This window comes from Salmo salar, chromosome ssa01, assembly GCF_905237065.1.
Source record: "Salmo salar chromosome ssa01, Ssal_v3.1, whole genome shotgun sequence".
Taxonomy (NCBI): domain Eukaryota; kingdom Metazoa; phylum Chordata; class Actinopteri; order Salmoniformes; family Salmonidae; genus Salmo; species Salmo salar.
The window spans coordinates 44,012,635-44,300,992 of NC_059442.1; the positions used below are offsets into that span (position 1 = coordinate 44,012,635).

Below are 288,358 nucleotides of genomic sequence, written 5' to 3' on the forward strand. Positions count from 1 at the left end.
TCAACATTATTAGAAGAAGCAGTTGACCTTTTCCCCTATGGAGATGGACCTGTTGGTGACTTGTGATGACATCTTTTTGCATTCAAGAACTGTTTGAAGCATTTGTCTATTTGATTATTCTTTTCTATATTTAATAACTTTAATACACAGATATTTTGCTGTCAACCTCTAACATTATACCCTGAATGAATAGAATTTATGTGTTAAAAACCATCCCAAAGATGCCAGAACGGACCACAGACAGGATATTTTAAAAGGAAGGGCATAACTTAAGTTTGCAGTCTCCCTCAATTTGATTTGCCATATTTCATAAAACATGTTGACAGAGCCATTTTTAACATACCATGAAACTAATCACCCATAAATTGTGAGGCCACACAGTATGTGCAGGGGTAGTCTTTACAGTTCAGTAACCCCTGATTCATTTGAATGTATGATCCTAGCATGAACATAACCTCCCCATGACCTTTATCCAGAGGAAGCTATGCAATTGACTCCTGACCCCACACTTGATTGGCCAAATCTTATTATGGTGTGGTCTTGTCTGAGTTGGCTATTTCAGTGGAATGTCCGAGTCCTAAAGGAACAAGTCATCGCCTGCAACCAACTATTGCTCATTGAGAACACCACATAATTTCACTGTGGATTATTTGGTCATATTTGGTTGAGACATTGATCAATGAGATTACCACCTACAGTGAGGGAAAAAAGTATTTGATCCCCTGCTGATTTTTTATGTTTGCCCACTGACAAAGAAATTATCAGTCTATAATTTTAATGGTGGGTTTATTTGAACAGTGAGAGAAAAACGCATGTCAAAAATGTTATAAATTGATTTGCATTTTAATGAGGGAAATAAGTATTTGACCCCCTCTCAATCAGAAAGATTTCTGGCTCCCAGGTGTCTTTTATACAGGTAACGAGCTGAGATTAGGAGCACACTCTTAAAGGGAGTGCTCCTAATCTCAGCTTGTTACCTGTATAAAAGACACCTGTCCACAGAAGCAATCAATCAATCAGATTCCAAACTCTCCACCATGGCCAAGACCAAAGAGCTCTCCAAGGATGTCAGGGACAAGATTGTAGACCTACACAAGGCTGGAATGGGCTACAAGACCATCGCCAAGCAGCTTGGTGAGAAGGTGAGAACAGTTGGTGTGATTATTCGCAAATGGAAGAAACACAAAAGAACTGTCAATCTCCCTCGGCCTGGGGCTCCATGCAAGATCTCACCTCGTGGAGTTGCAATGATCATGAGAACGGTGAGGAATCAGCCCAGAACTACACAGGAGGATCTTGTCAATGATCTCAAGGCAGCTGGGACCATAGTCACCAAGAAAACAATTGGTAACACACTACGCCGTGAAGGACTGAAATCCTGCAGCGCCCGCAAGGTCCCCCTGCTCAAGAAAGCACATATACATGCCCGTCTGAAGTTTGCCAATGAACATCTGAATGATTCAGAGGACAACTGGGTGAAAGTGTTGTGGTCAGATGAGACCAAAATGGAGCTCTTTGGCATCAACTCAACTCGCCATGTTTAGAGGAGGAGGAGGAGGAATGCTGCCTATGACCCCAAGAACACCATCCCCACCGTCAAACATGGAGGTGGAAACATTATACTTTGGGGGTGTTTTTCTGCTAAGGGGACAGGACAACTTCACCGCATCAAAGGGACGATGGACGGGGCCATGTACCATCAAATCTTGGGTGAGAACCTCCTTCCCTCAGCCAGGGCATTGAAAATGGGTCATGGATGGGTATTCCAGCATGACAATGACCCAAAACACACGGCCAAGGCAACAAAGGAGTGGCTCAAGAAGAAGCACATTAAGGTCCTGGAGTGGCCTAGCCAGTCTCCAGACCTTAATCCCATAGAAAATCTGTGGAGAGAGCTGAAGGTTCGAGTTGCCAAACATCAGCCTCGAAACTGACTTGGAGAAGATCTGCAGAGGAGTGGGACAAAATCCCTCCTGAGATGTGTGCAAACCTGGTGGCCAACTACAACAAACGTCTGACCTCTGTGATTGCCAACAAGGGTTTTGCCACCAAGTACTAAGTCATGTTTTGCAGAGGGGTCAAATACTTATTTCCCTCATTAAAATGCAAATCATTTTATAACATTTTTGACATGCGTTTTTCTGGATTTTTGTTGTTGTTATTCTGTCTCTCACTGTTCAAATAAACCTACCATTAAAATTATAAACTGATCATTTCTTTGTCAGTGGGCAAACGTACAAAATCAGCAGGGGATCAAATACTTTTTTCCCTCACTGTTGGCCTTGAAATACATCCACAGGTACACCTCCAATTGACTCAAATTATGTCAATTAGCCTATCAGAATCTTCTAAAGCCATGACATCATTTTCTGGAATTTTCCAAGCTGTTTAAAGGCACAGTCAACTTAGTGTATGTAAACTTCTGACTCACTGGAATTTGTGATAGGGTGAATTTTAAGTGAAATAATATGTCTGTAAACAATTTTTGGAAAAATTACTTGTGTAATGCACAAAGTAGATGTCCTAACCGACTTGCCAAAACTATAGTTTGTTAACAAGAAATTTATGGAGTGGTTGAAAATCAAGTTTTAATGACTCCAACATAAGTGTATGTAAACTTCCCGACTTCAACTGTATATAATTATGAAACACAATACTCTCTCTGTGTTGCATAATGTTCCTTCAATTTGCAAGAGGTTCAATGCATCTCACCGGAGAAAGCATCCTAGCTAGGGAAAACAGCACCACTCTGTCTCTGTATGTGTAGGTCAGCTATCTGATGCTGTCTGGTCAAAAAGAGTATGACATTGTGGCCGCCCATAGCATTGAATGCAAAGAAAGCCAGCTAGCATTTGGCCTCCCTTGATAAAAAAAGTATAAAATAATAGCCGATCAGTGTTGAGCTAAACTGAGTGAGTTCAACTGTGAATGGTCCTGGTGCCCCCCAAAAATAATTGCTTTCCGTGGACATGTAATAGCCTATTAAACAACGCAGACTATTGAGGGTTTTACACACATCCAATCTTTTTACAGTAGCTGGACAAAGATCCCATGTAAAGAGAAAGGGAGGATGTCCACTCACCCGTATACTGCTCCCAAATATAATGTTTTATATACTGAACATATTGGAACCATATCACAGATCGCATTCACACTTCTCCAAAAGTTGTATTGCATGCACGCCACGGGTGTTCTCACCATTTAATATCCCTACCAGCGCTGCCTGAAATTAGCACTTTGGATCATGTTTTTAAGGACAAACCTCATATTTCCACCCCTCCCATCAGAAAGCAAGCGAGCTGGACAGCCTCAGCGGCTGGAAAATGGCAGTGCGCCAGTTTTTACATGACAAAATTGAAAATACCAGCCGAAAATAGAGCCCCAACTTTGTTTTGAAATTACAGTTAAAAATGTATTGTGGTAAAAAGTGATTTAGATTTAAATGTGTTGTTTTGAAACTGAACTATATTTCAGATTCAGTTTCCGCAAATGTGGGAACATTGCCTTTAAAGGGTGCATTGTCAACAAAGTGCAATCTGATTGAATCCCGGCCTGAGTTTACAGACCCATTTGGGGTTTTGAACAGCTTACAGTATCCACAATAACTACCTCTGTATTTTGGATAAATGTACATTTAAATTTGAGTCATTTAAGCAGACGCTCCTATCCAGAGCGACTTACAGTTAGTGCATTCATCTTAAGATAGTTGGTGGGACAATCACATATCACAGTCATAAACCACGTTTCCATCAGAGGAGGCTGGTAGGAGGAGCTATAGGAGAACAGGCTCATTGTAATGGCTGGAGTGGAATCTATGGAACGATATAAAACACATTCCATTTGTTCCATTCCAGCCATTACAATGAGCCCGTCCTGCTATAACTCCTCCCATCAGCCTCCACTGGACTTTCCATCCTCAGTTTTTATGCAAGTAAAGTCAAACCATATAAAAACAATTATGACAGCTGTGATAGAAACAGGAAGTTTCGGTACAATTTTATAAATGCTGACAGATAATTTGTTTGTTCAACGTTTGTGTCTGTAAAATGTATTATGCGAGAAATGGAGATGGGAACACCTTTATGCGCACAAATATTTATATAAAAACCATTATATCAAAGTAAACTTGGAGTCACACGATGACATGGTGTGTGGTCTTCCCTGTATGACTCCGGAAACCATGCAGTTTAAATTAGGCTACAGATTAAATAAATTATGATGAACTTCACAGGGTGGTGAAAGTCCACGGTGATGAGCTTGATGCTCCTTTCCAATAAATGTCGACGGTCTTATTCTGGTGACATGATAATCAATGCTTGACGGCTCTTTTGACAAATAAATACATTTTCGCTCTTATCCATAATCTCATCATGTAGACTAGCCTACCCGCACTGTATCTGCGAGCTGTTAGCTTGAGCGCATGTGCCAAGATAAGGGTAGACACATTTACTATGTAATGCAACAGTTTTTGTGACACATTAAACATTCTATTTTTATCCGGTACATGAAAACTTAAGGAAAAAAGTACATTTTGCGTGCACTATGTCATCACGCACTCATTTTTATCTGCAACAAGTCAGTTTGGTGGAAACACAACACAGTTGGAGAAAATGTGCATATTTTATTATACTGATTTTAGAATATTCGCATGAAAATCTGTCGCCAATTGGATGGAAACCTGTAAGTACATCAGCAAAGTCAGAGATAATAAGGAGAAGAAAAGAGTCAAGTGCGAATGTTAGATCATGATGGGGGGGGGGGAGGGGTTGATGAGGGGCTGCAAGGCGGGGTGCTGTGGGACTATTTAATAAGAGGTAGAGTTTCAGATGCTTTTGGAAGGTGGACAGGGACTCTGCTGTCCTAGCTTCAGGGGGAAGCTGGTTCCACCATTGGGGTGCCAGGACAGAGAAGAGCTTGGACAAGGCTGAGCGGTAGCTGCCCTCCCATACGGGTGGGAGGGCCAAGAGACCAGAGGTGGCAGAGCGGAGTACTCGGTTGGGGTGTAGGGTTTGAACAGAACCTGAAGGTAGGGAGGGGCAGTTCTTCTTGCTGCTCCGTAGGCAAGTAACATCTTCTTATAGTGGATGCGAGCTTCGACTGGTAGCCAGTGCATTGTGCGGCGGGGCGGGGTGACATGGGAGAACTTGGGACAGTTGAACACCAGGCGGGTTGCAGCATTCTGGATAAGTTGCAGGGGTTTGATGGCACAAGCGGGTAGCCCAGCCAACAGCGAGTTACAGTAGTCCAGACGGGAGATGACAAGTGCCTGGATTAGGACCTGCGCCGCTTCCTGTGTGAGTTCGACTCGTACTCTACGGATGTTGTAGATCATGAACCTGCAGGAGCGAGTCACTGCTTTGATGTTTGCAGAGAACGACAGGGTGTTGTCCAAAGTCACGCCAAGGTTGTTTTTTCACTATGGGTGGAGTTGTCAACCATGATGGAGCGGTCTTGGAGCGGGCATCCAAGCTGATATATCTGCCAGGCACTCAAAGATGTGCGTTGCCACCTGGGTGTCAGAATGGGGGAAGGAAAAAAGTAGTTGTGTCATCCGCATAGCAATGATGGGAGATACCATGTGAGGATATGACGGAGGCGAGTGACTTGGTGTATAGAGAGAAGAGGGTCTAGGACAGATCGCTGCGGGACACCAGTATCCTCTCCACATCACCTGGTAGGAGCGGCCTGGCAGGTAGGATGCAATCCAAGAGTCTGAGATGCCCAGCCCTGAGAGGGTGGAGAGGAGGATCTGATGGTTCACGGTGTTGAAGGCAGCGGATAGATCTAGGAGGATGAGAACAGAGGAGAGAGATTCAGTCTTGGTTGAGTGACCCATCTTGAAGCCTGACTGGTTAGGGTCAAGAAGGTAATTCTGAGAGAGATAGTGATAGAGCTGATCAGAGACAGCACCCTCAAGTGTTTTGGAAAGAAAAGAATGAAGGGATAACGGCCTGTAGTTTTTGATGTCAGAGGGGTTGAGTGTTGGTTTCTTGAGGAGGGGAGCAACTTTGTCCATTTTGTAGTCAGAGGGGACACAGCCAGTGGTCAGGGATGAGTTGATGAGGAATGGGAGAAGGTCTCCAAAGATGGTCTGGAGGAGGGGATTGGATAGAGCAGGCAGGTTGTCGGTCGTCCGGACCTCACTAGTCGCAGGATTTCAACTGGAGAGAGAAGGGAGAAAGAGGTTAAGGTCTAGGGTAGTTCTGTGTGAATGGGACCAGTGGACTAAATAGGTGTGAATGAGGAGCGGATGTCGTCGACCTTCTTTTTAAAGTGGATGACAAAGTCGTTCGCAGAGAGGGAGGATGAAGTGGGAGGGGGTGGAAGATTAAGGAGGGCGGAGAAGGTGCAAAAGAGTTTCCTAGGGGTAGAGGAAAAAGCTTGAAATGTATTGTGATAGAATGTGGCTTTAGCTGCGGATAAAAAGGAAGAGAGGTGGAGAGTAGGGAGTGAAATTATGATAGGTCCTCCGGAAGTTTAGTTTTCCTCCATTTTCGCAGCCCTGTTCTGGAAGCTTGCAATGAGTCACTTAACCATGGAGCAGAAGGGGAGGGCCGAGTTGGCCGGGAGGAAAGGGGACAGTGCGAATCATAGGATGCAGAAATGGAAGAAAGTAGGATTGAAGAGGCAGAACCAGGAGACATGCGGGAGAAGGTTTTAGCAGAAGGGAGAGATGATAGGATAGAAGAGGAGAGAGCGAAGATTGTGACAGCGCATGACCATCTGGGTAGGGGCTGAGTGGTTAGGGTTGGAGGAAAGGGAGACAGAAAAGGAAACTAAGTAGTGATCAGAGACCTGGAAGGGGGTTGCCGTGAGATTAGTAGGCGAACAGCCTCTATTAAAGATGAAGTCAAGTGTATGCCTTGTGAGTGGGAGGGGACTGGGAAAGGGTAAGGTCAAAAGAGGCAAGGAGGGGAAAGAAAGAGTTGGAAAGAAATGAATCAAAGGCAAACATCGGGAGGTTGAAGTTGCCCAATACGAAGAGCATCGTCAGGAAATGAGCTTATCAAGGTGTCAATCTCATTGACTAACTCTCTAAGGGCATCAGGTACATGACAACAATGTTAAGTTCCAAGCTTAACATTGATCGACAGTTCCAAACTCTGCCGTAGACCAGGAATTGCACATAAAGTTCAAATAAAATGTTATTGGTCACATAAACGTGATTAGCAGATGTTATTGCGGGTGTAGCAAAATGCTTGTGCTTCTATCTCCGACAGTGCAGTAATATCTAACAAATTACACAGCATATACCCAATACACACAAATCTAAGTAGGAATGGATTAAGACTATATACATATGGACGAGCGATGTCAGAGCGGAACAGACTAAGATACAGTAGAATAGTATAGAAAAACAGTATATACATATGAGATGAGTAATGAAAGATATGTAAACATTATTAAATTAATGAGATACCATAGAATTGTATAGAAAACAGTATATACATATGAGATGAGTAATGCCAGATATGTAAACATTATTAAGTGAATGAGATACCATAGAATTGTATAGAAAACAGTATATACACATGAGATGAGTAATGCCAGACATGTAAGCATTATTAAGTGAATGAGATACCATAGAATTGTATAGAAAACAGTATATAGAGATGAGATGTAAACATTAAGATGTAAACATTAAGTGACTAAGATACCGTAGAATAGTATAGAAAACAGTATATAGTGTTGGATTCGACATTTTGAACATTGAGATATTAAATAAATGATAGGAAAGAAGTATAGAATCAAAGGAGAAAGACACTGGGCCTCTGTAGCAAGACAGATAGCTGTGGAATGTGTTGAAATGTGTTGGGGGACGGGAGCAAAGCACCGTGTTGATACAGGAAAGACAGATGGACGTCTGTGGATTAGGTGAAGGAGAGGTTGAGGTCAGGAGGTGAGGACAGGTCACCTGAAGGGAGTAATAACGGTTTGGGATCTTGTTACTCTTTTCCTGTTAAACCATAAGAAGGATTGGAGAGAAGGAGAAGTGAACCTTAATTTGCTACCTGACAACTTTACAGTTTTTAATTACCGTTTATATTTTTTGTTTTTCCCTCACTCAACTTTTTTTTCATTCAACTTTTTCACTCCAGACGCTTTATCTGGACATGGTTCGTCAAGACCTCCAACAGCCGAAGCTAAGTAGTAACATTAACATGATGCCTTCTAATTGCAGTCGCTGTACTCATAATATACAGGAGAACGATCGCCTTACGGCGAGGATAGCTGTGCTGCAAGCCCAGCTTCAGACGCAATCGTTAGGCAAGGGTAATTTTAGTGTAGGAAAGGATGAAACAGCGTCTGTGCCACCAGTAAGTACAGATAGTAGTATAAATCCCCTCGCACGGTCCCCGTAGCCGGACAACTTTCTCATGGCTTCTGGAGGGAAATGCTGTAGGAATGCTCAACCGGTGTCGCTCATTCAGCTGACAGAATCTTTCAACCGGTTCTCCCCATTAAGCAACGAGTCGGAGTCTGAGGCCGAGCCTTCTCTGGTCTCTACTCCGGGGTCTGAGACGCCGAAGGCTCCCACCATTAGCTCTGACAAATTGAAATCCCTAGTCATTGGCGACTCCATTACCAGTAGTAGACTAAAACGAATCATCCAGCGATCATACACTGTTTACCAGGGGGCAGGGCTACCGACGTTAAGGCTAATCTGAAGATGGTGCTGGCTAAAGCTAAAACTGGCGAGTGTAGAGAGTATAGGGATATTGTTATCCACGTTGGCACTAACGATGTTAGGATGAAACAGTCAGAGGTCACCAAGCGCAACATAGCTTTAGCGTGTAAATCAGCTAGAAAGATGTGTCGGCATCGAGTAATTGTCTCTGGCCCCCTCCCAGTTAGGGGGAGTGATGAGCTCTACAGCAGTCTCACAACTCAATCGCTGGTTGAAAACTGTTTTCTGCCCCTCCCAAAAGATAGAATTTGTAGATAATTGACTCTCTTTCTGGGACTCACCCACAAACAGGACCAAGCCTGGCCTGTTGATGAGTGACGGACTCCATCCTAGCTGGAGGGGTGCTCTCATCTTATCTACGAACATAGACAGGGCTCTAACTCCCTTAGCTCCACAATGAGAGAGGGAGCAGGCCAGGCAGCAGGCTGTTAGCCAGCCTGCCAGTTTAGTGGAGTCTGCAACTAGCACAGTCAGTGTAGTCAGCTCAGCTATCCCCATTGAGAACGTGTCTGTGCCTCGACCTAGGTTGGGCAAAACTAAACATGGCGGTGTTTGCCTTAGCAATCTCACTAGAATAAAGACCTCCTCCATTCCTGCCATTATTGAAAGAGATTGTGATACCTCACATCTCAAAATTGGGTTACTTAATTAATGTTAGATCCCTCACTTCCAAGGCAGTTATAGTCAATGAACTAATCACTGATCATAATCTTGATGTGATTGGCCTGACTGAAACATGGCTTAAGCCTGATGAATTTACTGTGTTAAATGAGGCCTCACCTCCTGGTTACACTAGTGACCATATCCCCCGCGCATCCCGCAAAGGCGGAGGTGTTGCTAACATTTACGATAGCAAATTTCAATTTACAAAAAACCCGACGTTTTCGTCTTTTGAGCTTCTAGTCATGAAATCTATGCAGCCCACTCAATAACTTTTTATAGCTACTGTTTACAGGCCTCCTGGGCCATATACTGCGTTCCTCACTGAGTTTCCTGAATTCCTATCGGACCTTGTAGTCATTGCAGATAATATTCACATTTGTGGTGACTTTAATATTCACATGGAAAAGTCCACAGACCCACTCCAAAAGGCTTTTGGAGCCATCATCGACTCAGTGGGTTTTGTCTGACATGTCTCCGGACCTACTCACTGTCACAGTCATACTCTGGACCTAGTTTTGTCCCATGGAATAAATGTTGTGGATCTTAATATTTTTCCTCATAATCCTGGACTATCGGACCACCATTTTATTACGTTTGCAATCGCAACAAATAATCTGCTCAGACCCCAACCAAGGAGCATCAAAAGTCGTGCTATAAATTCTCAGACAACCTAAAGATTCCTTGATGCCCTTCCAGACTCCCTCTGCCTACCCAAGGACGTCAGAGGACAAAAATCCGTTAACCACCTAACTGAGGAACTCAATTTAACCTTGTGCAATACCCTAGATGCAGTTGCCCCCCTAAAAACTAAAAACATTTGTCATAAGAAACTAGCTCTCTGGTATACAGAAAATACCAGAGCTTTGAAGCAAGCTTCCAGAAAATTGGAACGGAAATGGCGCCACACCAAACTGGAAGTCTTCCGACTAGATTGGAAAGACAGTACCGTGCAGTATCGAAGAGCCCTCACTTGTAACGGCCGTCTGAAAGAGTAGACCAAGGCGCAGCTTGGTTAGTGCTCATCATGACATTTATTTGAATCAACACTGAATCAAAAAACCAAAGTGCAACAGCTAAGCAGTTCTGTCAGGTAACAAATGACTAAACAGAAAATAACCACCCACAAAACCCAAAGGAAAACAGGCTGGCTCCCAATCAGCAACAACGATATACAGCTGTCCCTGATTGAGAGCCATACCCGGCCGAAACAAAGAAATACCAAACATAGAAAAAAGGACATAGAATGCCCACTCCAACTCACGCCCTGACCAACCAAAATATAGACATAAAAGGTCCTCTAAGGTCAGGGCGTGACAGTACCCCCCCAAAGGTGCGGACTCCGGCCGCAAAACCTAAACCTGTAGGGTCTGGGTGGGCATCTACCCGTGGTGGCGGCTCAGGAGCAGGACGCAGACCCCGCTCCACCGCTGGCTCACCCCACTTTAATGGCTCCCCTAGAGCGTGGTCTCTTGCCGCCGACCACGGACTGGGGACCCTCGCAGCGGGCCCCAGACTGGCGGGCGACTCTGGCTGCGCCCGGCTGGCGGGCGACTCTGGCTGCGCCCGGCTGGCGGGCGACTCTGGCTGCGCCCGGCTGGCGGGCGACTCTGGCTGCGCCCGGCTGGCGGGCGACTCTCGTTCAGGGCTGAGGAACATCTCTGAAGACTCAGGGCTTGAGGAGCGTCTCTGCTGGCTCCGGACTGTGGGCCGTCTCTGCTGGCTCCGGACTGTGGGCCGTCTCTGCTGGCTCCGGACTGTGGGCCGTCTCTGCAGGCTCCGGACTGTGGGCCGTCTCTGCAGGCTCCGGACTGTGGGCCGTCTCTGCAGGCTCCGGACTGTGGGCCGTCTCTGCAGGCTCCGGACTGTGGGCCGTCTCTAGACGGGGCACTGTTTCCGGAAGCTCTGGATGGGGCACTGTCGTCGGAAGCTCTGGACGGGGACTGCGCACTCAAGGCCTGATGCGTGGGGTTGGCTTTGGAGGCGCCAGACTATTTACACGCACCACAGGGCTAGCCCGAGGAGCAGGAGCAGGACGTACTGGACTGTGCTGACGCACTGGAGGCCTGGTGCGTGGTGATGGCACTGGAGATACCAGACTGGAGACCCGCACCTCAAGGCTAGTGCGAGGAGCAGGAACAGGGCGTACTGGACTGTGGGGTCGCACTGGAGATCTGGTGCGTAGGCTTGTTACTCATCTTCCAGGCTGAATACCCAACCTAGCCTGGCGCGGGCGGAGCGCAGGCACAGGACGGACTGATTCATCCCAGCGCTCCGGAGACACAGTAAGCAGCGCCGGCGCAGGATAACCTGGACCGAGACAGCGCACCGGAGACCAGACGTGCTGAGCTGGAACACTCACCCCGGCTCACTGCCCACTCTCGCCCGGCAGATGTTAGGAGCTGGGATGTAGCGCACCGGGCTCTCAACGCGTACTGGGGACACCGTGCGCTCTACCGCATAACACGGTGCCTGACCAGTACTACGATGCCTCCTATAAGCACGGGAAGTTGGCTCAGTATTCCATCCTGACTCAGGCCAACTTCTCGTGTGCCCCCCTCTCGAAAAAATGCTCCGGGCTGCCTCTCGGGCTCCAGTATCTGCTGCCAAGTCCATCCGTCAACCCGATGCTCCAATCCACGCTGCTTGGTGTTCTTATGGTGGGTGGTTCTGTAACGGCCGTCTGAAAGAGTAGACCAAGGCGCAGCGTGGTTAGTGCTCATCATGAAATTTATTTGAATGAACACTGAATCAAAAAAACCAAAGTGCAACAGCTAAACAGTTATGTCAGGTAACAAATGACTAAACAGAAAATAACCACCCACAAAACCCAAAGGAAAAGAGGCTGCCTAAGTATGGCTCCCAATCAGCAACAACGATATACAGCTGTCCCTGATTGAGAGCCATACCCGGCCGAAACAAAGAAATACCAAACACAGAAAAAGGACATAGAATGCCCACCCCAACTCACGCCCTCACCAACCAAAATAGAGACAGGATCTCTAAGGTCAGGGCATGACATCACTGCTTCGATCATCCTATTTTTCCAACCTAATTGAGGAAAATAAGAACAATCCGAAATGTCTTTTTGATACTGTCACAAAAAAGCGCAGCATTCCCCAAGAAAGGATGGCTTTCACTTCAGCAGTAATAAATTCATGAACTTCTTTGAGGAAAAGATCATGATCATTAGAAAGCAAATTATGGACTCCTCTTTAAATCTGCGTATTCCTCCAAAGCTCAGTTGTCCTGAGTCTGCACAACTCTGCCAGGACCTAGGATCAAGGGAGACACTCAAGTGTTTTAGTACTATATCTCTTGACACAATGATGAAAATAATCATGGCCTCTAAACCTTCAAGCTGCATACTGGACCCTATTCCAACTAAACTACTGAAAGAGCTTCTGTGCTTGGCCCTCCTATGTTGAACATAATAAATGGCTCTCTATCCACCGGATGTGTACCAAACTCGCTAAAAGGGGCAGTAATAAAGCCTCTATTGAAAAAGCCAAACCTTGACCCAGAAAAGATAAAAAACTATCGGCATATATCAAATCTCCCATTCCTCTCAAAACTTTTAGAAAAAGCTGTTGCACAGCAACTCACTGCCTTCCTGAAGACAAACAATGTATACGAAATGCTTCAGTCTGGTTTTAGACCCCATCAGAGCACTGAGACTGCACTTGTGAAACTGGTAAATTACCTTTTAATGGTGTCAGACCGAGGCTCTGCATCTGTCCTCGTGCTCCAAGACCTTAGTGCTGCTTTTGATACCATCGATCACCACATTCTTTTGGAGAGATTGGAAATCCAAATTGGTCTACACGGACAAGTTCTGGTCTGGTTTAGATCTTATCTGTCAGAAAGATATCAGTTTGTCTCTGTGAATGGTTTGTCCTCTGACGAATCAACTGTAAATTTCGGTGTTCCTCAATGTTCCGTTTTAGGACCACTATTGTTTTCACTATATATTTTACCTCTTGGGGATGTCATTCAAAAACATAATGTTAACTTTCACTGCTATGCGGATGACACACAGCTGTACATTTCAATGAAACATGGTGAAGCCCCAAAATTGCCCTCGCTAGAAGCCTGTGTTTCAGACATAAGGAAGTGGATGGCTGCAAACTTTCTACTTTAAACTCGGACAAAATAGAGATGCTTGTTCTAGATCCCAAGAAACAAAGAGATCTTCTGTTGAATCTGACAATTAATCTTGATGGTTGTACAGTCATTTCAAATAAAACTGTGAAGGACCTCGGCGTTACTCTGGACCCTGATCTCTTTTTTGACGAACATATCAAGATTGTTTCAAGGACAGCTTTTTTCCATCTACGTAACATTGCAAAGATCAGAAATGTTCTGTCCAAAATTGATGCAGAAAAATGAATCGATGCTTTTCTTACTTCTAGGTTAGACTACTGCAATGCTCTACTTTCCAGCTACCCGGATAAAGCACTAAATAAACTTCAGTTAGTGTTAAATAGGGCTGCTAGAATCCTGACTAGAACCAAAGCCTCTCTACACTGGCTTCCTGTTAAGGCAAGGGCTGATTTCAAGGTTTTACTGCTAACCTACAAAGCATTACATGGGCTTGCTCCTACCCATCTTTCCGATTTGGTCCTGCCGTACATACCTACACGTACGCTACAGTCACAAGACGCAGGCCTCCTTATTGTCCCTAGAATTTCTAAGCAAACAGCTGGAGGCAGGGCTTTCTCCTATAGAGCTCCATTTTTATGGAATGCTCTGCCTACCCATGTGAGAGACGCAGACTCGGTCTCAACCATCTCTTCAGTAGGTCTTATGATTGAGTGTAGTCTGGCCCAGGAGTGTGAAGGTGAACGGAAAGGCACTGGAGCAACGAACCACCCTTGCTGTCTCTGTCTAGCCGGTTCCCCTCTCTCCACTGGGATTCTCTGCCTCTAACCCTATTACAGGGGCCAAGTCACTGGCTTACTGGTGCTCTTCCAGTATTACAGGTAAGTTGGTGGTTGAAGATATCCCTCTAGTGGTGTGGGGCTGTGCTTTGGCAAAGTGGGTGGGGTTATATCCTGCCTGTTTGGCCCTGTCGGGGGTATTATCGGATGGGGCCACAGTGTCTCCTGACCCCTCCTGTCTCAGCCTCCAGTATTTATGCTGCAGTAGATTATGTGTCGAGGGGCTAGGGTCAGTCTGTTATATCTGGAGTATTACTCCAGTGTCCTGTGTGAATTTAAGCATGCTCTCTCTAATTCTCTCTTTCTCTCTTTCTTTCTTTCTTTCTTTCTTTCTTTCTTTCTTTCTTTCTTTCTTTCTTTCTTTCTTTCTTTCTTTCTTTCTTTCTCTCTCGGGGGACCTGAGCCCTAGGACCATGCCTCAGGACTACCTGGCATGATGACTCCTTGCTGTCCCCAGTCCACCTGGCCGTGCTGCTGCTCCAGTTCCGACTGTTCTGCCTGCGGCTATGGAACTCTGACCTGTTCACCGGACGTGCTACCTGTCCCAGACCTGCTGTTTTTAACTCTCTAGAGACAGCAGGAGTGGTAGAGATACTCTCAATGATCGGCTATGAAAAGCCAACTGACATTTACTCCTGAGGTGCTGACCTGTTGCACCCTCGACAACTACTGTGATTATTATTATTTCACCATGCTGCTCATTTATGAACATTTGAACATCTTGGCCATGTTCTGTTATAATCTCCACCCGGCACAACCAGAAGAGGACTGGCCACCCCTCATAGCCTGGTTCCTCTCTAGGCTTCTTCCTAGGTTTTTGCCTTTCTAGGGAGTTTTACCTAGCCACTGTGCTTCTACACCTGCATTGCTTGCTGTTTGGGGTTTTAGGCTGGGTTTCTGTACAGCACTTTGTGGCATCAGCTGATGTGAGAAGGGCTATATAAATAAATTGGATTTGATTTGATTCTTAAGTGGGATATATATATCTGAGTGGGGCAAATGTTGGGTTGTCTGATTACAGCTGTACAGAACCTTTAGGAAGAATTAAACTTGGTTAAAGCTTATCTAGTATCCATGAGTTATTTACTCTGAAAAATAAGAACCTAACAATACATATGAGATGAGTAATGCCAGATATGTAAACATTATTAAAGTGACTAGTGTTCCATTCCTTAAAATGGTCAATTGATTCCTAGTCTATGCTTATAGGCAGCAGCCTCTAATGTTTACATTTACATTTATAGTCATTTAGCAGACGCTCTTATCCAGAGCGACTTACAGTAGTGAATGCATACATTTCATACAATTTCATACATTTTCTTTTTCTGTGCTGGCCCCCGGTGGGATGTTCTAGTGATTGCTGTTTGACAATCTGATGGCTTTGAGATAGAAGCTGTTTTTCAGTCTCTCAGTCCCAGCTTTGATGCACCTGTACTGACCTCGCCTTCTGGATGATAGCGGGGTGAACAGGCAATGGCTCGGGTGGTTGATGTCCTTGATGATCTTTTTGGCCTTCCTGTGACATCGGGTGCTGTAGGTGTCCTGGAGGGCAGGTAGTTTGCCTCCGGTAATGCGTTGGGCACACCACACCACCCTCTGGAGAGCCTTGCGGTTGCGGGCAGTGCAGTTGCTGTTCCAAGAGGTGATACAGCCCGACAGGATGCTTTCAACTGTGCATCTGTAAAAATTTGTGAGGATTTTAGGTGACAAGCCAAATTTCTTTAGCCTCCTGAGGTTGAAGAGGCTCTGTTGCGCCTTCTTCACCACAATGGCCTATTCAATGTCCAGACCTAATCCCAACTGAGATGAGGCGGGACTTGAAACGAGCAGTTCATGCTTGAAAACCCACAAATGTTGCTGAGTTACAGCAGTTCTGCATGGACGAGTGGGCCAAAATTCCTCCACAGCGATGTGAGAAACTGATCAACAACTACAGGAAGCATTTGGTTGGAGTCATTGCAGCTAAAGGTGGCACAACCAGTTATTGAGTGTAAGGGGGCAATTACTTTTTCACACAGGGGCATTGGGTGTTGCATAACTTTGTTTATGAAATAAATGAAATAAGTATGTAATTATTTTATTTGTAGGTATGAGAAATAATCCAGCAGTTCAGCATGTATACAGTATGACCATAGCTTAAGTAAAGAGGAGGATGGGATGTAGCCCTGACAGTAACACTTTGGTGATCTTGTCTCACATTCACATTTCACTTCCTCTGATGACTACACCCACTTGGTAGATTAAATATCTAGAATACTTCCTTCTTATTTCTCACATTATTTTGGTGTGCATTGTCAGTGTACAGTGACGTGAACTTTGTAGGTGTTATCTTGTGCATATTTGGCCTAGCGTAGGCTACATGATTTGCCTTAGTTGTTTGGGTAATCACCCCTATGCAGTCTACCTGCCACAACCCCATAACAAAGCATTTGTATGCCTAGTGTTTTAATGAAAATAGTATTAAAAAAAACTGCCATGTACAATCGTAGTATTACAGGAAGACTTATTTGTTTTCAAGGTCAGGTAAAGTGCTATTGACTTGAGGCCTTCTGGAATAGGTCTATAAAGCACTGTTTTGGAAACAAGTCATATGTTTATTGAGATCCAGTTGAAATCAGGGTGATACGGGCAGACTGGATTCAAAAAGGCACAACACGTCCTGTAATAGACATGTTGTCTTTAAAAACAATAGCTTTCAGACATTCCATAGGCCCATGTGACATGAGACTGTGACGTGACTGGAATGTTGTAAGAACTTAACCTGGCCAATAAGCGACAGTGGCTTACAGTTCAGAATAACTCACCTGTTCCATCCACTTTCATCATTGGACATATTTAGTCACTACCTGCGTTTTCTGTGTTTTTGAGGTCACTTTAGAGTAAAAGAGGAGAAGAAATTTAACATATTTGGACGACCAACATTCATCATATTGGAAGGGTAACCAAACCAAACTCATTCTGATTGAAATATGTAGATGTTGAATATCATTACTATTTTGTCCTAGAGTTAAATGGGCTCAATCATTGCTTTTATTCAATGGTTACATGTGATCTCTTTCCTTTCACTCTCTACATATTAGACTACTGTGTGAAAAGGCATGTGATAATAATCTTTGACAAATAGCTTATCTTGCGTCTTGTTTAAGCTACTTTTCATGCTCATATTGGGTAAGACCAACATTTTTTGTCAAAGATTTTGGTAAATTACTGGGTTAATTTGCCAAGTCACTCTCATTCAATCAAAAACAAACACAGTTTTCCATGTACAAAAAGACAAGCTCAAGTATGCTTTTAAAAAGATCTTTATTACCAGATCTTTGCATTAAGAACAAACTTGTTTGGTGAGTTTAGTTGCATGACATTTTGATTTTAAGAAATAAAACATGAATGGGATGAACTGGTTGAAGATCTCAGATATCAGTGGGTAAATAAGCAGGTAAAGGACAGGAAAGGGCAAGGGCAAAACAGGATAAAACACTAGCCAATCATGGGATTCAAGACAAAAGGCAGAGCATGTAGGAAAATAGGCAGTATGGGGGAATTCAGACCCGAGTTATGTGTGCATAAATTGAACTTTATTAACTTTTTCTTCCACTTTTCTCTCTGAACGTATTGGGTATTCTGACAATTAACTTCAAGGTAGACTCAGCAGAATGACTTTGCCATGAGCAGCAGCACCACAGATATTCACACAGTCACACACAGTATCTGCGCATGTGCACAGGTTAGCTTCATGCTGTTACAGCATGCTACCCATGGGACTAAAACGACAGAGAAGTTGAGCCTTGCAGTTCAATGCTCTTAGTTATTGCGCAATTTGACCCACTATGCTTACTTTGTGCATCTACCTTTAAGCATAAGAAAACACATGTGACAGCCAGCTATTCGTTTGGGGTGGAGATCATAGAGATGGAGGTGTGGCAGAGGTTGTCTACAGATACGCCATATTCTTACCTTGACCAGAGATACTCTATATAAAGACGAGATGGTCTTGTCTCCGCCCTAACAACGGGAGTCAAATCCGACACTCTCATAGGCCTCCATACAAAAAATCTCCACTTGGTCTGCTTACGCTGTATTCTCGCATTGACATATTTTCACGAGTGTCGCCTCTCGCTTCGCCTCATAATTCCACCACATTTACATGTGAGGAAACCATGAATATGTTCGATCAACCTATCGGTTCCAAGTGGAAAAACATTGACTTCGTTTTTTTCCTTTCGAAATAACACCGATCTCAATGCACTGTAATTTATACATCGATACTATCTATTGATAAGACCTAGGTAAATAAGCAATCCATTAAGTTCATGGAATTGTAAATATAAATGACAATTGTTTTAGATCTATTTTACTTTATGATCGCTGGAGACAAATGTGAAAACAGTCATATTTCAGCAACTGAAAAGCATGTCAACATGACAGGTATTTCGGCCTCTTTTCCACTGTAACGTTTAAAAAGCTGTGGGGGGGGGTTGACCCCAGCCATTATCACATTGGTTGCTGTAGCTTCATTTACTAAAATAGCTGGGATTAAAAACTAGAATGTAATATGTACAGAGGGATCTGTTAGCAGAAAAAAACATTTTATTAACAAAAAGTAAACAAATGAGTTTGCTTTCCAGCTAATTTCCTGCAATTCTACACATTTTTCCATGGGGTTGAGAAACATTTTTTCTGCAAGATTACTACAAGTTTAGAAACTGGATAGACTAACTAGACTCATTTAACAATCTAAAATGTTTTAACTGACATGGGATAATTGAGTGACTGTCAGTGAGTGACATATAACAATAGGAAGACTGCTGATGCACAACTAATTACGTTTTGAAATTGCCCCTTGTGTATCCTACTATTCTAACTCTCAAAAGTAAATTGAGACCCTGACTAAGTTCCTAAAATATGTCCTCATATGCTGGAGGTGAAATTACAACCTCATGCTAATCGCATTAGCCTACCGTCCCGTGGAAGGGACACTGATCCCGAAGAAGTTTTAAATGTATTCAGTGTGCGCAAGGGAGCCACACCTGAAAGCCCCTTATGCACCTGCATACAGTAAGTCAAAATACCAACTACTGAGAAGTGCTTCAATCTAAATGTGTGAAAAATAAATAGATTTCCTAAGCCTGAATAGGCCATTGGAATCCAGCAAGGCAGGAGGGACAACACAGGTAGCAGATGGGTAGCCTGGTGGTATGGTATGGTGGCTGGGTCAATGGTTAGCACTGACTCTCTCTCTCTCTCCAGATGAAAGACAGATTTGGCCAACTTCAGGATGCGTTGGACGAGCCTGGAGGAGGAGGAGGTTATACCAATGAGGCCTTCCCCAATGTGGACCTGGACCTAAATGACCTGTCTGCCCATTCGGGCAGGAACTGTGCAACAGTGGCACCTGACAACGACCCTGAGCTGAACCGCATTCTCCAGGAGGCCCAAAATGTTCGGCAGGAGATCCAACAGATCCAGGAAGACCATGCCCAGCTCCGGGACCAGAACTACCACGCCTTGAACAATACATTTATGGACGACACCAGTGATGTGATCAGGGACGCCAACAACATTGCAACAGACATCAAGGCCAGAGGAGGGGCTGTGTTGCAGAGGCTGCACAGGATGAACAGGGAGACCAGGAAGCTGGAGGTTCAACGAGGTAGCACTGACCACGTGGTACGTATCGCCCGGACGCAGTACACCAACCTGAGCACCACCTTCAGGGAAGTGATGTTCAACTACAACGAGACAGAGCTGGGACACAGGGAGAACTGTAAGAAACTGATCCAGAGACAGATGGCGATTGTGGGCAGAGACGTCACGTCTGAGGAGGTTGAGGAGATGATGGAGAGCGGGCAGCAGTTGAATATCTTCAACGCCCTGGCTGATGGGACGGCCCAGTCGGCACTGACGCAGATTGCTAGTAGACACAAAGAGCTGCTGGACCTGGAGAAGAGGATCCAGGGGGTTCAAGAGCTGTTTCTGGATGTGGCTGTGTTGACAGAGGAACAGGGAGCGGTGCTCAACAACATCGAGACCAACGTACAAAAGACGGAGGCACCTATCGCGATTGCCAGGGATCAACTGAACGAAGCCAAAAGATATGACAAGAACAATCCCATCAAGAAACTGTTCTGTTGCTGCTTTCCATGTTGCAAATGATTGTATATCTCATCTGATACATTATGTATGTGATACATTAATTACCTTGATATTATTGTAAATAATATGATTTTTTTAAGAAAGCAGTGGGACTGCGAGGTTGGCCTACAATAAGGACAGGTAACGATGGATAACCATTTCCAGGAGGGAAATACTGTATGAGGGATGCATAGAAGGGCCTAAAAACTCTCTCTGGACTACCAACCAATGACACTTTCAATCAAAAGAACATTGCATTGAGTTTGCAGAGAGTCTGAACTCTTTCTATTCTAGGTTTGATAATTTGGACTTTAGTATTGAGAAGGATGAGCTGATGTGTAAATTCTTATCATTAGCACAATGGGAAGCTGATTTGGTAATAGAGGAAGCAGATGTTGATAGGGGTTGTTGATAGGAGTCAATAAGGAGTAAATAAGTTTGCAATCCTTTTGTTATGGCAAGCCTAAATAAGTTCAGGAGTAAGAATGTGCTTATCAAGTCACATAATAAGTTGTATGGACTTACTCTCTATGCAATAATAGTGCTTAACATGCTTTTTGAATGACTACCGCATCTCTACCCCACACATACAATTACAGTATCTGGAAGGTCCCTCAGTCGAGTAGTGAATTTCAATCACAGATTCAATCACAAAGACCAAGGTTTTCCAATACCTCGCAAAGAAGGGCACCTATTGGTAGACGGGTAAAAAAAAAACATACATTGAATATCCCTTTGAGCATGGTGAAGTTATTAATTACACTTTGGATGGTGAAACAATACACCCAGTCACTACACAGATACAGGCGTCCTTCCTAACTCAGTTGCCGGAGAGGAAAGAAACCTCTCAGGGATTTCACCATGAGGCCAACAGTGACTTTAAAACAGTAACAGAGTTTAATGGCTGTTAAAAAAAATACAAAACTGAGGATGGATCAACAACATTGTAGTTACTCCACAATACTAACCTAATTGACAGAGTGAAAAGAAGGAAGCTTGTACAGAATGAAATATCCCAAAACTAAAGTAAAACTGCAAAAAATGTGGCAAAGAAGTTAACTTCATGTCCTGAATACAGTGTTATGTTTAGATCAAATCCAACACAACACATCACTGAGTACAAAGCTTCATATTTTCAAGCATGATGGTGGCTGCATCATGTTATGGATGTGTTTGTCATTGGCAAGGACTAGGCAGTTTAGTTTTTTTATAAAAAGAAAAGGAATATAGCTAAGCACAGGAAAAATCCTAGAGGAAAACCTGGTTCATCTTGCTTTCCATCAGACAATTTACCTTTCAGCAGGACAATAACCTAAAACACAAGGCCAAATATACACTGGCGTTGCTTACCAAGACGACATTGAATGTTCCTGAGTGGCCTAGTTACAGTTTTGACATAAATCGGCTTGAAAATCTATGACGAGACATGAAAATGGCTGTCTAACAATTATCAACAACCAACTTGACAGAGCTTGAATAATCTTTTTAAGAATAATGTGCAAATATTGTACAGTCCAGGTGTGCAAAGCTTAGAGACTTACACAGAAAGACTCACAGCTGTAATCGCTGTCAAATATGTGAATACTTATGTAAATAGGATATTTGTCTATTTAATTTTCAATACATTTGCTAACGTTTAAAAAAATCTGTTTTCATATTGTCATTATGGGGTATTGTGTGTAGATGGGTGAGAAAAACACCCATTTTTTTATTTGTTTTAATTCAGGCTGTAACACAACAAAATGTGAAATAAGTCAAGGGGTATGAATACTTTCTGAAGACAATATCTACCCATAGCAGAAGCATTTATTGGAAACAAACAGCACTTATTCAGAGACTGGAAGTGGCTCTGGAAATCACACTGATTTGTATGAAAAGTAGGCCTACCTTCATTGAAAATGGGCAATTGCCATGCACTAGTATAATAGGGTCCGTTTCCGATTTAGGAAATGCACAACGTCCGTACGCACTTCTCAGTACATTGTAGTCAGACTTACCTTATGCAGGTGCATAAAGGGCTTTGGACGCATGGTTCCCTCGTGTGTGCTCAATACATTTAATTCAACCTCTGAAAACCCTCCCACTTGCTGGCCAACAGATTTTCTCCTCTAGTTTTCATTCAATAGGGTTTTCAGTACATTTATCTTAAGCCATCCCTTTAAATATTGTGTACCTTTAATTAAAGTTTTGTTGGCTGACTCACTAGAATACATCGAAAGAACGGGTTCAGAATATAGGGATCAATGAAAGAAATCCATCTAATGCATATTCGTCGCCGTTTCAGCACCAACTGGTAGATTAAAAAATACTCTGATTTTAGGCTAATTTTAGGGTTAGGAAAGTATGCATGAATCAAAACAGGTTTGGAGAGCCTTTACGCACAAAATATACAGTGAGGGAAAAAAGTATTTGATCCCCTGCTGATTTTGTACGTTTGCCCACTGACAAAGAAATGATCAGTCTATAATTTTAATGGTAGGTTTATTTCAACAGTGAGAGACAGAATAACGACAACAAAAATCCAGAAAAACGCATGTCAAAAATGTTATAAATTGATTTGCATTTTAATGAGGGAAATAAGTTTGCCAATGTTTGCCAATGAACATCTGAATGATTCAGAGGACAACTGAAGTTTGCCAATGAACATCTGAATGATTCAGAGGACAACTGGGTGAAAGTGTTGTGGTCAGATGAGACCAAAATGGAGCTCTTTGGCATCAACTCAACAGTGAGAGACAGAATAACAACAAAAAAATCCAGAAAAACGCATGTCAAAAATGTTATAAATTGATTTGCATTTTAATGAGGGAAATAAGTTTGCCAATGTTTGCCAATAAACATCTGAATGATTCAGAGGACAACTGGGTGAAAGTGTTGTGGTCAGATGAGACCAAAATGGAGCTCTTTGGCATCAACTCAACTGTGTTTGGAGGAGGAGGAATGCTGCCTATGACCCCAAGAACACCATCCCCACCGTCAAACATGGAGGTGGAAACATAATGCTTTGGGGGTGTTTTTCTGCTAAGGGGACAGGACAACTTCACCGCATCAAAGGGACGATGGACGGGGCCATGTGCCGTCAAATTTTGGGTGAGAACCTCCTTCCCTCAGCCAGGGCATTGAAAATGGGTCATGGATGGGTATTCCAGCATGACAATGACCCAAAACACACGGCCAAGGCAACAAAGGAGTGGCTCAAGAAGAAGCACATTAAGGTCCTGGAGTGGCCTAGCCAGTCTCCAGACCTTAATCCCATAGAAAATCTGTGGAGGGAGCTGAAGGTTCGAGTTGCCAAACGTCAGCCTCGAAACCTTAATGACTTGGAGAAGATCTGCAAAGAAGAGTGGGACAAAATCCCTCCTGAGATGTGTGCAAACCTGGTGGCCAACTACAAGAAACATCTGACCTCTGTGATTGCCAAAAAGGGTTTTGCCACGATGTACTAAGTCATGTTTTGTAGAGGGGGTCAAATACTTATTTCCCTCATTAAAATGCAAATCCTTTTATAACTTTTTTGACATACGTTTTTCTGGATTTTTTGGTTGTTATTCTGTCTCTCACTGTTCAAATAAACCCACCATTAAAATTATAGACTGATCATTTCTTTGTCAGTGGGCAAACGTACAAAATCAGCAGGGGATCAAATACTTTTTTCCCTCACTGTATTGATTTATCCTCTAAGTTGTCATATTCAAGGTCAATCCATGAAATATTGGAAGGGGGGAAAAAGTGTACAATAAGGGTTGAACAATAGTCTATAATCTACCTAATCTACCTTCACTAATCATGGAACTGTATGACAACGGTCCAGTCGTCGTGAACCGTGCGCCAGGCTCCAGGTTTAATCTGCTGTGTGTGGTCTGAGTTCCATAATGGTTCAAATAGGCTGCATGTCCCAAATGATTTGCTTCGATATGACTGGTTTCACATTCTTCTCCGAGGATCATAAGGAAAAATAATCTAAAACAATTGCTATGTGTTTTTATAATCCCCTCCTCCAAACTGATGACTTATTTACCTAGCTCTTATCAATAGATCTTATCAATTTATAAATTACAGTGCATGGCGAATGCTGTTATTTCTATCGGAAAAAAGGAAGTAGATGCTTTTTCCACTTGGAACAGGCAGGTTCGCTCAACCTTATTCATGGTTTCCTTGCACGTAAAGGTGATGTAATTATGAGGGCATTAAGCAGTGTGAATTACACTATGACATTCATTTAAACAGTAAAAAAAGTATGACCTTTTAATGTGGCATGAACACAACCAGTCATGATGTTGTCATCTGATTGTCAAACAAATCACTTTAAAAAGTAGGCATGTTCTTCCACAACATGATTCCAACATCCAAACTGCATGAATACTCGCACCATTTGATTAATGGAAATAAACATCTGTTACAAAACAACAAGAAGTGTGCCTAATGACAGTCTGCCATTCCCATTGATTAGGCCAAATGTCCCTTTTTTTTGTAGCCTGAAAAGTCAGGACACCTGAAATGGGGCTGAAACTGTCTAGGGAAAAACGGGATGGTCAACCTAACACACATGCTCAATTTACTAGACTAGGATACAATGTGTATTAGCCTGAACTTCAAATAGGCCTACCGGTAGCCAGTGGTATAGTGTTAAAAAAAATAGGTGGGTAAACTCTGATTGCCGGTCGCTGTGAAAAAAAGTACCGCTCCCTATGCTTTCAATGCATTTTCTTTTTAAATGTGGGTGAACAGCGTTTACTTGCATTTACCCTCCACCAGGCCTACACTACTGCGGAAGCCTACCCTCTCAGCCAAGGCAATTTTAAACACATGAACACAGGCAGAATAGTTAGCCTACATTCAATATATAAAAAAAAATACATTTACATTTTTTTAATTTCACCTTTATTAAAACAGGTAAGCTAGTTGAGAACAAGTTCTCATTTACAACAGGCCAAGTTGAGAACAAGTTCTCATTTACAACTGCGACCTGGCCTAAGATAAAGCAAAGCAAAATTTAATAATACATTAGTTGAATCAAAACATGTTCTACACCCTAGTTCATGAGGTGTCCATAATTCATGAGTTAATGTTTGGAGTCTTCACAGATCGTGTGACATAAAACACTATTTTTCTTTCCTTACATGAATGACATGTACGACAGCGTTATTCGTCATTACTAATAGATCTTGGAGATCTCGGGAAAATGCACTGTAAGTGTAACTATGCATACGTTTCATTGTATTATGTTTTGCCGTGAAACAGTTCTCATGGGCACACAAATCCAAAATAATATAGGCCTATGCCATTGCAAAATCGAATGCTTCTGACCGAAAGAGTCAACCATAGGCCTACTGTCATTAACGTATACTTGTTGGGTGGATTCGATGCGCATTGTTATCTAGCTGTAGGCTGTAGGCTAGTCTAGTGAAATTATCGACCATCATCACATGGTCAAAACATATAGACTCAATGGTTGCTAAAATGGGAAGAGGCCTGTCCATGATAGGACGTTGCTCTTCCTTCTTGACATTCCCTCGTTTTTTCGCACCTGGATTACTGCCCAGTTGTGTGGTCATGTGCGGGAAAGAGGGACATGGGTAAATTGCAGTTGGTCAAGAACAAAGCAGCACGTATTGCACTTAGATGTGCACGGAGGGAAAGTTCCAGTAACACGCATGTCAGTCTCTCCTGGCTCAAAGTTGTGAAGAGATTAACTGCATCACTATTGGTCTTTGTGTGATGTATCGATGTGTTGAAGGTACCGAAGTGTCTGTTCAAGCAGTTGGCCAACAGTTTGGACACTCATCCACACAACACAAGACATGCAAGTAGAGGTCTCTTCACAGTCCCCAGGTCCAGAACAGAGGCTGGGCAACGCACAGTATTAAATAGAGCCATGACTACATGGGACGCTCTGCCACCCCAGATAACTCAAGGTAGGAATAAAAATAGTTTAAAAAAACGGTTAAAAAAACACCTTACTGCACAAAGGGGACTGTGAAGAGACAGTCATTTTATATATATTTTATTGTAATTTTCCATGTATTATGTATTAGACCTAGATATTGTGTGTATGTATTGATAAATAGGCTATGTGTGACGTTTTAAATGTATGTATTTCAGTCCTTCTCTAATAATGTTCTGTACAATGTATTATGTCATGTTTCATAAGGACCCCAGGTAGAGTAGCTGATGCTTTTGCAGCGGCTAATGTGGATCCTAATAAATACCAAATGCCAAAGGTGATCCAGTAAAGAAAACAGATAGAAAATAATGAAGATAAATAAATGGTCTACTACTTCTGGCCACAGATGGCACGGTTAACACCAGTACCCGCGCACCTGAACGACAAAGCAATGAGCGCTCTAAACAGCTGAATGACTAAAGCAAACGATGATAAATTAACGGATAAATATAATTCATTGGAATAATGGCTATTTTTTTATCAAGGTCGCCTGGCAAAGAAATATGCATAAAGGAGCTCAGCTGAGGCTGAAATTCAGCACTAGGCCTACCAGCTGGGCGGCTTTCCCACATAGAAAAGAAATGTTAAAACCATGACAGAGAGGTTCGTTTCATTGGAATATTTTATTTTCATATTGACCACTGTAAAATATATTTACCACTGCATTTTAAAGAAATATGAGAATGGCTAAATTAGCATTATGTGGAGACACGCCAAATGTTGACTTTTGTTGCATTTAGGGGAGCTAAACGCCGCCGACTCCCCATTAATTCGTACCATGGAATTAAATCAAGGTTAGAATGCCATGCTGTTCTCTTGCTTATGTTCAAATTCAGAATATGCTTAGAGAGAAAAGGGCATAAAACGGGAATTGCGTTCAATTTACGCACGCTTAACTCAGGTTGGAATCCGCCCCATATGCACAATATGTTCCATCATGCTCATTCAAATATACCAGAAGTATAATGTACAACAACATTGACTAAATCTCAGTTTCCAGTAACATAAAACAACCACAATATAAATGATTACTGTCAACAATGTTTTAAGAGTTTAAAATATGAAAACGGGAACATGGTTGTTGTCCTTGCTTCCGCTTTTTTCACCTTCACTGTTGCTGTGGATGAGAAAAGTTAGAGCAGCCAAGGGGAAACTCCCTGCCAGGGGTATATTCAGTAGGAACCAAACGGAACCAAACGTGCAGACACGGGACGGCTCAATCTGAATTCACCCAATACGAAACGTTTTGTTACGATTTGCTACAGTTTGCACTAATGAATATACGCAATAAAGTAGGTGGTGGGTTGGTTCCTGGCAGACACAGCGAGATGACTAAACGGAGCAGAAAGGGGAAATGATTCTTCGAGCATTTGTCTGTTCTGTTTGAATGATTGTGGTGTTATAGGATAGTCTACGGAGCACGATATCAGGTAAATGTTTCTGATTAAGTTTGGAGTTGTTTCTTTCCTGTTATTTAATTGAGCCTACTGTACGCTAGGTTGTGATGAGATGCGTTTTCTCATCAAGTTGAGTCTGGGTTGTTGGGCGAGTGAAATTTTGAGCTGCTTTATTTCATTTGAATGTAATATTTTGCGCCTGTTTTCTGTTACAATAAATAATGTCGCCAATATACAGTATCAGTCAAAAGTTTGGGCACACCTACTTATTCAAGGGTTTTTCTTTATTTTTACTATTTTCTACAGTGTAGAATAATAGTGAAGACATCAAAACTTTGAAATAACACATATGGAATCATGTAGTAATCAAAAAAGTGTTAAACAAATCAAAATATATTTTAGATTTTAGATTCTTCAAAGTAGCCACCCTTTGCCTTGATAACAGCTTTGCACATTCTTGGTGTTCTCTCAACCACCTTCATGAGGAATGCTTTTCCAACAGTTTTGAAGGAGTTCCCACATATGCTGAGCACTTGTTAGCTGCTTTTCCTTCACTCTGTGGTCCATCTCATCAAAAAAACATCTCAATTGGGTTGAGGTCGGGTGATTTGTGGAGGCCAGGTCATCTGCAGCACTCAATCACTCTCCTTGGTCAAATACAGTCTGGAGGTTTGTTTTGGGTCATTGTCCCGTTGAAAAACAAATGATAGTCCCACTATGCTCAAACCAGATGGGATGGTGTATCGCTGCAGAATACTGTGGTAGCCATGCTGATTAAGTGTGCCTTGAATTCAAAATAAAATACAGACAGTGTCACCAGCAAAGCACCCCCACACCATCACACCTCCTCCTCCATGCTTCACGGTGGGAATTACACATGCTGAGATCATCCGTTCACATACTCTGCGTCTCACAAACACATGGCGTTTGGACTCATCAGACACTTGAACTCTGTGAAGCATTTTATTTGGGTTGCAATCTGAGGTGCAGTTAACTCTAATAAACTTATCCTCTGCAGCAGAGGTAACTCTGGGTCTTCCATTCCTGTGGTGGTCCTCATGAGAGCCAGTTTCATCATAGCGCTTGATGGTTTTTGGACTGCACTTGAAGAAACGTTAAAAGTTCTTGACATTTTCTGTTTTTGACTGACCTTCATGCCTTAAAGTAATGATGGACTGTCGTTTCTCTTTGCTTATTTAAGCTGTTATTGCCATAATATGGACTTGGTATTTTACCAAATAGGGCTATCTTCTGTATACCATCCCTACCTTGTCACAACACAACTGTTTGGCTCAAACACATTAAGAAGGAAAGAAATTCCACAAAATAACTTTTAACAAGGCACACCTGTTAATTGAAATGCATTCCAGGTGACTACCTCATGAAGCTGGTTGAGAGAATGCCAAGAGTGTGCAAAGCTGGCATCATGGCAAAGGGTGGTTCCTTTGAAGAATCTCAAATATAAAATATATTTAGATTTCTTTAACACTTTTATGGTTTCTACATGATTCCTTATGTGTTATTTCATAGTTTGATGTCTTCACTACTATTCTACAATGTAGAAAATAGTACAAATAAAGAAAAACCCTTAAATGAGCACGTGTGTCCAAACTTTTGACTGGTACTGTACAGTAGGTGTGTACGTGCGCTTGTGTTTTGGCCTGATACTTTTGTCAAGGTGTTCAGTTGGTGCACAGAAAGAAACTTGTCATATTGCATTCTCTTGTGTAGCCTACTGTAACAGTAAAATACATGTAGCCTCATGAAAGAGATTATAGAGAGACGATAAGTCATAACCTAAGCCTATAATTAAATGTTTGGAAAAGGTTTGAGGTGTGTTAAAGGGTGGTAAAGAAACACACCACAGATTTGATCATCTATGTCTTTCAGTGATCAAATTGTTGTTAAAATCGTAACTTTTGTTACAGATGTCCAATGAGAGTGGAATCTAATAACTGATGTCTATAAAAAATAAAGTCACCACAGCCCATAGCCGCAACATGTAGGGGGTGCTGAAAAAACCCAACATATTAATTAAAACATTGAAACATTTTTTTTCTTCACAAAAGTAGTGCACTGAGCCTTTAATAGTCCTGTATCGTCTGCAGCGCTAATAGGTGTCATTTAATTTCCTCTTATAGAATGGCGTTAAATTGCCTTAATAGAAAGAGGGCTTGTGGCTGTTATCTGTTTAAATCAGATATGCTGCACTTAATACAGTTTATGCAGCTCGCTAACTTCTTTAAGGCATGAAAAACTCAACATCAAATTTCTTGCATGATCATAAAGACTGAAAACTGCACTGCTCTAGCAGGGTTCTGCTCTACAATATACAGTAAGTAGGATGAAAGAGAGGATATGATAAGGAGATCATACAGTGACCCTCAACATTTTCCTCCCATTCCAGGTAGGATGAGAGACAGACTGGTTGACCTGAAGGGGGTGGCCCCCGCTTCTTCAGACATGGACGAGGGAGGTCAGGGTCAGGGCACTGATGACAAGGAACAGCTGGAGCACCAGTCAGTGGTGTTCGAAGGCGAAGACATGATGGACAGCATCTTCAGACAGGTCCAGTCAATGAGGAAGGAGATCGCTCTGCTCCGGATGGATGTGAAGCGCCTGGGCAAGCAGAACACCCGATTCCTCACCTCTGTCCGGCGGATCAGCTCCATCAAACGAGACTCCAATGCCCTGGCCAAGGGCATCAAGACCCGGGGGGAGGGCATCTACACACGGCTGGAGAAGATTGGCATGCAGCACAAACAGCTGGAAGAAGAGCATGGTGCCCATTCTGCTCTGGTCCGCATGGTGCGTTCTCAGTATGTTTCTCTCACCGGGGCCTTCCACGAGGCCATGTCTGAGTACAACCAAGCGGAGATGGGCCAGAGGGAGAACTGCAAGACCCGGATCCAGCGCCAGGCAAAGATAATGGGCAAGGAGGTGACCGGAGATCAGATTGAGGAGATGGTCGAGACGGGTAAGTGGAACGTGTTCTCCGACAACCTCCTGGCGGACGGGCGGACGGCGCGATCAGCGCTTACGGAGATCGAGAACCGGCACAAGGAGCTGGTTGAGCTGGAGAGTCGGATCAAGGACATCCATGAGCTGTTCTTCCAGATGGCTCTGCTGGTGGAGGAACAGGGGGCCATGGTGGACAACATAGAGGCCAACGTAGTCGCCACAACAGACTTTGTAGGCAAGGCCCAGGCTCAGATCAAGCTGGCGGTGAAGTACAAGAAGAACAACCCCTGTAGGAAGTTGTTCTGTTGCTGTTGCCCATGCTGCAACAAGTGAGACAGACCGATATCAGTGTTATTGTTTTATCTCAAGTCAAGATCCTCTCCAATGTGTTTTCATGGCCATGACAATGTATTTAAAGAAGTAGAAGTAATCAATTTGCAGTTGTTTACACAAGTATGCGCTTGATCCTGAATATTTTCAGATGTACAGTATGTGTGTTCCAATGTACACTGAGTGTACAAAACATTAAGAACACCTTCTTAATATTGAGTTGAACCTACTACCATTCCCAACTGAAAGGCACTTCAATATGTTGTCTTGCCCATTCACCCTCTGAATGGCATACATTTACAATCCATGTCTCCAGGCTTAAAAATCCTTCTTTAACCTGTCTCCTCCCCTTCATCGACACTGATTGAAGTGGATTTAATAGGTGACATCAATAAGGCATCATAGCTTTCAACTGATTCACCTGGTCAGTCTATGTAATGGAAAGAGCAGGTGTTCCTAATGTTTTGTGCACTCAGTGTATGTTTAAAATGATTTATGCAATTTGAATGAGGGTGCCATTTTGTATGTCATGCAGCTATTTCTATCTCTTACTGTACATTAACTCCCTTGCCTAGCTGGTGTTAGGAGAGAAGACCCAGTATCTTGATGTCAAAGCGCTGAAGCTAACATGCAATAGTGTGATATGGGGTGTTCCATTTCTTTAATGTTGTAAAAAGAAAACACTTGTTCGGTGCTCCAGACTGGCAGTTAAAAGAATACGTGATTAGTCAATCAAGAATGTTTACTTGAGTGCAGTTCAAATGTTTGCTTCTCCCACTATTCCTTTAACTTTCAGCTGTATTGAATGTTTGATTATTTTACAATTTCTTGATATTATTTATGTTTTATGACAGGATATTGGGAATTTTATAAATGCTGTAGAATGGCCCTTTATGTTTCATTTGAGCATTCATTTTTGATGTACACAATTACTTGATCATGATGCATCATTCTAAACTGTTATCATTGTGATACATTTGACTTCCTTTCTTGGAGACACACAACCGTTATTGCTACACTGACTGATATTGCAACTGAAGGCAACCTCAAAATGACTCAACTGGATTTTACATTGTTAAGAGAACAAGAATGTGCCTCAATATTTCCATTGTATAGTACACATCACATGCAGATATCCAAGAGACCATTGCTATTTTTAGTGTCCGTCGTGAGTCAAAAACAGACTCGTAGACATCCTCATCAGATTGCTGTGACGTGTAGGCTAACTTTCAGCGTCTGTGTTCCATAACCCCACCAGCAAGTGAGGTACCTATCTCTCTGTTCGACAGTCGCCCAATCCTAAATCAACCACTCACTGCTCCTTCCCCACAGATATCTAATGATCCTGCTGTGTAGATCTGAAAGGATTGGATACATAAACTATATAGTAATACTTCCACTATATGGACATCCATGAGCTGTTCTTCCAGATGGCTCTGCTGGTGGAGGAACAGGGGGCCATGGTGGACAACAGAGGCCAACGTAGTCGCCACAACAGACTTTGTGGGCAAGGCCCAGGCTCAGATCAAGCTGGCGGTGAAGTACAAGAAGAACAACCCCTGTAGGAAGTTGTTCTGTTGCTGTTTCCCATGCTGCAACAAGTGAGACAGACAGAGACCGATAGTGTTATTGTTTTATCTCAAGTCAAGATCCTCTCAAATGTGTTTTCATGGCCATGACAATGTATTTAAAGAAGTAGAATTAATCAATTTGCAGTTGTTTACACAAGTATGCACTTGATTCTGAATATTTTCAGATGTACAGTATGGGTGTTCCAATGTACACTGAGTGTACAAAACATTAAGAACACCTTCTTAATATTGAGTTGAATCTACTACCATTCCCCATTGAAAGGCACTTAAATATTTTGTCTTGCCCATTCACCCTCTGAATGGCACACATACACAATCCATGTTTCCAGGTTTAAAAATCCTTCTTTAACCTGTCTCCTCCTCTTCATCTACACTGATTGAAGTAAATTTAACAGGTAACATCAATAAGATTCATAGCTTTCAACTGATTCACCTGGTCAGTCAATGTCATGGAAAGAGCAGGTGGTCCTAATGTTTTGTACACTCAGTGGTATGTTTGCTTAAAATTATTTATGCAGTTTGAATGAGAATGTGCCATTTTGTATGTCATGCAGCTATTTCTGCGTCTTACCGTAGAAGACACATTTTATATTAACACCTTTGCCTAGCTGGTGTTAGGAGAGAAGACCAAGCATCTTGATGTCAAACCACAGAAGCTAACATGCAATAGTGTGATATGGGGTGTTCCATTTCTTTAATATAAAAAGAAAACACTTGTTCGGTGCTCCAGGCTGGCAGTTAAAGGAATACGTGATTAGTCAATCAAGAATGTTTACTTGAGTGCAGTTCAAATGCTTACTTCTCCCACTTGTCCTATAACGTTCTGCTGAATTGAATGTTTGATTTTACAATTTTTTTTACATTACTTATGTTTAATGACAGGATATTGTGATTTTTATGAATACAAATGCTGTAGAATGGCCCTTTGTGTTTCATCTGAGCATCCATTTCTGATGTACACAATTACTTGATCATGATGCATCATTCTAAACTTATAATTGTGATACATTTGAGTTATTTTCTTGGAGACACAACCGTTATTGCTACACTGACTGATATTGCAACAGAAGGCAACCTCTAAATGACTCAACAGGATTTGACATTGTTAAGAAAACAAGAATATACCTTGATTTTTCCATTGTATAGTACACATCACATGCAGATATCCAAGAGACCATTGCTATTTTTAGTGTCCGTCGTGAGTCAAAAACAGACTCATAGAATCCTCATCAGATTGCTGTGACGTGTAGGCTAACTTTCAGCGTCTGTGTTCCATAACCCCACCAGCAAGTGAGGTACCTATCTCTCTGTTCGACAGTCGCCCAATCCTAAATCAACCACTCACTGCTCCTTCCCCACAGATATCTAATGATCCTGCTGTGTAGATCTGAAAGGATTGGATGTGCAAACTATATAGTCATACTTCCACAAGTCAGTTTGTATTACAGAATTGAGCCTCAACCTACAGTATAGAAGGTAGAACACTAAATGATATTAAATATAATGCAATGTGCCCGATGTTTTAGAATGTGAGTCAATCACCTAGGCTACAGGAAGTTTGCGGTATATGGTCGGTCATTGGGCAATCAAGCTTTGCCTATACCAATGCTGCTGCAGCAGGCACTTGTCAAGATAGCACGTGGTCATCCCTACTGCCTCTGATCTGACGGATTTACTAAACACAAGTGCATAATTCGTAAATGATGTCTGAGTGTTGGTGTGCCTCTAGCAATCTCTACATTTAAAAACAAGAAAATGGGGACGTCTGCTTTGCTTAATATGATTTGAAATTATTTCTACTTTTGATACTTAAGTATATTTTAGCAATTACATTTACTTTTGAAACTTAAATACATTTAGGACCAAATACTTTTAGACTTTTACTCAAGTAGCATTTTACTGGGTGACTAACTTTTACATGAGTAACTTTGTGTTAAGGTATCTATACTTTTACTCAAGTATCACAATTGGGTGCTTTTTCTACCACTGGTCACAAAGTTCTCCCCAATGAAACGATTGCCTATAGACGTCAAGGGAAAATAATACAAAGCACATCATTCAAATAACTACAATTGACTGCCCAATTTATGCCGTATCGTCATCAAGGGAATGTATTCATTTGATAGAACACATTGTCAAGCTTTCGATTTGTATCTGTTGATCTGGCTGAAGTCAGGCTGGTCAACAGTTGTCTTGCAACATCGTTACAATAGAATGTCAGAGTAGCCATCTGCTTTGATAATCACAGTAGCACCCGCTGCAACGACATATAATGCCGTTTGATTAAGATTCTTTTTTACATTGGAATGTTACATTTTTGCGAGTGGCATGCAAGAAAATGATTAATCTTTGCAGTATATATCGATATCCATGATCTGGTATTGGACCTCTATTTTACGCCAACCAGGATGGCCGAGTGGTTAAGGCGTTGGACTTAAGATCCAATGGACATATGTCCGCGTGGGTTCGAACCCCACTCCTGGTAATCAGCGCATATCTTTTATTAATAGTTCCGAGTTCCTGATGTCATTGGTAATGTTAATACTACTACTAAAGATGTGCGGAAAACGTATTCACAACCTGAAAGAGTTACAGCGCTGTCTATTATAATGTCAAGATAGTCAAGTGACCGCAATAACAATTGAAATACATGTCCTCAAAGATGGAAGGCAGGCGGAGATCAGGTGGGACCATTCTAGCCAATGAGAGGGCGAACAACAGGCCATAGAGATTAGATAGACAACTCATATTTGTATCGGTGCCATTGTCGTATCTGTGACAGCATGGGCAGCGCCATTGAGGCTGAATGAGTCTCCCAAAACAAAAATGGTGAAAGCCCTCCATGGCAATGTCCCTAAAAAAGGTTATATCAATCGAGTCCTCTATCTATCTCTATGACAACAGGCACAACTCAGATATAAAGTTGTTTTTTCACAAAGTTGCCGAAATGCCACGTGCGTCCACATTATGAAACTGCTATTAGATCAAATTACCAGTTACATGTTTTTGTTGACCAAATACGAGACTCTCACTTAACCTCCATACAGATTTCGGTCAGAGGAAAACATAGTCAAACCAAAGATGATGGATATACTGACCCTAACAACGGGAGTCGTTGTCCACAAAGCCTCATGGGAGGTTGTCTAGCTCCCGCCTACCCTTTCTTTATATTTGTAGATAAATTAGTATTGTAATCATTATTGTAATCATTTTTTAAATATTCGATGAAGGTTGTTGACGTCAACTGCCTGTATTCAATGGAAAGAGCCTGGCGCCGACAGACATGGCAGTCCTGTTGCTAGCTCCTATGCAACTTTGCAGTATATATATTTTTGGTGTATTATTTGTTACATTATTAGCCCAGAACGTTTTTTTTGTATTATTACATACAGCTGGAAAGAACTTTTGGATATCAGAGCGGCGATAACTCCCCAGCATTACGACCAGGAACACGACTTTCCCGAATTGTATCCTTTGTTCGTACCGACCAGGGCAATTGAACTTATCCCAGAGGCTGCTCCAAGACGCCGCCAGCGGAGAAGAATTATTCGGAGTGGACTTCTAGTCTGATTCAGGAGGTGTGCACTCCATCCACCGCTTCCGAGTATACTTCACTCGCGAATGTTCAGTCTCTGGACAATAAAGTAGACGAGCTCAGGGCGAGGATCTCCTTCCAGAGAGACATCAGGGACTGTAACATACTCTGTTTCACGGAATCATAGCTCTCTCTGGATATACTGTCCCCGTCCATACAGCCAGCTGGGTTCTCAGTACATCGCGCAGACAGGAATAAAGAATTCTCCGGGAAGAATAAAGGCGTTAGTGTATGTTTTATGATTAACTACTCATGGTGTGATTGTGATAACGTACAGAAACTAAAGTAATTTTGTTCACCCGATCTAGAATACCTCACAATCGACCATATTACCTCCCAAGAGAATTCTCTCCGGTTATAGTCACAGCCGTGTATATTCCCCCTCAAGCTGATAACCAGGACAGCCCTCAAGGAACTACACTGGACTTTGTGCAAACTGGAAACCACATATCCTGAGGCCCCATTTATTGTAGCTGGTGATTTTAGCAAAGCAAATTTGAGGAGGTGGCTCGGGTGGTTGATGTCCTTGATGATCTTTTTGGCCTTCCTGTGATATCAGTGACTGTAGGTGTCCCGGAGGGCAGGCAGTGTGCCCCCGGTGATGCGTTGGGCAGACCGCACCACCCTCCGGAGAGCCCTACGGTTGCGGGCAGTGTAGTTTCCGTACCAGGCGGGCATACAGCCCGATAGGATGCTCTCAATTGTATATCTGTAAAAGTTTGTGAGGGTCTTAGGGGCCAAAACCAATTTCTTTAGCCTCCTGAGGTTGAAGAGGCTCTGTTGCGCCTTCTTCGCCACACTGTCTGTGTGGGTGGACAATTTCAGATTGTCAGTGATGTGTACGCTGAGAAGCTTGAAGCTTTTCACCTTCTCCACTGTGGTCCCGTCGATGTGAATAGGGGCGTGCTCGCTCTGTTGTCTCCTGAAGTCCACGATCAGCTCCTTTGTTTTGTTGACATTGAGGGAGAGGTTATTTTCCTGGCACCACTCTACCAGGGCTCTCACCTCCACCCTGTAGGCTGTCTCATCATTGTCAGTAATCAGGCCTACTACTGTTGTGTCGTCTGCAAACTTGATGATTGAGTTGGAGGCGTGCGTGACCACGCAGTCATGGGTGAACAGGGAGTACAGGAGGGGGCTGAGCACGCACCCATGAGGAGCCCCTGTGTTGAGGATCAGCGTAGTGCAGGTGTTGTTTCCTACCTTCACCACCTGGGGGCGGCCCCTCAGGAAGTCCAGGACCCAGTTGCACAGTGCTGGGTTCAGACCCAGGGCCTCGAGCTTAATGATGAGCTTGGATGGTACTATGGGGTTGAAGGCTGAGCTATAGTCAATGAACAGCATTATTACATAGGTATTCCTCTTGTCCAGATGGGATAGGGCAGTGTGCAGTGAAATGGCAGATAGATCTGTGGATCTATTGGAGCAGGAAGCAAACTGAAGTGGTTCTAGGGTGTCAGGTAAGATGGAGGTGATATGATCCTTAACTAGCCTCTCAAAGTACTTCATGATGACAGAAGTGAGTGCTATGGTGTGATAGTCATTCAGTTCAGTTACCTTTGCTTTCTTGGGTACAGGAACTATGGTGGACATCTTGAAGCAAGTGGGGACAGCAGAGTAGGATAGGGAGAGATTGAATATGTCTGTAAACACTCCAGCCAGCTGGTCTGTGGATGCTCTAAGGACGCGGCTAGGGATACCGTCTGGAGCGGCAGCCTTGCGAGGGTTAACACGCGTAAATGTCTTACTCAGGTCGGCCACAGAAAACGAGAGCCCACAGTCCTTGGGAGCGGACTGCGTCGGTGGCACCGTGTTATCCTCAAAGGGGGCAAAGGTGTTTAGCTTGTCCAGAAGCACGACGTCGGTGTCCACGACGTGGCTGGTTTTCCCTTTGTAACCCGTGATTGTCTGTAGACCCTGCCACATTTGTCTCGTGTCTGAGCCATTGAATTGCGACGCCACTTTGTCTCTGTACTGATGTTTAGCCTGTTTGATTGCAGGATTTACCTCAGTCTTTTACCAAAAAGGCTCAGACTTTTCTGTTTCCATCTACTCGGTCCGGCACCCGTGTCTCACTGGGCCATGGCTCCGGCGGACCTGCTCTCACTTGGGGCTAAAGCCAGGCCACTGGTACTTTTCAGCTGGCATTTACATAACATTGTTTAACTGTGAATATTTTCTTCTCTTCTCACGAAGCAACTGTTTTGATTATGCAGAGGCTGTTGATTCTGCTCTTCACAAGTCCTCACAGCCCTAGCTATGGAAACAATTTCACTAGTATTACAAAAGGGTGTATACACTAGTGTAACACTGATGTTAGTTGAAAAAGCAGCATTAGATGCTTTGTGAATATGGGCCCTGGTGAAATGTGTGATCTTAGGCATGCTCCCACTAACAGCCCCTCTCTTTTCTTTGTCTCATCTCCCAGAGGACCTGAGTCCCTGGTCATGCTGCCGTTCCGACTGCAGGATGACAAACATCCATCATTATCCATGACTACCATCCACATGCAATCCACCACCACTTTTCTAATAAACACACCTCAATCTATTGTACATGGAACAATAAAGTTCTCTATGCCTTTTGTCAATAACAGATTATACACACAGCAACATGCTTGACTGAAAAAAAATCTTTAAACATGTCTTTAGACTTTATGGAGGTTCTGCTGTTGCCCATCAGATTTCATATTATGCCAATATGTCAAGGTTGTCAATTAGGAAGATGGTGCTGTTCAGAATGACAAGTTCATGACAGTTGACGCTCACAGGACTCTCCAAATGCAACGTTGAACGAGCACCATGGATGAAGGAGGGGAAACCCGCTTTGCTCTGCCACAACTTCACCAAGTCATCCAATGATTGCGTCGTGAACAATTGCTGCATCTAAAATAAATACATAAACACTTTTTTCATTCTGTTTCTTTATGATGGATGTGATTAATTTAGCAGGTCTATAGTATAATGTATTGTTTTAAAATGTTTTTAAATATATAGTCAGTCACTTTGAGTATTTTAGGTTGTCTTTTTAAATTTTTCTAAGATGATGTATTGTTACTTTGTACATGTGAAACAGTGAATAGTTTTGGGCTAGACTATTACCTGTAAAATGTCAACTACATATAAAACTTAATTTACCAGGAGAGATAGTGGACAAGCAAACATAAGAATCATCCCAGTCACCCTTGTAAAGTATTGTGTGATATGTTTCTTGTTGAATATTTAATATAGTGAAACAAAATGTTTTATATGCTTCAAACTACAGATTTAAGGACACTGAAGTGGTAAACAATAGCATAAAAAGGCTTAAAGCAGTAAAGAGGAGAGAATGCATGTACAATGGTTATTACCCACATCGGCCCATTAAAACACTTAGGTGGAGCAGAGAGGACTTACAGCATGTGGGTTTGCAGTTTTAACAGTGCAACACCACACAGGCCTCATTCCTCTCAGGTAGGAGGGTACCAGAAATAAATGAACGAAAACAAAACTAATGAAAGAGCACACAGGGCCACGGCACTTCAGTAGCACGCAGACACCAACAATATCCCTGGCATCAATACTTTTCCACTCTCGCCTTGCTATTGCAGCACCACAAATGGTAGTATTTTACCTTCATAATAAAAACAATGCATTTGTTTCACCTCACAATATAAATATGCATATATAAAAAAAAAAAACATTTTTACATTGTGACTTGACATGCAAATAATACCTTTTATCTGCTTCTAAATAGCCCTTTTATTGTAGCCTGAAATAATAGCTATTGGCTCAGAGCTTTTACATCACATCAGCCAGAAGATGTCGGTGTCACACAGAATAACCTAGTTGGAATCACATTTTCTCTACCTCCGTGTCATTTCAATATCCTGGCATTACTGGATAACTAAATTCAATTTACAACCATTGTGACAAATGCATTTTACATCCATTGTCCAACCTGAGTGTGAACTAAGGCAAAGTCAACTGTGTTGGGCCAGACTGGTTCTTCAGTCAGTTCTGCTGTGCCCATACAGTCTATGGCTGGGCTGGTCCTGATACATGGCTGTTGACGCCGTATCAGGGCTATGGCTGGGCTAGACTGGTGGTGTAGAGCTAGGAGACAGTTCCCGCCCATTCAGTCAGTTCTGTTAGGGCAGATTGGTTCTCCAGTCCTTCAGTCAGTTGTGCCGGGCCTATACAGTCTATGGCGGAGCTAGGCTGGTAGTGTAGAGGTAGGAGACAGTACCAGCCTGTATCTGGAAGGTCTGGCCCTGGATATGGTGGCTTGGGATCTGTTCACTGGTCTGACTGATTGAGATGGGCTGGCTGCTCTGGCTGTTGATGTGGATAGCCTGGGCCTGACCCTGCTGCTCTCTGCTCATCTGCCCCAGTATGGTGCTCTGGTCCTGGGTGACAGCCAGCTGAGAGAGGGTCTGGTGCTGGTGCTGCTGGTGCATGACGTGGAGCTGCTGTACAGAGCCAGGGAGGGAGCCAGGCCTGGGTGCTATGTGCAGGGGCTGGGGTGGCCCGTGGTGGGCCTGAAGGTGCTCCATGTCTTCCTTGGATAGAGTGATGACATGCATCTGTTCCGGCTGCCCTGCGACCCCAACCCCGTTGGTCATGTGTCCGTCCTGCAGCACGCTGATAGTCTGGATCTGCTGGTTGTGATGCTCCACGCTGCCCTGAATTGAATAATAATAATAATAAATTGGATTTTAACGTGCCATTCAAAAAACCAAAAGGACAAGGCCCTAGCCCTTTATTGAGCCCTAGGGGGGAAACCCAGCATTGGACAAGCATAGGACAATACAGATACATAGACATACTGTACATCAGCACACATAGACCTGAGTACTGATGGCTGGTGTGTCCAAATACGATACATATAAACAAAAGAATAAACACTGCATAAAAGCAAGGGACTGTACAATATATTGTCTGCGTCCCAAATGGCACCCTAGTCCCTACAAAGAGTACTACTTTTGACCAGAGCCCAATGGGCCCTAGTCAATAGTAGTGCAGTATAGAGAATAGGGTGCCATTTGGGACAAGACCATTATTGTCTCACTTTACCTGCGTGACCAAGGCCACGTTTTGCATGTGTCCTGACGGCTGGGTGAGGAGGGTCAGTCTGGAGTGGGCCTGGTCTGCCGCCTCAGAGACCCCACCCTCTGTTGTAATAATGCTGATGCCCTGGTCATGTCCACAGTGACTGGGCACGAAGTTGAGGTTGTTGAGATTATCCACATCTCCAGTCACAACCAGCTGTATCTCCTGCTCTGGGTGACCAGGTAGCTGGTACTGCTGGAGCTGTAGGATGCTGCGTACCTGTGTATAGATGATGTCATGTATTATAGCTGATATCAATGACATACTTCACGATGGTTGCCTACTATGATTGCCTACAGTGTCACAAAGCCCTGAGTGGACCATAGAGTAGTTTTGAAATCTGTCATTTGTATTGTCAATTAGACTGTATTATTGTGGCGTGGCACTTAAACAAAATTTCCTAAGTCTACCTCCTCCGTTTCCCCTGTGGTGACCCCAGCCTCCTCTTCCACCACCCCAGCCCCGCTCTGAGCCTCCTCGGTGGTGATGGTGACTACGCTCTCCTTGTTGTGGGTTTTGGTGTGGGTCTTCAAGTTGTCCAGGCGAGCGAAGGAGAGGTTGCAGAAGGAGCAGGTGAAGGGCTTCTTTCCGGTATGGGAGGCTACGTGACGTCGCCTGGCACTGGCGTCGGAGAATGACTTGTTGCAGACGCTACAGACATATGGCTTCTCTCCTCTGGAATACAAACATGTTCACACCGGTAAATGGATGTGGGCCGGATCACATTTTCATTCATATCTGTTGCGGAGTCTTCGTGCGTAGAACACATTCGTTATAAGCCCCTTTTGAGTTTGTGATCCTCACATGCACATAGATTGCATCATATTTGATGTGTGAAAATAAATAAAATAAACATAAGGTAAGGGAGTTTTTTTTCACCATCTCTCAGGATTGAAACATGGTGGAATAGCTCAGCCTTGTATAAGTCATATCTCACCTGTGAATCCTGATGTGCGTCTGTAGTGTGCTCTTGGCTGTAAAACACTTCCCACAGATCTCACAAGTGAAAGGCTTCTCACCTGTAACACGATCAGCAACAACTTATTACATAGTAACACACCAGAATTTGTAGAAGTTAAACCTCGTCTCACTCTACCTGTGTGAGTTCTCATGTGCTTCTTCAGTTGAGCTGCATCCATGAACCTACGTTGACAGTGTGCACATTCTGGTAAAGATTTACCCGTATGGACCCTGTAATGGCTCTTTAGTTGTCTCTTCTGGCTGAACGTCTTTTCACATTTGTCACAGCTGAATGTTTTCTCCTCTAGGATTTAAAGGAGAGAATAAGAGTCCAAGTACAATGAATTCAATTCAAAACTTATACTTGAGTTATTCCGAATATGAAAGCCGAATTGAAAAGGGATACACTTTATATACGTTTTGATTGAAAGTTGTATACCCCGAGAAACACACTAAACCATTAAAACACTCGCTATAAGTCAGACAAGTAGGCAACCTGTGTGTAAGTTCATGTGATCCACTAGTGAGTGTTTGGTGGACAGGGCTTTAGAGCAGACGGTACAGACGAAGGGTTTCTCGCCAGTGTGCATCCGCTGGTGAACCAGGAGGGTGTGCTTCTGTGTGAAACTCTTCCCGCACGCAAAACACTTGAAAGGCTTTTCACCTGGTGGGAACATTTTAAAACATTATTATCACTCAGGCCTATGAAATAATATGCTTTAATCTAATTGGAGGGATATAGTCACAGGCCTCACCTGTGAGGAACTTGCCATAAATAAATGTGTTCTAGTAATTCTGTCTATAATGAAATTAAATTAGCCAATAAAAACAATCCTGGAAGTAGTAGAGTAGTAGAGGTCCCAGGCCTCACCTGTATGAGTCCTTTGGTGTATCTTTAAGAACAGGTGGTTTTTGAACACTTTCCCACAGTCTTCACACCGTGCCTCTGTGTTGGGGTATTTTCTCTTCCTGCCCCTCTTCCCTGGTTCTCTGCATTCAGACGTAGTGTCGTCCCGGTCCCCCACCCTGTAGCCCTTAAATTTCACCGGCGGTCTGATCTTCCTCTTACTCTGCCGCCTAGTACGGGCTGATCTGGGATCATAGTCTGCATCATCAGAGTCTCTTATTGGAGAATCCAGTTTATCATGTGACTCAACCAGACATTCTTCAGGGTCTACACAGTCTACTGTGACATCAACTGTAACCTGCTGCTTTTCATTGGCTGCATCCGGGATATTGATGATATCACTTCTTACTTCCTGTTTATTGGACTCTTCCAACGTCTTCACAGACATGTCCACTTCATTCTTCCTGGGACGACCCCTTTTCCGTTTCGGCTGAATCGCTGACGATGTCCCTTCTCCCAGTCCTTTACCTTCTCCGCTGTCTGTGTTCACTTCCGGTCTCACCTCGAAACCAGGACAGGTGATGTTACTAAGGCCCCTCCCCTCTACACCTGGATAGGTAATGTGGGCTTTCACAAGGTCACTAACCTCTAGGAGTCTGGCCAGGTCTAGTAGCTGCTCGGTAACACTCTCCTCCACAGATACCTGCATGGATAGAAATGGAAGAAAAATCACTCTTGGATGCAAGATCCTTAAATTTTCAGAGCACGTCAAAATGATCACACTCCTTGAATTCTATGTAAAATTAACATTTACAGTGACAAGAAAAAGTATGGGATCCCTTTGGAATTACCTGGAATTCTGCATAAATGTGAAATAAAATTTGATCTGATCTTCATCTGAGTCACAACAATAGACAAACTCAGTGTGCTTAAACTAATAACACACAAATTATTGTATTTTTCTTGTCTATGTTGAATACATAATTTAAAAACATTCACAGTGTAGGTTGGAAAAAGTATGTGAACCCCTAGGCTAATTACTTCTCCAAAAGCTAATTGGAGTCAGGAGTCAGCTAACCTAGAGTCCATTCAATGAGATGAGAATGGAGATGTTGGTTAGAGCTGCCCTGCCCCATAAAAAACACGGACAAAATTTGAGTTTGCTATTCACAAGAAGCATTGCCTGACGTGAACCATGCCTCAAACAAAAGAGATCTCAGAAGACCTAAGATTAAGAATTGTTGCCTTGCATAAAGCTGGAAAGGGTTATAAAAGTATCTCTAAAAGTCAGTCCACGGTTAGACAAATTGCCTATAAATTGAGACATTTCAGCACGGTTTCTACTCCCTAGGAGTGGCTGTCCTGCAAAGATGACTGCAAGATCACAGCGCAGAATGCTCAATGAGGTTAAGAAGAATCCTAGAGTGTCAGCTAAAGACTTACAGAAATCTCTGGAAGATGTTAACATCTCTGTTGACAAGTCTACAATACATAACACTCTAAACAAGAATAGTGTTTATGGGACGAGAACATGGAAGAAGCCACTCCTGTCCAAAACAAACATTGCTGCACGTCTGAAGTTTCCAAAAGAGCACCTGGATGTTCCGCAGTGCTACTGGCAAAATATTCTGTGGACAGATTAAACTAAAGTTGAGTTGTTTGGAAGGAACAGACAACACTGTGTGGAGAAAAAAGGCACAACACACCAACATCAAAACCTCATCCCAACTGTAAGCTATGGTGGAGGGAGAATCATGGTTTGGGCTGCATTGCTGCCTCAGGGCCAAAAAATGAATTCCGAAGATTATCAAGGCATTTTGCAGGAGAATGTTAGGCTATCTGTTCGCCAATTGAAGCTCAACAGAAGTTGGGTGATGCAACAGGACAACAACCCAAAACACAGAAGTAACAGAATGGCTTGAACAGAAGAAAATGTGCCTTCTGGAGTGGCCCAGTCAGTCCTGACCTCAACCCAATTGAGATGCTGTGGCATGACCTCAATAGAGCGGTTCACACCAGACATCCCAAGAATATTGTGGAACTGAAACAGTTTTGTAAAGAGGAACGGTCCAAAATTCCTCATGACCGTTGTGCAGGTCTGATCCGCAACTACAGAAAACGTTGGTTTGAGGTTATTGCTGCCAAAGGAGGGTCAACCTGTTATTAAATCCAAGGGTTCACATACTTTTCCCAACCTGCACTGTGAATGTTTACACAGTGTGTTCAATAAAGACATGAAAATGTATAATTGTTTGTGTGTTATTAGTTTAAGCAGACTGTGTTTGTCTATTGTCGTGACTTAGATTTTTTTATTTTTTTTTAAGATGAAGATCAGATCAGATTGTATGACCAATTTATGCAGAAATCCAGGTAATTCTAAAGGGTTCACATACTTTTCTTCCCACTGGATGTAAATATAAATATAATTTTGGTTTTGCCCTGGAATTTCACTCCACGAAACCCAGTTTCCATTACCCCCATTTCCACCCCTAGATACCTGGGCACTGTAGATGAACTCTAGTACAGCTCCAAAGGTCTCCGCCGCCATGCCGTCCAGCCTGTAGGTAGACTGGCTGATCTGCTCCTCAGCAGTGAACATGAGGGAGAAGTAGTCACTGCTGGCGGCTAACAGGGCCTTATGTGCTTTGAAGTGCACATCTTCTACGATAAGGGTAATGTCACACAGAAGCTCTCGTTTCCTAAGCTTGTCAAATTTGCAGAGGATGGTGTCCTTGTGTGTTGTTGAATGAATGGCTGTGAGGGAGGTGGGTGTGATTAGGGTCTTCTCAGACATTTTCTTGAGGATGGATTGTGAAGTATGATTCCAACCAAACCTCACCACCTGCAACAAAGTGAAACATAAATTGGAAAGAAATAGGCCTAATAAAGTGCAATAAATTGTATGGAATATGTTGAGATTGGCGCAAAGCAGTGGCGTGTTCATTATAATTCACAGTTCATACTTGTGAGACTGCTTGAAATGTACCTATAGCCCATCCATCTCATCTGAACTTTTCAGGGCTCTTGCCTTCACACAGAATTTGCTACTGCAGCCTACATAACAATGATTGCTCCAGGCTCTCACTACAGAAAACATTTCTCTCGATTTTTTTTTTGCGATATTTCACATATATACATTTTATCGATCAACAGCTGTTTGAGACCTTTGTAAGATATGTTGAAGGACAGGACAGATCAATTTAGCGATCACTGGTCACAAAGTCACAGAGAAGTGTGCGCATACATTTTTGCATCGTTTCAAACAGCGACACAACACCGGCGGGCGCCATGTAAGCTTTCTACATGATACACAATGAATGCACTTCAAGTGGAACCCAAAATCTAAACAGAACAACCATGTTCAATAAAGAGACTAAGAAACTTTCTCAGCGTTTCTATGATTGCTGCAAACACCGCAATGCCTTAAAAAAAAGATATCAAGCTTTCAGGACCTTACCGTCTCTTCTTCGCAGTTGTTCAGATTATCGCGAGATGTGGAGGTTGTTCACGGGTGTTTCATGTTCGCGCAGTTTGAATCCACGATCTTTATAAGCTTTGATTGGTATAATTTTTCACTGCATTAATCTGTCCACGGTGTTGTTATATCTATGCCCAGGAGCAAGGAAATGTTTATGGGCGTGAAATAGTTATTATTTTTCCTCCGTGGTCGAATCTTTCACATGTTTATTATAAATGTTGTTGGGGCGAATCTTTATCGATCTCCAGACTCTAGTCATGCCTGTTGTCTGACAAAGGTCAACTGGAACAATTTGTGGGACTTTCTTTCAGTATCAATGATGTACATATAAATCATTGGTCAGTATCCTAGCCTTTTCTGTCATAAATAACTATGGTAGTTATTCTACGGGGCGCTTTGGAGCACATATGGTTATTTAACAGATTTTTGGGATCAACAAAATAAATGTTTCAAAACTAAACTAAAATTGTTTAAAAATAGGATCTCTGGTTTCTTTTCAGGACTTTCCCCCTGCACTGTCAGAGCGTCCCACCAGAGGCGTCGTATATCAGGAATTCGATGCAATGATTCGGGTGTTCATTATACAGAGTAATAAATGAGTTGATAACCTCGCACAGCCTGCAGATAGGTCAACAATTTGCTGGAGAAGTTATATAATGGATCATAAGACTATGGGCAAATAAGTGTTTTATCTGTACATTATTTATTTTTTTTAATTAATATTTGAATGTTGTGCACTTAATTGAGTCAAGTGGACGGGCTGTGGTTATACAAATAGCATATTGTAATTGCTGTGTAGTCAACCTTAACCAACCAACCCACTTATCCTTAACCTTTAGCCAACATAGCAATGTCTGGAACACTGTCCTGCTGTATTGATATGGATTTACATTTGATCATACTCACATTAATGTATAACCTAAAGGTGTTTGCACATATCAGGTATACACAGTATAACACAAAAATAGGTACCTAGCTAGTACAAGTTTAACTTATTTTGTAGTTTTTTTCCCAGCAGAATCATCCTGAGACGAAGTGTCTGAAGGTATGGTGGTGGGTGGGGGTGTGGTGGGTTTCGCCATAGCTGTGTGCATCGCTGAGGCCCTCCCCTACTGCTCTGTGACCCTCATAGCAGACAGGTTTACCCCTGACACCAGGTGAGGCACAGTCTTATTTTTCATCCAATTTATTGATTGTTTATTAACAATTAATTACTTCTCTGATCACTTCATGTGAATGGGTAGACAATAAGATATACAACTTTGCTATGCTATAAGAGGTGTACTAGGCTAACTAAAGTTGAAGTCAGAAGTTTACATACACCTTTAAACTCAGTTTTGCACAATTCCTGACATTTAATCCTAGTAGAAATTCCCTGTCTTAGGTCAGTTAGGATTACCACTTTATTTTAAGAATGTGAAATGTCAGAATAATAGTAGAGAATTATTTCTTAACATTCCCAGTGGGTCAGATGGTTACATACACTCAATTAGTATTTGGTTGCATTGCCTTTAAATTGTTTAACTTGGGTCAAATGTTTTGGGTAGCCTTCCACAAGCTTCCCACAATAAGTTGGGTGAATTTTGGCCCATTCCTCCTGACAGAGCTGGTGTAACTGAATCAGGTTTGTAGGCCTCCTTGCTCACACACACTGTTTCAGTTCTGCCCACAAATGTTCTATAGGATTGAGGTCAGGGCTTTGTGATGGCCACTCCAATACCTTGACTTTGTTGTCCTTAAGCCATTTTGCCACAACTTTGGAAGTATGCTTGGGGTCATTGTCCATTTGGAAGACCCATTTGCGACCAAGCTTTAACTTCCTGACATGTTGCTTCAATATTTCAACATAATTTTCCATCCTCATGACACCATCTATTTTGTGAAGTGCACCAGTCCCTCCTGCAGCAAAGGACCCCCACAACATGATGCTGCCACCCCTGTGCTTCATGGTTGGGATGGTGTTCTTCGGCTTGCAAGCGTCCCCCTTTTTCCTCCAAACGTAACGATGGTCATTATGACCAAACAGTTCTATTTTTGTTTCATCAGACCATAGGACATTTCTCAAAAAGTACGATCATTGTCCCCATGTGCAGTTGCAAAGCGTAGTCTGGGTTTTTTATGTCGTTTTTGGAGCAGTGGCTTCTTCCTTGCTGAGCAGCTTTCAGGTTATGTCGATATAGGACTCATTTTACTGTAGATATAGATACTTTTGTACCTGTTTCCTCCAGCATCTTCACAAGGTCCTTTGATTTGCACTTTTCGCACCAAAGTACGTTCATCTCTAGGAGACAGAACGAGTCTCCTTCCTGAGCGGTATGACGGCTACGTGGTCCCATGGTGTTTATACTTGCATACTATTGTTTGTACAGATGAATGTGGTACCTTCAGGCGTTTGGAAATTGCTCCAAAGGATGAACCAGACTTGTGGAGGTCTACAATTTTTTCTGAGGTCTTGGCTGATTTATTTTTGATTTTCCCATGATGTCAAGGAAAGAGGCACTGAGTTTGAAGGTAGGCCTTGAAATACATCCACAGGTACACCTCCAATTGACTGAAATTATGTCAATTAGCCTATCAGAGCTTCTAAAGCCATGACATAATTTTCTGGAATTTTCCAAGCTGTTTAAAGGCACAGTCAATTTGTGTATGTAAACTTCTGACCCACTGGAATTGTGATACAGTGAATTATAAGTAAAATAATCTGTCTGTAAACAATTGTTGGAAAAATTACTTGTGTCATGTACAAAGTAGATGTCCTAACCGACTTGCCAAAACTATAGTTTGTTAACAAGAAATTTGTGGAGTGGTTGAAAAAATGAGTTTTAATGACTAACCTAAGTGTATGTAAACTTCCGACTTCAACTGTATGTGTCACTGCTCTAGGTTGATTAAAGTGAATTATAATAATTAATTCACAATGCATTAAAGTAAATTAATCAGAAAAGATCATCCTCAGTTGATGGGACCATTACTCCTCCCTCCCTGACAGAAATTCTATCAACACATCTCCTGTGCTACACGCGTCACATGGACCTGGATCATTGCTACTCTCCCTTCCGGGACGGCTACAAGGACCTCCCCCGCCCTCCCTTTGCAAATCAGATCACGCCTCTATTCAGCTCCTCTCCACCTATAGGCAGAAACTGAATCAGGATGCTCCCGTGGTAAGGACTGTTCAACGTTGGTCTGAACAATCGAAATCTATGCTTCAAGATTGTTTTGATCACGCAGACTAGAAAATATTCCTGGGTTGCCTCAGACTTACATACGGACACAGTGACTGGGTTCATCAGGAATTGCATAGAGGATGTTGTTCCCACTGTGATGATTAGAATTGATCCAAACCCAAAAATGAGGATAGATGGCAGCTTTCACACACCACTGCATTAAACCATAGCAAGGTGACTGGGAACATGGAAGTGTACAAACAGACCAGCTACAGTGCATTCAGAAAGTATGCAGACTCCCTTGTCCTTTTCCACATTTTGTTACATTACAGCCTTATTCTAAAATGGATTAAATCATTTTCCCCTCATCAATCTACACACAATACCCCATACTGACAAAGTAAAAATGTTTTTTTTATAAATCTTTGCACGTTTATATGAACAAAAAATGATACCACATTTACATAAGTATCCAGACCCTTTACTTAGTACTTAAAAAAAATTTTATTTAGGGGTAGATCAGCTTTAATATTGCAGATAGATTCAAGCTTCCATCAGTGTAATTTTCTGCATAATTTCCAATCCCCCATTTAGTGTCAGAAATGCAGAAACTAGAAGAGCAAAATAAGATGCTATATATATATATATATATATATTTATTAAGAAAACCCCTTGAATGAGTAGGTGTGTCCAAATTTCTGACTGGTATATATAGTACCATATATAGTTCTTTCCTTTCCACCCTTTGCCTTGATGACAGCTTTGCACACTCTTGGCATTCTCTCAACCAGCTTCATGAGGTAGTCACCTGGAATGCATTTCAATTAACAGGTGTGTCTTGTTAAGTTAATTTGTGGAATTTCTTTCCTTCTTAATGCATTTGAGCCAATCAGTTGTGTCAAGGAAGGGTTGATATATAGAAGATAGCCCTATTTGGTAAAATACCAAGTCCGTATTATGGCAAAAACAGCTCAAATAAGCAAAGAGAAACAACAGTCCATCATTACTTTAAAACATGCAGGTCAATCAATCCGGAAAATGTGAAGTACTTTTAAAAAGTTTCTTCAAGTCCGGTCGCAAAAACCATCAAACGCTATGATGAAACTGGTTCTCATGAGGATGGCCACAGGAATGGAAGACCCCGAGTTACCTCTGCTGCATAGGATATGTTCATTAGAGTTATCTGCACCTCAGATTGCAGCTATCCCATCTGGTTTGCGCTTAGTGGGACTATAAATTATTTTTCAACAGGACAATGACACATCCAGGCTGTGTAAGGGCTATTTGACCAAGAAGGAGAGTGATGGAGTGCTGCATCAGATGACTTGGCCTCCACAATCCCCCGACCTCAACCCAATTGAGATGGTTTGGGATGAGTTGGACCGCAGAGTGAAGGAAAAGCAGCCAACAAGTGCTCAGCATATGTGGGAACTCCTTCAAGACAGTTGGAAAAACATTCTAGGTGAAGCTGGTTGAGAGAATGCCAAGAGTGTGCAAAGCTGTCATCAAGTCAAACGGTGGCTACATAGAAGAATCTCAAATATAAAATATATTTTCATTTGTTTAACACTTTTTTGATTACTACATGATTCCATATGTGTTATTTTATAACACAAAATTGTAAAAATAAAGAAAAACCCTTGAATGAGTATGTGTGTCCAAACTTTTGACTGGTATATATATATATATATATATATATATATATATATATATATATATATATATATATATATATATATAAATATATACATATACATATATATATATAATTACATATATATATATATATATATATATATACATATATATATACACATATATATATACACACATATATATATACACATATATACATATATATACACACACATATATATATATATATATACACACACACACACACACATATACATACACACACACATATATATATACACACACACACACACACACACACACACACACATATATATATATACACACACACACACACACACACACATATATATATATATATATACATATATACATACATACATCACACACACACACGCACATATATATATATATATATATACACACACTTTTTAAAGATATATTTTCCTTTATTATTTTCCACTAACCCTACACCCTTCTACTTCCAGCTTATACATACTGTATACATTTTAAGGACACTATTTTACAATAGTTATATTTTGTTTGTTTTTAGTCCTGTCCTTCCTCTAGCCTCAACCTCTCCCATATATTTCTGATGTCCATCCAGTTTGATTTCTATTTTCCATATTTATTTTTCCACATTTTGTTACGTTACAGCCTTATTCTAAAATAAATTAAATAGTTTTTTCCCCCTCATCAATCTACACACAATTCCCCATGATGACAAAGCAAAAACAGGTTTAGACATTTTTGCAAATCTACTAAAAATGTAAAACTGAAAAATCACATTTACATAAGTATTCAGTGTGGATGACGGATCACCACCTCAAGCTGAACCTCGGCAAGACGGAGCTGCTCTTCCTCCCAGGGAAGGACTGCCCGTTCCATGATCTCGCCATCACGGTTGACAACTCCCCTGTGTCCTCCTCCCAGAGTGCTAAGAACCTTGGCGTGATCCTGGACAACACCCTGTCGTTCTCCACTAACATCAAGGCGGTGACCCGATCCTGTAGGTTCATGCTCTACAACATTTGCAGAGTACGACCCTGCCTCACACAGGAAGCGGCGCAGGTCCTAATCCAGGCACTTGTCATCTCCCGTCTGGATTACTGCAACTCGCTGTTGGCTGGGCTCCCTGCCTGTGCCATTAAACCCCTACAACTCATCCAGAACGCCGCAGCCCGTCTGGTGTTCAACCTTCCCAAGTTCTCTCACGTCACCCCGCTCCTGCGCTCTCTCCACTGGCTTCCAGTTGAAGCTCGCATCCGCTACAAGACCATGGTGATTGCCTACGGAGCTGTGAAGGGAACGGCACCTCCATACCTTCAGGCTCTGATCAGGCCCTACACCCAAACAAGGGCACTGCGTTCATCCACCTCTGGCCTGCTGGCCCCCCTACTTCTGAGGAAGCACAGTTCCCGCTCAGCCCAGTCAAAACTGTTCGCTGCTCTGGCACCCCAATGGTGGAACAAGCTCCCTCACGATGCCAGGACAGCGGAGTCAATCACCACCTTCCGGAGACACCTGAAACCCCACCTCTTTAAGGAATACCTAGGATAGGATAAAGTAATCCTTCTAACCCCCCCCCTTAAAAGATTTAGATGCACTATTGTAAAGTGGTTGTTCCACTGGATATCATAAGGTGAATGCACCAATTTGTAAGTCGCTCTGGATAAGAGCGTCTGCTAAATGACTTAAATGTAAATGTAAATGTATTCAGACACTTTACTCAGTACATTGTTGAAGCATCTTTGGCAGCGATTACTGCCTTGAGTTTTCTTGGGTGTGACGCTACAACCTTGGCACACCTTTATTTGTGGAGTTTTTCCCCATTCTTCTCTGCAGATCCTCTCAAGCTCTGTCAGGTTGGATGGGGAGCGTCACTGCACAACTATTTTCAGAGATGTTCGATCGGGTTCAAATCCGGGCTCTGACTGGGCCACTCAAGGGCATTCAGAGACTTGTTCCGAAGCCACTCCTGCGTTGTCTTGCCTGTGTGATTAGGGTTGTTGTCCTGTTGGAAGGTGAACCTTCATCCCTCCAGGACATCTACAGCACCCAGTGTCGCTGGAAGGACAAGAAGATCCTCAAGGACCTTAGCCACCCGAGCCACGGCCTCTTCGTCCCACTACCATCTATAAGGCGAAGACAGTACAGGTGCACCAATACTGGGACCGAAACTGATAAACAGATTCTATCTCCAGGTCATCAAACTGTTAAACAGTCACCACTAGCTGTCCTCTGCCCAGTGCACTGCCCTGAACCTTAGTCACTGTTACTAGCCGACTACCACCCGGTACTCAACCCAGCACCTTAGAGACTGCCACGCTATGTGCATAGTCATTGAACACTGGTCACTTTAATGTTTGCATACTGTTTTACTCACTTCATATGTACATGACTTACATCCGATATGAGAGACTCATGGTCCACCTTCCCTCCCAGAAGCCTGGAAGGGATGAGAGCGCCAAGCCTATGGGTTAGTAGCTTCAAGCCCACAGCACACACACACACCAATTGATTAATGGACTGCTGAATGTATTTTTTTTAAATCTTGCTTTGTTTGCTCTTTTCCATATTAATAAGTCTCTCTCTAATAAACTACCTAGGAAAGGGCTGAAAATAGCCCATATTAATGTATGTAGCCTTATAAATAAGGTTAATAACATCAATAACTAGCTAACATTAGATAACGTTCATATATTAGCCATTTCTGAGACTCACTTAGATAATTCATTTGATGATACAGCAGTAGCAATTCAAGTATATAACATCTATAGAAGATACATAAATGCTTATGGTGGAGGTGTTGCTTTATATACTGCTCAAAAAAATAAAGGGAACACTTAAACAACACATCCTAGATCTGAATGAAAGAAATAATCTTATTAAATACTTTTTTCTTTACATAGTTGAATGTGCTGACAACAAAAATCACACAAAAATAATCAATGGAAATCCAATTTATCAACCCATGTAGGTCTGGATTTGGAGTCACACTCAAAATTAAAGTGGAAAACCACACTACAGGCTGATCCAACTTTGATGTAATGTCCTTAAAACAAGTCAAAATGAGGCTCAGTAGTGTGTGTGGCCTCCACGTGCCTGTATGACCTCCCATCAGGGCATGCTCCCGATGAGGTGGCGGATGGTCTCCTGAGGGATCTCCTCCCAGACCTGGACTAAAGCATCCGCCAACTCCTGGACAGTCTGTGGTGCAACGTGGCGTTGGTGGATGGAGCGAGACATGATGTCCCAGATGTGCTCAATTGGATTCAGGTCTGGGGAACGGGCGGGCCAGTCCATAGCATCAATGCCTTCCTCTTGCAGGAACTGCTGACACACTCCAGCCACCTGAGGTCTAGCATTGTCTTGCATTAGGAGGAACGCAGGGCCACCCGCACCAGCATATGGTCTCACAAGGGGTCTGAGGATCTCATCTCGGTACCTAATGGCAGTCAGGCTACCTCTGGCGAGCACATGGAGGGCTGTGCGGCCCCCCAAAGAAATGCCACCCCACACCATGACTGACCCATCGCCAAACCGGTCATGCTGGAGGATGTTGCAGGCAGCAGAACGTTCTCCACGGCGTCTCCAGACTCTGTCACGTCTGTCACGTACTCAGTGTGAACCTGCTTTCATCTGTGAAGAGCACAGGGCGCCAGTGGCGAATTTGCCAATCTTGGTGTTCTCTGGCAAATGCCAAACGTCCTGCACGGTGTTGGGCTGTAAGCACAACCCCCACCTGTGGACGTCGGGCCCTCATACCACCCTCATGGAGTCTGTTTCTGAACGTTTGAGCAGACATGCACATTTGTGGCCTGCTGGAAGTCATTTTGCAAGGCTCTGGCAGTGCTTCTCCTGCTCCTCCTTGCACAAAGGCGGAGGTAGCGGTCCTGCTGCTGGGTTGTTGCCCTCCTACGGCCCCCTCCACGTCTCCTGATGTACTGCCCTGTCTCCTGGTAGCGCCTCCATGCTCTGGACACTACGCTGACAGACACAGCAAACCTTCTTGCCACAGCTCGCATTGATGTGCCATCCTTGATGAGCTGCACTACCTGAGCCACTTGTGTGGGTTGTAGACTCCGTCTTATGCTACCACTAGAGTGAAAGCACCACCAGCATTCAAAAGTGACCAAAACATCAGCCAGGAAGCATCGGAACTGAGAAGTGGTCTGTGGTCCCCACCTGCAGAACCACTCCTTTATTGGGGGTGTCTTGCTAATTGCCTATAATTTCCACCTGTTGTCTATTCCATTTCCACAACAGCATGTGAAATGTATTGTCAATCAGTGTGGCTTCCTAAGTGGACAGTTTGATTTCACAGAAGTGTGATTGACTTGGAGTTACATTGTGTTGTTTAAGTGTTCACTTTATTTTTTTGAGCAGTGTAGTATATAAGAGATCATACAACTTATTTTTCTGTGAGTCTTGTGTGGATGATGTTAAAAATATTTGTTGGTTTGATGTGATTAATAAGGAGCATCCAAACACTGCACTTGATGAATTTATTTAATTTCTTCTTCCAATTATTGATAAATATGCACCTGTTAAGAAACTGACTGTTAGAACTGTTAAGGCTCCATGGATTGATGAGGAATTGAAAAACTGTATGGCTGAAAGAGATGGGGCAAAAGGAGTGGCTAATAAATCTGGCTGCACATCTTAGTGGTTGACTTACTGAACATTTTGAAATTGTGACTAAACTCAACAAAACCAATAATAAACTGTATTATGAAGTGAAGATCAATGAAATAAAGAATGATGGAAAAAAAACTTAGGAGTACTTCAAATGAAATTATGGGCAGAAAGACAAATTCAACTTTCATCGCATCAGATGGCTTTTTCATTTCAAAACCATTTGATGTTGCCAGTTATTTTAATGATTGCTTCAATGAAGCAAAGTGGGCAAACGTAGTCAGGAAATGCCAACAACGAACAGTGAACCATCATATTCATGCATAAAAAAAGCAAATAATGAAAGAAAAGCATTGCACATTTGAATTGTGTAAAGTCAGTGTGGGAAAGGTGGAAAATTATTATCATCACTCAATAATGACAAACCTCCTGCCAGTGACAACGTCGATGGAAAGCTACTGAGGATGGTAGCTGACTATAGCCACTCCTGTCATGTCTTTAATCTGAGTTTAGAGGAAAGTCTTTGTCCTCAGGCCTGGAGGAACGGCCTTTACTGGTTTTAACAGCATACCTATAAGCTTGCTGCCAGCTCTTAGAAAGCTGTTGGAAAAAATGGTGTTTGAACAAATACAATGCTATTTCTCTGAAAACAAATCAACAACAGACTTACAGCATGCTTATAGAGAAGGGCACTCAACATGACTGATGATTGATTTAAAGAAATTGATAATAAGATTGTGGGAGCTGTACTGTTAGATGTCATTGCAGCCTTTGATATTGACCATAACCTGTTGTTGAAAAAATCTTGTGTTATGGCTTTTCAACCTCTGCCATATCATGGATTCAGAGCTATCTAATAGAACTCAAAGGGTTTTCTTTAATGGAAGCTTCTCTAATGTCAAACATGTAAAGTGTGGTGTACCGCAGGGCAGCTCTCTACTCTTTTCTATTTTTACCAATTAATGCCACTAGCATTAAACAAAGCATGTGTGTCCATGTATGCTGATGATTCAAATATATATACGCATCAGAAACCACAGCTAATGAAGTCACTGAAACCTATAACAAATAGTTGCAGTCTGTTTTGGAATGGGTGGCCAGTAATAAACTGGTTCTGAACATCTCTAAAACTAAGAGCATTGTATTTGGTACAAATCATTCCTTAAGTTCTAGGCCTCAGCTGAATCTGGTAATGAATGGTGTGGCTGTTGAACAAGTTGAGGAGAGTAAATTACTTGGTGTTACCTTAGATTATAAACTGTTATGGTCAAAACATATAGATTCAATGGTTGTAAAGATGGGGAGAGGTCTGTCCGCAATAAAAATATGCTATGGTTTTTTGACAGCACACTCCAAAAAGCAAGTTCTGCAGGCTCTAGTTTTGTCTTATCTTAATTATTGTCCAGTCATGTGATCAAGTGCTGCAAGGAAAGATCTAGTTAAGCTGCAGCTGGCCCAGCATAGAGGGGTACATCTTGCTCTATATTGTAATAAGAGTGCTGATATAAATACTATGCATGCCAGTCTCTCTTGGCTAAGAGTTGAGAGACTGACTGCATCACGTTTTATAAGAAACATTGTGTTGAAAATCCCAAATTGTTTGCATAGTCAATTTACACACAGCTGACACACACACTTACCCCACCAGATATGCCACCAGGGGTCTTTTCACAGTCCCCGAATCCAGAACATAATCAAGTAAGTGTACAGTATTATATAGAGCCATTATTGCATGGAACTTCCATCTCATATTGCTCAAATAAACAGCAAACCTGGTTTAAAAAAAACAGATAAAGCAACACATCACGGCACAACGCCTCTCCCCTATTTGACCTACTTAGTTTGTATGTATTGATATGTAGGCTGTGTGCCCCTTTAAAAACAAAAATGTATATGTTGTTCTGTCCCTGAGCTGTTCTTCTCTATTAATGTTCTGTATTATGTGTCATGTTTCATGTTTTGTGTGGACCCCAGGAAGAGTAGCTGCAGCTTTTGCAATAGCTAATGGGGATCCTAATAAAATGCAAAAAAATACCAACAGTGCATTCGGAAAGTATTCAGACCCTTTGACTTTTTCCACATTTTGTTACGTTACAACCTTATTCTAAAATTGATTTAAAAAAAACCAAAAAAAACTCAGCAATCTACCCACAATACACCATAATAACAAGGCAAAAACAGGTTTTTAGAAAAATGTGCACATTTATTAAAAATATAAAAACCTGAAATACCTTATTTACATAAGTATTCAGACCCTTTGCTATGAGACTTGAAATTTTGCTCAGGAACACCCTGTTTCCATTGATCATCCTTGAGATGTTTCTACAGAGTCCACCTGTGGTAAATCCAATCGATTTAACATGATTTGGAAAGGCACATACCTGTCTAGATAAGGGGAAGGGTACCAAAATATTTCTGCAGCATTGAATGTCCCCAAGAACAATGTGGCCTCCATCATTCTTAAATGGAAGAAGTTTGGAACCACCAAGACTCTTCCTAGAGCTAGCCGCCTGGCCAAATGGAGCAATCGGGGGAGAAGGGCCTTGGTCAGGAAGGTACCGAGAACCCAATGGACACTGACAGAGATCCAGAGTTCCTCTGTGGAGATGGGAGAACCTTCCAGAAGAACAACAATCTCTGCAGCACTCCACCAATCAGGCCTGTATGGTAGAGTGGTCAGACGGAAGCCACTCCTCAGTAAAAAAAGCATGACAGCCCGCTTGGAATTTGCCCAAAGGCACCCAAAGGACACTCAGACCATGAGAAACTAGATTCTCTGTTCTGATGAAAACAAGATTGAATTCTTTGTCCTGAATGCAAAGTGTCATGTCTTGAGGAAACCTGGCACCATCCCTACGATTAAGCATGGTGGTGGCAGCATCATGCTGTGGGGATGTTTTTCCATCGGCAGGAACTGGGAGACTAGTCAGGTTTGAGGGAAAGATGAACGGAGCAAAGTACAGAGAGATCATTGATGAAAACCTGCTCCAGAGCGTTCAGGACCTCAGACTGTGGCAAAGGTTGACCTTCCAACAGGACAACAACCCTAAGCACGCAGGCAAGACAACGCAGGAGTGGCTTCGGGACAGCCAGAGCCCGGATTTTAACATCTCTGGAGAGACCTGAAAATAGCTGTGCAGCGACGCTCCCCATCCAACCTGACAGATCTTGAGAGGATCCGCAGAGAAGAATGGGAGAAACTCCCCAAATACAGGTGTGCCAAGCTTGTAGGGTCATTCCCAAAGGGTCATACCCAAGAAGACTTGAGGCTGTAATCTCTGCCAAAAGGTGCTTCAACAAAAGGACTGAGTAAAGGGCCTGAATACATGTAAATATAATATCAGTTTTTTTAATACATTTGCAAACATTTCCAAAAACCTGTTTTGGCTTTGTAGGTTGATGAGGGAAAAGACATTTCAATCCATTTTAGAATTAGTCTGTAACGTAACAAAATGTGGAAAAAGTCAAGGGGTCTGAATACTTTCCGAATGTACTGTATATACTGTATTTTAGTAATGGCTCATCCTAAAAAAACTACTGCTGTACACACCTTTTCTATTCATATACTGTCCATACACACCATTATTTGTCTATGTATGTACACTACTTTTCAAAAGTTTGTGGTCACTTAGAAATGTCCTTGTTTTTGAAAGAAAAGCACATTTTTGTCCATTAAAATAACATTCAATTGATCAGAAATACAATGTAGACATTGTTAATGTTGTAAATGACTATTGTAGCTGGAAACGACAGATTTTGTTATGGAATATCTACATAGGCGTACAGAGGCCCATTATCAGCAACCATCACTCCTGTGTTCCAATGGCACGTTGTGTTAGCTAATCCAAGTTTAACATTTAAAAAAAGAAATTGATCATTGGAAAACACTTTTGCAATTATGTTAGCTGAAAATGGTTGTTCTGATAAAAGAAGCAATAAAGCTGGCCTTCTTTAGACTAGTTGAGCATCAGCATTTGTGGGTTCGATTACAGACTCAAAATGGCCAGAAACAAAGAACTTTCTTCTAAAACTCGTCAGTCTATTCTTGTTCTGAGAAATCAAGGCTATTCCATGCGAGAAATTGCCTCTTCACTGTTGACATTGAGACTGGTGTTTTGCAGGTACTATTTAATGAACCTGCCAGTTGAGGACTTGTGAGGCGTCTGTTTCTCAAAGTAGACACTAATGTAGTTGTCCTCTTGCTCAGTTGTGAGCACTCCTCTTTCTATTCTGGTTAGAGCCAGTTTGCACTGTTCTGTGAAGGGAGTAGTACACAGTGTTGTATGAGATCTTCAGTTTCTTGGCAATTTCTCACATGGAATAGCCTTCATTTCTCAGAACAAGAGTAGACTGACGAGTTTCAGTGTTTCTGGCCATTTTGAGCCTGTAATCAAACCCACAAATGCTGATGCTCCAGATACTCAACTAGTCTAAAAGAGGCCAGTTTTATTGCTTCATTTAATCAGAACAACAGTTTTCAGCAGTGCTAACAATTGCAAAATGGTTTTCTAATGATCAATTAGGCTTTTAAAATGATATACCTGGATTAGCTAACAATGTGCCATTGGAACACAGGAGTGATGGTTGCTGAAAATGGGCCTCTGTAGATATTCCATTAAAAATCAGTAGTTTCCTGCTACAATATTCATTTACAACATTAACAATGTATTTCTGATCAATTTGATGTTGTTTTAAATGGACAAAAAAATGTGCTTTTCCTTAAAAAACAAGGACATTTCTAAGTGACCCCAAACTTTTGAATGGTACTGTATGTTTGGGGATTGTTTTTTATTTTTTATCGCTAGGTATTACTGCACTGTTGGAGTTAGAAACAAGCATTTTGTTGCACTTGCGATAACATCTCCAAATCTGTGTATGCAACCAATAACCTTTGATTTGATTGGATTCAAGAAGATGATAGATCACCTGCTTGCCATCGCCCAATCAGAAGAAGCATCAGAGGCTTGGGCGTTGCTTAGCTCAGGGTAATGACACTCAACCATGAGGGAATGGATGCATCCAAAATGACACCCTATTACTTCTATAGTGCACTACTTTTGACCAGAGCCAGAAGAGTACACTATATATAGTGAATAAGTTACCATTTCGAAGCACATAATGTGTCAAACCCAGTTCAATTAGTTCTCGACATGCATTCATTCATTTGGAAGTCCTTCTGGTTAAAAAGTGGATTGGTTATATAGTTTTACTTCTATGCTGTACTTTCGTTATGTGTTCGATTAACAGCTATCATAAACATTGTAAAGGCTACTGTACAGAGCCACATTTTGCTATGTTAATCGGAATTCAACATTGATGAAAACATTTTTTTTTTCTCTCACCCATGTACACACAATACCTCATAATGACAAAGTGAAAACGGGTTTTTAGAAATGTAAATGTATTGAAAATTAAATACAGAAATCTAATTTACATAAGTATTCACACCCCCGGCAATTAAAGCTGAGTCTTTTTTGGGTACATCTAAAAGCTTTGCACATCTGAATTGTAAAATATTTGCCCATTCTTAAATTCTTTAATCTCTGTCAAGTTGATTATTGCTAGACAGCCATTTTCCCTTCAGGATTATACCTGTATTTAGTTTATTTTTATCCCTAGTCCTTGCCGATGACAAGCATAGCCATAACATTATGCAGCCATCACCATACTTGAAAATATGATGAGCTGTGTTGGATTTGCCTCAAACATAATGCTTTGTATTCAGGACAAAACAGTATTATTTAAGTGCTTTGTTGCAAACAGGATGCATGTTTTGGATTTAGTTGAATTCTGTACAGGCTTCCTTTTTTCCCCCTGAGGCATTGAACAACCTTCCTGTTCTTTGTAGTGGAATCTGTTCTTGAAATTCACTACTCGATTGTGGGACCTTAGAGATAATTGTGTGTGTGTGTGGTAGAGAGATGGGGTATTATTGAACACGGAATGAGTCTTATTACATGCAACTTATTATGCAATTTGTTAAGCACATTTTCACTCATAGACTTCTTTTGGCTTGCCATAACAAAGGGATTGAATAGTTATTGACTCAAGACATTTGCGCTTTTCATTTTCTATACATTTCTCAAATGTTGTACCAACAAAATTCAATTTTGACATTATTGTGTGTAGATCAGTGACAACATCTCAATTGAGTTACATTTTAATTCAGGCTGTAAGACAAAAATTGTGGCAAAAGTAAAGGTGTGTGAATACTTTCTGAAGGCACTGTACACTTTGTTTCCAAATCTTTTTTGACTTTGAATTTAAAATCACAAATCTGTGTCTTTTGTGACTTTTAGGTTTAGAAAAGCAGGAGGCTTGGTTGTGAAGCATAAAGTAAACACATCTCCAGGAACTAAGCAGCCAGGGATATGTCAGTCAACTGCCCCAGTCTGGGGGCCAAGTCTTTAGTAGGGGACTCTCAGGTCTACCCTGTTAGGGGGACAGGTCCTGAAGGTGTTTATACACACACATACCTGAGAGGAGAGCTTGTAAATAAGCATGTCATTGTGCTGTGTACACTATGCTGTATATGACAAACTTTGATTTGAAGGCCCAGGCCCCCTGGCTCCAACACTTCATCCGGAATGGTGAAGGGCAGTTCTACATCTACCCAAGGATGCACAGCGTGACGATGGGCGGCACACCAGGCGAGTCCAGTACAACTCTATTAGAAAACATCATTGCATCATAAAATGAGATGCTGTTTACATGATGATGAGGAATACTCTGAAATAAACAAAATGACATGATGATAAAATAGAAAGGGGGATGCCCAGGTTCTACCACTAAGAACTAAAACAACTTTCCACATGTTCACTACAAGTTAAATCTATATGCTCTTCGGAGGAAAAACAGTTGATGTCTTTGTGTGACTGTTTGGCTGATTGATACCGTAGGCAGGCGGACGACTGGCACTTGAAGGTGGATCCAAGTGACAGCCAGGGCATCCTGGAGTGCTGTAAGCAGGCTAGAGCCGTCCCTGAGCAGGGCCAGGGTCCTGGGGGTGTCTGTGGGGCTGAGACAGGGTAGGAAGAATGTCCAGGTGGAGAGGGCACTTGTCCTCCTGGGAGCCGACAGGTACCTGTGGTGCATAACTATGGCCATGGGGGCTGGTCGGAAAGTGTCTCCATGAGAGGCCCCCCAGGGCCATAGTTATGCACCACAGGTACCAAGATATAATAATATGAATCACTCACTCTGCACCATTTTATGTTAAAACAATTGATACCTGCTACTATAAATGAAAAGAAAGCAATGAATTCATGAATAGAAAGCAGAGATTTAGCGTTCTTGAAATAAAATGTGAATGATTTCTGAACAGAGGCCCTTCAGGACCAGGCTGTAAACAGATGCTCTGCTAGAGATAAATCATGAAACAATATGATCTATTCACTCGGATTGCACCTTTTTTTGGTCACAATTAGTGATACCTGCCATTGCACATGAATTAAATTAATGCATTAATTGAGATTTTGCTGGCTTGATATAAAATGCAATTGATTTTATGAATTGAATCTCTACTGTGAAACAGTGTTAGAAGTCATTTGAATGTTTTGGAAGCTACCAAGACTAATGACATTGAATGAATGTATTTTTTGATTCTACTGTATGCCATTTAAACATAGCCAAAACCCCTCAGGGAGAAGGATATTTCAGACAAACAATCAATAAATCGCTGCAGTAGAATAGCACGGCACAGGGGCTTGACATTTCAGTTAGTATTGTTTTAACCCTTGTGTTTTCTTAAGGGTCAAAAATGACCCACCACTATGTTTAACAGCAAAGAAAAGTCCCTGAATGATATTTTTTCAACTTGAAATTTGAGGACTTTTCCTAGAGTGACCCCAACATTAGAAAAAGTGAAACGTCGCCTTTGTTCATATTTCTATGAAAGCTGTACACCACCAGGGTACAAAGATTGTCTTAAGGTCATTTTTGACCCGGCAGTTATAAAATAATTTACACACCACAAAAACCACAAAGACACACACACAATGAGAAATTGAGATGTGTGCTACTGATTGAACTCAGACAAAACTAAAACTTTCTTGTGCATGTGCAGCATCTCCCCTCCACGACCCCACACATGACTCAAGTTCACAGACAAAATAAAAAGAATTTCAGACAAAATCAACAAACTTTCAAACAAAATAAACATTTATTGAAAGCATTGTTTACAAATGGGGAACGCAGTCAGAGGCTATAAAGGTGCTGCAGATGACAGTTCCCCCCCAGTTCTCTCTTTGCTGAAGCCATGAGTGCACTTTTCAGTGCCCAACAGGTCATATATCTGATTTTTTCAGATGTCCAGGAGGAACAAGAGAACAATGATTTAGAAGAGGAGGAGGTATATGAAGAAGAAGATGGTGAAGAATACAACCCAGAGCACGATGCATCATCTTCAGATTAAAAAATAAATCCCCAAACTGAAAGAGACATTTTTGTCAAATAACAGCAAAATAACATGGTCCTTGTCAACATATGACAACCAGAGCAGGATGGCAGCACAAAATGTCATAAGGACACAAGGCATGCAGTTGCCCATGCCCAGGACATTGCCTCAACATTCTACTTGTTCATCACATCAGCCATCGAAAAAATCATCCTGGAGATGACAAATTTGGAGCGTTACCTGGAAAAGGATGGATGAGATTGACCTGTGTGCCTACATAGGGCTGCTAATCTTAGCGAGTGTGTATAGGTCCTGAGGAGAGGCTACATGTAGCCTCTAGTGGTCATCATTTTCCGTGCCACGATGCCGCTGAAAGTCTTTCACACTTTCTCAAGAATGATACGATTTGATAACCGTGAGTCAAGACCTGCAAGACGTGTGAGAGACAAACTGGCGGCCATAAGAGAGGTCTGGGAGAAGTGGGTGGAGCGTCTGCCATACCGCTACATCCCTGGGCCTGAGGTAACAGTGGATGAGCAACTGGTTCCATTCAGAGGTAAATTTGTATTTTCATATCTGTAATGTAAGGGATTTTCACTGTTATTTTTATTATGTATTGCTGTAATATCATTGATTTATGTGATTGTTTTCTGTGACACCGATACTAATTACTGATAGTAATCTCTTGCGTCTAAAGATCACTGTCCTTTCCTACAGTATATGCCTGTGACGCACAATCCAGCTACGCTTGGAAGATGCAAGTCTACACAGGGAAGCCGACCAGTGGAGGCCCGGAGAAGAACCAGGGGATGCGGGTTATGCTTGATGTGACAGATGGACTGAGGGGGCACAATGTCACGTGTGACAATTTCTTCACCTCTTATGAACTCAGCCAGCAGCTCCTGAGGAAGAAGATCACCATGGTTGGCACAGTTAGAAAGAACAAGCCTGAGCTCCCCCCTGCACTCCTCGCAACAAGGGGGAGAGAGGCTTTCTCATCAAAGTTTGCCTTCACCCCCACTCTAGTTTCTTACCTCCCAAAGAGGAACAAGAATGTGGTCCTCCTGAGCACACTGCGCAAAACGGCTGAGATCAGTGATTGTGAGGACAGGAAGCCAGCCATCATCCTGGACTACAACCACAACAAAGGAGATGTGGACAACCTGGACAAGTTGATTGGAACTTACAGCTGCAGGATTATGACTGCCAGCAGGCTCGTGGTCATCTTCCATAACATCATTGATGTTTCCTCATACAATGCCTTTGACATAGAACAAGATCAACCCTACCTGGATGCCTGATAAGCGGGAGGAGGGTGTTCCTGAAGCAGCTGGGAAAGGCACTTGTAACTCCACATATTCAAAGAAGGGAGCGCCGCCCCCGGACAGCAGCCTCTGCAGCGCTTGTGAAAGCTGTTCAGGGGGCTGAAACTTGCCCTGATCCATCTGAGGCTGCAGCTAGGGCAGGCAAGAGGAGGAGATGCCAATTCTGCCCCCCAAAGAAGGACTGTAAAACAAATACTATGTGCTGCACATGAGAAATACATCTGCAAAGTCCATGCACACACACTTGCATACGGTCCTACATGTGGAATCATTAAAAAAATGGGAGAGGACTAGTATTTTGTAGTTGAATTCCTCATTGTACAGTATATAAGAATATCTCACTATGTTGCCAAAAAAGTTCAATACTGCTATTGTTTCCCTTCAATAAAATGCATTCAAAACTACTTTCTGCACATTTCTGCTACTTTCTTAGGCTATACAAGTGCCATCTCTTGCTAAATTGTTTATGTTTACACCTATGCAGTACCTTTAGCAATAATAATAATAATAATAAACCTCTACTTTAGTAAAGAAAACAATTATGACAGGTGTGTTGTAATAAAAACGAGTGGTGTCCACTTATTAAAAGCAGTCTTCCTACATTGTGAAGAGGGAAAACCCAGATATTCACAAAGTTTGTGATGAATGACAGGTTGTTTCTTCATGCAAAATACATTTGGGGTTTAAAATTCAATTAAGCTGCTTTATTTTAGGGGTTTAGTGAAGGCAGGTCATTTTTGACCCTTAGGACAAGGGGAGTATACAGAATGTTAAGGCTACATGTGTTCAGATGTCTGTTTTTTTTATACATTTTAACTTTCCAGAAAAGGTACATTGAAAGAAAATGTTTTGTATTGCTTTAATGGCACTCAACCTTATACAATATTTAAATGAAGAAAAAAATAATAATCAGTAGTCAGTCGCAGTATTTCATGTACACTATTAACATGATCGCTTAAAAATGTTCATAATAGTTTAGAATCAAAGGTAAATTACTTGATATGAACCCTTGATAGGAAACCCAGTAAGCTGCAGTAAATGATGTGTGTGTCAGTCGTCAGTCACTGCTGTTAGTCCAAGCGCTAGGGTCTGTGGCTTTTGACACACCTGGGGGTATGGAGGATAGGAAAAGCCATTTAGAGCATTGTCATGAAGATAATGCTACCCTGAACTTATTTAAATGTTCTAAAGAAGGAATAAATTAAGACTGTAGTAGTATAGAAGGTCACTCACTGCCATGCGCTGCTGCTTGCGGAGCTGTGTGAGTCTGAGCAGGTCCATGGCATACATGATCTCTGTTAGAGGCTGGTTCAGGTCAGTGGCGTACCTCTGGACCAGAGACTGGGGGATTCCATAGCGACCATACTGCAGGTGGAGATGGGTCAGAGTGAAACACTGGGCTTAAAGGGGCAACATTGTGGGTCCGTCCCAAATGAGACCCTATTGCCTATATAGTGCACTACTTTTGATCAGAGCCCTATGGGCACTGGCCAAAAGTAGTGCACTATATAGGGAATAGGGTGCCATTTGTGAGGAGACCAGTGAATGTGTTGTGTACCCTTTTGCATGTAGACAGCACTGTGGATACCTTATGTAACTGAACACAGTACTTACATTAACACATTGAAATGTTATGAGCATAGTACTGCTGCTTAATCCTGAGTGAACATAGTGCTACTTAGCCCCCCCCCCCCCCGAGTACTTCTTAGTACTGCATGAGCATAGTACTACTACCAGTACTGTATAATTGTGGTGAGAGCGTACCTTGTCAGAGAAGGGCTCCGCTGTCAGATCTATCCCCTCGGACTCCAGTCTTTCCTCCAGGAGGGGTCCCAGGTTGACCGACCTGACAGGCATAGTTTCCATTCCCCCAGCAGGCTGCGTCCTGTGGGCTTCAGACTGGAGAGGATAGTCTGCAAGGTCACAGTCTGAGATACAGGTTTGGGTTGCCAGGTCTGAGCTGCACGGTTGGGTTGTTGTCTCTGTAATAACTTCATCCTTTAAAGAGGTGCCATCTAAAGAGAAGAGTTTATAGGCACTACCACCGTCACTGGTCATTGCTGGGGGTGATGATGGTATACATGGGTTTGACAGGAAAGGCTTGGCTGAACGATGCTTGGGCCTACGTCCTGGTGCTGGAGTGGATATTTTGAGGTGTGTGTATGGAAGGAGGTCTGTTAACCTGGGAACTCCCATGTCCAACTCTAACGTATCAGACAGAACACTACAAGGTGAGGGGAGCAGTGGTTGTGAGGGCAGGAAAGATCCTTCAGAGTGTGTCAACAACTGCTGTAGGGCCTCCTCTTGTGTCGGGTATCCCTGTCCCTTAGCATTGGACATGGTGGTATGAGCTGGCTTCATGTCTTCCAGGGTGTGGAGCTCAGTGGTGTGGAGGCCCTGGTCTGAGTGAAGCTCCCCCAGGGGGAGCAGCCCCAGGGCTGTGGGAGTAGGCTTACCTGCCGGGCCCAGGTTATCACAGCTCCAGCTCCTCAGTGGCATGGCTCTGTGGGTGTGACTGTGATGGCTCTGGCTCCTGCCTGGGCTCAGAAGGTAGCAGCTGGTCATGGAGGCTCCTAGAGATGGTAAGGTAGTGGACTGGTGCTCTGGTCTGGTCTGTAAGGTGGTCTTGCTGGGGTGGATCAGGGGGAGGCTGAGGTGGGTCGGGGTGAGGGGGAGGCTGGGGGACTCTGGGGATGGGAGGTGACTGGATTGAAAACCAGACGAGGACCTGCTCATGGAAGAAGACGTCTTTTTGCCCCTCCCTCCTGAAACAAACAGGTACAGGTGTGTGCATAATGCACATCATTTGTTACTTACTTTATTATATGAAGCGCTTTCCAGAGGAAAATAGAAATACATGAGGAACAGAAAATCAAAAAAGAAGAGTATTTATTGAATTGTGAAAATTGACTGGTATACAATGGTTGTCCGGTAGGAATTGATGGTGAGTGAAATGAAAGGAGGCAGAAATAAGCAGGTAGACAGGCCGGTCTAGTACACCACTGAGTAGTTTATTCCATCCCCGGGCTCTCACTCGGACAGTGGCACACTTCAGAACTGCTCAAAGACTGTCGTTATGTCCCAATGGGCACCCTATTACCTATGTAGTGCACTATGGGCCTTGGTCAAAAGGAAAAGGGTGCCATTTGGGACTTGACCTAAAATATCTCAGCCAGTATTACTCCTAGCATCAGAAGTGCTATGGAAGATTGCAATGAACTGTATTTAACACAGATTTGAAGGTTTCCTCAACTCTAATACACAGCTTATATCTTAGACATTTTAATAATTTGTTTCAGTTACAACTATGCATTTTGATGCGCCCACAATTATTGTTGAACAAAAAATGTTGCGCCCCCAAGTATAATTGAACCATTTTAGTAAATCTTAAATTATTTGCATAATGCAGGTCTGTATTTAAGCACATCATAAAATATTGTGCAACATATGGTTCTGAACTAGAAAAATATACACACAAAAACAGCAAAAATCTAGAGAGAAATATACAAGTGTGGAAAATACTCTGACGTCAAACTCTCCACCGAGGCTGTTGACATTCACAACAGCCTACAAAAATCAGCACCATTCTTTGTTATACATTATTTTAAAGACTAAACCCAAAGCAAACAACCACAATAACAATGGTATAGTTATCAAATAAAGCAAGCTTTCACAGTAAATATGTAAGTAGTACTGACAAGTATTTATTTTTAAACTACAGCTTATCGTCACACCTTTGGTTCAACAGTCACCATTTTCAGCAAATGCAAAACCACCATCACGCAGTATACTAAGACAGAACTCCTCCTGTATAGGTCTAGAAACAGCCCTACAGAACACATACAGTAGTACAGGTCTCTGAAAATAATTGAGTTACTGAGTGTAAAAGAGTTAGCTGTCCTCTCCCTGTCTTTTCTACACTGGCAGAGATAGATACCATCTGATCAGTTCAGTTCTCCCCCATTTTCAATGAAGGGAAAATACATTTTTGGAACCAAAAAATAAAGAGTCAGAAGATCAGAAGATCAGTGCCTGTATTCAAAAAGCTCTGCGTAAGAGTGCTGATCAGGTCCCCCTGCTGTCTATATAATCGTATTCATAAGATCTAAAAGGCAAAACTGATCCAAAATCAGTCCAGAATTAGGAGCCCATAGCCTTTAGATAGAGAATGAGGTGGTTGGAGAAGACCCATGGCAGCAAGAAGAGGATGAAGAAGAGGAGAGTCAGAGTCGAGTCAGGCTGTCGTTACCGTTCTCCAGATTCTCGTTGCTCTCGTAGCAGCCAGAGTCTCGTGGGGAGTCCCCCAGTAGGCCCCGGCGGTCCAGTAACAGCTTCTCCTGAGAACCCCCTGTCTGGCTGCTACGGTCCGGGTCGCTGCTACCTGTAGGGCACAACAACACCAGCAGAGGGACGTCAACGGGACAGAGTCAAACGTGGTTTCCATGTTTGAAAACGTTCCATTTATTCCATTACAACGAGCCCGTCCTCTTATTGCTCCTCCCACCAGCATCCTCTGGTGTCTATGTGCGTGTGTGTTTCTGTGTGCGTGTGTCTATCAATGTGTGTACTAACCGTCGTACTCCTGCAGAAGCTCCACAGCAGTGAGCAGCACAGCCCTGTGTTGAGGGTCTCCGATGTCAAGCTCGTCTAGATCCTCCTCTTCCAGAAGCTTAAAGGTATCCAGGTCCTCATAGCCATTGAAGAGGAAAGTGGGTAGGTGCTCCTGGGGTAAAGGATAGGGGAAGGCTTTGGTCACGTAGTCCACACACACACACACACACACACACACACACACACACACACACCACACCTTAGCCAAATACATTTAAACTCAGTTTTTCACAATTCCTGACATTTAATCCTAGTAACAATTCCCTGTCTTAGGTCAGTTAGGATCACCGCTTCATTTTAAGAATGTGAAATGTCAGAATAATAGTAGAGAGAATGATTTATTTCAGCTTTTATTTCTTTCATCACATTCCCAGTGGGTCAGAAGTTTACATATACTCAATTAGTATTTGGTAGCAATGCCTTTAAATTGTTTAGCTTGGGTCAAACGTTTTGGGTAGCCTTCCACAAGCTTCCCACAATAAGTTGGGTGAATTTTGTCCCATTCCTCCTGACAGAGCTGATGTAACTGAGTCAGGTTTGTAGGCCTCCTTGGATGTGTATTTAAATGGAAACATTTGACACATTTCTGGATCATGTTGTACGCTTTTTCAGTTCTGCCCACAAATTTTCTATGGGATTGAGCTCAGGGCTTTGTGATGGCCACTCCAATACCTTGATTTTATTGTCCTTAAGCCATTTTGCCACAACTTTGGAAGTATGCTTGGGGTCATTGTCCTTTTGGAAGACCCATTTGCGACCAAGCTTTAACTTCCTGTCTGATGTCTGGAGATGTTGCTTCAATATACCCTCATGATGCCATCTATTTTGTGAAGCGCACCAGTCCCTCCTGCAGCAAAGCACCCTCACAACATGATGCTGCCACCGCCGTGTTTCGCGGTTAGGATGGTGTTCTTCGGCTTGCAAGCCTCCCCCCTTTTCATCCAAACATAACGATGGTCATTATGGCCAAACAGTTCTATTTTTGTTTCATGTATTTGTGGCAAAATGGCTTAAGGACAACAAAGTCAAGGTATTGGAGTGGCCATCACAAAGCCCTGACCTCAATCCTATAGAAAATTTGTGGGCAGAACTGAAAAAGCGTGTGCGAGCAAGGAGGCCTACAAACCTGACTCAGTTACACCAGCTCTGTCAGGAGGAATGGGACAAAATTCACCCAATTTATTGTGGGAAGCTTGTGGAAGGCATACCCAAAATGTTTGACCCAAGTTAAACAATTTAAAGGCAATGCTACCAAATACTGATTGAGTGTATGTAACCCTCTGACCCACTGGGAATGTGATGAAAGAAATAAAAGCTTAAATAAATAATTCTCTACTATTATTTCACATTCTTAAAATAAAGCAGTGATCATAACTGACCTAAGACAGGGAATTTTTACTAGGATCAAATATTAGGAATTGTGAAAAAACGAGTTTAAATGTATTTGGCTAAGGTGTATGTAAACTTCTGACTTCAACTGTTGGTCTTGAAATACATCCACAGGTACACCTCCAATTGACTCAAATTATGTCATTTAGCCTATCAGAAGCTTCTAAAGCCATGACATCATTTTCTGGAATTTTCCAAGCTGTTTAAAGGCACAGTCAACTTAGTGTTTGTAATCTTCTGACCCGCTGGAACTGTGATACAGTGAATTATAAGTGAAATAATCCGTCAGTAAACAATTGTTGGAAAAATTACTTTTGTCATGCACGAAGTAGATGTCCTAACCGACTTTCCAAAACTATAGTTTGTTAACAAGATATTTGTGGAGTGGTTGAAAAACGAGTTTTAATGACTCCAACCTAAGTGTATGTACATTTCCGACTTGAACTCTATATATCACAAAAGGAGGAGGATATTAACAGCATTCAAGTGTGTGAGTTTCTACAATTACTGTAGGGTTGTTACTACGAGGTTGAGTGTGTGAGTTTGTCTGTGTTTATATTGTTCAAGTCGAGTCATTACTTTGAGGTTGATGCGCTCCAGGAGTTCCTCTACAGAGGTGGGTTTGGGCTGCCGTCCCTTCCTCCTCCGTCGGGTGTGTTTAGGTTTGTCTTCCTCCTCAGCCAGAACGTCCACGTAGATGAACTTAAATGTTCCCACCTTACTGTTCAGCAGGCCCATCCACGTCCCCATTGGAGGCTTGCTGATGATGTCAATCACATCACCTCTCTGCAAAACAAGAACAAATACTGTGATTGGTCCATTTGGATAATGAGATACACATGCATACACACACACACACACACATATATATATATATATATATACACATATACAGTGAGGGAAAAAAGTATTTGATCCCCTGCTGATTTTGTACGTTTGCCCACTGACAAAGAAATGATCAGTCTGTTATTTTAATGGTAGGTTTATTTCAACAGTGAGAGACAGAATAACAAAAAAAATCCAGAAAAACACATGTCAAAAATGTTATAAATTGATTTGCATTTTAATGAGGGAAATAAGTATTTGACCCCCTCTCAATCAGAAAGATTTCTGGCTCCCAGTTGTCTTTTATACAGGTAACGAGCTGAGATTAGGAGCACACTCTTAAAGGGAGTGCTCCTAATCTCAGTTTGTTACCTGTATAAAAGACACCTGTCCACAGAAGCAATCAATCAATCAGATTCCAAACTCTCCACCATGGCCAAGACCAAAGAGTTCTCCAAGGATGTCAGGGACAAGATTGTAGACCTACACAAGGCTGGACTGGGCTACAAGACCATCGCCAAGCAGCTTGGTGAGAAGGTGACAACAGTTGGTGCGATTATTCGCAAATGGAAGAAACACAAAAGAACGGTCAATCTCCCTCGGCCTGGGGCTCCATGCAAGATCTCACCTCGTGGAGTTGCAATGATCATGAGAACGGTGAGGAATCAGCCCAGAACTACACGGGAGGATCTTGTCAATGATCAAGGCAGCTGGGACCATAGTCACCAAGAAAGCAATTGGTAACACACTACGCCGTGAAGGACTGAAATCCTGCAGCGCCCGCAAGGTCCCCCTGCTCAAGAAAGCACATATACATGCCCGTCTGAAGTTTGCCAGTGAACATCTGAATGATTCAGAGGACAATTGGGGGAAAGTGTTGTGGTCAGATGAGACCAAATGGAGCTCTTTGGCATCAACTCAACTCGCCGTGTTTGGAGGAAAAGGAATGCTGCCTATTACCCCAAGAACACCATCCCCACCGTCAAACATGGAGGTGGAAACATTATGCTTTGGGGGTGTTTTTCTGCTAAGGTGACAGGACAGCTTCACCGCATCAAAGGGACAATGGACGGGGCCATGTACCGTCAAATCTTGGGTGAGAACCTCCTTCCCTCAGCCAGGGCATTGAAAATTGGTTGTGGATGGGTATTCCAGCATGACAATGACCCAAAACACACGGCCAAGGCAACAAAGGAGTGGCTCAAGACGAAGCACATTAAGGTCCTGGAGTGGCCTAGCCAGACTCCAGACCTTAATCCCATAGAAAATCTGTGGAGGGAGCTGAAGGTTCGAGTTGCCAAACGTCAGCCTCGAAACCTTAATGACTTGGAGAAGATCTGCAAAGAGGAGTGGGACAAAATCCCTCCTGAGATGTGTGCAAACCTGGTGGCCAACTACAAGAAACATCTGACCTCTGTGATTGCCAACAAGGGCTAGGTCATGTTTTGCAGAGGGTTCAAATACTTATTTTCCTCATTAAAATGCAAATCATTTTATAACATTTTTGACATGCGTTTTTCTGGATATTTTGTTGTTATTCTGTCTCTCACTGTTGAAATAAACCTACCATTAAAATTATAGACTGATCATTTCTTTGTCAGTGGGCAAACGTACAAAATCAGCAGGGGATCAACTACTTTTTTCCCCTCACTATACACACGTATATATACACACATACACATGTATACACATGTATATACACACACACACACACACACACACACACACACACACACACACACGTGTATGTGTGTGGGTGCATTACCTTCAGTTTGAGAGAGTCAGTGTCGTAGGGGCTGGGGGTGAAGTCAGTGTGCACCATAGCTCGACCACAGAAGGGTCCTCTGTAGGGAAGTTCATCCTCCTCTCCATCCTCAGACTTCACACTCTCTCTGTTGCTGTTGGAGGAGTCTGTGGTGCCCACTGTCTGACCACCTGCAAACAACAAGAGATGAGAGGGTCATTCAAAGGATCTAAACCACATCAAATTCTATGGAAAATGAACATGCAAGAGTTGTCTGTTCTGCGTGCCAGTCACTGTAAATAACAGGTTCACTTTGGAATTAAGCTGAATATAGGCCACATACAAGACAAATAAATGTGGACCCAGACAGACCCCCACACCTACCCCCAAACACAGGTGGTACTTACTCATGGAGCTCTGTCCGCTGAGGGAGCTCCTCAGGCTCTCCACTGAGCCTCCAGCCTTCAGCTTGGGTTTCTCCAGTGAGTCTGTGTCTGTGTGGCTGTGGGGGGACTGGGGCCCGCTGGACATACGGTCTGGGCTTAACTGGAAGGCAAGAAGACGAAACTACAGGTTTATTACATGGTTACTACACGTTCCCTCCAGCTTAATCTATCAATCATCATGAACCAAGTCCAACGAATTGCCACCAGGGACACGAGCTAGATTGTCAGTACGGTTTGACCACTGGGTCATTTTGCATACGATTTGCGTCAAGTCTGACGTACCTGTTCAGAGAGAGCGCAGTGGTATCTCTTTGAGATGCGTTTTCTCATGGTTTCTTTCACTGACTTCACTTTCTTGCCCAAAGAGATTCGATGGTTCGTCTGTGGAGACTTGACTACGCCTTTCACACTGGCATCCCCATCTTTGCTCTAAAATTAGTATGAAGTATGGGAGGTCTGGAAACAAAAGCATTGGAAAACAAAAAAACCCAACTCAATGATTCAAATGATTGTTAAACTACTTACAGTGAGGTCCTGATCTCCGGTGACCATGTGCAGAGTCCGGTTGGTCAGATCAAACCCACCAAAGCTACAGGTTCTCTGTGAAACAAAGGAGGAAATCAATAAACCACCTTAAAACTATCACTTCCAAATGGAGATATTGACAGGTTCATCAATCAAGCACATACGACAGTGTGGTTCATTGTGACGATAGTTTTGGACTGAGTGAACATCCAACCGGTCCTAGCCTGGTCCCAGATCTGTTTGTGCTCATGCCAACTCAATTGCCGTCATTGTCAAGCCAAACATTACAATTCCATAAGGAGTTGGCAAGGGAGCAGAAACAGACTGGCACCCAGGCTAAACTGTCCCTGACTAAATATATAGAAACTACACAGTGCATACACTAATTCCTAAACGGCACCCTATATAGTGTTCTGCTTTTGACCAGAGCCATGTGGGTAGTGCACTATATAGGGAATAGGTTGCCATTTGGGATCCGGCCAAACATTACTCACCCCATGGTAGCTGAGTGGGCCGATTACTCTCCTGATCTCTCCATCCGTGACTGACCGGGCCATCCTGGGTCCATCCTCTCCACCACCAACCTCTATCTCTGACAGGGAGGAACCACTACCCCCGGCCCTCACGTCGCCACTGGGGCCTGTGTCCTGGTATCTCCCTGGGCTACAGGCTGGGCTGGATCCTCCTGCATCATCAGGTAAAAGGAGAGAACGTGCTCAACTCTTATCATCTTGCTTAAACAAATGAAGGTTGCTAGGAACCAAAAATAGATCACATAAAAAAATAACTGGGATATAAGTAGCAATTGAAGCTTAGTTTCAATTTTGTCATAGCAACACATCTTCATAGAAGAAGAAAATTGTGACTTTCTTCACCTGTCTTACTGAAGGCTGTGGACAGTCGCTGGCTGGTGCTGGAGACTGTATCCAGGCTGTGGGTGTGTGTGTTGCTGCTGCAGGTGTCCAAGGAGGAGGAGGAGGGGGAGGTGGTCAGGCTGTCCGAGTCTCGAAGGTCATAAGTCAGCTGGTCGCGCAAGGCGGAGGACAGGGAGTCATCGTGGTGACACCCGCCAGACAGCTTCTTCTGAACCCCAGAGTACAGGGACAGAGAGGACATGGCATCACCCAGGACAGGCCCGACCATACTCAGAGACTCTGGGAGGGACAGGGGAGGTGACAGGAGTAAGGACGGGTTTGTGGCAGAGTCAGGGAATCGCAAGACAATGTGATGTGTAATGGATGACAACTCAACTTGGATTAGTAGTAGTAGTCTTTTTTTTAAACAAGCCAAGTGAAGACCTCTAGAGAACAACAACATAGTTTGTTGGGTATTGACTACAGACTATTTAAAGGTTCACATCTGGATCCTAATGGGACTTGTCCAAATCATATCTGGTGCACTATGGTCTTGCCCTAATCTTCACCCTACACTTGTTGAAAAAAAGGTGCCATCAAGAACCAAAAAAGGTTATTTGGCTTTCCCTATAGGAGAACCCTTTGAAGAACCCCTTTTGGTTCCAGGTAGAACCCTTTCCACATAGGGTTCTCAATAGGGTTCTCCTATGGGGACTAAGAGTGTTTGGGCTTGTCATAACACTCCTGCAGTGACCCGTCTCACCGTCAGACCCAGGCTTCTTGGACTCGTCGATTCTGAGGAGTTTCTTGCGGACCCTACGACTGGAGCTGACCAGCTTATGGAGCCGTCTGAACGTCCCGGACTCCTCCTGTTCACCATCCGACTGCTCACATGACTGAAGATAACAGACGAACCGGGTTGGAAGGAGAGGAGACCCAGTTAAAAGGTGGTAAGGATGATAAAGAGTCAGTCAGTAGCTCTGAAGCCTTAAAACTAGGAAAATGGAACCTGTGAAAATAATGTACATTTGAATGTTTATAAGTAAAGTTAGTATTAGTAGGATTCTTCACCCTTTCCGAGAAATGCATAATGGGAACATTGCTCTATTATTGTTAAGGTAGAGACTGCATGCAGCATATGACCTCAATATAAATAACAAAGTATCAAACCAGAGTGTAGACCTGCAGTTTATGTATAGGCACTGTGGTCGGCCTGTTTGACTCAGAGGTTTGTGCTAGAAAACAAAAAGGTTTGCAAGCTGGAATACCCCATCTACATGAAAAAAGGTCAGAGCAGTTAGAAGTGTCAGACCAAAATATCATCTCATATGTAGTGCCTGGGACAGTGGTCAGAACAAAACCATCAGTTTATTCACAGTGGATCAATAGTTCAGCGCGCCACAGCTATAAAATCTGCCGCTTTCCCACGTCATTTTTATATGCTTATGATGACTCACTGAATGTGCTACAGCTCACCAGAGTTAGTGAGAAAGAAACCATATGTGAAAGCTACAGCTGTGGGCCAGAGGAGAAAAAGAAACCATGGTTATCATTTCTTAAATATAGCCTAGCAGACATCTGACCACATGGGCTCATCTTGTCACAGATCATCTCATCTTGGTGAGATAAAATATACACCTGATTCAGGGGCGTTCATACAGGCTACATCACAGTACGCATAGCATCTTGAACCATTAAATATAATGCCCATTCTGCCTGTCTAGAGCAGGTTTCATCTTGGCAAAAGAAAAAGAGATGAGATTAAAAATGTTTGAGAGAGTACTCTATTATTTACAGAACTATAGTTGTAAATTCTTCATGAGCAAACTCAAAGAATGATAAAGAACAGTTCAAAGTATTTTCTAATAATTGGAAGATAAAGTTGAAGTCAGAAGCTGTAGCTGCAACATGGAGCCAAGAACTAGCAGGAAAACAAGTGAAGTCTCCAGGAAAATGCGCATCAATTTAAAGCTCAAAAGTGCAAACACTTTGGTTTTGATGGGGATACACTACAAACAGAGAATTAGGTTTATACATATATATATTTTTTTAAAGTGACAGTGGGAGGATAGAGAAAACGGCCGTGTGAAGAGATGACAGAGCGAGAAACAGAGTGAGGCCATCCAGATGAATCTGAAATATGTGGGCTGGACCTGAGCCCCCTAATCACCCCAACCATGCAGAAAAGAGCTGTGGCCTGCATAACACAGCACAGTGCTGAATCTACCCACTCACAGCAACACAATAGGGGGTTAAGCAGGTGCTTTGACTGGGATGAATAGAGGACTGCCTGTTGGGAAAGGGCCTGGAGTGGGCAGGTTGCAGGTTACACACACACAGAGAGACAGAGGGGGGCATAAACACCTCACTAGCCTTGTTAGATGGCAGAACGATGTGCTCATACGGTATACACCAAATCCATACAGAGTGACAACACTTATATCCATGAGTTATCAGCGACACTTACATTGCAGTTGGAGGACTCGTTCAGGGTTGGACTGGGAGCATCATGCCATTCTGTAAGAACAGTGCTGCAGTTCTGCCTGCTCTGGGTCTCAAACTCTTTCAGCTGTGAGGAAGAGAGGGGAGAGAAGAGAGGAGAAGGAGACTCCATAAGTATCCAATATGGCACTATAAGAGCTAAAGAAGCACAATAAATACGTGATCAAATCAGACTTGTATTCCCTCGTTATAAATCCTACTGAGATGCTCAATATCCAGTAATTGCAGAGGACGCCTACAGTACATCCTGAGAAAAGAGATCCAGTACAGTATCTGGAGGAAACTACATCATACAGTAGGAAGACAGGAAGTGACATCATCATACCCTTGCCAAGGCCTCCTCCACGCTTATCATCTTCTCCTTGACCATCATCATCAGCTGGATGCGCTCCTCATCACTCATAGTGATGTCACTGGCTACAAAACCTATGTCCTCACCTGGTAAATAGAACACAGGGAATTTAAGAAAAGTATTTTTCAAATGTTAGGAACAAACTGTGTTTTTAACTAATAGAAACGTGTAGATATTTACAAATATGTATGTACTGTATATATTATAGGTACTTAGTTGTATTAGTAGTTGTACAACTTTTTGTTAATGTAAGTTTAAAATGCGTATTATTATTTCATTGTTATTAGACAGTAGTTGCCATATTATTATTGTTACTAAGTATAGTGTGCATTTCTTTACATATTTTTTTTTACACTATTGAAAATGAGATGGTGCATCTAAACACTTCTTTTTTTAAATCACATTTAAATGTATTATTTTTCCCCCCCACACCAAATACAAACAACAACTTCAACGCAAACAACGGCGACATCTCTTCTGCCCAGACCCACATGCTCATACACCATCCCTAGTGCCTGCATTGTTTGCCACATGGCCTGAAACCGCACCATTTTGTTTCTCTCCATAGCCCACGCACTTTCAGTAGTGAAATAATAAATCGGTTGATTTTTCCATTGTGTTAATGATGGCGGATTCATTGAACTCTAAGTTTTTAGTAAACGTTTTCTCAAGATGAGTGATTAGAAGAGAATCATCCAACCCATCGGGTATCTCACTACAGCCCCATATGCCATGTCTTGAAGTATGCAGACAGATTAAGAGTACATTTAGATTGTAATAGTTATGTAATACTCCGCCCGCAACTTCGACTTTATAGCGTTCCCAGAAAGCATGGATTATTGAGTCTTATTAGTTTTACACTTAAAACATGACTCTGCCAATGTACTGTAGAATTTGTGAATTTTGTGTAAGAAATTCTATACATTAGTTTGTACTGTATTAAGGGTACATTTATGTTAACTGTAATTTTGTTAGTTAAGCTCCAACTTTCCCTCCATTTTATGCCAACAATAGTTCTTGGTTCCAATAGTTTATATTTTCTAAGAGATTGTCAGTTGGATAGGCTCTCTGCAAGGTTTTGTATATCTTGCATATTGTATATTGTATTCTGAAAAGATTTTTAGCAAAGGGGGCATTGAGTTTTCAATATTGGTCAGGTATATCAGGAGATCTGCAAATACGTTTTGTTTATATTCATACCGCTGCCCCCAGCACATGCCGTGTGGGATCGAATACCAGTCCCAACTCACTCCTATACACGATCCCCCTTACCAGTTTTTCCTTCATTTCAGAGCAGTCCCTTTCAATAAACACATGAAAAATACAAAATGAGATCCAAAAAAAACAGATGCAGTGAGAATGGGACACAGTTCCCTGATTTGTGTGATCAGAAATATGTTGGGTAAAGACGGAGGATGTTTCCAAAACAAAAACATACCTCTTGTGGTCTGCCGCACGACACCTTTCTGCGACTTCCGAAAATTCTGCCAGAATGACTTATTTTTCTGTCTCTTTCCGTCCCATTTTCCTAAACAAGGAGGTACAGTAGGGTTTAAAACAGATAAAAACCACACTGCCCCATACAATGGCTACCCTTAGCAAACTTTCAAAATATGTAGATGGTTTTTTAAGTTATGCATATGTAGTTATTCCAAAATATAACACATTAAATTGTGTCTCAATTGTGATCAAAACAAAAACTGTCCCAAGTTCAATCTTCAAATGAGGTACTATTGTAGTAAATTTGTAGTCAGACACAATGACAACAGTTGTGTTTGTAGTTACACAGAATTTAAAATGTCAAGTAATTACATGATATTTGACCTAGACCCATCAAACTACAGAACTGATGATAAAAAATAAACAAACATACCCCCTGATGCATCCTCAGAACTTGATTTATGCATGGACAACCTAAAAATAAACCAAGATTGAATCAAAAACAAGACAGATGGCACAAAAAAACCCAACACAATCCAAGAAATAAAAAGATGCAGAGTCCGGTCACAGACATCATCATCATCATCATCTCACCTGTTTTCCAATGCAATTTTCTTCATTGTACTGCTGCTATCCTACTGTACCGTCTTCGAACAAAACACCCCTCTGTCCCTGTTCAAGAATTACAGACGCGTGCACTGTCCCTAACAAATATGCACTACCGTATCCCTCACAAATGTGCACTGTCCCTCGTGCCACTGGACCCGGCCAGTACAGTGCAGTGTTAGTGGGGCCGTTCCCAGTGGTCAGTCCAGATGGGAAAACATCACGCTGTCAGTCTGCTGGACAGAGGTCAGATCACTGAGGCTCTCTCAACAACAATAGAGGCTTTTCACACCCCGACTGCCTGGGTTTTACTGACTGCACTCACTTCAACACTACAGCTCTTCACGTGGCCTCCACATCACCATCTCAAATTTTTCTCTCTCTCTCCATCGCTGTTCTGTCTCCCTCTCCAACTCTCTCACACTTGCTCTTTCACTGTCTTACCTTGTCGGTCTGTCTCCTCACTCTCTCTCACACCCCTCTCTCTCCCAATCTCTCTCCTCTGACATCAGCTGATAGTCTCTAGCATCAGCAACAACCATCATTCCCCATCGACACAGTTCTACAGGTGGCCACAAGAGGGTGCCTTGCCTAAAGTCACAGCAAGCCCAGTACTGTACAACCTTTCCCTCAGCAAGATTAGTAGAAATCAAGGCTCTTATGTTCTGGTCGTTTATGAAGTGAACCAATTCTCAGAGGTGGCTACTCAAAACCAGCATACTGTATAAAGTTACGTTACTTTGAGGTGATTTGGGATACTTCTTAGAGCATGCTAACAGGAGTTACTACTTCAATCATTGTTTTGCACTTGACAATGCTAAAGCTAAGGTGGAACTAGGCAAGTAAACAAACTTAAATCTGGTGTTGCAGACAACCCGCTGACTCAGTGTATAGTACTATGCTATTACTCATTACCCAGATTCCTCCCTTAATTCTCCTGCGTTCACAATATGACCATCTCCAAACACACAATAGGGGGAAGGACAGGACGTTTCCTGTTGGTATACTAGCAGAGGAACACTTCATAAAAGGTGGCTGGAGGTCATCAGGACAGGAAGTATGAAACATTTCCTCGCGCTGACTAGGGGCTGCGTGCCAAATGGCACCCTATTGACCAGAGAGAACCCTATGGGGCCTTGGTCAAAAGAAGTGCACCAAATAGGGAATAGGGTGCCATTTGAGACAGAACCTATGGGGATAATGTATGAAAGGGAATGACTGTCTTACTGACTGTCCTGTCCTATGAGGCTCATTTTACAGAAGTGGTGGAAACATACAGTATGTGTTAAATACTACAACTTTGCATATGTTAAATCTTGTCCTGAATTCCTCACCATCCTACTAAATGTGTCACTACTGAAACAGTGAAAAGTTGCAATAAAAGGGAGGACCATGCACAGTAGTGAATTTTGATACATTTTTGATTACAGATTAATTTTATTAGCATACAACATTTACTAAATAGTAAAAACAGGACTTTTAAACTGACTTTAAAACCTTAAAATGTAATTTAGGGAAATATTGAATATTTTACAGAGAAAAATTAAACAATGTTGATTTTATGAATGAATCTGCAACCTATTGATTGAATTACTTACGCATCTAATTATGTTGATTGATTTAAAAAAAATGGTCACTTTTCCCATCTTATTTGTGGCAAAATATCAGCCGCGTTGGTAGTGACATTTCTTTCGGTTGTGACCTGGCGTATACATATTGAACTTAATTGCTTCCATATCGAATGGGGCACATGTGATTCACATCATTATCACAATCAATAAAAGACAATCAATGTCTTTCTGTCTGCGTCTCTGACTTCTCACTCCTGCCCTCTTGGATAAATATTTCACGAAATTTGACTTACTTTCCCGCTTCCTTCCTTCTAGCATTTATTTCTATATCAGATATTCTTGATATTGCACAGGGTCCATTTTAAACTCTCTGTCCGCTGTACTTTGACATGTTGGCACCTTATGGATGTCCCTGTCCTTCAATAATTCAAAAATAATCAAACATATAAATAATTATCTGTGTGTTTAAATGTAGAACATTTAAGATAAAAAAAATTATGTAAAATAATACAGTGGACTAACAATCAAGAGTCAATCATAAGCTACGTTTACATCCAATTGGCGACAGATTTAATGAAAATATTCTAAAATCTGCATAAAAACAATATGCGCATTTTTCCACCAAATTCACTTGTTGCGGATAAAAGGATGTGCGTGATGATGTAACCGATGTGAAATGGCTAGTTAGTTAGCAGTGGTGCGCGCTAATAGCGTTTCAATCAGTGACGTCACTCGCTCTGAGACTTGAAGTAGGGTTTCCCCTTGCGTTGCAAGGGCCGCGGCTTTTGTGGTGCGATGGGTAACGATGCTTCGTGGGTGTCAGTTGTTGATGTGTGCAAGGGTCCCTGGTTCGAGCCCAGGTTGGGGCGAAGAGAGGGACAGAACCTACACTGTTACAATGACATAGTACACATAAAAATACCTTTTGCGGGTTAAATTCCCATGTACATCCTTCAAACTGTACGCAGAGACATAAAAATGGTATCCACGAGTTCGTCTTTCTCAGGGGAAATAGATTGGATTTTGATTTATTAGGATCCCCATTAGCGACAGCTAGTCTTACTGGGGTCAGACATATAACCAAAAATACATTAGACAAAAGACTTTACAATTTGCATGCATTTAAAAACATTAAGATGTAGTGTGTGTGCGCATCTATCAGTTAACACACGTCAGTACATACACACAACAAGTAGGTCACATGGGGAGAGGCGTTGCGCCTTGAGGTGTCGCTTTATTTTCTTTAAACCAGGTTTGCTGTTCACTTTGCTATAAAAGATGTAATGGAGTTCCATGCACTCATGGCTCTGTATAATACTGTACGTTTCCTTTAATTTGTTCTGGGCCTGGGGACTGTGAAAAGACCCCTGGTGGCATGTCGGGTGGGGTAACTGTGTGTGTGTGTCAGTGCTGTGTGTAAGTTGACTACGCAAACCATTTGGAATTTCCAACACGTTTCTTAAATAAAAAAGGGCTTCATTGCCAAAATCCTGAAGCATCCATTTAATGAATCCCCATAGCGAGCATATGCCTGGCTAGCCTTAAATGTATCAGATGTACATCCCAGCAAACATATATTTTTGTCTCAAAACCGTACTTTACATATTTCTTGAAATATTAGATGTTCGGTGGGGACACCTCTTAAAAAGACATGAAGGTTTAGCAACTTGCTCACAAATTTTCTCCACAATGTTTGCAGATAAGACTACTCACCATGTGGCCATGCTGGAGAGGGGTGCAATCCCATCACCTGGTGATATTGTATGGGTGTAGCTTAAGGCACAGTCTTTTAATGGGTGTGTTTCGCTAGTGCCATCAAAAAGGTAGGAAAGCATATCTTTTTTTTTTTTTACATGCTTAAAAATATACAAAACTACTTATTATTAGGTCAGTTTTTTTCAAATATAATATAACAATTCAAGATGTTCTATTGAAATAAGTGTAATTACTTTAACATCTAAATTCATGAATTGTGTTTAGGAATCAGGGTTAGGGACCTCCACCTCAATAGGTGTATAAACAATGACTTTGTACTATATTCATAAAAAAAGATGTTTGTTATTGCCTTGGAATTAATTAGAACATATATCATGAAGTAAGGTTTGGAGACTTAACCATTTTAGTTTCTTTGGGGTGGGTCAGCAATTTACACCACTTCTGTAGTCACCCAAATACCTCCCAGGAGTTTGTCAATTTATAGAAAGACATAACTAATTTCACTAGGACATGAAGACAATGTATGGGACTGCTATGACTTTCCTACTTCACTGATCGACAACACCAATTTAACTACATACAGAATAAGGACATCACAATATAGCACACGATACACTCCACACAAAGGGGAGACAATACCGTTGACGACTACAGAATAACAGCTTCAGTATCTCTACGGTCTTACCTTCTCTCTGTCTCGGGAGTGGACACAGCGCTACTGCTACTCAGCCCTAGCGAATCCTGTAGAGAACAGAACACTGCAGTCAGACAGGCAGGCAATGGAAACTGACAAACTTAGAGGAACCACAGTCTAGCTCACTGGCCGGCATATTGGTTTGGAACTCTTTAATGTGTATCTCATTGGCCACAAAAAGGCTACAGTGCACATTCCTCGGGTGTATTTTTTTTAAACGTTATTTCCGGACACATATTAACAGTATGCATTACAAATAACAAGGCCACAGAGTCTCCATTATAGAGAGTGAAACGGGAATTTGTGATCAAGGAAAACCAAGATGTTATAATGCTACAATGACAGGGCTGTGATCTGGTTCATAGCAGATCTGATGTCTGCAGGATCAGGGCTGAGAAAATCCCTCCCAGAGGGTTAACATACAATAGGGGTCAAAACCAATAGGGAGAATAGGAGTCCGTCACCTGGATCTGTGAGCAAGGCTGCAGTGATGTGGGCACTAAGTCAACCTTTTCCTGAAACGCACAGAGGCAAATTAAGGAATGACAACATCTGATTCAATCAGCATTTCAAAACATAAATATCTTGATAAATGAACGGGACAAAATTGTAACATGTCACCCTAAACTCGCACACATATTAGAGGATTTAAATTTAAAGGCTTCCTCCACATCATTTGAATTAGAATGAAGTCTGTGCAAAGCGGGTATCCACAGATGGAAAAAAAACGTTGTATTCTGTATCACACTGAACATGTAATATATGATCGTACCATCTCTGACTCTGCAACTTGTACAAGTTTGCGTTTGCAGATCTCCTCCATTCTGTCTTGGACGTCAGTGAGAGAAGTGCTGTAATACTCTGAGTACTCCTGAGCCAAGTCCTCAAAGGTTCCCAACGAGCCATCCTAAAACAGAGAAGACATAGTCCGTAAGAACAGCGAGGAAGTCCTACCTCACCACATAGTAAGGATCTACGTTACGGAGAGTCAGCACAAGCCATCACATTAGACTCACAATCAGTGCATACAGTACCACAGAAGACAAGTAAACTGACCATTGTTTTTTACAACATCAGAAAGCAATAGGAATGTGGAGTGGTAGAGAACCAGCAAAGTGTGTTTGTGACCAGGGCCAGACCGAATGTGTGTGTCTCTGAGCTACTGTACTTGCCTCTCCCCAGTTGCCCATGACCCCTACACTCTCCAGACCTCCTCAGCTGTGACCCCAGAGGCATAGCGAGGGGGGAGAAGCATTGTGACGCAGCTACAGTTCTCTTTGACCTCACAACAGTCAACAGGATCAACTTGAGTCGCTGTGGGATCATAGACACATCTCAGTGTACCATAAATTATCAGGAACAGTAGAGGCGCCTTTTCCTTGACAGAAACCCAGGACCTCCAGACCTACACATGACTCTGCAGAGACTTCCTACTATTGTGTTCCTTAGTGCCCTTTGTTGTATTGGCTGAAGAAAAAGATGGGAAAAGTTTCAGGACTTTTGCAGACTCATCTCCTGCAAATGTCTTCAAAGTATTTTCATCTCCCAAAATGGATTTATAAAATTAATAATATAGTGATATCGGTTCACTGTCCTACAGAGGCTGAAATCATTTAAGGCCAGGCACCACAGGCTGAAATTACATTTTTTCATCAACCTATCAATTTTGAGATTTCTTGGTATTTTGTTCCATTAACATTAGTATTTTCAAAAAGTAAACCTAAAAATGAAGAAAAAAAAATCATTAAAGTTATAAACTCCCCTTTTTCAGGACCCTGTCTTTCAAAGATAATTTGTAAAAATCCACATAACTTCACAGATCTTCATTGTAAAGGGTTTAAAAACTGTTTCCCATGCTTGTTCAATGAACCATAAACAATTAATGAACATGCACCTGTGGAACAGTCGTTAAGACACTAACAGCTTACAGACGGTAGGCAATTAAGGTCACAGTTATGAACACATAGGACACTAAAGAGGCCTTTCTACTGACTCTAAAAAACACCAAAAGAAAGATGCCCAGGTACTCTGCTCATCTGGGTGAACGTGCCTTAGGCATGCTGCAAGGAGGCATGAGGACTGCAGATGTGGCCAGGGCAATAAATTGCAATGTCCATACTGTGAGGCGCCTAAGACAGCGCAACAGGGAGACAGGACAGACAGCTGATCGTCTTCACAGTGGTAGACTATGTGTAACAACACCTGCCTGCACAGGATCGGTACAGCTGAACATCACACCTGTGGGACAGGTACAGGATGGCAACAACAACTGCCCGAGTTACACCAGGAACGCACAACCCCTCCATCAGTGCTCAGACTGTCCACAATAGGCTGAGAGAGGCTGGACTGAGGGCTTGTAGGCCATGTTGTAAGGCAGGTCCTCACCAGATATCACCGGCAACAACGTTGCCTATGGGCATTAACCCACCGTCGCTGGACCAGACAGGACTGGCAAAAAGTGCTCTTCACTGACAAGTCGTGGTTTTGTCTCACCAGGGGTGATGGTCGGATTCGTGTTTATTGTCGAAGGAATGAGCGTTACACCGAGGCCTGTACTCTGGAGCGGGATCGATTTGGAGGTGGAGGGTCTGTCGTGGTCTGGGGCGGTGTGTCAGAGCATCATCGGACTGAGCTTATTGTCATTGCAGGCAATCTCAATGCTGTGTGTTACAGGGAAGACATCCTCCTCCCTCATGTGGTACCCTTCTTGCAGGCTCATCCTGACATGACCCTCCAGCATGACAATGCCACCAGCCATACTGCTCGTTCTGTGCGTGATTTACTGCAAGACAGGAATGTCAGTGTTCTGCCACGGCCAGCGAAGAGCCCGGATCTCAATCCCATACTGACTGCTACTTTTGATCCCCCCCCTTTGCTCAGGGACACATTATTCAATTTCTGTTAGTCACATGTCTGTGGTACATGTTCAGTTTGTCTCAGTTGTTGAATCTTGTTATGTTTATACAAATATTTACACGTTAAGTTTGCTGAAAATAAACGCAGTTGACAGTAAGAGGACGTTTCTTTTTTTTGCTGAGTTTATTTTCTTTCGTTTATCATACTACCGTCATCACCATTTTTATGAATTTTAACCACTTTAAAATGGACACATCAATAATTTCAAAGCTCACCACACTGAATTACACAACTTCAAAGCCCATTTCATAGAGAATGTTAAAAAGTGGACTATATAGAAGCTGGTTGAGAGAATGCCAAGAGTGTGCAACGCTGTCATCAAGGCAAAGGGTGGCTACTTTGAAGAATCTCAAATATACTGCTCCAAAAAATAAAGGGAACACTTAAACAACACAATGTAACTCCAAGTCAATCACACTTCTATGAAATCAAACTGTCCACTTAGGAAGCAACACTGATTGACAATAAATTTCACATGCTGTTGTGCAAATGGAATAGACAACAGGTGGAAATTATAGGCAATAAGCAAGACACCCCCAATAAAGGAGTGGTTCTGCAGGTGGGGACCACAGACCACTTCTCAGTTCCTATGCTTCCTGGCTGATGTTTTGGTCACTTTTGAATGCTGGCGGTGCTTTCACTCTAGTGGTAGCATGAGACGGAGTCTACAACCCACACAAGTGGCTCAGGTAGTGCAGCTCATCCAGGATGGCACATCAATGCGAGCTGTGGCAAGAAGGTTTGCTGTGTCTGTCAGCGTAGTGTCCAGAGCATGGAGGCGCTACCAGGAGACAGGCCAGTACATCAGGAGACGTGGAGGAGGCCGTAGGAGGGCAACAACCCAGCAGCAGGACCGCTACCTCCGCCTTTGTGCAAGGAGGAGCAGGAGGAGCACTGCCAGAGCCCTGCAAAATGACCTCCAGCAGGCCACAAATGTGCATGTGTCTGCTCAAACGGTCAGAAACAGACTCCATGAGGGTGGTATGAGGCCCCGACGTCCACAGGTGGGGGTTGTGCTTACAGCCCAACACCGTGCAGGACGTTTGGCATTTTCCAGAGAACACCAAGATTGGCAAATTCACCACTGGCGCCCTGTGCTCTTCACAGATGAAAGCAGGTTCACACTGAGCACATGTGACAGAGTCTGGAGACGCCGTGGAGAACGTTCTGCTGCCTGCAACATCCTCCAGCATGACCGGTTTGGCGGTGGGTCAGTCATGGTGTGGGGTGGCATTTCTTTGGGGGGCCGCACAGCCCTCCATGTGCTCGCCAGAGGTAGCCTGACTGCCATTAGGTACCCAGATGAGATACTCAGACCCCTTGTGAGACCATATGCTGGTGCGGTTGGCCCTGGGTTCCTCCTAATGCAAGACAATGCTAGACCTCATGTGGCTGGAGTGTGTCAGCAGTTCCTGCAAGAGGAAGGCATTGATGCTATGGACTGGCCTGCCCGTTCCCCAGACCTGAATCCAATTGAGCACATCTGGGACATCATGTCTCGCTCCATCCACCAACGCCACGTTGCACCACAGACTGTCCAGGAGTTGGCGGATGCTTTAGTCCAGGTCTGGGAGGAGATCCCTCAGGAGACCATCCGCCACCTCATCAGGAGCATGCCCAGGCGTTGTAGGGAGGTCATACAGGCACGTGGAGGCCACACACACACACTACTGAGCCTCATTTTGACTTGTTTTAAGGACATTACGTCAAAGTTGGATCAGCCTGTAGTGTGGTTTTCCACTTAAATTTTGAGGGTGACTCCAAATCCAGACCTCCATGGGTTGATAAATTGGATTTCCATTGATTATTTTTGTGTGATTTCGTTGTCAGCACATTCAACTATATAAAGAAAAAAGTATTTAATAAGATTATTTCATTCATTCAGATCTAGGATGTGTTATTTTAGTGTTCCCTTAATTTTTTTGAGCAGTGTATATTTAGATTTTTTTTTTTTTTTAAGTATACAAAAAAATATGATATTTGTGTCTACAATCAACTGGTCAAAGTTGATTGTGATATGATTAAGATAAAACAAACAGCCCTACTGGGGTGTCGAGCCTGGCCTTAATGTACAGTATATACACAGAATAGTTTTTAAAAAAATTTTTAAACGCAACAGTGTTGGTCCATGTTTCATGAGCTGAAAGAAAAGATCTCAGACATTTTTCATATGCACAAAAATATTATTTCTCTCAAATTTTGTACACAAATTTGCATACGTCCTTGTTAGTGTGTGGCATATCAAGAAGCTGATTAAACAGCATGATCATTACACAGGTGCACCTTGTGCTGAGGACGATAAAAGGCCACTCTAAAATGTGCAGTTTTTTTACAACACAATGCCACAGATGTCTCAAGTTAAGCGGGCATGCAATTGGCATGCTGACTGCAGGAATGTCCACCAGAGCTGTTGCCAGATCATTTAATGATAATTTCTCTACCATAAGCCGCCTCCAACGTTGTTTCAGAGAATTTGGTAGTATGACCAACCGGCCTCACAATCGCAGACCACGTGTAACCATGCCAGCCCAGGACCTCCACATCCGGCATCGTCTGAGACCAGCCACCCAGACAGCTGATTAAACTGTGGATTTGCACAACCGAAGAATTTCTGAAAAAACTGTCAGAAACCATCTCAGGGAAGCACATCTGCATGCTCATCATCCTCACCAAGGTCTTAACCTGACTGCAGTTTGGCGTCGTAATCAACTTCAGTGGGCAAACGCTCATCTTCGACGGCCACTGGCACGCTACAGAAGTGTGCTCTTCTCAGATGAATCGCCGTTTCAACTATACCGGGTAGATAGCGTATATGCCATCACACCAAATACTGACAGGTTTTCTGATCTACGCCCCTACCTTTTATTTTAAGGTATCTGTGACCAACAGATGCATATTTGTATTCCCAGTCATGTAAAATCCATAGATTATGGCCTGTTGAATTTATTTCAACTGAATGATTTCCATACTAACTACGAAATTGTTGCATGTTGCGTTTACATTTTTGTTCAGTGTAATAACCATGTGTCAATGACTTTGTAATCGAATTGGCATTATAGTCTATCGTTACGCTTACACTGCATAACAGGGACTAGGACATGGCATCATTGACAGAGACTATGCTGCTGAATCACATTTTGATACCCCCATATCAATACTGCCACTTCTTCCAAATGACACCTTATTCCCTTAATACAGCTCAAGTCGGAAGTTTACATACACTTAGGTTGGAGTCATTAAAACTCGTTTTTCAACCACCCCACAAATGTCTTGTTAACAAACTATAGTTTTGGAAAGTCGGTCAGGGCATCTACTTTGTGCATGACACAAGTAATTTTTCCAACAATTGTTTAGACAGATTATTTCACTTGTAATTCACTGTATCACAATTCCACTTGGTCAGAAGTTTACATACACTAAGTTGACTGTGCCTTTAAACAACTTCGAAAATTCCATGGCTTTAGAAGCTTCTGATAGGCTAATTGACATCATTTGATTCAATTGGAGGTGTACCTGTGGATGTATTTCAAGACCTACCTTCAAACTCAGTGCCTCTTTGCTTGACATCATAGGAATATCAAAATAAATCAGCCAAGACCTCAGAAAATAAATTGTAGACCTCCACAAGTCTGGTTCATCCTTGGGAGCAATTTCCAAACGCCTGAAGGTACCACGTTCATCTGTACAAACAATAGTACGCAAGTATAAACACCATGGGACCACGCCATGATACCACTCAGGAAGGAGACGCGTTCTGTCTCCTAGAGATGAACGTACATTGGGCGCGAAAAGTGCAAATCAATCCCAGACCATCAACAAAGGACATTTTGAAGATGCTGGAGGAAACGGGTACAAAAGTATCTATATCCACAGTAAAACGAGTCCTATATTGACATAACCTGAAAGTCCGCTTAGTAAGGAAGAAGCCACTGCTCCAAACCTGCCATAAAAAAATTTGCAGTTTGCAACTGTACATGGGGACAAAGATTGTACTTTTTGGAGAAATGTCCTCTGGTCTGATGAAACAAAAATAGAACTGTTTGACCATAATGACCATCGTCATGTTTGGAGGAAAAAGGGGGAGCCGAAGAACACCATCCGAACCGTGAAGCACGGGGGTGGCAGCATCGTGTTGTGGGGGTACTTTGCTGCAGGAGGGACTGGTGCACTTCACAAAATAGATGGCATCATGAGGATGGAAAATTGTGGATATATTGAAGCAACATCTCAAGACATCAGTAAGGAATTTGAAGCTTGGTTGCAAATGGGTCTTCCAAATGGACAATGACCCCAAGCATACTTCCAAAGTTGTGGCGAAATTGCTTAAGGACAACAAAGTCAAGGTATTGGAGTGGCCATCACAAAGCCCTGACCTCAATCCCATGGAAAATGTGTGGGCAGAACTGAAAAGGCGTGTGCGAGCAAGGAGGCCTCCAAACCTGACTCAGTTAAACCAGCTCTGTCAGGAGGAATGGGCCAAAATTCACCCAAGTTATTGTGGGAAAGCTTGTGGAAGGCTACCCGAAACATTTCACCCAAGTTAAGAAATTTTAAGGAAATGCTACTAAATACACTCAATTAGTATGTAAACTTCTGACCCACTGGGAATGTGATGAAAGAAATAAAAGCTACTATTATTCTGACATTTCACATTCTTAAAATAAAATATTTGTGGAGTTTCCCCCATTCTTCTCTGCAGATCCTCCCAAGCTCTGTCAGGTTTGATGGGGAGCGTCGCTGCACAGCTATTTTCAGGTCTCTCCAGGGATGTTAGATCGGGTTCAAGTCTGGGCTCTGTCTGGGCCACTCAAGGACATTCAGAGACTTGTCCCAAAGCCACTGTCTTGGCTGTGTGCTTAGGGTCGTTGTCCTGTTGGAATGTGAACCTTCGCACTAGTCAGATCCTGAACGCTCTGGAGCAAGTTTTCATCAAGGATCTCTGTACTTTGCTCCGTTCATCTTTCCCTCGATCCTGACTAGTCTCCCAGTCCCTGCCGCTGAAAAACATCCCCACAGCATGATGCTGCCACCACCATGCTTCACAGTAGGGATGGTGCCATGTTTCCCCCAGACGTGACACTTGGAATTCAGGCCAAAGAGTTCAATCTTGGTTTCATCAGACCAGAGAATCTAGTTTCTCAAGGTCAAAGACTTAAGTGCCCGTTGGCAAACTCCAAGCTGGCTGTCATGTGCCTTTATGGTAGAGTGGCCAGACAGAAGCCACTCCTCAGTAAAAGGCCTGATTGGTGGAGTGCTGCAGAGATGGTTGTCCTTCTGGAAGGTTCTCTCATCTCCACAGAGGAACTCTGGCAGAGTGACCAATGGTTTCTTGGTCACCTCCCTGACCAATTTGGCTGGGCGGCCAGCTCTAGGAAGAGTCTTGGTGGTCCAAACTTCTTCCATTTAAGAATGATGGAGGCCATTGTTTTCTTGGGGACCTTCAATGCTACAGATGATCAATGGAAACAGGATGCACCTGAGCTCAATTTCAAGTCTCATAATAAAGGGTCTGAATACTTGTCTAAATAAGGTTTTTATTTGTATACATTTCTAGAAATCTATATTTGCTTTGTCATTATGAGGTATTGTGTGCAGATTGATGAGAAAAAAAATATTTAATCAATTTTAGAATGAGTCTAAAGTAACAAAATGTGGAAAAAGTTAAGTGGTCTGAATACTTTCTGAATGCTAAACAAGACTGCTAAATGACTAATCAAATGGTTACTTGGACTACCACCTGCATCAACCCTTTTTTTCAACTAACTCTCTCGCACTGACTATGCACACACAAAGGACTCTACCCACACACTCACTACATTCTGTATGCCCACACGCACATAACATGTGCACACATGCATACTGACGCCACACACACACACACACACACACACACACACACACGCTGCTCCTACTGCTCCACATGTTGCTGCTACAGCTAAGTCTATTATCTATCCTGTTGCCTAGTCACTTTATCCCTACATATATGTACTTAGCTTCCTCAATTACATCATACCCCTGCACATCGACTTTGTACTGGTACTCTGTATATAGCCATGTTATTTTTATTCATTATTGTTATTCACTGTGTATTTATTCCTCGTGTCACTATTTTTTATATAATTGCTTAAATCTTTAGCTCTGCATTGTTGGAAAAGGACACAAGTAAGCATTTCACCGTCGGTCTACGCCAGTTGTTCATGGAGCACGTGACAAATACAGTTTTATACATCTTTGAAAACTTGTGAGCAGCAGCGCATTTATGAGCTCATCCAATGTAGGTTGGGGGGGGGGGTATAGGCTACTGAATATAGCCTATTCACATCGCAGTTAGAGCGGCTATTGTTTCCTCTCGCATGTTAGAAGACCAAAGCGAAAGTAATATGATGATTGGTACACACAAGTGATGCTTCATGATAATCACAGATGGATTTAACTTGTGCATTTTTGTCCAATAAACACATTTTGTCCAATAAACGTTGGATGTATCAAATAATCGAACTCGGATTCAAACTGTAGCTCAAAACTGAAAATGCCCTTCAATTTAATACTTCATGCAGTTAGCTGTGGTTCCTAACTGTACTGTAAGTAGGCTACAGTATGTCCTCTTTAGCCTGATATATCACATGACAGAGGTTGTTGTGAGCACTCGAATGAGGCTAATACTGTCATCAGTCAGAACAGAGAAATAAACACTATCCCATTATATGCCCTGTCTCGTCAGACTACAGGCTTCCAGTACAAACACACAGGCAGTCAACTGAATTGACAAAGTTAAAATGTTATTCATCCCAACCACATAAAGCATGCAGACACATTTAAGGGGTGATATAAACACATGATTGGGGTCAATTCCATTCCAATTCATCCGTTTTAAATTCCTGAATTGAAATGGAATTTACCAACCCTACAACTAGATAAAGTATAAAGACGACATAAATAAATATGAAGATACTAAAATCTGTTTATGAAATCTTATGAGTTCATTTAAAAAAGGGTATTCATCCCTCACACCACTCCCTTGTGTGTATGCAAATGTGTCTACACTTTGCCACAACCTTAGATCTAAACTCAGAAAAGATTCATCTGTTACTTTTAATTGTAAAAAAGGGGGAATTTCAAGGGGTTCGCATGCTAATAGTTTGCCACAAACAGTAGTGATGGGTGAACAAATAAATATTAGTTACATATCGGGATATTATTTTTGATGATATATCGTTTTGACAAAACTCCTTCATAGCTTGTTCTCCGTCCTTCTAAACAGGGAGCCAATTTGTTTTCAGCACTTTTACTTCCATGACTGATCAAAATGTGTTCTCATGGCTCTCTTGTACCTCTGCAGCAGACATACGGTGAGCAATATGTTTGGAACATCGAATCGCAGTACATATCGGCACCTAAGTATCGTAATAATATCGTATCGTGAGGGCCTTGGTAATTCAAAACCCTCCCGTACAGTCCTGTGTTGTGACTACCAATACTGTAGGCTGACTTGTCTCCTTCTCGTGGTATGGTACTGTGTGACTGACTGGCTCAACAGTCCAGAAAAGAGAACCATTCATTGATTTGCTTAAATGACATGATGCCATGAGGTCAGAAACAGCCTGAAATCCAACTGAGTCCCAAATGGGACCCTATAATGGCCCATAAGGCTCTGGTCAAAAATAATGCACTATATAGGGAATAAGGTGCCATTTGGGACGCAGGGCTTTTCTTTTCAACAGTTGAGTTGAGGAATGAATGAATAGGCTGTGGTCCAGTGAGAGACATAGTACTGTTAGATCACAGACAGATCGCCACTACATGCTTCTTATAACCAGTCCATTGTGTTCTGACCACATTATATCTCATGTCCCCCAGTGCTTATTTGGCATGGTATGCATGTTTCTGTTCAAAACAACATGTCCTACATCATCATAGCTAGTATACAGTACCAATCAAAATTTGACATACCAGGGTTTTTCTTTATTTGTACTATTTTGTACATTGTAGAATAATAGTGAAGACATCAATACTATGAAATAACACATGGAATCATGTAGTAACCAAACAAAGTCTTAAACAAATCAAAATATATGTTATATTTGAGATTCTTCAAAGTAGCCACCCTTTCCACACTCTTGGAATTCTCTCAACCAGCTTCATGAGGTAGTCACCTGGAATGCATTTCAATTAACAAGTGCGCCTTGTTAAAAGTTAATTTGTGGAATTTCTTTCCTTCTTAATGTGTTTGAGCCAATCAGTTGTGTTGTGACAAGGTAGGGTTGGTATACAGAAGATGGTCCTTTACCAATTAGGGCTAAGTCCATATTATGGCAAGAACAGCTAAAATAATAAAATGCCAGTCCATCATTACTTTAAGACATGAAGGTCAGTCAATGCGGAAAATGTCAAGAACTTTGAAAGTTTATTCAAGTGCAGTCGCAAAAACCATCAAGCGCTATGATGAAACTGGCTCTCATGAGGAACACCACAGGAAAGGAAAACCCAGAGTTGCCTCTGCTGCAGAGAATATGTTCATTAGAGTAACCAGCCTCAGAAAATGCAGGCCAAATAAATTCTTCAGAGTTCAAGTAACAGACATCTCAACAACTGTTCAGAGGAGACTGTGTGAATCAGGCCTTCATGGTCGAATTGCTGCAAAGAAACCACAACTAAAAAGGACACCAATAAGAAGAAGAAGAGACTTGCTTGGGCCAAGAAACACGAGCAATGGACATAGGCCGTCGGGAAATCTGTCCTTTGGTCTGATGAGTCCAAATTTGAGACGCAGAGTATGTTAACGGATGAGCTCCGCATGTGTAGTTCCCACCGTGAAGCATGGAGGTGGTGCTTTGCTGGTGACACTGTCGTGATTTATTTCGAATTCAAGGCACACTTAACCAGCAGTGATACGCCATCCCATCTGGTTTGCACTTAGTGGGACTGTCATTTGTTTTTCAACTGGACAATGACCCAACACACCTCCAGGCTGTGTAAGGACTATTTGGGAGGGTGATGGAGTGCTGCATCAGATGACCTGGCCTCCACAATCACCCAACCTCAACCCAATTGAAATGGTCTGGGATGAGTTGGACCGCAGAGTGAAGGAAAAGCAGCCATCAAGTGTTCAGCATATATGTGGGAACTCCTTCAAGACTGTTGGAAAAGCCTTCCTCATGAAGCTGGTTGAGAGAATGCCAAGAGTGTGCAAAGCTGTCAAGGCAAAGGGTGGCTACTTTGAAGAATCTCAAATATATTTGATATGTTTAACACTTTTTTGGTTACTACATGATTCCATATGTGTTATTTCATAGTTTTGATGTCTCCACTATTATTCTACAATGTAGAAAATAGTAAAAAGTAAAAGAAAAACCCTTGCATGAGTGTGTCCAAACTTTTGACTGGTACTGTACTATATGAAAATGTATGCCCTCAAATATATGTCGCTCTGGATAAGTGTCTGCTAAAACGTATAAAAAAAATAACTGTCTAGATGTCTTCACTTCTTACATTATGCTCTTGTGAATGTAACATTCATGGTTATATTTCCCATTCAAGATCATGCTAAATACTTTGTTTTGTATACAACAGTCTGATGCTTGTCAGTCAGAGAGTAGAGGGAAAGCCATAACATGGCACCTTTGTTATGACACTCAGACAAACAGTAGGCCAGTATGGATGGGTTGCAAACGCCCTGTGCGTGTCCTGACAGGTGGAATCCCAATAGAAACGACCTAACAACAGCATCAGGGCTTCCTTACATCTCTAAACTAACTCTCTTCATAACAAAGCCGTAATTGACGCAGCCCCTTGTAACAGGGTCTCATCAGATCAGAGGAGTTAAAAGGAGAACGTTGGTGTCACGTTACCGGCTGACAACGATTGGATATGGAACATCTCTGTGAAGACAATTGATCTTCCTTGACTCGTGTCCTGAGGGTAGGTGTTATGGTAGATGCCAGTAAGAACCGAGATAGGTGATATTTTAATGAGATAGAGGCAGACAGAGAGAAAGTGAGGGGTTGTCCAGACGACAGAAAGAGAAAGAACAGTTATGAGTTGAATGTATCAGTATGCCAGTGGAAAGGAGCACTGTAGCAGGGGACCCAACTGTGAATTGTAGCCAATTCATTTGCAGTAATTCTGTTACTGATTTTCTGAAATGTTGTTAACAATTTGGTAACAGAATTTCATGTTTTAATCCCTTAATAATTTACAAGTGATGATATTAGTTGGCAGGGGTCTTTACTTCAACATTTCTGTGTTTTGATGAATTTCTAATACCTTTAGACTTTTTTTGGTTGATGTTCTCTAAAAAAGACCCCTTTTTCATCTGTTTGAACAGAAATCAAAGCCTTTGCGTATACCTAACATTTAGGCTAAACAATGGTTGAAGAAAATATAAAAATATATATATATATACATACATACATATATACATACATACATACATACATACACACACACACACACACACACTCTCTACCGGTCAGAAGTTTTAGAACACCTGCTTATTTGAGCTGTTCTTGACATAATATGGACTTGGTATTTTACCAAATAGGGCTATCTTCTGTATACCCCCCTTCCATGTCACAACACAACTGATTGGCTCAAACGCATTAAGGAGGAAGGAAATTCCACAAATTAACTTTTAACAAGGCACGCCTGTTAATTGAAATGCATTACAGGTGACTGCCTCATGAAACTGGTTGAGAAAATGCCAGGAGTGTGCAAAGCTGTCATCAAGGTAAATGGTGACTATTTGAAGAATCTGAAATATATTTTGGTTTGTTTAAAACCTTTCTGGTTACTACATGATTCCATATGTGTTATTTCATAGAGTTGATGTCTTCACTATTATTCTACAATGTAGAAAATAGTAAAACTAAAGAAAAACCCTTTGAGTGCAGTAGGTGTTCTAAAAGCTTTTGACCGGTAGTGTATGCCTTAAATTTCTCAAAAATAGACTATTAGCTTTCGTTTGACTCCAGATTTGACAAGCGCCTATGAACTTCACATGTTGGTGCTCATGGGTCCTTTTAGATGGAAAATGACCCTATGCACATGGGCAAATTTAATTTCAACAGAACATTTTACAAAAAACATTTACTTGAAGAGCAGTGCAGATGCAAAGTTTGGAAACAGAATGACGGTTTGTGCCATTGATGCTGTCATTCCGTTACCAAACTTTGCATCTGCATTGTTCAAGAAAACATATTTTGTAAAAATGTTCAGTGGAAATTGTTAAAAGTCGCACTTGTGCACAGACTTGTATAGTTTGTTTAACTTAGCAATCATTGTTTTTTGTTTGGCATACATTTTACCGCATCCCTCGGTTACCATATAATTCTCCATATCCCTTTGTGTCATGTATCAACACAGTCTAATAACAGGGGACTGGGTCATACCATACATCATAGCTATCATGTATACCACAACACAGTCTTTGAGCAGGGTCATACACACACACACACACCATACACAACTTGGGGAAACAGGACGAGATTAAGGTAAGGAACCACAGATAGAGCAAATAAAAAAGATGAGCTCAAACTTCTCCACAGCCATTAAAGAAGTATACATCATTAAAGAACTTCATGACTTTATCCTATGAAAGAAGGCTACCATCGGCAAACCAACACTAAATGAACAGCCTTAGTTAAACTTCACTTCCAATTGTATCTGCAAAAACCTAACAAAAAAAGAAAACTTATTTTCCAGTTGAGAGAAAGAGAGAGTAAATGGGAAAAGAAAAGAGATCCTTAAATTCTAAACTCACCACAAGTTGGCAGCCTGTTTATTATGTTCTCCAGTTGTGCTACACAGCTGGAACGTCAGTCCGTCTCCTCTTTCTCTTTTCAAACTTGACTGAGTCACCCCACAGAACAGTCAGGGGAGAACAATGCAACTCAGAGAGCAGTGTCCAGCACACATAAAATATAGCCAGGGGACGACTACAGAATGACGCAGGAGCTGCAGTGAGGGTGGGGCTCCGTGTGTGTGGCTGCTGTAAGGAACGGGGTGGAGCTCACTGCCCCAGCTGCAAGGACAGCACACTACCATACACACTGACTCACTGCTAGATAACATAAACCACTCTGAGTGTTAGGATATCTTTGGTGTGTAACAAGATCTCACGGTCTGACACTGTCTGACTTCAGTATTCAACGTTTGTCGGGGGGGGTCAAATTATATGTAGGCATTCATTCCGATTGGTTAAGGCTTAAAACAGAAACAACTTGACGGCTAAGTTTAGGCATTAATTCCAAATGATTAAGGTAAGTGTTAAGGTAAGGGAATGGGTAAAAAAATAAGAGTGCCAAGCACTGGGATTGAACCCGTGATCCTCGGAGACGGAGCTCACGGCTTACACCCATCCACCATCCCTAGCAAGCCACGAGCTTACTTGATGGTAAGTGCTCACCTTTGTCCCTAGAGGCCAGTATTGAATACCTGAACAAATGTTGAATATTGCATTGGATCTGGAGTGACCTGGCTGGTGTGTATAACACATGTATCCTCCCGACAAATTTAACCACAAAAGGTTATTCAAGCACGGATGAGGACTTTCTACCAGAAATATTTGACACTAAATGAGTATGGTGCAAAATGAACTTAGAAACAGCAGAAAAGGGGCAAGATATAGTGATGCTCATTCAACCCAACGTCTCACTGACCACCAGCAGAGGGCAGCAAAAGGCAACAACTAGCTCATCCAGAGATTCTCCCCTTCTTGGTTCACAGAGGGTGAAGGAGACTTGAGGGGAGATCAGGGGGCCAGGGTTCTGGTCTGGAAGGACGCGTTCCACTGTGCTCAGAGTACTTTTGGTACTGCAGTTTAGCTGGTTGAACCTTTATTTAACTAGGCAAGTCAGTTAAGAACAAATTCTTATTTACAATGATGGCCTACACCGGCCAAAACCGGACGACGCTGGGCACCGCCCTTTGGGACTCCCAATCATGGCCGGTTGTGATACAGCCTGGATTCAAACCAGGGTGTCTGTAGTGACGTCTCTAGCACTGAGATGCAGTGCCTTAGACCTCTGCGCCACTCAGGAGCTATGGCAGGGTAGTCAGGAACACAGTCATTAGATCGGTGCCAGAGATTATAGTGCAGGGGCAGATGGGGTGAGGCAGGTACGAGCTGCCTACACCCCCCATCACACACACACACACACGCGCACACGGCAACGCTAGGCAGCTTGTGCCAGAGGGCGGTTTTCCGCCTGGATACACAGCGCAGGGTGTCACCTCAGTGCACCAAGGGACCGGGGATGGACAGGCGGAGGTATGCTGTCTGTCTGGGTCTGCCGGTTCCCCCGGAATATGATCATAAACTCCCCTGACTTCATCTGCACCGGGCTGGTAGGAGTCTGTTGACCTTAGCGATGAAGCCTTAGGAGCTCAGTCTGTCTGTAGAGGGGTACAAGAATGTCTTAAAACTTCTATTAAATACATTTGAAAAGACTGTGAAAGACACAGATTGAGAGCAAGAAGACTTCCACGTTAACCATTTTAGTGGGAGAGAGAGGTGCACAGTCTGTGGATGCCCCCCCCCCCAACGAGAGAACAGGAGGACCTGTAGAGGCTAGCTGCTCTAAGTGGATTTTGACTGAAATGAGGCCTGAGGTTGATGAGGGACCACTGTGACACACTGTCACTCAGTCACAGCAACATACTGCATTTTAAAAAAAAAGAGTGCTTATTCAATCTGACCTAGTCTGAAATCACATTACACAGTATACCTCTATCTCCCCACCCTCCTCCTCCTCTCCCTCCCCCCATCATCTTCCCTTCCTTTCCCCTCTCTCTTAACATCACCTTCCTTCCATCCACACAGACATGGACTGTTTCCTACAATAAGAGACAATAGACCAGCATTACCACACAGAAAAAAACAAGTCTGTTAGTCCTTGTCATAATGTTATGCATATCAGCCACTGATATGCCCTCTCCTGCATGAGCTGCTCCGCATAGAGGCTGTTGCTATATGGAAGAACATCCCACAGCGGGTGGCTGCTCATACATTTATTATCTAATATAATTTCTTTAAATCAATCACGGATAAAACAGAACTGTTGAAAAAGGGCCTGAATGAAACTCTAAAAGAAGATGGGAATAAGTGGAACAAACGCTGAGCATTTCTAACAAGCGGACAAAAATGTCCCAAAAATATCTCCACAGACAAGAGATTAAAATTCAACGAGCGAGAACGAGGCACATGGAGAGAGAGCGAGAGACACACAGAAATAGAGGTGGTAGTTTTCCCTCTGTATGGTTGAGGAGCCTGCTAGTAGATTGTTTCTGGCCCTAAACAATGTTTAATTCAGAGGTGCAGAAATAATTTCATCTGGCTTCATGCAATGGTAATCAACACACATGGTGTCTTTGTCCCAAATGGTACCCTAATCCCATTTGGGACAAATCCAGTGAGTCCCCTGAGATTTCAGCAGCCCATCCACAACACTGTGGTTTGCAGTGTTAATATTTGTGGGAATCAACTTCTCCACTAGACCAACACCTTGGGAGAGGCAAAGAAAGAGCTCCCAGGAGAGACAGGGAAGCAGTCAATCTTGTTATAACATGCTCGATAAGGCTGCAAACCAATGGAACAGAAAATACACATTTATTAAGATTCAATGAAACCTACAATCAACATGTTGTACATTTGTTCCCTTTTTCTGTTGTAAAAATGTGCCTACATTGTGATTACAATCCAGTGAAAAGATTTCTACCTTCCTGAAATTATGCACAGTGCATTTGGCCACTGTGTACAATTTTACAATTTTATAATTTCATAGTTTATCTATTAGCTACAAAGACTCAGAGATATTGCTCATAAATCCTCAAACGTTGAAATATGACATTGAACATTTCTCATCAAGACCTCACTTTCATTTTAGAGCTATTAAAAAAGTGTGTTTAATACGACCTGCAACAGAGGTTCCACGTAGAGAAAGATTTCGAATTCACAACCATTAACTTGTTCATTTCCCCATCTTTTCTGCATGAATCCTTTTGGTTTAAGTATTCTGCATTATTCAGGGTGAGATGATATTTTCATAAGTTTGTCACTCGGTTGGATCTTATCCATTTAGATTGGAAACGGTCTCATCTTATTGGAAATATGAAATGGAATGCATGTTACTGCATCTTTCTTTCAACCTCACAATCCTGGAAACACAGGAGACTGGTGGTGTCTGTGCAATGAAGTGACTGAACACACTGACAGGTTTAAACCAGCCAAATGTGAGTCGCTCACACAGAGGCCTATGCTACATATTGAATAAAAATGTTTTTTTTTCGTAACCTGGTCATGGATCTTATTCAGCTGTATTCCCAGTCATGTGACATCCATAGATTAGACCCTAATGAATTTAGTTCAATTGACTGATTTCCTTATATGAACTGTAAATTGGTAAAATCTTTGAAATTGTGGCGTGTCGCATTTATATTTTTTGTTCAGTGTAGCTATGGAGGAGGATGTCCTTGGGAGGACAGACAGAAAAAGGAGTTGGGAAAGCTGAGAGTCAGTGAACTGAAGATCTAAATGAAGATTCCTAGGTGAGACATTTATCTCCAGTATTTTAGTTATATTATCAAAATCATTAAATCAAAGCACGTTTTCACCTGATTAAGCAGAAACCGGGTTTAATATATATACTGCTCAAAAAAATAAAGGGAACACTTAAACAACACAATGTAACTCCAAGTCAATCACACTTCTGTGCAATCAAACTGTCCACTTAGGAAGCAACACTGATTGACAATACATTTCACATGCTGTTGTGCAAATGGAATAGACAACAGGTGGAAATTATAGGCAATAAGCAAGACACCCCCAATAAAGGAGTGGTTCTGCAGGTGGAGACCACAGACCACTTCTCAGTTCCTATGCTTCCTGGCTGATGTTTTGGTCACTTTTGAATGCTGGCGGTGCTTTCACTCTAGTGGTAGCATGAGACGGAGTCTACAACCCACACAAGTGGCTCAGGTAGTGCAGCTCATCCAGGATGGCACATCAATGCGAGCTGTGGCAAGAAGGTTTCCTGTGTCTGTCAGCGTAGTGTCCAGAGCATGGAGGCGCTACCAGGAGACAGACCAGTACATCAGGAGACGTGGAGGAGGCCGTAGGAGGGCAACAAACCAGCAGTAGGACCGCTACCTCCGCCTTTGTGCAAGGAGGAGCAGGAGGAGCACTGCCAGAGCCCTGCAAAATGACCTCCAGCAGGCCACAAATGTCCATGTGTCTGCTCAAACGGTCAGAAACAGTCCATGAGGGTGGTATGAGGGCCCGACGTCCACAGGTGGGGGTTGTGCTTACAGCCCAACACCGTGCAGGACGTTTGGCATTTGCCAGAAAACACCAAGATTGGCAAATTTGCCACTGGCGCCCTGTGCTCTTCACAGATGAAAGCAGGTTCACACTGAGCACGTGACAGACGTGACAGAGTCTGGAGACGCCGTGGAGAACGTTCTGCTGCCTGCAACATCCTCCAGCATGACCGGTTTGGCGGTGGGTCAGTCATGGTGTGGGGTGGCATTTCTTTGGGGGGCTGCACAGCCCTCCATGTGCTCGCCAGAGGTAGCCTGACTGCCATTAGGTACCGAGATGAGATCCTCAGACCCCTTGTGAGACCATATGCTGGTGCGGTTGGCCCTGGGTTCCTCCTAATGCAAGACAATGCTAGACCTCATGTGGCTGGAATGTGTCAGCAGTTCTTGCAAGAGGAAGGCATTGATGCTATGGACTGGCCCGCCCGTTCCCCAGACCTGAATCCAATTGAGCACATCTGGGACATCATGTCTCGCACCACAGACTGTCCAGGAGTTGGCGGATGCTTTAGTCCAGGTCTGGGAGGAGATCCCTCAGGAGACCATCCGCCACCTCATCAGGAGCATGCCCAGGCGTTGTAGGGAGGTCATACAGGCACGTGGAGGCCACACACACTAACGAGCCTCATTTTGACTTGTTTTAAGGACATTACATCAAAGTTGGATCAGCCTGTAGTGTGGTTTTCCACTTTAATTCTGAGTGTGACTCCAAATCCAGACCTCCATGGGTTGATAAATTGGATTTCCATTGATTATTTTTGTGTGATTTCGTTGTCAGCACATTCAACTATGTAAAGAAAAAAGTATTTAATAAGATTATTTCTTTCATTCAGATCTAGGATGTGTTGTTTAAGTGGTCCCTTTATTTTTTTGAGCAGTGTAATATATATATATATTTTATATATTTTTTTACTTACATATACACACACACACACACACACACACACACACACACATATATATATATTATATATATATTATACATACATACATACATACATACACATTCACCAAAATATATATATTTTTTAAGTATAATTTATATTCCTAAAACATATTTGAAAATTATACTGTTGCTGCTTGTTCTTGTCAAATATTTGATTTATAGCCAGGAGTCAAAAACACCGGTTTTAAAATGTCCAAATTCATAATCAAATCCTGAAATAGATTGTGATATTTTGAAGACCAAAACATAAAAATTACTCCTTACACATACATTATCACACCTGTGTTCAGATGACTTAAATCTGGCTAAATTAGAACCTTAAAAACAGCACACTCACCAACATTCACCAAGTGGCCATTCCAAACTAGAATTCATTAGCTTGTTCTACTATAAAATCAATAGCCCGTGTAAATTAAATCACTCTCATAAATATTGTAGGAAGATATATTTAACTAGGACAACCTCTGCGACATGTACCGTTTGCACTCTTCTCAAAGACAAACCACAATGTACTTGAGTATACTGCATGCCTTCAGAAAGTATTCATACCTCTTCAATTACTCCACTTTGTGTTACAGCCTGAATTCAAGATGGATTAAATATATATTTTCAACCATCTACACGCACACTACACCCTATAATGAAAGCGAAAACATGTTTTTAGAAATGTTTGCACATTTCTTTTAAAAGAAACACAGAAATATCTCATTGAAATAAGTATTCACACCCTTTTGCTACAACACTCCAAATTGAGCTCAGGTGCATCCAATTTCCTTCGTTCATCCTTGAGATGTCACTACCAACTTGGAGTCCACCTGTGGCCAATTAAATTGTTTGGACACAGTTGACAGTGCATGCCAAAGCAGAAACTATACCATGAAGTCCAAGGAACTTTCCGTAGATCTCCGAGAGAGAATTGTGATGGGACATATCTGGGGAAGGGTATAGAACAATTTCAAGAGTGTTTCCCATCACTGGGAAATTGAAAAAAATATGGAACTACCCAGACCAAACTGAGAAACCGGGTAAGGTGGTGACCAAGAACCCAATGACCACTCTGACTGAACTACAGAGGTCCTTGGCTGAGATGGGAGAACCTGCCAGAAGGACTATAGTATCTACAGCACCTCACCAATCTGGGCTTTATGGAAGTGGCCAGATGGAAGCCTGTCCTGAGAAAAAGGCTCATCACCTGTCTAACACCATACCTACCGTGAAGCATCATGCGATGGGGATGCTTTTCAGCGGCAGGGACTGAGAGACTGGTAAGGATAGAGTGAACAATTCATGGAGCCAAATACAGGCAAATCCTTTGAGATGTGGAGGCGAAAGAAACAAAACCTCCAGGGCGCCCTATTGTAGCAGGCGTTGATGCAGTAACGGCCCCTTTATCGACTTTTGTTGACTTCATTAGACCCCTCGCAGAACAGCTCCCCTCCTTTGTAAAGGACACCAGCAGTATGATCTCTATTATTGAATCTCTTGATCCTCTCCCAGATAACACCTTGTTAGTTACTTTTGATGATGAGTCGTTATCCACAAATATTCCACACGAGGGCGTTATTGAAGCCATGGAACATTTTGTTCTGTAACTTGACCCTAATGAATTACCTTCCAGTGCATGCATTATAACATTGGCTGAAATAGTACTCACTCACACACACACACACACACACACACACTTCTTCATGTTTCTAAATTATTTCTTTATTCAGACGAAGGGTACTGCTATGGGATCCCCTATGGCCCTTAACTATGCTAATTTGTATGTGGGTTACATTGAGAAACAGTCAATGTTCAATCCTCTCAAACGTTTTCTTGCCTAACATTTGGAAACGGTACATTGATTATATTTTTGTTCTATGGAGGGGTGATTCAAAAGAGCTCCAGGAATTCCATGCTTTTCTTAACTCTTGTTCTGAGCATCTGAGATTTACTATGTAGTCTGACACACGTCAAATCAGTTTCCTTGACCTTCTGATTTTGGGTGAGGATAATGTTCTATACACTGACCTTTACAGGAAACCTACCGATCGTAACAGTTTGAGGGCTGATAGTGGTCACCCCCTTCCCTTTAAAAACAGTTTAGCCTACAGCCAATTCTACCGAATCAAAATAATTTGCAAAAAACATTCAGATTGAAAGAAATATGTCTGTCTGAGACACAAAGAAAATAAAGAGGGGGTACAAAAATTGTCAGATTAATACTGCCATTGAGAAAATTCAAAACAAATCTAGACATGATCTCTTTCAAGGACAGTCTCGCAAAAATAAGCATTCTTGCATTCTAACTACCCGCTATTCAAAGTGCTCTGAACAAATTAAGGGAATAGTTCAAACATTGGCACATTCTATGATCCGATGACAGTATCGGTAATGTGTTTTCGGACCCTCCCTTGGTCGTATTCTCACGGGGCAGAAATCAGAACTCCATTAGTCGACTGATTTATCGCCCCAAAATATCCCAGCACAACATTTATTTGTGCCTCTACTGAATGGAAACTACAAGTGCAATGGCTGCGTTCAATGCAATGGCACTTACAAATGTAGATCCTTCAAAACAGAGAAACCGATCCCAATCAAAGGTGTTATCACGTGCTCCACTAAGGCAGTTAACTTGTCCTTACGTGGATAAAACAAAGCGCGAACTAAAAGTGTGAATCTCGGAGCAACGTAGCACCATTAGGTGCAGGAACTCGACTTACCCAGTTGCGGCCCACTTTTTGGAAGCGAACCACTCGATTTCGTCCCATCGACATTGTACATGTCACCTTCCCTAGGAGAGGGGGGGCCCTCGACAATTCATTGTTAAAACGAGGCTTGCTCCCTTCGGTCTCAACATATATTTTGATCTTTAGCCATTCTTTTTATTGTGATTTTGCTATTGTATCTATGATCGTATGCTATCATTCATGTTTTTTGTATGTTATTTTTATATTCTGAGAATTAACCAATGATATCAGGCCACACCCAGCCATGATTCCAGACACCTGTGTGTCCTTTGACACTATATAAACTAGTCACCCCGCAGTGTTTGTCATTATACCCTGAAGAACAGCTTGTCTGCCGAAACGGATATTAGATTATTAAATTATTGCATCTGAGCTCCTAGTGTGCGGCTCTCCTTTTCTTTTTCAAATCCTTGATAAGAACCTGCTTCAGAGTGCAAACAAACAGACTGAGATTTACATTTCACCAGGACAATGACCCCAAGCATACAGCCAAAGCAACACTGGAATAGCTTCAGAACAAGAATGTGAAAGTCCTTAAGTAGCCCAGCCAAAGCCCAGACTTGAATCCCATTGAAAATCTGTGGAAAGACTTGAAGATTGCTGTTCACAGCCACTCCCCATCTAATTTAAGAGCTTGAGAAAATCTGACTCAGGGGTGTGAATACTTCTGTAAATGAGAAGCATTTCATTTTCAACAAATTTGCTAAACTTTCTAAAAACATGTTTTCACTTTGTCATTATGGGGTATTGTATGTAGATGCATGAACATTTGTATTCAGGCTGCAACAAAATGTGGAATAAGTCAAGGGGTATGAATACTTTCTGAAGGCACCGTACCTGTCGATTGATGAGAACCTGTAGTAGCCATTTATCAACTAATCTCCTTGTGCCACAATGTTTACGGTAGATGGCCAACACGAAAAAAGGAAACGCAACAATTGACTGGATCATTTTTTATGACTCATCACCTCACAGGTAATTCTATATAGCGACAGGGGCTGGCTTTCATTTAAGTGATACAGTAGCTTGACTGTCAAATCTGTCAATTTGTTTGTGACCAGCGACTTTATACAAAGAGCACTCAATTATCTGTGCCATTTGAGTTTGAAAATGACAACTGCTTCTAAGTCCTGGGACAGACAGGCACGTATGATAAAAACAGAACTAAACTAAATAATCCGTTTAAAGCGTCAATTTAGTATCATCTTCATGACTAAATGTTTATATTTACATCACCAATCATGGTAAAAAGTATGTGTAATTCCACTCTGTGGTGAAAATGCAAGCTTGTTGTAAAGGTAGTAACACAGTGTCCACATTAGGAAAATGTGTGCAATGTAAAATAATTGAATATGGCAAAATAATTCAACATGTCAATTTAGGATGATAGTAGGTTGCCCACTCACAAGCTATTGCAACAATTACATCTAGTTCTATTTAATAATTTAGAGAGTTCAAAAATGCACTCAAACAATTTAACCAGGCACTCTAGGCTAGAGCTCCCACAGTGTCTGAGCAGCAGCCTGAACTTTCAACGTCACTACCACACACACTTAGGAGACAATGTTCCCAGCGCTGTAGTGAGGTCTGTTGGAGCTTGTAGATGTCAAAAGGAGTGTGTAGAAAGGGTATGCAGGAACATTTTAAGTACATTAGCGGGGCGTTAGGTTCCGTCTCCTGAAAAATAAAATCTCCCACAGGGAAGAGACAGGCCTTCACTTAGGACTCTACCACAGTTAAGAACAACAACCACAGAAGAGAGAATGAGTGACTGTGAAAGAGGGACAGAAAGAGGAGACAGACAGTCTTAATGTGAATGAGCTCCTTTTCAATAAGCACGAGCTCCATGCTTGCTCATTCTCCTTCACAGCAGAGCCAAAAGCATCGAGTGCACATTCATTTACTTCAGTCAGTTCGATGATACTTATTTTAGTGATGAGGGCTCTGTTGAAATTAAAGTCATTTTGTCTCTGGTGCCATGAGCCTTTCAAACAGACCCTCTAGTTCTCAGCCCATTAGCTGTGTCACAAATGACACCCTATTCCCAAAATATTGTAATACTTTTGACCAGAGCTTCAAAATGGGCCACAGTTTTTAATCTCGGTCTAGATTGAGATCTCCATTATCTCAATCACTGAACCCCAGCCAGTTCGTCTTCATGTGCTACCGTGTCTCTTAAAAAGGTCCAACAGAGTACCACAGTATAAGTCATAATACCTATAAACGCTAGCGGTCAAACAGGGAAATGTTTCAAATCGTTTTCCACCATTAATTTTCCCCTTAAGGGATTTTAGAAACATTTTAAAATAAGGGCTGTGTTTTGTTTAGGCCTACCCTGGCCTGATGTTTTGATAAGATTAAATCTCTCTAGGACAAGGTGACTCTTGTACAATACATATATATATATATATATATATATATATATATATATATATATATATATATATATATATATATATATATATATATATTTTTTTTTTCAGCTGTATTTACCCCCCCAAAATTAAAATGCTAATTTGGATACCATGATGATCTGGACGAGACTGGCGAATCGAGGCAAAGTTACGGATTTCTGGATGAACTATCGAATGTTAGCTTAATATAGTAATGAATTGGCTAAATTTCTTTAAATTGGACAATTTTCTGTCTTGTGCAAGTTTTAAAATTGAGCATGCCGGGATTTGTGTTTTTGTATGTCGTCTACTTTGATGCTAATTAGCATTTTCGAATCAGAGCAAATAAAGCTAGATATTGATAAAAGCTAGTTACCTTGTCTAAGAGATTTGCACGGTTATTTGACCGATAGGTTTTATGGACATCTCCACTGTGGGGCTCTATTAACCTCTACAGGGTCGGTGTCCTCCCCCCGGGATGGTTGAGCTAACGTAGGCTAATGCGATTTTCATTAGGTTGTAAGTAACAAGAAAATTTCCCTGGACATAGACATATCTGATATTCGCAGAAAGCTTAAATTCTTGTTAATCTAACTGCACTGTCCAATTTACAGTAGCTATTACAGTGAAAGAATACCATGCTATTGTTAGAGGAGAGTGCACAATTAATAACTTAAATGTATGAATAAACCAATTAGGCACATTTGGGCATGGCCGATATAATTAGGGCCTATTTCAAGTTCTCATAACAATGGGTAATCAGCCTTTTTGAACACCGATTATGGCCGATCATTGCAATCCATGAGGAAACTGCGTGGCAGGCTGACCACTGTGCTTCCCTTTGTAGTCTGTAATAGTTTGAAAGCCCTGCCACATCCGACGAGCGTCGGAGCCGGTGTAGTATGATTCAATCTTAGCCCTGTACTGACGCTTTGCCTGTTTGATGGTTTGTCGCAGGGCATAGTGGGATTTCTTGTAAGCTTCCGGGTTAGAGTCCTCGTGAAAAATGCACATTCTTTGCACAAAATGTACCTAACCATAAACATCAATGCCTTTCTTAAAATCAATACACAGAAGTATTTTTTTTTAAACCTGTATATTTTGTTAAAATAAATGCATGTTAGCAGGCGATACTAACTAGGGAAATTGTGTCACTTCTCTTGCGTTCAATACAAGCAGAGGCAGGGTATATGCAACAGTTTGGGCCGCCTGGCTCGTTACGAACTGTGTTTCTTCCTAACAAAGACCGTAATTAATTTGCCAGAATCTTACATAATTATGACAACATTGAAGGTTGTCCAATGTAACAGCAATATTTAGAGACTTAGGGTTGCCACCCATTTGACAAAATACGGAACGGTTCCGTATTTCACTGGAAGAAAAAAAACGTTTTGTTTTCGAAATTATTGTTTCCGGATTTGACCATAATGATCAAAGGCTCGTATTTCGTAAGTCTATGATTTGATATTTGATAGAGCAGTCTGACTGAGCGGTGGTAGGCAGCAGCAAGCTCGTAAGCATTCATTCAAACAGCACTTTACTGCGTTTGCCAGCAGCTCTTAATGTTTGAAGCACAGTGCAATTTATGACTTCAAGCCTATCAACTCCCGAGATTAGGCTGGCAATACTAAAGTGCCTATAAGAACATCCAATAGTCAAAAGGTATATGAAATACAAATGGTATAGAGAGAAATAGTCAACGCGTCATAATTCCTATAATAACTACAACCTAAAACTTCTTAACTTGGAATATTGAACCACCAGCTTTCATATGTTCTCATGTTCTGAGCAAGGAACTTAAACGTTAGCTTTTTTACATGGCACATATTGCACTTTTACTTCTCCAACACTGTTTTAGGATTATTTAAACCAAATTGAACGTTTCATTATTTTTTTTAACTAAATAGATGTATTATATTAGGTTAAATAAAAGAGTTCATTGCTCATTCAGTATTGTTGTAAATGTCATTATTACAAATATATATTAATAGGCCGATTTAAAATCGGTATCGGCTTTTTTTGGTCCTCCAACAAATCGGTATCGGCGTTAAAATCATAATCGGTCGACCTCTAGTCTTGCACATACATTTAAACTCAGTTTTCCACAATTCCTGACATTTAATCCTAGTAAAAATTCCCTGTCTTAGGTCAGTTAGGATAACCACTTTATTTTAAGAATGTGGAATGTCAGAATAATAGTAGAGTGATTTATTTCAGCTTTTATTTCTTTCATCACATTCCCAGTGGGTCAGAAGTTTACATACACTCAATTAGTTTTTGGTAGCATTGCCTTTAAATTGTTGAACTTGGGTCAAACGTTTTGGGTAGCCTTCCACAAACTTCCCACAATAAGTTGGGTGAATTTTGGCCTATTCCTCCTGACAGTGCTGGTGTAACTGAGTCAGGTTTGTAGGCCTCCTTGCTCACGCACACTTTTTCAGTTCTGCCCACAAATGTTCTATAGGATTGAGGTCAGGGCTTTGTGATGGCCACTCCAATACCTGGACATTGTTGTCCTTAAGCCATTTTGCCACAACTTTGGAAGTATGCTTGGGGTCATTGTCCATTTGGAAGACCCATTTGCGACCAAGCATTAACTTCCTGACTGATATCTTGAGATGTTGCTTCAATATATCCACATAATCTTCCTTCCTCATGATGCCATATATTTTCTAAAGTGCACCAGTCCCTCCTGCAGCAAAGCACCACCACAACATGATGCTGCCACCCCCGTGCTTCACGGTTGGGATGGTGTTCTTCGGCTTGCAAGCCTCCCCCTTTTCCCTATAAACATAAGGATGGTCATTATGGCCAAACAGTTCTATTTTTGTTTCATCAGACCAGAGGACATTTCTCCAAAAAGTACGATCTTTGTCCCCATGTGCAGTTGCAAACCGTAGTCTGGCTTTTTTATGGAGGTTTTGGAGCAGTGGCTTCTTCCTTGCTGAGCGGCCTTTCAGGTTATGTTGATATAGGACTCGTTCTACCGTGGATATAGATACTTTTGTACCGGTTTCCTCCAGCATCTTCACAAGGTCCTTTGCTGCTGTTCTGGGATTGATTTGCACTTTTCACACTAAAGTACGTTCATCTCTAGGAGACAGAACATGTCTCCTTCCTGAGCGGTATGACGTCTGCGTGGTCCCATGGTGTTAATACTTGCGTACTATTGTTCATCTGTACAAACGTGGTACCTTCAGGCGTTTGGAAATTGCTCCCAAGGATGAACGAGACTTGGAGGTCTACCATTTGTTTTTGAGGTCTTGGCTGATTTCTTATGATTTTCCCATGATGTCAAGCAAAGAGTCACTGAGTTTGAAGGTAGGCCTTGAAATACATCCACAGGTACAGCTCCATTTGACTCAAATTATGTCAATTAGCCTAGCAGAAGCTTCTAAAGCCATGACATCATTTTCTGGAATTTTCCAAGCTGTTTAAAGGCACAGTCAACTTAGTGTATGTAAACTTCTGACCCACTGGAATTGTGATACAGTGAATTATAAGTGAAATAATCTGTCTGTAAACAATTGTTGGAAAAATTACCTTTCATGCACAAAGTAGATGTCCTAACTGACTTGCCAAAACTATAGTTTATTAACAAGAAATGTGGAGTTGTTGAAAAACGAGTTTTAATGACTCCAACCTAAGTGTATGTAAACACATTTGACTGCACTGGGCCTTTAAAGATGCACTATGCAGAAATTACTCTGCCATTTCCTGTATGCAAAAATTCTAATAGTTTGCCTAATTTCAGTTTGTGTGACAAAACAAGCTAGTATAGTGTACAGAGTCACTGTACCATTTAAACTGCTGTGAAATATCTTTGCTATAACCAAAAATATTGATTTTCAGCTATTTGAAGCTGGTAAAAGATGCAAAAACACAACTTGAGAACAGGAAGCACAGAAATAGTACACAAGGTCCATTATATCAGGAAACACATTAAGCAACGTACAAAAAATGAGATGCATGAATAAATCCTGTATTCTAAATTTAATGTGTCCAAATGTGGAGATTGTGTCTTAGAGGTATGGCAACATTGTGACCAAAAGTATCTCCGTCATAAAGAGTTTAGATCAAGGTACAGTGAGTGTATACATTTTCATTATGAGTAGGTGATTTCTGCGGAAATTTAACCCACAACCGTCACATAGCTAGAGCCATGGTCTTACCATCTGAACCAAACAGGACCACAGAGAGAGAAATAGAGGCCCAGGTATATGCAATTCAGAGACAGGACAATTCTTTAAAAACATTTGAGGTTATTACAATTTCTGATTAGGCCTACTTCATTCAGTGATACATTTAGAGGGTCAGGTACAAATCCCCCCCAGTTTTATAAAAGCACACCAGATTAAAATAAACTGCAGATTTATTTGCTGTGCCCCATCCTGTCAAGGAACATGCAGGAGAGGAGCAGACAGGAGAAATCCCTGGGCTCTAGCCGTAAAGGTGCAATATCACTCAGCTTTACAGCAAAAAAAAGTGACAAGGATACAGTTTCTCTAAAAACAAAATCACAGACTATAGCTTTAAAGGAGACTGGCAATTCCACTAAAGTGATGCTGAGACTCAGATTTTTCACTTTAAAATGCCAAACAAAAACCAATGATTGCAAAGTTAAAACAAACCATGCACAAGGACTACGGTCAACAATTTCCACTGAATATTTTACAAAAACACATTTACTTGAACAGCGCAGATGCAAAGTTTGGTAACCGAATTATGGAATACATTTTAAAGTGAAAAATCTGTCTTCGCATCACTCTACCGTGGAATTTCCCAGACCAGAATAAAAGGAGGAATTGAAGGATTTATTAGTGGTGCCCCATTCTGCAGGGAAGGACATGTTATTGAGGTTAACACTGTACCTGTCAACCTGCTTCTTCTCATTCCTCATACGGGAAATGCAAAATGTGCATTATTTCTATCTGAGCTATCGCCACGACACCCACCTACTGCTTACTGTTTAGGCCTATTTGCTGACTGGCTGATTGTCGGTTTGTAGTTCTAATAAGTATAGAAATCAAAACAAATGGTCAGAATAAGAGTGAGAGGATTGAGATAAAGGTCCTTATGCTGATTGTTAAGTTCCCCAGCAAGAAAACCAAAAATGTCACTCAAACAGAAGGGGGAACTAACAAAGTCACTGACAACAACCAAAACGAAACAGGTAGGGTTTAGGAGGGTTTCTAAAAAGACACTCATTGAGGGTGGCCACTGAAGGTTGCGTAACAACTGGGAAAGAAAAGACAAACACTAAATCTGTCCACTAAGAGGAAAAAAAGAAAAACCCACACCAAAAGTAAAAAGGAAGCCAACCAAAACATTGGAGCAAAATTAAGAAATAGGGAAGATCAGATTTTGATTTCTAGACAAACATAGGGCGAGCCAACTAAAAAGGTGTTAACCCTCCACATCTCAAGAGAACTGGAGCCGGCCACTCTTAAATAGCACCAGGGCCAGCACATGTTAAACACCTTCCCACTAACGAGATGACCAACCAGCACAGATGTAACACATACTAACGAGGTGACGCGTTGGTGCGCCCCACGTGCTCACGTCCAACCTCAACATTTAAATGGAAAAACCAAATCCTGTAACACGTTCAACAGACAAACTACTGAGGCCAAAGCAAAGGAATCACTAGAAAAATGTACAGTTTTTGTTAACCGGTGTATGATTAGTAGAGCTTTACAGTATACATTCTGGGGAGAGTGCACATGCAACATGTGAATGAGCCAGACAAGGACACCGCTGCGCTCCACTGCTCCCATAGAGGACATGTATCACACAACATGTGGGAAGGCATCTCTCACTCACTGACCGAAAGCCATCAAAGGAGCAGATGGGGTTAACTCCCATACATCTAAATTGACCAACTCTAGAATGGGAACCAAATTGACACTCACTGGCAAGGCAGGCTTGATGACAGAGTCCTAAGGAAGATACAAATGAGGTTAGATACAGGAGAGCAGAATCAGGTTCGGGCACAATGATCACAAAACTGGAGAGACTCCTTTTGACGAAAGTGGACACAGCTGTATTATTTGGACTTTATTCCGCTCCGATTACTTCAGTGATGTATGATGAGCACCTAACCCACACATAATGAAACACAAAAACACCACAATAGAGATTACTTCACCTAGAAACAGCCTACTGAATGCCACTTCAGGAAAAAGAGCCACAAGAGATGTACAGGCTCTTCTATGGTACTCTGTATGTTTGAAACAGCAAGAGCTGGTTGCTTGTACAGTATAGCACAAGTAGTAGAGCACAAGTTTGGATTGTGTTCATTCACAGCATCACCGTGATCTACCACACACACACTCCACGGCGTACTAAACCTGACATCACAATCCACCCCTAAATGGATTAAATTTAGATGGTGTGTCACTGGCCTACACACAAGACCCCATAATGTAAAAGTGGAATTAAGTTTATATAATTTTTTACAAATTAATAAAAAAAATGAAATGCTGAAATGTCTTAAGTCAATAAGTATTCATCCGCTTTGTTATGGCAAGCCTAAATAAGTTCAGGAGTAAAAATGTGCTTAACAAGTCACATACTAATTTGCATGGACTCACTGTGTGCAGTAAATGCTTAACATAATTTTTGAACAACTACCTCATCTCTTTAACCTACAAATATCTGCAAGATCCCTCATTCAAACAGTGAATTTCAAACACAGATTCAACCACAAAGACCAGGGAGGTTTTCCAATGCCTCACAAAGAAGGGCACCTATTGGTAGATGGGTAAAAATGTAAAAAGCAGACATTGAATATCCCTTTGAGTATGTTGAAGTTATCAATTACACTTTGGATGGTGTATCAATAAAACAAGTCACTACAAAGGTACAGGCGTCCTTCCTAACTCTGTTGTCGGAGAGGAAGTAAACCGCTCAGGGATTTCCTCACGAGTCCAATGGTGACTCCTAGATCTGTCCTCGTGCTCCTAGATCTTAGTGCTGCTTTTGATATCATCGATCACCATATTCTTTTGGAGAGATTGGAAACCCAAATTGGTCTACATGGACAAGTTCTGGCCTGGTTTAGATCTTATCTGTCGGAAAGATATCAGTTTGTCTCTGTGAATGGTTTGTCCTCTGACAAATCAACTGTAAATGTCGGTGTTCCTCAAGGTTCCGTTTTAGGACCACTATTGTTTTCACAATATAATTTTACCTCTTGGAGATGTCATTCGAAAACATAAAGTTACATTTCACTGCTATGCGGATGACACACAGCTGTGCATTTCAATGAAACATGGTGAAGCCCCAAAATTGCCCTCGCTAGAAGCCTGTGTTTCAGACATAAGGAAGTGGATGGTTGCAAACTTTCTACTTTTAAACTCGGACAAAACAAAGAGATCTTCTGTTGAATCTGACAATTAATCTGGATGGTTGTACAGTCATCTCAAATAAAACTGAAGGACCTCGGCGTTACTCTGGACCCTGATCTCTCTTTTGAAAACCATATCAAGACTGTTTCAAGGACAGCTTTTTTCCATCTACCTAACATAGCAAAAATCAGAAACTTTCTGACCAAAAATGATGGAGAAAAATTAATCCATGCTTTTGTTACTTCTAGGTTGGCCTACTGCAATGCTCTACTTTCCTTGAACCCTGACCTGTTCACCGGACGTGCTACCTGTCCCAGACCTGCTGTTTTCAACTCTCTAGAGACAGCAGGAGCGGTAGAGATACTCTCAAAGATCAGCTATGAAAAAGCCAACTGACACTTACTCGAGTTGCTGACTTGTTGCACCCTCAACAACTACTATGATTATTATTATTTGACCATGCTGGTCATTTATGAACATTTGCACATCTTGGCCATGTGCTGTTATAATCTCCACCCGGCACAGCCAGAAGAGGACTGGCCACCCCTCATAGCCTGGTTCCTCTCTAGGTTTCTTCCTAGGTTTTGGCCTTTCTAGGGAGTTTTTCCTAGCCACCGTGCTTCTACACCTGCATTGCTTGCTGTTTGGGGTTTTAGGCTGGGTTTCTGTACAGCAATTTGAGATATCAGCTGATGTAAGAAGGGCTATATAAATACATTTGATTTGATTTGATTTAACTAAAACTATTTATTTAACTAGGCAAGTCAGATAAGAAGAAATTCTTATTTTAATGGCTGTGATAGTTTACACAGACAAAATCTTATGACAAAAACCTGGTTCAGTCTGCTTTCCAACAGACAGAGACAAATTCATCTTCCAGCAGGACAATGTTACCAAGATGACATTTAATGTTCCTGCGTGGCCTAGCTACAGTTTTGACATAAATCGGCTTGAAAATCTATGGCGAGACATGAAAATGACTGTCTAGCAGTGATCAACAACCAACTTGACAGAGCTTGAAGAAATATTAAAAGAATGTGAAAGATATTGTAGAATCCAGGTGTGCAAAGCTATACATTTGTAAAATATTCTAAAAACATGCGTTCACTTTGTCATTATGAGGGTATTGTGTGTAGATGGGTAAGAAAAAAAAGATAACATTTGATCATTTTTGTATTCAGGTTGTAACAAATTGTGTAATAAGTTGAGGGGTATGAATACTTTTGAAGGCACTGATTTTAACTTATTAGCCTATGCATGATCCATACTTTCAGGTATACTATTAGAAGGAAGCATTATCACCTGTAGCCCAACTGATGTAGCATAGTGGCTATAAATGATTGATCGTCTCATGAAGAAAGTCATCCTCTTTGCAGAGTTTTGAAAGAAGTTTATCCTAAAACTGTCTAGAATGCTTGAACATTTGTACCGTAACAAAACCAGTGTAGAAATATCTCAAACTCTCATGTTTGAATCAATTAATTGTCTACCCTGTAAATTCCCCCCCATATCCTTTGAAACAATGTTTTTGAATCTAGTGAGACAGGAACTTTAAAAAACTAAATGTCAACGGATCTGCTATCCTCTTCAGGGCTCTCCCTTATTCATGGTAGACTGATGATGTTGTTGTTGAAAGAAGAATGTTCTGTATCCGTTATAATGCAAAGGCCAACATTTCAATTAATTGTGTCCTGATAAATACTTCAGGCACAAATGTCAAAAACATTTCACAGGATTATACAGACCTGTCTCTCACCTAACACCACTAACATACTCTGAGACCAGGGACACCAATACATTATACAGTATTCTAATTTACATTATATTCCCATCTGTGCCATGCATATTAACATGGTGTATGTGGAGCAGCCAGGGGGTGACACAGCCTGCCGAGAGAGCGAGATGGGGAGAGCGAGACAGAAAGAGACAGAGATGGAAATAGAGAGATGGAAATAAAGAGAGACGGAAATAGAGGTGGAAATAAAGACCGACGGAGATGGAAATAAAGAGCGATGGAAATAGAGATGAGAGCGAGAAGGCGAGGGGGGGGGGCGAGAGAGAAAAGGTGAGCACGCGAGAAAGAGATCGCGCGAGTCACTCTTACATGGGAATCATTGGGCATGATGACAAACAACGCTCCAGTAAACATCAGCTGTTCAAGGAATCTCGGCTCTCTGACTGCTTTTAAAGCGCATTAAGAATTTCGATATGGATGTTTAACAATGTCACACACGGTAGAAAGACCTCCTGACAAATACAAAAAAATGCTACATTGTTCTCAAGGGCTTCATTTATAAACCGTACACAATATACCCCAAAATGTGCGTGTGGCAGTTCACACGCAAAAGTTGGCATTTATAAATATTCAGACCCCTTACATTTTTCTCACATTGTTATGTTACAGCCTTATTCTAAAATGTATTAAATAAAAAACATTGCATCAATCTACACACAATACCCCATAATGAAAATGCGAAAACAGAAATACCTTATTTACATAAGTATTCAGACCCTTCGCTATGAGACTTGAAATTGAGCTCAGGTGCATCCTGTTTACATTGATCATACTTGAGATGCACCACCTGTGGTAAATTCAATTGATTGGACATGATTTGGAAAGGCACACACCTGTCTATATAAGGTCTCACAGTTGACAGTGCATGTCAGAGCAAAAACCAAGCCATAAGGTTGAAGGAATTGTCCGTAGAGCTCCGAGACATGATTGTGTCGAGGCACAGATCTTGGGAAGGGTACCAAAAAATGTCTGCAGCATTGAAGTTCCCCAAGAACACAGTGGCCTCCATTATTCAAAAATAAAAGTTTGGAACCACCAAGACTCTTCCTAGAGCTGGCCGCCCGGCCAAACTGAGCAATCAGGGGAGAAGGGCCTTGGTCAGGGAGGTGAGAGCTCCTCTGTGGAGATGGGAGAACCTTCCAGAAGGACAACCATCTCTGCAGCACTCTACCAATCAGGCCTTTATGGTAGAGTGGCCAGATGGAAGCCACTTCTCAGTTAAAAGGCACATGACAGCTCACTTGGAGTTTGCCAAAAGGCACCCAAAGGACTCTGTCCATGAGAAACAAGATTCTCGGGTCTGATGAAACCAAGACTGAATTCTCAATGCCAAGGGTCATGTCTGGAGGAACCATCCTTATTGTAAAGCATGGGTGGCAGCGTCATGCTGTGGGGATGTTTTCAGCAGCAGTGACTGGGTGACTAGTCAGGATCGAGGGAAAGATGAACGGAGAAAAGTACAGAGATCCTTGATGAAAACTTGCTCTAGAGTGCTCAGGACCTCAGACTGGGGCGAAGGTTCACCTTCCAACAGGACAACAACTAAGACAACGCAGTGGCTTCAGGCCAATTCTCTGAGGGGCCAAGCCAGAACCGAATGGGACAAACTCCCCAAATACAGGTGTGTCAAGCTTGTTAAGTCATACCAAAGGAGACAAGACTATAATAGCTGCCAAAGGTGCTTCAACAAAGTACTGAGTCAAGGGTCTGAATACTATAAATGTGATAGCAGTTTTATAAAATTGTGTTTTTGCTTTGTCATTATGGGGTATTGTGTGTAGATTGAGAAAAAACAAAATGATATCCATTTTAGTTTAAGGCTGTCAAGTAACAAAATTTGGAAAAAGTCAAGGGGTCTGAATACTTTCCAAATGCACTGTAAATTTAACTTAACTGGAGAATTTGCTTAGCTCCCTGCAAACTTTAGTTTTGCGTACGCATATCTCCGCCAATGGTTGAAATATTGCATTGAAAGTGGGCAAGTAAGTCTTGTGGAAATGGGGGATATGATAAAGCTTATTCATAAAAATAAAACGGGAGGAAAACATTAAGAACGCAGCCATTTTCCGTTTGTGAGTAGAGCAAAAATCTATGCGTTTTATTTTTTAGAATCTAAAATAGACAAGTCTTTGTCCTATTTATGTTATTGTCATAACTCTTGCAGAATAAATCCCTCACTTTTTCTGGTGGTGATGGGTTCATGCTCCTGAAGAAACACAAAAATTACCATGCGCATCTCTCATTTAATTGGACCTAGTAAATTGATAGGCTGCGTACTTATATTTCAAGTTTTGCAATCCAATAGGCAGCACGGTTTATAATATCCAGTCGAATTTAACTGTTGAACAGTTAACATTTTACATTGATGTAGGCCAGTGTATGCTACTGTAATTGCATATTTTTGAGTAGCCTGACCTTAGACAATGCTTCCGCATTTGCAGGCAGTGCATCTTTTTTAGGTTGGGGGAAAAGTCGATGCAAAACCTTGTCGAAATGAAAGGCTGACAGGTCCACAACAAAATGTGCCATTGTTTTCTCCTTCAGAAATTCAACAAAATTCACATAAGCTACTGGTCTATGTAAAATATTTGACATTATGGGTGGCCTACAGTATTACTGTGTGATAGGAGCGCAACATCATTGCCCATTTAATCTCATAGCCTATTCCAAGGCTGGACATAGAAACCCAATAATCTAATCTTCTGTATGCCACGGCATAATGCAAATAGTTCCAAATTATACATAAAATAAAATGGTGCAGTCACCATTAAAGGCGTTTTCCAGGCTGAGTTTTAATGTTTGTTTACGCCCGCAGTTTTATGACAGGTCTGATTTATAACCGGGAAACATGCGTATGTATGACTTCAGAAATGGCACACGCAGAAATACAGTTGTGAGACCCCTGCTGTTTTGCGACTATTCTATTCAATTGGTTCCACTATGCCAGGCAAGCTCAATCATTGAAAATGATTTCAAATAGTATTTGAACTCCCATGGCAAAAGCAAATTAAAAACAAGGATGTCTATCCAGTCAAACATCATATTACTGCCAGAGTGGAGAAAGAATTAAGCGTTAGCTCCAACCTTCACCACCAAAGCTCCTAGACTGATGCTGAAGTGATAAGAGTGCTCTTTTCATTCTGTGACATTTAGGAAATTCCCTGTAAGAAGCCTTCCAGTTTGATGATGATCATGGGTGTACTTTTCACTGTAGCACCAACAACTACATGGATGAGTCAGTCCCTGTTTAACCTCTGAACCCATAACATGCCAATGGAATATTTATAAACCCCAACATTCCCTTCACTTCACCTCAAAAGGAGACTGGCTGGTGCCTGAGCTAAAGGCGCTCAGACAAGTGAGTCCGTTAGCCCATATATGAGGCTAGAGACGTTGGTGTGTGTCGGAGGCAGGAGGCCTCACACAGGAGATTCAGCCTGTATAGGAGGCACCACGTGGGTATTGTCTCAGCACGTCGGCCTCATTGTGCAATATGGAGTTTGTCTGCTCATCTAGACTAATTACAGTACAGTGTGAGCCCTAGGTGTACCAACCCTTAACTGCTGGTGAAGAGGTAAGCCCCAGGCAGCGTTAGGGTTAACCCAGGCAGGCAGCCCTGACTACAGCAGCTGTCAGGTTCAGGCCAGACAAGTCGCTAACATCTCAGCCCAGTAGGCAACCAGTAGCACGGTCCACTGAGGCCAGTGTCAGCCTGGCCACACATAGCTGCTCCTGCCTCCTGGTGACAGGGGAGTGAAAGGACACAGCATGGGGCCCAGAGCCTGGGGTCTGCCGGTCTGCCAGCTCAAACCCACAGCACCTCCCCGCTGTGTTGCTGAGCTAATGACTACCAACAATGCATCAGTCACACACCAGAGGAGCAGTGAAGTGGGTTTCAGAATACTACTCAATGCTTCAGAATCTAACCAGAGAGACTAGCCATCACTATTATTTAGGGATGTGCATCATTCCCATTCAAGACGATTCAATATGCATAAAGATACAATTTGGTGCGGTTCAATTTGATTAAAGAATGAATCGATGCAATTCGGTTCAATTTGATACATTAAAATGTTGCACATTCATTTTCCATTTGAAATTAAAATCTGCTGCTGATGGATCTCATGAGCTGGGCCTCTCCAAGCTGACTTCTGTTTCTGTGTGTAAATGATGTCCAGTGCACTCTGTAATTATTGGGACAGTGATTAAAGTGCAGACTGAGCTTTAATTTGAGGGTACCTCCATATCGGGTGAACTGTTTAGAAATAGCACTTTTTGTACATAGTCCGCCCATTTTAAGGGACCAAAAGTATTGGGACAAATTCACGTGTATTAAACATTGAAAGAGAAGGGGAGGACCATCCTCCTCAGTGAATATCAGAAAATTTGTGAAATATAAAATGTAATTTTTAGATAAAACTATTCTAAATATACTCACGTCATCAAATAAAATGATTAGAAACGCACGGTTGCAATGAAGGTCTACAGTAGCCTCAAAAGCACTCTCTGGGGTAGCACCATGGTGTAACCGGAGGTCAGCTAGTTTCCGTCCTCCACTGGGTACATGGACTTCAATACAAAACCTAGGAGGCTCGTGGTTCTCACCCCCTTCCATGGACTTACACAGTAATTATGACAACTTCGAGAGGACATCCTCCAACCAATCAGACCTTTTGCAGTATGTGACTGGGTCAACATGTCAATCAAAGGATCAGAAAATGAATCTAGTACTGAAAGCAAAAGCTATAGGTAAGCTAGCACGGCAGTGTATAAAATGTGGTGAGTAGTTGACTCAAAGTATGAGAAAGACATTTACATTTACGTCATTTAGCAGACGCTCTTATCCAGAGCGACTTACAACAGTTGAACAAATTAATTTGTTCATAAATGGAGAAGCAGAGATTTTGTAGTATTTTTTTTCCCACTTTCACTTACCTAGCTAGTGGTTAACAACTGCTTGTTGTACACTGTACTGCATGATTGTAGCGGGTTTATTAACAAATTAGTTCTAGTAGCTATGTTGATTGATGTCAGCTAACATGATGACAACCATGTAGGCTGTGTGTAGCGGTTATGGTTTGGAAAGATTTTTTTTCGCCTGGTCACAGACAGCTGTTGTATTGTCCACAAGCGAAAGGAAAAGGTGAGAGGAAAAAGTAAGAGGAGGACAGCGTGTAAATGTGAGAAGGAATAATACAAGCAAATGATTAAATCAAATTTAATTTGTCACATGCGCCGAATACTACAGGTGTAGACCTTAGTGAAATGCTTACTTACAAGCCCTTAACCAACAATGCAGTTATGAAAAATAAGTTAAGTAAAAAAACGAAATTAAAATAAACACTAGCGAGGCTATATACAGGGGGTACAGATTTTTACCTTGTCAGCTCGGGGATTCGATCCTGCAACCTTTCAGTTACTGGCCCAACACTAACCACTAGGCTATCTGCCACCCCTCTAGAGGTAGAGTAGAGTTAAAGTGACTATTCATAGATAATAAACAGAGTAGCATCAGCGTAAAAGAGGGGAGGGGGAACAATGCTAATAGCCATTTGATTAGATGTTCAGAAGTCTTAAGGCTTGGGGGTAGCAGCTGTTTAGAAGCCTTTTGGACCTAGACTTGGCGCTCCGGTACTGCTTGCTGTGCGGTAGCAGAGAGAACAGTCTATCACTAAGGTGGCTGATCATGCTGTTTGTATGTGGCTGCCATGAAAGTGAACTGTTTGCGGAGATCAGGGGTCTATTAATTTTGTTGAAAAATATTTCTTAAATCAGTAGAGAACTGAACAAAATGGGGATAAACATACTTGAATTTGTCCAACAGAAACTTGTTTGCAAGAGTGTGCAAGTCGGTATTGAATGAGTCACCATCACCTTAATTACTCAAATTTCTCTACCTGTGCACCTACGTTGTAAACTTTAATTCGTAGGCTAAGTTGTAGCAACCTCATGATGGGTCTAGCAAAAATTTGAGTATCATGTAGTAACCTAAACCTATTGATTTTACATTGAGCTGGGTGAATAGAATATTTAAAAAAGTATTTGCTCCCATATTCATAGCATGTAATAGCTTGTGACTACACATTTCTTGGATGCATTTGCTGTTTGTTTCGGTTGTGTTTCAGATTACTTTGATCACAATAGAAATGAATGGTAAATAATGTAGTGTGTCATTCTGAATTAATTGTGAATAATTATGATATTGTGCGTCTAACTTCCTCCCTCATCATTATTCACAATTCATTCAGAATGATCTGTAATCATGATAGCATGGGGGGGACTACATACAAAAAGTGCTGTAATTTCTAAAACAGTTCACCTGATATGGATGAAAATACCCTCAAAGCTGACAGTATGCACTTTAACATCATAGTCATTGATTTCAAATCCAAAAGTTTGGAGTATAGAGACAAAAGAAGAAAACAATACTTCACAGTCCCAATAATTACAGATGTCACTGTATGTCTATGGTGTATGTAATACGTAGGCACCTGAGCCATCAATAAGACATGGCATCTACCACCACACAATCAGATTAGGGGGTCAAAGGAGCCTGTTTTTTGTCCCCCCCACTTCGGTTCTGAAATTACCGTCGCCCACTAATTAACTTGTCATTTTTGCAGATTAAGTGTTTGAGATAGTAATGTATCAATATTTATCGTTGACAAATTAGCTATGACAATGAATATATAACAATTTTGGATTTCACCACCAGCTCAAAATCAATTTTTTTACCATTTGGAAGTTGAGTTCTCTTCTCTCACTTCAACCATGCAGTGTACATCGCAAAAGTGATTGCTGTCCTCGTCATGAAATTAAGAACTTTACCTTATACAGTGCCTTTAGAAAGTATTCACACCCCTTGACTTTTTCCACATTTTCTTGTGTTACAGTCCGATTTTAAAATTGATTAAATGGTCACTGGCCTACACACAATACCCTATTATGTTTTTCAACATTGGTACAAATGAAAAGCTGAAATGTCTTGAGTCAATAAGTATTCAACCCCAAGACAAAACATTCAGGAGTAAAAACGTGCTCAACAAGTCACATAATAAGTTGCATGGACTCAGTCTGTGTGCAATAATAGTGTTTAACATGATTTTTGATTGACTACTTCATCTCTATACACCACACATTTGTATGTGTAAGGTCCCTCAGTCGAGCAGTGAATTTCAAAACAGATACAACCACAAAGACCAGGGAGGTTTTGCAATGCCTCGCAAAGAATGGCACCTATTGGTAGATGGGTAAAAAAAAGCAGACATTGAATATCCCTTTCAGCATGGTGAAGTTATAAATTACACTTTGGATGGTGTATCAATACACCCAGTCACTAACTCTGTTGGCGGAGAGGAATGAAACCGCTCAGACATTTCACCATGAGGCCAATGGTGACTTTAAAACAGTTAGAGTTTAATGGCTGGAAGGATAACTGAAGATGGATCAACAACATTGTGGTTACTCCACAATACTAACCTAATTGAGAGTGAAAAGGAAGCCTTTAAAAAAGAATAAATATTCCAAAACATGTATCCTGTTTGCAACAAGGCACTAAAGTAATACTGCAAAAAATGTGGCAAGCAATTAATTTTTTTCACGAATACAAAGTGTTGTGCTTGGAGCAAATCAAATACAACACATTCCTGAGTACTACACTGCATATTTTCAAGCATAGTGGTGGCTGCATCACGTTATGGGTATGCTTGTAATTATTAAGTACTGGGGAGTTTTTCAGGATAATAAAATAAACGAAATTAAGCTAAGCACAGGCAAAATCCTAGAGGATAACCTGGTTCAGTCTGCTTTCCACAAGACACTTGTAACGGCTGTCGTCGGAATGAGACCAAAGCGCAGCGTGGAAAGTGTTCATGATGTTTAATTTTCACCAAAAACACTCAAACAAAAATAACAAAAATGAAACAAAAGCGCACAGTTCTGTCAGGTACAGATACGAAACAGAAAACAACTAACCACAAAACACAGGTGGAAAAAGGCTGCCTAAGTATGATTCCCAATCAGAGACAACGATAGACAGCTGCCTCTGATTAGGAACCATACTCGGCCAAAAACAAAGAAATAGACAACATAGAATGCCCACCCCACATCACACCACGACCTAACCAAATAGAGAAATAAAACGGCTCTCTAAGGTCAGGGCGTGACAACACTGGGAGATGAATTCACCATTCTGCAGGACAATAACCTAAAACACAAGGCCAAATGTACTATAGAGTTGCTTACCAAGAAGACAGTGAATGTGGCTGAGTTAGATTTAAGAATATTTAAGTCAAAACTATGGCAAGACCTGTAAATGGTTATCCAGCAATGATCAACAACCAATTTGACAGAATGAGGAATTTTGAAAATAATATTGGGCAAATGTTGCACAATCCAGGTGTGGAAATCTCTTAGCGATGTATTACTTTGTAGAAGTGTCTTTTTGGTTAACTCAGGGGTGTGAATACTGACATTACCAGTCAAAAGTTTGGACACAGCTACTCATTCAAGTGTTTATTTTTTTACATTGTAGAATAATAGTGAAGACATCAAAACTCTGAAATCACACATGGAATCATGTAGTGACAAAAAAAAGGGTTAAACAAATCAAAATATATTTTATATTTGAGATTCTTCAAAGTAGCCTTGATGACAGCTTTGAACACTCTTGGCATTCTCTCAACCAGATCCATGGAGGTAGTCACCTGGAATGCATTTCAATTAATAGGTTTGCCTTGTTAAAAGTTAATTTGTGACCTGATTCAGGAAAATAGGCATATGGTCGCAAGTCACTACTTCACAGGAGAGCCGTTTGAACGTAAAAAATCTCAATATAAAAGAAAATATCAATATAATAAAAAAAATATATCAATCAAAATGAGTTTTTGGCCAGAAATGCTTTCTCAAACGTGAACTTTCATGTGCCTTAATAACAAACTTGTATGCCATCTGTGAATATAATTGTTAAATTATTGGCCTTGTTGATTAAGCCACAGAAAAAGTTGGCAACCTTCCCACTAGCCATGATTGGCTGAGATAATGAGTGGGCTGTACATGCCGAGAGATGAGCTTGGATTGGTCTGGCATACAAAAGGCTACTGTCTATTTGAGCTCATCAGTCTGTGTTGGTAATCCTGTCGAACGCAGCTTTTAAAATGTTTTATTGTGTAGTGGCGCTGCATAAGTGTTGCTCTCCATTTTCTGGAGGATCAAGTTTTGAAATCAGTGGAATTAGAGTATGATAGCTAAAGAGATGGAGAAAACACCCGTCTCCGGATTACATCTTCAAACTAAGTGAAACCTTGGTATGGCGTTCCTGACAAGGAGACGCATCCATCATGCATGATGATATACACAGGTAAGATAGCTAGCTACATTTTCAGATATTACACGTTTGTAATTTTGACAGAAAGTGGTTTCATTTCAAGCTAAAGTGTACTGTTAGCTAGCTAACGTTAGCTGGCTGGCTCCCTACCAGACGTTATTATTTGTATCCCAGAGCCGTAATCATGCAGGGTAGTAACGACATGATTTGGCACTGTGTTCATTGTTGTTTAACTAGCTAACATTAGCTGGCTGGCTTGTTAGCTAACGTTACGTGACGTGTGTAAACGGAGCCGTCTATTTACCACCACAAACCAATGCTGGCACTAAGACCGCACTCAATGAGCTGTATACGGCCATAAACAAACAGGAAAATGCTCATCCAGAGGCGACGCTCCTAGTGGCCGGGGACTTTAATGCAGGGAAACAAATCAGTTTTAACTCATTTCTACGACCATGATAAATGTGCAACTAGAGGGGGAGGAAAAACACATTCTGTGACGTGCTCAGTTTTCTGGCGGCATGAAGCTTTCATTAGACCAATGAAATTGCCGAACGGGTTAAGGTCAAACAACTTTTTTGTTTACTGTTTAGATTAAATCGAGCGCTCTCAAACTTCCCATCATTCTGATTACGGTAGTCATTTTGTCACCCTCATCATGGCAAACACACGGAGAAATGCATATGATGCAGCTTTCAAGTTGAAGGCGATTGATCTGGCTGTTGGAAAAGGAAATAGAGCTGCTGCACGGGAGCTTGGTCTTAATGAGTCGATGATAAGACGTCAGAAACAGCAGCGTGAGGAATTGTCTCAGTGCAAAAAGACAACTAAAGCTTACTGCTAATTTTTTATTACAAGCTGTGTTTCGTTAAAGCCTATTTATTTTTACAAGCCGTGTTTCGTTAAAGCCTATTTATTTTTGTTACAAGCTGTGTTTCGTTAAAGCCTGTGTAAAGTTCATTTGTTTCAATGTACCGGTAGGCACCTGCGGCTTATAGACATGTGCGGCTTATTTATGTTCAAAATATATATATTTTTTTTAATTCAGTGGGTGCGGCTTATATTCAGGTGCACTCAATAGTCCGGAAATTACGGTAGGTGTATCCAAACTTTTGATTGGTACTGTATGTAAATGAGATATTTCTGCATTTCATTTTCAATGCATTTGTTAAAATGTCTAAAACATTTGGAATAAGTCAAGGGGTATGAATACTTTCATTGCATATTGACTACTAATACATTATGATTCCACAGCGGAACAGTGTTGGCAGCGGAGAAATGGAATCATAAAAAAAAAAAAGAGTCGAGCCATGGTCACTTAAGAAGGAAAGGTCAAGTGGTTCCAGCCCTATACTTTAAAACATGGGGTGCACTACATTTAACCAGGATCCATAGGGCTCTGGTCAAAAGGAGTGTACTATATAGGGAGCTATTTGGGACACAACCATAGGCTGCATTCCACTTCAATGTAGACAGACACTCGGTGTTTGGCGTTTGTGACTACATTATCCAGTCTGCCCATCTGTGCTGGGTACTGGGACGGAGCAAAGTTTCCCCTTCCCACCTCCATATGCTACTACGGTACTGTAGTATCTGGGGAAATCACCAATAGATTTGACACCAGAGTGAGTGTGGAGAGAAGGAGCAGTGAAGTAAATGATCTTACTTGCTTGGATAAAGTTGAATGTCTTGCCAAGACAGTAGTGGTTTTCTAAGATGGCAATGGCATGACTCTCCTAGTGATTGGATGGCATGTTTAGGTTACTTGGCTCAGCATGCACTCATCCATACCCACACACCCAATTGTCCTTCCAGCTGTGCAATGTTTAAGCAATTTGTAAGTTAATGCTCCTTGACTGACAGTGTTCAGTTTCCTGAGTGTTCAGTTACAGCTCCAACTTAAATCAATCGTACTGTTTTGATATCAGTCCCTTTTCCAGCTGTCCAGGTCAAAGCTATAAAGAGTCTGCCTGACAACAGAGAAGAACGATTAATAAAGAGGATGGGAGTTGGTGCACAATATCCATGCTGTCAGATGTATAGAAATGGACTGACAAGTTCTTAGGTCAGCTTTGTATGATTTTGTCAAAGTATTGTAAACCATTTAAATAAATATATTTTACCCATCTAAAAAATCCCCCCCCCCCCCAGAGGACAAAAATACAGTTGAAGGAAATATAAAGCACGCAGTGATAAATGTATACGTTTCCTGTTTGCTCTCCTGTATAGTTTCAACTATAAACTTTAAAGGCTATGGATCAACTGCAGAGTTGAAAGGGAGCAGAGAGTGACTCAGGTATAGACAGACGACAGGCAGTCTGGGCAAGCCAGTTTCCTGTGGATTTCACCATACGGTCTGACTCCACTAAATGCATCAGTAAACCTCTGTTGACCTTTCCCATCTAATCTGATGTACAGCATTAACAGTTCACTTACATGATCCCCCCCCCCACAGCAGCAATTTAGAAGAGATTTCTTTATTGAAAGATTAAGTGTTAATAAACCAACACTGTACACAATCAACAAACACTTTCGCCCACATGCTATACTGTGCGCACAGTTGGTTCATGCTGGGTAAATGTGTTACTGGTCTTACTATTTCTGCCAGCAGTTAGCTAGAGGGAAAAAGAGAGAGGACCCCGCTGTCTCGTTCCTCTTTCTACAATTACATTCCTTAGAGAATATTATTTGTGTATGGCAATTCCACAGTCAGAATAACGCTGAGATGACTGGTGTCGGTCAGTGCTCAGTAGGTGAGAATGCTGGTTACAGTAAATGGAAAGAAAGGGGGCTCATGGTTAGCTGGTCAGTAAGAGCCAGGAGAGGTGACATTAACTGTGTGGGGGGGGAAATATTCAGTCGCAATGGAAAAACATCCTTTTAAAACACTCAGAGCAGGTGACCCAGCTGTGGTTTGTGACTACTATGAATTACCATTGTAGCCAAATCAGTTGCAGTCATCCTCTTACAGATGTTTTGGTCATTGTATTACCAATTTGGTAACAGAATCACACGTTTTAAATTACTTAAATCATAAACAAAATTGTTACCAGTAAAAATACTAAACTAAATTGGTAGGTCTACCTTTACTTGTTACTTCTGTGAACTTTCATTATCCTTAGGTAACGGAATGAAAAGACACGAGGAAATATTTTCTTAAACTTACAGAAGGCAAATCATTTTTGCACACGTAAATATAAAAACGTTGATATTAGTTGGTAAGGGTCTTTACTTCAATATTATAGTGTTTTGATGCATTTCTAACAGCCGTGGGAAGGACAGTGGCACCGTTTCCCCGTTTTAACATTTTGTAGTTGTTGTGAACGATACTTGAAACTCCATAATTGGAGTTGCACTTCCCTGTTAGCTTTGGGGATATAGACGGTACCATAGCACCACTCCCAGCATCTCTAACACAGATTCACATCTACTGGCCCCAGTTGCCTCAGCCTGTACCCTAGGAGCACTTTGAGAGTGGTCATCTTATATTCAGTCTCTGTGAGGCAAGAAGTAACATACAGTAGTCATTCATTATTCAGCCAGTATCTAAACTAGTAGAGAATGGAGATGTGTAAAAGATGGGAGACCTAGGAGATCATAAAATGTCATCACCATCTGTTGAGAAACCAAGGAATAGAAACTTAGATTTATATTCATGGAGTTCTGTCCTGCCACTAGGGATACTGTATATACATTCCTTCATTCTGGATATGGAAAGTTTGACTATGAGAAACACATATTCCAGGCTCTCAGAATAGTAATTTCCTCATAAATACAATGTTAGATTACTGTGTTTAGAACTGCCGGTATGTTGATGGGATGGAAGGGTTTATACTGTATGAAGGTATGTTGATGGATGGGTTTATACTGTATGAATGTATGTTGCGGGGGTGGGTTGTGTGGGTTAGTAGAGTATGGCTGTGTGTTGTGGGAGAGATGGAAGGGATTATACACTTAAGCCTGGTTCACACTGCAGGCCTTAATGCTCAAAATCAGTTGTGTTTTTCATATCCGTTTTGGACTGCCCAAACAGCAAGTTACAAGTGACCAAATCGGATGTCTGTGTTCAAACATCAGTCATTTCAAACATCAGAACATATCAAGACTGTTTCAAGGACAGCTTTTTTCCATCTACGTAACATTGCAAAAATCAGAAATTTTCTGTCCAAAAATGACGCAGAAAAATTAATCCATGCTTTTGTTACTTCTAGGCTGGACTACTGCAATGCTCTACTTTCCGGCTACCCGGATAAAGCACTAAATAAACTTCAGTTAGTGCTAAATACGGCTGCTAGAATCCTGACTAGAACCAAAAAATTTGATCATATTACTCCAGTGTTAGCCTCCCTACACTGGCTTCCTGTTAAGGCAAGGGCTGATTTCAAGGTTTTACTGCTAACCTACAAAGCATTACATGGGCTTGCTCCTACCCATCTTTCCGATTTGGTCCTGCCGTACATACCTACACGTACGCTACGGTCACAAGACGCAGGCCTCCTAATTGTCCCTAGAATTTCTAAGCAAACGGCTGGAGGTAGGGCTTTCTCCTATAGAGCTCCATTTTTATGGAATGGTCTGCCTACCAATGTGAGAGACGCAGACTCAGTCTCAAGCTTTAAGTCTTTACTGAAGACTTATCTCTTCAGTAGGTCCTATGATTAAGTATAGTCTGGCCCAGGAGTGTGAAGGTGAACGGAAAGGCTGGAGCAACGAACCGCCCTTGCTGTCTCTGCCTTGCCGGTTCCCCTCTTTCCACTGGGATTCTCTGCCTCTAACCCTTTTACAGAGGCTGAGTCACTGGCCTACTGGTGTTCTTCCATGCCGTCCATGGGAGGGGTGCGTCACTTGAGTGGGTTGAGTCACTGACGTGGTCTTCCTGTCTGGGTTGGCGCCCCCCTTGGGTTGTGCCATGGCGGAGATCGTTGTGGGCTATACTCGGCCTTGTCTTAGGACGGTAAGTTGGTGGTTGGAGACATCCCTCTAGTGGTGTGGGGGCTGTGCTTTGGCAAAGTGGGTGGGGTTATATCCTGCCTGTTTGGCCCTGTCCGGGGTATCATCGGATGGGGCCACAGTGTCTTCTGATCCCTCCTGTCTCAGCCTCCAGTATTTATGCTGCAGTAGTTTATGTGTCGGGGGCTAGGGTCAGTCTGTTACATCTGGAGTATTTCTCTTGTCTTATCCGGTGTCCTGTGTGTATTTAAATATGCTCTCTCTAATTCTCTCTTTCTCTCTTTCTGTCTTTCTCTCGGAGGACCTGAGCCCTAGGACCATGCCTCAGGACTACCTGGTATGATGACTCCTTGCTGTCCCCAGTCCACCTGGCCGTGCTGCTGCTCCAGTTTCAACTGTTCTGCCTGCGGCTATGGAACCCTGACCTGTTCACCGGACGTGCTTGTTGCACCCTCGACAACTACTATGATTATTATTATTTGACCATGCTGGTCATTTATGAACATTTTAACATTTTAACATTTTGACCATGTTCTGTTATAATATCCACCCTGCACAGCCAGAAGAGGACTGGCCAGCCCTCATAGCCTGGTTCCTCTCTAGGTTTCTTCCTAGGTTTTTGGCCTTTCTAGGGAGTTTTTCCTAGGGAGTTTTTCCTAGCCACCGTGCTTCTTTCACATGCTTTGCTTGCTGTTTGGGGTTTTAGGCTGGGTTTCTGTACAGCACTTTGAGAATATCAGCTGATGTACGAAGGGCTATATAAAAATAAATTTGAAATTTGATTTGATGACAAGGCTACGCTAGTTGTCATAGTAACATTGGGTGTGTGCTCTCTCAGAAGTTACGTAGCAAGCATGCTATGGTGATAATGCCTGCCATGGACGTTCCCTAGTTGCTGTGAACGTTCAAAATCATAGTGTAAGAACACTTTGAAAACCTCAAAGGATAAGATGATCCAACTTTTAAAATGATTTTTGGCTAGCCATTGGCTTCAAAATACTTCTCAATCCATTCACAGTGCATATTCCAATCTTCTGTAGTGGCATCAAATGCATACATTTTCCCAATGTATCCAGCCATTACTCTACTTCCTTGTCTACTCGTTGTGGCCGTGACGCTCATTGCTAGTGAGTTTACCTCTTGCTCGGATCCGTTCGCTCTCCTCCTCGGAAGACGACCTCGGTCGACAAGTTCACTTTTTGACCTTGTCCTCTCTCTCTCTGTCCTCTCTCTTGGGAGATGAAAACATCCACTCTGCTCATTAGCAGAGTACTTTTCGAAAAAAAATTAAATCTCGTGACCCCTTTTGTTTGTTTAACTTTTACTACATCAAATAACCTGTTAGGGCTAGGGGGCAGTATTGACACGGCCGGATAAAAAACGTACCCGATTTAATCTGGTTACTACTCCTGCCCAGTAACTAGAATATGCATATAATTATTGGCTTTGGATAGAAAACACCCTAAAGTTTCTAAAACTGTTTGAATGGTGTCTGTGAGTATAACAGAACTCAAATGGCAGGCCAAAACCTGAGAAGATTCCATGCAGGAAGTGGCCTGTCTGAGAAGTTGTGTTTCATCTTGGCTCTTTTTATTGAAGACTGAGGATCTTTGCTCTAACGTGACACTTCCTACGGCTCCCATAGGCTCTCAGAGCCCGGGAAAAAGCTGAACGATATCGAGGCAGCCTCTGGCTGAAACACATTATCGCTTTTGGCAAGTGGCCGATCAGAGTACTATGGGCTTAGGCGCGTGCCCGAGTCGACCGAATGCTTTATTTTCTTTCGTCTGTTTACCTAAACGCAGATTCCCGGTCGGAATATTATCGCTTTATGAGAAAAATGGCATAAAAATTTATTTTAAACAGCGGTTGACATGCTTCGAAGTACGGTAATGGAATATTTAGAAATGTTTTGTCACGAATTGCGCCATGCTCGTCACCCTTATTTACCCTTTCGGATAGTGTCTTGAACGCACGAACAAAACGCCGCTGTTTGGATATAACTATGGATTATTTTGAACCACACCAACATTTGTTATTGAAGTAGAAGTCCTGGGAGTGCATTCTGACGAAGACAGCAAAGGTAATAACATTTTTCTTATAGTAAATCTGACTTTGGTGAGTGCTAAATTTGCTGGGTGTCTAAATAGCTAGCCCTGTGATGCCGGGCTATCTACTGAGAATAATGCATAAATGTGCTTTCACCAAAAAGCTATTTTAAAATCGGACATATCGAGTGCATAGAGGAGTTCTGTATCTATAATTCTTAAAATAATTGTTATGCTTTTTGTGAACGTTTATCGTGAGTAATTTAGTAAATTCACCGGCAGTGTTCGGTGGGAATGCTAGTCACATGCTAATGTAAAAAGCTGGTTTTTGATATAAATATGAACTTGATTGAACAAAACATGCATGTATTGTATAACATAATGTCCTAGGGTTGTCATCTGATGAAGATCAAAGGTTAGTGCTGCATTTAGCTGTGGTTTGGGTTTATGTGACATTATATGCTAGCTTGAAAAATGGGTGTCTGATTATTTCTGGCTGGGTACTCTGCTGACATAATCTAATGTTTTGCTTTCGTTGTAAAGCCTTTTTGAAATCGGACAGTGTGGTTAGATTAACGAGAGTCTTGTCTTTAAAATGGTGTAAAATAGTAATATGTTTGAAAAATTGAGGTTTTTGCATTTTTTTAGGTTTTTGAATAACACGCCACGGGATTACACTGGCTGTTACGTAGGTGGGACGATTTGGTGACACCTACCCTAGAGAGGATAAACAAGCAGGACACAGGAGTACACTTTCAATACATTTAGTGAAAGTCAAGCTTGAGAGAAAATAATAATGAAAATCAGAGTGGGCAATCAATGTCTATGCATAGCATAATAACTATGTTACTCTATGCAATATACTACAGAGTACATTATAATACAGTGGCAAGAAAAAGTATGTGAACCCTTTGGAAACACCTGGATTTCTACATAAATTGGTCAAAAATTTGACTTGATCTTGATGTAAGTCACAACAATAGACAGTCTGCTTAATCTAGTAATATAAATAATTATACGTTTGTCTTTATTGAACACACCGTGTAAACATTCACAGTGCAGGGTGGGAAAAGTATGTGAACCCTTGGATTTAATAACTGGTTGACCCTCCTTTGGCAGCAATAACCTCAAAACCAACGTTTTCTGTAGTTGCGGATCAGACCTGCACAACGGTCAGGAGGAATTTTGGACCATTCCTCTTTACAAAACTGTTTCAGTTCCACAATATTCTTGGGATGTCTGGTGTGAACCGCTCTATTGAGGTCATGCCACAGCATCTCAATCGGGTTGAGGTCAGGACTGACTGGGCCACTCCAGAAGGCACGTTTTCTTCTGTTCAAGACATTCTGTTGTTGATTTACTTCTGTTGAGCTTCAATTGGCGAACAGATGGCATTTTGCAGGAGAATGTAAGGCTTTGATAAACATGGAAATAAATTTTTCCGTCGATGATAGCAAGCTGTCCAGGCCCTGAGGCATCCCGCCACCATAGTTTACAGTTGGGATGAGGTTTTGATGTTGGTGTGCTGTGCCTTCTCCACACAGTGTTGTGTGTTCCTTCCAAACAACTCAACTTTAACCTCTTACATCTAGACGTTCCGCTAGCGGAACACCTGCTCCAATATCCAATGATGGGCATGGCGCGAAACACAAATTCCTCTAAAATCCGAAAACTTCCATTTTTCAAACATATGACTATTTCACAGCATTTTAAAGACAAGACTCTCGTTAATCTAACCACACTGTCCGATTTCAAAAAGGCTTTACAGCGAAAGCAAAACATTAGATTATGTCAGCAGAGTACCCAGCCAGAAATAATCAGACACCCATTTTTCAAGCTAGCATATAATGTCACAAAAACCCAGAAGACAGCTAAATGCAGCACTAACCTTTGATGATCTTCATCAGATGACACACCTAGGACATTATGTTATACAATACATAAATGCTTTGTTCAATCAAGTTCATATTTATATCAAAAAACAGCTTTTTACATTAGCATGTGACGTTCAGAACTAGCATACCCCCCGCAAACTTCCGGCAAATTCACTAACAATTTACTAAATTACTCACGATAAACGTTCACAAAAAGCATAACAATTATTTTAAGAATTATAGATACAGAACTCCTCTATGCACTCGATATGTCCGATTTTAAAATAGCTTTTTGGTGAAAGCACATTTTGCAATATTCTAAGTACATAGCCCAGCCATCACAGGCTAGCTATTTAGACACCCGGCAAGTTTAGCCTTCACCAAAATCAGATTTACTATTACAAAAGTTTGATTACCTTTTGTTGTCTTCGTCAGAATGCACTCCCAGGACTGCTACTTCAATAACAAATGTTGGTTTGGTCCAAAATAATCCATCGTTATATCCGAATAGCGGCGTTTTGTTCGTGCGTTCCAGAAACTATCCGAAATGGTAAATCAGGGTCGCGCGCATGGCGCATTTCGTGACAAAAAAAATTCGAAATATTCCATTACCGTACTTCGAAGCATGTCAACCGCTGTTTAAAATCATTTTTTATGCAATTTATCTCGTAAAAAAGCGATAATATTCCGACCGGGAATCTCCTTTTCGGTAAACAGAGGAAAAAACACAAAGACGGGGCGGCCAGTGCACGCGCCTAAGCCCACAGTCCCTTGATCGGCCACTTGAGAAAGGCGATAATGTGTTTCAGCCTGGGGCTGGAATGACGACATTCAGGTTTTTCCCGGGCTCTGAGAGCCTATGGAAGACTTCGAAGTGTCACGTTAGAGCAGAGATCCTTTATAATGGATAGAGATGGCAAAGAAGTTCAAGAAATGGTCAGACAGGGTACTTCCTGTACAGAATCTTCTCACGTTTTGGCCTGCCAAATGAGTTCTGTTATACTCACAGACACCATTCAAACAGTTTTAGAAACTTGGGAGTGTTTTCTATCCAAAGCTAATAATTATATGCATATTCTAGTTTCTGGGCAGGACTAATAATCAGATTAAATCGGGTACGTTTTTTATCCAGCCGTGAAAATACTGTCCTCGTAGCCATAACAGATTAATTTAATCTGTGCACAGAATATTTTGCCAGTAGCGCTGTGGAACATCCAGGTGTACTTTTGTGAACTTCAGACGTACAGCAATGTTTTTTTTTGGACAGCAGTGGCTTCTTCCATGTTGTCCTCCCATAAACACCATTCTTGTTTAGTGTTTACGCATCGTAGACTCAACAGAGATGTTAGCATCTTCCAGAGATTTATGTAAGTCTTTAGCTGACACTCTAGGATCCTTCTTAACCTCATTGAGCATTCTGCGCTGTGCTCTTGTAGTCATCTTGTCTTACCGTGGACTGATGAACATCAAGGCTTTTAGAGATACTTTTGTAACCCTTTCCAGCTTTATGCAAGTCAACAATACTTAATCTTAGGTCTTCTGAGATCTGTTGTTTGAGGCAGGGTTCACATCAGGCAATGCTTCATGTGAATAGCAAACTCACATTTTGTGAGTGTTTATATTGCAGAGCAGCTCTAACCAACATCTCCAATCTCATCTGTTTAGCTGACTCCAATTAGCTTTTGGAGAAGTCATTAGCCTAGGGGTTCACATAATTTTTCCAACCTACACTGAATGTTTTAATAATGTATTCAATGTCGACAAGAAAAATACAATAATGTGTTTTATGAGTTTAAGCACACGGTCTATTGTTGTGAATTAGAGGAAGATCAGATCACATTGTTTGACCAATTTATGCAGAAATCCAGGTAATTCCAAAGGGTTCACATACATTTTCTTGCAACTGTATACACATAGGCGCCTAAGCACTGGAGCAGCTACACTCCAATTTACCTACCAGAATATGATAATCCATTGGGTAATTTGTAACTTTAAATGATTAATGTTTTGAGCTAGTCTGTATTAGAGAAATATACAGTACCAGTCAAAAGTTGACACACCTAATTATTCAAGGGTTATTTATTTATTTTTACTATTTTCTACATTGTAGACAAACTATAAAATAACATATAGTCGTGTAGTAACCAAAAAAAGTGTTAAACAAATCAAATATTTTATATATTTGAGATTCTTCAAAGTAGCCACCCTTTGCCCTGATGACAGCTTTGCACACTCCTGGCATTTTCTCAACCATCTTCATGAGGTAGTCACCTGGAATGCATTTCAATTAACAGGTGTGCCTTGTTCAAAGTTATTTTGTGGAATTTCTTTCCTTCTAATTGCATTTGAGCCAATCAGTTGTGTTGTGAGAAAGTAAGGGGGTATACAGAAGATGGTCTTTTATCAAATAGGGCTAAGTTACTAATTACTTTAAGGGAGGTATTCCCAAACAGGGGTACGAGCAATGCATTCGGGGGTACGCCAAATAAAAATGTGATTCACATTTTTTTTCCCCCTTTACATTTTCAAACAGTACAGTTATATTTTCCAATGGGGCTCTACATTTGGGTGAGTTTCTTCCCCCCCCTCGCCTGAGTAGCCTTGTTTCACCGCATTTTTTTTTTAAATTAAACCATTAGTGTTCAGTGAAATAATGACAAGGTCAAATACACCTAGCTTTGTCAAATAATTAACATCCAATCACATTAACTGTTACTCTCTCGTGGGAATTCCACTAACGGTCCGTATGTAGCCAAACGTAGCTGCTGCTCATGTTAGTATCTGTACTGATGGCGCAAAAGCCATGACAGGGAGACATAGTGGAGAGGTGACGCGCGTGCAAGCAGTTGCTCCCAACGCCACTTGGGTACACTGCATCATCCACCGAAAGGCTCTTGCTGCCAAAGGAATGCCTGACAGCTTGAAAGACGTTTTGGACTATAAAAAAGTTTGAACCACTGGTTTAAGGCATGAAGGTCAGTTAATGCGGAAAATTGCAAGAAGCTGGATTGCAGGAAGCTTGGCCCCAGTGATGTACTGCCCTCTTGGTGAGTTTGGACCATGATCACATCACCAACGATCTGGACACCAAGGAACTTGAAACTCTCGACCCGCTCCACTACAGCCCGTTGATGTTAATGGGGGCCTGTTTGGCCAACCTTTTCCTGTAGTCCACGATCAGCTCCTTTGTCTTGCTCACATTGAGGGAGAGGTTCTTGTCCTGGCACCACACTGCCAGTTCTCTGACCTTGTCCATATAGGCCATCTCATCGTTGTTGGTGATCAGGCCTACCACTGTTGTGTCGTCAGCAAACTTAATGATGGTGTTGGAGTTGTTTGGCCACTCAGTCATGGGTGAAGAAAGAGTACAGGAGGGGACTAAGTAAAAACCCCTGAGGGGCCCCAGCTTTGAGATTCAGCGTGGCAGATGTGTTGTTGCCTACCCTTACCACCTGGGGGCGGCCCGTCAGGAAGTCCAGGATCCAGTTGCAGAAGGGTGTTTAGTCACAGGATCCTTAGCTTAGTGATGAGCTTCGTGGGCACCATGATGTTGAACGCTGAGCTGTAATCAATGAACAGCATTCGCACATAGGCGTTCCTTTTGTCCAGGAAAGGGCAGTGTGGAGTGCGATTGGGATTGTGCCATCTGTGGATGTGCTGGGGCAGTATGCAAATTGGAGTGGGTCTAGGGTATACGGGAGGATGCTGTTGATGTGAGCCATGACCAGCCTTTCATAGCACTTCATGGCTACCGACGTAAGTACTACGAGGTGGTAATCATTTAGGCAGGTTACCTTCGCTTCCTTGGGCACAGGGACTATGGTGGTCTGCTTGAAACATGTAGGTATTACACACTCAGTCAGGGAGAGGTTGAAAATGTCAGTGAAGACACTTGCTAGTTTGTCCGCGCATGCTTTGAGTACACGTCCTGGTAATCCATCTTGCCCCGCGGCTTTGTGAATGTTGACCTGTTTAAAGGTCTTGCTCACGTCGGCTACCGGGAGCGTTATCACACAGTCATCCAGAACAGCTGGTGCTCTCGTGCATGCTTCAGTGTTGCTTACCTCTGCTGCAGAGGATAAGACAATTAGAGTTAACTGCACCTAAGATTCCAACCCAAATAAACGCTTCAGAGTTCAAGTAACAGACATCTCAACATCAACTGTTCAGAGGAGACTGCGTGAATCAGGCCTTCATGGTCGAATTGCTTTAAAGAAACCACTACTAAAGGACACCAATAAGAGGAGACTTGCTTGGTCGAAGAAACATAAGCAATGGACATTAGACCGGTGGAAACCTTTCCTTTGGTCTGATGAGTCAAAATTTGAGATTTTTGTTTCCAACCTCCATGTCTTCGTGAGATGCAGAGTAGGTGAACAGATGACCTCTGCATGTGTAGTTCCCACCTTGAAGCATGGAGGTGGTGGTGTGATGGTGTAGGGGGTGATTTGCTGGAGACACTGTCAGTGATTTATTTAGATTTCAAGGCACACTTAAGCAGCATGGCTACCACAGCATTCTGCAGTGATACGCCATCCCATCTGGGTTGTGCTTAGTGGGGCTGTCATTTGTTATTCAACAGGACAATGACGCAACTCACATCCAGGCTGTGTAAGGGCTATTTTACCAAGAAGGAGAGTAATGAGTGCTGCATCAGATGACCTGGTTTCCACAATCACCGACCTCAACCCAATTGAGATGGTTTGGGATGAGTTAGACTGCAGAGTGAAGGAATATCAGCCAACAAGTGCCCAGCATATGTGGGAACTTCTTCAAGAGTGTTGGAAAAGCATTCCTCATGAAGCTGGTTGAGAGAATGCCAAGACTGTGAAAAAAGCTATAATCAATGCAAAGGGTGGCTACTTTGAAGAATCTCAAATATAACATACATTTTGATTTGTTTAACACTTTTCTTTGGTTATTACATGATTCCATAGGTGTTATTTCATAGTTTTGATATCTTCACTATTATTCTACAATGTAGATAATAGTCAAAATAAAGAAAAACCCTTAAATAAGTAGGTGTGTCCAAACATTGGACTGGTGCTGTATTTTAGTCTAGAAGAATAGAATGAAAACAGTCGTTGAATGTTGTTTTCACAATAGTCCAATAATCTTCACAAGATATAAGAAAAACTGTTTGGGGAAGTACAATCAAGGTAAGTGATAAATGTCAAAGGTTCAAATTCCCCTTTACTATCTCTCAATCTGAGGTTGGTGGGATAAAGATATATTACTTGAGACTGATGCCTTTGTTTACTGTGTTCTATATGCACAATCAAGAGTGCTTGCAGACGATGTGAGAGACATTTGGAGAGCAGTTAATGAGGACCTGATGAGCGATGAAGAGGATGGCCTGCAAAACGGTCAACCAGTGTGGTTCGTCACGTCCCTACTTCCGGAGTGTGGTCCTCCCTCACTGCCCTTATTTAAGAACTACAGCGCTGCTTGGAGAGGGACCAAAGCTACTTCGCGAGCCACACCACACGGATCATGTCTGGGGTTTCGATCAAGGCAAACCTATATCCCATTGACCCCTCAACCCAACACTATAGCACCCCCAATGGAGGCTCGCTCTGGGCCAAGCTGGATGGCTACTGTCAGTATTGTGCTTGATTCTCTTGAAAATACTTTTGTCGATCTTTGAATAGGCCCGTTCATATTCCTCCATGAGGTAGAACACCCACCCCCCTTTAAGACATTTAAGCAGGTAAGCACAACATTCAAAATATTAAAGCGTTTTCAAAATAATCAAACAGAGTACTGGAGTTACTTTAGTTTCAGGCTCTGCTCAGCTTAAATGCAGATGCTATTACCCGCTTTCTCTTGCTCTACTGAAATTGTCATCCTTCAAGAAGTGTATTGTGTATTGTTTTATTCAAAGAACTAAGAGTTGTTTTAGTATAGCGATGTTGTGAGGTGCTGGAAAAACCTTCATAGTGGTGCTTGAATTACATTTCTGAAAAGGTGAAGGAACCCTGATGTGTGAAGATAATAATTAAAAGTAAATTCATTCCTAATTCACTGTAATTCCTTCATTTAATAATTGTGTTTTCAATACACCAGTGACAGCCACCAAGGCAAGCATCAGCATTCAATGAGGCGAATAAGTATGCCCAACCTTGAGCAAGTACACAGCCATTTATGGGAGGGACATGGAACGGAGATGTATTGCAACTGACGTCAAAGGCAAGCACTGGAATTTCAAGATGTGTTCTGGTAAGTGGGTGGATGTGTGTGGTCCTTTCCTCAGGATTTACTGAACCGTTTCCGGACATATTACACGTCCATACATTATCTGAGATTTATGGGACACGAAGGCCCGAACACTGCTGGACACGTGCCCACAAATTTCCCAGAAACAGTACATTTTCGGAATTATGCACTAGTGTGTTCAACCCGCAAATGTGCCTTTTTATGCAGTGGTCTGTATGCGCCTATGTGCCAAATGAAAAAAAGCACAGGATATTTGTATCTCGATAAAACAGCTGTAGTTGGCTTGGTAGGTAATTTTTTTTTTAAAAAGACCAAATAAGCACTTTCTACCCTCTTTGCACCAAATATGTATGCTGCATTTTTTTATATATTCTTTTAAACATGGTGACATTTCAAACAATGGCGCCTAAAAAAAATGTCAATGTCGGAGGAAAAAGGAAAGGACAACTAATCTACTTGCTGAGACTACTTGTTTTTCCTCATACCTTTTCAGGACTATTCTAGTTTTTCATTTGCTGTAAGATATAGCCTACTCAACGTGGTTGTTCAAAATGACACTTAAAAACAGAAGGGCAATAAAAAAAAAAGGGGGAATAATAATAGTAGCCTAGTTCTGCAGGCTACAGATTTCTTAAAATGTAAAACCCTTTTATTTTCTTTGATCTTAAAAGCAAGATTGCCAAGGTAGGCTACAGTAGAAATGTGTGGTTAAGAACAAAAACACAATTACATTATGTATGCAGTGCTGTTCTGTTTATTTTAATAAAATTAGTCAGAGTTGGTAGGGTCAATTAATTATTGTGGGTGGGATTTTCCGGGAAGGTAGTAGATTAGTAATCTAGTCATTAAAACAATATAATGTACTATGGCAAACCTAAAAAAAAACGTGTTCTGTTCATAAATATGGATTTTCCCTGTTAAACAGTGAAGAGGCAATAAAAATAAAAAGTTGGGTTTAAGCTTCAAATCTAGCACTTCGGGTTTGAAATGACACAATGACTGACGTTGAAGTGCAGACTGTCATATTTTAATTTGAGGGTATTTTCATCCTTATCAGGTGAACCATTTAGAAATTACACCACATTCTGTACATAGTCCCCCCATTTTAGGGGACCAAAAGTATTGGGATAAATTCACTTGTGTATTAAAGTAATACAAATTTAAGTATTTGTCTCATATTCATAGCACGCAATGACAAGATCAAGCTTGTGAGCTTTACAAAATTGTTGGATGAATTTGCTGTTTGTATTGGTTGCGTTTCATTATTTGGTGCCGAATAGAAATGAATGGTAAATAATGTATTGTGTCATTTGAGTCACTCTGATTGTAAATAAGAATGTAATGTGTTACTAATCCCTTCTACACTATGTGGATGTTACCATGATTACAGATGATACTGAATGAATTGTGAGTAATGATGAGTGAGAAAGTTAGACGCACAACCCGAAGACATGCAGATAATCCTAAATGAAAGTAAGACACATTATCTCTCCCCCCCTTCGGTACAACTTTAGAAATACCGACAGATAATTTGTTAGTTCGACATGGTGGGATCTTTCTGTGTCTAAAATTACGTGAAAAATGTAGCTGGAAACACCTTTAATGTGCAAATATTGATCGCCTATAATAACCATCATATTGAAGTAAACTTGGATTCACACGATGATATTGGTGTGTGGTCCTCCCACTACGACTCCGGAAACCACGCAGTACAAGGCTACAGATGAAAGGAGTTACGAATTTCACGTGGTGATGAAAGTGCATGGTGATGAGCTTCATGCTCCTTTCTAATAAAAATCGAGGGCCTGATTCTGGTGATATGATGATCGACGTTTGACTGCAGTTTGACAAATATGCTCGCTCTCATCCATAATAATATTTGAGACTTGTATACCCGCACTGTATCTGCAAGCTGTTGGTTAGCTCGCACATGCCAAGACCAGAGTATGCACATTTACTGTTACGTTAATAAATAGCATGTGACAAAACTATCCGTAGAGTTGAAAAAGCACTGGAAACGCATTTTTTCAGTAAATTAAAACTTAATCAATAAAGTACATTTTGCGCACACTATTTCATCACGCACTGATTTTTATCCACAAGTGAGTTTGGCGGAAACACCACAGGTGGGAATATTCGCATATTTTCTTTATGCGGATGGTAGAATATTCGCATGAGAATATGTAGCCAATTGGAAGGAAACATAGGTACGGATGGTAACAGGATATTTCCATTTCACCTTGGTTGGGTAACTCGAAGCATAGAGGGATGCATGCAATAAAATTGTTTATGCAGGGCTAATTCGTAAGAGAGACGCTGGTCTCAACGGTGACTCCCTGATTAAATAAAAAAAGGTAGATAATTATATATAAAATTTTTTAACTAACACCCCTGAAAATGTCCAACCTTAAATCTAGTAAAAAGCGTTTTGGGGGAGGGAGAGAAAAAAAGTGTAAGTCAGTTGTGGAACTTAAGCAAGGTCATTGTAGCAGGCTTCAAATGCACTATTACAGCGGTGGCCTGGCTGTGACCCTCCACTATAGAGGGAGAAGGAGAGGAGAGCTACATCTCTGGAACCACACTGGGGCTGGCAGCTGGTGGGCAATAGGTTGTAGTCTGGGCCTTGGAGACTAGACTATAGAGAGGGAGGTGAAGAGGGTGACTAGCTATGACCCCTCACCTATAAGAGAAGGAGAGGAGGATGTGAAGAGGGGAGGGTCTAGCTCCTTGGGACCAGCCTGGCTATGACCCTCAACTATAGGAGGAGAGGATGTGAAGACAGGGGGATAGCTATTTGGGAATAAACAGCTGGTGGCCATTAGGTTGCCAACTATGGGTAAACTTAGCAGCCAGCAGGAGCATACAACTAATTGAAAACAAAGACTGCATTTCAAATGGCACCCTATTCCCTAAATTGTTCACTACTGATTCAGAAAAGTGGATTGCAATTAACAAGACTGAGCTAAGTTATATTTAGACTGCGATAGTAGTCTATTGAACAACCTCATCTGACTTCCATAGGGCACTGACTATGACCTACATTATATAGTTGACCTGACCTTCAGTGTACTCTAGTCTGACAGAAATATGCATTAATGTAATTTGTATTTATCATATACAGTAGGTCTACTTATAGCTGTTAATATCAGTAAAGGGATAGTGAAGTACTACTAGGGATACTAAATACCAGTCAGTCACTGTGCTGCAAGGCCATTAAGGTCAAGATTTATTGCACTGATGTGTCTGCGGGTGTAACCGATGTGAAATGGCTAGTTAGTTAGCGGTGGTGCGCGCTAATAGCGTTTCAAATCGGGTGACTTCACTCGCTCTGAGACCTGAAGTAGTTGTTCCCCTTGCTCTGCAAGGACCGTGGCTTTTGTGGCGCGATGGGTAACGATGCGTCGGTGGGTGTCAGTTGTTGTGTGCAGAGGGTCCCTGGTTCAAGCCCAGGTTGGGGCGAGGGACGGAAGCTATACTGTTACACAGGGTAGTGAGGCAATGTTACAGACTGACCAGGCGACCACTCTAGAGGATTAAAGCAGACATGAATGTACAGTTCTTAAAGTACTTGGGCTTTTAAAACAGATACGCTGTAATTCAAAACATCACTTACAGAGGGAAGGAACTTCACTGATTTTCTGATCCCCGCCCCTACCTTTAAGGTATCTGTAACCAACAGATGCATATCTGTATTCCCAGTCATGTGAGACCCATAGATTAGGGCATAGTGAATGTATTTCAATTGATGGATTTCCTTATGAACTGTAACTCAGTAAAATCTTTAAAATGATTGCATGTTGCATTTACCAATACCGGGGTCACTTAGAAATGTCCTTGTTTTTGAAAGAAAAGCTAATTTGTCCATTAAAATAACATCAAATTGATCAGGAATACAGTGTAGACATTGTTAATGTTGTAAATGACTATTGTAGCTGGAAACAGCAGATTTATGGAATATCTACATAGGCCCATTATCAGCAACCATCACTCCTGTGTTCCAATGGCACGTTTTTATTTATTTATTTTATTTCACCTTTATTTAACCAGGTAGGCAAGTTGAGAACAAGTTCTCATTTACAATTGCGACCTGGCCAAGATAAAGCAAGCAGTTTGACACATACAACAACAACAAAGTTACACGGAGTAAAACAAACATACAGTCAATAATATAGTAGAAAAATAAATCTATATACAAAGTGAGCAAATGAGGTGAGATAAGGGTGGTAAAGGCAAAAAAGGCCATGGTGGCGAAGTAAATACAATATAGCAAGTAAAACACTGGAATGGTAGATTTGCAGTGGAAGAAAGTGCAAAGTAGAAATAATGGGGTGCAAAGGAGCAAAATAAATAAATAAATACAGTAGGGGAAGAGGTAGTTGTTTGGGCTAAATTATAGATGGGCTATGTACAGGTGCAGTAATCTGTGAGCTGCTCTGAAAGCTGGTGCTTAAAGCTAATGAAGGAGATAAGTGTTTCCAGTTTTAGAGATTTTGTAGTTCGTTCCAGTCATTTGCAGCAGAGAACTGGAAGGAGAGGCGGCCAAAGGGGGAATTGGCTTTGGGGGTGACCAGAGACATACCTGCTGGAGCGCGTGCTACAGGTGGGTGCTGCTATGGTGACCAGCGAGCTGAGATAAGGGGGAACTTTACCTAGCAGGGTCTTGTAGATGACCTGGAGCCAGTGGGATTGGCGACGAGTATGAAGCGAGGGCCAGCCAACGAGAGCGTACAGGTCGCAGTGGTGTGTAGTATATGGGGCTTTGGTGACAAAACGGATGGCACTGTGATAGACGGCATCCAATTGATTGAGTAGGGTATTGGAGGCTATTTTGTAAATGACATCGCCGAAGTCAAGGATTGGTAGGATGGTCAGTTTTACGAGGGTGTGTTTGGCAGCATGAGTGAAGGATGCTTTGTTGCGAAATAGGAAGCCAATTCTAGATTTAACTTTGGATTGGAGATGTTTGATGTGAGTCTGGAAGGAGAGTTTACAGTCTAACCAGACACCTAGGTATTTGTAGTTGTCCACATATTCTAAGTCAGAACTGTCCAGAGTAGTGATGCTGAACAGGCGGGCAGGTGCAGGCAGCGATCGGTTGAAGAGCATGCATTTAGTTTGACTTGTATTTAAAAGCAGTTGGAGGCCACGGAATGAGAGTTGTATGGCATTGAAGCTCGTCTGGAGGGTAGTTAATACAGTGCCCAAAGAAGGGCCAGAAGTATACAGAATGGTGTTGTCTGCGTAGAGGTGGATCAGAGAACCACCAGCAGCAAGAGCGACATCATTGATGTACACAGAGAAAAGAGTCGGCCCAAGAATTGAACCCTGTGGCACTCCCATAGAGACTACCAGAGGCCCGGACAACAGGCCCTCCGATTTGACCCACTGAACTCTATCAGAGAAGTAGTTGGTGAACCAGGTGAGGCAATCATTTGAGAAACCAATGCTGTTGAGTCTGCCCATGAGGATGTGGTGATTGACAGAGTCGAAAGCCTTGGCCAGGTCAATGAATACGGCTGCACAGTATAGTTTCTTATTGATGGCAGTTAAGATATCATTTAGGACCTTGAGCGTGGCTGAGGTACACCCATGACCAGCTCTGAAACCAGATTGCATAGCGGAGAAGATGCGGTGGGATTCGAAATGGTCGGTAATCTGTTTGTTGACTTGGCTTTCGAAGACTTTAGAGAGGCAGGGTAGGATAGATATAGGTCTGTAGCAGTTTGGGTCAAGAATGTCCCCCCCTTTGAAGAGGGGGATGATCGCAGCTGCTTTCCAATCTTTGGGAATCTCAGACGACACGAAAGAAAGGTTGAACAGGCTAGTAATAGGGGTTGCAACAATTTCGGCAGATCATTTTAGAAAGAAAGGGTCCAGATTGTCTAGCCCGGCTGATTTGTAGGGGTCCAGATTTTGCAGTTCTTTCAGAACATTAGCTGACTGGATTTGGGAGAAGGAGAAATGGGGAAGGCTTGGGCGAGTTGCTGTGGGGGGGTACAGTGCTGTTGACCGGGGTAGGGGTAGCCAGGTGGAAAGCATGGCCAGCCGTAGAAAAATGCTTATTAAAATTCTCAATTATTGTGGATTTATCGGTGGTGACAGAGTTTCCTATCCTCAGTGCAGTGGGCAGCTGGGAGGAGGTGCTCTTATTCTCCAAGGACTTTACAGTGTCCCAGAACTTTGAGTTTGTGTTTCAGGAAGCAAATTTCTGCTTGAAAAAGCTAGCCTTGGCTTTTCTAACTGCATGTGTATATTGGTTTCTAACTTCCCTGAAAAATTGCATATCCCGGGGGCTGTTCGATGCTAATGCAGAACACCACGGGATGTTTTTGTGTTGGTTAAGGGCAGTTAGCCCTTGGTTCTCTCCAGACCTATATCTGTTCCTGGTTCTAAATTTCTTGAATGGGGAATGCTTATTTAAGATGGTGAGGAAGGCATTTAAAAAAAATAACCAGGCATCCTCCACTGAAGGGATGAGGTCAATATCCTTCCAGGATACCCGGGCCAGGTCGATTAGAAAGGCCTGCTCGCTGAAGTGTTTCAGGGAGCGTTTGACAGTGATGAGTGGAGGTCATTTGACCACTGACCCATTACGGATGCAGGCAATGAGGCAGTGATTGCTGAGATCTTGGTTGAAAACAGCAGAGGTGTATTTAGAGGGCAAGTTGGTTAGGATGATATCTATGAGGGTGCCCGTGTTTATGGCTTTGGGGTGGTACCTGGTAGATTCATTGATAATTTGTGTGAGATTGAGGGCATCAAGCTTAGATTGTAGGATGGCTGGGGTGTTAAGCATGTCCCAGTTTAGGTCACCTAGCAGCATGAGCTCTGAAGATAGGGGGCAATCAGTTCACATATGGTGTCCAGAGCACAGCTGGGGGCAGAGGGTGGTCTATAGCAGGCGGCAACGGTGAGAGACTTGTTTTTAGAGAGGTGGATTTTTAAAAGAAGTTCAAATTGTTTGGGTACAGACCTGGATAGTAGGACAGAACTCTGCAGGCTCTCTCTGCAGTAGATTGCAACACCACCCCTTATCTTGTCTGAAAATGTTGTAGTTAGGGATGGAGATTTCAGAGTTTTGGGTGGTCTTCCTAAGCCAGTATTCAGACACGGCTAGGACATCCGGGTTGGCAGAGTGTGCTAAATCAGTGAATAAAACAAACTTAGGGAGGAGGCTTCTAATGTTAACATGCATGAAACCAAGGCTATTACGGTTACAAAGGTCATCAAAAGAGAGCGCCTGGGGAATAGGAGTGGAGCTAGGCACTGCAGGGCCTGGATTCACCTCTACATCCCCAGAGGAGTAGGATAAGGGTACGGCTAAAAGCTATGAGAATTGGTCGTCTAGGACATCCGGAACAGAGAGTAAAAGGAGCAGGTTTCTGGGGGGGCAATAAAATAGCTTCAAGGTATAATATACAGACAAAGGTATGGTAGGATGTGAATATAGTGGAGGTAAACCTAGGCATTGAGTGATGATGAGAGAGATATTGTCTCTAGAAACATCACTGAAAGCAGGTGATGTCATCGCATGTGTGGGTGGTGGAACTGAGAGGTTGGATAAGGTATAATGAGCAGGGCTAGAGGCTCTACAGTGAAATAAGCCAATAAACACTAACCAGAACAGCAATGGACAAGGCATATTGACATTAAGGAGAGGCATGCTTAGCCAAGTGATCAAAGGGGTCCAGTGAGTAGTGAGGTCGGTTGCGGTCACGGCGATTCAGACAGCTAGCCGGGCCATGGGTAGCAAGTTGGCAGAAGATGGTCTGTTATTAGCCACCTCGTGCGTTTCCGTCGGTAGATTAGTGGGGTTCCATGTGGTAGAGGGGACCAATCCAATTGGCAAAATAGTTATAGTGGCCCAAGAAAATTGGCCGATAGACCTATTCAGATAGCAGCCGATAAGACAGCTAACGATTAGCTGGCCGCGTTCAGGTTACGTCGCGACGGAGGGGCCAGTTGGATAATTCCCTCAGGCAGATAACGTCGGTAGTCCAGTCGTGAAGGACCGATGGACCTCCGCATCGGCAGTAAAACGGGTCCGGATAGGTGATCGTAGCCCAGGAGTGGCTGATGGAACTCTTCAGCTGGCTAGCTCCGGAATAATTGATGTTAGCTCCGTGACCGACATTTGCCAATAGTCACTCGGATAGCAGCTAGCTAGCTGCAAGAACCAGGTGTAAATGTCCAGAGCTTGCGGTAGAAATCCGGGGATATGGAGAGAAAATAGGTCCGGTATGCTCTGGTCTGAGTCGCGTTGTACAAATCTGCCGATAGCTTTTCGAGCTAAGGGATAGCTGATGACCGCCAACCGTGGTTAGCTGAATTCTAACGTTAGCTAGTGAACTGGCTAACTTCTGGCTAGCTTCTGTTGTGGATTTCAGATGAGGTAAATAATACTTTTTTATTTATTTTTTAATTGGTGAGGCGGGTTGCAGGAGAGTGTTTTGAAGTTGAGTTTTTAGAAGAAAAAAAATATAAAAAGATATGCCAAGACATACATACATACATACATACATGGGACACGACAAGATGAGGACAAAGGATGTCTGACTGCTATGCCATCTTGGATTGGATTGACACGTTGTGTTAGCTAATCCAAGTTTATAATTTTAAAAGGCTAAATTGATCATTAGAAAACCCTTTTGCAATTATGTTGTGTTTATGTATGGACATTTCTAAGTGACCCCAAACTTTTGAACGGTAGTGTATAGCCTGGAATGGCGCAGGAACAGTAGGAAGTTATGGAAATCTGGATACCGCCCAACTCTCACATATAGCACAGTATAGCCAAGTAGTCAATTGTTTTAAGAAACGCATGAAAGACAAACAGTCCATTTAATACTGTATTCTTTGTAACAAAGGCATTGTCTGTTTCTATAGAGCTTTGTCCATTTGAGGTCCTATTCAGCTTGGCTTTATCTTGGGCCAGACTGTCCAAAAGAGCCTGCTGGTTCTGCGAACCTCGAAGGGGAAACCAGGCCAACCCTTCCGGAGCAGGGCTTTAGAAGTTATAGAACTCATTCTAATTCTCTGGTAGTAGAACTGTTGTTAGCCATTCTGTTCTAAGAATGTCAGACTGCCAGTCCAGTGGAGCAGAGGGGTTCTGGGGTAATGTGCCCCATTGTTGTGACAGAGAGAAAGGGGAATACGTCCCACCAGACAAAACTTACCATATTAGAATGAAAGAAGGCACATTTTTCTACGTGAATTCAGAGAAATCTCATGATGTACTTTGTTGGATCCTTGTAAAACACCAGCCGAAACAAAGAATAAAATCAGTTAAAAACAGACTTAACCAACTAGGCCACATTATATAGTTCTGCTAAAACCTCAACGGTGCGAGCTACATTTCATGACTCATGAGTTCTTATTTCTCTAAATCTCGTCTTTGTCAATATAGTAAAAGAGAAATACCTACAGTAGCTAAGTATTCCAGCATAGATTAACTTCACTGTGAGAAAGTCGAGCCTGAGGCTGCAATCGTATTATATGCACATAGATTACAGCTATACTTTAAATAGCCTCTAATGCTTGTCATTTTCTATGAGACACAATGTCTATTCCAGGCCCCAGGCAGTTGTTAAGTCGTTTATGAGGGCCTAATTGTATTAATTGTTCCCCCCCCCCAGACGTGTTGGTCAAAATTTGTGCACTAGAAAAGGGAATAGGGTGCCATTTGGAACGCAGCCAGGCAGGCAAAAAACTGTAGGGCTCAGTTAGTTAGGATTGATCGTGCCGTGCAGCTATGGAACACACATTGAAACAAGGCCAAGGTTTTAGGCAATTACAGCATACAGACCCATTTTTTCAATGATCAAATTAGGACAGTGTCCAAACTAGCAGCATTTACTTTACAATGCGGTCAGATCTGCTTGTAATAAGATTCATTCTCACTGTGTAATAACAACGCTATTACCATGCATAACTATAACACTAATCGCATGTATTATTACTCTGGTAAAACAGTTCTGATTGATCCCTTTATCCCCAACACAGCCCCTTACATAGAATGATTCTAATTCTACAATTCGACTGATTCTATGGTTCCCCCTCCGGTTGTAGAAAGCATGAATCATTCTAACTGGCCTGTAGCCTATAGCTGCATCCTCCCAACTTAATGGAATTAAAACTGCTGACCTGAAAGGACTCGGTTCCAAAAAGCTTATCAACAGCCCATGGATCAAGCGCTGGTTGTGGCTGTCCTTTTCCAAATGCCAGTTTGACATCAGCAGATATATGTAAGAGCAAACAATGCCAGAGTTAACGGTTATATCAACAACGTAAATACTGTAGGTCAAAACAAACATTGTGCAGCGCACCACTGTTCAATCTTATCAATTAGGGTATCATAATCAAATTCCCACAGATGCTGTGATTATGGCAGACATGGAAAATATATTTTTGCCATAGCCTCTGGTTCCTATCATCTCTGGCTCTTCCATTTCTCCACTATTTTCCTGTTCGCTCCCTTTTAATGTATTGTTATAAAACCCTCTGCGGAAGTGATCAGGTCAGCCAATGATTAGTCTAACTAAATTGTCTGTGCTGCTTTGAAACGACTATAGGACCAAAAATAACTATATTGAACAAAAGTATAAAACGCAACATGCAACAATTTTACTGAGTTACAGTTCAGTAAATTCATTAGGCCCTAATCTATGGATTCAACATGACTGGGCAGGTGCGACGCAGACATGGGTGGACCTGGGAGGGCATAGGCCTACCCACTGGGGAGCCAGGCCCAGCCACTGGGGAGCCAGGCCCAGCCAATCAGAATGAGTTATTCCCCACAAAAGGGATGTGGAGGTCCTGATCTGGTCACACGTGGTCTGCAGTTGTGAGGCCGGTTGGACATACTGCCAAATTCTCTAAAACAACGTTCAGATGGCTTATGGTAGAGAAATTAACTTTCAATTCTCTGGCAACAGCTCAGGTGGACATTCCTGCAGTCAGCATGTCAATTGCGGTATTGTGTTGTGTGACGAAACTGCACATTTTAGAGTGGCCTTTTATTGTCCACAGCACAAAGTGCACCTGTGTAATGATCATGCCGTTTAATCCGTTTATTGATATGCCACACCTGGATGGATTATCATGGCAAAGGAGAAATTATCACAAACAGGGATGTAAACAAATTTGTGCAAAAGTTGAGAAATAAGCTTTTTGTGCGTATAGAACATTTCTGGGAGCTTTCATTTCAGCTCATGGAACCAACACTTTACATGTTGCTTTTCGATATTTTTGTTCAGTATATTTTCCGTCAGATAAACCTGAATCTGTTTGCCTGTGCTTCCATACAAAAAGGTCAGTAGTGAGTCACAAAGTGCCTCTCTGCACTTAGCAGTTCGTAGCCCCTGAATATTTCAGGAACATTATGGGCATGTAGGAGAGAATCGGAGCACAAAAGCACAACATCGTCTTAAAATGCACGCAGAGCAGCCATGAGAGCTCTGCACAGTTCTGCATGCATCGCATCTACTCATGCTATGGATAATAATCAAGTCACTTATCAGTGGCACTCTAGTTTGGAAAATACTGATGATCCAAGTCAGATTTGGAAGGAGTTTAATTTGACTTGCGTGTGGAGGAGTTATTACATGTTACATAACACAGATTGCAATGTGAAAACTCTGAGCCACAGTAAATATTTATTTTTTTAAATCAAATGTAATCTTTTCAGAGAGGAGCTAAAGACATTAAAAAGGAAACCAACACAAAGTAGCTGATGCGCTGTGTTCTCGACATTCTATAGAATGCTGCCCGAGACTGTAGTCTAAGCATGTCTTCTTAATCTGTTGTGACACAGCTCAGCTCCAATACGACTTTTTGGAGGAGAAGAGACATTTTGGACAGCCGTGCCTGGCTCACCGATCCAGGAAATCACACTCACTATTATATTTTTTTTGCAGTTTTACTTTAGTGCCTTATTGCAAACAGGATGCATGTTTTGAAATATTTTTATTCTGAACAGGCTTCCTTTTCCCTCTGTCAATTACATTATGATTGTGGAGCAACTACAATATTGATCCATCCACTGTTTTCTCCTATCACAGCCATTAAACTCAGTAACCGTTTTAAAGTCACCATTGGCCTCATGGTGAAATCCCTGAGCGGGATCCTTCCTCTCCGACAACCAAGTTAGGAAGGACTCCTGTATCTTTGTAGTGACTGGGTGTATTGATACACCATTCAAAGAGTAATTAATAACTTCACCATGCTCAAAAGGATATTCAATGTCTGCTATTTTATTTTTTTACCCATCTACCAATTGGTGCCCTTCTTTGCGAAGCATTGGAAAACCTCCCTGGTCTTTGTGGTTGTATCTGTTTGAAATTCACTGCTCGACTGAGGGACCTTACAGACAATTGTACGTGTGGGCTACAGAGAAGGTAGTCATTCATAAATCATGTTAAACACTATTATTGCACACAGCGTGAGTCCATGCTACTTATTATGTGGCTTGTTAAGCATTGTTACTCCTGAACTTATTTAGGCTTGATATAACAAAAGGGGTTGAATACTTATTGACTTAAGACATTTCAGTTTATCATTTGTAATTCATTTGTATACATTTCAAAAACAATTCCACTTCTACATTTTGGGTTATTGTGTGTAGGCCAGTGACCCCAAAAAAATCTACATGTATTCCATTTTAAATTCAGGCTGTAACAACAAAATGTGGAATAAGTCTGAAGGCATTGTATTTCTCTATGGAGGCAGACTCCTCCACAATGGAAGCCATTAGTTCTACCCACAGTAAAACACTGTTAGGTAACATTGACAGCTGCCAGAGTCTGAAGGATATGAGCTTATTACCCCAGCCATGGCAATAACGTTTTACCGTAGGACTTAAATGAAATGCACTCGGACAACGGAAGATTGCTTCAGCAGGTGTCGGGCCAGACCTATAGGACCAAAATCATTTCTGAGTAAATACATTTTCTAAATGTATGCATATTTAAGTCCTCTGACTGCCTGTCACAGACCTCAAAGAGGTCATCCTGACTGAAAGAATGAGCAGAATTGATGGTAGACAGCACCATCAAAGAAATTGGCCATACTATTCATCACAGCAAGCCCAGAGGGAAGAGTGTGTAATTGTATGTGACAGTCTCTGAACAAATCCTTATAGTAATCAACATCATGAATGACAAATAGGAGCCTACCTTATAGGTGTATGGCGGCTCATTGAGGTTGACTCCATCTTTCACAAGTTTGTCCCTGATCAAGACCTTCAGTTTGGGATTGGTCACCAGCTTTTTACAATCATCAGTTAAACTTAGATTGTGGTTTGTAGGACAAGATGATTGTTGGCGACATCTTTGGTGACCCCATTTTCCAACTTCCTCCTGATTGGATTCTGTCCATGACCTTGACCACTGGAAATCATTCTCGCAATCTGTGATGAGCGTGGTGCTGGTGCCTAACAAGGGGCTAAGGGGAGAGGGGTTCAAAGGCTCGAGGGTGAAGTAAAGACCGGGAGCCTTTTTCTTGTCCTCCTCTCTCAACTTCTTCACCGCGTTGAGTACTTTTTGTCGGTGGTGCTGCGCGTGTACCCCTATGGCGTCAAGATCGGGGTCCCCAATTTGTTTACAAACTTCTAGATCATCGTATCCATTGTCCACAAACGCCTCCAAGTATTGAGGCAGCTGAATAGTGTGTAGCCACTCGTAGACAAAGCTGGGGCCGGTGCGCATCATTTTGATATCCGATATGATAAGCAATATATGCCATGCATATGCTGTTAGAAATAGTATTATATCCAAAACGTAAACTTCAGGGGCGCGCGGTATCCTTGAGACGTTACATATGCCGCGGCAGCTATGTCATCGCCATCCGTTGTCCAACGTTCCAGGCTCATGCAAAGATGATTCCACTTATGAAAGGTCCAAGGAATCAAGGCAACTAGTGTTACAATAATGACCAAGACGTGTGCATTCACGATTCAGAATATAAACATTTTTGCCTAAATGTTTCATAAGCCTACATGTTGTGGAGGTTCCAAAAATCCAACCAAGCAGGTGCATGTGGTTACCAATCAATCCAAGCAGGCGAGAACGAGAAAGCGTGGCATGATATCCAAGCAAAACACAATAGGTTTCAAAAGACAAATAAAGGAATTGTGCAATAGGTGTAGGCCTACACAGGCTGAATTTCAGTCGGTTTCCATTCCTCAACCTTATGTTCGTTTCGTTGCAGCAGTTTCCAAAGGCAGTCGCGATATAGTTCAACTTTAGGAGGATCCGAGACCGTAACCTAAATGTGAGATAAAAAGGTTTTCATTTATCACTGCTTCTTATCAAAAGATACCAATACATTTGTTGTAGCACATGGTTCAATGCATCCTCTCTCTCCCGATTGAACTTTCTCTTCCGTCTAGTATGCTTTCGAATCCAAAGTTCCATTCAATCAAAACGTATTCGCTTTGCGCCTGCCTGTGTTGTTTTATGACCAGTGAGAATGATCTGTACTCTAGCGGCCCCTGTCCGACACACCGTAGTTGACTGATTGAAAATAAGTCAATCATAGCCTAGCAGTATTGTATGCAATTTGGGATCAGTTAGACAAAATTAAGGCAATAATTGCCGAGTGAAGTGAATCAGTAGGCTACAAATGTATATATATATATATATATATATATATTTTAATGAGTTGTACCACGCCTGATTTATGATTCCTGTCAAGAGACGTTTTATCTTCCCTTAAAACACAGAACTTTTAATGAGCATATGGGTGCAGGCATTCGCTCCAGCCCTGCTCTGATGACACACTTGATTGAAACCATCAACTTATAATTTGTTTTGATTTACTTGACCCAACAGTTATACCCTTCATGTTATTTAACATTTGATTCCAACTTGCATAAATATTTGGCATTTATTTTCAATCAGTTAACAGCCACAAAGACAACTTGAGACAAATGGGTTCGTAGGATTTGTTTTCCAATTACACAATAATACACTACATGGCCAAAAGTGTGTGGCTCATCAAACATCTCATTCCAAAATAATGGGCATTAATATGGAGTTGATTCCCCCTTTGCTGCTATAACTACCTCTACTCTTCTAGGAAGACTCTCCACTCTATGTTGAAACTTTGCTGGGGGACTTGCTTCCATTCAGCCACAAGAGCATTAATGAGGTCGGGCAATGCTTTTGGGCGAATAGGCCTGGATTGCAGTCGGCGTTCCAAGTCCTCCCAAAGGTTTTCGATGGGGTTAAGGTCAGGGCTCTGTGCAGGCAAGTCAAGTTCTTCCACACAGATCTCAACAAACCATTTCTATATGGACCTTGCTTTGTGCACGGGGATATTGTCATGTTGAAACAGTAAAGGGCCTTCCTCAAACTGTTGCCACATAGTTGGAAGCACAGAATCGTCTAGAATGTAATTGTATACTGTAGAGTTAAGATTCCCCTTCACTGGAACTAAGGGGCCTAGCCCGAACCATGATAAACAGCCCCAGACCATTAATCCTCCTTCTCCAAACTTTACAGTTGGCACTATGCATTGGGGCAGGTAGCGTTCTCCTGGCATCTGCCAAACCCAGATTCATCCGTCGGACTGCCAGATGTTGGAAGCGTGATTCATAACTCCAGAGAAAGTGTTTCCACTGCTCCAGACTCCAATGGCGGTGAGCTTTACACCGCTCCAGCCGACACTTGGCATTGTGCATGGTGATCTTAAGCTCGTGTGCGGCTGCTTGGCCATGGAAACACATTTCATGAAGCTCTTGACGAACAGTTCTTGTGCTGATGTTTCTTCCGGAGGCAGTTTGGAACTTGGTAGTGAGTGTTGCAACCGAGGACAGATGATTTTTACGAGCTTCCGCATTCGGTGGTCCCATTCTGTGAGCTTGTGTGGTCTACCACTTTGCGTCTGAGCCGTTGTTGCTCGTAGACGTTTCCACTTCACAATAACAGTACTTACAGTTGAGCAAGGCATCTCTAGCAGTGCAGAAATTTGACAAACTGACTTGTTGGATAGGTGCCATCCTATGACGGTGCCACGTTGAAAGTCACGGAGCTCTTCAGTACGGGCCATTCTACTGCCAATGTTTGTCTATGGAGATTGCATGTCTCGGTGGCTGAAATTTGAAGGGGTGTCCACATACTTTTGGCCACGTATCTACATAGCTAGATACTTCCTATATTGTTTGTGGCAGCAGATGAATTCAGACTCAGACATCAATCCATGTGAAATTGCAGCTTTATAAAACTGTACAATAAATTGTAACTACACAGCTATTTTATCCCATACGAGTATGGCGGTTGGTTGGTTGAGAAACCTTTTGGCCTCTCCTGGTTGCAGTTTGTGTACAGTATTGTTTCAGTTGCAATAGATCTGCTAGGTAAGAATAGGGAGTATGGGGAACACAGGAAAACCAAATCATGGCTCTCATCAAATAAATATGGTTATTTCTATCTGGAATCTTTGGGACATCCCTACCCTAAACCCTACCATTTTAAAATGTTAACTTCAATAGGGTAGGGATGTCCCAAGGATCACAGATAAAGGAGCAAATAAATAGTCTTTCACACTCCAGAGGAAAAACAAACATTGATAACGAGAAACTTCATGAATTTGTGGTCAATCAAGATAGGTTGCAATAGACCGTATGGAATACATGGTTCTTTCAAGTCTGTAAACATGAAAAGTTCATGCATCCTCCTAAGTGCAAGAGAACAACAAGGACCTCAAATATGTTGTGACCTGACTGAATGGCTTCTAGTGGATTTAAATATACTGAGAACCCATCCAGAGAAATCACCCTCAGACAATCTTCCACAAACTGGATCTAGCGGATTCTGAGATGCACACATTTAATAGATCACCAGAAATGTTTATTTTCATGTTTGAATATTGGGCAATATGTACAACCATTGTTTTGGAGAAAAATGTGGCGTCTTAAAATGCACCATTCTATTCTTCTTAAATTATATTAAAAGTATTAATATGGAATATATTGAAATTAAAATAATATTTTTTCAAATATATAAATCCATTTGAACATCATTAACTGGCAATGAAAACAAATCTGAAAGTGAAGCAAGGCTGTATATTACTGGGAAATGACACAGTTAACGTTTCCATCATGTTTTGGTCCCTCAGAGAAATAAACAAGAAAAAATATAAACAAAAACAAACAAGTGGTTCAAGGTACGAAACAGTGCAAAACCACACAACAGCTCTTTACAATACATGTAGCTCAGTAGTACGAGAAATAACACATCCGGTCAAATGAAAATCTACTTTTCCTGGGTCTTCTGCACACCAGGTACATGATGTAATGTGACAAGTTACAAGGTTCGGGAGTGACAAGCGAGGAGAAGCTGTTCCACCATTTTCCAAACAGTATGGTCTATAGAGTCGTCACATCCAGACAGACTGTTGGAGTTTGGACAAACAAGACAACAGTGTATAATTAAGCAACTCTTTGGTGTCAGAAAATAAAATGGCTGCTGACCTGTCTCCACCTGTGTCCCAAATGGCACCCTTTTCCCTATGTAGTACACTACTTTTGAATAGGGTGCCATTTGGGACAGACCCCCCGAACCAACACCATCAGATGTGTCTCCAGTTGTCTTGTCGCACTACTCATTTATTTACAGCTTTTGGCTGGGGTGAAAACAATCTGTAGTCTCTTATTTGGAAAATCATTTGGGAAATCAAGAACATAAGAGAAACACATCTACCTCAACTCAAATGAGAGCATCTCCTTGCACGGGGCAAAAAAAAAACAAATCCAGCTGAAAAACACCATTAAGGAAAAAAAAAAATGTGCCCATACACATATCTGAATATATGTACGTTCACAAACACACACAGATATACACATACATAGGTAGAGGCTAGCATATACGCGTCATGATAAGCAAACACACACACACAGATATACACATACATAGGTAGAGGCTAGCATATACGCGTCATGATAAGCAAAGGCGGAAGAGAGTCGTCTAAGATAGCGGTTGATTCAGAGAATAATGACCAATGAATGTTTTACCGCACATCAAGTGGCACCTGGTCACTTCTTCTACTGACGCTACGAATACAAAAAGACAGATGGCTTATGTCTGTATCCTTGTGATGGAACAGACATGCTTTCTTTTCTAAACATTAAAAACTATTTCAAATGATAAGCCACAGAGAGTAATCCAACCTGTATACAGTACTGCAATATTACCACATTGTTTAGTATGTTGAGGAAGAGTTGTAGGCCTTTAGGTTTCCCTTAGGTACAGACTTAGGATCAGCTAGAATCCCCTCCCCTAACCATTAGTGAGGAAAATGCTAAACTGACCCAAGATCAGCATCTAGGGGCAACTTCACCCTATTCCGTTGTACATTACTCTCAACTCTAGCTCTCAGCCAATCAAGAGCCCAGAACAAAAATACAAAGCTGGCACTGACATTCTATGGCCATACCTCTATTAGTACGATAGAACTATATACCGTATCAGCTGCAAAGTGTTTTCAACATACTAATCCATCACCTTTTGGTCATATTAATGTAGACTTCATTTTGTCTAGTGGGTTCGGTAAGAGCCTGTAATATTTTCACTCAGAACACACAGCAGCTGATAACTTACTCTCCATGATAACCAGTTCAACTTTTACCTTTCAGTAAACAAACATGGGAACAGGCCCTTGACTTCCTGCTTCAAAACAAACCTGATAGGAAAACTAACCGTGATAATAACGTATAACCAGGCCAACTGTAAGTAGGAGAAAAGTTATATTGGTGGTGTGATAAGAACACATGGTAAATAAACTGGTCAATAAACTCGTGGTTAATTAAGTGCTTGGATGGACTCCTGAAAAACAAAAACGGTCTCAAATAAAGACGACAAATAAAGACTTGCATGAAAGACAACACAAATCTGTAGAAAAAAAGGAAGGACTTGAGACGAAACACAGGGGGGTGAATCAATCGCTGATTCATCCTTTCATAACCATTGCTATAGATATTGAGACTTCAAGAGCAGAAAGCTGGCTCCACTGACTGTGGTTTCCATGGAGCTTCCTCCACACACAGGAGACTCCCCTTAGAGGTGCCATTGCGATTGGTTGACACTGAAGAGCAGACATCACCTCACCTGGACACTGCACAGGTAAATCACAGGCAACCTAACGGTGCTCATTTTGAGTAGAATTGTCTTACCTCATGGACAACAAAGCAGCTGAGAACATGACTGATAAAACACAGGAGAAGCCCCCATACATTTAGTCTCCGCTCTTCTGGTGTGTTAAGGAAATAATCTCTTTCAGATGACATAGAAAGAAACATCCAGAATAAACTTTCCTCCTCTGTTCCTTCTAAGTCTGTTAGTCTACTCCTCCTCATTGGTAACCAGGTGACTGAGGTAATGCAGAGTGTTTTATTGTGCTGCTAGGAGGAAAGCATCAGTCTGTTAGATAACTCTTCCTCCTGCAGAGAGATGAAGAAGAGGAGGAGGAGCTGCATCTCCTGTAGATGAAATGGTGCGAGCAGACAACTGAGGCCCACTGTCTCCTCTCGCTGCAATCAGAGCTGATACCACTTCTTATCTTTGTACTTCAGCATCATCTGAGAGAGAAAAAGAAGGAAGAGGATGAGAGTACGAGACTCATAAAATAAAAAAGGTAAAATATATATATTGACAACACTGTCACAGAAGGCAGGCTTCTCATCAAACCTGGGTTCAGGTAGTATTCATTTTTCTTTCAAATACTTTAGCTGAGCTTCATTGTTTCTCGAAAGTGAAAACCCTGTCCATCGTGCACTCCAGGCAGAATCAATCAAGCGCTCAAAGTATTTGAAAGAGAACAAATACTAGTTGACACCAGGTTTGCAGCTCACAGATGACCAGGTGGATATTCCCTACATCATGAGCGTGTTTAGAGAAGGAGTCAGCGCTGGCCATCATGGCTGCGGTTCTGTCCTCCAGCTCGCCCAGTTTCTGTCCCCTCTCATCCAGGGCTATCCGGGCACGGGCCAGGTCCCCCACCACTCCCGAGGCTGCCCCCTTCATGCCCTCCATGCCCTGGGGCCCAGGAATGTGCTGCGCCAGGCTACGAGACGCCTTACCAGCCGCCGTCTCACCAACTGTCGAGGAGAAAAGGAGAGAAAACAGTGTGCCAACAAAACAGGCTTCATCATTGCAATGCCATTAGCTCTATGTCCAATAAGAATCTGCCATTAATAAACACATGCCAAACATATTGTATGGGATAATCTATGTCCAAATCAATCCGATGTGCCCTCAAAATGCTCTAGAATGTCAGTCACAGTTAAATGAGAAGCCAGTTTTATATTGACGGTGAGGTGTACTGTGGGGATGATACTCACACAGGTCTTCTCTATCCAGGGACTGAGCTCCTCCCCCAAACAGGCCCTTGAAGAAACCTCTGTTAGGAGCCTCAGGTGTCTCTATCGGTGTAAACAACTCTCCCAACATTTCCTAGAGAAGATGCCGATGTAACAGTACGTGTCAAAGAGAACAGCAGTATTTAATCATACCCACAGACACAAAACGTGATAGCTCTCCGTCAATCACACACACGTACCTGTAGATTGTCGCAGGTCTCCTGGCTGTATGTGATTCTCTGTATCTCGGTGGGGGAGGTGAGGTACATGGCCTGGCCCAGGTTGGAGAAGCAGAAGGTCCGGGCTATCCTCATGTCTGTCAGGGGAAGGTAGTTCACATCCAGGAGTGGTCTGAGACTGGGTAGACTGGAAGGGAGAGAAGGAGCGAGAAAGACAGGGAGAGAGGCAAAGATTGAGCAAGAGACACAAACAGTATGAATGCACTGAAGTAGGCATTGTAGTATACAACATCTGCCACAATCAGCCATAGACAGCAGAGGTCTGTGTTACAGTAAGAGTACCTCAGAGTACATACAGTGGGGGGAAAAAGTATTTGATCCCCTGCTGATTTTGTACGTTTGCCCACTTACAAAGAAATTATCAGTCTATAATTTTAATAGTAGGTTTATTTCAACAGCGAGAGACAGAATAACAAAAAAATCCAGAAAAACGCATGTCAAAAATGTTATAAAATGATTTGCATTTTAATGAGGGAAATAAGTATTTGACCCCTCTGCAAAACATGACTTAGTACTTGGTGGCAAAACCCTTGTTAGCAATCACAGAGGTCAGACATTTCTTGTAGTTGGCCACCAGGTTTGCACACATCTCAGGAGGGATTTTGTCCCACTCCTCTTTGCAGATCTTCTCCAAGTCATTAAGGTTTCGAGGCTGACGTTTGGCAACTTGAACCTTCAGCTCCCTCCACAGATTTTCTATGGGATTAAGGTCTGGAGACTGGCTAGGCCACTCCAGGACCTTAATGTGCTTCTTCTTGAGCCACTCCTTTGTTGCCTTGGCCGTGTGTTTTGGGTCATTGTCATGCTGGAATACCCATCCACGACCCATTTTCAATGCCCTGACTGAGGGAAGGAGGTTCTCACCCAAGATTTGACGGTACATGGCCCCATCCATCGTCCCTTTGATGCGGTGAAGTTGTCCTGTCCCCTTAGCAGAAAAACACCCCCAAAGCATAATGTTTCCACCTCCATGTTTGACGGTGGAGATAGTGTTCTTGGGGTCATAGGCAGCATTCCTCCTCCTCTAAACACGGCGAGTTGAGTTGATGTCAAAGAGCTCCATTTTGGTCTCATCTGACCACAACACTTTCCCCCAATTGTCCTCTGAATAATTCAGATGTTCATTGGCAAACTTCAGACGGGCATGTATATGTATTCTTGAGCAGGGGGGACCTTGCGGGCGCTGCAGGATTTCAGTCCTTTACGGCGTAGTGTGTTACCAATTGTTTTCTTGGTGACTATGGTCCCAGCTGCCTTGAGATCATTGACAAGATCCTCCCGTGTAGTTCTGGGCTGATTCCTCACCGTTCTCATGATCATTGCAACTCCACGAGGTGAGATCTTGCATGGAGCCCCAGGCCGAGGGAGATTGACAGTTCTTTTGTGTTTCTTCCATTTGCGAATAATCGCACCAAATGTTGTCACCTTCTCACCAAGCTGCTTGGCGATGGTCTGCTAGCCCATTTCAGCCTTGTGTAGGTCTACAATCTTGTCCCTGACATCCTTGGAGAGCCCTTTGGTCTTGGCCATGGTGGAGAGTTTGGAATCTGATCGATTGATTGCTTCTGTGGACAGGTGTCTTTTTTACAGGTAACAAGCTGCGGTTAGGAGCACTCCCTTTAAGAGTGTGCTCCTAATCTCAGCTCGTTACCTGTATAAAAGACACCTGGGATCCAGAAATCTTTCTGATTGAGAGGGGGTCAGATACTTATTTCCCTCATTAGAATGCAAATGAATTTATAACATTTCTGACATGCGTTTTTCTGGATATTTTTGTTGTTATTCTGTCTCTCACTGTTGAAATAAACCTACCATTAAAATTATAGACTGATCCTTTCTTTGTCAGTGGGCAAACGTACAAAATCAGCAGGGGATCAAATACTTTTTTCCCCCACTGTACAGTACTACAGACTGGGCCTTTAAGAGTACCTCAAAGCCATGATGTGTCCATTAGCACAGAAGCAGGCGAGGCAGAGTCCAGCAGTCATCTGCACCACGTTAGCTCTCAGCACAAAGGAGCCCTCTGTGATGTTGTGTTTGAAGAAGCAGGACTGGGAGGGTAGGCCCACCACCTTGGCCTGTTTCTCTGAACACACCACAGCATACTGGCTGTCCTGACCCTCCTGGGTGGGGGGTGGAGAGGCCGGCCTGCGCCTCCTCGCCTTCTCCTTCTCCTCGTCCGGAGGGTTGGGCTCCGACCACGGCTCGTAGGAAGGGGGGAGGACCGCCCCGAGGAAGTCAAGGAAAGCCATGGTCAGGATACCTCCTTTAAGTCTGACCAGAGTACCTGGGATACAGAGACAAGTCATGTATTTCCATTCATGATGCATTACAAGCACATTTATAATGCTTTATGAGCTATGCTGCACCATAGTCTGATCAGAGTACCTGGAAAATAGAGACAGGTTAGACCTCTGAGGAAGTTTCTCACTCCCTCCTTCTCTAATGCAAACAAACAAATGCAAAAAAATAACATGAGTATATTACAGTGCATTCGGAAAGTACGGTATTCAGATCCCTTGACTTATTACACATTGTTACGTTACAGCCTTATTCTAAAATGTATTACATTTTTCTCCGCTCAATCTACACACAATACCCCATAATGACAAAGCAAAAACAGGTTTTTATAAATTCATAAAATAAAAAAAAACGTAAAAATACATTAAAATAAGTATTCAGACCCTTTACTCAGTACTTTGTTGAAGCACCTTTGGGAGCGATTACAGCCTCGAGTCTTCTTGGGTGTGACGCTACAAGCTTGGCACATCTGTATTTGGGGAGTTTCTCCCATTCTTCCCTGCAGATCCTCTCAAGCTCTGTCAGGTTGGATGGGGAGCGTCGCTGCACAGCTATTTTCAGGTCTCTCCAGAGATGTTCGATTGGGTTCAAGTCCGGGCTCTGGCTGGGCCGCTCAAGGACATTCAGAGACTTGTCCTGAAGCCACTCCTGCGTTGTCTTGGCTGTGTGCTTAAGGGTCGTTGTCCTGTTGGAAGGTGAACCAGTCTGAGATCCTGAACGCTCTGGAGCAGGTTTTTATCAAGGATCTCTCTGCACTTTGCGCCGTTCATCTTTCCCTCGATCCTGACTAGTCTCCCAGTCCCTGCCACTGAAAAACATCCCCACAGCATGATGCTGCCACCAACATTCTTCACCATAGGGATGGTGCCATGTTTCCTCCAGACATGATGCTTGGCATTCAGGCCAAAGACTTCATTCTTGTTTCTCATGGTCAGAGTCCTTTAGGTGCCTTTTGTGAAACTCCAAGTGGGCTGTCATGTGTTTTTTACTGAGGAGTGGCTTCCGCCTGGCCACTCTACCATAAAGGCCTGATTGGTGGGGTGCTGCATCTCCACAGAGGAACTCTGGAGCTCTGTCAGAGTGACCATTGGGTTCTTGGTCACCTTCCTGACCAAAGCCCTTCTCCCTCGATTGCTCAGTTTGGCCTGGCGGCCAGCTCTAGGAAGAGTCTTGGTGATTCCAAACTTCTTCCATTTAAGAATGACGGTGGCCACTGTGTTCTTGGGGACCTTCAATGCTGCAGACATTTTTTGGTACCCTTCCCCAGATCTGTAACTCGACACTATCCTGTCTCGGAGCTCTACAAACAATTCCTTCGTCTTCATGGCTTGGGTTTTGCTCTGACATGCACTGTCAACTGTGGGATCTTATATAGACAGGTGTGTGCCCTTCCAAATCATGTCCAATCAATTGAATTTACCACAGGTGGAATCCAATCAAAGTTGTAGAAACATCTCAAGGATGATCAATGGAAACAGGATGCACATGAGCTCAGTTTCTAGTCTCATAGCAAGGAGTATGAATATTTATGTAAATAAGGTATGTTTTTATTTTTAATACATTTGCAAACATTTCTAAAAACCTTTTTTCACTTTGTCATTATGGGTATTGTGTGTAGACTGATGAGGAAAATGTTTTATTTAATCCATTTTAGAATAAGGCCGTAATGTAACAAAATGTGGAAGAAGGGGTCTGAATACTTTCCGAATGCACTGTATATATTTGTGCTAATATATAGTTTGGTGACAATCTGCAGTAACCTTATGCACCACTAGTTGTCCCCAAACCACAGTATGGGAACCACTGCTTTAATGCAAAGAAAGATTTGTGGCCGCAAGCTATTCCTTCCGGTTACATCCAGATTCCGCCACCACAATGAGGGTGGTGGTAATGCTTCTGCCACAGACATGGTTCAGTGAACCGGCTCGTGTGACTAATTAAACTTCTCTGAGACCTAAAAAGTTGGACTGGCTCCCTGAGTAGCACTCATTGTCTTGTCATTAAAACTTAACAATGCTTGCCCTATGGGCCACGGTCAAAAGTAGTGCACTACATGGAATAGAGTGCAAACACACTGACCACAAGATGATACTCTGACAGGTTGCTGAAGCCTCAGGTCCCCTGTGGGTGGCAGGCTTAGGGCCAGGACCAGAACAGTGCCCTGGGTAGTGCCCACCCACAGGCTGGGACTGCCACCGCTGTCGGTCTTCCTGGGGAAACTCTCACTGAAGTGGAAGGAGGAGATGGCCTCGCGGGACTCCCGCTCTATACTGGTCACACTGGAGCTCCTCGAGCGGCTGAACAAACTGTCCTTGGCATCTGGATGGTGGCCCACAGAGGACAAATAGAGAGAGGGGACGTGAGGGATAATATGAAAGTGGTTACTTTGATTTAGTAGGAATAGGAAAAGGAAACTAGGAGTGGTTATTAACCCAGGGACACAGAGGTACATCCAAGCTAGAGAGAATGAGAAAAAAACATCACATTTCTTCACAATGCACATGAAACACACACCCAACTAGAGTAGCAGAAAATAAAGGCAATTCCAGAGAAACCACATGGCCTTTCATCATTGAGAGATTACTGGAGATTTTGTTAATTGTGTTTTCCAAAACGACAAATATGTTAAAAACATTGACAAATAAGTTCAGTGCCTAATTCACCTACAGTAACACACTGGCAATTTGCCCAAAGAAAGTCTATTCTCAATGTGAAACGTCCCAAAAAAACCTACCTTATGCAGTACCACACTTGAGGAGACAAGAGGGGGGATTACTTTACTACAATATGAGTGGCAGTTTGAATAGCATGGGAAAAACATAGATGACTCATCTTTGTGTCTGTAGCATGATGGTGCCTGTGAGAGCAGGGGCAGCCCCATTGAGGCCATCTCCATTTTGAAGTAGTCCATTTTCTTCTACTACTTCTAGGAGTTGGTAAACAAACTGGCTGTCTGGCTGAAAGGTTGCATATTGTGCCACCTGGAGTGTGTTGTTTAAAACAGATATGAAGCCAAGGTTTGGTGATTTACTGCCACGTGCTGGTTATAGAATGTTTGCTCACGAGTATAACGGCTCATCCCTTCTGGTGACCTGGATGGAATTATGTGATTCTTCCTTAACCCATAGGAAGTCTCACCTAGTTGACTGCTTCAAAATGGTGAAAGCCCTCAATGGCAATGTCCATGCAAAAACAGGTTATTTCCAAGTCGTGATCACTATCCATCTCTGTGTCAAACACATTGCTGCATTCAACAAATGTGTTTCAGAGAAGTAAACAAGAAAAGAAGGATTTTCAACACAATGCGGATAGTAACTGAAGAACGTCCTCAAAAACAAAACAAGGGAATCAACAAGTCAGTCAGTGAGAGAGTTAGTGTTAAAGTTCAAAGTTCAGAACCAGCTAACAGTAGGCCTTAGCAGAAGTGGTGGGGGTTAGTACCAGTACCAGTTATCCCACTGCAGCCCAAGTCAATGGCACCCTATTCCCTATACAGTGCACTAAGTTTGACCTGAGCCCTATGTGGGCCCTGGTCAAAAGTAGTGCACTATATAGGGAATAGGGTGCCATTTCAGACACAGACCACATGCCTGGTCCACTCACTGAGGTAAGGGACTGAGAGAGTCCTTTGTTGGGAGAGAGACTTCCTGGGATCCTTGCCCTCCTTCACACAACAAAAGCGCTTCTTATACGGGAGAGAGCGCTGGCGTCGCACCCTCTTCTCTGCTCACAGAGAGGACGAGGGCAAACAGAGAGTACGTGTCTCAGTTTACCAGATTAAAAGATAACAGCATTTGAATTTTGCACATTAGTGTCTTTCTTACAGGTTAGGCTAAGCTTAGCCGGTTGGAACCAGCCTGATCGTGCGATAGCTGCGTTTACCATTACAACAGAATAGTGTGCTATCAGGCTGGTTCCACCAGGCTAGGGCTACACTCTCACAAAACAACATTTATGAACATTGAAAATGTAAGGAACGTTTGGGGTACTTAAGAAGTGGGAATGGAACAGCACCTGAAAAGTAGAAGGACTACTAGGGAATGTAAACAACACAAAGTTATAAGGGCTTACCCAGGTCTGTCTTTTGCTCTGTAGGCGAGCAAATTTTCCTTGACATCTTGGCTGCAAGAAAAAAAAAAAGTATAAATAAAATAAAACATACCCTCTTTACAAATGAATAAAACATTTTGAACTGGCCATATAAAATTACGCTTGTTTTGATCACTCTCAGCAAATTTGTCATCCGTCATTCATTGGCAAAAAGCATGAGAGGAGAATGTAGAATTAGCATTGATCCTCGGAGGCAGCTGGTTATTTAGTGCATCATGCCGAACAGCCAGGCTACGAGGAGAAGTACCCTCTCTCACACAGTCAATGCCAGCCTAGCATTATTACACACACACAGCCTGTAACGTCAAAAAAAGCAAGAGGTACACAAGAAAAAGAGATGGAATTCTGGTTATTGTTACAATGGAAGACTGGAAAGGAGAGAGAGGAAAAATCATTCAAGGGAATAATCAAGTACCAAGGTTCTGTAATATAAATATTTATATATTTTTGTCAAACCAAAACTTCCATTATTCTATTGATGAACATTCCCAATACCTCAAATTAGTTTGAAATTGGTAAAAGATTAATAGTCAGAATTACTATACGTTTAAACGCTTTTAGATTTGAGTGATTTTGTAAAACGTTTTTGTGATCTTTAGTTCACATTATATTCTCTTTAGAGAGAACATGTGCTACAATGATTTCACTCTGGTGCAAAAAGCATAGTAAATTTCATCTGAGAGAGAAATGTGGAGGCCCGTCTATCTGTCATGTATTTGACAAAGTGCAGCGGATCACTTCGATAGACCATCAGCCACCTTGTGATTGACAACAACAACCCACAGATTGAGTGCATGTATCTTCTCCATCATCATCATCATCAGCATCATTAGCATCATCATCAGCATCATTAGCACGTTGGATTAAGGCACAGCCTTGGTTAGAAGCCCAGTGAAGTCGGTAAGAGAGAAAGCAGTAGAGTTTATAACACAGGGATCATACACTACCAAAGTCATTGGCAACCGTCTTGGAAAACCGCCTGCTTTTGGACTTCACTGCAAATGTGTTTTAAAAAGACAAAGGCAAATGTAAAATTGCATTGCCGATGGCCAGAACATATGGGAAGAATGAAGCTGAGTAGATGTTGTTGATTCATCAATGTAATACAGTACCCTTCTGTATGAACCTTTGCTGTTTTTGTTCATCGTCTGAATTGGTGGGTGACGTAGAGCCTACTGTATACGGCAACAACAACACTTCAGTGGACATCAACCCTTTTAACACTCCTTTACTGAGTCGATACCCAAAAGCAGCTCGTAAATAGATATATCAAACATGTGTAATTTGTACTTCTTCAAGAAAAAAGGTAGATTGCGTTTTGTATTATACAGTAATGGAGAATGACATTTTACCTGACGTTGGGGATTTGTTGCTTTTCTCTTCTAAAGCGTTGTTTCCATTGTTGTTATCACTGAGAGCTGTGGAGAACAGACATGTCTTAGACCAACAGAGCTGTGGAGAACAGACATGTCTTAGACCAACAGAGCTGTGGAGAACAGACATGTCTTAGACCAACAGAGCTGTGGAGAACTGACATGTCTTAGACCAACAGAGCTGTGGAGAACAGACATGTCTTAGACCAACAGAGCTGTGGAGAACAGACATGTCTTAGACCAACAGAGCTGTGGAGAACATACATGTCTTAGACCAACGTGTTGTTATCACTGAGCTGTGGAGAACAGACATGTCTTAGACCAACAGAGCTGTGGAGAACAGACATGTCTTAGACCAACGTGTTCTCTACATTGAAGACTGCTGCTGACCATCAACTAGCTTCAAAGTGAGCTTAAAATGTTCATAGTTTGGAAAAATCTGAAGCAAGTAACTATGGTATGAGCTAGAGGTCGACCGATTAACCGGAATGGCCGATTGATTAGGGCCGATTTCACGTTTTTATAACAATCGGTAATCAGCATTTTTGGACACCGATTTGCCGATTAAAAAAATAAATAAAAATGTACACCTTTATTTAACTAGGCAAGTCAGAGTAAGAACACATTCTTATGTTCAATGACGGCCTAGGGACGGGGGTTAACTGCCTTGTTCAGGGGCAAAACAACAGATTTTTACATTGTCACCTCGGGGATTCGTTTTTGCAACCTTCCGGTTACTAGTCCAACGCTCTAACCACCTGCCTTACATTGCACTCCACGAAGAGCCTGCATGGCAGGCTGACTACCTGTTCCGCGAGGGCAGCAAGAAGCCAAGGTAAGTTGCTAGCTAGCATTAAACTTATCTTATAAAAAAAAAAAAAAATCAATCTTAACCTGTTGGGGGTAGGGGGCAGTATTTGCACGGCCAGATAAAAAAACGTACCCGTTATTACTACTGCCCAGAAACTAGAATATGCATATAATTATTGGCTTTGGATGGAAAACACCCTAAAGTTTCTAAAACTGTTTGAATGGTGTCTGTGAGTATAACAGAACTCATATGGCAGGCAAAAACCTGAGAAAATTCCTTACAGGAAGTGACCTGTCTGACAAGTTCTTGTTCTTCTTGGCTCTGTTTATTGAAAACTGAGGATCTTTGCTGTAACGTGACACTTCCTACGGCTCCCATAGGCTCTCAGAAGGCGGGAAAAAGCTGAATGATGTAATTCCAGCCACTGGCTGAAAAACATTAGCGCTTTTGGTAAGTGCTCTATCAGAGGACAATGGGACGGAGGCGCGTGCACGAGGCGACCCCATGTTTTTATTTTCTCTCTCTTTGAACCTAAACACGCTTTCCCGGTCGGAATATTATCGCTTTTTTACGAGAAAAATGGCATAAAAATTGATTTTAAACAGCGGTTGACATGCTTCGAAGTACGGTAATGGAATATTTAGAATTTTTTTGTCACAAAATGCGTTGTGCGCGTCACCCTTCTTTACCATTCGGATAGTGTCTTGAACGCACGAACAAAACAGAGGATATTTGAACATAACTATGGATTATTTTGAACCAAACCAACATTTGTTATTGAAGTAGAAGTCCTGGGAGTGCATTCTGATGAAGAACAGCAAAGGTAATAACATTTTTCTTATAGTAAATCTGACTTTGGTCAGGGCTAAACTTGGTGGGTGTCTAAATAGCTAGCCCTGTGATGCCGGGCTATCTACTTAGAATATTGCAAAATGTGCTTTCACCGAAAAGCTATTTTAAAATCGGACATAGCGAGTGCATAGAGGAGTTCTGTATCTATAATTCTTAAAATAATTGTTATGCTTTTTGTGAACGTTTATCATTAGTAAATTCACCGGAAGTTTGCGGGGGGTATGCTAGTTCTGAACGTCACATGCTAATGTAAAAAGCTGGTTTTTGATATAAATATGAACGTGATTGAACAAAACATGCATGTATTGTATAACATAATGTCCTAGGGTTGTCATCTGATGAAGATCATCAAAGGTTAGTGCTGCATTTAGCTGTGGTTTGGGTTTATGTGACATTATATGCTAGCTTGAAAAATGGGTGTCTGATTATTTCTGGCTGGGTACTCTGCTGACATAATCTAATGTTTTTCTTTCGTTGTAAAGCCTTTTTGAAATCGGACAGTGTGGTTAGATTAACGAGAGTCTTGTCTTTAAAATGGTGTAAAATAGTCATATGTTTGAGAAATTGAAGTAATAGCATTTCTAAGGTATTTGAATAACGCGCCACAGGATTCCACTGGCTGTTACGTAAGTGGGACGATTTCGTCTCGCCGACCCTAGAGAGGTTAACATAATCACTAGTTAAACTAGTAATATCATCAACCATGTGTAGTTATCTAATGTGTCCTGCATTGCATATAATCGATGCGGTGCCTGTTAATTTCTCATCGAATCACAGCCTACTTCGACAAACGGGTGATGATTTAACAAGCACATTTGTGAAAAAAGCACTGTCGTTGCACCAATGTACCTAACCATAAACATCAATGCCTTTCTTTAAAATCAATACACAAGTATATATTTTTAAACCTGCATATTTAGTTAATATTGCTTGCTAACATGAATTTCTTATAACTAGGGAAGTGACGTTGTGTCACTTCTCTTGTGTTCCATGCAAGCAGTCAGGGTATATACAGCAGTTTGGGCCGCTTGGCTCATTGCGAACCGTGTGAAGTCCATTTATTCCTAACAAAGGCCGTAATTAATTTGCCAGAATTGTACATAATTATGACATAATATTGAGCAATGTAACAGGAATATTTAGACTTAGGGATGCCACCCGTTAGATAAAATACGGAACGGTTCCGTATTTCACTGAAATAATAAACGTTTCATTTTCGAAATGATCGTTTCCGGATTCGACCATATTAATGACTAAAGGCTCGTATTTCTGTGTGTTATTATGTTATAATTAAGTCTATGATTTGATATTTGATAGAGCAGTCTGAGCGATGGTAGGCAGCAGCAGCAGGCTCGTAAGCATTCATTCAAACAGCACCTTCGTGCGTTTGCCAGCAGCTCTTCGCAATTCTTCAAGCATTGCGCTGTTTATGACTTCAACCCCCGAGATTAGGCTGGTGTAACCGATGTGAAATGGCTAGCTAGTTAGCGGGGTGCGCGCTAATAGCATTTCAAACGTCACTCGCTCTGAGACTTGGGAGTGGTTGCTCCCCTTGCTCTGCATCGGTAACGCTGCTTCGAGGGTGGCTGTTGTCGATGAGTTCCTGGTTCGAGCCCAAGTAGGAGCGAGGAGAGGGACGGAAGCTATACTGTTACACTGGCAATACTAAAGTGCCTATAAGAACATCCAATAGTCAAAGGTATATGAAATACAAATCGTATAGAGAGAAATAGTCCTATAATTCCTATAATAACTAGAACCTAAAACTTCTTACCTGGGAATATTGAAAACTAATGTTAAAAGGAACCAACAGCTTTCATATGTTCTCATGTTCTGGGCAAGGAACTTAAACGTTAACTTTTTAACATGTCACATATTGCACTTTTACTTTCTTCTCCAACACTTTGTTTTTGCATTATTTAAACCAAATTGAACAGGTTTCATTATTTATTTGAGGCTAAATTGATAGTATTTATGTATTATATTAAGTAAAAATAAGTGTTCATTCAGTATTGTTGTAATTGTCATTATTACAAATAAAGAAAAAATTTTAAAAAAATAATAATTTACTTAATAATAATAATAATAATAATAAAAAACGGACGATTATTCGGTATCGGCTTTTTTTGGTCCTCCAATAATCGGTATCGGCATTGAAAAATCAGAATCGGTCGACCTCTGTATGAGCAGCTTTTAACTGAGCTGATAGATATTAACAAAGACTAAGGCTGTCAGTAATTGCAATATCTTCCCCATTCCTCCATGTGACTATCATTTGAAAATCATATTCCATGTCCAGTTAAGCTACTTATTCATACACTTTTAAATAAGCGTCAACTAAAATAAGTTGTCTGAGTGCATGAAAACAAATGGTGATTGATACAGATTGAAGAGAAAGAGAGAGATGGAAAAAAATGTAGAAGACAACCGAGTATGATAAACATGAGATGACTTACGGGTGTTAGAAGAACGATAAGTCTGTTTCACAGACTTATAAAAGATAGAAAGGCGGGCCATGCAAGACGTCACAGGCAGAATGTCTTTGTCTTTACAAGGCAAGACAAGGAGAGAGCAACAGAGAGAGAGAGAGAGAGCAACAGAGAGAGAGAGAGAGAGCAACAGAGAGAGAGAGAGAGCAACAGAGAGAGAGAGAGAGCAACAGAGAGAGAGAGAGAGCAACAGAGAGAGAGAGAGCAACAGAGAGAGAGAGAGCAACAGAGAGAGAGAGAGCAACAGAGAGAGAGAGAGCAACAGAGAGAGAGAGAGCAACAGAGAGAGAGAGAGAGCAACAGTAAAGGTAAGACAAAACATTGATTAAAAAAATCATAAGAATAGAAAAAATCCAAGGAACTCAGAGGCTAGCATCTGGGTCGTTCCACCAATTTGGTGCCTTTTGATAAGTGTAACTTGGTCCCAAAAAACATTTGATTTCACCCAAATCTCTTTTTTTTATCATAAAGAGTACATGTTCAATTTCCTAAAAAACATGTTTTCCTATCAAGAGGTTAAATAAATAAAATATACTATAGTAAGTGCCTATTAAGTGCCAAATAAAAAGTAACAGGGTTGACGATTTCATCTTAAATCAGCCATAAATCCCCTTTTTGACAGGGGGAATTGAAGCTTGTGTGCAACAGAAAGCGGCAATTGAATGAAAGCTTCCCCAGCAAAATGTAAATTGTTAAAACATGTCTAGCCTGTCTATCTATGGGTAACAGGGTTGACGCGTTATGCTCGACCTGCTCAGTTTTCCATCACAAAAGAGAACATGGCCAACAATAGTAGAACCAGCTCACCTGCTTTTACACTGTGATTTAGCCATTAGATGTTCACTGTTTCTTTTGAAGAAAATATTTAACAAGGAATATTTTCACCATATTAAAACGAGAGTTCACCTCACGTAACAGGGTTGATCTCAAAATGAGGGAATTAATGAATCACTAATTACACTAAATAAATAATCTTAAGAAATGAATTTGTCAAAGCAACAAAATAACTAGGGCTTTACAACGATGATAAAACTTGGGAGACATTTGGGGGTTAAGTGGGTTAAAATCTTCCTAGAAGTCAGAGGGTGCACGGCGGGACATGTCAAAACGCAGAATTTTGAAGATTTATTGAATTCTCGATGTGGTCTATATTGAAGGGCACTTCATTACATATAACAGGCTTTTAAAATGCAATATCAGTGCACAATGTCTACTTAAAATATCAAAAGGGACGCACAAAGGCACTCTTTTCGTGGAATGACCCATCTGCATTCCCTAATTAAATTGACTGTTTTCAAACAATGGCACTGTTTATAGATTTGTAAATGGTATTTTTCTATAAATCCAATCAAGATGTTTGAATAGATTTGTGCATGAAACTGAAAGTTACATTTGACTGTAGTCAATAAATGTGTAATACAGAGTATTGAATCCAGTGCTGAACCTCTGAAGCCGAACTGAGCAGAAGATGAATGAACGTATATAGAAGAGCACGAGTGGAAGGAGGACAGAGACGGACAGAGAGAGGGGAGGCAGAGGGAAGAGAGAGAAAGCAAGAGAGCAAGAGAACATGAGTGGGGGAATGACAGGACTAGGGTTGCAAAGAGAGGGTATATTACTGGGAACTTTATAAATTCACCAGTAAACTACAATACCAGAATTTTGGTATCTTAAAATGTTGGTATCACAAGACATCTAGTGGCCCTTTTGGATCCTTCAGATTTTTACAATGGTCTGTAATTATCTCTGACCTTCTGTGCGGCCTTATCACATGTAAATAGAGATAATTTATTTTAAATAATGATATTTACATAGGGATATTCTTTTTTAGGATATATCGTTTTGACAATATAGCAATATAGTTTTAGCGCTAGTAACTGCACCAAAACTCCAGTATTTTTCTTTCATAGCTTATTCATCTTCTTTTTAAATAGGAAGCCAAGTTGTTTTCAGCACTTTTATTTCCACGACTGATCACTAGTTTTCTCATGGTGTGGAATAGAGATGGTGCGTCTTTTGTTGACCAATAAGAAGGCTGCACCATTAAATGCAATTGTGTGTGTGCCCAATAAAACATTTTGGGGAAAAAGTATTGTGAAACATTATCATTACACTATTATTGTAGATATTTTAAAGACATTTTCTGAAATTACAATGGAAAGATATTACATATAGTACCTTTAACATTGTATTGCATTGCAAGCTTTAAACTTATTCCACAGATCCCTTGGCCAAAATTTGTTGAATCTGTTGTTGTTAGTAATAAAAATAAAAAATAAATGTAAAAATATTATTATTATTTTATTTTTTTTAATCTGTCCGCGGACCCCCTGCAGTACCTCCACGGCACAGACAGATCCCACTCATAATGAGCATGCTTCTCTGAGTTTCTACTGAGCCACTGAACAGATGGACAGTCCACCTGTGATGAGAGAGAGATGCTACTGGAGGGGGTGGAGCACTTGGCTGCCAAGAGTGTGAGGCCTGCACCTCTAGCCAGCTCAGTGACTGGCTTTAAGAGTCACAGACAGGCCCAAAAGTATTTGAACAGTGACATGTTTTGTTGTTTTGATTCTGTACTCCAGCACTTTGTAATTTAAATGATACAATGACTGAGGTTAAAGTGCGGACTGTAGTTTTAATTTGAGGGTATTTTCATCCATATCGGGTGAACCGTTTAGAAGTTACAGCACTTTTTCTACATAGCCAACCCATTTTAGGGAACCAAAAGAATTTGTACAAATTCACTTATGTGTATTAAAGTTGTCAAAAGTTTAGTATTTGGTCCAATATTCCTAGCATGCAATGACTACATCAAACTTCTGGCTACAAACTAGCATCCACATTAATATAAAAGTGTTCAGAAACAAAATCTATTCTTATTTACAATAAAAGTGACTCCAAAATGACAACACATTATTATCCATGAATTTCTATTGGGCACCAAATAATCGGAAACCCAACCAAAACAAACTGCAAATGTATCCAACAAGTTTGTAGAGTCACAAGCATGATGTAGTCACTGCGTGCTAGGAATATGGGACCAAATACTAAACTTTTGACTACAGTAAGTTAATACACAAGTAAATTGTCCCAATACTTTTGGTCCTCTAAAATGAAAAGACTATATACATAAAGTGGTGTAATTTCTAAACGGTTCACCCGATATGGATGAAAATACCCTCAAATTAAAATATGACAGTCTGCACTTTAAGGCCCCAATGTAGCCATTTTTATGTAACAAGTAAGTACCTAACTGTGTTTGTTTCAATTAAAGTGGTCAAAAACAAACAAAAGAGCAATTTCTCAAGCAAGAATTTAGCTAGGAATGTCTGGGAGGGCCCTGAGGGCGGAGGGGAAAACTGAAAACTAGCTGTTATTGGCAGAGAGGCTTGGAACTTTCTTATTGGTCTATAAACAAATTTACCTGGTGATGTCACCAGGCAGGTCAAAAATCCATCCCACCAAAACAGGCTGAAATTTCAGGCAGTCTTTTCAAAAAGCTCTTACACTAAAGGGGCATTATCATTTTCACAATATTATTCTAACCTTATAGAGTGGAAATATATTTAATAACAGAAAAACCTATTTTGATTGCACTGGGCCTTTAACCTCAGTCATTGTGTCATTACAAAGTGCTGGAGTAGAGAACCAAAACAACAACAGAAATTGTCAAGGTCCAAATACTTTTGGACCTCACTGAATATACAGTAGTTGTGTTCTTATTCGATCCCCTGGCTTTGACTAGCAATACCTTTCAGTCCGGACTACAACTCACTTGACATCACTATACTAATCCCTTTCATAACACCATCAAATGGGGGCTCTAGGGAACATACTTAAGTTATTATCCCCTGCTGCTGCATGAAAAACGAATCGCATAAGGAAGATATTGTAGTCTTTCTGATTCTACTTTTTGTCCGAATATACTCCATTTGTCATTTCTGGGAACATACATGCCTTAGCCTACACAACATTCAGGGAGCCCCTCACCTCCAGATGGCTGTCGTTTCTTGCGAGGCGACCGAGGCTGTCTCTGGTAGGGGTCTGAGGGACTGTACAGCTCTGAGGTGCCCATGTTCAGGAGGAGGGTCTTCTGAAGGTAGTCCACTACAGCCAGACCATTGCTGTTGCCAAACGCCACACTGAAGGAAAAGAGAATGCGCTAATTTTTTAACTGATGTCATCTGCAGTTTTATAAACAACACGAAAGGTTTTCAGCCCCTAAGGCAGGGGTGTCAAACTCATTCCATGAAGGGCCTAGTGTCTGCAGGTTGTCGTTTTTTCCTTTCAATTAAAACTAATCAGTGACCTTAATTCACCAATCAAGTAAAAGGGAGGAGCGAAAACCCGCAGACACTCAGCCCTCCATGGAATGAGTTTGATACTAAGGCAACCAATAAAGCCTTTGACACAGTTACAGTATATTCCCTTTGTGTATGATCTCTGCATGAATACAACCGCAGGTGATGTGTCTAATGTACATCTTGACCATCAAGAGTGCAGTGGTTCGTGCGGACACAGACAGACAGGCAGGCAGACGTAGACTTACAGTCCGTATAAGGAGTTGACAGCCAGGCTGGTGATCTGCTGAGGCGGCTCCCCACTAACCCAGACCAGCTGAATGACCAGATCCACCTGGTAACCAGGAGACTGCTTCAGAGGGGAGCTCCGGACTCTGCAGTGAAACAACACACCAGGATTAGATGACTTGCGGTGTTAAAAGTGAATACTGTAGTGTACCTAGATACACATCTACACTACCACCTATTGTTCACATGCATTTGTATCTGCATTAATCTTATATACAAATAGCCTAATTATTATCTTATCTTCACAGATGGCACTTTTTGTAATAAAACACTATATTGGAGATTTGGAGTCTACAATTGAAATGTCAGTGCTAAGCAGGAAAAAAACATTAACTGTTTGGTTCGTACTTGAGGCATGGTACATTATCCCGGGGCCCGTCATCAGTTGTGGAGGGCTGGGTCTCAGGGGGGTCTCCCTCCTGAGTTGGGCAGGAGGAGTGTACTGGGGTAGATGGGGTGGGAGGATGCTCTCCTGCAGTGTCTGGAGAATCCACATCATCCAGCTCACACTGCATACGGACCTCCAACAGCTGAGAGTCAACAACAAATATGTTATTTAATTTTTGTTGTTGAGTAATTTAGCAGACACTCTTATCCACAGCTATTTACAGTCATAATTAGGGCCCTGTGTTTTGGAGTATCATATCACATGACCTAGAGCTTAACCATTAAAATTAAAGAATTACACCAAAAATGAAAGCAATTGAGGATGGTGCTGGACCATCTGACATAAAAAGAAAAGGGGAAAGTTTGATGAAAATCTTTTAAATAAAGGTTCAAATCCAGGTCACGTGACATTAATGCTCAAAACACAGGGCCCTAGCGATAATATCTAGTCATAAACATGAAAACTAATAGCAGGTGAAATGGGAAATCAGGGGGAAATACTGGTTTTGGATATAGGTAAAGTTCAACGATTTTATGAATGGAGAATGATGTCAGAAAAGCAGGAATTCCAGATTAGTCGGGTAAAAAAAACATCCCTGTAATACACCCACACAATATACAGTTGAAGTCGGAAGTTTACATACACTTAGGTTGGAGTCATTAAAACTCGTTTTTCAACCACTCCACAAATTTCTTGTTAACAAACTATAGTTTGGGCGAGTCAGTTAGGACATCTACTTTGTGCATGATACAAGTCATTTTTCCAACAATTTTCTTAAGAAAGATTATTTCACTTATAATTCACTGTATCACAATTCCAGTGGGTCAGAAGTTTTACATAAACTAAGTTGTCTGTGCCTTTAAACAGCTTGGAAAATTCCAGAAAATGATATCATGGCTTTAGAAGCTTCTGATTGACTCAAATGAGGTCAATTAGTCTATTGGAGGTGTACCTGTGGATATATTTCAAGGCCTACCTTCAAACTCAGTGCCTCGTTGCATGACATCATGGGAAAATCAAAAGAAATCAGCCAAGACCTCAGAAAAAGAGTTGTAGACCTCCACAAGTTTGGTTCATCCTTGGGAGCAATTTCCAAACGCCTGAAGGTACCACGTTCATCTGTACAAACAATAGTACGCAAGTATAAACACCATGGGACCACGCAGCCGTCATACTGCTCAGGAAGGAGACGTGTTCTGTCTCCTAGAGATGAACGTACTTCGGTGCGAAAAGTGCAAATCAATCCCAGAACAACAGCAAAGGACCTTTTGAAGATGCTGGAGGAAACCGGTACAAAAGTATCTATATCCACAGTAAAACGAGTCCTATATCAACATAACCTGAAAGGAAGCTCAGCCAGGAAGAAGCCACTGCTCCAAAACTGCCATAAAAAGCCAGACTACGGTTTGCAACTGCACACGGGGACAAAGATTATACTTTTTGGAGAAATGTCCTCTGGTCTGATGAAACAAAAATAGAACTGTTTGGCCATAATGACCATCGTTATGTTTGGAGGAAAAAGGGGGAGGCTTGCAAGCCGAAGAACACCATCCCAATCGTGAAGCACGGGGGCGGCAGCATCATGTTGTGAGGGTGCTTTGCTGCAGCAGGGACTGGTGCACTTCACAAAATAGATGGCATCATGAGGAGAGAAAATGATGTGGATATATTGAAGCAACATCTCAAGATATCAGTCAGGAAGTAAAAGATTGGTTGCAAACAGGTCTTCCAAATGGACAATGACCCCAAGCATACTTCCAAAGTTATAGCAAAATGGCTTAAGGACACCAAAGTCAAGGTATTGGAGTGGTCAGCACAAAGCCCTGACCTCAATCCTAAAGAAAATGTGTGGGCAGAACTGAAAAAGCGTGTGTGAGCAAGAAGGCCTACAAACCTGACTCAGTTACATCATCTCTGTCAGGAGGAATGGGCCAAAATTCACCCAACCAATTGTAGGACGCTTGTGGAAGGCTACCCGAAACATTTGACCCAAGTTAAACAATTTAAAGGCAATGCTACCAAATACTAATTGAATGTATGTAAACTTCTGACCCACTGGGAATGTGACGAAATAAATAAAAGCTGCAATTAAACCATTCTCTCTACTATTATTCTGACATTTCACATTCTTACAATAAAGTGGTGATCCTAACTGACCTAAGACAGGGAATTTTTACTAGGATTAAATGTCAGGAATTGTGAAAAATTTAGTTTAAATGTACTTGGCGAAGATGTATGTAAACTTCCGACTTCAACTGTATATTCAAAACGCTGCATTGGTATGATATTGAGAAACTGGTTGCTACAGTTACCTGCACCACCTCAGTGGTTATTTCCTGTTTGCTGAACCTATAGATGATGACGTGGGCAGAGACTCCAGCCACACACAGCATCCTGCTCTCTGGGCACCACGACAAGGTCTGGATGGCGTAGGGATCCTCATCCACTATCTCCGTGCTCGGCTTCTCCTCCTTACCGCCCTTTAGAGCCTTCTCAAACACCTTGGCAGTCTTCAGCTTGTACAGTACTTGGAGCATTACTAGAACAAAGGAAGGGGGATAATGTAATGAACTATGAGCAACGACCTACATACTACACACAAATGTATTCCATTGCTTTACAAAAGGGACAAACCATTGTGGTATTCCTATTTCATCCAATTATATAATAGAAGGAATCAAATGAAAACGCCACTCACTTGCAGAAGCATCCCAAAACTTGATTGATCCATCAGCATGTCTGTTCATTGCAAAGAAGGAAAATGAGAACAGTTTTGTTTGTAAATGCATACCGTAAATAAATCATCGAAATCCAGTTTGTGTTAGGTAAGTGTTGTGCACATAGACGTATTAAGAATTACTTATAGAGGGGAATTATAGGATCTCTATGGTTGTGTTTCTGTCTCAGCCTTCAGGTGTTCGGTAGGTACTCACCCAGTGACGATGATCTCAGGGTAGCTTAGTGTGCCTTGGCCCCAGTTACCACCACTTATGGGCCATTCCTGGAAATACAAAAAAGGTATTTACTACACAAATATAACCTTGTGACCACATAAATACAGTCAAAGCCCTATTCCAATATAAAACAATTCAGTAAGCCCTATTCCAATATTGAAAAACAAATGTAAGCACATAACACATTTCTTAAGTGGGATAAAGCCTATTTTCTAAAATATTATTTTTAAGTGGGATACATTACCTTCTTACTGTAACCAGGTCTCTTTTGCCAGGAGCCAACAGAGTAAAGTGCAGGTATGAGTTCAGGAGGGCAGTCAGCAAAATATTCTACGCACGTCACTGGAGACTTGTGGATCGACAGAGAGTACGGGTTCTCAAATATTGGGTATCTGTCAGTCAAAAGGGAAAAAGCTGTGGTTGTAAGACACTAAGACTTAGAAGAAGAATATTACTTTAGTGTCCAATGGAAACTTGTCCTCTGCTTTCATTCTAACCCCTCCCCCCTACTATATGTCAAGTCTGCAAACAGCAGGCCATCGTTCCATGTATCCTGCCACCATAAGTAAACATGCAAGTAAGCACACAAGTAGCCTACTGTAACTACAAAACTCACCCAATTTGTCTAAGGTCGATGACAACTAAATCCTTTTCCAAAAGGACAACTACAGCATAAGGATCCTGGAAATCTGTGAGGACGCAGAATAATTTTTTATTTATTTTTTAAACATGTTAAAAAGAGTTAAACCATTAGAAAACGACAGAAAAGTCTTGATAAAGAAATCCTAATGATAGTGTTAGATATTGAAGCTTAATATACAGTGCCTTCATAAATTATTCACACCCCTTGACCCTTTTTCACATTTTGTTGTTTAACGTCTTAAATGTAAAGATGTTTTTATTCAATTCAGTCTGGTATGAGAACGCAGCAGGGACTTATCTGCAAAAGCAGGATGTCTGCGGAATGCTGGATATCTTGGCTATTGATCTGTGCCTTAAAATCTTTGTGACTTACTATCATATATGGGCATATGAATGTATAAAGGCAGGCTGAGCCGAAGACCTCATTTCAAGATGGATGCTACCTAGAGTTGAAGTCGTCGGAAGTTTAAATACACCTTAGCCAAATACATTTAAACTCAGTTTTTCACCATTCCTGACATTTAATCCCATTAAAAATTCCCTGTCTTAGGTCAGTTAGGATCACCACTTTATTTTAAGAATGTGAAATGTCAGAATAATAGTAGAGAGAATGATTTATTTCAGCTTTTATTTATTTCATCACAGTGGGTCAGAAGTTTACATACACTCAATTAGTATTTGGTAGCATTGCCTTTAAATTGTTGAACTTGGGTCAAATGTTTCGGGTAGCCTTCCACAAGCGTCCCACAATTGGTTGGGTGAACTTTGGCCCATGCTCTACCAACTGAGCCACATGGGACCAAGTTTCTAGAAGGATTGGATCCACTTTTAGATCTGTAAGTAAATTATTTTCATGACTTGACAGAGATAATTTACTATATGTATTTCATTTTTTATAAGTTGTCTGCTTTTTGTGCATTGGATTTGGTTTGCATAGGCCTATGTAACAAGTAATTTCAATGTTATATAATTCCAAAGTAGTTATTGTCTATGTTTCATATTACTTCACTGTTTGCTCTTCTGAGTTTCATCCTTTGCATAGATCACTAAACTCTCATTGTTAATGTTGTTAATTTGTGGTTCTCACCTGTTCCTTTGTCTCCAAAGTGTTACTGTTTGCATTGTGTGTGTGCACTTCACACCTTCGTGAGTCACTTTACAGATAAAGTTTAGGCTTGGTGTTTTTACTTTACACTAATGTCATTTTCTAAATTTAGTCAACTGTAACTATGTGTGTCTTACAACAATATATCCCTTTATTTTATTCACCAAAGTGGTAGGATGCTGAGATTTTTGATGATAACATTTGAGAGCCACCACTCCCCGCCGGTCAAGGTCTTCACTCCCCAATGCTGTCAATCACCACCTCTGATGGTTCTACATCCACTTTTCATAGACCTCTTTGAAAAAGAAAATAGGGGCTTGTGGCACCATTCCTCCGAACAGAATCGGGTTCCCCAAGACCAAGGTAAACGACATGTCAAAGACAGAGGAGAGGGGGACCATACGTTAGAGCAGGACTAACAAAGAGTGGTAGGATGCAGAGATTTTTGATAACATTTGTAGAGCCACCCCTCCCCATAAATTGCCCCCACCGGTCAAGGTCTTCACCCCCCACAGATATGTCAACCAATCACCCCGTCTGATGGGCAGCCGTGCTTCTAGCTCTTAGGAAACTTTGCAATCATTTTTTTTTTTTTTATGTATTACTTCTTACATTAGTAGCCCAGATTTTTTGTTTGTGTTATTACATAGAGCCGGGAAGAACTATTGATATCATAGCAGCGATAACTCACCGCACTACTAGCATTACGACGAGGAATACGTCTTTCCTGAATCGGATCCTTTGTTCGCACCCTGCAGGGCAATTTAACTGATTCCAGAGGCCGACCCAAAAACACCGCCGGCGGAGGAGAGGTACTCTGAGTGGACTTCTAGTCCAACTTAGGAGGCGCGCACACCACCCACTGCTTCTGAGTATATTACTCGCTAATGTTCAGTCTCTGGATAATAAAGTTCACGAGCTCAGGGTGAGGATTTCTTTCCAGAGAGACATCAGGGATTATAACATACTCTGTTTCACGGAAACTTGGCTCTCTCGGGATATACTGTCTGAGTCCATCAAGCCAGTAGGGTTCTCAGTTCATCGCACAGACAGAAATAAATATCTCTCCGGAAAGAAGAAGGGCGGGGGTGTATATTTCATGATTAACGACTCATGGTGTGATTGTGATAACATAGAGGAACTCAAGTCCTTTTGTTCACCCGACCTAGAATACCTCACAATCAAATGCAGACCATATTATCTCCCAAGAGAATTCTATTCGGTTATAGTCACAGTCATGTATATCCCCCCTCAAGCCGATACCACGACGGCCCTCAAGGAACTTCACTGGACTCCATGCGAACTAGAAACCACATATCCTGAGGCCGCATTTATTGCAGCTGGGGATTTTAACAAAGCAAATTTGAGATCAAGGCTGCCGAAGTTCTATCAACACATTGACTCTTGTACTAGTGCTGCTGAAACACTCGACCACTGCTAGTCCAACTTCCGGGATGCCTACAAGGCCCTCCCCCGCCCTCCTTTCGGCAAATCTGACCATGACTCGATTTTGCTCCTCCCTTTCTATAGGCAGATACTCAAACAGGAAGTATACTTGCTAAGGACAATTCAACGCTTGTCTGACCAATCGGAATCCACGCTTCAAGATTGTTTTTATCACACAGACCGGGATATGTTCCAGGTAGCTTCCGACTGGGAATATGGCAGAATACAAAGAGTGTAGTTATTCCCTTCGTAAGTCAATCAAACAGGCAAAACATCAGTATAGCGACAAAGTGGAGTCACAATTTACCAGGTCAGACACAAGACGTTACGTGGTAGGGTCTACAGACAATCACGGACTACAAAAGGAAAACCAGCCACATCGCGGACACCAGCATCTTGCTTCTGGACAAGCTAAACACCTTCTTTGCCCGTTTTGAGGATAACAGTGCCACCAACGAGGCCCAATACGAAGGACTGTGGGCTCTCCTTCTCCGTGGCCGACGTGAGTAAGACATTTAATCGTGTTAACCCTTGCAAAGCTTCCGGCCCAGACGGCATCCTAAGCTGCGTGCTCAGAGCATGCGCAGACCAACTGGCTGGTGCGTTTACGGGCATATTCAATCTTTCCCTATCCCAGTCTGCTCTCCCCACATGCTTCAAGATGGCCACCATTGTTCCTGTACCCAAGAAAGCAAAGGGAACTGAACTGCCTATCGCCCTGTAGCACTCACTTCTGTCATCATGAAGTGCTTTGAGAGACTAATCAAGGATCATATCACCTCTACCTTACCCGTCACCCTAGACCCACTTCAATTTGCTTTCCGCCCCAACAGGTCCACAGACGTTGCAATCGCCATCGCACTGCACACTGCCCTATCCCATCTGGACAAGAGGAATACCTATGTAAGAATGCTGTTCATTGACTATAGCTCAGCCTTCAACACCATTGTCGCCTCCAAGCTCATCATTCAGCTTGAGGCCCTGGGTCTGAACCCTGCCCTGTGCAACTGGGTCCTGGACTTCCTGATGGGCCACCCCCAGGTGGTGAAGGTAGGAAACAACATCTCCACTTCGCTGATCCTCAACACTGGGGCCCCACAAGGGTGTGTGCTCAGCCTCCTCCTGTACTCCCTGTTCACCCATGACTGCGTGGCCACGGACGCCTCCAACTCAATCATCAAGTTTGCAGACGACAACAGTAGTAGGCTTGATTACCAACAATGATGAGACAGCCTACAGGGAGGCTGGGAGTGTACTGTATCTTAGTCTATGCTGCTCTGACATTGCTCGCCAATATATTTATATATTCATAATTCCATTCCTTTACTTAGACTTGTGTGTATGTTGTGAAATTGTTAGATATTACTGCATTGTTGGAGCTAGAAACACAAGCATTTCGCTACACCCTCAATAACATCTGCTAAGTACGTGACCAATAGAATTTGATTTGAACAAGGTGCTTTTTGTGAAATGGAAGGACACTAGGAAAGTAACCATGCTCACCACACAGCATAAGGCATTCAATAACAACCATGTCTCAAGGAGGAAGAATGTCCTCATTCCTGTGAAGGACTACAATGCCAGCATGGGGGATGTGGACCTATCTGATGCTCTGATAGGCTACTACCAGGTCCTCCACAAGACCAGAAAGTGGTATAAGAGAGGTTTGCTACAGTAAATGCTTTCATTCTCCACAAGCAGATGGCCAAAGCAAAAGGTCAAACCCCTCTCTCCCAGTTGGAGCAGCTGGTGTTTGAAATGGCCGAATTGGGGACCCAAAGCAACCTCACAACCATCACAAGACCCCCCACTCAAGGTGAATGCCACTATCCAACACGCATGCCAAAAGACAAAAAGGAAGAACTGCAAGCATAGCACAAAACACAGAGGAAGGGAAAAGGGGGAAATGACAGATCTTTTGTCTGAAATGCCAGTTCGCTTTTTGTTTCCTGGCAGAGAGGGACTGCTTCAAAGACTATCAGGACATGCACAAGCTACGTTGAAAGTGAAATCTAATGATCTACACCTGGGATGTAAAACCAACACGAATGCCATTTGTAAACAGTTCAGCTTATTTCTATTTTTGCACCTTTTTTAGTGAAGGACACGTGTCTAACCAAGTTTGTGTTTGATAAAACATTTTTATATATATTTTATGTATATCAGTTGCTTTTGTAAACAGTTAATTTGTATGTGGGACCAATACATTGGACATGCCTAGGCTAAACATTCTGGCACTTTGGAGAGGTTGAAAAAAACACTTGGATATCCCTTGTATGTACCCCGACACCACCACAATGTTTGAGAGAGGTTGATATGGTATGAATTGTGTTTTTATACTGAACAAATAGCATTTAGGGATTGCAAATATGTAATAGCACTGGAATTATCTAACTTATAGACATATGCCACTTTGGAGAGGTTTAGGGACACTTGGAAACGTCCCGTGACCACACCTGACACCACTTACTAAAACATCTGCCCATTTCTAGTTGTTGGGTCTATCAATCCCATTTTATTCGTATATTGTTCACATGTTGTGGAAGCCATCTGATCTGTTTCCAGCTCTGGGAATCAATAATTCACTCAGATTGTCAATGAAAGACAACTTTCAAAATAAATAAAAAAACGAGATAAAAATGTGTGTGTGCGCTTGATCTTGTGTATTCTGAACTATGTAACACCTATCTATCTTCTGGTCATTTCCTCAATCTCCCAGATTTCTTCTTTCCAAATATACCACGTTTTGGCATGTCAGATTTTTTTGTCACTAGCCTACAAACAATACCCCATAATGTCAAAGTGGAATTATGTTTAAACATTTATTTTTTTTACAAATTAATAAAAAATGAAAAGCTGAAATGTCTTGAGTCAATAAGTATTTAACCCCTTTATTATTGCAAACCTAAATAAGTTTAGGAGTAAAAATGTGCTTAACATGTCACATAGGTTGAATGGACTGAGTGTGCAATAAGTGTTTAACATGATTTATGAATGACTACCTCATCTCTGCACCCCACACATACAATAATCTGTAAGGTCCCTCAGTCGAGCAGTGAATTTCAAACACAAATTCAATAATAAAGACCAGGGAGGTTTATCAATGCCTCGCAAAGATGGGCACCTATTTGTAGATGGGTAAAAAAATTGACTATCCCTTGGAGCACGGTGAAGTCACTACAAAGATAAAGGCATTCTTCATAACTCAGTGGCCGGAGAGGAAGGAAATCACTCAGGGATTTCACCATGAGGCCAACGGTGACTTTAAAATGGTTCGAGTTTAATGGCTGTGATAGGAGAAAACTGAGGCTGGATCAACAACATTGAAGTTACTCCACAATACTAACCTAATTGACAGAGTGAAAAGAAGGAAGCCTGTACATAATAAAAATATTCCAAAATATGCATCCTTTTTTCAGCAAAGCACTAAAATAATACAGAAAAAAATGTGGCAAAGCAATTCACTTTTAGTCCTGAACAAAAAGTGTTATGTTTGGGGCAAATCTAATACAACACGTTACTGATTACCTCTGCTTATATTTTCAAGAATAGTGGAGGCTGCATCATGTTATGTGTAATCGTTACGGACTGGGGAGTTTTTCAGGATAAAAAAAAAGAAACAAAATGGAGCTAAGCACAGGAAAAATACTAGCTTTCCACCAGACACTGGGAGATTAATTCACCTTTCAGGAAAATGACCTAAAACACAAGGCCAAATCTACACTGGAGTTGCTTACCAAGAAGAAAGTGAATGTTCCGGAGTGGCCGAATTACAGCTTAGACTTAAATTTACTTGAAAATATGGCAAGACCTGAAAATGGTTGTCAAGCAATGATCAACAACCAATTTGACAGAGCTTGAAGAATTTTGAAAATAATAAATTGGCAAATGTTGCACAATCCAGGTGTGGAAAGCTCTTAGAGACTCACAGCTGTAATCTATAAAGTATGGACTCAGGGGTGCAAATACTTATGTAAATGAGATATTTCAAATTCATTTTCAATAAATTTGGAAAAATATCAAAAAAAAGTTTTCCCTTTGTCATTATGGGGTATTGTGTGTACATGGGTGAGAGAAAAAAATCGAATCCATTTTCAATTCAGGCTGTAACAACAAAATGTGGAATAAGTCAACAGTTATAAATACTTTCTGAAGGCACGGTGGCTCTCAAAATGTATCATTATCCAATTTCAAAATGATTTTTTACAGCTATATGCTTCCATAGTATACAACTCGAACTCACCATTTGGATATGGTGTTTCGCAGAGCGTGAGGAAGTCTACGATGGGATAGTCCATCTCCAGGAGGGCAGTACTCTTCCCATGCATCACTGTCAGACAGGCTCTCCTGCACCCTGTGTCATAGGACAGGCCTCCAGACATGACCATGAAGGCATCCCTAGATAAGAAACAAGTAAATTAAATAAATAATACAAGACCTATCATATGGTCAAGTGTGTCGCAGGACAGGCCCCCAGATGGCACCATGTGTGGGTCCCTGGTCTAGCCTTTATTTATTATTGTTTAATCGGACAACCAATCACTCACCCAGCTCTTGTCGTTTTGTACTCCACTTTAAGGATAGGTTTGCATGGTTCTGGCTTCTTTCCATCCTTGGGCTGCTTACCTGAGATGTCATTTTGCACAAAAAAAAAATTATTTTCTGTACACTGATTAATAAAACTAGTAAACATGTATTTAAATGCCCACATAAACATATAGTCTATCATAACTCATTTAGGCGTGCTCAAATGAAATTGTAATTAGTCACATGTGCTGAAAATTGTATTTGTCACATGCGCTGAATACAACAGGTGTAGACCTCACCGTGAAATACTTACTTACAAGCCCTTAACCAACATTGCAAAGATTAAAAAAGTTTTAAAAAGTTGCTAAATAAATTAAAGGAATAGTAGTAACACAAAATAATTTTAACAAGGCTATATACAAGGGGTACCGGTACAGAGTCAATGCGCAGGTGTTCGGGTTAGTCGAGGAAATTGAAGTAATATGTACATGTAGGTAGGGGTAAAGTGACTATGCATAGATAATAAACAGAGAATGTAAATGTGTGTGTGTGTGTGTAGCGTCAATATGCATGTGTTTTGTGTGTGTGTACGTGTGTGGTTAGAGTCCAGTGAGTGTACATCAAGCCTGTGCAAGAGTCAGTGCAAAAAATATCAAATAAGAATAAAATAAGGGGGTCAATATTGTAAATAGTCCATTTGATTAACTGTTCAGCAGTCTTATGGCTTGGGGGTAAAAGCTTTTAATGAGCCTTTTGGTCCCCGACAAGGCGCTCCAGTACCACTTGCCATACAGTAGCAGAGAGAACAGTCATTGACTTGGGTATTTCGAGTCAACAATTCTGACACCGCCTGGTATAGAGGTCCTGGATGGCAGGAAGCTCGGTCCCAGTGATGTACTGGGCCATACGCACTACTCTCTATAGCGCCTTGCGATCAGAAGCCGGATACTCTCAATGGTGCAGCTGTAGAGCTTTTTGAGGATCTGAGGTTCCATGCCAAATCTTCTCAGTCTCCTGAGGGGGAATATGCGTTATCATGCCCTCTTCACAACTGTGTTGGTGTGTTTGACCATGATAGGTCCCTAGTGATGTGGACACCAAGGAACTTAAAGCTCTCGACCCGCTCCACTACAGCTCTGTCAATGTGAATGGGAGTGTGCTCGGCCCTCCTTTTCCTGTAGTCCACGATCAGCTCCTTTTTTCTTGCTCACGTTGAGGGAGAGGTTGTTGTCATGGCACCACAATGTCAGGTCTCTGACCTCCTCCCTATAGGCAGTCTCATCGTCTTTGGCGATCAGGCCTACCGCCGTTGTGTCGTCGGCAAATTTAATGATGGCGTTGGAGTCGTGCATGGCCACACAGTCGTGGATGAACAGGGAGTACAGGAGGGAACTAAGCACGCAGCCCTGAGGGGCCCCCGTTTTGAGGGTCAGCGTGGCGGATATGTTGTTGCCTACCCTCACCACCTGGGTGCTGCCTGTCAGGAAGTCCAGGATCTAGTTGCAGGGGGAGATGTTCAGTCCCAGGGTCCTTAGCTTAGTGATGAGCTTGGAGGGCACTATGGTGCTGAATGCTGAGCTGCAGTCAACGAACAGCATTCTCATGTAGATGTTCCATTTATCCAGGTGGAAAAGGGCAGTGTAAAAGTGCAATAGAGATTGCGTCAACTGTGGATCTGTTGGGGAGCTATGCGAATAGGAGTGGGTCCAGGGTTTCTGGGATGATGGTGCTGATGCGAGCCATGACCAGCCTTTCAAAGCATTTCATGGCTACAGATGTGAGTACTATGGGGCTGTAGTCATTTAGGCAGGTTACCCTGGCGTTCTTGGGCACAGGAACTATGGTGGTCTGCTTGAAACATGTAGACATTACGGACTGGGTCAGGGAGAGGTTGAAAATGTCAGTGTAGACACCGGCTGGTCAGCACACGCTCGGAGTATGCGTCCTGGTAATCCGTCTGGCCCTACAACCTTGTGAATGCTAACTTGTTTAAAGGTCTAACGCACATCGGCTTCCCTATGTTGTGCTGTTTCCATCCATCTTTTTTCCCCCCTAAGGTGCATTGAGACCCTTGGTGGTATGTCTGTGTGTACAACAGAACGTACCGTGTGGTGTGATGGTGATTGTAGGCTTGGCAGGGATGCGTACGTTCCATGTAGTCAGAGTTCCATCTGAGTGGCTGCAGGTGAACTGTTTGCCCTCATGGTGCCAGGCTACTGAGTGGATAGCCTGGAGATGAAGAGAAAACACAGAGATAGGAATAAACACAGAGTGGCTGCTTCATAGTGTATATTAACTTTGAGGGAAATAACAGCATGTTGTGGTGTGGATCTCATGACTTTTAGAAAAGGCTATCTCTAACATCCTATTTTTCCAAAATATTGCTACATAATCAGTCAGAATCCACAAAAATATACATTTCTTACAAATCCATTGGTACTTTCCAAAAATTACGTTGAATTGAGCATCAACATAAAGCCCCAATACAAACTTAAGCAATGAAGATCAATAATGTAGTACGACAAATCATGAACAACATTGTTCACTGTGTATTTCATATTTAAATGGAACTTCCCCTCTTCCCAGTCAGTTCCCACAGGAACCAACAGCCACAGGAAGATGCCTTACCTCATCATAATTGTAGCGGTAATCAGCTTTTTTGCATTTCAGGTCCCACAACACAACAGTCCCACATTCAAATCCAATCAAAATCTGCCAAAACAACAAAACATTTTGAAAATTAGATTTTTAGTAGCATGTTGTAAATAATCAGTAATGTTATGAAGCTCTGGAATGAATAAATGAATGTTCTTTGGAAAGTTCCGTACCTTTCCCTCGTCCATAGGGTTATCACTGATGTGGACCACAGGCCCAGGGTGTGACTTGGAGGACCTAAGGAGGTACAAGGGGAGATGGAGGGAACATGCTCACTCCTAACATGCTTGGCTTCTACTGTCTGTTTGATTCAAACGATGAATGTAACATTCTTATCTAATTAAATTCTTCTTCCTGGTTTACATTCCAACTTCCTCAGCTGTCAAGGAAATGAATAGTCTAAGTCAGGGGTCTTCAACCCCCTCCCAGGCAAACCCAGGGACCCCCACTGTACGTTAGTGGGGAAGAAAATACCATGTCTTGTCTTACCATCAGGTGAACGATAAAGGCAAGGAGAAGTAAACAACATTTTAAAATGAATAGATTTGGGAGATAAGAGTTCAGGTGGGCTTTCACACCTCACCAAACAAAGGAAAGGAGGGGTGCTCGACAACAATGACACAAATCATGAAAAGGGCTTACCAAGAAAAAGTTCCAAAAGGACTAATTCGAGGCAGAAAGGAGTTGGAGCAGTCAAGAAAAAAGGCAGAGAATAATTCATTTTAACTCACTTTAATCCATTGTTCAGGATGAGTACAGGTGACTGACTTTGACACTAAAGAACACGTCAGCTTGATGTCAAAATGTCAGTCAACTGTACTCATCCTGAACAAAGTTATTACTCTCTGTTTTTTTTGCTGAGTGCTCCAACTCATTTCTGCCTCGAATCAGTCGTTTTGGAGATTTGGTAGATCGTTTTTCATTATTTTGAAAGAGTACGTGTAAACTCTAACTTAGCCTATGCGCTAGAAAGGTAACTACAAACACATTTTCGCTAAGAGCATCTGTTTACTTTGTTAAACAAAGGTTAGTAATGTGTTGGCAAAAAAGTATGTCCAAGTCAAAAAAGCTTACCAGCAGCACTTGCCGCACTGGTAGCCTACAGTATTTGCAGGTACTTTTTCAAAGCATATGTCAGATACTCCAGTGAGTGTAATTTGCTCAATATTAGGAATTGAAAAATAAAGTTGACATCATTAGAAAGAAGATCTATATTTTTTTATATAAATGTTTATGGTCCCGCTGCAGTACCTCCGCGGACCCCTAGGGGCTACGGACCCTTGGTTTAAAACCCTTGGTCTAAGTACAAAAAACACGGCAGAAATGGCACAAAAGAATAAACACAGTCTTTGACAGACTTCTAACTAACACACAGGTTGCGTCCCAAATGGCACCATATTTCCTGTATAGTGTACTATTTTTGATTAGAGCCCATAGGGAATAGGATGTCATTTGGGGCGTAGACATAGAAACCTAAGCAGATAACAGCATAATACAGACAGACTCACAGTTCGATGGCTTTGTTCCACATGATAACGTAGCCTGACAGTGTGAAGGACTCAACGTTGACGATGTGGATGTTTCCTTTCTCTGTGCCAATGTACAGCCATTTACTCTGGAAGGGCAGGTGACAAAACGTGATCCTGGAGGGGCAAAGGCAAAACTAATCAAGAGGTGAATCGCAAATGGCATGCTATTCCGTATATAGTGTACTACTTTTGACCAGTGCCCATAAGGTTCTGGTCAAAAGTAGTGCACTATATATGGAATAGGGTGCCATTTCGGATGCAGACATTATGATTATTTGATCATGATCCTGTCAAAATGGGAGGGAATAATGTAAAAAGGTGAATGAGAAAGAGTATATTATTTCTTAGTTACTTCAACAAACATAACTACATCAAGTGTAGGTTCACCTGTCAAATACTGTAAATCTGAGCTTTCTCTGAAGCAATAAATTATACACATTAAAACACATTAGAAAGGGCGACCTAATAACCTATTTTAGCAAGGGACATATCAAAAATTCTACAGTATTTGACAGGTGAACCTACACTTTCATGTGACAAAAAGGGTCCATAATAAATACACAGTGTAATATTTGCATACAGAGCCAGCAGCATGAATTCCTATCTGGTAGCAAGCAACTGACTGGCTGTGTCCGAAATTATACACTATTGCCCAATGGGCCTTGGTCAAAAGTAGTGCGCTATAAAATGAAGACGGTGCCTTGAGAAGTCTTTCATTAGAATAAAACATGATATATCACTAAATGCAGACGGAAAATGGTTACTATGGTATCAAGCAGGTTCAAGGGCTATTGGCCAGACAGAGAAGCGGGAGAGATTCAACAAGCAGCAGGAGTAATTTTGGACACACATATACCCCAAATTGCACCCTATTCCCTAGATGGCACACTACTTTTGATGGGCCTTGGTCAAACGTAGTGCACTATATTGGGAATAGGGTGCCATTTTGGACGCAGCCACAACCGCAGAGGGGGTGAATTAAGACGAGAGAAAAGACTTAAAAGGGAATATTTCATATGATGACTCACGGGTCTAAGTTAGCCTATTTGAATGTAGCTACAGCTTTAGCTCTATTCAAATACGACCACTGTTCACGTTATACCTACATACCTCTCTCTGTTGAATTTGAGAGTGTGCAGGATAGCTGGCTGCTTCTGCCTCAGGTTCCACAGATGAACGCTGTCATCAGCTAAGGCACTGACTAGCGCCCCCTGTTGATAGTGGTTATAAAGGGGTTATAATACCTCCACACATCTAATAAAGAACCAACAGTGTAATTAATGTTCATAATGGCACACGGTTGCAAAAAGTTTTACAAAAATGTGTGTTTCTCATTCGACAAGTACACATTTCACTCCATTTTGGACATTTTCTTTCGTTTTTGCCTGCCTATTGAACATAACTTCAGTGAACATGCTAACAGGACAGGTCTGAGTCAGAGGTAGGGCTGAATAAAACAATATCATGTCCATACAATAAAGAACCCATTACAGAGTTTTGCCTCCACAAAGCCTACATTACTGTTAACTCAATGTGTTCACTAGTAAAGATTCATGGTCCATTAAAGGGTAGGAAGCACGCGTTTTTACTAACCAAAGTAACAACACAGTGTGGTCAAAGATTTAGTAACTTAGTTGTAGTCACGGTCTGGTTACCTATAACTACAAACATAGTTATGTTTTGTGGTTTTGACATTTATTAACTTATTTCCGGAACTACCCACAATGCACTATTTCTCAACGTCATATGGAGGATCTATTCTGTGCTACCGAAAATTTTCCGACATTTTGATCGGTTTTATGTAATAAATCCCAAAATAGAAAAGTGAGCTGTAACTTTGCTTTGGGACTTTAGACACAAAACTATATGCTAAATATGGTAACGTTAATGCGACCTACCCTTTAAACATTGGGTAATAACCACTAGGCTAGTTACATACTGTCTAACTGTAGTGCATGCTAATGAGCAGATAAAACAGATTATATAATGGGAGAGGAATGGGGCTGAACGGATAAGGCAATGATTCAATCCAGGACTTTATCAATAGTATTTCCTCGATTCCATAATGTCCTTTCTCCTCGATTCCTTCTCAAAACGCATTGGAGGTTCTGTCCCTCGGACCTTCTTCTCAAATGCGTTTTGAGAAGGTGAGAACAGAGAGGAAACACTGTTGAGACAGAGCCCTGGGGAGTGCTGCTGGGGAGCGGGACAATAGAGTTGGATAGAGGGGGAACAAAAATGCAAAGATGTGCCCTGTACCCAACTCTATGAGTGGGACTCACCTCGTTGACCAGGAACTGGAGCTGAATGACAGCTGCACCACTCTCATGTTGACAGTAACACTCCACACCCGCACGGCCAAAACTAAACACCTCAGTCAAGGAACAGACCATACAGGAGAGATGGACTACGTATTCATCATCAGCATCTGGGTTTATACACATCCCCAGGGGAAATTAGATTTGTCACCAGCAAGACACATACAGCACCAGCCATCGTGTAAATATTTTGTGTAAATACCCATTCTGGCAGGGTTCAAGGAAACAATACAGATGTATAGTAATTTAAAAGGGAGGCATGGTAGTACTGTATATGACTGGCACATGAGAATCCTCCTATGCTTGGACCATGTTGCATTCAACTTCAGCAATGGGTCTGGATGATGTATTTTCCCTGAGCCCAAGAGTTGAATGAGCTTGGAGATCCCAACCACAGAAAGTTAAGACTCTTTGCTTCCCTCCCTTAGCTTTTAAAACAACACTGACTGACTCCGCTCCACACAACTATATCTGTCCATATGACTGACTAAATACAAGTGAGGGACTTATAAATAAAAACCAGTGGACCATGACAGTGTTATTCATAACTCTATGCATCAATCAGTATGGAAGCCAATTTGACAGGCAGCACAGGGCTACTGCGGAGTATCAGCTCTCTCTCTCCGAGTGTGTCCCAAATGGCACCCTATTCCCTAGTGCACTACCTGTGACTAGAGCTCTGGTCAAAAGTAGTACAATACATAGGGAATAGGGTGCCATTTGGGATGCAGGCTGTGGGGTCCTTCAAGTCAGAGGTTTCCTGTCTGCTGACACTGTGAAACTATGACCCCAAGGCCACTGATATACTGTACATAACTGCCAAGCAACCATGGGAACAGTCCTGTGAGAAATAATTCACTGTGGAATTGAGACAAGCGGTCTCAAAATGAATGTAGATTAAATGAGTTAGACCTTAAAAATACCTACAGGGCCAATCTGTAGTCTGTTTACAATTACATTGTCTACAAACAAAAGGGATAAAACAAGCTTATGTGTTGGTTTCTAATGGGGTTAGAAAGTTTAACTAAGGCGGCATTTATAAGTCATAAGTCTCAACTTACATAAGTCTCAACTTACTCAACTTACTTACTCAACTCATTTATAAGTCTCAACTTACTGTTTGTTGCAAGTTAGAAAAGACAAGGTGCAATTTCGAAATTTGGTTGTGCATCAGCAGTTTCTCTCGTTAGCTAACACCCATGTTACATTTTTTTTTAGATTGGCCAGCTAACTTAGCACTAAACTATCTAAACTTGTTATCATGGTCGAATTACAGGCCAGCCGCTGTCTAGGGGGGGGGGGGCCACTAAAATGTTTTGCTCGCAACGTGTGTGTGTGTGGGGGGGGGGGGGACTGCCAGCCTCCTTAATGTACCTGGTGGTGAAAATGAAAAGAGCACCAGATGACAGACATGCTCAGAGATAAGGCCTGCTGTACTGTACACACTGAGTGTATGACAGACTGACCAGGTGAATCCAGGTGAAAGCTATGATCCCTTATTGATGTCACCTGTTAAATCAGTGTAGATGAAGCGGAGGAAGACAGGTTAAATAACAATTTTCAAGCCTTGAGACAATTAAGACATAGATTGTGCATGTGTGCCATTCAGAGGGTGAATGGGCAAGACAAAAGATTTAAGTGCCAGTCAGTCAACTGATAGTCCAGTACAACATTGGTGCCCAAAGACCAATAAAAGAATGCACAACTCATCGTACCTTGACATGAATGTGGTACGGCAGCCGACGACCCTACGAGTTCCATTTATTTCAGCAAAAAACAAGAAACTGTGGATGAGGTGGGCTAAGGAACTAAAGCACTGAAGTGGAAAAACATTGCCTGGTGTGCTGAATCCCGGTTGCTGCTGTTTCATGCCCATGGGAGGACTAGGGTATGGAGAAAACCATGAGTACATACATCCAACATGGTGCGTGTCAACATTGCAGGCTGTTGGTGGTGTGGGGTCTGTTTTCATGGCAGACATTGGGCCCCTTGATAAAAATGGAGCAACGTTTTGAATGCCACATGACATCATTGCCAATCATGTGCATCCCTTCATGGCAGCAGTGTATCCATCTGCAAAATTGATATTTTCAGCAAGATAATGCCCCATGCCACTAACAGGCCAACTTGACACAACTGTGGGAAGCATTGGAGTCAACATGGGCCAGCATCCCTGAGGAATGCTTTCGACACAAATGAATTGAAGCTGTTCTGCGGGCAAAAGGGAGTGCAATGCAACACAAAGATGATGTTCCTAATGTTTCGTACACTCAGTGTACTTGCAACTGTGACACACTGAAATAATGTCTGTTTGAACAGGATTAACAACAACTATAATCAAACAACCCCTGAATGCCTTGAACAAACTAAGGTGGGGTTACACTACAGCCCAACAGAGTGCCATTAACCAGGCAGCCTCCACCGTAGGCATCACAATATCATCTGATCAGAGGGCTATAAAGTGTAATGTCAGTGATCACTCCGCATACATCATCTGAACAATTACTGTGATCAAGTGAGTAGAGTTCCTTCTCCCGAGTCCAAAAGCAGTTGAGTTCATGTTGATGGTGCAGCAGCGTTAACACCCAAGACTCCTACAGTTTACATAGTTGCTGCTGGGCTGCTGACAGAGTACAGGATTCACTAATCACCACCACACAATCAATTACAAGAATATTTTAGTGCTAACGTTTTCCACTTCTCATGAAAAGCCAAAACACATGCTTTTGGAATGTCATGGCACAGGAAGTAGTCACATGTGGTCCCTATGATAGCATCAGCATCTCCTTTCTAGTTGAGAGGCACTGTTCTTAGTAGCAGACTTGGGTTCCAATACTATTTGATATCAGTTCAAATAATTGATCTGTAATTGATTGAGTCTGCCTGGCTTAATTAGACCAATAGAATAGTCCCAAAACTGTAAACCCCACCCATCTGACACTTCAGGTAGGCTAGAACAAACTCTCAAAGTATTTAAGATTTCAAATAGTACACTGAACAAAAATATAAAACGCAACGTGGAACAATTTCAAAGATTTTACTGAGTATTCATATAAGGAAATCAGTCAATTGAAATAAATTCATTAGGCCCTAATCTATGGATTTCACTTGACTGGGAATATAGACATGCATCTGTAGGTCACAGACACCTTACAAAAAAAAGGTAAGGGCATAGATCAGAAAACCAGTCAGTACCTGGTGTGACCACCATCAGCATCATGCAGCGCGGCACATCTCCTTCGTATAGAGTTGATCAGGCTGTTGATTGTGGCATGTTGTCTCACACCTCTTCAATGGCTGTGCAAAGTTTCTGGATATTGGCAGGAACTGGAACACGCTGACGTACACGTTGATTCAGAGCATCCCAAATATGCTCAATGGGCTGTGAGTATGCAGGCCATGGAAGAACTGGGACATTTCAGCTTCCAGGAATTGTGTACAGATCCTTGCGACATAGGGCCGTGCATTTTCATGCTGAAACATGAGGTGATGGCGGCGGATGAAAGGCACAACAATGGGCCTCAGGCTCTCGTCACGGTATCTCTGTGCATTCAAATTGCCATCAATAAAATGCAATTGTGTTCGTTGTTCGTAGCTTATGCCTGCCCATACCATAACCCCACCGCCACCAAAGGGAACTCTGTTCACAACGTTGACATTAGCAAACCGCTCGCCCACACAACGCCATACACGCGGTCTGCCCTGTACAATTGAAACCGAGGTTAATCTGTGAAGAGCACACTTCTCCAGCATGCCAGCAAAGGTGAGCATTTGCCCACTGAAGTCAATTACGACGCCAAACTGCAGTCAGGTCAAGACCCTGGTGAGGACGATGAGCATGTAAATGAGCTTCCCTGAGACGGTTTCCACAGTTTCATCAGCTGTCCAGGTGAAGAAGCCAGATGTGGAGGTCCTGAGCTGGCGTGGTTGTGAGGCCATTTGGAAGTACTGACAAATTCAACAGCTTATGGTAGAGAAATGAACATTACATTCTCTGGCAACAGCTCCGGTGGACATTCCTGCAGTCAGAATGCCAATTGCACACTCCCTTAAAACTTGAGACATCTGTGGCATTGTGTTGTGTGACAAAACTGCACATATTAAAAAGTGGCTTTTTATTGTCCCCGGCACAAGGTGCACCTGTGTAATGATCATGCTGTTTAGTCAGCTTATTGATATGCCACACATTTGTGCACCAAATTTGAAAGAAGCTTTTTGTGCATATGGAAAATCTCTTGGATTTATTTTATTTCAGCTCATGAAACCAACACTTTACATGTTGTGTTTATATTTTTGTTCAGTATGTTTTAACCCAGGTATGCTAAGTAAAACTACACCAGAGTGAGAAAGGCTATTCCACCAACTGACAGAAATAGAGACACTTCCTCATTGGTAAACCACAGTGGTTCGCCTTGCAGCATTTCACAACAACAAGAGGGTTCATATCAGATGACAACATGATGACAATCATCATAAGACAAGAACCTGCATACCTCAAGTCACATGAAAATGTACAATGTGTTTCAATAGAAAACCAAACAGCTTACAATATAACACAACACGCAAATAACTTGCTCTTCTGCTATTTGACATTTGTGAAATAGGAACTAGTGTCAAACGACAAAGATTCTGTAACCAGTAACACTACTGTATTATAAACTGGGTGGTTTGAACCCTGAATGCTGATCGCCTGATAATGGATATGACAAAACATGTATTTTTTGTGCTTCATTTACATTGGTAACCAGTTTATAATAGCAATAAGGCACCTCAGGAGTTTTTGATATATGACCATTATATCACGCCGCAACAGCATGCACAAGAACAGCCCTTGGCAGTGGTATATTGGCCATATACAGTGCATTCGTAAAGTATTCAGACCCCTTGACTTTTTCCACATCTTGTTACGTTACAGCCTTACTGTAATTTATTAAATACAACATTTTCATCATCAATGTACACACAATACCCCAAAGTGACAAAGCGAAAACAGGCTTAGATTTTTTTTTTTAAATGTATAAAAAATAAAACAGAAATACCTTATTTAAATAAGTATTCAGACCCTTTCCTATGAGATTCAAAACTGAGATCAAGTGTATCCTGTTTACATTCATCATCCTTGAGATGTTTCTACAACTTAATTGGAGTTCACCTGTGGTAAACTCAATTGATTGGACATGATTTGGAAATGCACACACCTGTCGATATAAGGTCCCACAGTTGACAGTGCATGTCAGAGCAAAAACCAAGCCAGGAGGTCGAAGGAATTGTCCGTAGAGCTCAGAGACAGGATTGTGTCGAGGCACAGATCTTGGGACAGGGACCAAAAAATTTCTGCAACATTGAAGGTCCCCAAGAGCACAGTGGCCTCCATCATTCTTAAATGGAAGAAGCTTGAAACTAACAAGACTAGCAATCGGGGGAGAAGGGCCTAGGTCAGGCAGGTGACCAAGAACCCGATGGTCACTCTGACAGAGCTCCAGAGTTCCTCTGTGGAGATGTGAGAACCTTCCAGAAGGACAGCCATCTCTGCAGCACATCACCAATCAGGCCTTTATGGTAGAGTGGCCAGACAGAACCCACTCCACAGTTAAAGGCACATGACAGCCCACTTGGAGTTTGCCAAAAGGCACCTAAAGGACTCTCAGACCAGGAGAAAAAAAGATAGAACTCTTTGGCCTGAATGCCAAGCATCACGTCTGGAGGAAATCTGGCACCATCCCTACAGTGAAGCATGGTGGTGGCAGCGTCATGCTGTGGGAATGTTTATCAGCGGCAGGGACTGGGAGAGTATTCAGGATAGAGGGAAAGATGAACGGAGCAAAGTACAGAGAGATACTTGATGAAAACCTGCTCCAGAGCACTCAGGACCTCAGATTGGGGTGAGGTTTCACCTTCCAACAGGACAACAACCCTAAGCACACAGCCAAGACAACGCAGGAGTGGCTTTGGGACGAGTCTCTGAATGTCCTTGAGAGGCCCAGCCAGAGCCCGGACTTGAACCCGATCGAACATCTCTGGAGAGACCTGAAAATAGCTGTGCAGCGACACTTCCCATCCAACCTGGCAGATCTTGAGAGGATCTGCAGATAAGAATGGGAGAAACTCCCCAAATACAAGTGCCAAGCTTGTAGCGTCATACCCAAGAAGACTCGAGGCTGTAATCGCTGGCAAAGGTGTTTCAACAAAGTACTGAGTAAAGGGTCTGAATACTTAGATAAATGTTTCAGTTTTTTATTTTTAATACATTTGCAAAAAATGACTAAATCTGTTTTTGCTTTGTCATTATGGGGTACTGTGTGTAGATTGAAGGGGAAAAAAACTATTTTAGTATAAGGCTAACGTAACAAAACGTGGAAAAAGTCAAGCGGGTCTGAATACTTTCTGAATGCACTGTACCACACCACCTTGGGCCTTATTTCTTAATTAGACTACTACTGCAGGTTTCACACACACACACAAGTAAGGTGGCCCTGGAGTAAATTAGGGTTAAGCGTCTTGCTCAAGGACACGTCGACAGATTTTTCACCTTGTCGGTTTGGGTATTGACACCTGCAACCTTTCGGTTACTGGCCCAACACTCTAACCTCTAGGCTACCTGTCGCCAAGAGCCATAGAAATAAAGGTATTAGATAAGTAGTGGAAATGTCCATGAAATATAGAGATAAAAACACTGTGGTAGTAGAGACAGATCTATAAAATGTAGACCATTTTGCTGTGTTCTTTAGTAATCACATTCTTTAGAACACTAAAACATGGAGGAGTGTGTGTTTATGTTCTTTAGGTGGTGGATTATAACTAAACAATGGTCCTAGGGTATAGACTGGGATTGATAAAGGAATAGAGCAACCCATCCCTATAAAATAACAAACATATGGTAAATGGCTGCTCATATATTGGCTTTGTTAAAATCAGGTAAGTCATTGAGAACACATTATCTTTTACAATAACAACTTGACCAAGGAGCAATGAGATGCTCCTGATGACATACAGTAGATTGTGTTACTTTGGGCTGTGCAAAGCAAACATTTTCTAAACTAAAGCATGGCATGATGCCAAAAAAAGACTCTCTGAGAACAATATAAACTGGTGCCATGCCACTGAATGACCTTCAAATCAATACATTTACCCAAGCCGAGCTTAACTGACTGAGCCTTTAGGGAGTTGTACAAGCCCAACAGCTATTTTATTCTCCAGGCTTATGTTTCACCAATGAGGACCGGGACCCTGCCTGGCCTGCAGCATGTAGCCAGCAGCTTGGCTGTGTGCGCTCTCACATGGTCTGACAGACATGCACAGCAGGGCCAGTTGTGTTCAAAGCACATAGCCTAGGCCACGAGGTGGAAATGGGCTGGCATGCTGGCATCCTGGCACACACCAGGCAGCACAGTGGAGGAGCTTGGGCCAGGTTGGGTCCCCAGGATATGGCAGCAGAGCAGAGCCGAACAGCTCATCATGTCATGGTAGAGATATTAACTAATGAGTATGAGGGTGCGTCCCAAACAGCATCCTATTCCCTATATAGGGAACCTGACTCTGCTGCTCAGAGAAAACATGTGGTACTATTGGGTAACCACAATTTCCTAATTTATTGTACTTGAGGATCTTACACAGAAGCCAATATAAGGTCCCATATAACTATCAACAGAGAATCTCCATTGAGCATGCTTTTTAATCCCGGACAAGGCTTAACCTGTCTGGGAAACTGGTCATAAATGAATAATCTCAGAGATAGGTCTAATTGCACTGGAATTGCTAATATTGTTTGTTGAGTTCCCTATTTAAAGACAAAAAAGATACAGTCTCACAGCTCCGCTCTGAGTCCCAACGGCCAGAATCTTCTGCACAGGGTCAAAGGCCATGGAGGAGGGCTGGTAAGGGAAGCCATGGCGCACAGTCTGAAGAAGCCAAATAACATATCCTGCATTAGATGTTAGATCACATCCAGATTCAACATTTTACAGACATACAATCAACTACTCTTATGTCATCTCATGTTTTGTTGTATCCAGGAAACTGTGTGACATTTCAGAGGCATTTGTTTTCGTCTAAATACAAAAGATGTATGATCAGTTTAAATCCATATCTAGACGAGTGTCTCTTTTCCACAGAAGTAAAAAGCTAAATATTTCTAGGAAAGTAGCTATCCCGTTTGACAAGCCAGGTGTTCCCTGTCACAGTCAGATTATTGGATAGCTGGTGTAGCTTGCTAGCTAGCCAACAACACCGGATGACATTATCACTTTAATTATAGCAGGCTAAACTCCACTGAAATTAAATCAGAAAATTCCTTGACCATGGAGTGCAGTTTAGTCCGCTACTTAATTACATAATCCAGAGGATTATTCCGATTTAATTTATGGCTGGTTGGTTGAGGACATTAAAGACAAAGATGACATAACCTTGCTTGTTAACTGGTGGGTTGATGCTTTGGCCAATGGCAATGCCAGAAATTGGGACTGTGGGAGGCAGTCAGTTGATTATCTTGACAGCTAACAATTCTATAGCTGGCTACCCCCTATACTAGCTAGTTACAAGAACCGCATCAAAGCAATGTCAGCATAGACACAAATAACTTAAGACACTAATGATTTAAAAATCAAGCGCTGTCAATATGTATCAACACTGCTCCTGCTAACTCGCTGTAAACTTCAATGATTCCCAGCAAAACAGCTAGCTAGTTAGTAGCCCACCTTACAGAGCTGAAAATGCTCCGACCGTAGTGTCTCTTGGATCACATCGTTTTGACTAGTTCCCGGTTGTGGAGATGCAGAGGAAAATGAAGAGGAAGCCAAGCCGTCCAGCACTTTTCTAATATTGAACTTCTTCATTTTCCCTCAATACAGACGAGGACGAAACACACAAATTGGATCAACAAAGCCACCATAAATTGGATAGTGCACTTCCTAGCTAGATGTTAGTTAAAGACGCACACTTGGCTAACACTATTATCTTGTTCTTAATCTCGCTCGCATGTTACGGACTGTGTTGGCACTGCGCTCTCCACAGTACAATTCACGTGTACACAGTTTAAGCATATGCACATTAATGCATTCTTGTCGAAAAATCTATTTGTAACCATCGATATTGCATGTATCCAGTCGGAGTCGATTGTAAGCCCTCCGCTGACGGCAGCCAGCTAGCTAGGCTACTGTTAGCCATCCTAGCTAACACGGAAACGCAGAGACGAGTCTGCGCGGTAGAGGCAGCAACACGCCGGATGTAACGTTACACATTGGATCCAGTATGTAAACATATAAATAACGTTCAATCATTCTTTTTGGAAACGGTTGTTAAACAAATAACGAATCACTGAATAAGATAATAACCTTCAACATTATGAAATATGCACTATACATTAATTTACCTATCCAGCGAGTTTACTTGACAAAATCACAAAGCTAGCACTCATTGAAAATAGAGGCGAAGCTACATGGACAACTGGACCAATAATGTTTTCTCCGGCAGGTGGAGTTGTTTCGTTTCTTTTTCCACTCACAAAGCGAGGAGTTTTGTATGAAGGTCAACAAAAGTGTCGAATTTGGTCAACAAAAACATGTAATGGATGAGGTTTATTTCATCAAATGGAAGTTTCGTAATGGTTACCTTGTTACGAGTGTACTGATATAAGTAGAACACGTGACATCCGGGCAACTTTGATTAAAAAATAACTTCACAGATCTTCATTATAAAGGATTTAAACACTGTTTCCCATGCTTGTTCAATGAACCATAAACAATTAATGAACATGCACCTGTGGAAAGCTCGTTAAGACACTAACAGCTTACAGACAGTAGGCAATTAAGGTCACAGTTATGAAAACTTAGAACACTAAAGAGGCCTTTCTACTGACTCTGAAAAACACCAAAAGAAAGATGCCCAGGGTCCCTGCTCATCTGCGTGAACGTGCCTTAGGCATGCTGCAAGGAAGCATGAGGGCTGCAGATGTGGCCAGGGCAATAAATTGCAATGTCCGTACTGTGAGGCGCCTAAGACAGCGCTACAGGGAGACAGGACGGACAGCTGATCGTCCTCGCAGTGGCAGACCACATGTAACAACATCTGCACAGGATCGGTACATCCGAACATCACACCTGCGGGACAGGTACAGGATGGCAACAACAACTGTCCGAGTTACACCAGGAATGCACAATCACAAAATCAGTGCTCAGACTGTCCACAATAGGCTGAGAGAGGCTGGACTGAGGGCTTGTAGGCCTGTTGTAAGGCAGGTCCTCACCAGACATCACCGGCAACAACGTCGCCTATGTGCACAAACCCACCGTTGCTGGACCAGACAGGACTGGCAAAAAGTGCTCTTCACTGACGAGTCGCGGTTTTGTCTCACTAGGGGTGATGGTCGGATTCGTGTTTATTGTCGAAGGAATGAGCGTTACACCGAGGCCTGTACTCTGGAGCGGGATCGATTTGGAGGTGGAGGGTCTGTCATGGTCTGGGGCGGTGTGTCACAACATCATCAGACTGAGCTTGTTGTCGTTGCAGGCAATTTCAACGCTGTGCGTTACAGGGAAGACATCCACCTCCCTCATGTGGTACCCTTCCTGCAGGCTCATCCTGACATGACCCTCCAGCATGACAATGCCACCAGCCATACTGCTCGTTCTGTGCGTGATTTCCTACAAGACAGGAATGTCAGTGTTCTGCCATGGCTAGTGAAGAGCCCGGATCTCAATCCCATTGAGGAGGTCTGGGACCTGTTGAATCGGAGGGTGAGGGCTACGGCCATTACCCCCAGAAATGTCTGGGAACTTGCAGGTACCTTGGTGGAAGAGTGAGGTAACATCTCACAGCAAGAACTGGCAAATCTGGTGCCATGAGGAGGAGATGCACTGCATTACTTAATGCAGCTGGTGGCCACACCAGATACTGACTGTTACTTTTGATTTTGACCCCAACTTTGTTCAGGGACACATTATTCCATTTCTGTTAGTCACATGTCCGTGGAACTTGTTCAGTTTATGTCTCTGTTGTTGAATCTTGTTATGTTCATACAAATAATAATATGTTCCGGGATTCATCCAATGGCATTGAGGAGTATACCACCTCAGTCACCGGCTTCATCAGTGCATCGACGACGGCGTCCCCACAAAGACCGTATGTACAGTTGAAGTCGGAAGTTTACATACATCTTCGCCAAGTACATTGAAACTCAGTTTTTCACAATTCCTGACATTTAATCCTAGTAAAAATTCCCTGTCTTAGGTCAGTTAGGATCACCACTTTATTGTAAGAATGTGAAATGTCAGAATAATAGTAGAGAGAATGGTTTAATTGCAGCTTCTATTTATTTCATCACCTTCCCAGTGGGTCAGAAGTTTACATACACTCAATTAGTATTTGGTAGCATTGCCTTTAAATTGTTTAACTTGGGTCAAATGTTTCGGGTAGCCTTCCACAAGCTTCCCACAATAAGTTGGGGGAATTTTGGCCCATTCCTCCTGACAGAGCTGATATAACTGAGTCAGGTTTGTAGGCCTCCTTGCTCGCACACGCTTTTTCAGTTCTGCCCACATATTTTCTATAGGATTGAGGTCAAGGCTTTGTGCTGACCACTCCAATACCTTGACTTTGTTGTCCTTAAGCCATTTTGCTATAACTTTGGAAGTATGCTTGGGGTCATTGTACATTTGGAAGACCCATTTGCAACCAAGCTTTTACTTCCTGACTGATATCTTGAGATGTTGCTTCAATATTTCCACATAATTTTCTCTCCTCATGATGCCATCTATTTTGTGAAGTGCACCAGTCCCTCCTGCAGCAAAGCACCCCCACAACATGATGCTACCACCCCCGTTCTTCACGATTGGGATGGTGTTCTTTGGCTTGCAAGCCTCCCCCTTTTTCCTCCAAACATAACGATGGTCATTATGGCCAAACAGTTCTATTTTTGTTTCATCAGACCAGAGGACATTTCTCCAAAAAGTACGATCTTTGTCCCCGTGTGCAGTTGCAAACCGTAGTCTGGCTTTTTAATGCAGTTTTGGAGCAGTGGCTTCTTCCTGGCTGAGCTTCCTTTCAGGTTATGTTGATATAGGACTCGTTTTACTGTGGATATAGATACTTTTGTACCGGTTTCCTCCAGCATCTTCAAAAGGTCCTTTGCTGTTGTTCTGGGATTGATTTGCACTTTTCGCACCAAAGTACGTTCATCTCTAGGAGACAGAACACGTCTCCTTCCTGAGTGGTATGCCGGCTGCGTGGTCGCATGGTATTTATACTTGCGTACTATTGTTTGTACAGATGAACGTGGTACCTTCAGGTGTTTGGAAATTGCTCCCAAGGATGAACCAAACTTGTGGCAGTCTACAATTATTTTTCTGAGGTCTTGGCTGATTTCTTTTGATTTTCCCATGATGTCAAGCAACGAGGCACTGAGTTTGAAGGTAGGCCTTGAAATATATCCACAGGTTCACCTCCAATTGACTCAAATGAGGTCAATTAGTCTATCAGAAGCTTCTAAAGCCATGATATCATTTTCAGGAATTTTCCAAGCTGTTTAAAAGCACGGTCAACTTAGTGTATGTAAACTTCTGACCCAGTGGAATTGTGATACAGTGAATTATAAGTGAAATCTGTCTGTAAACAATTTTTGGAAAACTTACTTGTGTCATGCACAAAGTAGATGTCCTAACCGACTTGCCAAAACTGTAGTTGTTAACAAGAAATTTGTGGAGTGTTTGAAAAACGAGTTTTAATGACTCCAACCTAAGTGTATGTAAACTTCCGACTTCAACTGTACATATCCCAACCAGAAGCCATGGATTACAGGTAACATCCGCACCAAGCTAAAGGCTAGAGCTGCCGCTTTCAAGGAGCGGAACGGTAATCCGGACGCTTATAAGAAATCTCACTATGCCCTCAGAGGAACCATCAAACAGGCAAAGCGTTAATACAGGACTAAGATTAAATCCTACTACACCGGTTCTGGCGCTCATTGGACGTGGCAGGGCTTGCAAACTATTACTGACTACAAAGGGAAACCCAGCTGCGAGCTGCCCAGTGACGCAACCCTACCAGATGAGCTAAATGCCTTTTATGCTCGCTTTGAGGCTAAGCAACGCTGAAGCATGCATGAGAGCACCAGCTGTTCTGAACTACTGTGTGATCACGCTCTCCGTAGCCGATGTGAGCAATTGGCCCAGCGTCGTTCGGGTTAGGGGAGGGATTGGCCGGCCGGGATGTCCTTGTCCTATTGCGCTTTAGTGACTTCTGTGGAGGTCCGGGCGCATGCAGGCTGTCACGGTCGCCAGTTGGACGGTGTTTCCTCCGACACATTGGTACAGCTGGTTTCCCGGGTTAAGCGAGCAGTGTGTCAAGAAGCAGTGCGGCTTGGCAGGGTCATGATTCAGAGGACATATGGCTCTCAACCTTCACCTCTCCCAAGTTCGTACAGGAGTTCCAGCGATGACACGACTGTAACTACCAATTTGGGAGAAAAATGGGTAAAAACAATATTATTAATATAAAGTATTCAGACCCTTTACTCAGTACTTTGTAGACGAATGTATATCGCCTCGTTATTGTTATTTTGTTTTTGCTCTATTATTTTTCACTTAAGTTTATTTAGTAAATATTTTGTTAAGTCTTATTTTTCTTAAAACGGCATTGTTGGTTAAAGGCTTGTAAGTAAGCATTTCATGGTAAGGTCTACACCTCTTGTATTCGGCACGTGTGTAACGATGTGCGCTGGGAGTCGGGAAACAAGTACAGGGAGTGAGTGCTTTAATAAATAAACACAACATAATGCAAAATAAGAAACATGAACAACACACAGACATGACACAGGAACAGAAACAATAACGCCTGGGGAAGGAACCAAAGGGAGTGACATATAGGGAAGGTAATCAGGGAAGTGATGGAGTCCAGGTGAGTCTGATGACGCGCAGGTGCGCGTAACTGTAATGTGTGCGTACTGGCGGCAGAGAAGTCAGGCGCAGGAGAGCAAAGACTATATTACAACGGTGCAGTTTAATAATAAAATCCCCGTGAACAAACACAATAAATAAATACAATGGGACGAAACCCTTCGCACGCCAGACATAACGTGCACAAACTCTTACAATCAACAATACCGGACAAGGAGATGTGGGGAACAGAGAGTTAAATACACAACATGTAATTGATGGGATTGAAACCAGGTGTGTGGGAAGACAAGACAAAACAAATGGAAAATGAAAGGTGGATCGGCAATGGCTAGAAGACCGGTGACGTCAACCGCCAAACGTCGCCCGAACAAGGAGAGGGACCGACTTCGAAGGAAGTTGTGACAGTAACAATGGTGACAGGTGTGTGCCATAATGATCTGCCTGGTGACCTAGAGGCTGGAGAGGGAGCACACTTGACAACGTGACATATATTTTGACTTGACCCTTTGGCAGCGATTACAGCCTCGAGTCTTCTTGGGTATGACGCTACAAGCTTGGCACACCTGTATTTGGGGATTTTCTCCCATTCTTCTCTACAGATCCTTTCAAGCTCTGCCAGGTTGGATGGGAAGCGTCGCTGCACAGATATTTTCAGGTCTCTCCAGAGATGTTTGATCGGGTTCAAGTCCGGGCTCAAGGACATTCAGTGACTCATCCCAAAGCCACTCCTGTGTTGTGTAGGTTGTGTGCTTAGGGTTGTTGTCCTATTGGAAGGTGAACCTTCACGCCAGTCTGAGGTCCTGAGTGCTCTGGAGCAGGTTTTCATGAAGGATCTCTCTGTACTTTGCTATGTTCATCTTTCTCTTTATCCTGAGTACTCTCCCAGTCCCTGCTGCTGAAAAACATCCCCACAGCATGATGCTGCCACCACCATGGTTCACCGTAGGGATGGTGCCAGCTTTCCTCCAGACTTGAAGCTTGGCATTCAGGCCAAAGAGTTCAATCTTGGTTTCATCAGACCAGAGAATCATTTTTCTCCTGGACTGAGATTCCTTTAGGTGCCTTTTGGCAAACTCCAAGCGGGCTGTCATGTGCCTTTTACTGAGGAGTGAGTTCCGTTTGGCCACTCTACCATAAAGGATTGATTGGTGGTGTTACAGAGATGGTTGTCCTTCTGGAAGGTTCTCCCATCTCCACAGAGGAACTCTGGAGCTCTGTCAGAGTGACCATCGGGTTCTTGGTCACCTGCCTGACCAAGGCCCTTCCCCGATTGCTCAGTTTGGCCAGGCGGCCAGCTCTAGGAAGAGTCTTGGTGGTTTCACACACACAGACGTGGTACAGTACTGTACTACAACAAGCAGGCTTAACATCCCCACACACACACACACACACACACACACACACATAATTCACTTATTTACGCAAGGGTCATTCCATGGGAAATGAAATGTGTAGGCCTATTTGATCCGACCCCCTTGCAGACGCTCTTATCCAGAGCGACTTACAGGATTCGAAACATCAACGTTTCGGTTACTGGCCCAACGCTCTAACCTGTGATGTAAGATACCTGTCTTTTAATATTCTCTCCCATCTTCTCTAACATAGCAGAGGTTAGGTAAGTCAGATAAATGTGATGGGAATAGAGATTATTTACCTTGTCTGAAATATTTCTCCTGAGGGGTAATAAGGTATGGCAACACAGATAAGAGGAGAGATATTTTCCACTGTTCTGTTCTCTCCACAAAATGCTCTTCCGCACACTCTGTCTCCCACACGCACACACACACACACACACACACTCACATTCCTAGCTGCTGCAGACCTTAGCCTGAGTCCAGTCTGTTTGTGCCATCATGCCTACTCCCTTGACACTCATGATGATGGCAAATGTTTGGCTTGACAGTGACAGCAATGGCGTTGGCAAGAACACAAATTACCATGCTACAGACACCTAGGTTTATTCCTGTAGCCAACTCACACTGCACCACAAACACACACACTAACCCCTCTACCTGTATGTCCCCCTCCATCTAGAAGGAGTAACTGTGTGGGTCTCTCGGCCCCGCCCCTCTCAACCCTCATCATGCCGGAACCTGTCCGTCACTCCCGGATCCCTGACCTCCCATTGGACAGCAGCCTGCTGTTTGAGTTCCTGCTCTTCCTCTACCTGCTGGTGGCGCTGTTCATTCATTACATCAACATCTACAGGACCGTGTGGTGGTAACCCTATAGTCATCCAGCGGCCTCAATTACTCTGGTTAGTAGTAATATAGACACACACAGAGTCACACACACACACACCTGCAGGCAGTCACAAACACACACACAGCCACCTGCTGCCTCTACCTCTCTGGTGAGCAAATGCACACACACGCACACACAGAGCCATGTATCTCTCCCTCCCCCATGATTTCTGAAGACACAGCCCTGGATAAGAACACCCATGAGTCTGTCAGCGCCCAGATCGAAAAGAAGAACACATGGAGGGTCGGTTACTCTTATTGCCTTCTCCTGCTATCAACTATTATAACGTCATGTAACATTTTGGGAGCTTCATGGTGCAAAATGGCATTTTACAATAAGGGTCCATTAACAAGGGGTTTATAAAGGGTTTCTAATTCATTTAGTAATGGTTAATTAATCATTTATAAGTCCGTATGTCTCTGATGGGAATGTGTTTATTCCTGCAGCAAGCGTTTAATGCCACAGCGGTGGTCCTTCACATGAGGCATCTCCAGCTGGGTAACAGTCAGGAAGCTCCCAGCCTGTCCCCTCTGCCGAGCCCCTGTAGAAGACACCTGTTGCTGGCTGAGAAGGAATACACAGGTCAGGAGGCTCCCAACCAGACTCCCAGCCACTGAAGAAGACATCTGCTACTGGCTTAGGAGGAACACACAAGTCAGTGGCTCACAACACGACCCATTAGGATGACATGTAGTGGAATAGCAAAACAAGTGTCTCACTTACTAAAATTATGATACTTCTCACTCACTAAAACGAGTAAAGTTTTAGTAAAGAGTCTTGATTTCCAAGATCACTGTGTGTCTAGTTCTGAACTGTCCCTGTCTCTCTGTATCAGAGTCTCTGGTTGAGGAGGCTGTTAGCCCAAAAAAACTAAGAATAGGTCTCAGTTAATCCACAGAGGTCTCAGTTAACCCACAGTTTTACTCCTTGATGTTTAAATCACATTCTAACCTGAAAGGGCGGTATGATCCTGTTGATAAATACCATTTTGGGGGAGAGTTTCAGCGCTTTGAACTCGTCAAAACTGAATCCATTTCAGTTATTGAGAGCATGGAAGATGTAATGAGCTCAGCCCTCTTGCTTAACAGCAAGCAATAGAAGTGTTCGAATACAAAGCCCTTCCATGGATTTTCTTCTTCATTCATATTGGGTTGTTTTTTTAAGCCATTGTATGTGTACAGCGAGAACTTGAATTCAAAGATGTAAACAATTTATCCAATTGCCTCGTCTCACTTCATCATTACATCTGTCACTCTCGCTCTCACCTTAAGGTCACGTTAAGTTGTTGATACTTTTCATAACCTATTGCACATACAAACGTGGGATTTTATGTTATTCACTTGACTACTCATTTTTTAAAATGTTTTTGCACCACCCTATTTTCCCAATTACTCTGTTTAAATGTCCATCATTTTTATGTACAAGAAAAAGCTTGGCTACCTTTGGGGTCTAATGTGTTGGGATAAGTGGCATTGAAAAATCTGACATGGAATATATACCCTAACCTGTGTTCTGTGTAAGAGGCGATATTTAGTGAGAAATTGTCAGTTGTAACCCTTTTGGCTGAGGTTTTCAGCCCTCTAACAAAATATTACAAGTCATATGAGCTTAAAAGGGCTTAATTAATAACCTTTGGGGTCAAAGATGTTGAGTAAAGTGGCATTGAAGAGTCTGATATGGAATATCAGGCCTAACCCTAACCTGTGAAAAATGAATGTACTACGACAATATCCTACCAACCCCCAATTCAGTAGTGGCCTTCAGTGAGGTAGACAGCTGCATGTTTCTGTCCTCCATAACTGGGAAAGGCATAGAAGACCCTACATCCATCTCATTAGATCAGAACACTATGGAGCAACAGTGATTCATATTTATGGTTTACGTATATTATATTCCCAATATATATTGTGTTCATTGTTTTCACAACCCTTTATGTAAAGAGAATAAGGACAGGTGTCATATGATTGATTAAACATGTTTGGAGAATTTAACTTTAATTTCCAACTTGACTTCTGTGACACATGCTATGGCTTGGAGTCTTGCGTCGGCAGTTACACAACATGATTAAAAGTACGTGGACACCTGCTCGTTGAACATCTCATTCCAAAATCATGGGCATTAATATGGAATTGGTCCCCCCTTTGCTGCTATAATGGCCTCCACTCTTCTGGGAAGGCTTTCCACTAGATGTTGGAACATTGCTGCCAGGACTTGCTTCCATTCAGCACCAAGAGCATTAGTGAGGTCGGGCACTAATGTTGGGCGATTAGGCCTGGCTCGCAGTCAGCGTTCCAATTCCTCCCAAAGGTGTTTGATGGGGTTGAGGTCAGGGCTCTGTGCAGGCCAGTCAAGTTCTTCCACACTGAACTCGACAAACCATTTCTGTATGGACCTCGCTTTGTGCACAGGGGCATTGTCATGCTGAAACAGGAAAGGGCCTTCCCCAAACTGTTGCCACAAAGTTGGAAGCACAGAATCGTCTAGAATGTCATTTTATGCTGTAGCGTTAAGATTTCCCTTTACATGAACTAAGGGGCCGAGCCCGAACTATGAAAACCAGCTCCAGACCAATATTCCTCCTCCACCAAACTTTACAGTTGGCACTATGCATTGGCGCAGGTAGCGTTCTCCTGGCATCTGCCAAAACCAGATTTGTCTGTCAGACTGCAAGATGGTGAAGAGTGACACATCACTCCAGAGAACGCGTTTCAACTCCTCCAGAATCCAATGGAGGCGAGCATTGCGCATGATGATCTTAGGCTTGTGTGTGGCTGCTCGGCCATGGAAACCCATTTCATGAAGCTCCCGACGAACAGTTCTTGTGCTGACATTGCTTTCGGTCTGGAACTCGGTAGTGAGTGCTGCAACCGAGGACAGATGATTGTTACACACTACAGCACTTGGCGGTCCCGTTCTGTGAGCTTGTGTGGCCTACCACTCCGTGGCTGACCCATTGTTGCTCCTAGACGTTTCCACTTGACAATAACAGCACTTACAGTTGACCGGGGCAGATCTAGCAGGGCAGAAATTTGACAAACTGACTTGTTGGAAAGGAGGCATCCTATGACGGTGCCATGTTGAAAGTCACTGATCTCTTCAGTAAGGTCATTCTGCTGGCTATCAGGGCACAAGGCGGGACCCAAATGCAGACACAGGAGGCAGATGGTTGGAGTCTTACAATGTTTACTAATCCAAAGGGGTAGGCAAGAGTATGGTCGTGGACAGGCAAAAAGGTCAAAACCAGATCAGAGTCCAGGAGGTACAGAGTGGCAGACAGGCCCGTGGTCAAGGCAGGCAGAATGGTCAGGCAGGCGGGTACAAAGTCCAGAAACAAAACCGTGAGGACTAGAAAGGGGAGAATGCAAAAAGCAGGAGAATGGGAAAACCGCTGGTTGACTTGGGAACATACAAGACGAACTGGCACAGAGAGACAGGAAACACAGGGATAAATACACTTGGGAAAACAAGCGACACCTGGAGGGGGTGGAGACAATAACGAGGACAGGTGAAACTGGTCAGGGTGTGACACTGCCAATGTGTCTATGGAGATTGCATGGCAGTGGTGCTCGATTTTTACACCTGTCAGCAACGGGTGTGTCTGAAATTGCCAAATCCACTAATTTGAAGGGGTGTCCACATGCTTTTGTATATATAGTGTATAGTTTTTAAATAACTTGTGTGGATGTTTATTCCAGTTGGTATTGGCAGAAGTGTCAGATGAAGCCCTATGTTGACCTCATGCAGAAGAACTATCCTCCAGACTTCAAGTATTAAGCTGAGTTCTTTGATGCCAAAGAATGGACTCACATCTTTTCCTCATCCGTGGCAAAATATATTTACCTCAACACAAAACACCATGAAGGTAGACTCTGTGTGTGTGTGTGTGTGTGTGTGTGTGTGTGTGCGCGCGTGCAATGCATGCTCCACTAATAAGGTGTAGCCTTTCATTGAATAAAATAATAATTCTTATGATTCTACCAGATTAGGCCTATAAAAATGTATTTGTGGTTTATTGTTATTATCCTATTTGCAGGCTTCACTCTGTGGGGTTCTGAGAACTCCTGGAACTGGACTTGGCTCCTAAATGGGACGTAGTTGGAGAAGTGTCTGGAGCACTCAGCGCCAACAGCGACCTGCGTCTGGGACTGTACCACTCCCTGTTTGACTGGTTTAACCCGCTTTACAAGCAGGACGCTGCCAACCTGTACACTACCAACCTCTTCCCCACCACTAAGACGCTGCCCGAGCTCTATGAGATCATCAACAAGTACAAGCCGGAGCTGCTGTGGTCCGATGGAGACGGGGATGCTCCTGATAAATACTGGAACAGCACCGGATTCCTGGCTTGGCTATACAACGAGAGGTACCGTCACAGAGATAATAGACAGAATCTACCACACTCCCAAAACATATTGGTGAAGGTGCTAGGGTCAAAATGCAAAACTGGAGAAAGCAGAAAAGTCTCAGCACACTTCCAGTCAGATGCACATTTATTTTGATAGTAGCTGAGCTTTCGGTCAGTCGACCTCCAACAGAGCATATCCACATACAAAAGTGGGACCAGTCATAGAGATAAAATATGATGTAATATGTTTAGGGAAATAATATACAATAAGTGTTCTAATTCCACTCTGCTTTATAATGAGAAGTAGGGACTTTATGGGCTAAGACACAGATTAAGCCTAGTCCTGGACTATAATGCACGTTCAATGGAGATTCTCCATTCAACATGATTTTTAGTCTAGGACTAGGCTTAATCTGTGTCCAGGTAAACTGGCCGTAAATGTATAAAATTCTACACCAATGTCTTTTTGCAGTCATAGGTCTATTTAATGTGTCAGTTAGTGCTATGGAGTATGATGTGTGCACCAACGGTATAAACATCACATGCTTCAGCATTTGCATTAACAACACTGGTACAGTATTGGAATGGTACAGTATTGGAATAGCCCAGTGCGAGAGACCGTGGTGACCAATGATCGTTGGGGTTACGGCAGTATCTTTACCCATGGAGGCTACTACACCTGCGCTGATCGCTACCAGCCCGGACATAGACAAAGGTTCCTGGGGTTACAGGAGAAACGCCCAGCTTAAAGACTACTTCACTATCGAGCAGCTTGTGGGGGTCAGTTTTAAATGGTTCTGAAAGCAATTTATTTTATGGTAAACAGGAGACTTAAATCATTTAGGTCACAAAAGTTATTGCACTACCATAACACAACTTTTAGTAACTGAATCAGTCATAATCCTGTTTAGTATAACTCATAAACAGCATCATTTAACTGTAAAGTGCACTCAAAGTCTAAAGTCTTTTGACTTGTTTTTTAAATGCTGCTGGTCCTGTGTGTTTCTTGTATAACACTTTACAACAGTTTTTTGGATAACCTAAATGCTCTACTCTACAACATGACTTGTTTGGCTTCATTCTTCTCTCCTAGACTAATAATTGTACACTACAGTAGGACATGTATGAAGCTAATAGGAATGTATTTGTTATCGGGGAGACTGAAATGTGGTTACTTTTCCAGCCCCACACAACTAAACTACGCAACAAAATGTTGCTGGGAGCAGTGCAGGGTCGGCTGCATTCCTGCCTATGGAAGATGTTATAATATTTCCTATAGCTGTCATAAAGGCTTTATGACTGCGTACTTGTGTCTTGCGTGATTCAGACGTTGGTGGAGACCGTGTCCTGTGGAGGGAATCTGCTGATGAACGTCGGACCTACGCACGACGGACGCATCGCCCCCATCTTGAAGAGCTTCTGAAGCAGATGGGTCAGTGGCTGGGGGTCAATGGAGAGGCCATCTACAACACCACCGCATGGAGGGCCCAGAACGACAGCATCCCAGCTAGCGCCTGGTCGGTTCATACAAATAATAATAATAATTAGAAAGGGTCATTTTTCATCACTTGCTTCAGCTGTCCAGAAGGGGTTTGATGCTAGTGGAAGAAGTTTCAATTGTAAGAGGCAGAGTACTAGAACGTATTTTTTATCTAGCTCCGTAATGGGTGAGATTTGGAGTTTGTAACAAACCTCAACACCCCAGGGTACACAGTGTTCAGCATATGTAATGACTCCACAGGGGCAAACACGTACAAGGTATCACCATAGTCGATTACAAGCAAGATATTAGCGAAATAAGTCTCTTTCTCACTTCAAAATATAAACATTACTTGATCTCCGCATGTGTGGTTCCCACCATGAAGCATGGAGGAGGTGTGATGGTGTGGGGGTGCTTTGCTGGTGACACTGTCAGTGACTTATTTAGAATTCAAGGCACACTTACCAAGCATGGCTACGACAGCGATACGCCATCCCATCTGTTTTGCACTTAGTGGGACTATAATTTGTTTTTCAACAGGACAATGACCCAACACACCTCCAGGCTGTTTAAGGGCTATTTGACCAAGATGGAGTGATGACCTGGCCTCTATAGTCAGCCGACCTCAACCCAATTAAGATAGTTTGGTATGAGTTGGACCGCAGAGTGGAGGAAAAGATGCATATGTGGGAACTCCTTCAAGACTGTTGGAAAAGCATTCCAGGTGAACCTGGTTGAGAGAATGCCAAGAGTGTGCAAAGCTGTCATCAAGGCAAAGGATGGATAATTTAAAGAATCTAAAATCTAAATTATATTTTGTTTTGTTTAACACTTTTTTGGTTACTACATGATTCCATATGTGTTATTTCATAGTATTGATGTCTTCACTATTATTCTACAATGTATAAAATAGTAAAAATAAAGAAAAACCCTTGAATGAATCAGTGTGTCCAAACTTTTGACTGGTACTGTACATGACATTTGTATTTTAGAATTTTACCTTTGCCTATTTGATCTGGTTCTAACATAGGCCTACGGATTTACGCCATGATTGTCAAAGAAACATCACATTTGTGCTTCATAACCAAAAAGTTGTGAGTCTTGATTGTTGACCAATGACCAGTCATCAGCATTAGCTCACAAAGGAGGATGCATATATCCAGATTCATCTTCAGAAAGCAGATACATTTTCTTTCTGTATGACTACACTGATATTATCCATATAAAAGTGATCCATATACACTATATACAGTTGAAGTCGGAAGTTTACATACACCTTAGCCAAATACATTTAAACTCAGTTTTTCACAATTCCTGATATTTCATCCTAGTAAAAACTCCCTGTCTTAGGTCAGTTAGGATCACCACTTTGTTTTAAGAATGTGAAATGTCAGAATAATAGTAGAGAGAATGATTTATTTCAGCTTTTATTTCTTTCATCACCTTCCCAGAGGGTCAGAAGTTTACATATATTCAATGATTATTTGGTAGCATTGCCTTTAAATTGTTTAACTTGTTTAACTTGGCCTTCCACAAGCTTCCCACAATAAGTTGGGTGAATTTTGGCCCATTCCTCCTAACAGAGCTGGTGTAACTGAGTCAGGTTTGTAGTCCTCCTTGCTCGCACACGCTTTTTCAGTTCTGCCCACAAATGTTCTATAGGATTGAGGTCAGGGCTTTGTGATGGCCACTCCAATACCTTGACTTTGTTGTCCTTAAGCCATTTTGCCACAACTTTGGAAGTATGCCTCATGAGTGCACCAGTCCCTCCTGTAGCAAAGCACCCCCACAACATGATGCTGCCATCCCCGTACTTCACGGTTGGGATGGTGTTCTTCAGCTTGCAAGCGTCCCCTTTTTTCCTCCAAACATAACAATGGTCATTATGGCCAAACAGTTCTATTTATGTTTCATCAGACATTTCTCCAAAAAGTACGATCTTTGTCCCCATGTGCAGTTGCAAACTGTAGTCTGGCTTTTTTATGGCGGTTTTAGAGCAGTGGCTTCTTCCTTGCTGAGCGGCCTTTCAGGTTATGTCGATATAGGACTCGTTTTACTGTGGATATAGATACTTTTGTACCTGTTTCCTCCAGCATCTTCACAAGGTCTTTTGCTGTTGTTCTGGGATTGATTTGCGCTTTTCGCACCAAAGTACGTTCATCTCTAGGAGACAGAACGCGTCTCCTTCCTGAGTGGTATGATGGCTGCATGGTCCCATGGTGTTTATACTTGCGTACTATTGTTTGTACAGATGAACGTGGTACCTTCAGGCGTTTGGAAATTGCTCCCAAGGATGAACCAGACTTGTGGAGGTCTACCATTATTTTCTGAGGTCTTGGCTGACTTCTTTTGATTTTCCCATGATGTCAAGCAAAGAGGCACTGAGTTTGAAGGTAGGCCTTGAAATACATCCACAAGTACACCTCCAATTGACTCAAATGAAGTCAATTAGCCTATGAGAAGCTTCTAATGCCATGACATCATTTTCTGGAATTTTCCAAGCTGTTTAAAGGCACGGTCAACTTAGTGTATGTAAACTTCTGACCCACTGGAATTGTGATACAGTGAATTATAAGTGAAATAATCTTTCTTTAAACAATTGTTGGAAAAATGACTTGTATCATGCACAAAGTAGATGTCCTAACTGACTTGCCAAAACTCTAGTTTGTTAACAAGAAAGTTGTGAAGTGGTTGAAAAACGAGTTTTAAAACCTGTTGGGGCTACAGGTTAGCAATGAACCCCGAGCCGGGATTGCTAACAAGGCTGGAAATTCAAAACATCAAAAATCTAATAATTTCAATTTCTCAAACAATCAACTATTTTACACAATTTAAATGATAAACATCTCCTTAATCTAACCACATTGTTCGATTTTCAAAGAGGCTTTACGGCAAAAGCATAAAGTTAGATTATGTTAGGACAGTCATAGCCACAAAAGTACAAACATCCATTTTCAATTCAAGGTCAGGCGTCACCAAAAGCAGAAACCAGCTTGAATTATGCACTAACTTTTGTCAATCTCCATCAGATGACACTCCTAGGACATTATGTTATACAATACATGCATTTTTTGTTCCATCAAGTTCATATTTATATCCAAAAACAGCATTTTACAGTAGCGTGAAATTCAGATTTTTTTCTTCTCTGAAATGCTTACGGTGAACATAACAAAATTACTATTCTTAAACATTGGTAAATTATAATATTGTCATTCAAAGAATAATATATTATCATCTCGTAATTGCTACCGAATGGCCAGATCTCAAAATAACTTTACTGGGAAATCACATTTTGCAATAAACGGGGTGCTATGCTAAGAACAACAGGCTATGCTATACAGTTAGCATCATCTAAAATCGATAATAACATTGTAAATATCCCCTTACCTTTGATTATCTCCATCAGAAGACAGGCATCCCAGGTCCGGAACAAATGTGGTTTCTTTTGACAAAGTTCATAATTTATGTCCAAATAACACCAAGTACTTAGCGTTCATTATGCTCCCACAAAACGTGGTGGGGGACTGTAAAATCACGCCGAAAAGCTAAAAAAACCTAGTAAATAATCTATTTATGTTCGTTCAAACATGTCAAATGTTGTTTAGCATTAATCTTTTGGTCCATTTTTAACGTTAAACATCAGTAATATTTTCACACAACCTATCCTATGTCGAGATAAACAATGAAGACAAAACTCACGTTTCTCAGATTTATGCGCAGGCGCAAAAAAATGAAGTGATGACATGTCAACTTCCTTGGATTCTAATTTGCTCTCTGTTTATCATAGACGCTTCAAACAACTTTATAAAGATCGTTGACATCTAGTGGAAGCCGTAGGTGTTGCGAAATGAATCCTTTCTCACTATGGTATCTATAAAACAATGACACAATATGAGTTTTGTTATACTTACAGACACCATTCAAACTGTTTTAGAAAATTCAGAGTGTTTTCTATCCGAATGTGTTAATAATATGCATATCCTAGCTTCTGAGTTGGTGTAGGAGGCAGTTAAAAATGGGCACATATTTTTTTCAAAATGTCTCAATACTGCCCCCGAGCCCCAACAGGTTTTAATGACTCCAACCTAAGTGTATGTAAACTTCCAACTTCAACTGTATACAAAAGTCTGTGGAGACCCCTTCAAATGATTGGATTTGGCTATTTCAGTCACACCCGTTGCTGACAGGTGAATAAAATCGAGCACACAGCCATGCAATCTCCATAGGGGAACATTGGCAGTAGAATGGGCTTACTAAAGAGCTCAGTGACTTTCAACTTGGCACCGTCATAGGATGTTACCTTTCCAACAAGTCAGTTCGTCAAATTTCTGCCCTGCTAGAGCTGCCCCGGTCAACTGTAAGTGCTGTTATTGTGATGTGGAAACGTCTAGAAGCAACAATGCCTCAGCTGCAAAGTGGTACGCCACACAAGCTCATAGAACTGTATCGCCAAGTGCTGCGGCGTGTAGCGTGTAAAAATCGTCTGTCCTCGGTTGCAAAACTCACAACTGATGGTGGGATGGTGTTTTTGGGGTGATGAGAGGTGTTGGGTTTGCGCCAGACATAGCCTTTTCCATGATGGCCAAAAAGCTACATTTTAGTCTCATCTGACCAGAGTACCTTCTTCCATATGTTTGGGGAGACTTAAAGTGGTCCTATGGACAGATACTCCAATCTCCGCTGTGGAGCTTTGCAGCTCCTTCAGGGTTATCTTTGGTCTCTTTGTTGCCTCTCTGATTAATGCCCTCCTTGCCTGGTCCGTGAGTTTTGGTGGGCGGCCCTCTCTTGGCAGGTTTGTTGTGGTGCCATATTCTTTCCATTTTTAATAACTGATTTAATTGTGCTCCGTGGGATGTTCAAAGTTTTGGATCTTTTTTTATAACCCAACCCTGATCTGTACTTCTCCACAACTTTGTCCCTGACCTGTTTGGAGAGCTTCTTGGTCTTCATGGTGCCGCTTGCTTGGTGGTGCCCCTTGCTTAGTGGTGTTGCAAACTCTGTGGCCTTTCAGAACAGATGTATATATACTGAGATCATGTGACACTTAGATTGCACACAGGTGGACTTTAGTTAACTAATTACGTGACTTCTGAAGGTAATTGGTTGCACCAGATCTTATTTAGGGGCTTTATAGCAAAGGGGTGAATTCTTCAGTAAAAAAAAATATATATTTTTTGAAACAAGTAATTTTGTTCATTTCACTTCACCAATTTCAACTATTTTGTGTATGTCCATTACATGAAATCCAAATAAAAATCAATTTAAATTACAGGTTGTAACGCAACAAAATAGGAAAATCGCCAAGGGGATGAATACTTTTGCAAGGCACTGAATGGGGCCACTGGCCACCACTTTTTATCTGTGAAATCATTCATCACATGACCAATGGACCATTTCACTGATGTTCAGAGGCATGCAGTGGAAGTATGTTCATTGTTACAGGTATGTTGATTAAGCACTGTTTCATTCTTATGTGCGTTGTTCATACGTATAAAACACTATTTAATATAAAAACAAAGAATTACACACCAAGGAATTCATTCAAGACTTTTTAAATGCATTGGTCAAATATTGCTACTCAGAGAGTGTGAAAAAGAACCTGGCCCAGATCTGTATGTGCTCTTGCCAACTCCATTGCTCACGCAAATGTTTAACATGACAATGAGTGAAAAGGAGTTGGCATGATAGGTTATGAAAAAGAGACACTAGATGGCACAATTTATCAACATTGCTACCCAGCAGTCGCTCTGAGTTATACAATAGGAAGGGACAAATCAAATCAAATCAAATGTTATGTTATGAGCTGAATACTGAATACAACGGCGTAGACTTTACCGTGAAATGCTTGCTTCACAACAATGCAGGGTTCAAAAGAGTAATAAAAAATAATAACACGAGGAATGAAATACGTAAGAGTGAAACCATTTGCAGGGAGTGCCAGTACCAGATCAATGTGTAGGGGTACGTGTGTGTGCGTAATGTGTTTGTATGTGTGTTTGTGTGTGTATGCGTATGTAGTGTACGTGAATGTATGTAGGTTTTGTGTGAGTGTCAGTGTCAGTGTAGTGTGTGTGAGTGAGTGAGTGTACATACAGTATAGTCTTGTGAGTATGCATAGAATCAGTTGAAGATAGGGTCAATGCAGATATTCCGGGTAACCATTTCATTAACTATTTAACAGCCTTATGGCTATTTAGCGGCTTGGGGGTAGAAGCTGCTCTTGGAGCCTGTTGGTCTGAGAGCCAATGCCCCGGTACCGTTTGCCACTCTATGGCTTTGGTGGCTGAAGTCTTTGGCAATTTTTCAGGCCTTCCTCTGACACCGCCTGATATAGAGGTCCTGGATGGCAGGAAGCTTGGCCCCAGTGATCTATAAAATAGAAATGATAAAATAGAAATAGAAAAACTGAAGACGAGACATCGGTGATGTTGATGGGAATTGGAAATATCCACCAGAAATATTCAACATGGTGGTTCAATAGTTAAAGGTGTATTATGTTAGACGAGTGTTATAACATGTCATTTACAGTTTCTCCTCCTATCTCCCTTTCTTTTTTGATTATTATTATTATTATTATGTGGTACAATCAATAGGCAGAATAAACAGCATTGGACAAATGACAAATGCATTGTCAGCGCATGTGCATATCACATGATAATTCATGTACATGCACAGACCTACTACCAAGTAAAAATGTATGCTACGCTAATTGATTCACCATTACAAGTAAAACCAAAAACAATATGAAAATAAACCCAAAATAAAACCCACCCCATCTCACCCCTCCCCCCGAGTGACCCGTTTAATTTAGCTCTTCATAGCAATAGTTCTTACACTTTCAGCTGCATTTGACCACATCGATAAGCTTCTTTCATTCGCACCATGAGAACGAGCATTGGACAATTTTGAAAGAACAATATCTAAAAACGAGAAGACTCATTGGAGCCACACTGTATGTGGAGGCTTCCATCTTAAGGCAAGCATTTTTTAGGCAGCGATTTTTACGATCTCCTTTTCTTCTAGCATTACCCTCTCCCTCTGTTCCTGGTCATATATTGCCTGCTAGCACTGGCTGAATCCCCATCCCTCTCTTCTCATCTCTCCTTCTCTCCTCATCCCATCCCTCTCTTCTCATCTATCCTTCTCTCCTCATCCCATCCTTCTCTCCTCATCCCATCCTTCTCTCCTCATCCCATCCCTCTCTTCTCATCTATCCTTCTTTCCTCTTCCCATCCATCTCTTCTCATCCCATCCCTCTCTCCTCTTCCCTCTCGCCTCTTCCCATCCCTCTCCTCTTCCCATCCCTCCCTCCTCATCACACCCCTCTCTCCTCATCCCACCCCTCTCTCCTCATCCCACCCCTCTCTCCTCATCCCACCCCTCTCCCCACCCCATCCCTCTCTCCTCTTTCCATCCCTCTCTCCTCATCCCATCCCTCTCTCCTCTGCCTTCCCTCTCTCCCTTTCCCACCCCTCTCTCCTCATCCCATTCCTCTCTCTTTCGTCCCTTCTCTCCCCTACCCATCCCTCGCTCCCCTTCCCACCCCTCTCTCCTCATCCCATTCCTCTCTCCTCTTTCCTCCCTTCTCTCCCCTACCCATCCCTCTCCCCTTCCCATCCCTCTCTCCTCTTCCCATCCCTCTCTCCTCTTCCCATCCCTCTCTTCTCTTCCCATCCCTCTCTCCTCTGCCTTCCCTCTCTCCTCTGCCTTCCCTCTCTCCCCATCCCTGTCTCCTCATCACACCCCTCTCTCCTCATCACACCCCTCTCTCCTCATCCCGCCCCTCTCTCCTCATCCCACCCCTCTCCCCATCCCATCCCTCTCTCCTCTTTCCATCTCTCTCTCTCCTCATCCCATCCCTCTCTCCTCTGCCTTCCCTCTCTCCTCTGCCTTCCCTCTCTCCTCTGCCTTCCCTCTCTCCTCTGCCTTCCCTCTCTCCCCATCCCTGTCTCCTCATCACACCCCTCTCTCCTCATCACACCCCTCTCTCCTCATCCCGCCCCTCTCTCCTCATCCCACCCCTCTCCCCATCCCATCCCTCTCTCCTCTTTCCATCTCTCTCTCCTCATCCCATCCCTCTCTCCTCTGCCTTCCCTCTCTCCTCTGCCTTCCCTCTCTCCTCTGCCTTCCCTCTCTCCCCATCCCTGTCTCCTCATCACACCCCTCTCTCCTCATCACACCCCTCTCTCCTCATCCCGCCCCTCTCTCCTCATCCCACCCCTCTCCCCATCCCATCCCTCTCTCCTCTTTCCATCTCTCTCTCTCCTCATCCCATCCCTCTCTCCTCTGCCTTCCCTCTCTCCTCTGCCTTCCCTCTCTCCTCTGCCTTCCCTCTCTCCCCATCCCTGTCTCCTCATCACACCCCTCTCTCCTCATCACACCCCTCTCTCCTCATCCCGCCCCTCTCTCCTCATCCCACCCCTCTCCCCATCCCATCCCTCTCTCCTCTTTCCATCTCTCTCTCCTCATCCCATCCCTCTCTCCTCTGCCTTCCCTCTCTCCTCTGCCTTCCCTCTCTCCTCTGCCTTCCCTCTCTCCTCTGCCTTCCCTCTCTCCTCTGCCTTCCCTCTCTCCTCTGCCTTCCCTCTCTCCTCTGCCTTCCCTCTCTCCCCATCCCTGTCTCCTCATCACACCCCTCTCTCCTCATCACACCCCTCTCTCCTCATCCCGCCCCTCTCTCCTCATCCCACCCCTCTCCCCATCCCATCCCTCTCTCCTCTTTCCATCTCTCTCTCCTCATCCCATCCCTCTCTCCTCTGCCTTCCCTCTCTCCTCTGCCTTCCCTCTCTCCTCTGCCTTCCCTCTCTCCTCTGCCTTCCCTCTCTCCTCTGCCTTCCCTCTCTCCTCATTCCATTCCTCTCTCCATCCCTCTCTCCCCTTCCCTTCCTATCCCTCTCTCCTCTTCCCATCCTTCTCTTCTACAGATGACCAGCAGAGTGTTTTAGGTTTGAATCCTTATATAACTCAGCACAATGGACAGCAACATATGCTGGATCAGTTAAGGGGTTCAGTGTTATGCTCTGTAAGAAAATCAAAACACTGAAATCCTGTACATAGTATGGGCCATCAACTTCAGTATCCAAGCTCTCTTGCAATATTTTTTTTATTTAAACAGTGTTAATTTGCATGTAAAAGAAGGCTTATGAATATTAAACGGCCCCAAATGTGTTGGTTTGAAGAGAAGCCATTGGAGGAGTTTTGGCTAAAGCCTACTCAATGGTGCACAGGATGCAATGAGAGAGATAGAAGAGCCAGATAACAGAAAGTGTGCCTGTGTCCCAAATGGCACCCTATTCCCTAGATCAGCGATGGGCAACTTTTGTAGGCTCACAGATTTTGTAGGCTCAATTCCCCAAAACAAAAAGTATTTTGGTTGTGCATCAGCATTTTTTATCTTGTTATATCAGTCACTAGCTAGGTGTCCATCCAAATGGCAACAGATTTTCAGTGGTGGAAAAAGTACTCAATTCTCATACCTGAGTAAAAGTAAAGATACCTTCATAGAAAATGACTCAAGTAAAAGTGAAAGTCACCCAGTAAAATACTACTTGAGTAAAAGTCTAAAAGTATTTGGTTTTAAATATATTTAAATATCAAAAGTAAATGTAGCTGCTAAAATATACTTAAATATCAAAAGTAAAGGTCAAAGTACGAATAATAAAAAATTCCTTATAGTAAGCAAACCAGACGGCACAATTGTATTGTTTTTTATTTATTTACGGATAGCCAGCGTCGCACTCCAACACTCAGACATCATTTAAAAACATTAGCATTTGTGTTTAGTGAGTCCGCCAGATCAGAGGCAGTAGGGATGACCATGGATGTTCTCTTGATAAGTGTACGAATTGGACCATTTCCTGTCCTGCTAAGCATTCAAATGTAACGAGTACCATTGGGTGTCAGGGAAAATGTATGGAGTAAAAAGTACATTATTTTCTTTAGGATTGTAGTGAAGTAAAAGTAAATGTTGTAAAAAATATAAATAGTAAAGTACAGATACCCCAAAAAACGACTTAAGTAGTACTTTAAAGTATTTTTACACCACTGGAGATTTTCATGCAAATATTTTAAAATCTGCAGAAAGAAAGTATGCTCATTTTCCCACCGGTGGTGGGTTTCCACCAAACTGACTTGTTATGGATAAAAATCAGTGCGTGATGACATAGTACACACAAAATGTATTTTTTTCCGCTTAAGTTTTCATGTACTGAATAAAAATCTTAAGTTCAATGTGTTTCCATCGCTTTTTCAACTCTACAGTCACAAAAACTGTTGCGTTGCATAACAAATGTGCCTACTCTGGTCTTGGCACATGCACTCCATAGCCAACAGCTCGCAGATACTGTGCAGGTAGGCTGTGCGGGTAGGCTAGTCTACATGACGAGAATATTATGGAAAATAGCTAGAATATTTGTATTTGTCAAACGGCAGTCAAGCATTGATCACCATGTCACCAAAATTAGACACTTGATATTTATTGGAAAGGAGCATCAAGCGCATCACTGTGCACTTTCACCACCCTGTGATTTATTTCATCTGTAGCCTAATAAACTGCATGGTATCCGGAGTCGTAGTGGGAGGACCACAAGCAATATCATCGCGTGACTACAAGTTCACTTCAGTATGATTGTTATTATATCAATATTTGCGCATAAAGGCGTTTCCACTGACATTTCTCACATAATTAATTATACTGACACAAAAAGATCGAACGATATCGAACAAACAAATTATCTGAAGGCATTTAAAAATTGTACCGAAACGTCCTGTTTCCATCACAGCTGTCATGATAGTTATTTATACACATGCCTTTACTTGCATAAAAACTGTGGATGGAAATGTGGTTAGAGACAGTCACTCAATTACCCCATGTTGGATAAAAATGTTCAGATATCTAAACTTGTAGTAATCATGGTTGAATTACCTACTGGGCCCCCATTGATTTTGTTAGTCACTCCCAATCAGATGTCATATTAAAAACTGCAAACATTTCTCTCTTCACCCTAAAGTGAAAAAAAGTGTAGAATTGTAGGAAATTAGCTGTAAAACAGCACATTTTTCTCTATGCCCCATGACAAAATTAGTAGAAATTGCATTCAATTTGTTATACTATTGCAAAATCTTCTCTCTGCCCCATGGCAAAATGTGTAGAATTGCAACAAACTTGCTTTAAAACAGCAAGATTTGCTCTATGCCCAATTGCAGTAAATTAACTTTAAATGTAAAAAAGGATCTCTGCTGTCAACAAATATTTTCTCTCTCCCCAACAAAGTTTTGCTTAGGACACCCAAAAGGCAAGGGCTGGCTCTGACTGCATGTGTTGGTATGGATGCGGGTACTCAGACCCGCAAGCCACTGCGGCCCCTCATGATGAGATCCCATTTTTGTGGCCCCCACCCCCATCAAGGTTGCCCATCCCCGCCCTATATAGTGCACTATTTTAAACCAGAACCCCATCAGCCCTGGTCAATAGAAGTGGGCTATGTAGGGAATAGGGTGCCATTTGGGACTTAGACCGTGTATCTGGTGCCAGCCTCGCTAGAACTGTCTCTGGTGCCAATTCAATAAACAACATAAAGTAGTATCTGGTGCTAGCTACTTCAACAGCATGCTGTGCCAATTCAATAAACAGTTTAGCTCGTCAGAATTCTTCATAGCACTGTGCGTAGCAGTAGGTCAATAAAAAGGAGAGAGTGAATGAAAATAGGAGAATTTAAAAAGTGTTAGGATGGGTTGAATAAAGGGTCTTTCATTCTCAATGTCACATTTATGAGCATTTCATCAATAATAGATCAGTTATTATTAATGAGCTATTAATGAGCTATTATGTGTTGATCCAGAATGTAAAAGTATTTGGGGCAACATCTTATCTTGACTCCTGAATCTAGGTCTCCTGGCTGTATTGTATCTAGGACGTAATCCATATTTAGAAGTTGTGTTACTTCTCCTCAGTCACTTTCCGCAGGCACACTTACTCATAGGAGGTAAACTAACAACACCAAACCTGATCATGGTGAATACATACACACAGTATCAATCATACAGTAGGCTATCACGGTGCCGTCAGGTTCACAGTTTTCAAGATGAAGTTACTCTGAACATATAAGGTCGGTTTCCTGGACACAGTCTAGTCCTGGATTATAAAGCATGCTCAATGGTGAATCTTCATTGAAAGGGCTTTTTAGTCGAGGGGTATATTTGTCCGGAAAACAAGCCCATATGTGACAGGCAGAAACCTGAATGTGGCCGAGTGCTATAGAGTGTAGGCAGTGTATAGCACAGTAACCAGGAGACCATATAGAACAGATCCCTAGACGCACGGCGAGAGGTCTGAGGACACTGCAAAGTAAAGCTACAAGACAGAAAAGAGCAGATGGGATGTAAAAAGAACCTGTCTCTAATATACGGCATGTCAGCAAATACAGTATAAGGGTCAAGGTTTCACTTCCCCAAAAATGTGAAATATATTAATAAGCAACAACAAAATACAATGTGTGGCCCAAAAATCTTTTCAAATTTGGGAATTGATTGCGTGACAGGGAAAACAACTGTAAAGCAGCATACCCTTAAAGAGAGGAGAATATACAGTGTATTCGGAAAGTATTCAGACCCTTTTTTCCACATTTTGTTACGTTAGAGTCTTATTCTAAAATTGATTAAATTGTTTATTCCCCTTATCAATCTACACACGAACACCCCATAATGACAAAGCAAAATCAGGTTTTTAGACATTTTTGCACATTTGAAAATAAAATTAAACTGAAATATTACATTTACATAAGTATTCAGACCTTTTACTCAGTACTTTGTTGAAGCACCTTTGGCAGTGATTACAGCCTTAAGTATTTTTGGGTATGCCAAGTTTGGCACACCTGTATTTGGGAGTTTCTCCCATTTTTGTCTGCAGATCCTCTCAAGCTATGTCAGGTTGGATGGGGAGCGTCGCTGCACAGCTATTTTCAGGTCTCTCCAGAGATGTTAGATCGGGTTCAAGTCCGGGCTTTGGCTGGGCCACTCAACGACATTCAGAGATTTGTCCCGAAGCCACTCCTGCGTTGCCCTGTTGGAAGGTGAACCTTCACCCCAGTCTGAGGTCCTGAGCACTCTGGAGCAGGTTTTCATCAATGATCTCTCTATACTTTGCTCTGTTCATCTTTCCCTCGATCCTGACTAGTCTCCAAGTCCCTGCCGCTGAAAAACATCCCCACAGCATGATGCTGCCACCACCTTGCTTCACCATAGGGATGGTGCCAGGTTTCCCCCAGACGTGACGCTTGGCATTCAGGCCAAAGAATTCAATCTTGGTTTCATCAGACCAGGGAATCTTGTTTCTCATGGTCTGAGAGTCCTTTAGGTGCCTTTTGACAACAACTGTAAAGCAGCATACCTTTAAAGAGAGGAGAATGTACACTGAGTGTACAAATTATTAGGAACACCTGCTCTTTCCATAACATAGACTGGTGAATCCAGGTGAAAGATATGATCCTTTATTGATTTAACAGAATGTGCTGTTTGCAATGTGCAAACAAAGGGGAAATCTGTGATTGATGTATCAATTTTAGTAATCTTAAATTAATTATTTCACTGAGTATACAAAACATTAAGGACACATACTCTTTCCATGACATAGACTGACCATGTGATTCCAGGTGAAAGCTATGATCCCTTTTTGATGTCACTTGTTAAATCCACTTCAATCAGTGTAGATGAAGGGGAGGAGACTGGTTAATTTAATCCTCGGGACAATTGAGACATGAATTGTGTTTGCATTATGGGGAGGCAGGTAGCTTAGTGGTTAGAGCATTGGGCCAGTGCTAGATCGAATCCCTGAGCTGACAAGGTAAAAATATGTCGTTCTGCCCCTGAACAAGGCAGTTAACCCATTGTTCCTAGGGCGTCATTGTAAATAAGAATTTGATCTTAACTGACTTGCCTAGTTAAATAAAGTTTAAATAAAAAAATGTCATTCAGAGGGTGAATGGGCAAGACAAAACATTTAAGTGCCTTTCAACGGGGTATGGTAGTAGGTGCCAGGTGCAACGTTTGAGTGTCAAGAACTGCAACGCTGCTGGGTTTTTCACACTCAACAGTTTCCCATTTGTATCAAGAATAGTCTGCCACCCAAAGGAAATCCAGCGAACTTGACACAACTGTAGGAAACATTGGAGTCAACATGGGCCAGAATCCCTGTGGAACTCTTTCAACACTTTGTAGAATCCACGCCTCGGCGAATTGATGCTATTCTGAGGGGAAAATGTTAGGAAGGTGTTCTTAATGTTCCAAAGACTGTGGGCTCTCCTTCTCCGTGGCCGACGTGAGTAAAACATTTAAACGTGTTAACCCTCGCAAGGCTGCCGGCCCAGACGGCATCCCTAGCCGCGTCCTCAAAGCATGTCCTCAGAGCACAGACCAGCTGGCTGGTGTGTTTACGGGCATATTCAATCTCTCCCTATCCCAGTCTGCTGTCTCCACATGCTTCAAGATGGCCACTTTTGTTCCTGTACCCAAGAAGGCAAAGGGAACTGAACTTAATGACTATCGCCCCATAGCACTCACCTCTGGCATCATGAAGTGCTTTGAGAGACTAGTCAAGGATCATATCGCCTGCCACCCTAGGCCCACTTCAATTTGCTTACCGCCCCAATAGTTCCACAGGCGATGCAATCGCCATCACTCTGTACACTGCCCTATCCCATCTGGACAAGAGGAATACCTCTAAGAATTCTGTTTATTGACTATATCTCAGCATTCAACACCATAGTACCCTCCAATCTCATCAAGCTCGAGGCCCTGGCTCTGAACCCCGCCCTGTGCAACTGGGCCCTGGACTTTCTGATGGGCCGCCCCCAGGTGGGGAAGGTAGGAAACATCACCTCCACTCCACTGATCCTCAACACTGGGGCCCCACAAGGGTGCGTGCTCAGCCCCCTCCTGTACTCCCTGTTCACCAATGACTGTGTGGCCAAGCACGCCTCCAATTCAATCATTAAGTTTACAGAGGACACAACAGTAGCAGGATTGATTACCAACGATGACAAAACAGCCTACAGGGAGGAGGTGAGGGCTCTGGGAGTGTGGTGCCTGGAAAGCTACCTCTCACTCAACGTCAACAAAACAAAGGAGATGGGCTTCAGAAAACAGCAGAGGGTGCACCCCCCTATCTACATTGACGGGACCACAGTGGAGAAGGTGGAAAGCTTCAAGTTCACTAACAAACTGAAATGGACCACCCACATAGACTGTGTGGTGAAGAAGGCGCAACAGAGCCCCTTCAACCTCAGGAGGCTAAAGAAATGTGACTTGTCAAACTTTTACAGATGCATAATTGAAAGCATCCTGTCGGGCTGTATCACCACCTGGTACAGCAACTGCACTGCCCGCAACCGCAAGGCTCTCCAGATGGTGGTGCGGTCTGCCCAACGCATTTACGGGGTCAAGCTATCCGCCCTCCAGGACACCTACAGCACCCGATGTCACAGGACGGCCAAAAAGATCATCAAGGACAACAACCACCCGAGCCACTGCCTGTTCACCCCGCTATCATCCAGAAGGCGAGGTCAGTACAGGTGCATCAAAGCTGGGACCAAAAGACTGAAAAACAGCTTCTATCTCAAAGCCCTCTGACTGTTAAACAGCCATCACTAGCACATTAGAGGCTGCTGCCTATAAGCATAGACTATAAATCACTGGCTGCTTTAAGGAATGGAACACTAGTCACTTTAATAATGTTTGCATGTCTGGCATTACTCGTCTCATAAGTATATACTGTATTCTAAGCTATTCTACGGGGCGGCAGCGTAGCCTAGTGGCTAGACCATTGGACTAGTAACCGAAAGGTTGCAAGATCGAATCCCTGAGCTGACAAAGTACAAATTTGTCGTTCCACCCCTGAACAAGGCAGTTAACCCACTGTTTCTAGGCCGTCATTGAAATTAAGAATTTGTTCTTAACTGACTTGCCTAGTTAAATAAAGGTAAAATAAATACAAATGTTTGTCACTTAATAATGTTTACATATCTGGCATTACTCATATGTATATACTGTTTTCTATACAATTCTACAGTATCTCATTCACTTAATAATGTTTACATATCTGGCATTACTCATCTCATATGTATATACTGTTTTCTATACAATTCTATGGTATCTCATTCATTTATTAATGTTTACATATCTTTCATTACCCATCTCATATGTATATACTGTCTTCTATATTATTCTACTGTATCTTAGTCTGTTCCGCTCTGACAACGCTCGTCCATATGTATATAGTCTTACTTCATTCCTACTTGTGTGTATTGGGTATATGTGGTGTAATTTGTTAGATATTACTTGTTAGATACAGTTGAAGTCGGAAGTTTACATACACTTAGGTTGGAGTCATTAAAACTAGTTTTTCAACCACTCCACAAATTTCTTGTTAACAAACTATAGTTTTGGCAAGTCGGTTAGGACATCTACTTTGTGCATGACACAAGTCATTTTTGCAACAATTGTTTACAGTAAAACAATAATTCACTGTATCACAATTCCAGTGGCTCAGAAGTTTACATACACTAAGTTGACTGTGCCTTTAAACAGCTTGGAAAATTCCAGAAAATGATGTCATGGCTTTAGAAGCTTCTGATAGGCTAATTGACATCATTTGAGTCAATTGGAGGTGTACTTGTGGATGTATTTCAAGGCCTACCTTCAAACTCAGTGCCTCGTTGCTTGACATCATGGGAAAATCTAAATAAATCACCCAAGACCTCAGAAAAAAAATTGTAGACCTCCACAAGTCTGGTTGATCCTTGGGAGCAATTTCCAAAAGCATGAAGGTACCACGTTCATCTGTACAGACAATAGTACGCAAGTATAAACACCATGGGACCACGCAGCCATCATACCTGTAACGGCTGTCATAGAGAGGGGACCAAAGCGCAGCGTGTTGAGTGCTCATGATGAAATTTATTATAACTCAAAAACACTAAAGACAAAATAACAACGAAGCGCACAGTTCTGTCAGGTACATAGACATAGACAGAATACAACTACCCACAAACACAGTTGGAAAAAAAACCTGCTTAAATATGATCTCCAATTAGAGACAACGAGGACCAGCTGCCTCTAATTGGAGATCATCCCCAAGAAAACAACATAGAAATAGAAAAACTAGAACTAAACATAGAAATAGAAAACATAGAAAAACACAAAACACCCCCTGTCACGCCCTGACCTACTCTACCATAGAAAATAACATCTTACTATGGTCTGGACGTGACAATACCGCTCAGGAAGGAGACGCGTTCTGTCTCCTAGAGATGAACGTACTTTGGTGGGAAAAGTGCAAATCAATCCCAGAACAACAGCAAAGGACCTTGTGAAGATGCTGGAAGAAACAAGTACATAAGTATCTATATCCACAGTAAAACGAGTCCTATATTGACATAACCTAAAAGGCCGCTCAACAAGGAAGAAGCCACTGCTCCAAAACCGCCATAAAAAAGCCAGACTATGGTTTCCAACTGCAAATGGGGACAAAGATTGTACTTTTTGGAGAAATGTCCTCTGGTCTGATGAAACAAAAATAGAGTTGTTTGGCCATAATGACCATCGTTATGTTTGGAGGACAAAGGAGGATGCTTGCAAGCCGAAGAACACCATCCCAACCGTGAAGCATGGGGGTGGCAACATCATGTTGTGGGGGTGCTTTGCTGCAGGAGGGACTGGTGCACGTCACAAAATAGATGGCATCATGAGGATGGAAAATTATGTGGATATATTGAAGCAACAACAAAGTCAAGTTATTGGAGTGGCCATCACAAAGCCATTCTATTCTTAATTCCATTCCTTAATTTAGATTAGTGTGTATTGTGTGTATAGTTTTTTTTTCACTGTTGGAGCTAGAAACACAAGCATTTCGTTACACCCTCAATAACATCTGCTAAACATGTGTATGTGACCAATAAAATTTGATTTGATTACAAAAACAGTGGTGGGGTGTCCGCTTTGTTGTGGTTTGAATTGCAGATTGCTCCTTTAAACACACATCCTCCATCTAGAGACTGTGACTGAGACGGGTCCTCTACACTGAATATAGCACACTCCAATATAGAACACATCTCCGGAGGGTGTAGCACTAGCGTTATGTTGCGTTCTCAGATATTTCTTCAAGAAAGCATGCCAGAAAATGGGTCATGTTGAAAGTGTATTTCCTCCATTTCACAATAGCGTGGCCGCTATAGTTCACTGAATGAGTGTTTTGACAATAACCTTGTCTTTGAGATCTCCTCTATCTGGTGAGGGAGTAGGAAATAATGATATCCAAGGGTTTCATGAGGATAAAATAGAATTAAAAAATGTTGTCAGTCAGTCTTATAAAAGCTAACATAGTTTCGTTTTTTATGTTAGTCAGACGGCAAGATTATGTCACCCGTGTGAGCAGGTCTTGACCATTTAAAGGGAGTGTCACAGCCATGGAATTGGGATTACTATTCTATTAAATACATTTCTATCATCATAGCCAGTGTCCTCACAGCAAGCTGCTGTACCTTATGAGACTATGTAACAGTCTGTGTGTTCCTGCTGGTCGGTTTATTGGCTTGCTGATTGGATCAGTGGATTACCAGAGGATATGCGCCCAATCATCTCCATAGAGGTGTTTCTTACAAATCCCACACATACAGCCCATGTAGCCTACTGCCCATACCCATGTACTGCTGATGGAATGTGCTGAAATCATCTGTGAGGTTGTGAAATTAGAATGATATAAACTGACATGCCTGACACCTAATCCAGTGGGCAATGCTGGTTGAAATGACATTTTTATGAGTTTACCCAGCTGTCCCTCCCTGTTAAAGTCCCTCTATCCCTCTGCCCCCTGAGTCCATTGTCTCTCCATGGTGGTACTAGCAGCATTTAAATGTTGCCTTGGACTGGCTCATGTTGATCCTGTCATTTTCGTTGTCTCTGCTGGACAGCCCTCTGTCAATCCGCAGCATGTTCTCCATTAGGAAGGCTCCTGCCTCGTCAACATTGAGATTGTCCTGAAAGTCAGACATAGGGGAACATGGTACAAGGAACACTTTTTAAATGTAAGAATGGTGAAATGCAACCTATTTTGGTCAGAGTCAGTATCAGGCTTGTTGCAGTTTTTCACTCAATTACAACAAAGTCATTCCACCTCAAAAAGCACAAGAAAAAGGATTTCGATACCCACCTTCTAATTTGATCTCTGAGAAATTAAGCTAATTGATTGCACCTAAACTGGCCATTTTAAATTATAGGATTCATATAATCTTCAATAAATATAGTACCTAACATCCGATTTGGACCATCATTCTTACTAACAATGAGTAAGACATGAGAAATCCAATGAAATGATCAAAAGCCACCCACGGACACCCCACGCCAATCCCACCCCAACAACCAGTATACAGTATCAGTTCTCTATGTTTGACAAGTAGTAGGGAGCTGCTGCTTGGAGTATTGCTTCTTCATCTTTTGTAATGTATTGCCAGCGAATCTGGTGATGTTTTTCCCCCCTGTTCTGAGAAATAAGCCATTGAAGTCACTTGCATTATAGTGTGAAAGTACAACGTTTTGCCGAATAGATGCCACTGTTCCTGCTACTGCCACCAAACACTTTTATCCATGTTGCTGGTCTCTTGTGTTTATTAATTGGACCATAACATTTTCTTTGAAACTTTGGGTAGAAAGCCATTAGCGTTTGCATATGATGAAAATAGATTGTTATGGTCAACCTCACAAGGAAACGGACCCTCTGTGTGTGGTTAATTCCCTTCAAAAAAGGGGAAAATTTGTTACTGTTAGACCATTTCTGGTGAACAAGCAAAAAATGAGGCTACAGCAGTTCTAATGGTTTCAATGTTATGGTCTCTAATGGTCTTTAATGGTAAAAGTCCCAAACACACACAGTATAGTGTTTTAAACCCAATCCAATGCTAATGGTATTGGGCTGGGTTTAATGGTAAATGTCACTAATCACACTACAATATAATTTTATTGAAAACATACAGTATGACTGCGGCAGGTAGCCTAGTGGTTAAGAGTGTTAGGCTAGTAACCAAAACGTCGCTGGTTCTAGTTTGAGAGCCAGCAAGGTAAAAAAATCTGTTGTTCTGCCCTTGAGCAAGGCAGTTAAACCCCACCAACAACTGCTCTCTGAGTGCTGATGACACACCTCTTTGATTCAGAGGGTTTGGGTTAAATGCGGAAGACATATTTCGGTTGAATGCATTCAGTTGTGCAACTGACTAGGTATCCCTTTCCCAATGGTTAATCATTTTATTATTGTCACAACATTTTAGTCACTAGCCCATTTCTCCTTAAAAGTTTGGGCTGGTAGGAAAAGTCTTCATATGAGAATTGCAACATACGCATAGCCCTCAGAGAGCTACCATTTGTTGGACTATTCAAGGAGAGTTGGTTTGAAGCATTAGGTTGCTAAGAGAAGGACAAACTGAATTGCTTTCATGGAGGACTGGCTTGACCACACAATTTATTTTTATCATGAGCAAACGCTATTGGGTTTTCTATCCAAAGTTGCAAAGAAAATGTTGTGATTCATTAAATAAAACAGTAAAATTGATAAACGGGTGTGGCGGCAGCAGCAGAAACAGTGGCATCTAGTGGGCAAAACCTGGTACTTTCACATTCATTTATAGTAAATAATGGAAGCGACTTCAATAGCTAATTTCTTTAAACAGAGGGAAAAAGCCATCACCAGATTCACAGGGAATACATAACAAATGGTGAAGAAGCAATACTCCAAGCCGCAGCTCCATACTACTTGTCAAACATAGAGAACTGATACTGTATACTAGTTGTTGTGGTGGGACTCAATGATAGAAAGAAGTATGGTCCAAATCGGATGTTAGGTTAGGTACTATATTTGTTAAATATTATGTGAATCCTATAAATTAAAAGGGCCGATTTGGGTTCAAATTCAATTTCAACAAAATAATGTTTCAGGAATGCAAATCTTATCTGTTTTTGTAACTACAGAAACTATTTCACAACAATCTGAGATGGTGGGTGTCATGGCTTACTGAAATGAAATGACCCAATATCCATTAGTCCCCAAACTCTATGAGGATGAACAGAGCTTTCACTAACAGATGTGATGTTGTTGCGTTGACAGCCAATGCACTAGATAATGTTTGCCTTGTACAATGCACAGCTTCTTTAAACCACAGTAAAGCACTGTAACTCATGTTTACACACCTTACATCTTTATGAGTACATTGTTACTGTGTTAAAGTCCAAAAATGTACATCACATGACTTCATTCTTTGACTGATATCTTTCTGACTTCCTCACCTTTGCTGACGTCTCAAACCAACCCAGGAAGCCTTTCTCTTTACAGTAGTTGTCCATGAGGGAAAACAGCTCCTTGTTTCCCTCTGTCTGGTCACACTTGTTGGCTAACAGGACAGCAGGGACAGGGCTTCCACTGGCCAGTCTCACTTTGCTATCTAGGTCATGCTTCCACTGTGAGGCAGCCTCTAATGTCTCCATCTTGGTCGTGTCAAAGACCACAAACGCCCCCATGGCCTCCTTGTAGTATACTCTGGACATGTTCCTAATCCTCTCCTGACCTTCAGGAAATAGAGAAAAACATAGTGTGTCCCTATGGGTCTTGGCCAAAAGTAGTGCAATATAAAGGGAATAGGGCGCCTGTTGGCACACAACCATACAGTTGTCATCTGCTTTTCTTTCTTAAATCCTCCTTAACTTTGATTGGAAAGCTGTTCACTTACATAAATGTTAATCTGGGGCTATGGAAAATGTACAACTTGGAAAGAAACATTTTGTCTACAATCCATGGAGATAACCTAGTAAGCTGTAACCCCAAATCAAATAACAAAAGCAGAGAAACACAGAACTGTGACTGTCATCATATTGTCAACCCCAAGTAGATCATCAAGATCTCATTTCAGTTGGTAGAGCAGTTGGTAGAGAGCATGGTGTTTGCAACGCCTGGGTTGTGGGTTCGATTCCCACGGGGGACCAGTACAGAAGAAGAAAAAAATGTATGAAATGTATGCATTCACTACTGTAAGTCGCTCTGGATAAGAGCGTCTGCTAAAGGACTCAAATTTAAATGTTCTCTATATAGGAATATTTAAATGGTTATTGTTAACTGAGTAAACTTTTCTTTAGTTTTGAGTTAGTTGGATAATCTTATTTCTATTTCTAGGCTTTAAAGTTTTGAGTGAGAAAAACATGAATGTGCTAGCTGAAAACATCTGTCCATCCATAGTATATCGGAAGCCCTCTATTATTTCACGTGTGTGTGTGTGTGTGTGTGCTCAACATATTTGGCTTACCTGCAATGTCCCAAAGCTGAAGTCTCACTACTGTTTTATTGTCCCATTCGATCGTTTTCAACGCGAAGTCAACTCCAATCGATGCCTTATACTCCTCCTTGAACCGCATGCTCGTTTTTCCAACACCCCTCTCTCCAATTACCAAAACCTTAAACAAACACTCTGTGCATACCGATACTGAACCCCCCGCCATGTTCAAATATCAACAGCAACATCAGGTTTGTTGTAGGCTAGCGATATAGACCAGAGATTGGTAGCCTACACTTTCATTTTGCCGCAGGTGACCAAGGTATAGACAGCCACCACGAATGAATGACTCAGTACACGTGCAAAAAAACATATTTTATTTATTCTAACAAAACATATATCTTCAATAATGTGAACGACAATGACTGTTTGCTCTACTGTGTTTGATACATGTTTAAAACAGAAAACATTATTTGACTCTATGAAGGCATATCTATCAAATAGCCTATTCATGTTACTAGCCATTGTTTATTACATTATATATAGTGAGATCAAAACAATTGGTAAAAGTAAGAATTATACTGTACAAACCAACAGTCACTATAAGCAACACACGTATAAATTGTAAAATAAACGTAGTAATTCCTTTTAGTAAAACTAATCTGAATCGTTACCAAAATAGGATGCATACTACTACATACTGTACATTCACGAAAGTAACAAATTACATTTTTGGCAGTCATATTATAATAGACACTGTTGCAAGTATGGATTTAGAGGAGTGTTTATAAAATATACAGACTTGCAATAGAAATTAGAGACATTTTAAAATGTTTTTCTGTAAATGGAAGCATACCGGATACATGGCACTTGAATCCTTCTGGTTTTGTTTGCTACATTCTTACAGTAGTTAGTTATTTTATCTGTATAATATATTCATTCTGAAGTTATCTGATGAAGAAAGTGACTGTGACAATCTCTGTGCTTTTTTTTCTGAATAATACATACTTGTTTTGAGCAAAACAACAAAACACATTCATCTAGAATATTTTACATTGTAAGGTTATAACTGTAATAGAAAACATGGGCCTACACAGTGCATACATTATTTATAGACATGTTTGTGAACTACAGGTTGGATAGTCTATTACGATAAACAATCTACTTTCAAGTGGTGGAAGTTTGCCTTAATGAAAACAAGCAACAAACACAACCATTATTGTAAGACCTGATGATGGTCACATTTACACTGCATTGTACCCTTAATAACTGCTACTTACATGACTTCAATAAGCTACATGAAGAAGACTATCTTAGCTTTTTGCTTTCCTAATAAGACACTGAGCAAGTTCAAAGCTGTTCATCTCTTGCATAAACATGGAAATACATTTTGCAACAGGTTAAATCTTTTCTTTGTGATATTTATTATATAACAATAAGACCTTTTTAAAAGTGTGTCAGGTGCTTTTTTTGCTCACTTTCATCCCTGTAAACACACACTTTTGCTCATAGATTTCATGAGTCAACCAATATAGTCCAGTCAATCACTCAATAACGTATTCAAGACATTTTGACCATTTCTTACTGGTCATTAAATGGAACATGAACAATATGCTACAAGTCATCAGCTACAAAATGGCTCTATATTATTCTACCATATCTACAGTACTCGTTCACAACGTTGAGCTTTGTGTGTAGTCCTTCAGAATGACGGAGGCATAGTTTGGAGGGGCGCACAATATGGACTCGGACACGGGTGAGGCGTTATGAAAGGGGCTCCCCATGCTCGCTGTATCACGAAATGGGGAGGGGGGCATCAGGGCCATAGAATTCTCCATTGCTAATTTGAGCTGAACGAGGTCGTCGTCCTCTTCTTCTTCGTGAATCAGGGCGTTGTCATAAATGTATCCATGGAGGAGGCCAAACTGCTCGTTCTCCACCTCTACATCCTCCTCAATCTCCTCCTCCTCCTCCATCTCCAGGTGGGAGGTGTGCTCCTCGTCGTCGAAGGAGCCAAGGTCTAGTTGCAGGGGCAAGACTGCATGCTGCTGGATGAGATGAGCCTGGTGGTACACAGGCCTGCCATGACTGCTCCCAGACCTGCCCCCAAAACCCTCACCACCACCAACAGGGCTGGGCGGAATGATCATGTCCATATCATTGAGCTCAGGGATGATGAAATCACTGTTGTACTTGCCCACCACCTCCTGTAGCTGTAGGTGGTCCATGATGACTCTCTGCTGGGGGATCACTCTGCTCTGTGGCAGGTGCAGGGGCATGTGCTCAACGGGAGGGTAATATTCAACCCCCTCCTCGTCCACCTCTTTCATCGGCCCACCGGCGGTGGGCATTATCTGCCCATGGGCCATCATGTGGGGACTAAGGGGAGGGTTGTATCTGACTAGGTCGCTCTCGTCCTCCTCAGCTACATTGTACAGAGTTTTGGTGCTGAGGTCAGAGAACTCCATGGCCATGCTACTGCCTGTGTTATGGTAGGTGTTAGTTAAGGGTCTGATGACGGCCATCTGATTGGAGCATCCTGCATCCTGTCTCTTCACGTGCACAGACAGTCTGTGCCAATTGTGCTCCCCTTTTGGAGGATGATGTCTTGCACCTGGTTCAGACCATGACACAGACTTTCCATTAGAACTATGAACAGAATAAAGATGGCTGTTAGCTATTTCATAGGGACTCAGAAAGGTGGAAAACAACAACTGTGTTTCTGGTTCATGTAATAACATTTTTAAAAAGGAAAGTTAAAATCTCTAACAAACCAGTTCTATGTTGATGGTGACTTTACAAAATGCATATTTTTGGTTTGAATTACTGAGGATTGTATATTTATTTATATATTCAGATGAATGTATTTCCAATATACTATACATCCTAATTCTGTGGTACAGTGTATCCTGATAGTGATCCTTCAGTACCCATGGGTATGCTGGTTTAATTATATTCAGCAACAGATCAACGGTGGTTGTTAATTGAACATTGACCTGGATCTGGCATAATATCCTGTAACACTCTCTCTGTGTCCCAAATGGCACCATATTCAATACATAGTGCACTATTTTTGGCCCAGGTCAAAAGTAGAGAACTAGCCTATATAGGTTGCCATTTGGTACGCAGTCTCTGCCCTCCTGAGCGTGAATTACTGTAAAGCAAAATCAGCATCCCAGTGGTACCTCAGGAGCAGGGCCCGTATTCACAAAGCGTCTCAGAGTAGGAGAGATGATCTAGGATCAGATCCCCTGTCCATCTTATCTTATTCATTATGCTCTAAAAGGCTAAACTGATTCTATATTAGCAGTCCTACTTTGAGACTCTTTGAATACAGGCCCAGGAATGACAAATTTCCATCAACTTACTTCTCAGTGTTCTTCTTCCGTTTGAACATGTCGAGCAGGCTGTTGCTCCGGCAAGCGATATTGCCGTCGCCGACGTGCATGCGCACTACATCTGAGGTGGTGAACGCGCTGCGCACATTCCGCTCCGGCTTGGCGAGGATGATATAGATCTTTGGCGAGAACATACAGCCCAATGCCACAGTAACACTCAGGCTCACTGAGAACGATGTGGTGATGATCTTATAGTTAGAGCCAAAGTAGATGGGCACAAACGCCAGCCAGATTATACATGTTGTATACATAGTGAAGGCGATGTACTTGGCTTCGTTGAAGTTAGCCGGAACGTTGCGTGTCTTGAAGGCGTAGTAGGTACAGCTCATGATGAGCAGGCCGTTGTAGCCCAGTGGTGCTACCATGCCCACCGTGCTTGTGTTGCAGATCAGGAAGACCTCCCGGATGCTGGGGTAGGACTTGACGGGCATAGGCGGCTCCAGGATGATCAGAGTAACCTCCAGGGTGAGCTGGACACTGACTAGGAGGCCGGCGATCACCAGCTGATTATACAAAATAAGAAGAACACACAGGTTTTACATGCCGCTTTTTTCAAGGACACAAAGACATACCAAAGACAAAACAATATGTGCGTCTGAAATGGCATCCTATTCCTTATAGTGCACTACTTTTGACCAGAGCCCTATGCAGGCCCTGGTCAAAAGTAGTGCACTATATAGGGAATAGGGTGCCATTTGGGAGGCCTCCAATGTCAAAACCAAACAGATGAAAACAAGAACAAAGAGAAACCTAAATAAGTCTATATAATCACCTGGGCCCAGGCGCTCATAAACCGCGGCTTCCTGGTACAGATCTTCTTCTTGCTGCCAGCCAGGATGCGTGCGATGCGATTGGTCTTGGTGACTAACGCTGAGTAGCACATGGTGGCTGAGAGGCCCACCAGGAGGCGCTGCAGGTAGCAGGAGGCCACGGTGGGCCGGGCAATCAGGGTGAAGGGGCAGATGTAGCCCAGGAAGATCCCGGCCAGGATGATGTAGCAGAGCTCGCGGCTGGAGGACTTGACCACAGGCGTGTCTCGGTACAGGACGAAGATGAAGGTGACAAAGGAGGTGACCAGGATGCCCAGGCAGGCAAACACCACCTGGACGATGGACTCTGGGTTCCCCCACTCCAGGTACCGCAAGGTGATGGGCTCGCAACCTGGGGAGAAGACACAGATAAAGATAATATGTGTGAGACCTTTCTCTGAAGATATTTCATTTGAAACAAAGAACAAAGGCTCTTACTGTATGCAATAGGCTAACTGATTGATGGATTGATTGATTGATTTAAACTAGGTCCCAGACAGTGTATGTCTGACTTGACACTTCTTAATTCCAAATTGACAAAACTACCCAAAATCACAAAGGATGAATTAAACTTATCGTGGATAAAAATGTTCATTCTGCACAGTTGAATATTATTAATTAAATATGGGTAGCCTATAGCATTTTCTCCAAATCAACCATCTGAGAGCCTGTGTAATCACCTCTCACAGTTCTGGGTGACTTTAACCTCCCCACGTCTACCTTTGACTCATTCCTCTCTGCCTCCTTCTTTCCACTCCTCTCCTCTTTTGACCTCACCCTCTCACCTTCCCCCCCTACTCACAAGGCAGGCAATACGCTTGACCTCATCTTTACTAGATGCTGTTCTTCCACTAATCTCATTGCAACTCCCCTCCAAATCTCCGACCACTACCTTGTATCCTTTTCCCTCTTGCTCTCATCCAACACTTCTCACTCTGCCCCTACTCGGATGGTATTGCGCCGTCCCAACCTTCGCTCTCTCTCTCCCGCTACTCTCTCCTCTTCCATCCTATCATCTCTTCCCTCTGCTCAAACCTTCTCCAACCTATCTCCTGATTCTGCCTCCTCAACCCTCCTCTCCTCCCTTTCTGCATCCTTTGATTTTCTCTGTCCCCTATCCTCCAGGCCGGCTCGGTCCTCCCCTCCTGCTCCGTGGCTCGACGACTCACTACGAGCTCACAGAACAAGGCTCCGGGCAGCCGAGCGGAAATGGAGGAAAACTCGCCTCCCCTGCGGACCTGGCATCCTTTCACTCACTCCTCTCTACATTCTCCTCTTCTGTCTCTGCTGCTAAAGCCACTTTCTACCACTCTAAATTCCAAGCATCTGCCTCTAACCCTAGGAAGCTCTTTGCTACCTTCTCCTCCCTCCTGAATCCTCCTCCCCCTCCCCCCTCCTCCCTCTCTGCGGATGACTTCGTCAACCATTTTGAAAAGAAGGTTGACGATATCCGATCCTCGTTTGCTAAGTCAAACGACACCGCTGGTCCTGCTCACACTGCCCTACCCTGTGCTTTGACCTCTTTCTCCCCTCTCTCTCCAGATGAAATCTCGCGTCTTGTGACGGCCGGCCGCCCAACAACCTGCCCACTTGACCCTATCCCCTCCTCTCTTCTCCAGACCATTTCCGGAGACCTTCTCCCCTTCCTCACCTCGCTCATCAACTCATCCTTGACCGCTGGCTACGTCCCTTCCGTCTTCAAGAGAGCGAGAGTTGCACCCCTTCTGAAAAAACCTACACTCGATCCCTCCGATGTCAACAACTACAGACCAGTATCCCTTCTTTCTTTTCTCTCCAAAACTCTTGAACGTGCCGTCCTTGGCCAGCTCTCCTGCTATCTCTCTCAGAATGACCTTCTTGATCCTAATCAGTCAGGTTTCAAGACTGGGCATTCAACTGAGACTGCTCTTCTCTGTGTCACGGAGGCTCTCCGCACTGCTAAAGCTAACTCTCTCTCCTCTGCTCTCATCCTTCTAGACCTATCTGCTGCCTTTGATACTGTGAACCATCAGATCCTCCTCTCCACCCTCTCCGAGTTGGGCATCTCCGGCGCGGCCCACGCTTGGATTGCATCCTACCTGACAGGTCGCTCCTACCAGGTGGCGTGGCGAGAATCTGTCTCCGCACCATGCGCTCTCACCACTGGTGTCCCCCAGGGCTCTGTTCTAGGCCCTCTCCTATTCTCGCTATACACCAAGTCACTTGGCTCTGTCATATCCTCACATGGTCTCTCCTATCATTGCTATGCAGACGACACACAATTAATCTTCTCCTTTCCCCCTTCTGATAACCAGGCGGCGAATCGCATCTCTGCATGTCTGTCAGACATATCAGTGTGGATGACGGATCACCAGCTCAAGCTGAACCTCGGCAAGACGGAGCTGCTCTTCCTCCCGGGGAAGGACTGCCCCTTCCATGATCTCGCCATCACGGTTGACAACTCCCTTGTGTCCTCCTCCCAGAGTGCTAAGAACCTTGGCGTGATCCTGGACAACACCCTGTCGTTCTCCACTAACATCAAGGCGGTGACCCGATCCTGTAGGTTCATGCTCTACAACATTCGCAGAGTACGACCCTGCCTCACACAGGAAGCGGCGCAGGTCCTAATCCAGGCACTTGTCATCTCCCGTCTGGATTACTGCAACTCGCTGTTGGCTGGGCTCCCTGCCTGTGCCATTAAACCCCTACAACTCATCCAGAACGCCGCAGCCCGTCTGGTGTTCAACCTTCCCAAGTTCTCTCACGTCACCCCGCTCCTCCGCTCTCTCCACTGGCTTCCAGTTGAAGCTCGCATCCGCTACAAGACCATGGTGATTGCCTACAGAGCTGTGAAGGGAACGGCACCTCCATACCTTCAGGCTCTGATCAGGCCCTACACCCAAACAAGGGCACTGCGTTCATCCACCACTGGCCTGCTGGCCCCCCTACCTCTGAGGAAGCACAGTTCCCGCTCAGCCCAGTCAAAACTGTTCGCTGCTCTGGCACCCCAATGGTGGAACAAGCTCCCTCACGACGCCAGGACAGCGGAGTCAATCACCACCTTCCGGAGACACCTGAAACCCCACCTCTTTAAGGAATACCTAGGATAGGATAAAGTAATCCTTCTAACCCCCCCCCCTTAAAAGATTTAGATGCACTATTGTAAAGTGGTTGTTCCACTGGATATCATAAGGTGAATGCACCATTTTGTAAGTCGCTCTGGATAAGAGCGTCTGCTAAATGACTTAAATGTAAATGTAATGTAATCGCTGCCTCCAGTTGGAAAACACACCAAGTATTAAAGTAGGTTTTCAGCTCAACTAAAAATAAACCCCTTCTCTACTTAGGGGGGGCCAGTGCACAGCACAGCTAGCCATGGGGAGGGGAGGGGAGAGGCAGGATGTAGTACAAAGCATAGCCATTGGAGGCGAGGGGGAACGACAGGACTGCAGCAGGAGTCAGTAAATCACTGCAGCATAACACTGGTCCAAGCATCCAACGTCACCACAGTATCCATCCACTGACACAGCTAACTAATGGCAAATATTTCACTGACCAATTTTATATTAAAGGGATACTTCAGGGTTTTGGAAATTATGCCCTTTATCCTTTTCCCCAGAGTCAGATGAACTTGTGGATACCGGTTTTATGTCGCTGTGTCCAGTATGAAGGAAGTTAGTTTCGTAAGGCAATGCTAACTAGCATTAGCACAATTACTGGATGTCTATGGGTATCTACTAGCATGCTATGGGTATCTACTAGCATCTGACTCTGGGGAAGTAGATAAAGGGCCTCAGTGCCAAAATTATGAAGTATCCCTTTAACGTCAAACAGCAAAAACTAAATAATCACACAAGGTCATTAAGTAGTTTGTGTTATGGTTGTTAAAATAATTGCTATCTAAACAAAATGTTCACTTTCACAAAGTTGATGACAATTATTTTTAGTTTGTATCGTTGTTTCATGTCTAATGCCTCTGACGTGAAAGGTAGACATTTAAATGAATTTAAAGGAGAGCATCTTGTCTTTGAAGAGCTTGAAAGCCATAAGCAGTAGCAATAAGAAAGGTAGGGCTGTCTGATACATGTTGAATATGATTAATGGTTCTCTGGTGTCATGGGGTGCACCTTTGAAAATAGGAAAGCAGTATAGGCCAGATGGGTGAAATAGTGCTGTTACCAACAATCATGGATGAATAAACTCTGTTGAGCACAAATTAAGTGTTGTGCTGTGAAGGCTTTGAGAAACTGAACTTCAAAATCAGACTGTAATACCCCTGGGGGAATAGTGTCTCCCCTGTGAATAAGATATCTGCTCTGATCTCTTATTAAAGGGATATTTAAAGGGATACTTCAGGATTTTGCCGATTTCTCCAGAGTGAGATGAACTCGTGGATAGCATTTTTATGTCTCTGCGTGCAATATGAAGGAAGTTGCTATCTAGAGCTAACGCAATTTCTAACTAGCGTTAGCACAATGACCAGATACCCATGGACTTCCAGTCAGATGCCCATAGAGTTCCAGTCATTGCGCTAGCGCTAGTTAGCAACTTCCTTCAAACTGCACGCACAGATATAAAAATGGTATCCACAAGTTTATCAAATTCTGGGAAAGCAGATAGAGGGATATATTGCCAAAATCCCGAAGTATCCCTTTGATATTATACAGCTGAACAGAAAGGTTGAGCGCATCACATGAGCAAGGAAGTAAATGTAAATATTGACTTTAAATTAACAATATACTTTAGGCCTCCTGTAATGTCATGTAATAATATACATGGATGTAATAGTATAAGATAACATATGGCTAAAATCCTCTGATGTACTGTAACCAGGTGTACAGTGCATTCGGAAAGTATTCAGACCCCTTTACTTTTTCCACATTTTGTTACATTACAGCCTTATTCTAAAATGGATTAAACAGTGCCTTAGACGACTGCACCACTCAGGAGGCCCCTCCCATTATTCTCTGTAGATCCTCTCAAGCTCTGTCAGGTAGGATGGGGAGTGTCACTGCACAGCTATTTTCAGGTCTCTCCAGAGATGTTCAATCGGGTTCAAGTCCGGGCTCTGGCTGGGCCACTCAAGGACATTCAGAGACTTGTCCCGAAGCCATTCCTGCATTGTCTTGTCTGTGTGCTTAGAGTCGTCGTCTTGTTGGAAGGTGAACCTTCACCCCAGTCTGAGGTCCTGAGGACTTTGCAGCAGATTTTCACCAAGGATCTCTCGGTACTATGCTCCGTTCATCTTTCCCTCGATCCTGACTAGTCTCCCAGTCCCTGCCGCTGAAAAACATCCCCACAGCATGATGCTGCCACCACCATGCTTCACCGTAGGGATGGTGCCAGGTTTCCTCCAGACGTGACACTTGGCATTCAGGCCAAAGAGTTCAATCTTGGTTTCATCAAGACCAGAGAATCTTGTTTCTCATGGTCTGAGAGTCCTTTAGGTGCCTTTTGGCAAACTCCAAGTGGACTGTCATTTTACTGAGGAGTGGCTTCCGTCTGGCCACTCCACCATAACGGCCTGATTGGTGCTCCAGAGATGGTGTCACACCCTGATCTGTTTCACCTGTCTGGTGATTGTCTCCACTCCCTTCAGCTGTCGCTTATTATCCCTGGTGTACAGTCGTGGCCAAACGTTTTGAGAATGACACAAATATAAATTTTCACAAAGTCTGCTGCCTCAGTTTGTATGAGGGCAATTTGCATATACTCTAGAATGTTATGAAGAGTGATCAGATGAATTGCAATTAATTGCAAAGTCCCTCTTTGCCATGCAAATGACCTGAATCCCCCAAAAACATTTCCACTGCATTTCAGCCCTGCCACAAAAGGACCAGCTGACATCATGTCAGTGATTCTCTCGTTAACACAGGTGTGAGTGTTGACGAGGACAAGGCTGGAGATCACTCTGTCACGCTGATTGAGTTCGAATAACAGACTGGAAACTTCAAAAGGAGGGTGGTGCTTGGAATCATTGTTCTTCCTCTGTCAAACATGGTTACCTGCAAGGAAACACGTGCCGTCATCATTGCTTTGCAGAAAAAGGGTTGCTGCCAGTAAGATAGCACCTAAATCAACCATTTATCGGATCATCAAGAACTTCAAGGAGAGCGGTTCAATTGTTGTGAAGAAGGCTTCAGGGCACCCAAGAAAGTCCAGCAAGCGCCAGGACCGTCTCCTAAAGTTGATTCAGCTGCGGGATCGGTGCACCACCAGTACAGAGCTTGCTCAGGAATGGCAGCAGGCAGGTGTGAGTGCATCTGCACGCACAGTGAGGCGAAGACTTTTGGAGGATGGCCTGGTGTCAAGAAGGGCAGCAAAGAAGCCACTTCTCTCCAGGAAAAACATCAGGGACAGACTGCTATTCTGCAAAAGGTACAGGGATAGGACTGCTGAGGACTGGAGTAAAGTCATTTTCTCTGATGAATCCCCTTTCCGATTGTTTGGGGCATCTGGAAAAAAGCTTGTCTGGAGAAGACAAGGTGAGCGCTACCATCAGTCCTGTGTCATGCCAACTGTAAAGCATCCTGAGACACAGTCATGTGTGGGGTTGCTTCTCAGCCAAGGGAGTGGGCTCACTCACAATTTTGCCTAAGAACACAGCCATGAATAAAGAATGGTACCAACACATCCTCCGAGAGCAACTTCTCCCAACCATCCAGGAACAGTTTGGTGACGAACAATGCCTTTTCCAGCATGATGGAGCATCTTGCCAAAAGGCAAAAGTGATAACTAAGTGGCTCGGGGAACAAAACATCGATATTTTGAGTCCATGGCCAGGAAACTCCCCAGACCTTAATCCCATTGAGAACTTGTGGTCAATCCTCAAGAGGCGGGTGGACAAACAAAAACCCACAAATTCTGACAATCTCCAAGCATTGATTATGCAAGAATGGGCTGCCATCAGTCAGGATGTGGCCCAGAAGTTAATTGACAGCATGCCAGGGCGAATTGCTGAGGTCTTGAAAAAGAAGGATCAACACTGCAAATATTGACTCTTTGCATCAACTTCATGTAATTGTCAATAAAAGCCTTTGGCACTTATGAAATGCTTGTAATTATACTTCAGTATTCCATAGAAACATCTGACAAAAATATTTAAAGACACTGAAGCAGCAAACTTTGTGAAAATTAATATTTGTGTCATTCTCAAAACTTTTGGCCACGACTGTATATATCCCTGTGTTTCCTGTCTCTCTGTACCAGTTCATCTTGTATGTTTTTCAAGTCAACCAGCGGTTTTCCCGTACTCCTGCTTCTAATCTCTTTTGCTAGTCCTCCCGGTTTTTGACCCTTGCCTGTTTTCTGGACTCCGTACCCGCCTGCCTGACCATTCTGCCTGCCCTGACCTCGAGCCTGCCTGCCACTCTGTACCTCCTGGACTCTGAACTGGTTTTGACCTTTTGCCTGTCCATTCTCTTGCCTACCCCTTTTGGATTGTTTAATAAATATCAAGACTCAACCATCTGCCTCCTGTGTCTGCATCTGGGTCTCGTCTTGTGCCCTTATAGATGGTTGTCCTTCTGGAAGGTTCTCCCATCACCACAGAGGACTTCTGGAGCTCTGTCAGTGACCATCGGGTTCTTGGCCACCTCCCTCACCAAGGCCCTTCTCCCCTGATTGCTCAGTTTGGCTGGGCGGACACCTGTAAGAAGAGTCTTGGTGGTTCCAAACTTCTTCCATTTAAGAATTATGGATGCCACTGTGTTCTTGGGGACCTTTAATGCTGCAGAAATGTTTTGGTACCCTTCCCCAGATCTGTGCCTCGACATAATCCTGTCTCGGAGCTCTACGGACAATTCCTTCAACCTCATGGCTTGGTTTTTGCTCTGACATGCACTGTCAAGCATGGGACCTTATATAGACAGGTGTGTGCCTTTCCAAATCATGTTCAATCAATTAAATTTACCACAGGTAGACTCCAATCAAGTTGTAGAAACATCTCAAGGATGATCAATGGAAACAATATGCACCTGAGCTGTAACATAACAAAATGTGGAAAAAGTAAAGGGGTCTGAATACTTTCCCAAATGCACTCTCTTTTATCCTTCATTAGCTTTGTGTATATGTTGATGTAGGCACCTCTACAAAGACAAAAAAGCTAAAAGCAAACACCATACACTCCTAAATAACCCAACAACTCGATGGTACTGTTTTGGACTCATTTATGCACAATTCTCTATGAAAGAGGGAAAGGAAGGGCACTGTACTATACCTTCCAGTTCAGGGTCCGGCCACCAGCCCAGGTCGCAAGCCTTACAAGTGAACTCATCCTGAACAATCTCGTTGTCTTTACAGGCTGTACAGATCCAGCAACAGCTCACCTCTCCCTTCCTGATCACCTGTTTCGATCAAACACATAGACAGGATGAGATTACACTGTCGGAGTCTCTCAACTCACTCAATTTAACCATACAGCCGGTCACAGTTCTCTCCCTAGTCCCTACTCCTTCCCCTTGGCCTTAACCCTTCATTTGCAGATATGCAGCATCTGAATACGTATAATCAGGGTAGTGGTAGGATGTCCACCATATTGCTTACACCTTGCAGATCTGCAAAATGGAAGGTTTTGCAGATTGCTAATGTGTAAGTTGGGCTAACACAAGTTATGGAAAGGGAAGGAGGAGGAGATTGCTTTCACAATGGCATGTAGATTTATTTTAATGAGAAAATCAAGCGCCAGTGGGCGTCCTAGTGTTAATGAAAGTCAACGGAATAATAAATAATTTTGTTCAGTAGCATCAGACCAGCTGGACTGTTGACACCTACCTTGATCTCTCCCTTGGAGCAGGGCTCGCTGCAGACGGAGAGGACCATGTCACTGCGGTTTATCTGCATCATGTAGTCATCAATGCTGAGCTGACCCTCGTGCCAAGAACCCACATTGATGTAGTCGAACGCACCAGGCTCCACATACTGTAGGTTCATTATGTCATACCTAAGAGTGGAGGGAAAGTTGTTCTGAAACTTGTATCTGATTCAAGTGTACGGAGACTTATTTTCATAGTGAAAGAGAAAGCAACAGATTCAATTATATTGATCATGGGCAGGGGACTTCGGTATACATAGATATTGATATTTGTTATGTTTCAGGAGGATTGGTTATCTTCTGGGCACGTCTTCCTAATTATATGGAAACAGTATTGTCAGTGTCAGGGGACTTTTGTTGAGTACTAAGAGTAGATGCTGTACTTGTCGGATTCATACCGGAGTCATCTCGCTCAGGAAACCATCGTCTTAACCTTTAGTTTAAGAGGAAACTACCTCTTGGGCTGAGGGTGACACTGGTTTTATGTCTCGTGGCAGGGCTATCTCATGAGACCCTGACTGTACATCACCTGGGCTACACCTACCTGCCAGGTGTGTCCCCATTCTCATCAAACCACACATCTTCTCCAGACACCCCAGTGAAGGAGGTCCTCATGAGGAACTCTAACAGCTGGCTTCCATCGATGGGCTCCATGGCTTCACATAGTCCCACATGGCCAGGGCAGAGGTGGCTGTGCATGTCATGCAGACCCTGAGCCATGGCGTAGATAGCATTGATGACGAATCCCATCTTACTGTCCTGGACATAGTTGTCCTCTAGACTTTCGTAACCTGCCGAATACAGTTAAAACATGAAAGGAAGATTAGGGATGCATTGTTTCCTCAAAGTAATAAAACAAAAGAAAGTACTTCATGTTTCAGTTCTGTAAGCATTATACAAGGATTATACAATGTTACGCAATACAAAGTGAAATAGATAGTCATAGCTGAATATGAAATAAACTATTTTTCTATTGTCAAACATCTTGCAGCGTAATATAGACTGAAATATTACAAAGGAATGATAGGGTGTCCAAAGACACATGCTTATTATTCTTGTTGGGTTTTGTGCATCAGAAGGACACACTGTGCTGTTCTGTTCTGTGTCTGGGAGCATAAAAGTGCAGGCATCATTATGTTATGGCATTTTGTATTCGCAACTCGCAATTCAATTAGGTATAAATAATGTGGTAATATTATCATTAATTGACAGAGGAAGAAAATCTATTATTCTCATTTATTCCTTCCTCCCTCGATCCTGTTTGCCAGAAATACAGGTCTTGTGAATAAAACGGTTTGACACATTGTGCAGTATGTTAAAAGACAGAGACAGTAGAGTAACACTTTGATGATTTACCTACAATTTGAAGAGAACAATATTTGTACTAGGTCCAGGGACACCCTATCGATTAAGAAGCGTGAAGCAAGCTAGAAGCAATATAAGTAGCACATACTATAGCTGATCTCGGTCTTATACTAATCACAATATTAAAGGGCAACTCCACCACTTTTCAACCTGATACTCATTATCTCCAGCACCAAACCGGTGTCTACATAATATGTGAAAACAGCGAGTTTCTAGGATCTGTGGTTAAAAAGATAAGAAGAAAGGTCCTGAAAAAATGCGTATCTGTGATATCACATGGTACGATTAAAAGTAAGAAAAAGCGTAATTTTCAAAAGCTGCAGCAAGTTTCTAGCCAGAGGGAGGATATATTCTTTCTCCCCACGTCACCGTGAATCTCATAGTTTGTTTTAACTTTTGATTATGTCATCGTGTAGAACTTTTTGACGTTATATTTGTTTTCTACAAAACGTAGAAATGCGCAGTTCTCACATATGTAGACACTGGTTTGGTGCTGGAGATAATGAATATGAGGTTGAAAAGTGGTGGAGTTGCCCTTTAATAATAGTATCCGGTACAGAAAGAATCAACAATTTGATTCATATCAGTTTGTGAATCAAACGGTTCTGGCACAATGATTGCTCAGTTTTCAGATGTGTTTGTTTGTAGCCAGGCTTGTTTTTTTGTTTTTTTATGTATCAACTTACTGAATGTTACAAGTACAAACAAACACACCAACAATCGATTGGATGGGTTGTGGATAGTGGTATGAAAAGTGAGAGTTATACACTGAGTGTACAAAACATTAAGAACACCTTCCTAATATTGAGTTGCACCTGCTTTTGCCCTCAGAACAGCCTCAATTCGTCAGGGCATGGACTCTACAAGGTGTTGAAAGCAGGGATGCTGGCCCATGTTGACTCCAATGCTTCCCACAGCTCCATCAAGTTGGCTGGATGTCCTTTGGGTGGTTTCCATTCTAACCCCATGGTGTCTTAACGTATTGGGCCAAGGTCCATATAGGAACATGCAGCTTGAGGTTCTACAAGGCAGACCAGCCAGTTCGCATCTCATCTAATGCTTTCAAATGTTATTGGGCTTATGTTTTATACAGGCAATCTCAAAACCAGGAGGATGTGAGAATACACAGCGTGTGAGGGAAACCAGTTGTTGTGCTCTCACTGCAATGCATACAATCCCCCCAATAGCTTTATATAGTAGGGGTCAACAGATATACATTGATAGCGTTGAATTTCAGAGTTGATATGCCTCTGGTTTGGTATCTATGCAGCTTAGAAAAAACATCTTAACCATAAAGGGTAATAACTTCCCATCAAACAAATCATAGAGATTCTATTGATGACACACTATATCAGTCGACCTCTATGTATATTGCCAGAGTGATGTGCTTTAAGAGTTCATTCAGAAAAATACACACTCACCATTTTGGAGCTCTATACAAAAAAACGACAGAACAGCAGGCTATGACTCTATCTCTGATTATCACAAATGATCAATATCCTATAAATAGTGCAGAACGTAAGAGAAACTTAGTGCTTCATTTATTAATGAGGAGGTGGATATACGTTAGAAAAGATAAAACTAGTCTTTTAAAAAGGAGATGTAAAAGAGAAACGTAAATTCATGCTAAATATTAAAAAAAAATATATATACTGTTGCATGCATTGTTTTATATTTACGTTTCACTTGAATCAAAATATATATTTTTTGAAAATATCAGTAATTTCTATAGAATTCATCACTGGATTTGCTAAACAATGGTAACCAACTTGTAAGTTAAGTTTGAAAACGCACAGTACCAGTCAAAAGTTTGGACACACCTACTAATTCAAGGTTTTTTCTTTATTTATACTATTTTCTATATTGTAGAATCATACTGAAGACATCAAAACTATGAAATAACACATATGAAATCATGTAGTAACCAAAAAAGTGTCCCGTCCACGGTACGGTTGAGCTAACGTAGGCTAATGTGATTAGCATGAGCTTGTAAGTAACAAGAATATTTCCCAGGACATAGACATATCTGATATTAGCAGAAAGCTTAAATTCTTGTTAATCAAACTGCACTGTCCAATTTACAGTAGATATTGCAGTGAAAGAATACCATGCTATTGTTTGAGGAGAGTGCACAATTTTGAACATGAAAAGTTATTAATAAACAAATGAGGCACATTTGGGCAGTCTTGATACAACATTTTGAACAGAAATGCAATGGTTCATTGGATCAGTCTAAAACTTCTCGCATACACTGCTGCCATCTAGTGGCCAAAATCGAAATTTCACCTGGGCTGGAATAATACATTATGGCCTTTCTCTTGCATTTCAAAGATGATGGTACAAAAAAATTCAAAAGAACAGTTGTTTTTTTCTTTGTATTATCTTTTACCAGATCTATTGTGTTATATTCTCCTACATTCCTTTCACATTTACACAAACTTCAAAGTGTTTCCTTTCAAATGGTACCAAGAATATGCATATCCTTGCTTCAGGGCCTGAGCTACAGGCAGTTAGATTTGGGTATGTCATTTTAGGCGAAAATTGAAAAAAAGGGGCTGATCCTTAAGAGGTTTTTAACAAGGCACACCCGTTAATTGAAATGCATTCCAATTGACTACCTCATGAAGCTGGTTGAGAGAATGCCAAGAGTGTGCAAAGCTGTCATATAGGCAAAGGGTGGCTTCTTTTAAGAATCTCAAGTGGCGCAGCGGTCTAAGGCACTGCATCTCAGTGTTAGACGTGTCACTACAGACACTGGTTCGATCCCAGGCTATATCACAACACATTTGTTTAACACTTTTTTGGTTACGACATGATTCCATATGTGTTATTTCATAGTTTTGTGTTTTCAGTATTATTCTACAATGTATAAAATAGTACAAATAAAGACAAACTTGAATGAGTAGGTGTGTCCAAACTTTTGACTGGTACTGCATATAGTTCAAAAGGAATAGAAAAGTGCAAGGTGGGGAAAAAAACTTTTTGAAGACATGCTTTTTGAGCATTGTTTCAAGTGATCAATATAGCTTTAGCTAATCAATTAATCTGATTATTCACTTTTTTTGTGAGATCCAATGTGCCTTTTAAATTCAATTTACCTAGATCATCTTTGGTTGGCCAGGAGAATGTTTTAGAAATAAAATAAAACAAAAACAAAACATTATTGTATGGCTAGATGCACAGAAACTATTTATTTGCTCCAGTTTCAGGAAACTTCTAGCCATTTGAGACAAAAATACCATGTAAACATCTAAAAATCTAATGTAATTATAGTTGAGACAACATGAAGTATACCATATGCTAGTTTACATTGTAAGTCAGCAACCCTTCTGAAGAAACCATTATCATTCTCTATCATATATTCCCCATATCTACCTGAGCAGTTTTTCCTGTAGTTCATGTTCTCCAGTGGGTGCCCTGGGATGCGGCACTGGAACCTGTGCTGCCAGAACTCAGGGAACCATGGGTTCCTGGTGTTGGTGTTGAGGCGGAGCTTCAGGAAATAGTCATCAAAGGACGTGACCTCCTCCGAATGCAGCTTCACAGTGATACCGCCCACAGCCTCCTGTTCATAGCCCTCAACCACCTCATCTCTGTCTGCCCAGCCATCACTGTGGGGAGAGACACAGTAACATTAATGTTAGGACTACTCCTTACCACCCCAAAATGGGTGGTCTTTTAGAGCATTTCAATGGTCCCCTGAAACAGATGTTGAGAAAGTTTGAGAAAGATGACTCTGGTAGGGACTGGGACAAAATGGTTACATTTTCTTTTGTTTGTCTACATCATATAGATGCCAGACAAGTTGGACAGCCTGAGGGAGATGGCAAGACAGCATCTTCAAGATTCACAACAAAAGCATAAGGTATGATGCGACAAAAATGCAAGAGAAAGTGAAATGAAGTCTGAGCAGAAGGTGTTACTACTTTGACCTTCTGATTCAAGTAAACTGCTTGTCAAGTGGCAGGGGCCATGAACAATGGTCAGGAAGACAGAGTCTATGTAACCTATGAGATTCTCTTTCCAGGAAAGCTGCTTCTCAACCAGAGAATATCAGAAATAAAGTTGATGAATATATTCTCTGTGTGGCATAGCTTAGGGAGGAGTAATGAGCGTGTGCTCCGTGATACATTAACATCACAGCAACTTCATCATAGCCTCCTGCTCAAAGCCCTCCTCCACCCCATCTCTGTTTGCCCAGCCATCACTATAGGGGACAGAACATTTCATCAGTAACACAATCCATCAAAATACACACCTTGCCACTTGCCAGGAGAGTATGCTAATCATATTATATTGTTGTGTAGCACACAAAAATAAACAATTGACTAATGAATGCCCTCCTCCCTCCTCCAGCATGGCAACATCACCAATATCTAGCCATCTGTTTCACAGCACTACACACACACTATGCTCCAAGAACCTGCTGCTCTGACGTCAGCACATTGAAGTCATCACTCAAACCATGGTATGAACAAAAAAACACTCAACCAGGCCATACCACCTCCATGTGGGATACCGGGTACAATTGTTGCATTGTCTAACCTTTACATAGAAGGAAGCCTGTAGCCTATATACCCAAATCAAAGACAATGGCAAATGTAATGTCAGCGTTTAACAAAAAAAGACCTCTCCTATTTAGAAAATACCTCTTGTTTCTTACAGGAATCACATACACATATAGGGTGCAAAACATGTGTGCACTACACTGTACTTTAAGTAACGTTGTTTTTTACAAACTACTGTACTGTATGTTGGGTAAAAGCATCTGCAACAGTAAGTGGATACATACTGGATGAATGAGGTCCACGCTGCAAACAAGCCTTTCCTCTCATCCTCCACACAGCCCAGGATAGATGGATGGTCATCCCCAGCCTCCTCTATCATAGATGCAATGGGCTGGCTGTGTTCACTTACCGCACTGCTCTACAAAACAGTATTTTTTCAGTCGCTAGTCTCCTTGACCCAGAAAGAAACAGCCGCACCAATCCCATGTCCTATTTATCACCCATGAAGACATCACAAGCTGCATAACTCAACTGCAGAGAGTTTAAAGTTGTATAGATTTGTGTTTTATCATCGGTGTTTCATACTGTATCCTCACCATCACCATATAACAGTGTTACATCCCTTACTTTGTTTGTATATACAATATGTTTCTGTCTTTTGATGAGGAATTGTCCAAACTGTTATCCAGGGTTAGCCTGCATGGTCCAACTGTATTGTTATTGTGTGAAAGGAAACAATGAAACCTACAATTGAAAAAAGACCAGGCTAATTCGGGACAGTTTTAGCTGTAGCTTGAGCTTCACTACTCCTGTCAGGTCTTCATGCTAGCTAGCTCCATCACTGCATAGCTACAGTCTTACTACAAGCTGATCTGTGCTTTGATGCTCAGTAGTCCTCACCACTGAGCTCTGTGCTGGAGGTGCTGTCCCATATTACCCTAGTCTCCCACTGAGTCTGTGATCTGACAGGGGGAGAGAGAAGAGCTGTCCCATGTTACCCAAGCCTCCCCTGTTTGCCTGTGATCTGACAGGGGAGAAAGAGAAAGATAGAGCGGTAGAAATAGATAGAGAGAGAGAGCTGTCTAACCATGCATTATTCACATTATTCATGAGACTGAGTGTGATTAAAAGCTTCTTTCTGTTTTCAGAAGGACCTCCACTACTGCTAGAATAATGATTATTATTGTGTTCAAGTATAAACTGAGTAAACCATAGGGGGCCTTGGTATGATATATCAAAGGGAGAAAAAGCACCATATTATTTAGAACAACCCTCAATGGTCATGGCAATAATTTCGTTATACTATATAATAATAATGAAGTCAATCACTCCACAAAATGGAGTCAGGTAAGAACAGCAAATTTGCCATTTTATGTTCAGATTGATCTGATCTGGGGCCTAATGAATCATGCGTTTTAGAGTAGGAGTGCTGATCTAGGATCAGGTCCCCCTGTCCATGTAATCTTATTACTGTAATTTCTGGACTATTAAGCGCACCTGAATATAAGCCGCACCCACTGAATTAAAAAATATATATTATTTTGAACATAAATAAGCCGCACATGTCTATAAGCCGCAGGTGCCTACCGGTACATTGAAACAAATGAACTTTACACATGCTTTAACGAAACACGGCTTGTAACAAAAATAAATAGGCTTTAACGAAACACGGCTTGTAACAAAAATAAATAGGCTTTAACGAAACACGGCTTGTAAAAACAAATAGGCTTTAACGAAACACGGCTTGTAACAAAAAATAAAAAATTAGCAGTAAGCTTTAGTTGTCTTTTTGCACTGAGTCAATTCCTCACGCTGCTGTTTCCAACGTCTTATCGACTCATTAAGACCAAGCTCCCGTGCAGCAGCTCTATTTCCTTTTCCAACAGCCAGATAAATCGCCTTCAACTTGAAAGCTGCATCATATGCATTTCTCCGTGTCTTTGCCATGATGAGGGTGACAAAATGACTACCGTAATCAGAATGATGGGAAGTTTGAGAGCGCTCGATTTAATCTAAACAGTAAACAAAAAAGCTGTTTGACCTTAACCCGTTGGGCAATTTCATTGGTCTAATGAAAGCTTCATGCCGCCAAAAAACTGAGCACGTCACAGAATGTGTTTTTTTGAGAAAAAAAAAATTTGAAAGCTGAAAAATCCATATATTAGCCGCGTCATTGTTTAAGCCGCGAGGTTCAAAGCCTGGGAAAAAAGTTGCGGCTTATAGTCCGGAATTTACGGTAATTGTGATCTAAACTGATCCTAAATCAACACTCTTACTTTGAGATACTTAACACATAAGGCCACAGTTTGATATCTCCCTTTGACCGATTGCTAAGACTGATTATGAACATATAAGATGATCTAACTTTACCTTCCGATGAGAAGGAACTCCCCTGCCACCCCAAGTCGTCTCATAGCCATGAGCAGTCCACGGACCGTCATGCCCTCGCAGAAGCAGACGACCACCCGGGCCTTGGGCAGGCGTTCTCTCAGCTTTCTCAGCAGCCTGTCAAAGTGCTTCTCCCCGGCGTTGCTGTAGATCTTGTCTGAATGGGCGATACACAGCCCCTCCTGAGAGGCCAACTCCTTAAAAGCTTCCATACCACTTTCTCCGTAATTACCTGGGGAAATAAACAGCATTAACAAACAAAAAAACAAGACTATATCATGGTCTTTAAAGGTAAATATATATTTTAGCACAATATTATTTAAAAGGTCAATACAATATTCTACATTCTGAAGAAGTTTAAGACATTTTGTATTATAACTTCACCTGTAAGTATTGCCAACAAGCCAAACACAACAGCACTGCAACCTATAACTAGTGACTCCATTTCAAACATTCAGTCTGTTTGCCATGTCATGTCACTGTAACTCATATCACTTGTTTATTTAATAAAAACACATATCATTCTACTCATCGGTCTGGTAAATAACGAATGTGCAACAGAACAGAAATGTAATTGGGTTTTAATTAGTTCATCAACAACTCTCTGCCTGAGTCCTCTGAGTCCCTCACTGCAGGTAGATCAAAGGTCGCATCACAAATGGCACCCTATTCCCTTTATAGTGCACTACTTTTGACCAGGGCCTATACGGCTCTGTTCAAAAGTAGTGCACTATACAGGGAGGGAATATGATGCCATAGGACGCAACCTGTGACTATGCACAGCAGGCAGGCAGCTATAAACCTTATATCATTCAGACATCTCATCATCGGGGCATGGAATCTTAATTATTGTATAATAATCTATCCTACTTCCTGGCTCTTATTACTGTACTGCAGAACAGAACTGTAGCTACTAAAGCTGAGAATTGTCTTGTTTTCTCAGTTGTTCAATACTCAAAAGGTGGAAAACATTAAAAAATATATATATTTCTTATTTCCGGTAGTTTATAACTGTAACACTCGTCGTTGAAGGGGGACCAAAGCGCAGTGGGTAAAGTGCTCATCCTCTTATTTATTAAAGAAAACACTTAATCAATACAAAACAAACAACGAAAACAGTCCAGTAAGGTGCACAGACTATACTAGAAACAACCACCCACCAAACCCAGTGAAAACAAACACAACTAAATATGGCCTCCAATTAGAGACAACAACAACCAGCTGCCTCTAATTGGAGGTCATTGACAAAACTCACATAGAACTAGAAAAGCTAGATAAACATAGAAATAAGAAAACTAGAACCTAAACCCACAATACCCAACCACACAAAACAAACACCCCCTGCCACGCCCTGACCAACTACAATGAAAAATAACCCCTTTTACTGGCCAGGAGGTGACAATAACATTGAAGTGAATTCATCGAAAAATTACTAATCTTGACTGAATTACATCATGCTGCAGAGAGTTTGTGGATAAGGACAGCATATATATTTCTATCTAACCTCTTAAATGCAGTCATTTACCAACAGTCGTCTCACCAGGATACTTTCTGACAGCTGGATACCTGCTGGATTACCTGCCATCACCTCCCCAGTAAGAATTAGTAGGACAGACGTTTCTGAAAGACTTGGTTCACGAAATCCTTCAAAGTTTCAATTCATATAACTCAAGAATTGTGTGGAGTTGAGGTAGTGACTAATGAGTTGTGGTAGTATGTTGCACACATTCATTTCTAAACAGAGGTCAGAAACAAGTTGTAAGTATGCTATTGCCATGACGAACCAACAAAACCAAATTATATCTTTGGGAACATCAACACAAATCATTGCAAGGGATGCCGTCATGTAAAAGCTTCTATTGTAGTACCTTCATGTGGGAGATGAAGTACAATCTTAGAAAAAAGGGTTCCAAAAGTGTTCTTCAGTTGTCCCCATAGGAGAACCCTTTGAAGAACCCTTTTGGGTTAGGGTTAGTGTTAGGGTGCTGCCATAGACTTACATTAGAAGTGCCCATCCAAAAGGCTCAAGGTCATTGGCCACAGATAAAATTACGTCAAATCACATATCTACAGTAGCTTTGATTGGACTGATCATGTCAACATCATACTTTCAAACTCTTAGCTAGCAGTCATCATCATGAATCAAGTCGACAATCTACTGGCAAATCCTTTTAATCCTTGTCATATGAAGAGAAATAATGAAGAGAAATTATAGATAAAACGTATCAGTGCTCATTGGCTATAAACATTACACAACAAGTTGGAAATCGCAAATTCAACAATGAGTGGTTTGGAAGGAATCAGTGTGGCTAACTGCAAGCAAATTAATCATTAGCCTGCTATTCAGTGGAGTGGCTGTGTGGTCCCAAGTCTAAGATTAAGGGTCTCTTTTCCTAGTTTAAAATTATAAACATTCAACATTGGCCATGCTGTCAAATAAGCATGATTTGTGATGTAAAATCTGACATTAGTGAGTTCAAGACAACTGGGAACTCGGACAAAACGAGCTATGACTGGGACAATATGTTTTGAACTTTCATCCAACTCGGAATTGTAAATTCGGAACTTGGGCTTCTTTCTTGAGCTACGACCTGAAGAACACTGACGTCACCATGATTCAACCATTTGTTTGTTAGAGTTCCTAGTTGTCTTGAAAGCACCATCAATCCAGAGAATGCCAGACTTTGATGACAAAGTTTGATGACAAAATCTACCCACGAAGGACCAATTGTCAGTAGGAACCACATTTGTTTAAGCAAGTCAGTAAATGAGGCTGAATGAACTGTTTCGCTTCTAGACAAGGCTCCGCTGATAGCCAGGTGTAGCAGTGGTAAGATGTTGGGACTGCTGTTGGGACACTGCTGTTGGGACAGCTTTATGTAGGCCCTAACAGTTTGTGGGCACCTTTTCTCACCGTTATAGTGCAATGAATGTATTGTTTAGTGTTGTGTAGTGGCTTTGCTGGCATGCATCCCAGATTATTTATTTTTTGCCCCACCAAGTTATACATGCTAAAATCGCCACTGAGATAGACTATTCCTTCCTCCCTAACCAACAGCTGAATCCAAACATTGCCCTCTCTTCACTGGTCGGACACTTCTCTCCACACCCAATAAAGCCCTTCAAAAGCTTCTGGCTAGACCAGAGTTAATGAACTTTAAAGTGCTAGGAGCAACCATAGAATTTGACCATGAAAAAATGGCTTCTTCCTACAGAGGCTTCAACGTCTATTTCACGTTTGTTCAATGTAATTTCATTGAAATGACGTGGAAACAATGTTGATTCAACCAGTGTGTGCCCAGTGGGTTGTACCTTTCAAGGATTCTTCCTGAACTGTTGGTCTAAGTTAGAGGGATGAGGAAGGCCTGAATGAACAAGCACAAGCTATAAGCTTTGATGGATGATGTTGAACCTCCCTCCTTTTTGAGCTAAATCCATTAGGATTATGAATTATGAAAAATCATAATCAATTGTACAATAACACTTATCTGACAGGAGAGTATCCGCAGTTCTGCCAATTATTTAAATCCCCAGCACAACTTAATCAAATTGTGTTTGAATAGATATTGATGGAAAATACGCAACATGCAATTACTTTTGTAAAACAAAAAACATACAGTCTATAGACAGTGACTTACCCTCTGTATGGACTGCTGACACATATGTCCAGTTATAGCGTTTCACAATGTCCAGGATGGCTCTGGCTTGGAGAGTATCAGAGGGCACAACCCTAAGGAAATACTTGAAGAGCGTTTTGTCACTCAGATCTATGCTGGTCGCAGAATATGCTATCTGGGGGATATTGAACAGCTGCAGGAGGTTCTGAACTTGAATAGCCACTGAGCTTGACCCAGGTCCGATAACTCCTGCTATGGGTCTCTTGGTGGCTGGTGGCTGACTCGCAGGCATCCCTTCAATGCACCACTGTCTGGAGGTACCATCCTTGTTGTCATCATCCCGGATCGAGATGAGAGAGTCTCTAATGAACTCAATACTCTGCTCCAGAGCCACTGAGGAGTGCCAGCAGGAGTCCCTGATCTCGCACCCCAGAGTGATGTTGGGTAGAAGATTCGGGTTGGAGTTGATTCGGTCCAAGGTGTGGAACATCGCTTCTACTCGTTGGATTCCATACTGTTCCCGAACCTCACCGCATTTCCTCTCCGCTACCTGCTCTGTTGACGGTTGGTGGTGGACCGAGAACAGTGCACCGATTATAATGTCCCCGTCCATTCTGGCCACCAAGCGGGACGAACCAGCTTTAGGAACCACTGACCTCTCAAATATGTTACTGGGGGAGACGAATACGTCATAGAGTAAAATAGGGAAATACAAAAACCTAATGGCATTCAAGTACATCATATTCCACATGGTGTAAACGGTCTTGGTGATAGAATCATGTCCGCTTTGCCATTGGGAAGAGTGGGTCCAACTTTAATCGAAGATCCATCATCTCCTTACCATACCTCTTTCACTGATGTCTTTCCTGCAGATGAGATAAATATATTAATTCAAGTTTTCTTTAGAAACAAGTGATGATAAACAGCTGTCCGTTGCCAATCTATCTTTGGCAACTCTTTTTACCCTTTGAAACGCTACATAACTTCTCAATTAACCAAAGGAAAATATCCCACTGGGTAGAGACGTCAATTCAACGTCTATTTCACGTTGGTTCAATGTAATTTGATTGAAATAAAGTGGAAAAATCAGTGTGTGCCCAGAGGGAAAGCTATAATGCAGAAGCAAACTTGACATTCAATCATGAATAATCAAAGTAATAATAGCCTAGCCTACAGTAATTTATAACTATATAATGACATTGAATGCCTCTAATAACATGTACAGCAAAAACAGCTTCCCGGAGGCTGATTAAAAGTTGATTGGTCTGCTGGTTGGTTTGCATGGCTGGTTTCAGCACCTAGTCATTGGACAGCACTCAGCGCTAACTTGCCTGTTGAGTTTGCAGTAATTTACCCACACTGAGATTGTTTTAGGCTACATACATTTCTGCTTAAAATGCTGCTAAAATGACTCATTGAAATTATGAATCAGATCTCATATAATTTACTACGCCTTGAGGCCTATGTACAGTACCAGTCAAAAGTTTGGACACACCTACTTATTCAAGGGTTTTTCTTTACTTTTACTATTTTCTACATTGTAGAATAATAGTTAAGACATCAAAACTATGAAATAACACACATGGAATCATGTAGCAACCAAAAAAGAGTTAAACAAATGTTTTGCTGATTTTTTTACCTTAATTTCACAAGGCAAGTCAGTTAAGAACAAATTCTTATTTTACAATGACGGGCTACCACGGCCAAACCATCCCCTAACCCGGACGACACTGGGTCAATTGTGCGCCACCCTTTGAGACTCCCGATCACGCCCGGTTGTGATACAGCCTGGGATTGACCCAGGGTCTGTAGTGACGCCTCTAGCACTGAGATGCAGTGCCTTAGACGGCTGCGTCACTCGGGAGCCCCAAAATATATTTTAGATTTTAGATTCTTCAAACTAGCCACCCTTTGCCTTGATGACAGCTTTGCACACTCTTGGCATTCTCTCAACCAGCTTCTCCTGGAATGCTTTTCCAACAGTCTTGAAGGAGTTCCCACATATGCTGAGCACTTGTTGGCTGCTTTTCCTTCACTCTGTGGTCCAACTCATCCCAAACCATCTCAATTGGGTTGAGGTCGGGTGATTGTGGAGGCCAGGTCATCTGATGCAGCACTCCATCACTAACCTTCTTGGTCAAATAGCCCTTACACAGCCTGGATGTGAGTTGTGTCATTGTCCTGTTGAAAAACAAATGATAGTTCCCCCCCACCCCCCCACCTTGTCACAACACAACTGATTGGCTCAAACGCATTAAGAAGGAACAAACACCTGTTAATTGAAATGTATTCCATGTGACTACCTCATGAAACTGGTTGAGAGAATGCCAAGAGTGTGCAAAGCTGTCATCAAGGAAAACGTTGGCTACTTTGAAGAATCTCAAATATAAAATATATTTTGATTTGTTTAACACTTTTTTGGTTACTACATAATTCCATATGTGTTATTTCATAGTTTTGATGTCTTCAGTATTATTCTACAATGTAGAAAATAGTCAAAATGTATAAAAACCCTGGAATGAGTAGGTGTGTCCAAACCTTTGACTGGTACTGTATATAACCTATTGAGATTTTCAACGTCGAACGGACATTCAAATTGACAATCACTTACAAACAGTTTGGGTAAAATAGGCTATTTCACAGTTTTTCATTGATTCAAATGTTTCAGACATTTGTGAATAAAATGCCATATTATTAATAGTGGGTGAAGTCCGCATTAGTGGGACATCCGGTGTAGTGGGACATTTGTGTTTGAGAGTACTGTACTATGGTAATTTTGCAAACCAATCACAACAAATGTTATTTTGGGGTTGCTACTGCATGTGTTCTGTGTTGGTTAGTGTGACATCGCATCATTGATGAGTGTGGTCAGGTTTCTTAGATGGGGTAACCCGTTGAAAATGATGAAAAATCGCTGTACTATGAAACCTTGCACTAGAATGACAAGGCTGCCATTCTGTAAATTATAATTTAACAATCTAGCATTTTGGCGTTAAAATTTATATTTATTAATATCGTTTTGAAGTATAATAAACATTAATGTAAACTGCTTGAATATTTTACAAAAATCTGATATATAGTACTGTCTCATATCTAATGAAGGAAATTACTGACAGGGAACTTTTCAGCTGTAAAAAAGCATAACATAAACCTTTAATCAATTGAAATGTAATTTCCTTCATTAGATATTCTAAAGTACATTGAAATATGTTGTTGTAGTTATTTATAACATCTCAAAATCAAGTCTAGACGCTATATAGCACATAAACATCATGGGATGACAGTGAAAGGAATTAAAGGGAAATAACAAGGCTGGTAGGGAAAGAAAGGAAGAACAATGATATGTAAGAAACGTAGGCTAGAAAAGAGCCTCAATTTATGAAAGGGGACAGCATTTAGGGAATAATAGAGGTGATTCAGGATAAATGAAAAGCCGAGCAAGCTCCTTTAGATAGATTTTCACCAAGAGCTTGGAATGTCCCCAAATCAATTTCCCAATAGCTTTGAGAAGGTCTAATAGAATATTATTGACTAAATTAAAAACAAATGAAACAGAGAGTGTGTTATCTATAAGCCTCTACAAAGTCTTATTGATGATTTCATAACAAGTGCCAGCTGAAGTGGGACACTAATGTATTTCTAATGAGAAAATAGTGTCCCACTTCATCTACTTAAGTGTCCCACTAAAACTTAAAGCCACGCTTTAGCAAAACTAGGGGTCTGATGTTATTTTAGGGGTATTAGCATCCACTGAATAATACATTATCAACTTGCTTCATCATCACAATGTAGATAAGACCTTCATTAATTGAAATAAACATACATTGAGTAGGGGTAGACTCATTTTGATTGTGTACATAGCCATCTACCAAAAAGTGGCCCACTCATGCATATATCACCCTAACTAAACAAAATGCTACCATCACTGATGTTCACATGAAGAGCAGTCTCCTCCATTCATGTTACGTTGCACCTTTTGAAATCCTTAGCATAAAACACCTTAAATATCATAACGTTAGAGTGTGGACATACCTGCACCTCCTGCCTCGAAACATTGCGTACCTCGTCTCCTGAACCTCTCAGTTTGGAGCCCAAGTTAAGCCTTTGCTGCGCCAATACAGGGTTTCTCTTTTTGCCCCCTCTCTCTCTCTGCCTCTCTCTCCCTCTCTCTCTCTCTCTTTGAAATGCAGCATGGGTGCCCCCATTCTATTCCTCTTGATCATTGCATGCATCTTTAAAATCGGGTCACATGAACTGCATTGTATGTCCCCGATAAAAGACAGTATGCAGAGAGATAGACATGTAGTATGCATTTGCATGGTGGAGTATTGTAAGCTACATTAAAAAGTTAATTGCTTTATTTGTTTTTCAAAATAAAGGTATGATCATGTCAGTATGAAATTAGGCTATAGGATTCTGAAGCTATTGGCTAATAGTAGTAGGCTAGGCTAGCCAGTGGTATAAACTGATATGTAACATATCTAAATAGACAACAGCATCTATTTGTTTGGCGGCCCATCCAGTGGCTGCGCATCCAAGATAAGCTTCCCTAAAGTAATTTGAACTTGCCATAATTATATACTTAATGCTGTCTATACAAAAATAAATTAAATCATTCAAGGATTTAGCCACAGAGGATCAATAGCTTATTTTAAAAAATATATATGTTGATTGATTGCTTTAAATCCCAGCGCAGCGCATAACCTAAACTCAGGAATCGCGCAATTTGGGCAGCGCGCGTAGCAAATAGCTGATTTACAGCTGTCAGTGTAAAGCATCTACAATCCTAAACCTATCACAATATTTCGTAATTAAATTGCGGAAAAAGCACAAACGAGAGGAGACAAAAACAAATCTCTAACCTGTTTGTCTTTAGTTAAACTAACAAAATTCCCAACTCCCAAAGGAGCCTATTTTATTGGCACTATAGCAGAGAGCGTCGGTGAGTGCATATTCACTGTCTTTATCATTAGGTGAGTCCGTGCCACTGGTAGTTTTCTTTAGGACAATAATTTCCTCTTGGCTAGATGGACGTCATATTAAAGATTCGGCCATGGAGAGTAAAGTGTCGTAGATTTGCATGAAATGTGTTTGTAAAAGGCAAACATTTTCTCGCATCATACAAAAAAAATAAAAAATAGCTGGGGCTGAGCTCTGGACCTGTGCAAAGAAAGGAGTGGGAAATCAGAACGAACAGTTATTTAGCCTATATTATTAGCCAAATGTATGACTATGCAATATACTCACCACATTATAGGAATAGTAGGCTATTTTACATCAGTCTGCACATGCGACGATAGATGCATGCAATGCTTTATCATTTAAGGTGACGTTTTTCGTGAAAAAAATATAGCTTCCTCAAACGTTTGACAGAATTATTATAATTTTGTGAGACGTGACTGGGGCAAATTGAAGGCGACAAGAAAGAGAGCAAAAGCCCTATTTTTTTGTTGTACTCTTTGCAGACAGAGAGCAATGCTGCGACCTAGTGGTTGTGGTCCGACGGTTGTGGTTCAACCTTGTTGTGACGCTACCTCACTTCCGTCCTGTACTACGAAAACATGGCGCACCGCAGCGGCGGAGGAGCTGGCTGTTTAAGAAGACAGTAAAGTCCATTCTTGACTGATTTTGATCAACCAGACCAGTCTATTATTTCGTCTGCAGGGACCAGGAACAGAGACGACGCTTTGTGAGAAATAAAAAGTAAATGTTCAATGTTTGTTAGAGCCAGCCAGTAGACATATTTGCTATCAAAGCCAGACAACAATCACAATGCACCTAGAAGCGGCACTGTGGTGTTGCCTACTCGTTACATTGTAGCGAAAATGTTGCAGTATGGGATTTCTACATTGCAGAGCCATTATTGACACTTAGTAGTTCGATAATCAATCAGTCAGCAGTTGTCATAATGTGAAGACAATTAGCAAGTTTACACCTAGGATTTAGAACGACAGGATAACGAAATTGCCCAACTACGACGTTTTATGGTAATCTGGCATAGACTTCAATGGTATAAGTAGATCCGACAGGTGTTTTTAAAAAATCCATGCGTGTCCATAACGTGGGTTTTTGCTTTGATTAACTAACCTCTAATCACTTTTATTGCATGGTTCTGCATAACTCAGTTCCCTCCAAAAATGGTGCAAACTTTCATCTGGGCATGCTTTACTCATCATAAGCATTACAGCAGTGAGTGACTTTCCTGACATCCTATGCTCTCCTAGGTTGCCATCATGAGCAACAGAAGGAAGCGTGCCCCACCGGTGAGGGTAGATGAGGAGGCCAAGAAGAAGCTGAACTGGAACATGCATGAGGACCGCAGGATTGAGACTCTACTCCAAGAAGAGGAAGACCAGATTCCAACCAGCTCATTTCTGTCCACCGGCCACCACATCCCAACTGCTTCCCTTCTCTTCACCGGCGACCAGATTTCTACCAGTTCCCTTCTTTCGACCACCCACCAGATCCCAACCGGTTCGCTTCTCTTGAGCGTCCAGGAGGACTGTGAGGCAAGCTGCTCCAGCTCAGGAGCTCTGTTGTCAGACCTAGGACTAGGAGAGGACCCCCAGCTCCCTGCTTCCTCCTCCACAGACACCTCCTCCACCTTCCTCTCCCTCACTGTGCTTCCTCTTTATGACCTGGCTCATATCTGGAAGTCTCTGATTGGGGAGTTCAGCCTCCGTCCTCCCCCTCTGTGGGTTAACCCCCCAGGCTGTGACCAGAGGGCCTTCACCCTTCGTAGGACAGGAGATCAGTTGTGCCTCAGTTTGACCAGCAGCAGCGAAGAGTGCAGTACTAGTACAGGAGGACTGGAGACGAGGCCTCTGGATAGGACCTGCCCAGTGGAGTGTTTCCTGGCTGGAGGGATAGTATTGGAGGAGCTGGACTGGCTACAGAAGAGAAGAGCTGTGCAGCTGTGTCATCAGCCAGGAGAGGATGAAATTAAGGTGTGCAGTTTCACTTTATATCCTCTGTGATCACTTGGAGAGTAGTGTCAATATTACACTTTTTCCAGTTCTTCACAAGTGCTTCAATGAAATGTGTAGTTTTTTTCAGCGTGGTGGCTGATGTAGTCACCCATCCATTGTGTTCGGCCGTTATGGTTATGAATATGGAATGAATTATTAAGTTGCCTTTTATTTTGCTGTTTATATTTCTGAAGAAGTGCAGTGGTGTTTTTTCTCCTGTGTTTGTTGGCCTTCCCACGGCAGGTGGGGATATATGTACTGGAATCGGGATTGGGAAAGCCTGAATTCCTCAGCGAGGGAAACGGACGGATCAGAAAGGCAAATCAACTGATACAGAAGTTAATGGAGTTTTACTATGACTTTATCATCCCTGGTAAGTAACTTGTATCTCTTCTTCTTCTTCCTCCTCCCTCTCCTCCTGGGTCGTTCCACCAATTCAGTGCCTTTTGAGAAGTGTAACATGGACATGTATTTTTTTATTTCACCTAATTTTAACATTCTGTCATAAATAGCACATGTTCAACTTAAAAAACAAACATGGTTTCCCATCTCAAGAGGTTCAATAAAAAAATGACTGTAGTAAATGTCTATTAAGTGCCAAATAAAGTAACAGGGTTGACCGTAACGGGGTTGATAATTTCATCTTAAATCCATCATAAAACCCCATGTGAAAGGGGGAATGGGAGCTTGTTGTGTGCGACAGGGAGTGGCAATTGAAGGCAAAAAAACGAACATTTCTAGCCTGTCTATCTATGGGTAACAGGGTTGTTTTCCACCACAAAACACCAGAAAAAAAAGAGTAGAACCAGCACACCTGCTTTTTAACTATGATTTGACTATTAAAATATTTAACAAGGAATAGTTTCACCATATTAAAATGAGAGTTCAGTTCACATAACAGGGTTGACCTTTAAATGAATTACTAATCACATTAAATAAATCATCTTCAGAAATTGTCAAAGCAACAACATAACTAGGGCTTTACAACAATGGTGAAAACCTGGATGCATTTTGAGGTTAAGTGGGTTAAAATCTAGAAAGTGCACGGAGGGGAGTCATAGAGGGTGCACGGAGAGGCATGTAAAAATGGCTGATTTTGGAGGCAGGTAGCCTAGCGGTTAAGAGCGATGGGCCGGTAACCGAAAGGTTGAATCCCCGAGCCGACTATGTGAAAAATCTGTCTGTAACCTTGAGCAAGGCACCTAACCCTAATTCCTCCAGTAAGTCGCTCTGGATAAGAGCGCCTGCTAAATGAATCAATTGTAAAAAATAAAATAACAAAAATGGCACTTTAGCTAGTCTTTATTCACAATAAAAATCTGATTTATTGAATTCTCCATGTGGTCTATATTAAAGGGCACTTCATTTAATATAACAGGCTATTAAAATTCAATATGTTGCACAATTTCTACTTAATATATCAAATGGACACAAAACGTACTCATTTCGTGGAACAACCCTCCTTACTTCTCCTCCTCAATTGACCCATGACACTCTGTGTACCATTTCTCTGTTCCCATGTTAGAAGTGGTGTCGACCGAGGAGGAGGAGTGTGACACTGACTTGGAGAGGCAGAACGTGGAGGAGCTGTATGATTACGTCAGACACCACCAGAGAGAGAACCAGGACCTGAGCATAGATGTACAGCACAAGGCTCTTATCCCAGTCCTCAGGCCATACCAGAGTCAGGCTGTTAACTGGATGCTGAGGAGAGAGAAGTACAGGAGCAGTAGCTCTTCTCAAGGTATTCATTCTCCCTGTAGGCAAAACTGGTTGAAATGAATCCATTTTGCCTGCCAGGTTGTACATTATGGAACTAATTCCAAATGGGGAAGTATTTTCTATTTTAATTATCCTGGACAACTGTAACAATATGTCATTTCCCCTTCCCAGAACAATCTCTAAATTTCCTATGGAGGGAGCTTGTCACATTGTGTGGGAAGAAGCTATTCTACAATCCATATACAGGCTGGTATGACCTTATCTACACATATCTTTATTATCAGACACTGGCAGATAACGCAAATCATAAACAAAGAAATATAATCAATCAGCCTCTGAACTGGGTTTAATACATTGTTATTACATGGATATCACGTTTTATTACAGTTTATATTATCAATGTCATGACCCTATCTCCCTGATGCAGCCTGATAGTTATTACAGTGTTTTTACTGTTTTTAAATACATACAAACATACATGGACCATTTCTTGTCTATTGCTCTAATTCTCCTTCCTCCCTGCAGCCTGATTCGAGAGTTCCCCCTGGCCGGGGTGGAGTGGCCTGGGGGGATCCTGGCTGATGAGATGGGCCTGGGGAAGACTGTGGAGGTCCTGGCTCTTATACTGAACAACAGCAGACAGGGCCTGAAGCAGGAGGCCCTCACCCTGCCTCTGGTGAGAACCATGTTATGATGGTGCTGGAAGGGGTGGCTGCCGTCTTATCGGCTCTTAACCAACCATGCTATTTAGTTGTTTTTTTTGCGTTGTTTCGTAACTTGTTTTGTACATAATGTTGCTGCTACCGTCTCTTATGACCGAAAAGAGCTTCCGGACATCAGAATTGCGATTACTCACCTCAGATTAGACAAAGAGTTTTTCTTCAATGAGTTGGAGGGTAGGGATATACTACAGACACCTGACCAGGCCCAGATCCCCATCATTCGCTGGAGAAGCAAACTGAGATTTTGCGGAAAAAGACCAGGGTGCCTTGTGAGGATCAGGCGACGAGTGGCTAATCTTCCTTTGCTTTCCGTCCTGCTAGCTAACGTTCAATCGCTGGAAAATAAATGGGACGAACTGAAAGCACGTATATCCTACCAACGGGACATTAAAAACAGTAATATCTTGTTTCACCGAGTCGTGGCTGAACGACGACATTAACCTCTTACATCTAGACGTTCCGCTAGCGGAACACCTGCTCCAATATCCAATGATAGGCGTGGCGCGAATTACAAATTCCTCAAAAATACAAAAACTTCAATTTTTCAACCATATGACTATTTCACAGCATTTTAAAGACAAGACTCTCCTTTATCTAACCACACTGTCCGATTTCAAAAAGGCTTTACAGCGAAAGCAAAACATTAGATTATGTCAGCAGAGTACCAAGCCAGAAATAATCAGACACCCATTTTTCAAGCTAGCATATAATGTCACAAAAACCCAGAAGACAGCTAAATGCAGCACTAACCTTTGATGATCTTCATCAGATGACACACCTAGGACATTATGTTATACAATACATGCATGTTTTGTTCAATCAAGTTCATATTTATATCAAAAAACAGCTTTTTACATTAGCATGTGACGTTCAGAACTAGCATACCCCCCGCAAACTTCCGGGGAATTTGCTAACAATTTACTAAATTACTCACGATAAACGTTCACAAAAAGCATAACAATTATTTTAAGAATTATAGATACAGAACTCCTCTATGCACTCGATATGTCCGATTTTAAAATAGCTTTTTGGTGAAAGCACATTTTGCAATATTCTAAGTACATAGCCCAGGCATCACGGGCTAGCTATTTAGACACCCGGCAAGTTTAGCACTCACCAATATCAGATTTACTATTATAAAAGTTTGATTACCTTTTGTTGTCTTCGTCAGAATGCACTCCCAGGACTGCTACTTCAATAACAAATGTTGGTTTGGTCCAAAATAATCCATCGTTATATCCGAATAGCGGCATTTTGTTCGTGCGTCCCAGACACTATCCGAATGGTAAAGAAGGGTCGCGCGCATGGCGCAATTCGTGACAAAAAAAAATCTAAATATTCCATTACCGTACTTCGAAGCATGTCAACCGCTGTTTAAAATCCATTTTTATGCCATTTTTCTCGTAAAAAAGCTATAATATTCCGACCGGGAATGTCCATTTAGCTAAACAGAGGAAAGAAAACAAAGCTTTCGGTCGACGCGGGCACGAGCCTGAGTCTCACAGTACTGTAACCAGCCACTACCCAAACGCGCTACTTTGTTTCAGCCAGAGCCTGCAAAGCCACGATTCACCATTTTGCCACCTTCTGAGAGCCTATGGCAGCCGTAGGAAGTGTCACGGGACAGCTAAAATCCTCACTCTTCAATAAACAGAGACAAGAAGAACGATACCTTGTCAGACAGGCCACTTCCTGCATGAAATCTTCTCAGGTTTTTGCCTGCCATATGAGTTCTGTTATACTCACAGACACCATTCAAACAGTTTTAGAAACTTTAGGGTGTTTCCTATCCAAAGCCAATAATTATATGCATATTCTAGTTACTGGGCAGGAGTAGTAACCAGATTAAATCGGGTACGTTTTTTATCCAGCCGTGAAAATACTGCCCCCTAGCCATAACAGGTTAAGAACATACAGCTGGCGGGTTATACACTCTATCAGCAGGATAGAACAGCAGCCTTTGGTAAGACACGTATGTAAACAACAGCTGGTGCGCAATATCTAAGGAAGTCTTATGGCTTTGCTTGCCTGAGGTAGAGTATCTCATGATAAGCTGTAGACCACACTATTTACCTAGAGAGTTTTCATCTGTATTTTTCGTAGCTGTCTACATACCACCACAGACCGATGCTGGCACTAAAACCGCACTCAGTGAGCTGTATAACGCCATAAGCAAACAGGAAAACACTCATCCAGAGGTGGCGCTCCTAGTGGCATGGGACTTTAATGCAGGGAAACGTAAATCAGTTTTACCTCATTTCTATCAGCATGTTAAATGTGCAACCAGAGTGGGAAAAAATCTTGACCACCTTTACTCCACACACAGAGACGCATACAAAACTCTCCCTCAACCTCCATTTGGCAAATCTGACCATAATGCTATCCTCCTGATTCCTGCTTACAAGCAAAAATTAAAGCAGGAAGCACCAGTGACTCGGTCTATAAAAAGTGGTCAGATGAAGCAGATGCTAAACTACAGGACTGTTTTGCTAGCACAGACTGGAATATGTTCCGGGATTCTTCCGATGGCTTTGAGGAGTACACCACATCAGTCACTGGCTTTATCAGTAAGTACATCGAGGCAACATTCGCACTGAGCTAAAGGGTAGAGCTGCCGCTTTCAAGGAGCAGGACTCTAACCTGGAAGCTTATAAGAAATCCCGCTATGCCCTCCGACGAACCATGAAACAGGCAAAGCGTCAATACAGGACTAAGATCGAATCGTACTACACCGACTCCGACACTCGTTGGATGTGGCAGGGCTTGCAACTATTACAGACTACAAAGGGAAGCACAGCCGAGAGCTGCCCAGCGACACGAGCCTACCAGACGAGCTAAATAACTTCAATGCTCGCTTTGAGGCAAGTAACACTAAAACATGCATGAGAGCAACAGCTGTTCCGGACGACTGTGTGATCACGCTCTCTGCAGCTGATGTGAGTAAGACCTTTTAAACAGGTCAACATTCACAAGGCCACAGGGCCAGACGAATTACCAGGACCTGTACTCCGAGCATGCGCTGACCAACTGGCAAGTGTCTTCACTGACATTTTCAACCTCTCCCTGTCTGAGTCTGTAATAGCAACATGATTCAAGCAGACCACCGTAGTCCTTGTGCCCAAGAACACTAAGGTAACCTGCCTAAATGATTACCGACCCGTAGCTCTCACATCTGTAGCCATGAAATGCTTTGAAAGGCTGGTCATGGCGCACATCAACACCATTATCCCAGAAACCCTAGGCCCACTGCAATTTGCATACTGCACCAACAGATCCACAGATGATGCAATCTCTATTGCACTCCACACTGCCCTTTCACACCTGGACAAAAGGAACACCTATGTGAGAATGCTATTCATTGACTACAGCTCAGCGTTCAACACCATAGTGCCCTCAAAGCTCAACACTAAGCTAAGGACCCTGGGACTAAACACCTCCCTCTGCAACTGGATCCTGGACTTCCTGACGGGCCGCCCCCAGGTGATAAGGGTAGGTAGCAACACATCCGCCATGCTGATCCTCAACACGGGGGCCCCTCAGCGGTGCGTGCTCAGTCCCTTCCTGTTCTCCCTGTTCACTCATGACTGCACGGCCAGGCACGACTCCAACACCATCATTAAAGTTTGCTGATGACGCAACAATGGTAGGCCTGATCACCGACAACAATGAGACGGTCTATAGGGAGGAGGTCAGAGACCTGGCCGTGTGGTGCAAGGACAACAACCTCTCCCTCAACGTGATCAAGACAAAGGAGATGATTGTGGACTACAAGAAAAGGAGGACCGAGCACACCCCCATTCTCATCGACGGGGCTGTAGTGGAGCAGGTTGAGAGCTTCAAGTACCTTGGCGTCCACATCACCAACAAACTAACATGGTCCAAGCACAGCAAGACAGTCGTGAAGAGAACACAACAAAATATATTCCCCCTCAGGAGACTGAAAAGATTTGGCATGGGTCCTCAGATCCTCAAAAGGTTTTACAGCTGCACCATCGAGAGCATCCTGACTGGCTGCATCACTGCCTGGTATGGCAACTGCTCGGCCTTCGACCACAAGGCACTACAGAGGGTAGTGCGAACGGCCCAGTTCATCACCGGGGCCAAGCTTCCTACCATCCAGGACCTGTATACCAGGCGGTGTCAGAGGAAGGCCCTAGAAATTGTCAAAGACTCCAGCCACCCTAGTCATAGACTGTTCTCTCTGCTGCCGCACGGCAAGCGGTACCGGAGCGCCAAGTCTTGGTCGAAGAGGCTTCTAAACATCTTCTACCCCCCCAAGCCATAAGACTCCGGAACAACTAATCAAATGGCTACCCAGACTATTTTCATTGCCCCCCTCCCCTTCTACGCTGCTGCTACTCTTTTATTATCTATGCATAGTCACTTTACATGTACATATTACCTCAATTACCTCTACACCGGTGCCCCCACACATTGACTCTGTACAGGTACCCCCTGTATATAGCCTCGCTATTGTTATTTACAGCTGCTCTTTGATATTTGTTATTCTGATCTCTTACTTTTTTTTTGGGGGGGGGGTATTTTCTTAAAACTGCATTGTTGGTGAAGGGCTTGTAAGTAAGCATTTAACTGTAAGGTCTACATCTGTTGTATTCGGCGCATGTGACAAATAGGAGGGCATCAAATGGCACTTTGACTTTCTCTCCTGTCTTGACTTTATTGGCACGTCAGAGATGGGATTTTTTTTTTTTCAAAGATACTCCCATTAATTGATGAACGCATAGGGTTGTCTCTCTTGTGATTTTCAGGGAAAGTCAGTGAATTATTTTGTACCACCTCCACGACCAGAAGAAGAGGAGATGCATATTATTCACTGCAAGTCAGAGGCTCAACCTAAAGTGAAAATATCCTACCCAAGTAAGTCACTGTTGATGTTGGCTACATCTTTTAAAATGAGCATTTTGATGTTTTCTTTACAACCTGTTGTGTGTTATCTCTGTGCAGCTGTGCGTGTGATGCTGCTCACGGCAATAAAAGAGATGAGGGTTGGTAAAGGAGCATCGGTCAACGCCATCTTTGCGTACATTCGCACCACATACCGGTACGACCTCTTGAAGAACCGTAACCACATCAAGAGGGCCCTTGGCAAGCTGCTGGACGAGGAACTAGTAGAGAGAGTCAAAGGTCGCGGTCTGGCCGGATCCTTTAAACTGGGGAAGAAATACAAGGAAACCAAGAAGAAGACCACCACGGCCAAGTCTGTACGTATTGGAGCCCTTGCAGAAATACATATAGTCTTCTCAGTTACACTATCTTCCATAAGATGTAGAGAGTTTGATTATAATACCCTCACTGTGTAAGCCTCAAATTTGTTTTTCTGTTCTTCTAATGGCATGCACTGCGTTCAGATTACTGCTGTTAAACCCATTGATGGTCTTTAATGGTGTTTGGTTTGGTTTTGCAGCAGAGTCCCTCCGGAGACGGTGGGCCCAGGAGAACTTCACTAAGGCGAGCAGGGAAGAAGGGGAAGACCTCTTATAAAGACCCTGATACCCCAGACCTCTCTCCTTCAGAGGATATTAGCCAGAGCTGCCTGTCCCCTGACTGTCCACTTTCTGTTGAGGACAGTAAAGATGAACAGCAGGATGGACGCCTTGAGAAGGAGCAGGAGGGACGCAGCGACACGCTAAGCGCCTCACAGGAGCTGTCACCTGTTGCGAAGGCAGATCGTCCTGAGGAGGACGACAAAGAGACACTCCACAACTCCCAGGAACAGGAGACGGAGAGAGTGGATAAAGTGGAAGATGCCCCTGAAGAGAGTAAGCAGCAACCAGGGCCACCTGTCACTCCGGAAATGCCGCCGGCCACCCGGGTGTCGTTCACCCCCTTCAACACCCCAGACTACCGCTTTGAGTGTATCTGTGGCGAGCTGGGTCTCATCGACTACAAGGCCCGGGTGCAGTGTCTCAACTGCCAGCTGTGGCAGCATGCAGAGTGTGTGAACTACAAGGAGGAAAGCCTAGACACCACACCGTTCTACTGTCCTCACTGCCTGGTGGCCATGACACCTGTCCCTACAGGAGCTACCCTCATCATCTCCCCTTCGTCCATCTGTCATCAGTGGGTTGAGGAGATCAACAAACACATCAGCTCCTCATCACTACGAGTACTGGTAAGGACTTTTATAGGTCTGCACTAAACAGTTATATTACAGTTGAACTTTTACAAATAGTTTGGAATCTTAATTGTTAGCTTATGTTCGTTTATAAATCTGTAATTAAACAGTTATGTAACTTGATGGAAAGTGCTGCCGACACTGCTGTTTGTAGTAGCTGACATTGACCTGAGTTGCTCCACCCATCCTGCGTTGGTCCATCCTTCCATTAATCCTTCCATCCTCCCTCCATCCCTCCCACCGTCCCAAGGTGTACCAGGGGGTGAAGAAGCATGGTTTCATCCAGCCTCACATGCTGGCTGAGCAGGATGTGGTCATCACCACCTATGACGTGCTGCGCTCGGAGCTGAACTACGTAGACATCCCCCACAGCAACAGTAAGGATGGCCGGCGCTTTCGCAACCAGAAGCGATACATGGCTGTTCCCAGCCCCCTAGTGGCCGTGGAGTGGTGGCGCATCTGTCTGGACGAGGCCCAGATGGTGGAATGCACCACTGCCAAGGTGAGACGCGTGGAAAGAGAATAATAATTATGGGCGGGGGTATCCTCAAGGTTGGAGAGACTGGTCGGAAACTGGAGTGCTCTTCAGATGCCATAAATGTAAACGCAACAAGCAAGATGGTATTCCTACAATTTTCGTCAATTACCCTTGTGCTTTTTAGCATCTATGCTATTGTTTCCATTGTTACAGATTGTTGATTGTTGTTATTCTTCATCAGGCAGCAGAAATGGCTCTGCGTCTCTCGTCGGTCAACCGTTGGTGTGTCAGTGGAACTCCTGTGCAGAGAGGCCTGGAAGGTGAACTCCTAAATTCACATTTATAATTCATTGACACCTACAGTAGTTTTCAATAGTTACCATACCATGCTTCCTCGGTCTTCACTTGACTGATCTGTCTCTGATCTGTCCAGATCCGTCTTGCCTTGTCCTGTTCTTAACCCTAACCTGACAGAATGCTTTGTTCCTAACAGATCTGTATGGTCTGGTTCTGTTCTTGGGGGTCGACCCCTACTGGGTCAAGTACTGGTGGGACCAGCTGCTCTACCGACCCTACCGCCGCGGAAACACAGAGCCACTCTACAACCTGATTGGTCAGCTGCTGTGGCGATCGGCCAAGAAAGATGTCATTGATCAGGTAGGTTGGATAATAACACATTTTGTAGGATACAAATGTCTTCGTAACATATCAAGTGCCTAGTCTAGTGCCTTATCAGGTCATCATTGTGAAATATAATGTGTTTCCAATAGCTTACCTGGTTTAATGAGGTAAAGTAAGTTTTGCCTTTCTAGATTCACAAGTATCACTTTTGACTGTTTTCCAGATTCAGATTCCCCCTCAGACAGAAGAGGTCCACTGGCTGCAGTTCTCTCCAGTGGAGGGTCACTTCTACCACCGGCAGCATGAGGTGTGTTCCCAGGATGCCCTGGTTAAGCTGAGGAAGATCCAGGACTGGAGCCTGAAGCTGGGCAGCCTGGACAGACGCACGGTCAACACCATCCTGTACCCCCTGCTCAGACTCCGTCAAGCCTGCTGCCACCCACAGGCTGTCAGGGGAGAGTTCCTGCCCTTCCAGAAGAGGTAAAGGTTTAAAGATATAAAAAATATATCTCGTCCAGGAGACGTGGGTATGATGAGCCTGACTCTGTTACTGTTTTAGATTTAAAAAAGAAGATTTGCACTTGAAATTGAAGTGTAAATGTTTGGACTCTGGACTTAATCGTGCAATTAAAAAAAAAAAAGTTTTACCTTTACTGTGTTACAAGGCCCCATTCACTGTGTAAAGCAGGGTGGGGTTGGGTGGCCAATAGAAAAGCTATTGTCTGGTCATGCTGTCTTTAGCGACTGAAATGTTCTTTCTTATGTATCAGTTGGTTCGCACAGAGCCCAAATTACTAGCTGGTAATTGGATGGCTTCACACATAGAGATAAATAGTATCAATGGCCTCACGTTTGTTTGTTAGTTGATAGATAAAGCCCTACAGTTTGTCTGGGTCGCTGGTGCGGTGTTGTTTTGTTTGGTTCTGTTTGCCAGTTGGTGAGGTCTTACCTTCAATGTGTTTCAGCGCTGTTTGGTTTTGTTGGTTAATAAAGGATGCCTAAAGTGGGTTTCAGTCTCTGGTGCTGCGGTTTGGTTGTGTGTAGATTGACCTTTAGTGACTAACGGATCCTATGACCTAATGCCCCTAAAACAGCACCATGACGATGGAGGAGCTGCTCAAGTCCCTGCAGAAGAAATGTCGAGTGGAATGCGAAGAGGTTCACAGACAATTGGTGTGCGCCCTCAACGGCCTGGCAGGCATCCACATCATCAGAGGTAGACAACAAAACTCCTCCTCGCTACCTCTCCAGTGGTTCTGTCTCCTTGTCTCTTTCCCATGGGAAACTGACCGGGGAGACTGTGACATCATTGATCTGTGCTTCTCCCTATAATAAGGAGCATCCTTTATGCTAGTGCTGTGTGTGGTAGTATGGCATGACGCATGAAAGTGCTGTATAACACAGAGCGGTGTAGCTTTAACGAGGGCTGGTGTCGTTGTCGGTATTGCCACCTGTAGATGAGTTTGGTGAGGCAGTGGAAATGTACAGAGAAGTCCTGAGGTCTTCAGAGGAACACAAAGGACGACTGAAGACTGATTCACTGCAGGTATGCACTACAATCACGCAGCCGACGTCTAAAGGCCCATTGTAGACGATCAAAACCTATTCAACATCAGATTTGCAACCTTTCTGCTCATATTAACTCTCTCTTTTGTATGTGCCTTCTGCTTGATGCTGATTAGCAACAGAAGGAAACCCCTTCTGAGGTCCTGAATGTTTCTATTTCATCTTTTTGTTTCTGTGTTTTTATAAACAGAGGCTGCATGCCACACACAACCTAATGGAGCTGCTCAATGCAAAACACTCTGGGATACCGCCCACTCTGAGAGACGACCGGCTGAAAGAGGAGGTGAAACACCTGCTGATGATGGTGTCGTGTTCGGTTCCTCCCTGAGCCCGATCACCGCTTTGTGTTTCTATGACGTGGCCAAAGAAACCTAAAAGTCTTTCACTTTCCTAGGATTCGGCCTTCCTGTGTACTATCATGTCTTTCCAATTATACAGTTGTGCGTGAATGCTCGTAGAATATGTATGTATGTATATGTGTGTTATCTATATAGGCAGAGCAGCTGAGGCAGCACTACATGACCAAACACAACGCCGAGGTGTCTGAGGCCTACCAGAATCTACAGCCTGTACTGCAGAACATCAAGGAGCTCAAACGCAAAGTAAGAGACCCTCTTGTGCACAGTGCCGTTGATTAGTTTGACAAATTTAAGCAGCGCTTTCAGTGGAGGTAGGGATTTTAACCAATAGATTTGTAGTGGTTCTGTAGTGGGGGTTAGTGGGTGTTAAATCTGCTCTTTCCATTTCCAGCTGTGTCGGTCTCCAGAATCAAATCGAATAGCTAGCTAGTGTACGCAAGATTTGGTTCTGGGTTCCAAGATTAAGAGCCCCTTAACCTAAACATCACCCAGCTGTTGCATTATCCTATATGCACACGTGTCTGTGTCTGTACTTGCCCCCTATATGACTGTCTCCTCTCATCGCTGTTCTCTATGCCAGGTCAATCTACGATCCCCCTGGTGGCTGGACGTGGTACAGCGGGCCATACAGCACAACGTCGATGACGACCTGGTTTCCCGCATCCAGAACGAACTGACCTGCAGCTACAAACAGCAGGCCAACAAGTTCTCCATGGCTGACAAGTATTTGGATTTGAATTGACTAAATTTATAACAATAAATTGTTATACCGTGTTAGTTTTGGCAGCTACAGTATTTTAGATTTAGTCTTAGTCACATTTTAGCCATTTCATCCTTCGCTAGTTGTAGTTATTATCAGTCGACTAAATCTCTGGACAATTTTAGTCTAGTTTTAGTCACAGCCATTTTAGTCACATAATAGTCAGTGCATTTTATTATATTAAATAATGACTATTTAGGCTACCTCTAACTTCTATCATGTGCACATTCAGATAGCCTTGTCCAGCTAGGATGACTGTCCCCTCGTATACCTTAGCTGGCAACATTCATTATTTACAGTCATTATTTACATATATTTTCTACGGTTTTTCACAAGAGCTTCACAAAGCACATCTGTTAATCACAGGCAGCAACCTAACAGGAGTTATTCATTAAGGCCTCTAGGGCTCTCTGTTTGTAAGGCATGGATATAATATGCCTCTCTGTAACAGCAATATTTTCTCAGTCACCGCCTCTCTTAAGTAGCTGTACAACTTCTAAGCCCTGGAGCCTCAGTTCGCAACATGGCACCCATCTTGTCCGACCGCATTAGTGTCTGGCTACAGGGGACTTCTCGTCACCAATTCTGATGTTGCTCTTATGCTCTGTACTATGAACTTTCGATTGTCTGTTAGATTTTCCAACATAATAATAGCCACTTCAGTAAATAGACCGCACATTTCATTCTTCAGGAAATTCTACCCTTGACTTACATTTTCTTTCCCGTGTGAGGATGAAGGAAGAAATTACCCTTGATCGTCGCGTTACGGTTCACACAATTATGACATGGAAAATTGCCTGAGGGGAGGATAGATCAAACATTCTGAGAGGGTACATATTCATCTGCTCTTACCAGTCTCTCCCTTAGGTTTCTAGCACGTTTAAAAGCGAATCGAGGGATTTTCTGAAAAGCCTGGTCCGCAGAGGTGTCCCTAGACAGGACATGCCAATGCTTTTGTATTTTTTATTTTATTTATTTGTATTTAACCCCCTTTTTCTTCCCAATTTCGATCTTGTCTCATCGCTGCAACTCCCCAACGGGCTCGGGAGGCAAAGGTCGAGTCATGCGTGTTCTGAAACATGACCCGCCATCAACGCTTCTTAACACCCGCCCGCTTAACCCGGAAGCCAGCTGCTCCAATGTGTCGGGGGAAACACTGTTCAACTGATGACCGAAGTCAGCCTGCATGCGCCCGGCCCGCCACACGGAGTCGCTAGAGCGCTATGAGCCAACTAAAGCCCCCCCCGGCCAAATCTGGACGACGCTGGGCCAATTGTGTGC

The 288,358-nt window shown here is 42.3% G+C and overlaps 10 protein-coding genes and 1 non-coding gene across 21 annotated transcripts in view; 6 read left to right on the forward strand and 5 right to left on the reverse strand.

Annotated features, from left to right (window-relative positions):
* Positions 1 to 17,081: 17,081 nt before the first annotated feature.
* LOC106603863 (syntaxin-11) lies at positions 17,082 to 21,161 on the forward strand. Its single transcript, XM_014198068.2, has 2 exons — positions 17,082 to 17,227; positions 19,537 to 21,161. Exon 2 carries the CDS (start codon positions 19,537 to 19,539, stop codon positions 20,440 to 20,442), a length of 906 nt encoding a protein of 301 aa, XP_014053543.1. The 5' UTR covers positions 17,082 to 17,227; the 3' UTR covers positions 20,443 to 21,161.
* A 6,592-nt stretch (positions 21,162 to 27,753) lies between these two features.
* Positions 27,754 to 33,565, forward strand: stx11a (syntaxin 11a). Its single transcript, NM_001173666.1, is given in 2 exon segments — positions 27,754 to 27,795; positions 30,170 to 33,565. A coding segment is annotated over 1 exon segment (882 nt). The 5' UTR covers positions 27,754 to 27,795; positions 30,170 to 30,174; the 3' UTR covers positions 31,057 to 33,565.
* A 1,482-nt stretch (positions 33,566 to 35,047) lies between these two features.
* trnal-uaa (transfer RNA leucine (anticodon UAA)) lies at positions 35,048 to 35,130 on the forward strand. The gene has a single exon. It is a non-coding gene; the product is annotated as a tRNA-Leu (tRNA).
* Positions 35,131 to 39,432: 4,302 nt separating this feature from the next.
* zbtb24 (zinc finger and BTB domain containing 24) lies at positions 39,433 to 46,631 on the reverse strand. Of its 2 annotated transcripts, none has more exons than XM_014197226.2 (9): positions 46,595 to 46,631; positions 45,635 to 45,979; positions 43,162 to 43,840; positions 42,787 to 42,954; positions 42,427 to 42,594; positions 42,268 to 42,349; positions 41,741 to 42,005; positions 41,295 to 41,549; positions 39,433 to 40,903 (listed from the first exon to the last, which is right to left on the reverse strand). In XM_014197226.2, exons 2-9 carry the CDS (start codon positions 45,929 to 45,931, stop codon positions 40,424 to 40,426), a joined length of 2,394 nt encoding a protein of 797 aa, XP_014052701.2. In that variant the 5' UTR covers positions 45,932 to 45,979; positions 46,595 to 46,631; the 3' UTR covers positions 39,433 to 40,423. The 2 variants fall into 2 exon arrangements, with proteins under 2 accessions (XP_014052701.2, XP_014052712.2); XM_014197237.2 differs by lacking the exon at positions 46,595 to 46,631 and adding an exon at positions 46,101 to 46,586.
* A 15,730-nt stretch (positions 46,632 to 62,361) lies between these two features.
* LOC106602871 (D-aspartate oxidase) lies at positions 62,362 to 63,231 on the forward strand (the record flags this gene model as incomplete). The annotated part of the gene is given in 7 exon segments (XM_074112234.1): positions 62,362 to 62,416; positions 62,419 to 62,516; positions 62,518 to 62,532; positions 62,630 to 62,730; positions 62,976 to 63,039; positions 63,041 to 63,146; positions 63,149 to 63,231. Coding segments are annotated over 7 exon segments (522 nt in total), but the record flags the coding sequence as incomplete, so codon positions are not given.
* Positions 63,232 to 66,641: 3,410 nt separating this feature from the next.
* sash1b (SAM and SH3 domain containing 1b) lies at positions 66,642 to 158,371 on the reverse strand. Of its 3 annotated transcripts, none has more exons than XM_014197193.2 (21): positions 157,102 to 158,371; positions 85,844 to 85,978; positions 85,536 to 85,586; positions 85,063 to 85,118; positions 80,918 to 80,958; positions 80,483 to 80,572; positions 79,018 to 79,130; positions 78,658 to 78,759; positions 76,954 to 77,086; positions 76,212 to 76,490; positions 75,831 to 76,021; positions 75,337 to 75,411; positions 75,094 to 75,240; positions 74,773 to 74,911; positions 74,387 to 74,556; positions 72,376 to 72,582; positions 70,369 to 70,519; positions 70,046 to 70,177; positions 67,561 to 68,561; positions 67,030 to 67,161; positions 66,642 to 66,903 (listed from the first exon to the last, which is right to left on the reverse strand). In XM_014197193.2, exons 1-21 carry the CDS (start codon positions 157,633 to 157,635, stop codon positions 66,847 to 66,849), a joined length of 3,936 nt encoding a protein of 1,311 aa, XP_014052668.2. In that variant the 5' UTR covers positions 157,636 to 158,371; the 3' UTR covers positions 66,642 to 66,846. The 3 variants fall into 3 exon arrangements, with proteins under 3 accessions (XP_014052668.2, XP_014052678.2, XP_014052688.1); XM_014197203.2 differs by lacking the exon at positions 157,102 to 158,371 and adding an exon at positions 99,746 to 99,915; XM_014197213.2 differs by lacking the exons at positions 85,063 to 85,118; positions 85,536 to 85,586; positions 85,844 to 85,978; positions 157,102 to 158,371 and adding an exon at positions 81,079 to 83,168.
* A 2,383-nt stretch (positions 158,372 to 160,754) lies between these two features.
* Positions 160,755 to 223,973, reverse strand: stxbp5b (syntaxin binding protein 5b (tomosyn)). 6 transcript variants are annotated; one of them, XM_045718230.1, is made up of 30 exons: positions 223,956 to 223,973; positions 220,396 to 220,602; positions 206,414 to 206,511; positions 198,578 to 198,659; positions 197,406 to 197,506; positions 196,275 to 196,409; positions 194,940 to 195,003; positions 194,740 to 194,823; positions 194,217 to 194,340; positions 192,132 to 192,210; positions 191,828 to 191,982; positions 185,008 to 185,080; positions 184,636 to 184,783; positions 184,371 to 184,438; positions 184,136 to 184,176; positions 183,750 to 183,976; positions 181,398 to 181,579; positions 181,010 to 181,135; positions 180,451 to 180,602; positions 172,285 to 172,350; positions 172,045 to 172,107; positions 171,880 to 171,927; positions 170,894 to 170,944; positions 170,426 to 170,545; positions 168,902 to 169,141; positions 166,451 to 166,808; positions 164,483 to 164,648; positions 164,265 to 164,376; positions 163,801 to 164,021; positions 160,755 to 163,502 (listed from the first exon to the last, which is right to left on the reverse strand). In XM_045718230.1, the coding sequence occupies exons 3-30, from the start codon at positions 206,473 to 206,475 to the stop codon at positions 163,461 to 163,463; spliced, it is 3,390 nt and encodes a 1,129-aa protein (XP_045574186.1). In that variant the 5' UTR covers positions 206,476 to 206,511; positions 220,396 to 220,602; positions 223,956 to 223,973; the 3' UTR covers positions 160,755 to 163,460. The 6 variants fall into 6 exon arrangements, with proteins under 6 accessions (XP_045574186.1, XP_014052634.2, XP_014052604.2 ...); XM_014197159.2 differs by lacking the exons at positions 220,396 to 220,602; positions 223,956 to 223,973 and adding an exon at positions 207,312 to 207,796; XM_014197129.2 differs by lacking the exons at positions 220,396 to 220,602; positions 223,956 to 223,973 and adding an exon at positions 207,307 to 207,796.
* LOC106602861 (alpha-L-fucosidase 2) lies at positions 214,906 to 219,904 on the forward strand. The gene is given in 5 exon segments (XM_045695159.1): positions 214,906 to 214,986; positions 215,190 to 215,325; positions 218,800 to 219,106; positions 219,693 to 219,794; positions 219,796 to 219,904. Coding segments are annotated over 5 exon segments (720 nt in total). The 3' UTR covers positions 219,890 to 219,904.
* A 14,481-nt stretch (positions 223,974 to 238,454) lies between the features above and the next one.
* rab32b (RAB32b, member RAS oncogene family) lies at positions 238,455 to 243,141 on the reverse strand. The gene is made up of 3 exons (XM_014198056.2): positions 242,903 to 243,141; positions 241,893 to 242,170; positions 238,455 to 239,596 (listed from the first exon to the last, which is right to left on the reverse strand). Exons 1-3 carry the CDS (start codon positions 243,093 to 243,095, stop codon positions 239,459 to 239,461), a joined length of 609 nt encoding a protein of 202 aa, XP_014053531.1. The 5' UTR covers positions 243,096 to 243,141; the 3' UTR covers positions 238,455 to 239,458.
* A 91-nt stretch (positions 243,142 to 243,232) lies between these two features.
* grm1b (glutamate receptor, metabotropic 1b) lies at positions 243,233 to 271,887 on the reverse strand. 2 transcript variants are annotated; one of them, XM_014197109.2, is made up of 10 exons: positions 271,778 to 271,887; positions 267,767 to 268,611; positions 264,111 to 264,360; positions 260,608 to 260,843; positions 256,412 to 256,658; positions 255,828 to 255,996; positions 255,274 to 255,400; positions 247,040 to 247,428; positions 246,238 to 246,770; positions 243,233 to 245,518 (listed from the first exon to the last, which is right to left on the reverse strand). In XM_014197109.2, exons 2-10 carry the CDS (start codon positions 268,494 to 268,496, stop codon positions 244,543 to 244,545), a joined length of 3,657 nt encoding a protein of 1,218 aa, XP_014052584.2. In that variant the 5' UTR covers positions 268,497 to 268,611; positions 271,778 to 271,887; the 3' UTR covers positions 243,233 to 244,542. The 2 variants fall into 2 exon arrangements, with proteins under 2 accessions (XP_014052584.2, XP_045574199.1); XM_045718243.1 differs by having other exon boundaries at positions 245,021 to 245,483.
* A 1,396-nt stretch (positions 271,888 to 273,283) lies between these two features.
* The window catches only part of shprh (SNF2 histone linker PHD RING helicase), a 34,667-nt gene continuing 19,592 nt past the window's right edge, over positions 273,284 to 288,358 (forward strand). The window contains exons 1-18 of one of the 2 annotated variants that reach the window (XM_014197079.2): positions 273,284 to 273,448; positions 273,970 to 274,692; positions 274,957 to 275,086; positions 276,239 to 276,457; positions 276,607 to 276,685; positions 276,961 to 277,111; positions 281,927 to 282,035; positions 282,123 to 282,379; positions 282,583 to 283,290; positions 283,544 to 283,795; positions 284,013 to 284,091; positions 284,265 to 284,428; positions 284,616 to 284,872; positions 285,487 to 285,608; positions 285,850 to 285,938; positions 286,149 to 286,241; positions 286,453 to 286,560; positions 286,898 to 287,040. In XM_014197079.2, coding sequence (XP_014052554.2) covers positions 273,979 to 274,692; positions 274,957 to 275,086; positions 276,239 to 276,457; positions 276,607 to 276,685; positions 276,961 to 277,111; positions 281,927 to 282,035; positions 282,123 to 282,379; positions 282,583 to 283,290; positions 283,544 to 283,795; positions 284,013 to 284,091; positions 284,265 to 284,428; positions 284,616 to 284,872; positions 285,487 to 285,608; positions 285,850 to 285,938; positions 286,149 to 286,241; positions 286,453 to 286,560; positions 286,898 to 287,040 — 3,674 coding nt within the window. In that variant the 5' untranslated portion in view covers positions 273,284 to 273,448; positions 273,970 to 273,978. The remainder of the gene's footprint in view (positions 273,449 to 273,969; positions 274,693 to 274,956; positions 275,087 to 276,238; positions 276,458 to 276,606; positions 276,686 to 276,960; positions 277,112 to 281,926; positions 282,036 to 282,122; positions 282,380 to 282,582; positions 283,291 to 283,543; positions 283,796 to 284,012; positions 284,092 to 284,264; positions 284,429 to 284,615; positions 284,873 to 285,486; positions 285,609 to 285,849; positions 285,939 to 286,148; positions 286,242 to 286,452; positions 286,561 to 286,897; positions 287,041 to 288,358) is intronic. The other variant, XM_014197086.2, reaches the window with a different exon arrangement.

Coding starts and splice junctions, on each gene's coding strand:
- LOC106603863 (XM_014198068.2), top strand. CDS start 19,537: ATGAAAGACAGATTTGGCCAACTTCAGGATGCGTTGGACGAGCCTGGA.
- zbtb24 (XM_014197226.2), bottom strand. CDS start 45,931: ATGTCTGAGAAGACCCTAATCACACCCACCTCCCTCACAGCCATTCAT. Junction 42,006..42,267: donor ACGCACATCAGGATTCACAG/GTGAGATATGAC, acceptor TTTGTATTCCAG/AGGAGAGAAGCCATATGTCT. Junction 41,550..41,740: donor CCACAGGGGAAACGGAGGAG/GTAGACTTAGGA, acceptor ATCTATACACAG/GTACGCAGCATCCTACAGCT.
- sash1b (XM_014197193.2), bottom strand. CDS start 157,635: ATGATGCGCACCGGCCCCAGCTTTGTCTACGAGTGGCTACACACTATT. Junction 80,573..80,917: donor TTCTGAGGATGCATCAGGGG/GTATGTTTGTTT, acceptor CTCCTTGTTTAG/GAAAATGGGACGGAAAGAGA. Junction 77,087..78,657: donor ACGAGTCCTCCAACTGCAAT/GTAAGTGTCGCT, acceptor TGTTATCTTCAG/TCATGTGAGCAGTCGGATGG.
- stxbp5b (XM_014197129.2), bottom strand. CDS start 207,444: ATGAAGAAGTTCAATATTAGAAAAGTGCTGGACGGCTTGGCTTCCTCT. Junction 192,211..194,216: donor AATCACCATCACACCACACG/GTACGTTCTGTT, acceptor ATGACATCTCAG/GTAAGCAGCCCAAGGATGGA. Junction 163,503..163,800: donor TCTCTAAACACGCTCATGAT/GTAGGGAATATC, acceptor TTTCTCTCTCAG/ATGATGCTGAAGTACAAAGA.
- rab32b (XM_014198056.2), bottom strand. CDS start 243,095: ATGGCGGGGGGTTCAGTATCGGTATGCACAGAGTGTTTGTTTAAGGTT. Junction 242,171..242,902: donor TCAGCTTTGGGACATTGCAG/GTAAGCCAAATA, acceptor TATTTCCTGAAG/GTCAGGAGAGGATTAGGAAC. Junction 239,597..241,892: donor GGTTTGAGACGTCAGCAAAG/GTGAGGAAGTCA, acceptor TCTGACTTTCAG/GACAATCTCAATGTTGACGA.
- grm1b (XM_014197109.2), bottom strand. CDS start 268,496: ATGTGGAATATGATGTACTTGAATGCCATTAGGTTTTTGTATTTCCCT. Junction 256,659..260,607: donor CTACAGGAAAAACTGCTCAG/GTAGATATGGGG, acceptor TGTATTCGGCAG/GTTACGAAAGTCTAGAGGAC. Junction 245,519..246,237: donor CGGAAGAAGAACACTGAGAA/GTAAGTTGATGG, acceptor TTCTGTTCATAG/TTCTAATGGAAAGTCTGTGT.